Source organism: Hippocampus guttulatus, chromosome 1, assembly GCF_054856545.1.
Source record: "Hippocampus guttulatus isolate MCC_2025c chromosome 1, RoL_Hgut_1.0, whole genome shotgun sequence".
Lineage (NCBI taxonomy): Eukaryota > Metazoa > Chordata > Actinopteri > Syngnathiformes > Syngnathidae > Hippocampus > Hippocampus guttulatus.
In genome coordinates this window covers 10,625,986-10,882,662 of record NC_141261.1, presented here as the reverse complement: position 1 = coordinate 10,882,662, position 256,677 = coordinate 10,625,986, and the positions used below count along the sequence as shown (strand labels likewise).

The 256,677-nt window shown below is 43.1% G+C and overlaps 11 protein-coding genes and 1 long non-coding RNA gene across 38 annotated transcripts; 2 read left to right on the top strand and 10 right to left on the bottom strand.

The window, feature by feature from the left end:
* Positions 1 to 14,626: 14,626 nt before the first annotated feature.
* Positions 14,627 to 20,414, top strand: tardbpa (TAR DNA binding protein a). Of its 5 annotated transcripts, none has more exons than XR_015100712.1 (6): positions 14,627 to 15,349; positions 16,301 to 16,464; positions 17,745 to 17,887; positions 18,074 to 18,257; positions 18,347 to 19,423; positions 20,063 to 20,414. XR_015100712.1 is itself a non-coding variant. In XM_086109287.1 (6 exons), exons 2-6 carry the CDS (start codon positions 15,109 to 15,111, stop codon positions 18,830 to 18,832), a joined length of 1,218 nt encoding a protein of 405 aa, XP_085965413.1. In that variant the 5' UTR covers positions 14,628 to 14,777; positions 15,049 to 15,108; the 3' UTR covers positions 18,833 to 19,980. The 5 variants fall into 5 exon arrangements, 4 of the variants coding, with proteins under 4 accessions (XP_085965430.1, XP_085965422.1, XP_085965403.1 ...); XM_086109287.1 differs by lacking the exon at positions 20,063 to 20,414 and having other exon boundaries at positions 14,628 to 14,777; positions 15,049 to 15,349; positions 18,347 to 19,980; XM_086109304.1 differs by lacking the exon at positions 20,063 to 20,414 and having other exon boundaries at positions 17,745 to 17,885; positions 18,087 to 18,257; positions 18,347 to 19,980.
* Positions 20,415 to 23,695: 3,281 nt separating this feature from the next.
* LOC147210360 (uncharacterized) lies at positions 23,696 to 24,541 on the bottom strand. Its single transcript, XR_015102960.1, has 3 exons — positions 24,156 to 24,541; positions 23,973 to 24,086; positions 23,696 to 23,886 (listed from the first exon to the last, which is right to left on the bottom strand). It is a non-coding gene; the product is annotated as an uncharacterized LOC147210360 (long non-coding RNA).
* A 6,037-nt stretch (positions 24,542 to 30,578) lies between these two features.
* pgd (phosphogluconate dehydrogenase) lies at positions 30,579 to 39,265 on the bottom strand. The gene is made up of 13 exons (XM_086109265.1): positions 39,176 to 39,265; positions 38,744 to 38,819; positions 38,136 to 38,315; positions 37,992 to 38,057; positions 37,797 to 37,915; positions 37,597 to 37,666; positions 37,380 to 37,514; positions 37,110 to 37,299; positions 34,080 to 34,210; positions 32,684 to 32,817; positions 32,489 to 32,588; positions 31,301 to 31,423; positions 30,579 to 30,979 (listed from the first exon to the last, which is right to left on the bottom strand). The coding sequence occupies exons 1-13, from the start codon at positions 39,181 to 39,183 to the stop codon at positions 30,860 to 30,862; spliced, it is 1,452 nt and encodes a 483-aa protein (XP_085965391.1). The 5' UTR covers positions 39,184 to 39,265; the 3' UTR covers positions 30,579 to 30,859.
* Positions 39,266 to 40,771: 1,506 nt separating this feature from the next.
* Positions 40,772 to 99,423, bottom strand: kif1b (kinesin family member 1B). Of its 14 annotated transcripts, XM_086109141.1 has the most exons (54): positions 99,136 to 99,423; positions 97,480 to 97,636; positions 78,709 to 78,785; positions 78,416 to 78,595; positions 78,192 to 78,260; positions 76,668 to 76,846; positions 75,764 to 75,875; positions 75,024 to 75,101; positions 74,873 to 74,938; positions 74,741 to 74,758; positions 74,299 to 74,374; positions 73,834 to 73,912; positions 73,617 to 73,759; positions 73,033 to 73,074; positions 71,955 to 72,026; positions 70,084 to 70,217; positions 68,798 to 68,877; positions 68,423 to 68,498; positions 68,147 to 68,200; positions 67,266 to 67,328; positions 66,988 to 67,067; positions 66,467 to 66,573; positions 66,167 to 66,250; positions 65,907 to 66,087; positions 65,755 to 65,827; positions 59,495 to 59,600; positions 58,433 to 58,581; positions 57,592 to 57,770; positions 57,368 to 57,508; positions 56,004 to 56,255; positions 54,763 to 54,881; positions 54,551 to 54,636; positions 54,232 to 54,361; positions 53,812 to 53,965; positions 53,225 to 53,315; positions 53,008 to 53,126; positions 52,838 to 52,893; positions 52,486 to 52,686; positions 51,544 to 51,652; positions 51,136 to 51,202; positions 50,903 to 50,987; positions 50,579 to 50,684; positions 50,274 to 50,300; positions 48,589 to 48,703; positions 48,375 to 48,508; positions 47,511 to 47,572; positions 47,290 to 47,435; positions 46,931 to 47,191; positions 46,151 to 46,222; positions 45,954 to 46,075; positions 45,647 to 45,799; positions 45,332 to 45,524; positions 43,667 to 43,785; positions 40,772 to 43,561 (listed from the first exon to the last, which is right to left on the bottom strand). In XM_086109141.1, the coding sequence occupies exons 2-54, from the start codon at positions 97,583 to 97,585 to the stop codon at positions 43,519 to 43,521; spliced, it is 5,826 nt and encodes a 1,941-aa protein (XP_085965267.1). In that variant the 5' UTR covers positions 97,586 to 97,636; positions 99,136 to 99,423; the 3' UTR covers positions 40,772 to 43,518. The 14 variants fall into 14 exon arrangements, with proteins under 14 accessions (XP_085965267.1, XP_085965283.1, XP_085965327.1 ...); XM_086109157.1 differs by lacking the exon at positions 50,274 to 50,300; XM_086109201.1 differs by lacking the exon at positions 52,486 to 52,686.
* Positions 99,424 to 101,062: 1,639 nt separating this feature from the next.
* Positions 101,063 to 117,496, bottom strand: ube4b (ubiquitination factor E4B, UFD2 homolog (S. cerevisiae)). 3 transcript variants are annotated; one of them, XM_086109128.1, is made up of 29 exons: positions 117,177 to 117,496; positions 116,159 to 116,378; positions 115,877 to 116,012; positions 115,674 to 115,761; positions 114,865 to 115,009; positions 114,538 to 114,763; positions 113,913 to 114,362; positions 112,497 to 112,598; positions 111,450 to 111,591; positions 111,179 to 111,279; positions 110,671 to 110,785; positions 110,375 to 110,458; positions 110,050 to 110,106; positions 109,650 to 109,766; positions 109,363 to 109,461; positions 109,172 to 109,285; positions 108,619 to 108,817; positions 107,909 to 108,047; positions 107,720 to 107,819; positions 107,405 to 107,532; positions 107,202 to 107,300; positions 106,709 to 106,944; positions 106,427 to 106,553; positions 106,190 to 106,334; positions 105,483 to 105,617; positions 105,125 to 105,316; positions 104,179 to 104,353; positions 102,772 to 102,918; positions 101,063 to 102,087 (listed from the first exon to the last, which is right to left on the bottom strand). In XM_086109128.1, exons 1-29 carry the CDS (start codon positions 117,198 to 117,200, stop codon positions 102,023 to 102,025), a joined length of 4,107 nt encoding a protein of 1,368 aa, XP_085965254.1. In that variant the 5' UTR covers positions 117,201 to 117,496; the 3' UTR covers positions 101,063 to 102,022. The 3 variants fall into 3 exon arrangements, with proteins under 3 accessions (XP_085965254.1, XP_085965235.1, XP_085965244.1); XM_086109109.1 differs by lacking the exons at positions 112,497 to 112,598; positions 113,913 to 114,362; XM_086109118.1 differs by lacking the exons at positions 112,497 to 112,598; positions 113,913 to 114,362 and having other exon boundaries at positions 116,168 to 116,378.
* Positions 117,497 to 117,663: 167 nt separating this feature from the next.
* On the bottom strand, positions 117,664 to 121,299 carry rbp7a (retinol binding protein 7a, cellular). The gene is made up of 4 exons (XM_086109097.1): positions 121,176 to 121,299; positions 119,855 to 120,033; positions 119,676 to 119,777; positions 117,664 to 118,487 (listed from the first exon to the last, which is right to left on the bottom strand). Exons 1-4 carry the CDS (start codon positions 121,246 to 121,248, stop codon positions 118,431 to 118,433), a joined length of 411 nt encoding a protein of 136 aa, XP_085965223.1. The 5' UTR covers positions 121,249 to 121,299; the 3' UTR covers positions 117,664 to 118,430.
* nmnat1 (nicotinamide nucleotide adenylyltransferase 1) lies at positions 120,417 to 126,401 on the bottom strand. Of its 2 annotated transcripts, none has more exons than XM_086109065.1 (5): positions 126,332 to 126,401; positions 124,839 to 124,974; positions 124,570 to 124,753; positions 123,760 to 123,884; positions 120,417 to 122,800 (listed from the first exon to the last, which is right to left on the bottom strand). In XM_086109065.1, the coding sequence occupies exons 2-5, from the start codon at positions 124,951 to 124,953 to the stop codon at positions 122,400 to 122,402; spliced, it is 825 nt and encodes a 274-aa protein (XP_085965191.1). In that variant the 5' UTR covers positions 124,954 to 124,974; positions 126,332 to 126,401; the 3' UTR covers positions 120,417 to 122,399. The 2 variants fall into 2 exon arrangements, with proteins under 2 accessions (XP_085965191.1, XP_085965200.1); XM_086109074.1 differs by having other exon boundaries at positions 124,839 to 125,047; positions 126,332 to 126,379.
* A 41-nt stretch (positions 126,402 to 126,442) lies between these two features.
* On the top strand, positions 126,443 to 131,122 carry lzic (leucine zipper and CTNNBIP1 domain containing). Its single transcript, XM_086109083.1, has 7 exons — positions 126,443 to 126,528; positions 126,862 to 126,987; positions 127,342 to 127,477; positions 128,202 to 128,300; positions 128,402 to 128,497; positions 130,105 to 130,180; positions 130,260 to 131,122. Exons 2-7 carry the CDS (start codon positions 126,887 to 126,889, stop codon positions 130,313 to 130,315), a joined length of 564 nt encoding a protein of 187 aa, XP_085965209.1. The 5' UTR covers positions 126,443 to 126,528; positions 126,862 to 126,886; the 3' UTR covers positions 130,316 to 131,122.
* A 559-nt stretch (positions 131,123 to 131,681) lies between these two features.
* Positions 131,682 to 159,268, bottom strand: clstn1 (calsyntenin 1). 4 transcript variants are annotated; one of them, XM_086109030.1, is made up of 19 exons: positions 159,007 to 159,268; positions 148,924 to 149,046; positions 145,939 to 145,968; positions 144,389 to 144,584; positions 143,960 to 144,168; positions 143,376 to 143,525; positions 142,963 to 143,148; positions 142,625 to 142,873; positions 141,782 to 141,903; positions 141,523 to 141,685; positions 141,255 to 141,305; positions 140,052 to 140,209; positions 139,787 to 139,935; positions 138,844 to 139,088; positions 137,680 to 137,850; positions 137,466 to 137,611; positions 137,258 to 137,393; positions 136,347 to 136,531; positions 131,682 to 134,854 (listed from the first exon to the last, which is right to left on the bottom strand). In XM_086109030.1, exons 1-19 carry the CDS (start codon positions 159,086 to 159,088, stop codon positions 134,657 to 134,659), a joined length of 2,949 nt encoding a protein of 982 aa, XP_085965156.1. In that variant the 5' UTR covers positions 159,089 to 159,268; the 3' UTR covers positions 131,682 to 134,656. The 4 variants fall into 4 exon arrangements, with proteins under 4 accessions (XP_085965156.1, XP_085965172.1, XP_085965164.1 ...); XM_086109046.1 differs by lacking the exon at positions 141,255 to 141,305; XM_086109038.1 differs by lacking the exon at positions 145,939 to 145,968.
* A 12,525-nt stretch (positions 159,269 to 171,793) lies between these two features.
* ctnnbip1 (catenin, beta interacting protein 1) lies at positions 171,794 to 194,553 on the bottom strand. The gene is made up of 4 exons (XM_086109019.1): positions 194,504 to 194,553; positions 181,696 to 181,810; positions 181,456 to 181,546; positions 171,794 to 173,975 (listed from the first exon to the last, which is right to left on the bottom strand). The coding sequence occupies exons 2-4, from the start codon at positions 181,789 to 181,791 to the stop codon at positions 173,917 to 173,919; spliced, it is 246 nt and encodes an 81-aa protein (XP_085965145.1). The 5' UTR covers positions 181,792 to 181,810; positions 194,504 to 194,553; the 3' UTR covers positions 171,794 to 173,916.
* A 985-nt stretch (positions 194,554 to 195,538) lies between these two features.
* On the bottom strand, positions 195,539 to 216,807 carry pik3cd (phosphatidylinositol-4,5-bisphosphate 3-kinase, catalytic subunit delta). 2 transcript variants are annotated; one of them, XM_086109008.1, is made up of 24 exons: positions 216,617 to 216,807; positions 215,032 to 215,214; positions 212,999 to 213,227; positions 211,350 to 211,573; positions 210,987 to 211,163; positions 209,233 to 209,388; positions 207,642 to 207,731; positions 205,759 to 205,980; positions 203,778 to 203,874; positions 202,252 to 202,382; positions 202,124 to 202,174; positions 201,856 to 202,023; positions 201,407 to 201,528; positions 201,177 to 201,320; positions 201,004 to 201,103; positions 200,639 to 200,799; positions 199,267 to 199,376; positions 199,098 to 199,176; positions 198,844 to 199,011; positions 198,547 to 198,670; positions 197,423 to 197,568; positions 197,208 to 197,340; positions 196,939 to 197,124; positions 195,539 to 196,464 (listed from the first exon to the last, which is right to left on the bottom strand). In XM_086109008.1, the coding sequence occupies exons 2-23, from the start codon at positions 215,170 to 215,172 to the stop codon at positions 196,987 to 196,989; spliced, it is 3,111 nt and encodes a 1,036-aa protein (XP_085965134.1). In that variant the 5' UTR covers positions 215,173 to 215,214; positions 216,617 to 216,807; the 3' UTR covers positions 195,539 to 196,464; positions 196,939 to 196,986. The 2 variants fall into 2 exon arrangements, with proteins under 2 accessions (XP_085965134.1, XP_085965125.1); XM_086108999.1 differs by having other exon boundaries at positions 195,539 to 197,124.
* Positions 216,808 to 221,629: 4,822 nt separating this feature from the next.
* On the bottom strand, positions 221,630 to 234,014 carry slc41a3 (solute carrier family 41 member 3). Of its 3 annotated transcripts, none has more exons than XM_086108970.1 (11): positions 233,768 to 234,014; positions 232,511 to 232,853; positions 226,917 to 227,024; positions 226,590 to 226,661; positions 225,592 to 225,736; positions 225,174 to 225,320; positions 224,513 to 224,657; positions 224,262 to 224,341; positions 223,473 to 223,607; positions 223,189 to 223,337; positions 221,630 to 221,838 (listed from the first exon to the last, which is right to left on the bottom strand). In XM_086108970.1, the coding sequence occupies exons 2-11, from the start codon at positions 232,817 to 232,819 to the stop codon at positions 221,668 to 221,670; spliced, it is 1,461 nt and encodes a 486-aa protein (XP_085965096.1). In that variant the 5' UTR covers positions 232,820 to 232,853; positions 233,768 to 234,014; the 3' UTR covers positions 221,630 to 221,667. The 3 variants fall into 3 exon arrangements, with proteins under 3 accessions (XP_085965096.1, XP_085965106.1, XP_085965113.1); XM_086108980.1 differs by having other exon boundaries at positions 233,878 to 234,014; XM_086108987.1 differs by lacking the exons at positions 232,511 to 232,853; positions 233,768 to 234,014 and adding an exon at positions 229,063 to 229,781.
* Positions 234,015 to 256,677: the final 22,663 nt, after the last annotated feature.

Sequence of the window (256,677 nt, the reverse complement as noted above, 5' to 3'; positions counted from 1 at the left end):
GGGTAATAGTGTCCATCATTAGATTTGGGTTTATTAACACAGGGGCGCGTTTTTTTTAGGAGCTCCAGCCATCAATATTTTCTACTTATTCTCTTCAACTCTCTGACCTCCGACAGAAAAAAAAAATCGGACTGCACCGTGGAGCGTTTTCCAGCAACTTTCCGGAATAATCACAAGACTTGTTCCGATACATTTTAAGCACTTTCGCGAGTAGTTTTCGCTCCCAACGCACAGTCTCATAATGAGAAAACACAGTTCAACAGAGAAAAGACATCTCAAACAACATGTTTACCCTTCACACAACATGGTGGAATTAAAAATGGATGAGCACTCCATCCATTATTTCAACTTCCAAATGGCAAAATCCGTATAAACCTCTGAGTATCCGTCTGGGTGAGAATAAATAAATCACACGTGCACTTCAGCTTTTCCTGCTCTTTTTCTGCGCGGGATAGGGTGTCGTGTTTGTGGAAGGCGTCGGAGGCGTCCTGCTCTTGAAAAACACAAGCAGCTTCCTTAACATAGATAAATAAACCAAGAGTTTTCAATTAGCCTTGGTCGCCTTTACTGTCAATTCAAGTGATTTTTGTCACATTTGCAGGCCACCGCATATAATATTTAATCCACTTTCAGACATCCAAACGCAACAATTCCCGGCTGAATTCCGCCTATCTGAAGTATTGTAATTTGCGAACACGATGTCAGAAACGATTTTGCTGTAAACTCGCTAATTATATGCAATGTCAATGCGATGTGGAAAGGGGGGTGGCGGGGGGGACGTTAAAAATTTAGCATCGCAAGACAAATGGAAGAAATGCGTGCCGAAACAAGGAAAAGAAGCACTAACATTCGCGGCTTTTCCATGAATAAGGCATGAATTTCCCTCCTTGGCCAGGACGCTTTCAGACAGGCGCCGATGTCACTCGTGTTTTTATCCCAAATATGTGTTTATGACTTTTAACATGCAGCACTGCTGTTAGCATCCACTCATTAAAGGAACTGTTGACTGCAAAGGGCAATGTTCAATGAGCTGATTTCATTAGCGTTGTGCGTGTCGAGTGCTGCGAAAACAAGCGGAGGCACACAAAAGGTCATAATTGAGCAAGCGCATATTTTGTAAAATTACAAATTACATTTTTCCCTCCCTTTCCCCTCAATAATACAATAATTAAACCTCCTGCTACATTGTGGGTCAAATTGACCCATTTTTACGTTTTAAAATATACATTAAACTTCTGCCTGGCGTAGCATGTACTTTATAATCCATAATAAACAATTAATGTCACATCTTTTAAAGTTGGGTTTATACTAATATACAAACAAGGCTTATTATCATTATTATACATGACCTGGGTCAAATTGACCCAGGAACAGGAATATTGCTGCTCCCAAGAGACACGTGTTCCAAGAAAAGTGTGCATATTGTCCTTTTGGTTTATCATATTGCTTTTTTTTACTTCTACATTGGTGCTGCATGATTAATTTGTGCCACTATCACACTCATAACTCAAAACACTTGTATCTCAAATCATCTTTCCCCAGTGAAATGAATGTATAAAAAAAACTCCCATCAAAGCACTTTAAAAAAAGCACTCTATAAGGGTGTACTTTATCAAACGCGGCATAATAATATAACTTAATAGAATCGAAAGAATTATACAGTTAGCACTTCATGATTAATTCATTGCGGTTCCCTTTAGTGTGTGCAACTTGCCACCAGTGGGCAGTTTATGCAGACACAAATGAGCGTTTAACAACTGCAAGTGACTCAGTAGGCTACAGTAATATTAGTAGGTTTTTTTGAAAAGGACAAAAAAAATAAATGCATGTGACTATTGTAATATTGTTGGTCTATATGTGTAGCTGCACTGTTTGTGGTCAAATTCATTGTTAAAAACGTGATGCTATAAGACCATATATAAATATATAAATATATATATATCTATGTATATGTGTGTGTGTGTGTGTGTGTGTGTGTGTGTGTGTGTGTGTGTGTGTGTGTGTGTGTGTGTGTGTGTGTGTGTGTGTGTGTGTGTGTGTGTGTGTGTGTGTGTGTGTGCTGGCCTGAAGGACAGCACAGAGGCACTCATCCTGGCTGCTCAGGAGCAGGCCCTGAGCACCAGAGCCATTGAGGCCCAGATATACCACACCAGACAAGACCCAAGGTGTAGGTTGTGCAAAGAGGCACCTGAGACGATCCAACACATAACTGCAGGGTGTAAGATGCTGGCAGGGAAAGCCTACATGGAACGCCATAACCAGGTGGCTGGCATAGTCTACCGAAACATCTGTGCGGAGTATGGACTGGAAACCCCAAGGTCAAAATGGGAAACACCTCCGAAGGTGGCGGTGAATGACAGAGCGAAGATCCTGTGGGACTTCCAGATCCAGACTGACAAGATGGTAATGGCGAACCAACCAGATATCGTGATCATAGATAAAGGGCAAAGGAAAGCTGTTGTAGTGGATGTAGCGGTCCCAAGTGATGGAAACATCAGAAAGAAGGAACACGAGAAACTCGAGAAATACCAAGGGCTCAGAGAGGAGCTGGAGAGAGCCTGGAAGGTAAAGGTGACAGTCGTGCCTGTGGTGGTCGGAGCACTCGGGGCAGTGACCCCCAAACTAGATGAGTGGTTGCAACAGATCCCGGGAACAACATCGGACATCTCAGTCCAGAAATGTGCAGTGCTGGGAACAGCAAGGATACTGCGCAGAACCCTCAAGCTTCCTGGCCTCTGGTAGAGGACCCGAGCTGAATGAGGGACGGACACCACCCGAGGGGGGGGTGAGACGAGGAATTTTTAAATGCTTTGTTAGCCCGTCTATGGCGTTTCCCATTAAGCGTTAACATTCAGCTTGCACACTTGCAAGCGTAAGTCAAGTCAAAAATTTTCTTTGCATTAATATGCGCCCCCACTCTCGTCTAAACTTCGTATTATGGTTAATATTGTCTTTGTGGAACTATGATTGATTCATTAATAATTATGATATTTTATTAATGAATCAATCAATGAATCAATCATTCATTTTTTTCATCCAAAGCTTCTTTTTTTTTGTAATCTGTCACATGTTCTGGGTTTGGTCACATGAAATTGAGCTCATGGGCACTGTGATAGCAATTTCAGTCAACAGCAGGTGGCAGTAGAGGACAAAATGGCTGACCGCTGAGATGGATCAAAATGGTTGGATTCTTCTGTTTCTGATTTTTCTGCAACAAGCTGTCAAACCTCTGTTTCTTGTCAAGTGAGTTGAGTTCACTGCCCCTATATAGTATTAGTATACCTTTTTTTTTTAATCAAATCGATGCAAAAAAAATCTTGAAAAAATTGGAAATGTAGTCATTAAAATTTCAAGGCACCACTCCATTTACAAAAATCCATTTTTAGTTTGAATCAGGTCTTCCATTTGTTGATCTCCACCTCTGGATCCATTGCTTTTATTTTCCACGACTTCTTTTTAATTTATATTTTTACACAAGAGCTTGACAAATTACTGTATATCGTCGGAAAATAAAAGCATCCTGCTGCATCACATGCAAAGGAGCTTGATAAACTGTTGGTAGCATGAAGTTGACAGCCACTAACATGACCCGCCCTTCTTCACTCTAGTAACCAAGACTGACACACGCTGGGTCATCACTGCACCAACAAACACGTCTGCTTCCTTTCTGACCCATCCTTTATGGCTCCTTTTAAACCATAATTGTGTTCCTAATCATTAGGTGTCGTAAAGTCTATTGAACCCTGGTAAACCTACATTTACCAAGCTGGAACGGTTTATGAAATTGTATTTTAATTAGCTCTCCTCTTCGGGGTGACGCTGAAGCTGAAGAGGTCCCGGTTATGTTTTGGCTTTGTGGTTGACTGAAGGGTGCACATCCAGTGTCGTGTGGTAAAACTGAAATATCCTAATTAAGACAAGCTGTTGCAACCGGTTTTTATTGCCACCCAACCCACCCATGTCAGGAATGGTACTAGCAAAACAATGAAGTGCTTCAGTACAATAAATAGATAGATGGATAGCTAGCTTGCTAGATAGCTAGCTAGATAGATGTGTGTGTGTGTGTGTGTGTGTGTGTGTGTGTGTGTGTGTGTGTGTGTGTGTGTGTGAGTGTGTGTGTGTGTGTGTGTGTGTGTGTGTGTGTGTGTGTGTGTGTGTGTGTGTGTGTGTGTGTGTGTGTGTGTGTGTGTGTGTGCGCGCGCGGTCCTCTACCGTATAATGTAGTCTTTGGCGGGCCCTCTCTTTTTATTAGAAACATTAGTCCGGAAATGTGCACCAAGTTAAAAATGCTCATGTGAAAAAACACGGAATGTATTAAATTAATGGTCTCTTTTGCCTCGGGGCAGTAATGAAAAGGGACCCCCAATGAGTTCATTTTTCACGGCTTTGGTTATGCATTCAACACTCTAATTGAATTTCAGTGTAAGTTTTACAAAGTCTTTATTACCCTGACGCTTGATGTAAATTACATGTGATATATCGTGGGACTGTCAGCCATTAAGTAATTTAATTGTGACATGCACTTACCACACACCTTGTGCTTTTATGCAGATTCCTTGTCATCTAACGTGTCACTTTCTTCTCCGGGAAGGAACTGAGTTGCACTATGAGGACTGAGGACGGTCGAGAAGAGGAGCTCCTAAAAAGGAATAATAATTGCTCGAGGAGGTGGGGGAGGCAGGCGGTGTGGAAGGGTTGTTCTCCTACAGCGGAGACACAAGGATGTTTGCAAATGATAACACTGAGTATATATGGATTTAACAGATTAATCCTGTGAGGAAGCGACTCACATATCTTTCGGCAAATCAAATGTCAAAAGCAGGCCTTCGCGCAAATTACAGCGGGGAAAAACAAAAGGGGTGGTCTCGGTACAGTTTCATGCGGATCTTAAAACACCAAAACATTACTTCCCTTTTCCTTTAACATAAAGGCCACTTAAAAGTTATTTTTAAAAACATGCACACAGTAAAGACATAAATCTTCATTTCTGAATAATACAATAAGTGTGTATGGAAAGAAGCTGTTTGAATGCTGAGGCTGATTTGACCTGATCATTAGCGAAGGGAAGGAGGCTTGACCCGATATTTCCTCTGTTGTTTGCTCAGGAAAACAGGGCGTTATTGTAAAAGGGCTGTAAAGATAAATAAGCCCGCCGTTTCCATGGCAAAGACACCAACACTGGCCACTTAAGACAAAAGAGCTAAAGACAATAAATCCAACACTGTCACCTTTGTTTGGTTTTCTCATTTGTTTTTTAGGCAAATCGGCCCCCGCAAAACAAGAGCCCATTTTCTCCCCCCGCCCCCCTCGCCCCATTGAGAACGTGAAATGGGAGCTTTTTTGTCTTTCTGAACAGGACATGATACTTGTTATTTTCCAGTGCCTCGTGTGATAATAGGAATAAGTGACAACATATTTTTGACTTTGGGTCAGGAAACTCCCTGTACAGCTGTAGACGTGTTTTCACAGCCTCCCAAAGAAAGGCTATTGTCTTTAAATTCCAAAGAACGCTTTGTCCGGTCTTGAAATTTAAGTGAAAATCCATCCTTGTCGTTTGTTCTTCTTTTTTTTTTTCCAAGCCTGCACAATCGAAGCGAGCATGTACCTTTGCCTTATTCATGAGGTCACTAAAGGTTCAGCTCATTACGACAACTCTGGGTTCAAAATGTCATTAAGGTTTAATATCATACAAGTGTACATTAACATAAAACTGGAAGCCGTGATGAATTTAAAAAAAAAGAGCTTCAGGTTTTCATCAGTGTGAGAAACGTGTGCCTCCGACGCTGCTGCTGCTGCTGCACGTTCTCCTCATCAGGGGAGGTGAGGCCTCATCAGCGGCGGGGAAGAGCAGTGGCGCTATCGTCGGCGTACAAGAGCAAACACGGGAGTCATTACAGCTCCTCATGTCAGCCGCCCAGATTACCGGCCTTTAAGAAACCCGAAGACACCACCAATCCGAAGTAGCGCTTTCTCCTGACAGCTGGCACCACTTTGTTTGCTTTTGCCATGAAGCTCATAGATGGAAGAGCCGCGACAGAGAACCGGGTGTGATTACCATCCAAATGCTAACAATCACCTGGTCTTTACTTTGACATTTTTACGTCAGTCCGTGCGTGGTGCAGCGCGGAAGGAGACCTAAGGCGTCTCTTGGCCTCGAGGGTATTACCACTGAAGTACGAGTTAGCACAGAGCTCGTCGACATCATCGTCATCAACAACAACGACGACAACAACAACAACAAACAGGAATTGATGGCGAGGGTTTATTATGGAGTTTAATTGCTCCTCATCTAGAGTATCTGACAGTTGCGGTTAATGAGCGAGGGAAAGGAGGCACATGCTTTTGGCAGCCAGCTTCACAGCACAACAAAGAAGTGTGCGCGTGTGTGTGGATGAATGTGTGTTTGTTTCGCATTGTGTATGCCTTGTGTTGTGCACTATTCATTTGGTCCATTTGATCATGCCGATAGGTAGGATCGGCACATTTGATCTAAAGCATACCACATCATCTCTCTCTGTGCCTGCCTTTCTATGATAATCATCTTTGGGCTGATTCCTTCCCGAGTTCCTAAAATCTGTAACTAAGAGTTAACATGCACTCATCATATATCCAACCATCCATCCATTTTCTGATCCGTTTATCCTCGTAAGGGCATGCTGGAGCTTATCCCAGCTGTCTTCGGGCAGTATAGGCGGGGGACACCCCGAACCAGTTGCCAGCCAATCGCAGGGCACACATAGACGAACGACCATTCGCGCTCAGAATCTCACCTAGGGGACAATTTAGAGTGTTCCATTGGCCTGCCAGGCAACTTTTTGGAATGTGGGTGGAAACCAGAGTACCCAGAGAAAACCCACGCAGGCATGGGGAGAGCATGCAAACTCCACACAGGAAGGCCCAGAATCAAACCCTGCGCCTCTGCACTGTGAGGCCGACGCGCTAACCGGTCTACCACCGGGCCGCCCCCAAATAATCAAGATTGTCCTCCAGTTCAGAATCAGAATCAGAATCATCTTTATTGGCCAAGTATGTAGAACACACAAGGAATTTGTCTCCGGTATAACACGCTGCATTAGTATCATCGTAAACAACAAATCATTGAACCATTTTAGAGTAACCAGTAGCAGTATTTGTAGTACAAGAAGAGTGACTACGTCAGTGACTGTTTAAGGAGTTAATGGCTAGAGGGAAGAAGCTGTTTAAGTGTCTACTGGATTTGGTGCGCATGGATCTGTAGCGTCTGCCTGAGGGGAGTAGCTGGAAAAGGTGGTGGGCAGGGTGCGGGGGATCCAGGAGGATTTTCCGTGCCCTTGTCTTGATTCTTGCAGTGTGCAAGTCCTCAAGAGTGGGTAGGGCGGTGCCAACGATTTTTTCCGCCGTCCTAACTGTCCGTTGAAGTCGGATTTTGTCCTTTTTTGTGGCGGCCCCAAACCAAACCGTGATGGAAGAACACAGGATTGATTCGATGACTGCCGTGTAGAACTGTCGTAGCACCTCCTGTGGCAGGCCATGCTTCCTCAGCAGCCTCAGGAAGTACATCCTCTGCCGGGCCCTTTTCAGGATGGAGATGGTGTTGACTTCCCACTTCATGTCCTGGGAGACTGTGATTCCCAGGAACTTGAAGGTCTCGACGGTTGACACAGGGCAGTTGGATAGTGTGAGGGGCAACTGTGGAGAAGAATGTTTCCTGAAGTCCACGATCATCATCATCACGTCTTGAGCGTGTTCAGCCCGAGGTTGTGTCGGCTGCACCAGCTGCTCCACTTGTTGGCGGTACGCAGACTCGTCGCCGTCTTTGATGAGACCGATGACCGTGGTGTCGTCTGCGAACTTTATGAGTTTGACAGCTGGATCTGTTGAGGTGCAATCGTTTGTGTAGAGAGAGAAGAGCAGTGGAGAGAGGACACATCCCTGTGGGGCTCCAGTGCTGGTGGTGCGTATTGATGATGTTGTTGCTCCCAGTCTCACCTGTTGTGTCCGTCCCATCAGGAAGCTGAGGATCCACTGGCAGATCGTAGGGGACACACCGAGGTGGAGAAGTTTGGGGGTGAGGAGTTCCGGGATGATGGTGTTGAACGCAGAGCTGAAATCCACAAACAGAATCCTTGCGTTTCTGCCAAGCTTGCTGATGAGTTGATCATTGAGGACCAGAGTTGATATCAGGGCTGTATGCGGGATGTACAATAGAGTATCAAAAAAAAGTTATTCAACAAAACCTATTTGTCTTTTCCATACCTATACACAGACTTGCTACCTCATGACCAGCCGCACAACATGATCGTATTCATCAAGAGTACCTTACTAACCCTCGGTTTTAGTTCGAACGATGAGATAGGTGTCCATTTGACAAGAGGGTCACCATTGTGAATAGTGTTGCTTGGACCAAATTTGATCACTTAAACTGAAGTCAAACCAAACTTTCCTTACGATAAGGCAGTCGGGTGCACGGTCTGCATGATCGCGTTTCCACAAGCAACCACACATACATCCTCACTTCTGCCTTGGGCTGTGAAGCTGGCTGCCAAAGCACACAACATGTGACGCAGCTGTGGATGACCTGTGACTGGAGAACCTTGAAGTTAACTTCCCTGGGCTTGCAGCGTACTGTCTTGAGACCTGCTGACTGTTGCGTTGCAGTTCAGTTGTACACATGACAACCGGGTTAATAAACATATTATCATTCAAGGAAATACCTTTATACTTTAAAGGATTTTACACTGGCTGCCAGTCAGCTTTCAAATTGATTTTAAAATTCAGACACTGGTCTGGAAATCAACAAATGGTTTTGCTTCTCAATACATTTAAAGGAATGCTGATTGAATATAAACCCAGAAGAGCTCTGAGGCTTGTGGTTAGTTAGTGGAGCTCAAGTTTCAAAGTAAACATGGTGAAGCGGCATTTGACTGCTATGCTGCATGCAAGTGGAATAGAAGTGAAGTCAGCCCCAAGTGTAAATGCTTTTAAATCCAAGTTTAATCCAAGCTCTGCTTTTTTCCCCCCGTATCTTTGATAAAGGCCTTTGACACATTTAAAATCTATTTCACCATCAGTCAGAAAGCTTTCTTTACTTTGCTTTTGAATGCCTTTCAATTTTTTGTTTATGAATGTGTTTTATTGTTCTCAGCGTGTGTTCTTTTAATAATTCGTAGAAAGTTATTTTTTGTTGTTTTTGCTTTACCCTTGAAAGTCTTTAGCTGTTTGTCAATGTTTTTGGATTGCTTCTCTCCCTCCCAGTGTCAAAAAAAATCCTTTCTCAGGACATCATTTGGAGGTCCAGCTCCTGCCCAGGCACTCATTAAATTGTGTAGGTTGTTGTATGATGCACTGTATAAATATATGCAATTGCCAGAAAGTTATTCTTTGTGTCTTTAATCCTTGTTCAATAAAGTTGATTCTGATACTGATTGTTAATTGTCACAAAATTGGACATCTGCTTTCAACTTTTCACAGTAGCAGTAAGCAGGGAGTAGGACTGCTGCAGGGAATTGCCCCTTGTGCCCCACATGTGTGAGTGTGGTTTCACATGGAAGCACACAATGACAGGCCACGTACAGTCGTCCAAAGTCAAGCAAAGACAGGATATCTCTAAAATTGGACCTCTTCCTTATTTTTTTTTTTCATGTGGGCTGCAGCAGGCCTGGCTCAGATCCCAACAAAGACCTCCCTGTCATTGTCACGCACATACACTAAAGGTTTAGCAGAGGAACACTACGACCAGGATGGCTTTTGAGGCGATGCTTTGGAGAAACAGACAGCAGGGGGGAGAAAAAAAATCAAAAGTTGTTTATGACAACGTTATTTTTTCAATGATAGTCTTCGGGCACGGACTCGCACATAAATGTGCGTAGAAAGACACACCACCATAACCACCGTCAGGCGCTTGCTGTCCCATTCATAAATTTCACCAAGGGTCTTTCTGAAACGGAGGGCCCCCCCCCCCCCCTTACTACTCCGGCTGAGCGGGCCCATGTGGGAACAATTAGGCTTGTAGGCAAGTTTGGCAAAGGTCCGTAGCAACAGCTGCAGATGTTTTTATTTACCTTTTGCTCTGCTGCTGGATAATGTCACGAGCACATCTGCTACTGTGCAACGCAACTGCGGTTACATGCGTGGTTGACCCATAATTCTGTAATTACCCACCAAGCGAGATGAAGAGGCCCAGCAACCACTCAAAGCCACACGTAGCCTTCCTCCCCTTCTTCCTCGCTGTGGCCCTCCAGTGGCGTGAAGCGCTGTCTGCTGTGCCCAAAAGCCAAAAGTCTGCCACGGAGAGACAGACGCGAGCGAGAGAGCTGAGAAGACTACAGATGGCTACTCATTTGTCCTCAGCAGCAACTCACTGGATTTTGTTGTCATCATTAGTCAATAGGTGCTTAATTGCACATGCAATCAACTGCCTTTGATTTGGAATGAGCCGAGATAACAACGTGTCCGATTCTATTCAATGTTTGTAGTCGCAATGGGCCCCGTTGAATGGGCTGTCTGCGGGTTTGCAGGGACGTTTAAATTAGACGCTACAGTGTTTCACTCGACACGGTTTGGAGAGCAAAAACAACCGCGGCTGAAACAAAGTGCAAGATCGAATGTAAACAGGAGATAATAAAATAATAGATAAATAAAACAATAAATAAACAGTCAGTGGGCGGCCCGGTAGTCCAGTGGTTAGCATGTCGGCTTCACAGTGCAGAGGTACCGGGTTCGATTCCAGCTCCGGCCTCCCTGTGTGGAGTTTGCATGTTCTCCCCGGGCCTGCGTGGGTTTTCTCCGGGTGCTCCGGTTTCCTCCCACATTCCAAAACCATGCATGTCAGGCTGATTGGACGCTCTAAATTGTCCCTAGGTGTGAGTGTGGGCGTGGATGGTTGTTCGTCTCTGTGTGCCCTGCGATTGGCTGGCAACTGATTCAGGGTGTCCCCCGCCTACTGCCCGGAGATGGCTGGGATAGGCTCCAGCACCCCCCGCGACCCTAGTGAGGATCAAGCGGTTCGGAAAATGGATGGATGGATGGATAAACAGTCAGTGACATGCCAAGACGTTGCTTCGGTGCCTCCTCTGTGTGTCACAGTCCTTACATTGGCTGCCTGCTGTTCCACCAGCGGTCTGTTGGTGGTCTCAAAGTGGATGATGTCCCAGAAGAAGGACATCCATCAGTTTCAACACCTATTACCCTGAACAAGGTCGCGGGGGAGTTGCTGTCCCTACTCACTTCGAGCGGAAGGCAGACTCACCCTGAACTGGTCGCCAGTCACTCGCAGGGCACATGTCAAGACAAACGACCATTCACATCCACATCATCACTGAGTGGAACCGACCCGCGCTGCCCGCACACAAACTAGGCGAGTGTATCACTACACAATCAGCGACTTCGAAAATGGACAGAAGAGCCGAATGCTACCGTCACATACACAACATCCGAGTTATTCCTTCCCATAGCACATAGCTTTTTATGTGAACATGATATAAGTTTCACCGACCAGTATGGGAGTGCCAAGTTATAGAATGTCACATGAGAAAAGTTGGGTTTGAGTTATTCATTCATTTGGTTTTTACATTTGGAAAATCAATTATATGGTAACCTCAAAGCGATCAAATGAAAAAAGGAATTGTTCTTAATGATGAGTAATTATCAGCATTGACAATGAAGACCATATATACACAGAAGCAGTGTGCGTGCGCCAGCGTGTGCGCGTGTGTGCGTGTGCGCGTGTGTGTGTGTGTGTGCGCGCGTGTGTGTTTGGGGGAGGGGCACCACTCTTTGCGTCTCCCAGATGTGCAAACCATATGCTGTGACTGAAATTAAAACAAAATAAGGAACACTGGAACATGAAAGGGATTTTTAACTTTGTAAAGAAAGTTAAGAGTCTCTACAGATAGGGTGATGGCCGAGAAGACGCCACATGAAAGAGGCGAAGATGGTGCTGTGCTTTTAGAACCTCTTATTCCTATTTCCTGCTCATAAGTTCACCGAGCAGATGGGGACCAAATACACAAGGAAGTTTAGATTTTCTGCCCCACGGCCCATTTTATATGATGCATATAAGTGCGTAACATTGCAGTGTTATCATTTACAGATGCTTGAGTGCATAGCAGGAGGTCACAACAACAATGGGGGGTAGGGGGGGATGGGGCCTCACAAGGGCAGACCTTACACAGTTCGGGCATTAACTCCTGACATTTCGTGAATGATACCTTTATTTAAAAATATACAGTATATGTAGAAGACAATGCAAACCAACGTACTGAGTAATGATACTTGCAATAAAGAAACTATTCCTCTCAAGCGCATTTGTAATTTTCACAGTACGTGGGTAATCTAATCGCAGAATCTGAGTTCAGCAAAATTGAGCCAGGGTCGACTTTTAGGTGAAAACATGGGTATGAAAAAAAGGAAGCTTGTGCTTTGGACGAATCCGGGTTTTCCAAAACAAATACAATAGTGCCCTCTATTGTTGTTTTAGTATATTGCAAAAAGGACACGGTTCAGGGTGGCACTGAATAAGCGTATTCAAACTTCCATCCATCCATTTTCCGAACCGCTTGATCCTCACTAGGGTCGCGGGGGGTGCTGGAGCCTATCCCAGCCGTCTTCGGGCAGTAGGCGGGGGACACCCTGAATCAGTTGCCAGCCAATCGCAGGCGTATTCAAACTTAAATGGGACATTTTTGAGGTTTTTCCCCTTTTACTATTTTTTGGAAATACGTCAGAACTGGGAGGAAGTTTGTGAGAACACAGCAGTTCCAACTTCAAAGACGTTCTTTGGAACCTGTTACTTGCCAAGTTCACGAGACAGTACTCTGTATTCTTGATATTAAGAAATGGCTAATATCTGGCAACCAGAGAAGTTACGATGTAACTAGGCCCATTGTTTCGTAACCGTGGGGCAGAAGTTCAGAATGGTTCACTTACATGCAGACACATTTTCAGAAAAAAGTCAGAAAATAACATTTATTTGGTTGCTTTATTACACCCTTAATGGGTGGGCAGGCACTCCAGAGACACTAAAGGTCCCAGCTACTTAAACAAGTACTTCTCTTTTATTATTTATTTTGTAATTATTTCACACATTACAATACTATAGATCAGCGACCAAGAGCGCAGTGCCCACGGGCACCAAGGACCACATGAGTAGCCCGTTAGGCCTGTTCTAAAAATAACTCGCCAATGATCCATCCATCCATCCATTTTCCACCGCTTATTCGGGGTCGGGTCACGGGGGCAGCGGCTTTAGGAGGGAAGCTCAGACCTCCCTCTCCCCAGCCACTTCTTCGAGCTCTTCCTGGCGGATCCCGAGGCGTTCCCAGGCCAGCTGGGTGACATAGTCTCTCCAGCGTGTCCTGGGTCTTCCTCGGGGTCTCCTCCCGGTAGGACATGCCCGGAACACCTCACCAGGGAGGCGTCCAGGAGGCATCCGAATCAGATGCCCGAGCCACCTCATCTGGCTCCTCTCGATGTGGAGGAGAAACGGCTCGACTCTGAGCCCCTCCCGGATGACCGAGCTTCTCACCTTATTTCTAAGGGAGAGCCCGGACACCCTGTGGAGAAAACTCATTTCGGCCGCTTGTATCCGGGATCTCGTTCTTTCGGTCACGACCCATAGCTCGTGACCATAGATGAGGGTTGGGACGTAGATCGACCGGTAAATTGAGAGCTTTGCCCTTTCGCTCAGCTCCTTCTTTACCACGACAGACCGATACAACGTCTGCATCACAGCAGACGCTGCACCGATCCGGCTGTCGATCTCTCGCTCCCTCCTGCCCTCACTTGTGAACAAGACCCCAAGATACTTAGACTCCTCCACTTGCCAGTGATGTGATTGTGATTTCCTAGGAATGTTGCAGAGGTGATCATTTGAAAATGTAAACACCTGCAGAAATTTACTTAAATAGTATCGAAAAGTGTTGCATATTGACCTTCATCAGTTCATGACCTTGCTAAATTGTTGATAATTATTCATTTTTGTGAGAAATCATAAGTCTGTCTTCGCAGATGGATTTAACTCCGAAAACAGTAACTCAAATCAACAGTGGCTCTTTGCATTTTTGCACACTCCTGTGGAACAATAATACCGCAAGGATCATTGTCGCTCCACTGTGTACATACTTGAACAATTGTCATTGATCAATATTCCACAGCACCAGACACGTTAAAGCACTCAAGGACTTTCTGCACACTTGCAGTTGTATTACAATTATTGCTGCAGTTTAATCTGTGTGAAAATGTTTAGAAATTAACAAAGAATGAGAAAAATGTTTCTACATTGCTGTTCCTTAGTGTGTTATCTGAAGTTGACCTCGAATGAAAGGTTACTGTGACCGTGTGTGTGTGTGTGCGCGCCCGTGCGTGCACTGCTTGTTTACTAATATTACATTGATGGTTTTACATTATAAACAATCGTGGTTTGTAAACATTTGATTCAAAGTCCCAAGAAGATTTTATAAAAAGCTTACAATCGCACAGCGCCCAATCAATTCTTTGATCCCTTTTACGAGGAATCTTCTCGCTCGACCTAGCCACATCCAACATGGCGACAATGACGCCGCACAAATCTGTATTAACGCGGCATCTACGTTGGCTATATCCTTGTAAAATTCCACCACTCATTAGGATGACGTCAGCCCCAGCAGCCATTTTGTTAGCTAACTCCGGAGGTAGCCGGTGGCGCGTGTAGTTGCTAATTGCGTGCATTGTGCGTAGCAAAGGTTGAACTTCAGTTCCATCGCCGTTTTCCGAAATTTTATTTATACCCCAATCACATTGATTTGACCGCAAGACCGTAGGTAAGAAGACTGCGTTTGTATTTGTTGACTGCGATTCCACAGCAAGAGTGGACGCTCATTCATTTTTCAAGCCCTGTCGAGTTTGTTAGCTTCGGTAGCTACAAAGGAGATAAGTGACGCTTTTCGTGGCCCTCGCAGCTGAAGAAAATCAAACGTTCGAGCATTCACAGTTGTACGAGTGTCGTCGTTCGGCAGTTTTTTGCGTTTTAATTTGCTTCAGGGGGGAGCAAATTCGAAGAGTGATCTCAAGCGCATTCTTTTGCGTGTGTAGCTTCCTCGTAGCGAGGTAGCATCAAGAGGCTTCAAGCTGGCTACCGGCCTTTCAGAGAACATGTCCGAGTTGTACATTCGGGTGGCCGAGGATGAGAACGAGGAGCCGATGGAGATCCCGTCGGAAGACGACGGCACGGTTCTGCTGTCGTCGGTTGCGGCCCAGTTTCCAGGGGCGTGCGGGCTCCGCTACAGAAACCCCGAATCCCAATGCATGCGCGGAGTTCGGCTTGTGGAGGGCGTCCTGCATGCTCCGGAGAGTGACTGGGGAAACCTGGTCTACGTTGTCAACTACCCCAAAGGTAAGGGCGCGTACATAACAGTGCTGGATTTGCCCAATGCATCTTTATTTATATACCGCTAATGACGATAATTTTAAAAAGGGCTCATGTAGTAAATCAACGTTGGCTCCCAAAGAACTTGTCGAAATGGTAAGATGTTGTACTACACCTATTTACATTGTCTGTTTTTGATGTCAGACCAAAGCAATAATTGATGCAAAAGCATTTCTTTGACATCAAACAACTATGTCGGACTGAGGGGGAGGCGCTTCATTTAGTCAGGCGTAGCTTTGACTAATGGAAAAGGAGCTTTCCTGACATTGTGCAGTAATTGCAGGTAGTTGCAAATTTTTGGGGGTTGGTAGGTGTCAATTACACTCAGGTTTTATCTGTTCCTTATGTCCTATTCCTATAAAGATGTGTATGAAGGTAAAATGAATACAGTGGTTAATTTGGCCTTTTGTCATCTAGTGGAAGAGCGTTTGTTTCTGCCTGTCACTGTACCTAACTGGCTTGGACGAATCAAAGGGCATTGTTTCGCGAACAAACATATTTTTCAGATCAATGAAGTAAAATTAGGTCCTTTTTGGCAGCGGGTTGGGAATCGCAGGTCTGGATAAAGTCACAACATTAAGCACACTTGCTAATACAATAAACTTGTGTAGTAATACAGTTCACAACTGTTGTCATTTTAAAGCTGCCATTTTCCTTTTCTCACTAAATCACAGCCCGTTTTAATAAAAGACCAAAAAAAAGTTTTTTAATTGCCTTTAAAAACACATTTATATCATACATTTAATAATAACTACACATACACATAGGTGTTCAAAGTGCCCTTTGCTGACTGAGTGCTCTTGCTTGCGTCAAGGCAAAATTGCCGATGCACATCGTATGTATTGCAGGTGTGTACATTTGTCATTTATTGGTCCGCCGTGCTTGTTCATCCTCATAGCAACACGTCTTATTCTGCAGATAACAAAAGAAAGATGGAGGAAATAGATGCTGCCTCGGCCGTCAAAGTCAAAAGGGGTTATCAGAAGACATCAGATCTTATTGTTCTCGGCCTGCCGTGGAAAACCACCGAACAAGACCTGAAAGAATATTTCACCACATTTGGAGAGGTCATCATGGTACAGGTACTGCAGCCATCCAACTCAATGTAATATTTACAACGCTGTGCTCAAGTTTTAAGGTACAAAGTTGTCTTAATGGCCATTTTCACCACAGTTCGTCGGAGTTAAACTACAGTAGGACACATCCGCTCCGCAGAACTGCATAAACGACAAAACATTTCCAGGGAAGATCCCCTTTAAATTCCCGGATGGTGCCGACCGCGCCCCCCGCCGCCGTGCTCATGTACATGCCAGGCAGTCGAAATCAATCAAATAATGAGCTTATGTGGTGCTTGTTGACTTAATCCCCCCCCCCCCCCGATCAAAAAAGTTGAGGAGCTTCTGATTTGCTTTTCTTTCTTCGACACAAAGTCTTTTGCAACATGCCTCTCTTTTCTTCTGCGCCATACTGATAGACTTTTATAACAGATGACCCGCATGCAATGCAAGAGCCGCAGGGGTCCACTAATGCGAAATTTGCCGGAAATAGACGAACGGAAGTAAAACAATTATGGCGCAACTCAAGTGGATATGTCATCGATTTGCGTCATGATGTCCGCGCGTTGCCGTTTAAATCGGGTTATTCCAATACAGGAGTAACTATCCGCTCGCGCGTGTTATTCCGAATGTTGAAGAAATTGGAATTTCGATCTTATCCCGAATATTGCCGGAATGTAAAGTTATTGCCATGTAGTGACCCCACCCACAGCTCACTGTTGATGTCGAACCCTTTAATGGCACCTTTTATTCTGGTTGTCTTCATCCACCAACCAGGAACTTGCCAAACAGACAAACATGAATATGCCGTTGTCCAATTTTAATTTGACTTGGCAGTTTGGCTGAGTAACATTTTAACCATGTCGTGTTACTATACGCTTGTGGTTATTGCCAATCGTCCAGGCCGTTTCATTCTCAGGGCATTGAATTGATCGCAACTGGAATGCTCCATTTCTCGTCGATATTTCCCCTCTCACCTGAGTTGGCTTCACCAGTTAATGCATCAAGTCTCGATTTAGTTGGTTTTGTGCCCCAACATTTTGCGTTCCAAGTTGGAGGCATGCCCCACCACCACGAATCGTTTCATTCTTCACAAATACAAAATGACAGTTTGAGGCCTGTCGCTCAACAAGTCCTTGGGTGGAAACTCTATGAATATTCCATTCGTTTGGAAAATTGCAATTATTACAGCAGTTCTGAAATAACAAAGGAGTGCGCAGCCAAACACGTTTGCCCTGATTTGGAACTTTCACTTTGGCAGTCGGGAGAGTTCTGGTGACCAAGGAGCAACCTTTTGTCTGTTCCAGATCAAGAGGGATGCCAACACTGGCAACTCCAAAGGATTTGGCTTTGTGCGTTTCACTGAATATGAAACCCAGGTGAAAGTGATTTCTCAGAGACACATGATAGACGGACGATGGTGCGACTGCAAGCTCCCTAATTCAAAGGTATCAGTGAAACTTCAAAAAAAAAAAAAACACCCACCAAGTGGAATGTTTACGACTAATGTGTGGATGTCATGAATGCGCAGGCAGATGCTTACGCTGTAAGACTGAATAGATGGGCTGCCATGTTTACATTTTGTCCCGCGCGAATGGACGGACAGGTGTTTACTTTCACTGTTACCTATGCATGTGCTGGCCGGCCAGGCGTTCCCTGATGAACCCATGCGGAGTCGTAAAATCTTCGTGGGCCGCTGCACTGAGGACATGACCCCCGATGAGCTGCGGCAGTACTTCATGCAATACGGAGAAGTCACAGACGTCTTCATCCCCAAGCCGTTCCGGGCGTTCGCCTTTGTCACGTTCGCCGACGACCAGGTATGGCCGACCACCCGTCCATAGGGAGCGCGTGAGCTCCGCCCCCCCAAAAGGCCGGCGTGACGCCTGTGCCGGTTTTGCGTCCTCAGGTGGCCCAGGCCCTGTGCGGAGAAGACCTGATCATCAAGGGTGTCAGCGTGCACATCTCCAACGCCGAGCCCAAACACAACAATAGTAGGCAAATGATGGAGCGAGGGCGCTTTGGGGCTGGCGGCTTCAGTCAGGCGTACGGCGCGAGTCGCGGCGGGCTGGGCGCGGGCGGCGGGGGGAAGGGCGGGGTCAACTTCAGCGCCCTGGGCCTCAACCCAGCTATGGTGGCGGCCGCCCAGGCGGCGCTGCAGAGCAGCTGGGGCATGATGGGCATGCTGGCCAACCAGCAGGGCATGAGCACGGCGGCGGGGGGCGCGGCCGCCACCACCCGGGATCAGACGTACGGCTCCACCAGCACCAGTTACAGCAGCCCCTCCACAGCCAGCCTGGGCTGGCCCGCGGGCACTAACTCGGCCTCAGGCAGCGGCTTCAGCTCTGGCTTTGGCGCCTCCATGGAGACCAAGTCTTCCAACTGGGGCATGTAAATAAGTAGGCGGCGGTTGCGTTGTTGGCCTAGGCCAGGGCTCGGGTCGCGCCGTCAAAATTAGGAAAAGCGTTTAGTTGGAGGTTTTTGTCAGTTTAGCGTGGCCCTCGGAGACTGTACTGAAATTTCAAAGTTGCCCAGCCCTGGTCTAGGCTCATCTGGTAAGTACTCTTAAAAAAAAAAAAAAAAAAAAAAGCATTATAAGAAAAAAAATCTGCCTTTTTTTGTTAACCAGTCGAAATGTGTGTGACACTAGTCAGGAATGGTTTTAGTTAGCTACTTTTCCGAAAGTGACGTGCATGCACCGTTGTTTGTAAGCGTGCGCGAGTACCTCTCAAGTGGGCTTGATATCCTTGTCTCGTGTATGCATTGCATTTGTATTTCATTTCTTTTTGAAACATTTTTTCCCCTTCTGAACTGATCTGATGGAAACGCCTTGCCGACCGTCTCTCCTGCAGTTAACCAACTGTTTCGCACGCTCCCGGGAGGAAGCGCCTCACTGGCGGCAATGTTCTACAGATCTCAGTATCACGTGTAAACGCTTTGCCATCAACACCACACAAGCTTCACTCTGCATTTACTGTGCTCCACGGTGGGTGTCACCTTCTCATTTCCTCTCCCTTTGTCGTGGACTTCTTGTCTGAGATCGATGAGTGGAAATTGATGTGGAGCGAGCGAACGAACGAGTGCAACGTGAACGAAAGCACGAGTGAGCAGAGACTGCTTGGATTCTGGTTTTTTCTTCTTTTTTTTCCTTTTTGGAAGGCCTGCGAGAGTTGGACGAAGCAGTGGCTTTTGTACGAGTGTTGTGTGTCATCACAAGGACATCATTTGCAAGCCCAAGTAGTCATTTTAGAAGGCAGTTCCAAATGCTAAGACTTTGTATCCCTCTCAAGCTGTCCTCTCGATGTCCAGTTCAAACTGAATTGTGTGTCTGCCTGTGTGCTTTTTCTTTTCTGTGTTACCTAGGCAACCTCTGTGTGTGGACATTTGACTGCTGCTGTTTGAGCGTTTGAAAGTGTGCTGACGACATGACAAATGTTTGATATGCTCCTATTGAAAGTTTGAGTTTTGAATGAGGGTTTCCCCCCCACCCCCATCCCTATGTTTTGTGATTTGAATCTGAAATAAAAGGAGAATTTGACTAGGTATGATGCACTCTTCACAGTGACTTCTTTCCCCCCCCCCCGTCCATTAATCGAACTGCCAACGCTTTAATTCACATGTATAGGGGCCCTCGGACACGGAACATCGGAACCAGGAGTCACTCACGGGGGGGACTTGAAGACCGCGGAAGAACCCACAATGGAATTTCTACACGAATGCCTTAAATCCGGAGAAGGATCTTCATCTTCATCCCGCCCGCGAGGAACCTCGGACCATCTAATGTTTAGTTGGCCCCACGTCACACTGACATCTTCCAAAACCTGTCCCATTTATTCTAGCAACAGGAAGGTGTGTTTTTCTTTTTGTTTCATTGTACAGTCCAATTTGGTGCGCACAAATTGTGCGCGTGAAAAGAATCACATGGACAACGGACACCATCTAGTCTTGTGGCAAAATAAATGCTTTTGAGTTGTTCACCTGTCGTCTGTCATTGGAGATGAAAAGCAAATTTATTTTTACAACACTTTAAGCTCCCTTTATTCTGAGCCTGTTCTTTGTGTCCATTTCCATTGCGTCATTCTTTATTTTGATACCGTTGCTGGTGACTCGGGTGTCTTTAGTGACCATTTTGTGTGCTTGATGCTGGCTGCTTTTTAAACGTCCAGGTCAGTTTCCTTTGAAATCCTTTGATGTTTGTTTTGCGAAAACTAAAGTTTCAAGATGGAAATGTTTCCTTCCAGGAGATTAAATTTCAAACCTAATTATTGATTTATTTCATCATTTTCCCATCTTAACTGTAGTCCATCCTTTCGTGGATATGTGCATTGATGGTTGTTTAAACATAGGAATACTATTTCAGTAAATGTACCGTGACGTGTGTACTTTGGACGTCTTATTTTTGTCCCCCTCAAAAATTGCGGACAAAGGAAATGTGCATAGCCAAGGTTGGGGATGAAAAAGAAACGGTGGCGACACCTAGTGGAGAATTGAGACTTCATTTAAAAATGGTGGATAGTTATTTTATTGCGTGGGTATCCACCGCACCGAATACGTTTGAAAACGTTTTGGGGAAAACATGATCAATATGCGAGGATTCCCGCCCTCAGAGACCATTTTCTATTTCACGGAATTTACATCTAGACGTGTAAAAACAGCTTTGGCCTGCGCACCTTACATTTGAAGTCGCCGACTTTCTCAAGTGGGCAAAAGTATTGGAACACGACTGTTTCAGTTGCTCAGGTGTTGCCTCTTAGATTGATTGCTTTAAGCTTCGTGCTTGTGGGATTTGGGCGTCATCTGTGAAATTCGCATTTGCTGTTAAGCAAACACGAAGACCAGAGAGCTCTCTGTGGAAGACAAGCACACCATTTTGAAGCTGAGAGACGAGAAAATCAATGAAAGCGATTGCGCAAAGCACTGGGCATAGCCACTACAACAATTTGGGGTGTTCTGAAGAAAAACAAAATGACTGGTGTACTGAGCAAGCAACAGACATCGAACAGAAGGGTACCAACAGCAGGTGTTGAGAGTAACATTGTGAGAGTTGTGAAGAAACACCCAAAGCTACTCCGTGACATCGCTGATAACCTCAACCAAAGTGATGGAAAGGCCAATGAATAGAGAAAAGCGGATCCTCCTCTGATCCAAAACATACACGGCTTGTACATGTTTTGGAACGACCATGTAGAGTAAGGTGTTTTTAGCCGAAAAAAAATGACCATGAATAGTAAGGCATTTTTAGCCGAAAAAAACGACCATGTATAGTAAGGCGTTTTTAGACGAAAAAAACGACCATATATAGTAAAGCGTTTTAGCCCAAAAAAATGACCATGTATAGTAAGGCATTTTAACTCGAAAAAAACGACCATGTACAGTAAGGCGTTTTTAGACGAAAAAAACGACCAGGTATAGGAAGGCGTTTTAACCCGAAAAAAACGACCATGTTTAGTAAGGCGTTTTTAGCCGAAAAAAAAGACCATGGATAGTAAGGCGTTTTTAGCCGAAAAAAAACAACCATGGATAGTAAGGCGTTTTTAGTCGAAAAAAACAACCATGTGTCGTAAGGCGTTTTTAGCCGAAAAAAACAACAACCATGTATAGTAAGGCGTTTTTATCGGAAAAAAAGGACCATGTATAGTAAGGCGTTTTAACTCGGGGGGGGGGGGGGGGGAGACCATGTATAGGAAGGCGTTTTTCGCGGAAAAAAACGACCATGAATAGTAAGGCGTTTTTAGCCGAAAAAAAAGGACCATGTATAGTAAGGCGTTTTTAGAGGAAAAAAACGACCACGTATAGTCAGGCGTTTTTAGCCGAAAAAAATCGACCATGTATAGTAAGGCGTTTTTAGCCGAAAAAAAACCTACCATTTCGTCAGGCGTTTTTAGCCGAAAAAAACGACCATGTTTAGTAAGGCGTATTAACCCGAAAATAACGACCATGTATAGTAAGGCGTTTTTAGCCCAAAAAAATGACCATGTATAGTAAGGCGTTTAAACCCGAAAATAACAACCATGTATAGTAAGGCATTTTAACTCGAAAAAAACGACCATGTAGAGTAAGGCGTTTGTAGCCGAAAAAAATGACCAGGTATATGAAGGCGTTTTAACCCGAAAAAAACGACCATGTTTAGTAAGGCGTTTTTAGCCGGAAAAAAAAGACCATGGATAGTAAGGCGTTTTTAGCCGAACAAAAACGACCATGTTTAGTAAGGCGTTTTTAGCCGGAAAAAAAAGACCATGGATAGTAAGGCGTTTTAACCCAAAAAAACGACCATGTATAGTAAGGCGTTTTTAGCCGAAAAAACCGACCATGTATAGCAAGGCGTTTTCAGCCGAAAAAAACAACCATGTCTAGTTCGCCGTTTTTAGCCAAAAATCACGACCATGTGTCGTGAGGCGTTTTTAGCCGAAAAAAAACCAACCATGTATAGTAAGGCGTTTTTATCGGAAAAAAAGGACCATGTATAGTAAGGCGTTTTAACTCGGAAAAAAAAACGACCATGTATAGGAAGGCGTTTTTCGCGGAAAAAAACGACCATGAATAGTAAGGCGTTTTTAGCCGGAAAAAAAGGACCATGTATAGTAAGGCGTTTTAACCTGAAAATAACAACCATGTATAGTAAGGCATTTTAACTCGAAAAAAACGACTATGTATATATAGTAAGGCGTTTTTAGTCGAAAAAAACGACCATGTATAGTAAGGCGTTTTTCAACGAAAAAAAACAACCATGGATAGTAAGGCGTTTTTAGCTGAAAAAGATGACCATGTAAAGTATATAGTAAGGCGTTTTTAGTCGAAAAAAACGACCATGTTTAGTAAGGCGTTTTTAGTCGAAAAAAACGACTATGTATAGTAAGGCGTTTTTCAACGAAAAAAAACAACCATGTATAGTCGGGCGTTTTTTGCTGAAAAAGATGACCATGTAAAGTATATAGTAAGGCGTTTTTAGCCGAAAAAACGACGGTGTACAGTAAGGAGTTTTTAGCCGAAAAAAAAAACGACCATGTATAGCAAGGCGTTTTTAGCCGAAAAAAAACGACCATGTATAGTAAGGCGTTTTAACCCAAAAAACGAAAATGTCTAGTCCGCCGTTTTTAGCCAAAAATCACGACCATGTGTCGTAAGGCGTTTTTAGCCGAAAAAAAAACAACCATGTATAGTAAGGCGTTTTTATCCCAAAAAAAAAAGGACCATGTATCGTAAGGCGTTCTCAGCCGGGGGGGTTTTACGGCTAAAAACGCCAAAGTGCACATGGTCGTTTTTTTCGGCTAAAAACACCTTACGGTGTCTTGAAAGACGGAGGATACTCACCAGCGATGGAAGGAGCATTTCATGGAGCTCCTGAACCGTCCGACATGTGCAATAGACGGCTTCCTCGAGCCTGTCCCCCAGCTCCCCGTGCAACACTGGATGACGGAGCTGCCGACTCTCCGGGAGATCTCCGGAGCCCTGAGGAGGATGAAGAAGAACAAAGCTGCTGGAGTCGACGACATCCCCGTAGAACTTTTACAAGCTGGGGGTGCACATCTCCTCACCCGCCTCCACACCTTCATCCTTCAATGCTGGGTCGAGGAGACGGTGCCTGGGGAACTGAAGGACTCCGTCATCGTCACGATATTCAAGAAGGGCGACAAACTCGACTGTGGAAACTATCGTGGAATTTCCCTGCTGTCAACCGCTGGAAAACTCATTTGTCGTATACTGGCCGACCGACTCACCTGTCTCGCTGAGCGGGTTCTTCCGGAGTCCCAGGCGGGCTTCCGTCCAGGAAGGGGAACCGCGGACATGGTGTTCTGCGCCAGACAGCTCCTGGAGAAGTGCCGGGAGCAGCGTAGGGAGTTCCACGCCATCTTTTATGATCTGGCCAAAGCGTTTGATTCTGTGCCCCGAGCAGCACTCTGGAAAGTGCTGGAACGTCAAGGCTGCCCCCCCAAATTCATATCCCTCATCCGGATGTTTCACGACGGCATGAAGGGTTGCGTCCTGACTCAGGGCGAAATGACTCCCCCATTCCCGGTTCGGACCGGAGTCAAACAGGGCTGCACGGTGGCGCCGACGTTGTTCTGCCTTTACATCGCCGCGCTCATCCACCACGTCACCCCTGTCCAGGAGCACGGAATCACTCTACGCTACAAACTGAAGGGTCGCTCTTCAACCTCAGCCGTTTGAGGAGCAGGCGGGGGACCATGGTCATGACCGTCAGCGAACTCCTATACGCTGATGACAATGCTGCGGTCTCCAACTCCTCCGGGGGCCTCCAGCTCATCGCGGACGGCTTCGCCGCGGCGTACAGGACCTTTGGCCTCTCCGTCAACACCAAAAAGACAAAGACCCTCCACCTGAACCATCGTCCACCCCAAATCACCATAGACGACGAACCCATCGAGCAGGTCTCGGCGTTCCCTTACCTGGGCAGCATTATCCAGGAGGACGCCGGCCTCACGGAGGACCTCACTTACCGTATCCAGGCAGCCCACACAGCCTTTGGACGCCTCGGTCGTCGGGTCTTCAGGAATCACGCCATTTCCACCAACACGAAGATCGTGGTGTATAAGTCTGTCGTCCTCCCGACCCTTCTCTATGGCGCCGAATGTTGGACCCTCTATCGGAGCAGCATCAAGAGGCTCGAGAGGTTCCACCAAGGACGACTCCGATCTCTCCTCAACGTCTCCTGGGAGGACAGAGTGACTAATAATGAGATCCTCACCCGGGCTGGCCTCACGAGTATCGAGGCCATGATCACCCTGGCCCAACTGCGGTGGGCCGGCCACGTGCAGCGGATGAGCAACGACCGTCTCCCGAAGCAGCTCCTCTACGCGGAGTTGCTGGAGGGCACCCGTCCCCGCGGTGGCCCGAAAAGACGATTCAAAGACCAGCTAAAGGGTCATCTTCAGCGGTGCCGGATTCCCCCGGCACAGTGGGCTGACCTGGCCGCGGATCGGGCGGCCTGGCGTGGGGCTGTGCGGGGCGGGGTCCGGGTCCTCGAGACTCGACGCGTCGCTGCGGAGGAGGACCGGCGAGCGCGGAGGAAGGAGAGGGCCCGGCAACTGCCCGGCCCCCCAACCCACTTCTGTCAATCCTGCGGGCGGGGCTTTCGGGGAAGACTGGGCCTCCACAGTCATCGGAGACACAAGCACCAGGAGCCGTCGCCTTGTCCTGGGGGCCGCATTCCTCGATAACGAGGGCCTTCACCGACCGACCGACCGAAAGGCGCTTATAAATAAAATGTATTATTATTATATTATTATTACTATACATGGTCCTTTTTTTCATCTAAAAACGCCATACTATTCATGGTCATTTTTTTCCGGCTAAAAATGCCTTACTATATACAGTATATACAGTACATGGTCGTTTTTTTCGGCTAAAAACGCCTTACTATACATGGTAGTTTTTTTGGGTTAAAACACCTTACTATACATGGTCGTTATTTTCGGGTTAAAATGCCTTACTATACATGGTCATTTTTTTTGGGCTAAAAACGCCTTACTGCACACGGTTGTTTTTCTTCGGCTAAAAACGCCTTATTATACATGGTCGTTTTTTTCGGCTAAAAACGCCTTACTATATATATACATGGTCGTTATTTTCGTCGAAAAACGCCTTACTATACATGGTCGTTTTTTTGGGTTAAAACACCTTACTATACATGGTCGGTTTTTTTCGGCTAAAAACGCCTTACTCTACATGGTCGGTTTTTTTTGGGTTAAAAAGCCTTACTATACATGGTCGTTTTTTTCGGCTAAAAACGCCTTCCTATACATGGTGGGTTTTTTTCGGCTTAAAATGCCCTCCTATACATGGTCGTTTTTTTCGGGTTAAAACGCCTTACTACACATGGTCGTTTTTTTTCGAGTTAAAATGCCTTATTAAACATGGTCGTTTTTTTCGTCTAAAAACGCCTTACTCTACATGGTTGTTTTTTTCCGGCTAAAAACGCCTTACTATATACATGGTCGTTTTTTTCGGCTAAAAACGCCCTACTATACATGGACATTTTTTTCGGCTAAAAACGCCTTTCTATATGTGGTCATTTTTTTTCGGCTAAAAACACCTTACTATACGTGGTCGTTTTTTTTCGGCTAAAAACGCCTTACTATACATGGTCGGGGTTTTTTTCGGCTAAAAACGCCTTACTATTCATGGTCGTTTTTTTCGGCTAAAAACGCCTTACTATACATGGTTGTTTTTTTTCGGCTGAAAACGCCTTGCTATACATGGTCGTTTTTTTTTCGGCTAAAAATGCCTTATTATACATGGTCGTTGTTTTCGTCGAAAAACGCCTTACTATACATGGTCGTTTTTGGGGGTTAAAACACCTTACTATCCATGGTTGTTTTTTTTCGGCAAAAAACGCCTTACTCTACATGGTCGTTTTTTTTGGGGTTAAAAAGCCTTACTATACATGGTCGGTTTTTTTTTTCGGCTAAAAACGGCTTCCTATGCATGGTCGTTTTTTTTTCGGCTTAGAATGCCCTCCTATACATGGTCGTTTTTTTCGGCTAAAAACGCCTTACTCTACATGGTCGTTTTTTTCGGCTAAAAACGCCTTACTATATACATGGTCGTTTTTTTGGGCTAAAAACGCCTTACTATCCATGGTCGGGGTTTTTTTTTTTTTTTTTTTGTCTAAAAACGGATTACTAGACATGGTCATTTTTTTTCCGGCGAAAAACGCCTTACTATACATCAGGAGTCCCCAAACTTTTTCCTGTGAGGGCCACATAACTTTTCCCTTCTCTGGTGTCAGTTTGTAACAGAAAAAGTGTGACGATCGTAGGGGAGCTTAAAAAATGTATTGTTTTCCAGAAAGCCACACATAACCAAATAACCCTTTCCTGGTTCTTTACAGAAAAAAAGTCAGGAAACAAATAATAACACTATTAATGAAATAAATAATAACTAAATAACCCTCTCTGAGTTCTTCACAGTAAACTTTCCTCCAGTAAACTATTTCGGATAATACAAGACAAAAATATGAAAAATAAGATAACCGATTCAACTGATTAGCACATGTAGCGCAGTATGCAAGTGCACAGCCTTTGCAGATATATTTCTTTCACCTATAGCACACAGTATGTGTTTTACAGGCCTTCTTTTGAGGGCAGAACTGGCATTTCTTCTTCTTACTTGCCCTTGCTGGGGAAGTGGCTGTGGAAGGTGGATCATCAGGTTTCTCAGGAGCTCCTGTACATTTTGTTCTGCATGCCTGCCTTGTTGGTTGTATGCTGCTGAGGACCATGTTATTTTGCCATTTTTTGAAAGGAAAGTCTTTCAGCTTCAGGGATTTCTTCTTGTTCTGAAGATGATTCATCATATTCTGGGTTATATTCCTCCCCATCTTCTTCTGATACATCCTCTACTTCCTCTTATGAATCAGTTGTCTTGCAGGACAGCAGAAAAAATCAGCTCTAGAGCCTCTTCAATGTCATAATGCACACTCATGGCGTCAGCACAGAGAGAATTCGGAGTCCTGTCATCTGTAGCACCTTTATAGCCCCTTGAAATCCACAAAAAAAGAGTTCTGCCATCTACGAGAACGCCACCTATCTTGTCTTGTTTATGTCTGCTACTGTCTTGTTCACGTGTTCTACTAATTGATCTGAGACACAACTAAAACACTGAAACATCCTATGGTGTGTAAATAACTTTGTGACCTTGATTTCAACCCTATTTGCGTCATGGGTCATTTTGACCCGAAGACCACCTTTGTACTTTTTTTTTGTACAGCTTCCATGGAAATGTGAATAAAAACAACATTTCAATTTTTCTGCAGTTGGGGCCAATCTAGGAAAAGTCATAAAATTTCAAGTTAAAAAATTATCATTTAGGGCAGTGGTGTCAAACATACGGCCCGCGGGCCGGAACCGGCCCGCAAGGAGGTTTGATCAGGCCCGCAGGATCATTTAAAAGTGAAAAAATGCATAAAAGACACGGAATGAATATTTTTAATGATGTGCAATTCATGAAATATCCGCTAGGGGGACACACTGTTTTGATCAGAGAAAAAGACAACCTTGTTTTGATCAGAGAAGAAGACAATACCAGCCTCAGTCTGTCACTGAGACAGACCCAACACAGCAGACGCTATCAAGGATATGTGAATACTTTATTCTTTACACATATTATAGCACTCTCCTTAGTTTGTAAGGTGTAGGCAGGGATTACATTTAGAATTTATATGCTCGTGTAAATGGTTTTAAAAATTCCTTTCTTTATAAATCTTGTTTAATCTTAAAAGTGCATTACTATATTTTTCAATAGCAATTACTTGTTAAGGTTTGGTGCCTTTGTACATTCAATGGGATCAGCTGCAATGCATATATGTGAATGATAAAAGTAAATTGCATATTTGTCTAAGGAAATCTAAGGTCCTTCATGTAATGTTTTGTAAAAAATATATTAATTAAATTTCAACATTTTCCTAGTATTCTTGTGCTTCTTTAGACCAAAACAAAGGATATACATATTATTTTGGTTATTTACAGCAGAGTATGGTGTCATTTTTAATGGTCCGGCCCACTTGACATCTACCGAGGCTATATGCGGCCCACAATGTGAAATGAGTTTGACACCCCTGATTTAGGGGGTTTTTGGGGCGTTTTTAACACAGTGACTGGTCATTTTGACCCGAGGACAACAGGAGGGTTAGAGGGCCGGGCCAAATGTGCTGATGGGCCGTATCCGACCCGCGGGCCGTAGTTTGGGGACCCCTGCTATACATGGTCATTTTTTTTCGGCTAAAAACGCCTTTCTATACGTGGTAATTTTTTTTCGGCTAAAAACACCTTACTATACGTGGTGGGGTTTTTTTCATCTAAAAACGCCTTACTATACATGGTCGGTTTTTTTTCGGCTAAAAACACCTTACTCTTCATGGTCGTTTTTTTCGGCTCAAAACACCTTACTATACATGGTCGTTTTTTTCGTCTAAAAACGCCTTACTATACATGGTCGTTTTTTTTGGGCTAAAAACGTCTTACTTATACATGGTCGTTTTTTTCGTCTAAAAACGCCTTACTATATATACATGGTCGTTTTTTTTGGTCGAAAAACGCCTTACTATACATGGTTGTTTTTTTCGTCTAAAAACGCCTTACTATACATGGTTGTTTTTTTCGGCTAAAAACGCCTTACTTATACATGGTCTTTTTTGGTCGAAAAACGCCCTACTATACATGGTAGGTTTTTTTCGGCTAAAAACGCCTTATCATACATGGTCGTTTTTTTGTTTCGGCTAAAAACACCTTACTATACATGGTCGGGTTTTTTTCGACTAAAAACGCCTTACTATATATATATATGGTCGTTTTTTTTCGGCTAAAAACACCATACTACACATGGTCGTTTTTTTCGGCTAAAAACACCTTCCTATTCATGGTCATTTTTTTTCGGCTAAAAACGCATTAAGTATGTTCCAATACTTGGATGCTCTGTCCGGAATTGTTTAACACATCTCGCTGTAACAGCTGCACCTGTGAATGTTTTTCTCGAATTCATCTTTTGCTGAAAACTAAATTATTCGGTATACAACCAACACAAAGGAAATGACCTTGCCGTTCCAGTCATTTTGAAGGGGGCAGTACACGTTTGAAAAAAAATACAAAATTCATTATAAATGAGACAAACTACAATTCTCTTGTTTCAAACTGTATTGTTACACATATATTAACTTTGATTGATTTAGTTTTCAACCTCATCCAAATGACCTGGACCATCTTTCTGCCTTAAGAAACACATGGCCACTCAGAACAAAAATTTGCCAACTTGTGGTACAGCAGACTCAATCTCGCTTGGGCAGTCATGACAGTTGTGGAGGCCATTTCTTTGTCTCATGTTCAATCACTGCAGTCCGCTGACTGCCCTTTTCTCTTTACTGTCCTTCACACATGATTCAAGACTGAAGTGATAGTTTGTTGCGCCCAAAAAGTGGAATACACTAACAGTTGAACGAAGAGCAGTGAAAATATTTGTTTGGGCAGTGACCATTAGGAGACACACACACACACACATTTGTAAGAGAAAGTGCACCGTAGTGCAGCAGATCATTAGGAACCGAGGAGCCTTCTGTTAGTTGTCCCCTCATTTCGAACTACACATAAACACTTGTGAATCCTGTGAGTAAGGAGCATACAAGCTAATTATAAAGGGATTGAAATCTTTATTTAGCCTAGTACAGTTCAGTGCAACGTTTTAGCTTAAATCCAGTGTTAATACTGGCGGACCCCGGCCTAAGTCTGACAGTGTAGCGAAATGTATTATACAGTTGGAATAAGAAGTGTCACAAAACGTTGCTGATATGAGTTTATGAGTTAACATGATGTGGTATGGGTGTTCTACTGGTGGAATGTGTAACATATTTTCTTTTGCACTCTGCGTTTGCCACCGTTCTTGTTTGAAGTCTACGCCGCCGTTCTTCTCGCTACGCGTTGTAGGAGGAAGATGAGACGTTTCCACCGTGGCCCGTCCAGTTGGTGTGGATAAAGCGGCCCGGCTGGGACAGCAGCTCGTATGTGTGAGCTCCGAAGTAATCTCTCTGAGCCTGAATGACAACAACAAAACAGCACTGACACAGGGCGCAGACCTACGCCGCAGCTTTTCAACTCTAATGAACCCATCCATCGAGTTTCAATAGGGTCATGGCTGCGCTGAAGCGTAGCGAGAGGCAGGGTAAAAATCGGAGCTGGTTGCTACCCAATCGCATATGAACACATTCAAATCTATGAGCAATTTAGAGTCTTCAATGAACCCGGTGAGCGCGAGAGAAAATTATTGAATTGGACTTCATTGTATTTTTTTTTTTTTAACTTGCATTCAAACAACAAATTCAATGTAGTCTATTCCAGTAGAGTCGAGCTGTTACCTGGAGCAGGTTGGCAGGCAGCATCTCGTGCCTGTAGCCGTCGTAGAAGGACAGAGCGGTGGTGAAGCAAGGCATGGGGATGCCACGCTGGACGCCCGTGCTGACCGCTCGACGCCACGACTCCTAAAAATCAAATGCAAAATCGCACTGCGATAAGAGACTACGCCCAGAATTTTAAAAGCGGCGACCGCGTCTGCTTATCACCACGCGAAGAATATCCCTCCAGTCAAACCGACAGAAAAGCTGGTTCACACACTCGTTAGATTGGACGCGATTTTTAACGGCGACGAACCAGAATGCTGCCACTTCAGCTGTTACTGGGACCAGGAAACTTGACCACATCACAGTGCACCTAAAATCTCGACACTGTCTTCGGGAAAGGCAAAAAAATTGATTTGAAAGAAAAGAGTTGGTCTGGTGTCAAGTTAGGGTTCTCACCCCAAAAGAAGAGACGGTTTTTGTCATGAGAGAAGCTTGACATCTGAAAGAAAAGTCCTCATCCACTGTGAAGATTCTAGTTCATAGAAAAGAAGGTTCTAGTCCAAATAGATGATTCTAGTTGGGAGAGAAAGTTCTAGTCTTGAGACACGACTAGTCTCCAGAGAAGATTCTCATCGCAAAAGAGTATCCTAGTCCAGGGACCTGGTTTCGGTCTTGAAAGAAGGAACTAGTCTCGAATGAAGGTCAAGGGCTGAGAGGTTTTTCATCCCGAGGGAAGAGAGAAGGTTCAGGTCTCGAACCCGTGACGGGGAGAAAGTTAGAGAGTAACGAATGTCGTCTGGTATGTTGCTGTGAAGCTAAATAAATGGCAATGCTATGCTCCTACAGTACCAAATGCGGTCATACGGTCTTCTTATCTGTGGGGCGAGCCAACTTAATTAACCCATTAAGAATTCATGATATATTTCTGAATCATATTGCTATTTTTCACTTGATCACAAACTTGCAAGATTGTGTGCTCAAAGAGAAAACATGACTGAAATTTGGGTTGGGAGTAATCGGTGCATTTCGTTTTTGGAGAACTCTATCCGGGGATAAGCGAGTCATGAGTCCGGGCTCACGTTTTGATTTTGAAAGATTGCAACGGTCAATCAAGCCAGAATGTCACAAGTTGCTTCACTTCACGCAAAAGTGGAAATTGCTGTCGTGCCGAGCACGCCGCTCTTGCGTAATGGCGCTTCCTCATACCTGACACTGTAGCACAGCATCACTGAAGAAAGGGTCTAACAACAAGCTCTGCAGCTCGGCGTCCCTGTCGAACGCCTCCTTGATTTTGCCGAGGAACACGCTGAAGGGAAGGAAACGCACGACTTAAGAATGAGAAAGTCTGGCCAGGTTCCTCGTTAGCATTATTCACATCAGGTCCAGGAGGGCGTCGCTTACCTGCGGATGATGCAACCTCCTCTCCACATCAGAGCGATGGCGCCGTAGTTGAGGGACCAGTCGAATTCTTTGGCGGCCTGGCGAAGCAGCATGAAGCCCTGCGCGTAGGAGATGATCTTGGAGGCGTACAAGGCCTGCAAAGACACCGCTTGCTTCATCACACTGGTCAACAAATGTTGGCATTTTTTTCTTCTTCAAATCATTCAATTCAACATTTCTAGGTGTGGGTGTGTGTTGGGGGCGCGGGGCTTTTGCTGAAAGTTTTTGTGTGGTATCACTTATAGAAATTCTGGTCCATCTTCAAATTAGATTTAAACATGATTTCGTTATGTCTCGCTGATAGAGAAATCTATGAACAAAATTGTATCAATAAGTTTCGGTTACCGGTAATTTGGGCCTGTCTGGACAAGCTCAGCGCAGAGGTGTCGGCCGTTTGAGTAATCACGTCAAAGCAAGGGGGGGGGGGGGGGGGGGGGGGCGAACAGATGGAAGAAGGCTTGATTCAATCATGGAGTGGGAATAAACAAATTGGGAACAAAGAGTTGTTGAATACCAAAAGACAGTTTGGGAACAGCTGTCACGCCCAGGTGGACATTTGTCATCAGCAAAGTCTGTGACTTGTGTATTCAAGTAGATCAGATCACTACCGGGGACGCGGTATGCAAATCTCTGGGGCAGGTGTCTTTCTTGTATTTTGCAATAAAAGTTGGAACCGGCGGAGAGGGAGCCGAGTGCGTATCATCGGAGCAACTAAACCGTCGTTCGCTCTCAGAGATCCGCTCCCGCCGATATTGAAGACAATTTTCCCTGTGTGCCGAGTCATTTCTTCAACTTTCTGACACTCGCAGTCAGGGAAACTCCTCTTCCGATTGGATAAGCTCACACGGGAAATTGCCAGCTGTTTGCCCAAGCCGACGCGTCGCAACATCCTTGATGTTTTCAATTTGCCACGGAAAATGCGACCTATTAGCACAAATGCAACATCGTTCATAAGAAGTGCTGAGTAGGCTGAAGTATTGGTCATGTAATGTAGATGCCGATTGATTTCCCCCAAATATATATGAAGTACTACGAATTGAATATCACATCACATTTATTAAATGTTTTTATTGTGGTTGCAGTGTACTGCAAAATGAGTTCTGCTCTTCCTCATATTTTCGAGGTCACCCAAATACTTGCTACAACTCTTAAAAGTGAGAACTACAACCGCAATAGTAAAACTATTTACAAATACGAATTATGAATATGGTTGATGCATGCAATGATTTAAGAGCTCATGTGAAGCAATCCAGACAAAAAAAAAAAACAACAACCTGAATTAGCTTTGTAACTTTTGTTTTTGGTTTCTGTGTGGCGTGCTGACACAACAGCGTGCGTGCTATGCGCTTGGGTCTACCTTCCTGATGTCCTCCAAGAAGGCGGCCTTGTCACCACTGAACGCGACTCCAGCCGGGCCCGACAGGCTGCGGCTGGCCTCCACCCTCTCGTCTTTCAGGGAGGACAGACACCGGGCGAAGACGGCCTCTCCTGAGAAGACGAGAATGCAAGACGGTGTCGAGCGCGTGCACACAAGTTATGTCAACTTGCAAAACAGGCTATTGAGGAAGCAGGAGATGAAGGCGGAAAGCGTGCTGCAATTCCGTCGCTTACGTTAACGTCAAATCGCTTGTGTCCAACGGAAAGCGCTTGAAGTCGCTTCAAGGCTTCAACAAAACATCCCCCGTCTGATGCGTCAGACCCCCGTCTCAGATGTGGACAGAGACTGCAGCCACACAAAAGGCCCAAAACGATTCTTATCCTTGACAAAATTCTCCGTTTAAGTGCTTTTTTTTTTTTTTTTTTTTTTTTTATCTTTAGGCTGCAAATCACACGAACGGTGACTAAAGATTGCGTTCAATTAATATCATTGCTTTTGGTTGTTGTTTTACATTTTGAAAATGACTCATACAACTGAACTTATCTGTCAAGTCCAAATGAAATCCAATCTTTTCACCGTGTTAAAGGATCCTGGCGAGAGCAACGACTCTCAAATAGGGGAACGAGTACAAATTGTGATATGCAATAAATAAAGAAATAAAATACAAAATAAATAAATAAAAATCACTGAGTACACTTTTTTTGGTTGCCCGCCATATGTTAAAGCACAGCGCTACTGTTCAATTGGCACAATTTCAGTGGTCTAATAAATCTATCAAGTTTTTTGAGTGACACTTCTAGTGATATTCTAATGATGGACATGATGGCGCCACTTAAAAAATGAAGGTGGGTATGAATGTTCGGAACCACTGATCTAGAGAAAACAGTGAGTAGAGGAGTAATAACTGTGTTGAATGAAGATTGATTTCTTTCTTTTTACTTTTTTATCTACCTTATTTTCTGTCAAATTATTACTGTATATATGTTTTATGTTCAATAAACAAACAAACAAACAACAAACAAGACATCACAGTGTTAATATCCGACTACTGGATGAAAAATGTTACGGTGAATTTGAGTCAGCTAATTTTTTTTTTCCGACCTATGAGTTTTGGTCCTTCGTTCACACAAAAACTGCAATCATAACAAATAAGGGATTCTTCGGGGGGGTAACTCTGTTCAATAACCCGAATTCTGGGCCACTTTTGCTATATTTTATGTATGGGTTGATCAAACTGAGGGTGAGGTGCAAAACTTCTCATGGGCTCGATTTCACTTTGGATGATGAAACAGAAAGCCGCAGCAGCATATGGAAGTGAGGAATGTCGGCACTTGCGGCGGAAAAAAGCCAACCTTGCAAACTGCAGCCGCATGTTGACCAGCGAGCTCAGCTTTTCACACAATTGTACCGCCGCCGCTGCTGCTGCTGCTTATCTCTTTCACTAAATCACACACGGCCATGTACTGCCCAACGCCAAGCGACAGCGCTGTTTTGGTAGTACAGCACGCCAAACGGCTTCGGTATGGCTTGTGAAAGGAAACAAATCTGTTGGGGCGCACCCATTCCTAAATCGGATGTGAAACAACATAAATCAACAAGTGGGTGCTTAACAAATGAATCAATCCATTACTCATTTGGCTACGTCGATTCATTTCCAATTTTGAAAATCCTCGGAATTTCAGCCTCTCAGATAGTAAGTATTCTTCGATTTCTGTGGCCCTCCATGATAGCGAATGGATTATCTTTGTGTTTTGTCCAAAGAAAACATTTGCAAGCATCTGCTTTTACTTTGGAAAAACAATGGGCAGCGTTTTACTTTTTACTTTTGACAGACCGAATCATCGTTTGCACATTTTCCCGCACGATAAATTTGAAATGGTCTCCTGTTTTTTTGTTTTTTTAAATAAAGGGATAGAAATGATTATTTATTTATTTATTTATTTTAAAATAAGATTTAAAAAAAATCGTATTCATTGATGAATAAAAAAAATAAAAATAAAAAACCAGATGAATTGATGATTTAAAGTCTTGTTCATGGCAGTCTAAATGCAAATCCTCACAGCTCGTTCATTTTCCTTCCTGACCTTCAGGTGCCACAGGTTTATGAAACTCGCCATGATCAGACGGAAGGCTGCCAAATCCCCCTTCGGTCACGTGAGATGAGCAGACTGCTCGAAAAGCCTTCAATCTTCTTAAGGGCGGCCACAAATCAAGTGCGTTCTCTGGAAACGGTTCTCCAACCTCCTCTAAAGCCGCTCGCGCGGCGACCGAGCGCCATTGAACAATTCGGTCGTGTCGTGCGGTCTTGCAGCTCATTTTTCGCGGGTTCCTGACCACAATTTGCGATTCCAGTTGTCGACTCCCAAGTGAATGGTGACATCATTTCATGTTATCTTCCACTATCTGAATATACTGTGTGTATCTCCAGTGGGGGCTTTTTTTTATTTTAAATATTGTTTTCATAAACAAATTTCATAAAGCTTACAGAGGAGGGTCTTTCTCCTGCAGAAATGGAGGCACAAAGGCTGGTGTTCATGAGGTCAATGAATAAGACTACAATTATCCCTGAAAACAGCCTTTTCGATACGTCCTGGAAAAAGATGAAACTCATAAAAAAAAAAAAAAGTTAAATATTTCTTTCTCTTGAGCCTTTCGTCTCTTTGTATTCTCCAACAGAGCAACCGCAGCCAAGCAATCGGCTCTTTGACAACAGCGCTATATTGTTCGGGGTTCAAGAAAATAATGAAGGTGGCCGCATTAACCAGTTTTCACGAGTGGGTCAATTTCTTTCTTTTTTTTTTTTCTGTTGCAGAGTTGGTAGGGTGTGAGGGTGAGTATGTCATACGTTTATGATTGTCTCGTGCAGTTTCGTTTCGTCATTGTGCGTGCGGCTGGCTAAAACGTCTGACTTCCTAATTTTTTGAATTGCGCGTCGAAAGAGATGTGACAAGACGCATTAGGCAATGACTAAGCAGCTTAATGAAAAAAGGAAAGGAACTATTTCCTTACCGATCAAAGTCACGGGCGTGCCGTACTCCAGCGCTGAAATAGCAGTCCACTTCCCTGTGCCTTTCTGTCCCGCACTGTCGCGGATCTTGGGCAACAGGTGCGTCCCGTCGGCATCTCGATACTTGAGGATGTTGGCGGTGATCTCGATCAGAAACGAGTCCAACTCGGTCTTGTTCCACTCGTTAAAAGCCTGAGAGGTTGAAAAGACAACGGGCGGCTGCGGTCGACTGGTGGAGATCGCTAGCGTGGCGGTCACACGCGAAAGCTCACCTTGGCCATCTCGTCGTGATCCATCCCGAGCACATCCTTCATCAGGTGATAAGCCTCACAAATCAGCTGCATGTCGCCATACTCGATGCCATTGTGGACCATTTTGACAAAATGACCCGCGCCCTCGTCTCCCACCTGCGCGGGGCGAAAGAGTGTCGCATCACCACAAATTGCGGCCACGCACGCCGCATCCCAAAAGTCAAGACGAGAGACTCACCCAATCGCAGCACGGCTCTCCCGTTCCCACCTTGGCAGCGATGCTCTGGAAGATGTCTTTGATGTGAGGCCTTTGAAAAGGAAGAGTAACAAGCGAGGATGGAGCAAATGAGAATCATCACAAATTTGACCAACACTGCGTGTTTGCGAACGGTCAGCGTGAAACCCTGCACGCTCGGAAAATATTTCCAAACGTCTCACCAGGCGTCTGAATGTCCTCCGGGCATGAGTGAGGGTCCGTAGCGTGCCCCCTCCTCGCCACCGCTGACTCCGCTGCCCACAAACAGCAAGTTCTTCTCTTTCAAACTCTTACAGCGCCGCTATGTGACACGCAAGCGGAGAGGCGCTCAGAGAAAAGCCTCAGATGAACGTTCACCACAACGTCACGTTCCTTACCGTCGTGTCTGTGTATTCAGAGTTGCCACCGTCGATGATAATATCTCCAGCCTCAAGGAGGGGAACCTGACACGAGGACAAGAACAGAATGAACTGAGCAAAAAAGCAGGCTTCAGGGACTGTGAAACGAGGGCAGACACCAACCAGCTTGTCGATGAAGTCGTCCACCGCCTGTCCGGCCTTGACCAGCAAGATGATCCTCCTGGGCTTCTTCAGCTTGGACACCATGTCCTCGAGTGACTCGGCGCCAATCACCTTGGATCCCTTTGCCTCTTTCTGCAGGAAGTCATGCACCTTGGACACAGTGCGGTTGTAGGCACAAACCTATTCAACAGACATCAGAAGACATTTATTTCCAATGGTGGGAAGTATTTGTTAGTGTAGATTTTTCAGGTCTTTGTACTTTATTTATTTATTGATTTATTTTTCCAATGTTTTACATTTGTACACATGCACTTTCCACTTCTTGTTTGGTTAAAATGGGCATTTTAGTAAGTTTTTTTTCATTGTCCCGGGTTATCAAAACGCACGCCGAATTTATATTACTTACTACTTTTGCACTCAAGCATATTTCAGAGTCTGTACCCAGTTCTGACTTTTACTTTTATGGGAGATTTTTTTTTTTTTTTTTTAGTATCTGTGCTTCTATTAAATTGTTCAGAGTGAACATATTTGCTACCTTCGATAATTCAATTCATCCTTAGGTAGTAGGCATCTGCAGTAGGTGTCAGAAAGACTTGATAATAACTTACAACAAAACCATGGTCATTCATGTTCATGATGAGGTTCTGGCCCATGACAGCCAAACCAATGAGTGCGATGTCTGCTCTGTGAGAAGAAGAAACAAACATAAACAACATGGGCCTAAAGTACATTTCATTATGCATTAAAATGGAAAGAAAATCATTTATTGGCAGACTCACATATCAACAAAAAAAGGGAGAAAAAGAAAGCGTTCTCTAAAAAAATAGACATATGTGTCGTCTAAATGTATGACAAGGAAGTGGATTCCCTAAATCTCATCTCACATGTACTCCGACAATGACTAGCAAACAAGCTAAGCTTTAAATGCTCATTATTTAAAGTAACATGAAAAAGCCGAGAAAGTAGCGAAAAAATACATTTATATCTCTACAGCGCACTTGGCTTCCTCGTAAAAGATGGAAAGGGTGCAGATAACTTACTCAGGCATTGTGTTGAGTCTCGACGTTACCGTAAAATTTCCAAATGACAGACGCTCCTCTTCCTCGTTCTCCCCTCAGGTTCGTGGCTCCACCCCACCCAGACTATTAGCCAATCCAAGACCCTCACAACGCTGAATAGCTCGGCCACCACGAGAACTATGATTGGTCCAGAATGCTGAGGAGATATATTCAGTCCGTTATTGGTCAAATCTGCTGTCACTCATTTTACGTCACTCATTGCGTAAGCGAAGAGTTGAGAAATTGAAGCGAGTCTGATGATACAACTGTATTATTGTTTTTTTATTTCAAGCTAGTTTTCAAGTTTTTAAAAAAATATATACTATTGAGTGATGATTTACCACGTTCAGTTATTTTCAGCAGCAAACCGACGAATAAAAAACGTGATTATGCATCAACAACACAATAATAGTCTTTTTCGGTCAATATCCACAAATCTCTATCTTACCATTACAGGCGGCCTTTGTATTACTTATAACTCGAAGGAAAAGTCTGGAAAGATGCATCCCATGACTGTTAACAGTTTTAATTATGTCTGGAGGGATTATTACGGTATTTAAATCATTAAATCTCTTTTGTTTTTCCAGTTACATCTTGGTATTTGACAGTTTAACACATTTCTATTAGTTGCTCTGGAAAATGACTTGCACTAAAACAGCTGGGTGTCAATGTTGAACAGTCCTTAAATAGTGGGGCGCCACTCACATTTTCTTTCTTTTTGCCATTCAAGAATTAAGTGTAATTGCACATCCATTGGAGTAGGTGGCAGCGGTGTGCTCAAGTATTATTTTTTATTTCGGTGCGATGCAGAGGTGTGCTGATAACATTTTTATCGACAATTTATTGTCATGGTGGAGAGTTGGGAGAGTGCAAAGTTTTCTTTTTCCTAGTGGGGCGTTAACAGAAAATAATTGAGAAGCACAGAGTTAAAAGGACTTAAAGGTTGTGTTTTGCGCGTGAAAGGATATTTCAAGCTGGTCTGAGTCCAGCATTTTTCTTTTGTCATAAATTAAATGACAAGGTCACTGAGATGACACAGGGTGCAAATTTTCACATTTTAAGTCGCCACTGTTGGTGAATGTCGATTGAAGAGCATATTCTACTCAGAACAGGCAGAATACAATTATGGTTCTCAAAACCTTTGGCTCCAGGGACCCTTTACAGGGCAGAATATTTCCCATGGAACAATGAATTTGTATCTTTTTTTTTTAAAAACGTTTTGACCTAAATAGTCATGACCCGTTTATTATTCCAAAATTGCCAAAGAAATGGTGCCACTTGACTGTATGCATTGCGAAAGCAGTGACTCTTATTATGTCGCAAAATTTTCGACACGAGGTATGCGTTTCCAAGATATTTTATATCTTGCCTTACCGTACAGCTCTCCATGAGATGAGTGCATCGTTTTTTTTGTGATACATCACAATCATATCAGAGCTTTTCATTAAATTAAAGCTGATAAATGTGAGTAGCCCACATCTTGAGGTATGCATTTCTTAAAAAGGATGATGTCATCATTTATTACAAACCATCCTTGAGAAAACGGGCAGCACCCGGAACGAGACAAACAGGCCTCACTAGTTCTTGCCAGTTTGCACTTTTATTGTTTCCTCATTCACTAGACAGACCAATGGTGCAGGTTTACCATACACAGTGATTAGGATATCTGCATGACACATCTACGCTATACAGCGAATGGGTTATAATTATTACAAATACAGTAAACATATTTACACTTTTAATTCAAGCTCCGTACAACACAGATATTTACAAAATAAGCAATGGAAAATGAAAACGAGTCATGTACAATGTTAATGTTTGCCTTTTCAAGTTGAAACTTTTGGTGACTCCAAAGGGTTAACTGATCCTCATTGTTCTGTTTCGAAAGGCATCAACGGAAACGTGTCGAGGTGAAGAAAGAAGCACAAACAATAACGGATTAGTCATTTTAGACACCATGAGCTACTTCCTATTATAATCCCTGATATAAGGTAAAATAAAAACCGACTAGGGTTAGAATTTACATGGCTGGCTAGTATGAGTAGAGCGAGAATATGCTTGCACTCACAGGCAGACTTTCACTTGAATCCCTTTCTAAAGAAAGAAAAAAAAGGAGCACCAATTGCAACCAACTGTCCCCTACAAGGAACAACAAGCTTCATTTTGGTACTTTTTTTTTTAACCCCCATCACGAGTGAACTGGACATACACACATCTTCACGGAACATTCCATTCCCACGCCACTTCATTTGGTTCAAGAGCAACTAAACCGTGCAGATTTTGATCCGTTAGTTGAACTTTTTTTTTTCTTAATATGTGCAAAGAACTGCAAACTAATATGTACATTGCAAACCATAAATAGACACTCCAAAGTATGAGAAATCTGTAAATTAGACACACGGGTGGAAAATATCTGCTCTGGCAAAAAAATATATTTAAATAAGGAATGCAAAAATATCTCCCAAAGAAGTGAAAAAATACAAAAAAAACCCATCTCAAAAGTCATCAGACATAATTCGTTGACCAGCAGGTTGGCTGACCTGAGGGGAAAAAAAAACGTTGCTGATGACGTTTGAGATAGCGTCAAGTCGATTGGGAGCAAATAAAAGCAGTTTTGGTGCCTCTGTTCACCTTCATTCCATGTAAATGTTTTCATCTCGTACACAGGGGGAAAACCACTGGTTGGCTGGCCAGAGTTTTTAAAAAATTCACCCATCTGTACCAATCACATTACGGTCACACTTCACAATAGAGGCACTAAAATGAGTTGAGCGGGAGCTCCGTGGAGCCAATCATGCACAGAGCAAGTATTTTCCAAAAACAATAGCATAATTTAAAAGGATTTGTTTAGTTTCATCCCTTGAAAATATTTTCTTTCAAATAACCCTTTTGTGTAACAGCCATCCAGTGTAACCTTGATATGTGCATTTCGGCCCTTGTCTTGCTATAGTGTACACATGCAAAAAAAAAAATCAGGTTAAAACACCAATGAAGCTGACTCAAAAATAGTAACAAATGCCCTGCCACATTTCATATAAAACCTCCTTATTAAATTATTAAAAGTGTAGCACAAAACAGGTTAACAGCAACAAAAACGAGCAGACTGCGAAAGGGAAAAGGAAGAGAACACATGTCGCTGACGGTGTGACCTTGAGTGGATGTCGAATGCGAGCAGCTTCATCCGTTCAATGCTTGCTGCCCCTGCCTTCATTTTCACAACCATGAAAAGCATGCGCGGAGCCAAAAGGGCTCGAGTCGGTGTGGGTGCAACAGGAGTGGGGAACCTTTTTCCTATCAGGGGCCGTTTCGAGTAAAAACATTTCAACGTTTTTTACCATTGTATATTATTAGTAGTTGTGCGTGACATGATTTAGATATATATACTGCGGATCTGTCTCTACATATATTTTTATACAGTTTCTCTGAGGTTTTGCCTGCGTTTAGAATTACACAAGGGGGGGGAGGGATGCTCTCATGGGCCGTATTCGTCCCCACGCCTGGAGTAGACGTTAAAACATCCAAAGCTCATCTTCCTGTATGTCTCGCTCATGTGAGGAATCAATATGAACCCATTCACAGAGAGAATGCCCTACAGCGGCGTTATCGACATGGGGATCAGGCTACACAGCACGGCGTGGAGAAAGTCCATCGCTGTCGTCACTCAGATGAGAGCCTAAAGATGCAATTTGTTATATAGGGTTGTTTTCTAAAGGCCATTTGGGAGCGGGAAGGGCGCCTCGCATCTTACGTTTGGACGAGGCGGAAACCTGAAGCAACTCTACTCTACTCTAAGACTACGTTAGCAGCAAATGTTCTTCACCGCGTGTTGCTTTGCGTAAAGCAGACGCATCCCTTGGAGATGATACATTTTCCCCGGCACGATTTAATCCCATTATTTTTTTTGGTGCTTCAATAAGCAAAGTGGGTGTTCTCCTGAGGACTGCTGCGGTTAAGTACAGGAAAAAAAAAAACGGAATCAAAACCGGGTGACAATAACACCGGGAGACATTTGATGATTGGCAAACAGAAAATGAGTGGCTAGAGAAACGTTTTCAGCAGAAACGTGCACACGAGTGGACTATAACGACATGCTACTCGCTAGAGACGCGAATGACAGCGAAGCAAGGACAAAATTAGACCTTGTCGTGAATAAACCAAAACGCAAAAAGCTGAGGGGGAAGGGGGACAGAAATCGCAAGAGAGGAGACGTTAAGCCACAAGTCTACTTACAAGAGAAAACTGTCAAGAATCACAATCGATTAATAGGTATTAACACTCGGTATGTTCAAAGGCGTTTCGAAAGAATGGAGCTTGTGGTATCCACTTCAGTTCTTGATGTGGCCACTACGCCTTCTCGCCAGCTTGGACCTGTTGGGGGGAAACGCGGTGAACAAAGCAGATCTTTGAGCAACGGCGCTTTCATTTTAAAGTCAAGAGTGACAGAGAAAAAAAAAAGAAAGTGTTAAGTGTAACCTTATCGTTCCGGCGAGCAGAGGGTTGAAGGCGTATAGCCAGTCATTCATGTCTTTCTCATTGTTGGCCTGCAGGAGGATTCCTCGGTGCTTTGTGCACACAGCAAATGTGTTGGGTGTCTAACAAGAAAATAATATTCTTTTCAAAGGTTTTGTCTTGAAGTCGAGGGAAAAAAAAAACTTTTGTCATGCAAGGCTCAAAATAAGAGGTTTGGGATTCAAGTGTGCCAGGCAAAATTTGCATTTTGCACCTCAACAAAACTGAGTGAATAGCAAAATTGAGAATCAACTGCTGAGACGGGCACAAAAAGCTTCGCTGAGCTGAACGCAAACACATCACCCACCACGGGTAGCCGGAGCTCGAGGCAAGCTCGGTGCTTCTGATGCCGCAGCGGCTAGCTAGCAATGAGCTTCGAGTAACGACTAGTTCTTTGCAAGTCGATCCGAAGCCAGTAATCATGGACTCCGTGGTGATGAATAAACGTTTTTTGACAAGTATGGTTCTCACGCAGGGATGGACAAGAAAAGCCGGACAAGCCGTGCTAATTGCGAGGCTAAGCTAATATTGATATGTGATTGGGATACACTGGAATTAAGCGCTTGGGTGACCGAGTACACTTTTCACTGAAGTTTGACTGGAACCACCTTAAAGCGGCGTGTATCCAACTTTGAACAATAGAGGCAAAATTTGTGAGTGTCTGGACTCTGGAGAGAAAATTGACTAACCACACAATACTGGAAACTAGAAATGAATCATTTGGCATAAATCAGCCAGGAGGAGTGGTACATTACAGTATTGACATACCTGGAAACCTCCACAACTGAGCCCCACTAAGCCCCAGCTAGATAAATCGTTCTTTGCCGATGATCAAGAATATATGACCATATGTATAGTTGTATATTATCTGTGTTGCTATGTTTGTGGTCAAATATCTGGTGCTTAAAGGGTTATAAAACTGTGACACTCATCTATTTGTTAGCACGTGCATGGCATTTTACATTGTGTGTTAGCTTTAAGCTGAACTATGTAATTGTTTTAAATACCCAATGTTTAATTGTCATTGTTTTAATTCGTTTCAAAGTGACTTTCCACTGGGAGTGGCAATAAAGAGCTAGAATTTTCCTTTTTGAATTGTTCAGTGCCTTTTACAGGGCTCGTGTCAAAATTTTTTTTTTGCTCGAAAGTCAAATATGGCCAAATGACGGCTTGTGTCTCAAAAAACTACGATCACTAAGAGTGGGCAATAAATGCTAAATATCACATATCACAACGGATTTTTTTTTTTTTTTTGTGTGTGTGAGGCTCTGTTCATTGCAATCTTTCTAATTCTGAATGTAAAACATAAATTATAAATTTGTCAAATACAACTTCTAAACAAAATTCAGAAATGTTGTTTATTGTGTCCCCGGCCAATTTTGAGACATTTGAAAGACAGTTTTAACATTTGTAAGGATTGTTAACTTATATCTACTTGGGAATAAAATCTGTCTTGGTTTTTAGAATAAAATACAATACATCTTTATTGAAACACTTGGGCCTACAATGCAACTACATTTCAATATTTGTCATGATGGTGGTACACATGGAGCGCTATTTTTTTAGATGGCATTTGGTATTAAAATTTTTGAGAACCACCGCTCCAGTGCTTCCTCATGAATGGCATACCTTGAGCATGGCCTGCTGGTCTTCACTGTATTCCACTTGCGCTGTGGAAAGGTTAAGGACCCCCCGCTCCACCGGGTCCTTGTCGCTGTTGTAGATGAAGACGTAAGGCCGCCGCACGACCACAAAGTGCTTCACCCACGAGTTGGAGCGAGGCTCCATGAAGCTTAGGAAACCCTTCTTGGACACGACAGATCTAATTGGGAGGGAAAGTGCAAGTTGAAGTTGTCGGATTTGTCGCATGAGTGATTTGTGAAGCTGCGATGTATCACTTCACATAAATTTCATATTTAGTCAAGGGCACGCAGCAGCTCTCACCCTGGCCTCATTTCTTCGATATCAGGCACCAAGTTGAGGAATTCGTTCTTCCCCGCACGTGCCAGGTAGGAAGCCTCCAGGGTGGGAACCATGGGGAAGTTTTCATAGTCTGAGCAGGATGGGCTGGACGCACGGGAACAGTTCTCTGGAGTTCTTGGGGAGAAATACACAAGTTAAAAAAAAGGCTTGCAATGTAATTAGGAATGTAAGCATGACCCTGACTCTAATGGAGGTTATTCAAATGACCCCCCCAAAAAAAAAAGCACTGGCCAAGGTCAGCTAACTGAAGACTGAATGACGGATTTACTTCTGTTCTACAGAGCCACAGCGGGAGTCTGAGAGCGAGGGGCAGGTGGAGGAGGGCGTGAGTGTGGCGCTGCTGAAGCTGGTCACCGACAGGTCACGTCCCATGGGGGAGATGTCGGAGAGCTGACAGGAGAGATGGACATTGACGACGGCGTATACAGCGCGACATCGGTCTTGTGAGGCGAGAGTGGGCTCAACCTTGCAGTCGCTGATGCTGTTCACCAACTGGTTGTACTCGCTGTTGAATGTGTGAGTCAGGAGGCGGAGGCACTACAGCGGAACCAAAGTGACACAGCACATGAACAGAGGAACATCTGGTGAATGGCTTGGCAAACTTGAGTGAACCGTGATGAAAAAACAACAACAGTGGAGTGAGGGTCCTTGTGCTGGCAAACGTGGTCCTTGAATTCAGAACCTTGCTCATATTTCTTAAGTTTCATAAAGGTAGATTTACTTTCGATGATTTATAGCAGGGGTGTCAAACTCATTTATGTCAAGGGCCACATTATAGTTACCGTTTCCCTTGGAGGGCCATTATGACTGAAACTATATAAAGAAGTCAAGAATAACGTTTTTTTTTCCCTTCAATTATTGTTTAAGTAACTGTATTGAGGGGTTTGGTAGCAAGAAAATGCTTACAACAAGTCACTGATTTATGACAGCTGAAAATGTGAAATTTTGGTACAGATTTTAGCAAGCATCATGAACGTTGTCATGTTTGATTTGCTTGTGCGGGCCACTTAAAATTACGCGGTGGGCCACATCTGGCCCCCGGGCCTTCAGTTTGACACCATGATTTATCCTTTTGGGTAATTGTTAGAATCATCAGGAATCTAACATTCATTGGAATAATGACATTGTAGAAAATGAGAAGTATGGAAATACATTCTGCCGTCAAAAAATAATGCAAAAAAAAAAAAGTCAGCCTTCTCAGAGTACATATCCCATAATGTCTCCTATTTAGGAATTTTCTGTCACCTTCGTGGCCAGCTCCTTCTCGCGATCAACCAGGCTCTCAATGTCGGCGGAGTCGTAGCCGCTGCTCTCACTGGGCGTGATGGCGCTCTCAAAGGTGGTACTGGAGATTTGCGAGGAGATGGAAGTGGAGGTGGACAAGGTGCCCGAGCTCATGCTTGGAGACAACAACTCGCTGAGGGATTTGCTGGCTGGCGCCGATCCCACGGGAGCCGACTCTCCCAGTTTGTCCCTCAGCAGGAGGAGGTGGCGGGTCTTCTCCACCTGGACGAGTAGAAGAAGAAATGAGCGCGATTCAAAACCCCTCACGGCATACAGAATTTATTTCCTCAGCTCGCATGTGAATTTGATTTGTACAGTACCTCATGCAGCTGCTCCATTTTCTCCAGCTCCCATTGATGCTCCAGGATGAGACTGTCTCCTCTGGGCCTCCAACCTGCCAGGTTCTCCTCGCCACGCACGTAGGCCACTGATGTGTCCAAAACCTTCCGCCTTCGGCGCTGCATGCCTGCAAAGCGTGACCGCAACTCTCCCGTGAGACGATATACATTTTACTTCAACATCATGATGTCACAAAGCTCACCTGGACTTCCAGAATCGGACATCTTGCACAAACTCAACTCATAGATTCCGGTAACACGGTTGCTGTGAATAAAAAGAGCAGAGAATTCAAAAGACTGAATGCCGGGTAACCAAGTCGTTTTGGTGGTTCTCAAATGTCGAGGAGGAAATTTTTCAAGGACCCTGATTGCCCACAATACTTTTGGCACTTTACACAATGTTTGTTTTGAACAAGTCAAGCTAAATAGCTGCGACCTGTTTGACTGAATGCCAACCACCAATTCAATGTAATGAAATGTAATATTTGTCCATCGTTGTTAGCTGACTAGTTCTGCTTCCACTAACAACATGGATGCAAAGTGAGCAGCGGCAGTTTACAAAAGCTAAGGCCGTGTTGCCTAATTAGCGATTTGGTCACCATATTGTATTTATTTGACGATAGACAGCAAACACAGGAAAGAAACAGACAGCACGGGTGGAATCCATTTCACCTTGTATTCTGAACGATAAAAAGGGAGCCCGGTGGAAGGTAATCACAGAGTCAATCATGCTTAAACATTTCCAAAGACATGGTGTTATTTGTTGTAAAATTCCTTTTGTCAAATTCATCTTGTCTCACCTGTACAATTCCACATGAGAAAAGCACACAGAAGTGCTAGAGATGCTACTTGCATGCAGAGACGTCACATCTTTGTCATACTGTCCATCACAATCACATTAGTGCATTTAATTGGTCCAAAGCTAAGGTGAAAGGATTCATTGGTTTTGTATGCTTGATTTATTAGTGTACTAAATTCTATCCCGCTCCCTAAGTGATCCCTGGGGATCCCCGGATCCCAGTTCGAGAGCCACTCGATAGTCATAGTAAAGTGACCTGCAGCCTTACCAGTCTGGGGTTTTGGAATACCCACTCCCGAAAAGATTCCTGAGGGAACGGGGAGGTGAGATCTTTGCATCTCGAGAGTAAAAGACCATGCAGATGTCTTTGGTGATAATAGCGGGTTGGATGCAATGGTCAAGCTGCAAAGAGGACAGGCACGGCACATTAAAAAAAATAAAAATAATTGGTAAATATGCAGATGAGAGGAGCGGCAGCAGACCTCCAGATATGCCGAGAGAGTCATGTAGATCTTCTCTCCGTAAGGAGTAACTCGGTTTAACAGGAGGGAGTTGTGCAGGGAGCTGTCCCACACTGCCTCGAAGCGGTAGAAGGTCCTGCGGGAAACCAAAAACAATAAGCACAAATCGTGTGGACAACGGCCCTTCATTTAGTCAGTGCTTTGCAAAAAAAAAAAAAGTGACGGGGTAAGGTTGCGAACTCTCAAAAATCAAAGTCAAAGGGAGCTACTCAGGGGAGTGTCATATTGGGAGTTGTCACCTACAGAACTTGACATTGACACAGTGCAGTGAAGTGTAACTCACGCGTTTCTCAAGTCATAACATGATGTAGGAAACGCACTGAGCTGAAAGCTCGACTCCAGAACATGACAAAGCAATACAGTGCTACAAAGTGGAACAAGCTTTCCGGAGTGACTGATGGCACGAGACCTGGGCTGATTCCCCCTTTTTGACCTCAACCGTAGTTTTAAAAAGTCCACTAATGCTGGCTGTCAATTGGAATGAGCTCTTCTTGGAGGGGACAACATCTAAGCAGGGCACAATATGAGTGGCTTTTTTCTTTTTGAAGTTAATTGCCTCCCATTAACTGTTTTTTCCTCAATGTCAGCTAGCAGTTACGCACAGAGGAGGAGGGAGGGAGCAAGACCAGACACGGATACCTTGATGCTCCGATTATCGCATATTTCGCTTTGGAAAAAAAAAAGGTTCCAGCAGGTACATGTTAGCCCCACAGACAACATAAGTAGCCAGTGGGTCTGATAAACACAAATTTATGTATTTATTTATTTAAATTTAACATGGTAAACCTTTCTTCTGAAATAAAAGGGCGGCAAAGTTTCCCCTTTCGCGGTTTTTGCATTTCTCTTATGCAAGGCAATTTCAATTGGAAACACTCGTCTTCCAAGAAAACGTTTTTCTTTTGATTTATTTGTCTCGATTGGCAGAAGGGGGCGCTGTTGTGCACAGACAGAAATCATCTGACAGCAACTGGTGTCGTTTACTCGCCTTTGCTGAGAAGGCAAAGGCTGCAGATTGAAACCACGCGAAGGTTTTTATCCCCACAAAGATCCGCGAACAGGCAAGATTTCATAATGCGTCAGGACACGCGCATGCACAACTGCCTCACCAGTCTCAAATTAGAAGTGTAAATAATTTGCAATCTTGGTGCAAGTGTGCTTTGAAGTGAGAATGACAAAAAAATCAAATAAAATGAATACACAGAAGGTTTGAATTTGCACATGATCACCTATACTTGAGTATACCTTGCGTGGCCAAAAATAAGTCACCGCCAAGGCAAACAACATCAGTTTGCTGATGAGGCTAATGACAAAATTCTGTCATGTGGTTGGGAAAGTCCATATTCATCCTGATAGTAGATTTCGGACAGAAATGAGAGAAACTCTTTGTTGTGCAGGGAGTTTCCATGTGGAAAATAATATCACTAGGAATGTATGTGACTTATTATCAGAGTGCCTTATTTGAACTTTGGCCAGGCAGAGTATATTATAATAGTTTCCCTGTTCAGTGGACGATAATTACAAATAAAGGCAAGACACAATGAAGAACACAGACTATTTACGAACTGAATTTCTATCACTCTATTGGACTACAGAGAAGCATAAAGTTCTTCCGGAGAAGGAACCTTATGTTCTGCAGTCACTAGTACCTATCAATATCCTTATCAATAGACAGCCTGAGCACAATCAAGAGTCCAGCGGCAGCGGGAGGGACGAATGCACGGAAAGAAAAAAAAAAAAGAGAAGCAGAAAGAGTCAAGCAACAATGGAGCAAATTCAATGGCCATGCGGTGATTCTAAAACATACAGCCGGAGACAATGACAGTCATACTGTTTTTCAATATATTGTGAATACGGAATTACATCTCAGTATGAGATGAAAACATGATACAAGAGAACAACTTCTGAGTATTGTTTTTTTTTTTTTAATAAAAGCTTTCTGTATTGAATTTACCTGTTCGAGTTGTGGGAAGATTTGATGTTCTTGGCAGAGATGATGTTAAGGGACAAAACGGCATCAGCTGCGCCATCGTCCACTTCAGCCGTGTTCCGAATGCGACCTGGTGGGACACAGAATGATCCGGCGGATCAAATTCACCAGTCTCCCAAAATCGATGAGGGATTTTGTACAGGCAGGATGCTACGTTGTATCAAATTAGCAGTTTTTTTTTTAGCTTTAAAACACTGACAAGTAGAAACTGTGCATTGGTATTTTTTTGCTTTTGCATTTGCATTTTCCATTGAAGACCTGTCAATCTCTGACGCACTGCTCACTCACCAACAACCAACTCGCGAACATCTTTCCAGTGCAGCTCGCTACCCTTTTCGTGGATTAAAGTCACAGTGATCCGCCGCTGGATTCCCTACAGCGTAAACATGACAGCAGCTTAGGATCAGCAGCTATTATTGAAAACCTTAATGATTTTTATGACCATTTGAATTTGTGTCAGCTGAAACTGCGCCGTGAGACACCGTCGAGTTGAACGGAAATGAAGAAGGAAAACTTAGTACCTGGTGCAACAGGTACGTGCCGTGGCAAAGCAGTGCGCCACTGTGATCCACAATAGCTGGAATGTACCTGTGGAGGAACACATTGAGCTCAGATAATCAGATATTAAACATCAAAAAGGCAGGTAACAGCAAAACTAAAATTGTGAAGTCTGAATACAAATAAGATATTAATGGCAAGTATCAGTAAGATCGCATTGTCCCTAAAGAGGGCAAATCTGTGTCAGCGTCCACTGCACTGATGTCTTCGGTGCTCATCAACATCTACAGTAAGCTCAACAGTCACCTTTCAGAGGAAACTTTGATTCCCTCGAAATAAAAGGAGTCTCACAATGTATTTTTTTTAAGGCATGTCTAATTAACGGCATTAGTCTCTGTGTATAAATATAATTTGAACGTGCAGAAACTCACTCTCCTGTGGGCTCCAGCTCGCTGATCTCAAACCAGACGAGCAGGTCGTATTTGCTGACACACTGGCCCAGGTTGGACTTGGTGATTGTGTTCAACTTGGTGGCTGGGACTGATACATACACAAAATGAACATTAGGCCAATATAAAAAAAAAAGGGTAGAATGAAACTACAGTCGGCCCTAACAACCTTTTAGGATTGGGAATGATCGGCTAATGTAAATGTAAAATGCATGTGCTGTCAAAAGAGACACTGGGCCTTTATCTGTAAATCTGACTGTAAATTTCCCCATTGTGGGACAAATAAAGGATATCTTAATTAATCTTTGGGCCGTCGCACACTGCACGATGCTTACGGACACGACGACGTCCAGAACATGGCAAAAATATGACAAGTGATCACTCATGAAAGCTTGTGGCAGACCCTGCACACTGCGCTAGAGTTCAGCGGAGATACGCCGCATCGCTCGGTATGCTGAAGCAATAAAACTAACCAAATACAGTAGAACACATTTTCAACATCAAACCTCATCAGACTTGCTATGATGAGCTCAATGAAAGATTATTTCACTGTTGACAGGATCCGGATTAAAAACAAACCGCGAGCTACACAGTATGCGCTTCCTCGAATTCCAGCGTGGCGTTTCGTCCTATCGACAGCAGCTGCTCTGCACCGTATAAAGGCTTGCATTAATTAAGCTTCAGGATGCAGCAAATGCAACAGACTGGACTGCGGTTGGAACCTGGGGTCATTTGTAAACAACAGGAGTGAGGGAAGGGGGACTAAATGGACCTGCAGCAAGTTACATGACACATCACACCATTGTGCAGAGACTCATCATGCTGCGGTGACAATCGGAGAAAAGCACAGCGCTAGTCTAATCACCACATACAGACAAACCTAGTGCCTGCAAAGAAAGCTATTTCACTGCCCGCTGTACCAACCATGGTGCCTGGGCACAACAAACACGTGGTCGTCAAGCACCGAGAGGAAAGGGAAGTGCGACAGCCGGTCGGCTTCGTCCTCCAGGCTGGCCACAGCGGAGGAGGCCAAGGCATTGGCGTGCTCGGACAGAGTGTCCAGCACCTTGCCGTTCACATAGCCACTCATCAGGTAGCGCAGCAGCTCGATCTTACGAGTATGGTCTGGGGTCGCAATGTATCACGTGAAAAAAAATCCAATCGTAGCGAGAGATGAAAGACAATTGGAAGGAAACAAGAAGCATGCTGATAAGACGAACGAGAACAAACGTGAGAGGTTGCGATGCATGATGACAGGGGGAAGTAAAAGCCTTACCAGGTTTCGACAGTGGCATTGGAATAGGATAGTACTTCCTGGATGGTGTCGGAGGACTGTGGGAAGATACGGGAAGGATTTGACACCAATGCAAACACCCTCGAAAAGCACATTTTAGTTGAGTACAACCGATCCAAATCATGACTTCACATTACTTCCTTGTGACGCACCTGATGAGGTCCTGGCCGTGGAGATGCAGCGGGTGCTGCTGGTAGTGGCCAAACACTTCAAACACGATGGGCTTGGTCTTGATATACTCAATGAAGGACTCGGTCACCTCAACGGAAATCTGCTCAGGAAGAAAAGAGAGAGAGAGAGAGACGTAGTCGAAAATGGGTGGGGCGCTGACTGGTTCAAATGTATACATGAACGCAGTGATAGACCTACGTTTTGCACGTGATAAAAACCCAGAGGAGCGCCTTTGCCGGTGTTTTTCAAGGGCTCGGTGGAAAAGGCTTCATCGTGACGATGCAGGAAACTTTGGGGGGGAAAAAAAAAAGAAAAGATATGTCAGTGCGTCACTTGCAAAGGACTGCTGGACCTTTCCATCTTTTCATTTACAAACGAGACTTTGTCTTTCAAGACAAGTCAATGGTCCAGGGATAACAATTTGACACATCTGGCAAGTACACATTTAAAAGTTAAAACGGATCACCTATATGTTAGCATAATCTTATATTGCACATGTTAGATTGATGCTCTGTCTCTGCAGCTATGAGCATCTCCCAATGCAAACAGCCCCTCTACGAATGTGCTTCCTCACGCCAGCGCAACTAGAACTGCTTGCACACCTTAGACGAAGGGTGTGAGATAGCCAGTGGAGTTGCGGATAAAGACACTGCGGGCGAGTGGTCATGTTTATTTTATTTTAAAAGTGCTATATAAATAAAAGTCTTGATTGATTGTTGCACTAATATCTCAATGTGATCCTACCGTACGGGTAAACTTCATTCGTCATAAAATTGAGGACTCACTTGAACTGGCAGAAGATATCAGCGTATTCCGGTGGGACGCCGGTGGTCTGGAGCACGGTCACGCGGAAGGTGAAGGTGCTGCCTATCTCCAACTGGCCCGGTAGACTGTCACCACAAGGCAGTTTGGTTTCTGCGGTGTTTCCCAGCTTGAGGTCTGAAAGAGGAAGGCCATGGTTTGTGCAGGGGGGGGGGGGGGGGGGGTCCACTGGAAATGACCCGTCGGAACGGTGTCACCTTAAAGCAATAAAGTTTAGCCACTGAACAAAGCTCATGATTCGTAGCGCAGACGAGTACTCTTGGTTTATCAAAACCACTTTTGTACACATTCCCAGAATACGCAAGCCTCCTTTTTCCATAGGTCTTGTTTTGCATTCAACAGGACCATCTGTCATGGACTAAAGGCCTGGCAGCCATACATACCCATGTCGTTGATTCTGTTGAGCTCCTCTAAGGGGGTGATGACCTCTGAACTTTGACCCTGGCCCTCCACAATGCGAAGCTCTTCCAAGGACAAACCAGAGTGGGTCATACCAGTGGATGGGAAGTCATTCTGACGGAACGAAAAGAGAAGAGAGGTTTACGTTTAGCAGAAATCGCTATTTCTCCGACTACCATTTTAAGAATAGAAAGCCATTTCAAAACAGTCCAGGTGTTTACAAAGATATTATTTTGACGACATCTGTAGACTCTCACTCAGCAAAGATGTGTTTTCATCGTTTTCATCTGACGCCGGACTTACTTTTTTGAAGTAGTCATCATCAAAGGATATCTTGGCGGTTCCCGATTGCCTTACTCCAGACCCGTAGTCTGGGGCCTCCTCATCAGCTAGAGAGACGCATGATCCTCTGAGATATTTTTTTTGCACTTTGTCGACAAATACAAAATGTAATCGAGCGGAAAGCGGCACAAGTACACATGCAGGCTTTGTAGAGATTCTCCTTAATTACTCACCAGCTATGGCCTGAACCCCAACACGCAGAAAACCTCGCACGTCTCCTTTCTCTGTTACTATGGCAACACGGTGGACCAGTGGAACGGGGTACAGCAGGTTGCTCAGGTACACAAAAGCTCTACAAGTGGAAATGAAAGAATAAACGTTACGTCTTTCGCAGTGCTGCATGTTCAATGTATTTCATTTAACTAATTGTAATCTTAAGAATTCTTCATGATTACTGTAGCTAGACAGTGACATTTTACTCTACTTAGAATGAAAACTATGTTCAAAAAAAGACCCGGCAAAAAGCCTGAGCACCGTTTCACTACCCATTTATTATCACAATATGACAGAGGGGTGATATAACAGGGAAGTTTGCTAAAAAAGTGGTTTATTGTGCCATGTTCCTCTTGCACAGGCTGACATTTTGTTTCTGCGAACATTATTTGCTGTCCTGCTTCCCCCCGGTGGCCCACGCTATCTCCACCGCCTCCATTTCTCTCATCTTTCTCCGAGGAGGGACTCTAGAGACCAGTGGCAGAGGAGTGATATCAATCTGGAGTACCCCTGAAGTCACGGTGACACAGACTGTCCGCGGTGCTCTGAGATTGGCCTGTTGTGTCATTACACTGCGTCTGTTTTCCCAACTGTGCTACTGCGGTTAATGACGTTGCATCTAAAATGGCAAAAATTTTTTGAAATGACTGAAAATAAAACCATCGGTTAAGATCTACAACATGAACACAAACAATGTTAAAACAAACAATAAATAAAACATGAGAACCTTCGGTGAAATAGGATTAAGGAGATTAATCAAACAAAATGACAAACATCATTAACGGGTGGGAGTTAAGACATTAAGTCATTGTTACCCATGGTGACAAGGAATGACACATCACAGTGGGTGGGGGGGGGCTGGAGAGAGAAAAGGATGGGTGGCTTTTCACTTCCAATGAAAAGCAAGTCTTGCACAGCAGGCAGGAGCGGTGTGACTAATCACATTTCATTTCGACCACACAGATTCAAGTTGCGACGGATGGCATCTGAAACGATTTTGCGACAATTGGGTGGTGGGGGAGGCCTCAAGTATGATTCGTAACTTTTTAAAATGTTGGTCTGAAATGGCATACTTTCATTCTATGCCCCCCCCCCTCCCTTAAACACGAGCAATATACGACCGAACCAAAGGAGCAAGCTTCCTCGAGTACTGTTATGCCCACATGTGCGTTGTATGGGAAAGCCACCTCCAGTCACCAACCTTCCCACCAGGATGAACCAGGGGGAGCGGTCATAGAAGGGGTCCTGGCCATCGCTGAAGATATCCGAGCCCTCCTCCGTGCCGGCATCCGAGCTGGTGTCGTCGACAAACGCCTCGTCGTCCATCAAGTCAGACATCTCGCTCTGGCGCTCGTCCGCCAGCTCGGTGATTTCAGAGTCGGTGGTGGAGAAGGTGGGCGAGGGCGTGCGTTCGGTCAGATGCTCGTTTACGCAACCGTGGAAGATGGGGGAGCTGAGAGATGAGTTGTACGGGAACATTGGCACCAAGCAAAACCAAATCACAACGAAAGAAACAAATCGCTGATTCATGAAGGCCATGGACATTTTTAAAAGCAGAATGAAATTTGAATAAACAAATACCATCCACACAATGATTAGATTTGAATATTTGCTCCTCCCATCAATTTGAGAATTATTCCTGCACGCAGTGGCACAAATTGACCGCTTTAATTGAATGAAGCGATACTACAAGCGGAGACAGTACCACAAAAGAAATAATGATTTTTTTTTCTTTTCAAGGTGAGTAACCCTTATGTATGGTGTCTGAAAAAGGAGCAAATTGCTGGCATCAGGCCGAAGCCTTCTATGTCTCAATTTGGTCATTTTCATATTTTTTTCCACAAAGCTATACTTACTCCTGGTCAGACCACACATATGTTTTTTTTTATTTATTACAAATTATAGACCAAGTGTTGAAAATGGCTAACGGCTCTTTTTGACGATTAACTGTTCATGGCTGAACTAACATGCTGTTTTTGAGGTCTCCTGAAAAGTGATGATTTTGGAGGTAGGAGGATTATGCCCGATGCCAGCAAAATAGAAATTTGCGCACGGCGCTATAGTTTCAATTTTTTTGAACTTGAGGTAGCGATTACATCAACTTGACAAAGGAAAATAAAACAATAAATGGCGCAAAAGGAAAATACAATGACAACGTAAAAATAAAAATAAAAATAAAAATAAAGACATAGGTCAAATGAATAAACCATGAGTAATGACATGAAATACCAACAAAACAATGCCTCTTTGTGAAAAAAAAATAGATGATGAATTGAAAATTAATGCATACAGTGAGTTTCAGTAAGAATGACAATGGTGAAACAAGGATCTCACTACACGTTCAGGGAAACAAAAAAAGGTAGCCCTATCAAACAAATGAAAACTTTGATAAAGAAAATGATTGGGACACCTTTTAAGATAAAGGGATGCCAAAAGTCGACGGTAAAATAAATGGCCACAAACACAAAACTCATCTCTTCATTTGAAGTCAACATTTGGGACACAAAGCTAATGAGTGTTGAATATTTAAGGTATGCGGATGTATTTTCCTGCAATTTTACATACCTTCCCACGAGCTTAAACCAATGAAAGCGATCATAGAAGGGGTCATTTCCAGTCAGAGTGCCTTCCCCACAGTCTTCCTGGTGCGTGGAAGCCATTTCTCCGGCCCGGTCATACATCTCCCGCATCTGGTCCAGACGCTGCCTGTGTCATGATAAGAAGATAAAGAATCTATATTTCTGAGCAGAACTTACTGAAGCGAGTTCACGGTGTGTGACGGTCATTACTTGAGTTTCTCGAGGGACCAATAGTGTGTGGCTCCATTCTTCAGGTCTTGGACCTCAACGGTCACCACCGTGCGAGGGAAAGGCCTGGAGTCATGCTCTTTTTCAGGTTCGGGTGGTAAGAGCTCCGGGGGCAGGGGCGAGTACAGGGTGTCTGTCAGTAAAACGAACTGGAACTGGACCTGAAGGAAGAAAGATGGCAAACATAGATCTTCAACGCATGTTTTTTTTGTTTTTGTTTGGGGTTTTTTTGTTTCGCAAGAGTGCAATCAGCCACAGCAGCTATACCAGGAGAAGCATCCCGTATCGCGATTGAAAGTGATTGCCACTGTCACGCTGATATTGTCAGACATGTAATTATTTTGTGTATGTGAAACCGCTATTGGTGTGCAATCGCATACCTCCCACATGGCAATGGATCCATTTGGCAAGTTTTGTTTGAAATGGCCTCGTGAAAAATCCCAGCTATATAGTCATACCTCTGATTAGCCACTTTGTCATGAACAGAGAGCATTCCTCAAGGTCTCCAGGAAATACACTCATCCAATTAAAGTGGCTATGTCCGCCGTCAATCATATAGCCCCTTGAAAACGACGGGCATACCACTCGGACCAGCCTCCGAATGAGTAAGTCAAGCATTTGATTTGCGGCAAGTCAAATTTCTCAATCCCGGACGATATAAAACGACTGACTTGCAAGTTATAAATCTGATCTTAGTAGACTGCGTACACAGGGAACGATATATTGGAGGGCGGTTAGCTACTGTTTTACAGAGCGTATTATTTTAACTCTTTGAATCATTTTCCAAAAGGAGGGTAATGTGGCGTCAAGTCAGTTTCCTTACTTTTTTCTTGAGCTCCACGCTAATGGCATTGGCCTCCTTCAGGTAGACGGCATTCCCCCACAACTGGTCACGGAGCGATGTGAACTGGTGGAACCTCCACTTTCTGAAGGCCCATTGAGCCAGGTTGAACTCGTGCTGAGTCCACGGCACTGTGGGACGCCAGGAGATAATGCATTTCTTAACATGGGTGGGTCAGGAAGTCCCGAGAATACATCTGGTGGAACGTTTTTCTTCAATTGTCATGTCCCACGAGAATCAGTTGTGTCCAGAAAAAGATTCTTTGTGATGCAGTCGGGGATCAGTCTCCCCATCCATGCATCCGATTTGTAAATCGCTTGTCCTCAATAAGGTCTGGAGTGTGCTGGATCCCAGTGACATTTGGTTGAGAGGCGGGGTACCACCTGGACTGGTCTCGAGTCAAACTCAGGGTACATATACTTTTATAGACTTTTTCGTTTGAGGGCCACATTCATGAAAAATGGAGGGGCCCCTTTAAAAATTCCTTCAACTTGAATGTATTAAACACGCTAAAATCAGTGACGCAAGCAGTGAAAAATTGTTCAGTTATCATTTTGGAAAACCGTTACATAACAGCTTTCTGTGAAAGATGAAAAGGCAAATTGTTTTTTTTTAAATTTGCTATGGAGAATAGACAAACACAATGTTATCATGCTTGTTGTATGTTGTGAGGGAAGAAATTTCATCTGTGCTGTATACAGCACATTTGACATTAAAGTTGTAATTGATGTTTCAAAGTTTCATTTCGTTACATGCTTGATTGACCTCGAATGCGTGTGTTTATACAGCTGGTACACAATGGAGCAGAGAATCAGGGGTCAGTTTGAGGTGAATGGAGCCAAGGCGCTTGTTAACTGATAAGTTAGGAAGAAAGATTCAACTTCGGGTGGATGGGGAGGCCATTGTGGCACCTATTTTTTTCTTACTCTGGCCCACACCTAAACTTTTTGTTTATTCACTAGCCTTGTGGGCCATGTCAAATGTCATGTTTAGTATACGCCCCGAATTTGCCAGGGCTTAGGAATCAATGGTCCCAGTACAAACCTTCCTCTTCCTCCTCCTCCTCGAGGTCTTCCTCATCGGGTGTTTCAGCAACGAGAGAACGAGTCTCAACCTGTTTCTGTAGTTCCTGTAGTTTGCTCTCATATACCTGGACAGCCACAGTGAAGAGGGAAAAGCACATAGACAAATTTGGATAAGCTGCATAACCCAGTGGAGCGTATATAACAGTCGTAACTACAGCTAAATGGCATATTAGCGATTAAAACATTTTTTTTGTTGTATGCTTGGGGAACAATGTCTGGAGGAGGAGATGTGAGGTCTTGTAGAAGCACAGGTCTGCTGTAGTCCAATGAGGGGCGCCATCTTCATCATCGTCGTCATCATGAGAGCTACACTGCCTCCAGTCCCGGTGACCTCATCGTCTTTGTTCAGTGTCTTGAGGGAAGACAATGCAGCCTTTTCATTTGTATTTCACCTCCGCCCTGCTGACATCCTACCAACAAATCGCATATTCGAGCGTAGTCCAACATTCGCTAAACACCTTATTTGAAAAAGAGTCAGCCGGTGAAACACTGCCTTGAGAAATCAACGCAGTGGTGTATTTTTTTACATCTTCAATAATAATAATAGTCGAAATGATGATGATGTAACACTTGCTATAGAATGAGAAGTGACATAAATTAACTGTGATCTGACTGTGTCTTCTATCATGTTGCAACTAAATTGGGGGCATGCTTCGCAGTAGCTCTGATCTGACAGTTGAACGGGACAACCAAATACGGCAGCCTGTCATCAACGCCACTCGCCATTTCCTTCATGTGTTTTCCAAGAATTAAGACTTTTCTTTTCATTTTTGGCCTCCGTATAAAAGATTTTTCTCATGCTTAACATAGCGTACCGTATGTAGCCTGTGACGGCGAACCGACGTCATAAGTTGCAGAGGCCGGAAATCGATGCCTGCCTGTGACATCCACTCACGAGTGCGGTATTATCAAAGATTTGCAGCTGAGCTGCCATTTATCAGAAAAGCTCGTGCTGGGAGCGCATCAATTTATTACAGTCATAAACCTCCGACAACACAAGATGTCAATACAGTATATTCTTTTCAACCCTGTGAACAACATGGTTTCCAATAGGTACGGACATTGTCACAAATTACTTGAACACACGTTTGTGCACGATCACCACGAGGCACTTTGATTATGCAAATGCCAACAGCAGATTTACACTAGACGCTTTGAAATAACACTTAACACAAACATACATGGACAGTATATTTCAAAGGACAGTACGCTGAACAGTGGATTTAGGATACTGTACTTTCCAGCTTAACCTGGCTGCAATGTGCACCAATGCAAACATTAAATAAGCAATCTTTGACGACACATGTATGAGCGATTCAAGGTGTTGCATGTGAAAGATAGTCAACGCAGGTCAGGTTACATGTGTGGCATAAGCATTTGTTAGATCCTTCAGCTTTCTCATTACAGCGTAGGTAAGTAAAAACAAGAAAATGTAAAAACAGTATTAGTCAAAGTCTCCCATTATGCAGAGTGTGTCCGTTTTTTCCTGAAGGATATTAAGGCCATACAGTTATTAAAACTCATTCAGTACCAGCCAATTCTAGACCAAGTCTGAAAAGACGTTTAAAAACGTCTTTGGGAGTGAATGAGTTATAAGAAAATAACTAAAGGTTCGGGTTTAAGGCATAAATGCATTGAGAGGCAGACTCGCTGCTCATAAAAGAGGCACTCGTTAAAACAGCGGCGGATCCTTCAGAGAGAAACTGAAGGTTGGTTTATAGGCTGTGTCATCCGTTGACGCATGTTCAAGATTATCTTCCCTCCAACATCTTAAGGCAGGTCTTTGGGAACAACGACAGCATCCACCCAACAGAATATAAATCAAGCAGCATACTAAGGATATAGAAATATAGCTGTCGTATAACAGCTGTAAAAACATGATGACCGGAAATGAGAAATGAAAAGGCCAACATTTCTAAATTCTACTTTCATTGAACACTTTTCTGGGCACTGAAGAGTGCATTAAGCTATTCTATCGTCAATATTAAAACACAGAAAAAAAATGCACCACGTATTCAAACTGAGGTTCAAAGGTATTCACAACAGAGTCAAACGGTTGCGTCCAATCCTAATAGTCAGTAATATGGTTGACGGGAAGAAATGAATTTCTTTTCCAAAGTGTGTGCACGACAGCAACGCGTCTGTGTGTTCATACTGAGTGAAAAAAATGAATGAAATTAAATAAAAGCAACAAGTAAAAGGCAAATATGTAAACACTTGAAATCAACCAAGACACATTTGGCAAATAAAAAGGTGATTGAATTGTCACACCGGCTGAAAAAAAAAAATGAACAGTGAGCATGGCATGGGTATTGTGATTAAAACAGCATAATGCACCGTCATATGCCCAGGATACAATTTCATTTTTATAATACATACACTTTTGGATCAACCAACGACAGTCTTTTTATGCTCAGTTGTGATCTGTAATGTTTTTTGTTGTTGTTTTTTTTTTTGTCTGCTAAAAACATTTGGGTTCAATTTCTAAACCGCGGTCTCTCTGCTGGCTTTCAGATTGGGGGCAGACATTTGCCTGCGGATGCGGGGAGGTGCCTGAAAGTTGAGTGGCTGGTGAGCATGATCGGGCTGATGGTACTGCTGGTAGGTATGGAAGCCTGCATCCACATACATTGTGCTATTATAGTGGCACGGCTGTTGGAGGTGGGGCTGGCCGTACGAAGGCTGGTTCTGATAGTGGCGGGGCTGGTAGAAGGCCTGCGTGTGCCTCCGGTTGGCTTCGGGCTGCTGCAGGTGCTCCGTGGAACCCGAAGCCCGCTGGCGGAGGTTAAAAGAGTTGCTGCGGCCTCGGTCCAGGGGCTGTTGATGGTAGTTGTTCCTATAGTTGGGTCTCTGACCCTGGTTTATTCCCTGCTCAAAGTGTTTGTTTCGGCGCTGGACCGATGGACTCGGCAACGAGGGAGTGACTTCTACGACGGAAGCGGCTATCTTTTCCTGAGACTGTACGACGGCATCCTGGTTTTCAGCGTCCTCTTCCTCGACGGCTTCTTTTGGCACTTTTAGCTCAATCACCTTCTCGTCTGTGATAATGATATGGGTGCCGGGGCTCCAGGAGTTGCGGTGTTTAGGGTTACTTTTGAAGGGGAAACGTAATTTGCGATCTTCGGGGGGAATAAATCGGTGGGGTCCGGTGTGCCGGCGGAGCTGCTTGGAGATCTCTTGTTGTTGGAGGCTCTTAAGGCGGAGCTGCTCTTGACGTATCCAACGTGCGTGGCCTCGTTTTAAGCTTGAGTCATCTCCTGCGCTTAGGCCCGCTTGGGACTCGCCGTTCTCCGCGTCAGATGTTTCAGGCACAGGCGGGTGAGGGCTCGGGGTACTTGCTATGCTAGGAGGAGGGTCTGTATTGGGAGGTGTCTCCTGACCCTCGGGGGTGATGAGCGGAAGGACCTTTTCCATTTTCACCATCTTGTTTCTGAGAGCACGGATCTCCTCATCTTTCATGTTGTTCTGTTTCTTGACCTCCTGCAAGATGTCCTCCAGCTTATCAATGTGCACCTTTAGCTCATCCATAACAACGCCGCCGGCTCGAGGCCCGTTGGTGATGACATCCTCAATACGCTCATCGCCAACACCGACGGTGTCCCAAACATCCCGAGCCACCGCCCTCCACGAGTCCCGCTCATTGGGGTCCTTCTTGCTGTAGCTTGCGCAAAGCTCCTTCATCTTCACGATGGCCAGCGCTTCGATTTCCTGACGCGTGTGGCGGAAATCATTGAGTGCTACTTCGTAGCAGATTTCTTTGACCGCCTGGATCTTCAAGTCCGAGATGGTCACCCACTTGGAGTCCTTGGTGATGCGGCGCCGCTGAGGGATCTGGTACATTTTTACGGGCTCTCTTCTCTTACCGCTACTGGGTAATCCACACTTTTTCACTATGGTTTGTAGTTTGCTGGGGGGCAGCTTTTCCCTCAAGGAGGTGATCAGTCTCCAACTCTCCTCGCAAGACCTCTTATCTGAGTCATCCCCACTATCAGAGTCGCCATCCTTGAGAGAACAACACAGGAAACAAACCAAATGGTCCCCCACCCCCCAAAAAAAGGAGAAATTACAATGGGAAATCAAAGAAAGGATGAAGGATGCTTTTAAAATAAAGATGAATACAAATGTATGAATATGCAACATGGGAACCTCAATTGGCGGTATCTAAGGACATTTTCCATATCAGATTTTGGTGGGCAGATTAATGCAGCCACACAATGTTATCGAAATATTTTGCATACATCGTAACTTCAACAGATGTATGGCAACATGCACCAAATCATTCCCAGCGTACAATGAAATTATATTTAGAATAAAAACAAGTAAACTGTGGCTTCCATTGACTTTCTTGTGTTTTTAATGTCTTTTTTTTTTCAATCCTCTGGTGAAAAGATGGATAACTTGAAACAAAAAAAAAAAAACGTCCATGAATTGGAACATTCAATTGATGTGCTCTCGAGATTGATCAATATAGCTCCCAACGTTGCATATTGATATTAAAAGTAAAAATTGATTATGCTTGTCACGATAAGCAAAGAAATCTCAACAGCGGACAGAAGCTGACGACTGAAGCTGATCTGTAGCGTTTTGTCAAATTCCTCTTCAGGATTGAAGACGGGTCCCACACGAGTTACTTGTGGCAGGCATACATGCACGTTCTTGGATTTGGAAGCTCTCCCCGTTCAGCCCGTAGGGTTTGAATGTCTTAAGTATTAGCTGAGAGTTAGAGGAGTGCGTTCTTGCAGCTGATCAGAAAGCCAGAACAGAGAGAACAGGCTTGGTGAAGGTTAAGTGTTAATTCGCTATAAGAAAGGTTAGTTTGGAAAAGAAATGCAGTTTCTCATTTAGTTCGACAAAAAAACAAAAAAAAACATTACAGATCACAACCAGTAAGTGTAGTTTTGTGTAGTGTCTTTGTTCTTGCTGAACACAGAGTCTGTGAACAACTCAACTGCACTAAAAATGTTCTGTCGCTGGGAGTTTGGACCATAAAACCTGTTGCTCTGAGATAATGCTGTAGGTTTTATTCACTCGGAATTGATGATTTTAAGCAGTGATAACATGAGTGAGGTGGCCCCCCTCACTGAGCTAACGCCAGCGTCATACTCACAAGCACAGTTGGTCAAAGAAGTCAATGAGAAACCACATTGTCACTGCCAAAAACTACTCAGAGTTTTTGCTATCACAATGCAGTGTACATGTCAGCAACTGCATTGAGGAGATGAAAATTAAGAGCAAGAAATCTAGTCTAGCCAAAGCAAATTTACAGCCACCTAATAGTCAAATAGCCCAATAGTGAACCTCAACAACTGACTCCATAGGCAGCCATGAATGTGTTAAGAACACATGCACTTAACGTGAACCATGCAAAACCAGCCTCCATTTCTGACAATGTCCTTATTTTTTTTAATAATCAAAATTTGACACGCCAAAATTAGGGATGGCCATCATGATCATTTGATGAGCTGATTGTGAAAAATTTGGTGGACTCATTGGAGAGAATTGATTTCTTGGCACAACTGAGCGAAAATGGAGTCCACGCATTCGCTACAACCAGCAGAGGCGCTCGAACTCTGAACAGAGAACACGACATGAGCTATAGAAAGCAGAGCAAGATTCACGCAGACCTGCGCAATATCACTGCGCAATGAAACACTCACACAACATTCAAGATCCCACAAAAAATATAATAAAAAAAAAACCAAAACTTGGTTAACCCTCGATGATTACTTTCAGTCAACCAATGAAATTTGGTTAAAAATGCCCATCCCTACTTAGTGCCTGCTGTTTTGCAAGGTTCAAAGTAATTACAGAACATAGACGAGAAGTAACAAAGGGGTTTTGGAAATGGGAGAAAGCTTCGCAATCCAACTCAGTCCTTCAAATTGCTAGAGACCATCAGCTGAAAGCTCACCTGCTTCAAAACAAAACTTCCATGCAAGAAAAATAGACATGCACTGGTACACACGCACACACACACACACATAGCTCAGCATGAGAATTAGTAGTTGGCAATTGAAATGGGCCAAACAACTCCAAACTCTTGCATAAAAATGACAAGATTGCAGTATCACTCAGAAAACTGCGTTCAGCTACGACAGCCGGCACACAAAAAGCATCCTAGATATGGTTCAACCGATTCACCAATCACTTGCTGCAATTGTATACCAACAAGCATTGTATACAACAAGTTTGTAGGAACACCAACTGCTTTGAACTCACCAGTCTCTGCTGCTCAAGAAGTTGGTCAGCTTCTTCCTTCTCCTTTTTGTATAGGATTTCCATTTCGGTCAGCCTACCCAAAAAGAGCATCGGCTTTGAAAAATACAAGCTTTCATTACCGTTTGTGGTTTGAATTCAATTTAGAGCATCACCTTTTCTCCATCTCCTGCTTCATGTCAATACCCTGTTTCTCCAGAAGCTCTCTCTGAGCGAAGGTCCAGTCCACTGGCTCCACAGGGGTCTCGGCCGACGGCGTTTTCTCCCTTTCCGCCCTGGCTTGCTCGGGATGGTTGAAGCGGAACACGTGGTTCTTTCCCATAATGATACGGTTTCCTGAAAGAGAGCAGTGATTTAGTTCTTCCTCTTTTTTTTTTTTGTTTAAATTGCGACTGGTCTTTTTAAATGTATGTACCTGAACGCAGCTGGATGGAGTCCTCAACTCGCTTGCCATTGACGTATGTCTCTGATCCCTCACAGGGCACAAGCATGACGATAACTTCAGCAGAAACACACCAAGCAATTATTACAAACTCATTCTGTATTGTCTTTGTGCAAAGTTCATATATATGGGTCCATTCTATCCATAGTTAATAGTGTTGATTTTGCAGGTAATTGGCATCTGCTTTTAAATCTGACTATGAGATAGGAAGGGATTATCAGTGAGTAAAACATTATTCAACGGAACAAACTACACAAAAACATGGGGTTTTACCATCTCCATTGGCATTCCTCTCACTGCGGAAAATACAGTGCTCCTCCTTGATATGAGCACCACTCAAGACAATATCCTGCCTTCTTTCAGCGTCAGCCTGTCCCACCCTGAAACAATTACAGAGGCCAATTTTATTCTCTTGCATTGCAAAGATGGGCATTTCGGTTTAAATAGGACCTTCTGCCATCTGTTCATTAGGATTCCTACATTTGATTAATCTGCATGAATGTGTTTTTTTTTTTTTTTTAATTGGCAATTGCTAATTTCAAATTCACTTCACCAAAGTGCAGAAAGCCCCAAAGAATGGCAAATCTATTCATTGGCATTTGAGAGTGCGAGTAAGCCCTCTAACTTGGTGAATTAGAAAGAGGAAAGATGAAACGAGCAACGTGTTGCGCACCTTTCGTGGAGCACTGGCTAAAGTAGTCAACAGTATGCATGTATGATGGCTGCCCTTGATTTTAGATTTGGGAGTGAAGTTTTCGTCAGCATTTCAAATTCATGTATGCTGTTTATTTTACCTTGTAATTCCATCTTTGATATAGTAGAGTAGACACTCTGACATGAGGGGATCCTCGTTCAGGTTAACCAGGTGAGGAGTCTATTGCAGAAACATGACAAGGAGACAGTTAACTATGATGCAGTATTATTTATCCTCACTAAAATGTAAATCGGGCACATTAGGTGGGCACAGTTTTCTACCAGACATTGCTTATAAAAACGACTATTTCAATCGCATTTTCTGACTGTCTGATTAATCTGTGCGAAGCACAACACAGTCCTTTGTAAAACAACCAACCTTCTTTGGGGAGAAGACCCCATTAAAGTCTGTATAGAGATCACAAGGCTTCTCATTGAAATGCTAACCAATGGAGCAGCAGTGAATGAGAGAGACAGAGAGAAAAAAAAGAATGAAGACAAATGAATGTGAACAAAAATGGGAAAACAAAAAAATTCCAGTTAACTGCACAGGATGACTCTCTTAACTCTGACTTTTGTGCACAAGTAGCAAAATCAGGTCAGAGTTAAGTCAGTATGAGGGCTTTTCCACGACACAGTTCTGGTGAAACTCCGTTCTACTCGCCTCGAGTTGAGCTGGCCGGTTTTCCACTTCAAAATAGTTCTGCTTGGAAACTGGAAAAACCTGGCCACACTCACAACGTCAAGTACAAAGGAGTACAACCGTTCATAATGCGGCTACTGGCGTGAGGAGGGAGACAAATTTGATTTGAGGAAATACTTGGGGGAGAAAAAAAAACACACCACTGCAGAAAAGTGGAGACTGCAGTGAGGAGTGGAATATAATCTATATCTAGACCTAAGGCACAGTAGCAGGTTAAACTTTGGGTGTTTCATTTTATATTATTTTTATTGCTAGCCATGTATGATTAAATGTTACAAGTGGGCCAAATGACGAATGCTATCTACATGGCGAGCTTGTCAATGGAAAAGCCTTCATAGCTTGCTGAGCTTTGCGGAGCTGAGTAGGTACAACACGGTGGAAAAGGTGGATCAGCACACTTGTCTCTGTGAATTTTCATCTTCAAATTTAGCCTGATCAATTACAACATTTTTTTTGTTGTTGTTTTAATCTAATATCTACAAAAAACAAAGAAAGGGTATCTTCCTAAGGGAATGACTCGGGAATTTGACTTTTTCTGCCTACTTGAATGGACAAACCTTCTTGGTGGAAAAACAATCAACCTGTTCATCAAATGGATTTTCACGGCTGAGCTGTGTACACGAAGGAGGCAAATGAACACGCGTAAAGCCCAAAGACAAAACCATAAAAGATACGATTAAAAGATGGCGCATGGAGGGTTCTTGAAAAACACGGTAACATGTGAAACACAAAGAAGGAAGCCAAGGTGGAGAGGAGGTGAATCACAAAACTCCCCTTGAGAAACTCATTCCACAGTCAGTGTCTGCGCACGTGTGTGATGATGACTGGCCTACCTTTTTAGGAGAGAACACCCCCAAAGTGCCTCCATCTTCGCGGATTGCCACGCCCATTTCTGCAAGTAATGCCTCCCTGTAAAGAAGGCACAGCAGGTACTATAATCTTTGTGTCTTGCACTATGGCACACAGAATACACAATGTCATGATGATTAGCTTGCATCTATTAACTCATTCAGTACCAGCCAATTTTAGACCAAGTCTGAAAAGACGTTTAAAAACGTCTTTGGGAGTGAATGAGTTAAAAACAATGGATGAAAAGTCACCATGTGCAAGATACGTTGAATATACTGTAATGACACCAGAGGTTCAATAGAGCTTAGCGTGTTGTGGTTGGAGGACTGACTATGGATATGTGTCTATGTGATAGTGACCTCTCCATGCGGATGGCCTCGGTCTTTCGCAGCTTCTCTTCCCAGGTTTCATTGAGCTCTGCAATGATCTTTTCAGATTCCTAAAAACAAAAACAAAACAAAAAAAGTCAAATGTGAAAAGGTTTACATCCTTAAACGCTGATCCCAGTTCATCTTGTACTTCTATGTCTAATGTCATGTTTACATATGGATCACAAGGGGAAGCGGTGGGATCACAAACACTAAAATAGGCCAGTGTATGCCTCACTCCAGGAGATAAAATGGAATTACTCAGGAGCTATTTTTGTCCATCTTCCTCCATATCTGCGTACGGGCTTCATGTCATTTGATAACAGTCAGAGTGGGCACACTGTGGTTGTCATGGCAACTGCAGCCAGAACTATTTGGGTGATTGCGCTGCTCTATCAACAGTTATATGAGCGGTTTGGGATTGACGGGGGGAAATCACCGGTGCTTTGAAATGACATAACATGAAATGACATTTAATTTGAGGAAGTTGATTGTTTTGAGTGATCATACATTTGCAATTTATTAATGATGAATTGATTATGCTTGCAATGAAGAACGCTTATGCTTTTAATAAATTAATAATGATACTTTTAATCAAGATAAGCTCATATTTATAATAAAGAATGCTTAGTGCACTGTGTGACGGTTAGGAGACGCAACCACCTTTCCGTGAAAGCGGTTGGAAAGAGAGAAGTATTAAGACTAAACAAGAGCAAGGTCGGACGTGGATGGAGCTGTCAACACCAGCTGCAAGTTGGTGTTTTTGTAATGATTGCACACATGTATGTAATTTTCACTCACATACACACACATAGTCAAACAAGTTCAGTGTGTCTTCAACAGCCCTCACACCCTTTAGGTTGGACACACCCATGTATTAGATTCCCAATGAGAAATAAATGAGAGGGCGAGCGGGGAGGTCCTTGGGTGACGTGCAGTGGACTGAAGCCGAACGCTTCTCCTCGTTTCCCCCTCGAGTGAGTGATTGGTACCAGAATCCAGTGTGTCCTCTCCTCATTGGGTCTTTTTTATGAATGTCTAATTGATAACCCTGACAAAGATTCACCGTACATTGTGTAAATACGTATTGTTTTGGACAATATAAAGATTGTGTAGTTTAAAATTTTACGACTTTATTCAAAAAGGTCTACTAAACCTCATACAAGAAAAAAAATTATGTTTACTGTACGTTAAAAAAATACAAATAAAGTAAGAACCACTCCGTTCTGACTTGTAGACTTCAGTGGCATGATGTAGCCCCCAGAGGCATGCTTTACCTTGAGTCTTTCAATAGCTTCCTCTCCCCCAGGGGTGGACATGATCCGCTCCTGTATGCTGGTGACGGACTGCAGGGCCCCCTGGCTGCACAGTGAGCCAGAGGATGGAGAGGCTGTCAGGGAGCCAATAGGGGCTGTGGAGAAATGGCCAGGGCGTTGGTTCTCTGAGGCTATCAAGTATCTATTCTTATTGTTCTGAATGTCTTTGAGGTCTGAGCCGACAGCAAGAGGGAAAGAGAGGTGGGCCGGGATGGGGTGGGGGAGGGGGGTGTGATAAAACATGAAATGAAAGGAACAAAATAGAACGTCAGGAGAGAGGAAGAAACGGAGACAGGGAAAGTGTGGGGGGGGGGGGAGACAAAAGGAGGGAAGACCAATGTGAGACACACATTGTACCGGGTTAAGACAAAGGCACACCATAATAGCTACAGGAAAGCAGTTTTCACAGAAAATACCGTGGCTTCGTTCCTCCATCTGCTCTGACTTTGTAAAGTGAGTCAAAAACATCTGCATCTCCCTCTGTACAACTCCGGAAAATAACTGTTCCTTGTACGCATATTTATATATACAGTATATACGCAGGGCGGCCCGGTAGTCCAGCTCCGGCCTCCCTGTGTGGAGTTTGCATGTTCTCCCCGGGCCTGCGTGGGTTTTCTCCGGGTGCTCCGGTTTCCTCCCACATTCCAAAAACATGCATGTCAGGCTGATTGGACGCTCTAAATTGTCCCTAGGTGTGAGTGTGGGTGTGGATGGTTGTTCGTCTCTGTGTGCCCTGCGATTGGCTGGCAACTGATTCAGGGTGTCCCCCGCCTACTGCCCGGAGATGGCTGGGATAGGCTCCAGCACCCCCCGCGACCCTAGTGAGGATCAAGCGGTTCGGAAAATGGATGGACAGTATATACGCATATACAGTTGTGAGACCAGTCATGATGTACGGTCTAGAGACACTAGCAATTGGCAAAAGACAGGAGGCAGAGTTAGAGGTGGCTGACTTAAAGATGCTGAGATTCTCCTTAGGAGTGACTAGGATGGACAGGATCAGAAATGAGGTCATCAGAGAGACAACTCAGACAGGAACGTTTGGAGAAAAAGTTAGAGAGGCCAAACAGAGATGGTTTGGACATGTACAGAGGAGGGACAGTGGATACATTGGTAGGAGAATGTTAGAGATGGAGCTACCAGGTAGGAAAAAGAGAGGAAGACCAAAGAGGAGATTCATGGATGCCGTGAGGGAAGATATGCAGGTAGTTGGAGTCAGAGTAGAGGATGCAGAGAACAGGGAAAGATGGAAATTCATGACTCGCTGTGGCAACCCCCGAAAAGGGACAAGCCGAAAGGAGAAGAAGAAGAAGTACGCATATTTGTCTGTGCGAAAACTGCTATCCCTGTATCAATGTTAGCGTGGGCGCGAGATTGACACTGCAAGATGGTTCAGAAGGCAAATGACATTTGATGACATGCCGCCCATGTTCAGACTGCAGTTCATCATACACAGCCACACACACTCAAGCTATCACTTATCCCTAATCCACATCATGCCAGAAGCACATCAGTCCAAATGTCAATATAACCAAAGAGAAAACACATCACTTTCCTTTATTAAATTAAGGTGGATGACGTAAACACTTTTGCATCAAGGGCCACATATTCAACTACACAAGTTTTTTGGAGGACTTTGGCAGTCACACGAGCCGAATTAGATTTGTGATTTTATTCCTTTTTCGAACACATTAACATGGAATGTTAGTACAATGGAAAGGTTATAAGGGAAGGAGTGTTAGGAATACAGCATAACGCAAACAAACAAACCAACTACTCACTTTAGGTTAGTGGAATCTGATCAGGCTACACACAATTTCTATTTAATGCACCTTTTGGTCTGAAGCTCTGAACGTCAGCTTGACAACTGAGCAGTGGCATTCTAAAGCTTTGAGCAGTGTCACCTGCAGTGGACGATTAGTAAGAAAATAAATCAATACAAAGAAACACAACTATTCAAAAAAAGATGTGAGAATGCGAGTTACGGAATGACATGGATATGGGGGACTAGGCTGAAAAAAGGACACTCTTAATGGTCGTTTGGGACCCTGCAATTCGCCAATTTCACCGACACAAGCACAGGCTAAGCTAAAAGCATGCTAACCATGGCCAGACCAGCAGAGCGAGGGAAGCCTTGCATTTCTATTCACATTTAGCTTCCAAATTACCATGCAAAGCTGGTAGCAGTTTTAATTAAGGCTGGGCGATATGAAAATTAAGTCTTTCGGATCATCATACAAAAAACCCCCCAAAAATCTGTCGACATTAAGTCAAGAATTACCATGATGTTTATTTTTTGGGGGTAAAAAGATAAAAAGATATCAGCATGAAACTACTTCATCAGGAAGCGCGAGTTAGCGGTCTTGAGCAACCGTGTTGGAATTTGGATAGCAGCTAGCATTATAGTCTTAAAAGAAATGGGCACAATAATTAGGCGTTTAGTAATTTTGCATTCACAATTAGTGATCTTCAAGAATTCTATCAATTTTGTGGTTTAATTGTAGTAATTGAGGTCAAAAGCAGTACATGACTTGGTGCTGCTTGAAAAAATAACTGATAACGGCGTTGTTAATTCCACATAGTCCACTTTTGAAAAATTCCCATCCCAAATCAAAATCCGTAATTCAAAAAATTGGGGAGTAAAAAAAATCCTGTGGCTTGGTTTGAAATTATGGTGCTATACACATTTGAAATATACAGTGTTCATTAAAATTAATGGGGTTTTTTTTTGGGGGGGGGGGTTCTTTTTTATTTGGTTGCTATGACAACTTCAATGGCTGATAAATTGTTGTTAAAAAATACCCTACTAACTTCAATATATCGCCCAGCCCTAGGTCTTCAAGCAATGTTCTCGTAACTGCTAAAGAGCAAACAGCGAAAACAGTGCATGACAGCCAGACATATACAAACATTTGATTCCACTTCCTGGGCAATCATCCCCCAGAGGATCAACTGAGGGTAAGAAGGAAAAGATGAAAAGGGTCAGAGTTCAGAACAGGTAAATGGTAGGGAAGACGTTTTAGACATTATTGGCTGAGCAGAATGAGAATGGAAACGACGACGACAACAAATGGTGACACAGGTCTGGTTAAATGCAAAGTCAGAAATGAGGCAAGTTACTGTAGGCCCAGTTTGTACCTCTTCTGGAATCAAGAACCCAAGTGTAACTGTAGATTTCCATTGTTTGTCACACAGAAAGGAATGCAGCAGTATTTACAGTCATTTTTTTGTGGGCATACTTGCAGAATCTGCAGACTGGACTCAACAATATTGGAACTGGGCGCTATTTGAAGCAGAACTGGACACCAAAAATGCAATTGGGTTGAAAATCGTTTTTGGTTAGTGATCATAGTTTGCATTTGTAAGAGAGTTCAATCACTGCCTCGTGATGGCTATGCTATAGACAACTATGTGTCAGAAAAAAACAAACAAACAGAAATGAGATGATAAGAGAGGGAGGCCCATGCTGTGTGGAATGTTGACGTCACACTCACTGTCCAGGATGTCTCCCAGTCCTTGTGCACGCAGCAGCTCCTTCAGTCGGGCCACTTCATCCTTCAGGTCACGCACCAGCTTATTGTTGGGATCCTCATTGATGACAGCATTGCATTTGATATTCTTGGCTCGATCGGCGTAGCTATAAATCATTAAGAGCAAATTGGAATGATCCGGAATTATTTATAACAATGTCCAGCAGGACGAGAATCTTACCGCAGTGTGCTCAGAGTTTCATCATAATTGATATCAGCAGGACTGAGGGCAGCAACCATTGCAGTTCTGGAATTTCCGCCTATAAAAACAAAATATGCATAAACCCAAAGACTTTTTTGGAAGACAAAAATGAATAAATCTTTATTTTCATCGATTCCCAAAAAGAACTGCATTTCCACCCGACTTTGTCATTTGTGTGAGGAAAATGACATTAGCATGCTGGTGCATTGTTTTTGTTCCATATTCATAACTTGTTGATTATATGTACTTTATTTTATATATACCGCATAAACATGCCCAAATCATTAAGACACATTGTAGATTACTGTAATGCATATGAGGAACGTCATCCACAATCACTTCTGTATCACCGCGTACAAAATGTGTACATTGTTTTGTTCAAACAAATGTTATTCAATCATTTCACTGCCAAGTGATGTCAAACAAATTTGTTAATATTCATACCAAGGTTCTCCCTCAAGAGCCATGTCAAAACGGAGTCTCTGTATGGGATGAAGTCTGACTTCTTTTTCTTCTTGCTCTGAAATAAAAATGCAAGTAGCCTTTTCAGGTGCATGACAATTTTTAACAAGGGTGTGGGATGACAATAGTGATGGCAATGGATTGTAAAATATGATGCATGATGACAAAACATAAAGCCACTTGAAATCCTTTTTGCCAAACAGTTGAAGACCTCACAGCCCATGGAGACCGAATGCACAGAAATATATTACAGAAACCAAATAGGTCTGCAATGTTAAAAAAGAAAAAAAAAGTCATAGTAGTGTAGTAAAAAATATCTTAATGAAGAGCACACAGAATGTCAACACTACGTATTACAAAAGGCAGTCAAATCTGGACCATGGGATGAATCAGAGGTTAATGATTGAGCTGCCAAAGGGTTTACCTTGCTGGTACAGTTATCCTGTGTAAGCGGGAATTTACAAGGACGGGAGAAAAGACAAGGGCAGATATTACAGCGTGCCTGACAAAAACAAAGGGAAAAGAAGAGCAAAATTAAAACAGACAAGACACTCACCACTTCAGCCAGGGCAGAGATGACCTTTCCTAACGTGGTTAGGGACTTATTGATGTTTGCTCCCTCCTGCAACCAAATAAATATATTACGCATGTAGCAACAAGTGAAGCCATTTACACTCTTATTCTGTCACGCAGAAATCGAGTCTAACCTTCAGCCGGGTCCCTTTAGCTCCAGTGGAATCTGCTCTTTCACTTCCAGCCAAGTCCACAAGACTAATTTTACTGACCTGAAAGCGGAGCAGAAGCAAACAATGAAATGTATATACTGTTGGACATGACCATAACAAGTCAAGCTGCAGCTGGGGAGTATTGTGTTCATGCAAATTCCAATGTTCTTTGTGCCGGAGGAAATGATATCACAAAGCAATGTAAGACAAAATAAAATTAAGAAACACTCATAAAAAATAAATTAAAAAAATCACATTAGTTGTGCTCCGATAGATCAGCCATCCATTGTGATCGGCATATGCCTTTCATCGCCGATCACAAAAACTGATCACCAGCTGCTCGGACTTTGTAGCCTGCAGCCAACGAAAGACCATCAATCATAATACATGCTTCTGCATTTTCTGCACTGTCAATTTGAAATAATTTCCTATTTCTGTACAATAAAGGGATGGAAATTTCAATAGAATTATTTTTTTAATCCAAAATAATCATGAGTGAGCAGGTCTAATATTGAAAAATGGAAAGTTAATCCATGTGGTCGGAATCAGTATCAGTCGATCTCACTCAAGGATGATCCTCTCAAAATTGGCAGCATGAGTCTCTGATTGGACCCCCCCCCACCCCCCACCCCCAGTTTGTATGCACAAAAAGGGCGACACCGACATCCATTGACAACTGTAAGAATGGTGAGAAAGGCCCCAGAGTCTTGAGAGGTGCCTACTTTTTCAGTGGAAAGGTCTGTCTCACTGTCGTGTTTTCGCTGCGTGAAGACAATGGTGAAAACCGCATGGGACCTGCTGCTGGTCTCATTCATGTTGGTGGCCGCCACAGTTCTGTAAGCGAAGAGAAACAGTCGTAATTATGTTCCTCCAAATGCCATGAAGCTTTGTTTGAACATTCAAATGCAGCTTTGAAATTATTTTACACACAACAAAGAAATCATGGGGCTTTAGACCGACTTGAGTGACTGCAAAATTAGGGATTATTCTGCGTGGCAGAGGTGGATAATACCATGAAGACATAAGACACAAACATACATTGCACACTGGGAGGGCTTATTTTTAGTACATGGCGTGTAAAACCCATCTCTCCTCCTGTGACTGTCCCTATTGAGTCAGCAGCGTAGGAAGATTAAGGCAAGGTTCACTCCTCCCAGCAGGAAATCGCAGAGTGACACAAATACACGCCAACACGCGGACACGACCATATTTTCCGTGCTATAAAGCGCACCTAAAAGCATTCAATTTTCTCAAAAACTGACAGTGCGCCCTATAATCCAATGCGCCTAAAATAAAGAGACTGTAACACTTTTTAAAATAGGCCATATAATCCGAAGCACCTTACTGTGCAGAAAATACGGTAATTGACGACATGAGTCCGTGAATGAGATGCACTCAACAATTGAAACAGAGGTTATTTTTAGGAGACATGTCATTCTCATCACAAGCTTCAAACTTTGAAATTAGCAAGGAATTTGTGGTTTTGCTTGCAATTTGATGTTCTTTGAACAATACTAAATAATAATAAAAGAAAGTGAGATAAGAACGAACTTCCGCATTCCGTTTACTTCTGAGATATCTGGCAAATTTCCTCCAAAATATAATTCCACTGATCTGATTACACACCTGGCCTTATTGCCCGCATCCATGAGGTCAGCGATGTCTGTATAGGAAGTGACGGCAAGCTTGGAGAGGTCCTCTACGTAGGGGCCCAAAAGCGGATGCTCTCTCACTCGGAGATTCCCTTTGTTCTTGGGATTGAGCAAATCACGCACTCGCTCACAGTAGATCTCCATGTAACTGACCTGCAGACAAGGGCTTACAGTCAGTTCCTCACAAAACCTAAACGCGTTGATCATGTACGGTCAGGTCCATTAATATTCCGACACCATTGGACACCATTTTCAGCAATCTCTGTACAACACAACAATGGAGTTCAAATCAAACAATTAAGATGCGCTTTAACCCTTTCAGGGACAGCGTTTACTACAGAGGAACGCTTATCATGTTATCAGGTTTCAAAATGCATGAAAGGTTTAATTGCAGACTGAGCTTTAAATTGAGGGTTTTTACATCCAGATCAGGTGAACGGTGCAGGAATTGCAACACATTTCATATGTGCGTCATCTTTGTAAGGAACCGAAACAAGGCCTGGAGTTCATTTCAAGTATGATATATTTATTTGGAATTTGGTCATCTCTCAACATGAAGTCCAGCATAACTTTCACGTCATCAATCGTTAGACAATAACCTGAATGTTTTTAAACACGCCTCCCAGTGATAACAGTATTTATTTCAAATATAAAAATGTTGTTTTTGGTCAAATGCAAAGTTCCAGGTTATTCAGCACAGCAATGTTTCAAGACAGTTTATAGGTTGTAAAGAACTGACAATAGTCATTTGTTGAATTTGCAGCATTAGGAGGTTGCATTTGCTGAAAAGCATTTCAAGAGGTTCAAGTTACATTTCTACATGGGACCGCTTATTTGCCACTTTGCAAGTCTTGCGTTCATTTAACATGTGAGTTTTTTCAGATTGTCTTCTTGAATTCATTTGCAGAATATCAGAAGGACCCCCCAAAGCTCCCAAAGTTTGGATGTGAACTACCCCTCACCCTCATAGGACAAATGAGGGTTTTTCAACTCCAACATGTCTTGACTTCATTTCAGATTAGGCTGACATTAGTGCTCTTTCTCATTAAATTAAGGCGAAGAAAAAAACAACTAAAGACTGGGATGATATCAAGTGTCAATCATTGTATTTTGATGCTTTTTTTTTCATTGTACCTTTTATGGCTTTGCCGAAACCGGCCCACCGTTATTTTGTTGATGTGTTAATCTGTTATGAGCCCCAGCGTTTCGGGACATCCTCATGCATGATCTTTCTTCATAGTTACGACAAAGCTGAGTGTGCCTTTGAGGCAGTTTGACTCAGTTCTGGAAAATCCTACCACAATATCCCAGATCTGCCAACTCGACAGCATCCTTTTAATGTGAATCTACAATTATTTCCCAAGAGAAATGTTGTAGGGAAATAAAGATGCCATATTTTGACATTCATATTACAAGATAGTTTGAGGCTACTTACTGGTGGGAAAAGCCAATGTCAAAGTAATAAGATGACAGATGAGAAAATAGCCCTGAGATTTACCTCTACAGAATAGGAGAGCTCCTCTTTGTTGCTATCCTCGTTGATTTTCTCAAACAGATCCTCACAAAGCTGAAAGAGAGATCAACGCAGCATCTTGGTACTAATAGCCCATAGAAAAGTATTTGCGGAAAACAAAAATGTAAGCATTTGGCACATCAATCAACCCAATTAAAATAAATACATGGGTAACTCCACTGTCACTAAAGTAGCTCTGAGGGACAAACCATGGGAATGATTCCCTCCTGGCCTTCCTCCTGTTTGCCCATCATGGTGTAGGATTTGCCAGCTCCAGTCTGGCCATAAGCAAAAATGCACACGTTGTAGCCCTCGAAGGCGTGCTGCAGCATTTCCTTGCCAATGTCATTGTACACTTGGTTCTGCGCAGCAAAGCAGGGGTCTTCCGGCTGCAGTGGAACAAAGGACAGAATGCAGAATATGTTAAAGTCCCTATAAAACAAATCGCCATCATATTACAAAAGTAGGGGGAAAAAAAAGAAGAAAAAAAGGCTACACTCACCGTCGTGTGGGACCAGTAGGAATAATCAAAACTGAAGGTTTTTGCTGGTTCTTTTGGGGCTTTGGGGTTGAGGATAGCTGAGGATGAGGAACAAAGTTATGTGTTAAGGTGACTTTCATTGTTTTGCCGCTCAGAACACGTTATCGAAACATTTTGAAAAAAATCCAGTTAAAAAGAGAAGGCTTCTGTTGAATGGCCCCAAGTATAGCTTTCCTCTACTGGAGCATTGGAGGGAGGGTGGCTGAGGGGGTTTGGGGTGTCTACACCTGCTGTAGCTGCCATAGACCTGATGACACTTGACTTATGCACGACTGGAGTGTTTCCTATGGCCACACAGACATTTCCCATTGCACGAGAATCTGCAACTATGCGCGGCATTTCATCCCTCTCAACCATGCTTGCTGCGACGCGTGGGCACGCCATTAAAGCTTTCCACACACTGAATGCAAGACGAAAAGAAAAGAAAGCACGCCGTAACTGAGAATTTCCTGGAGGACATTTGCAGACATCGATATCTTGGCCGGCTCAATACTTTGCAATCCTCTTCTCCATTAAAGGGATATTTCTTGTGTGCCATCCGCTGGCAATGTAAACATGAAGGGGTGGTGGATGACATGCATGTGCAAAGAAATAAGGTTTGAAAGACTAAATGCACTGGGCCTAGCAACAATGCAAACAGCAACCATTGTGAGCTAAATAAACCTCCACATGGATGCTTACAGTCTGCTTCTTGTCATGTCTGTGAGCAACAACGTGAATGCAACTTCTGAGATTCGTTCAAGGGTAAATTAAATCCACAACTCGCACTTCGACTTTCGGACACTGTAGAGGCTTTCACACCAAGATATCCCCATCAGAGTACTCGGAGCATTCAGCACGCTTATCAATAATGCAGGAGACGTGGAGAGACGGGGGCTGGGTGTCACCTTCCATCGGTCACGTACCGACAGAAAAGCACAACATGTCCTCAGACACCAAAACACTGACAGCCTCATGCAAAATATGTGACAATTCAGCAGCACTCCCTAAATGAGGAGCCTAAACCCCAGTGCAGGTAGAAAAGCGATGCATTTTTGAGCGATGTCCATAAATTTATTGATTAGAATTGTGGATGAGGGCGTGCTCAACCAGCTGTCGAAAGAAAAACAACATGACAAGCTTTGTGATGTTTCGTTGCACCGATATACCTGTATGAACTCTGCTCGTGCTGTGGCATGTGGACACATAGATGTTTTTCATTTTTACATCCTGAGAAATAATAACTAAACAGATATTTAAAAAAAAAAATCCCCCTGTAAAATGACACAGAATTAATGGCAATGTTATCATGCTTAATGTAATGTATATTTATGTGATTTAACTTTCCTTGTAAGGGAAATTTAGTAATCTACCGACAGGTTAATGTACAACAGCAGGGTGGAAGCTTCCACATTGGTTCCTGAAAGAGGATACAGTGGGACAAGTGGCTAAATAAAGCTAAAAATTCACCTTTGACCTGCCTTCAAAGGGAAATTGGAGCCCGGGTATTTACAAACGCGAGGGTGTTTTGGTAACCAGTGCGCTTCCGTTCCCTTTTCCTGGAACAATTTACTCTGGCAAACAGGGGGCAGCTTAAGCGATGATTTGAACACCCATAAAACAGAAAGACGACGACAATAGCGTGGGATGGCGATGACAAGCCAACAAAATGAGGGGGCCATCCAGTTATTCTGATTATCACACATGACGTGAACCCTCTATTGTTGAGCAAAAACGATTTTTCTTCGTGTTTTATTGACGTAGAAGAAACTTTTCTCAGAAGCAGATCATAGCAGACTGCTCATCACCGGGAGATGAACCATCTTTGGAAAATTCCTTAAAGGCCATACTCCCCTGCACACAGAAATCTGTCTACACACACGGTCGGGCCGGTCTATCAGGAAAGCTCTCAAGTCGGGCTCCAACTAACGAATGTTAACACTCAATTTATTTGTCGATGATGTTGTCAAATAATTGATGAATATGATTTTAACAAAAGAGTTTTAATTTCCACCCCTTCTGCATGTTTTATTTTGATTCAACGCAAAAATAACGTTCGTGGCAGATTACAGGAATGCTGAGCATTGGGCGCTTTTTTGGGGGTAAAACAAGTATCCAAATGATTAATCGATGATCAAAAATAATTAGTGATTAATTAGATCATCTGTTAATTGTCGACTGATGGATTAATTGTTGCAGCTAAACTCTCAAATGAAGCTACTTAACAACCTCAAATGTAGCTGCGTAATAATACCGCGATTTGCTCCCAACAAAGAGAGCTCAAACGTGGCAATGGTCACGTGTATGAAGATTCCTTCCCTACTTCTAATTCAGGATTCCTTTTGTCGACCTGTTGAATTTTAGTGATGAAAAATAAACCAGAAGGTGATGAACTTTACCTCACTGTGTGAAATTGTGTCGCTGTGTGGTGAAAAAACAAAAACGGAAGCCTACACACGAACAGTAAGCCATGCAGCAGAATGAGAATGAAACGTTCCCTGTTTTCAATTTAGAATAAATATTCCCAGGAGAGAAAATCTTCCTGAACTTTAAATGGGAGACGAGTCTGCAGTGTAATCAACGCCGTCATCACACGTCTTTCTAAACCATGGCAACAGGTGCGGAAGCAGCTACTTGTTGCCATAACAACTTCCACTTGGCACAAAAAGGGAGGATGCAGCACGCTGTTCTCCGTATTCTGTTTCTTCAACTATTTCCCCACAGCTGTTTAGATGACAATGTACCGAAAACAAGATTAAGAATAATATTGTAGCAACTGCATGAGTGCAATTTCAGCAACGGAATACCCATCATGTGAGAGAGAGTGGAGATATTTTGCTTCAAAAGCCACTGAAAGTGTCAAATTATAATGATTCTTACAACTTTCAAAATGCACAAACCACACAATAGTATTATAACCGGTAAGTATCAAGTCTGCACACACACAAAAAAAACCCAAAACCAGCATAACTGGGTCAGCATCTGATTATCAAGAAAGACTTTACCCGCAAGACATAAAAGGATGGCAGGCAATGAACAATGAGACGAGTTATTGAGCAAAGAGGAATTCACAGCAGAGACACCATTACAGAGAAGGCCTAGTCAAATATTTATTTGCTCCTAAATGTCACTGATCCGGATTTTTGCTTCCTGATGAGCAGGATAAGACGGACAGGTTGTTATTGCTCCATGGGCGCTGACTATTTTATGATGAGGTGCATACCTGTGAACTATCCACATCCTGCTAGCTAGAGAAGACCACTCGTAACCAGCAGATATGTTGCACTACGGCATTCAACATGGGGCCAGTAATCCGGCCAAAGTGAAGCTGCCTGCAGTAATATGGTTGTTAGAGGGTCTCTGCACACCAGATGGGGACTAAAAGCTCGGGCCATTCACTTGAGATGAGAAGGGGAATTGTCCTGCCTCTACCACTTGGGAATCCAAACATCTGGAAAACGTAGATTGGCAGCAAATTATTACTATTTATGTATGTATGTATGTATGTATTTATTTATTTTTGCAATTACAGGCAGCAGGTGAATGCGTGTGTGCATGTGTATGTGTGTGTGCATGTGTGTGTGTGTTGGATTCAAATTAGCACGTTTGTCCTTCAGTCCCTGGAATGGTACTTAGCCTCCCTGCGGCCTGTGCAAATCTGAACTGCATGGTGATGTAATGGCTCACCTTGGAAGAACATCGATGCAGTTCTCATGCAGTCTTGCAGGGTGCCCTTTTGCCCAAAAAAAACAAAAAAAAAAACAAAACTGCATGCTCGTTCCACGAGCAGCCAAATAGCGTTGGATTATGAGCAATGCAAATGCTCACTTTGACGCAACTGTCCATCGTAACAAACAAAAAAAGTTGCTAACACTGTGGCGATCCTTGAAAAATCTTACTATAGTGTCACCGCCTAAAGAAAACCCATGTACAGTATCTCCACTTGATGATGATTTTGACTTTTTTTTAACATTAGTGAATTCTCTATTGTCTCTTGCATGTACTGATAACATTATGTAGCCTAAACAACCAATGAAAACAAGTTCATAATGGCGGGTTTGTAAAGTCTACTGTATCTATATTAGCTGTCAGGGCTTTCCAAAATCATACCGGAGCTTTAGGCCCCACCGCCTCCATTTACTTTGTAATAGAGCCGAGCGATGACAGACATCCTGTTGAAAAGCCAAACTGTCAGTTGTCTTAATCAACCAACTGGTCCCAGCCTTTAACAAGAATTTGAATGTTTTGAGCAGATGACTGACTCCACTACATAACAGTCAGTATCTTATAAATCCACTGAACTGATGTGTACATGTCAAAATATGGCGGCTAACATCCTTTTATTGATCCCATTAATTCATTGCATAGAGTTATAAAGTTCTTGATGAAAATGTGACATTGTACCTTGCTAATCATGACAAGCAGAGAGATCCAATTAAGTTACAAATATCGCTTTGTCGCAGAAAGCCGTAATTACATTGACAAGACTTCAAACTATGACAACGCACACACAAAACTTCGCAGTGACAGTTGTAGAAAAGATAAGGTATGATGATGGTGATAAACATGTCAAATAGAAAAAAGTCATTTGTGGTATCTGATGTGTTGCTCCTGAACAAAAACCAAAAAAATGTGGCATAAGTGGATGTCGTCAGACGGCCACAATATGTCTGTTCCTGGAGTGTTACTCGCCCTTCCCAATGGGATGAGTATGAGTGAGACTATAGAGAGAGCTACATCAGAAGAGTACAACATTTAGCCATTAAAAGGAGTGCAAAAGAACAGCCCCAACCGTACAGTATGTGAAAAAATGGCTTCTCTGTGTGATCAGGGATATTGACCTCCTGACCAACCCACATACCCCTACAAATTCACCTTGCATGTACTATCGGCCATCCACACATCACAGTTGTAATGCTACGCCTAAATAATATTGCCATTGTGTCTCAGACTTTACTCGTGCATTATGGGGGCGTAAAAAAAAAATTACGGTTGACATAAGCTGATGGTTTGAGCGGGGCTACAGGAAGCTAATGGTTGTTCGCTCTTCAATAGCATGAGCACGTTCCGCGTCGCCACAGAATACTTGCTGTCTGTCTGTATCGAGTGTCATCGAAAGAGTGTGTGGCAGTACGGATGACAGAGTCATCAAGGGATGCAACTCAAAGCTGTGAGCTATAAGTAGCGTCTAAGCACCGCTATTCAACATTTGACAAACAGCTGAGCTTGCTGCAGCCACAACACCGGACAGACAGCGTTTCCAAAACAACTTTGGTGACAGAACAAACTTTATGTCCCGCCAAGGACATGCAGTGCATCTTTTAATGACAAACACACAGCATTGGAAGATGTATCCGTTGAAACAATGTAGCTGTGAGAGAGCCCCCACGCCCTGCCCCCTAACCACCAATGAAAGGTGGATGGCGTCATTTTTGTCAACAGAGACTGCGAATGGGGGAGCACAGGAAGAGGGGAGAACAATACATTGAATCCAGGGGGCTGAAGTTGACTGCAAAACATGTGAGGTAATCTGTTGTGACAAGGCTTTATGTGCCCAGCTCACGCCATGACAATTTCGCTCTTTTCACATCGCTTGACTCGTCTCCCTTTTTTTTTTTTTAAAGAATCACTTACAGTCTCATGCAAAAGGTTTACAAGTTAACCTGGCATAGTTCGACCTTTTAGAGCAGCGGTCCCCAACCTTTTTTGCCCCACGGACCGGTTTAATGTCAGACAATATTTTTAGGGACTGGCCTTGAAGGTGTGACAGATAAATAAAACAAAATAATATAATATGACCTGCATGAAAACGATGGTATTTTCGAAACAATAATAAACATTAATCATGACAAAAGGAACGTCCCATCTGGCCGCAACACTCTCTGGTCGCGATGGGAACATTTAAACCTGCCTTCAAAATAAGATACAAACTGCATGAAAAATACGACTCACCATTGCCGCATATTATGCTGAGTGGGTTTGGTGCGTGGGAATCTCCCTTTGAGATAAATCCATATTTTAAGTAGGACTCCAGATAAATTAAATGTAGCCTTCTTTTTCTTGAAAGTTGTAGGCTCCTCTTCTGTCTCCTGGCTGGGCCTCTTCCCCTTCCCAAAGACGTTTGTTTTTTTACTCATTTTGCTAGCTCCCGGGTTTAATTTCAGCGGTAACCAAGAAGCCCGCCTTGACCTGCGTCAAGAGTGACATACTGTAGAAGGATGTAATGGAGGATCGGGTAAATTTTTGAAATAAAACATCTTTCAGATTCCGAAATGAATAAAACGGAAGTAATGTAAGTTATTTATTCTTTCTGTGCGGCCCGGTACCAAATGACCCACGGACCGGTACCGGTCCGCGGCCCGGGGTTGGGGACCCCTGTTTTGGAGTACTACGCTCGAGCATGGTCGCCATTACATTTGTTGTTTTATCAATGACAAGACAGACGGCCCCATGTATTATTTCTTCGCCTCGACTGGGTTTTTCCTGGCTCAAATCGAGGCAAAGGTGGCACCATCTCGACCATGTGCCATTACGTGCATGTATTCTGTAAATTCAAATGACTCGCATCCGTATTGAATGTAGCAAAGTGAAGCAAATTGCGCAACTGCCTCCTTCACTTGATATATCATCAAGCAAAAATGATTGCTTTTTATTTCATGATGTCACCTTCGGTCAATTTTATCATATTTGCAGAATTTATGGCTAATGTCAAAGCCCAATTCAATAAGGCGGGCGGGCTGAGTTATCCCTTCCACCTGGTTAGAATACAGAAATTGTCTGCTACAGAAATTACAAGAAAAAGGAAAAGAATGTGTCTTCATTTTAGACTTCCAAAGAGTTTGTGGCTTCCATCAACCTTGTGTTAAACGGTTCAAATGGCTTTTTAGATGCCGACACTAATGTAGTATGTCCCTCCTCACTTACCGTGCAGTGACGCACATTGCCGGTCTTGACCCGTACTGTAGAAATCTAAACATCACCTAATATGCAAAAACTGCAACCAAGCCACATACAAAGATGGTGAACATGCACGAGACATGCGGTGCGTTGTGATATTTCTCATTCGCTCGAGCGATGCCAATTGGTTTGGCTGGGGGCAGCCGTCCACACAACTTGAGTGCGGGAAAAACCCTGAAAATAACTGAAAAATCTGTAGTAGGGACAAGGATGACAACCGATTAGGTAGTCATTAAGAATTTGGTTGATTGTCGATGAAGTTTGCCTTCAAGAAATCAAGTCAAAAACTGAGTGGAACGAGGTGCAGTTGAGTCAGTCTTAATGATTTGTGGTCTAAAGACAGCGTTGCTTGCAACTATGGGAAGTTGGGCTCCACCGAAGTAGAACTCTGCGCCGATTTTTTTTTTTAAATCTATCATCTCCAGTTATCATTCATCAATTAACTCATTCACTCCCAAAGACGTTTTTAAACGTCTTTTCAGACTTGGTCTAGAATTGGCTGGTACTGAATGAGTTAATTGATTACTATTTACCAGTTGTAGATTTTAATACATGAATACAATGCTATCTGTAATATGGCTCGAATTCTTTTCATACACTGGAGCAATACAATGTGACCGTCCGTCTTTGATGTCAATATGATGTGAAACCGACAAAAGACCTTCAGACTTTTTGCCCAGTATTGAAGCAGACTGGCCACACCAATCCACCTGTTACAAAAAGCCCTGATGGTCAGTCAGCAAAAACATCTTTGGTTTGATCACAAATGCACGGAGAAACACGTGTGCGCAACGAACTCGGAGAAATGGAAAATTGGACATTCGATGAACATCTAAAGTTACTTGTGCGGTGGAAGAGTGTACCGTGCTGGCCTATGTGCCAGCTGTTCCAGATCTGACCATCGTCTATTTATACACGAGCAGATGGCAGCTAGCGCTTTGCATGCCGACAGACTGTCAGGGACGGGAAGGAATGGAAAGATTTCAGCTGCCAAAACCAAACCGCCGCAATCCCTGCCAAACCATACTGTACATTGCTCACACAGCCCACAGGCCTTTGCAAACTGCTGCATACTGTGACTGTCTTTTGATATTTATCAGCTCACGCACACCCACACACCGCCACAACAGACACGACAGGGGAGGCGGGGTTGTAGAAACCACCAGAGAGAGACGGAAAACATGCTAACCCAGCAGGACTCCATTCAGCGTTGAAACAACAAAAAAAAAAAGGAAAAAACAACAGAACTACAACAAAGCGATAAAGGAAGCCTCTCAGGCACCTGCGACTACGGATGTTCCCGTCAGGGTTTTAAATTGCCAATAGCGATCTTTCCCTGAGTGCGATCGGCCGATACAGATACCAGTCGTGTGGATTCGGTGCAAAATGTTCAATTTTAGATCTACAACTACCAATATTTCTTAAAAAGAGAAAACATGCTCAACCTATATTTAACTGAATACACTCCAAAGACAACATTCATGATCAAACTGATAAAGCTTGATTGTTTTTAGCAAATAATCATGAATGTCGAATTTTATGGCTGCAACACATTTTGTGATGTTTATCACTGTGCTGTTGTGACACATGCAGAATGTGGTTTGGCATTGTCTTGCTGAAATGAGCAAGGACGTAGATGATAAAAATGTTACTTGGATGGCTGCATGTACCTCAGCATTAATGGGAACTTCACAGATATGTACGTTTGACATACCATTGGCACTAATATAGTCCCATAGCATCACAAATGCTAGTTTTTGAGCTTCGCGTCCAAAACAGTCTGGATGATTTTTTTTTTCCTCTTTGGCCCAGAGGACACAACGTCCACCGTTTCTAAAAACAATTTGAAATGTGGACTCGTCAGGCCACAGAATATTTTTCCACTTTGCATCAGTCCATTTTAAATGAGCTCGGGCCAAGAGAGGCCAGCGGCGTTTCTAGATGTTGTTGATGAATGGCGTTTTTTCTTTGCATAGTACAGTTTGCACTTATGGAAGTAGCGCCGAGCTATATTTACTGAAATTGGTTTTCTGAAGGTGGCGGCCCGGTGGTCCAGTGGTAAGCGCGTTGACCTCACAGTGCAGACGTACCTGCACTGGACGTGCGTAGGTTTTCTCCAGGTTTTCTCCATACCTTTACGTAAGCACTGTGACTCCGGTTTCCTCCCACATTCCAAAAACATGCATGGCAGGCTGATTGAAAACTCAAAATTGTCCCTAGGTGTGAGTGTGAGCGAGGATGGTTGTTTGTCTCTATGTGCCCTGCGATTGGCTGACAACCGGTTCAGGGTCCCCCCGCCTACTGCCCGAAGACGGCTGGGATAGGCTCCAGCACCCCCCGCAGACCCTTGTGAGGATAAGCGGATCTGAAAATGGATGGATGGATGGATGGATGGTTTTCTGAAGTGCTCCTGAGCCCATGTAGTGATTTCCTTGACACAATGATCTGCGTTTTTAAAGTATATCAGTTTGAACATGAAATATCTTGTCTTCGTAATACATTCAATTACATATAGGTTAAACGTGATTTGCACATTATGGTATTCTGTTTTATTTCATGTTTAACACAACGTCCCAACTTCATTGGAATCGGGTCCAATCGCAATTCAAAGTCCAAACTCATCTTGCCACTTATCTGTGTGCCAGATTGAAGATCATCATATGATTCAAGTGAAGATTGGGCTATTCAGAGTTGACGTGGGGAAATAAACACAGAAACGCTCACATTCACTGCTAACAACAGCAGCCCGTTTTGAAAAGCAGTGACCTGGATTTTCTGAGCTTGCTGCAACTCAAGGACCCTGAGTATCGCTTTAAATGCTGTCAGGCTTTACGTAAGCACTGTGACATCATCATCAGGGGGGAAAAAAAACCCATTCTCAAGCTAACATCAGATGACGGGCATATTTTAGACATTTTCTGGATAGGTGGAAAGGAATGCGAGTGTCCCTTTTTATTTATCTGCTTTTTTCCTGCTATCCCACAGCGGCATTACAAAAGAATTATAAACGCTTAAAAAAAGGTTAAGGGTCAGTTCTGCAGTCTTATTCTTTGAGGTTTTCAAACATTCCACTCACCTCTGAAAATTTACTCACGAGTATTAAAGAATGAGCATCGTGCCCACCCAGCTCACCGTGCCTGGACTGTAAAATGGTGCAGTCGCCCTAAGAATTCAGTATTCAGACTGTGGGAGGAAGCTCGAACAAAACAGTCTGGAAAAAGAGCAGCGTCGGTTTGGGCACAAACACTACAAAAACACACTCACATTCTTGGGTGTGGGAAAATGCCCAACTACTTCACTCAAGCTCTGCAAAGAAACAAAGTGAAGGTAATGGAGGCGGGGTACAACGGACCATTAGCTGTCTTTGGCAAAGATTTGCCTTAGTAGAGCCATGTTCACTTCACTTTGCTTTGCCAAGGTAACGTCTGGAACAGTAAATAGTGTCTGCCATGTTTTCAATCACAAGGTATATGTGGTGCAGTATAACCCACCGGAATGGATCAACGGCACAAGAGGAATATGACACAGTCCAGTACTTCATGACGACATTGTGATATCGACAAGAATCATGAATGGCATGGTGTTTTTTTTCTGTTCTTCTTTTCTGCTCACCACTTGGTTATCTCGACCAATCTTGTGTTAATCTACATTGCTAGACAATAACACAACGGCACTGCTGATTTGGTTATTTTTCAGTTCTTTACAGCATTGTTTCACTTTGGAATGTTTCTTGTTCTGTAGGTTGCTGAAATTAATCTCAGAGCAAGGGCCTTTTGTCAGGACATTTTTTTCTACCGCAGATGTTAATGTTGGACACGTAACTCAATTGCACAAAGAGGTTATCACTCAGTAAAGTGGACGTTTGTTATTCTATGATGGAAAAAAATGTTAGTAGTGGCACTTTATCTGCACATTATTAAAGATAATAATGTGGCGATAAAGCTTCATGTTAACTTTTTGGGGTATGGTCAACTTCAGTGCTGCATTTGTTGTGCTGGTAATGTACCACTCGTTCCTGTGACTTTAATAGTGACAGTGAAACAGACAAATGATCGGAATGTCGTAATTCTGATTCAACTAGTGATTTATTCCATCCCACTTCAGCAGCAAACAATTTACTGTTATTCACTTATGTGAATAGCAGCGATCTGGGTTTGTTTTGCCTCCACGCGTTAGCTTTTGGCTAATTTTGGACTCGTCTGCTAGCTAGCTTGCTCATGAATGAGCTTGCAGTTTAGTATTATATAATATGGCTTTTTTTTATTGTTGTCTGTATAAAAGAAACTATTGCTGCGATTTCAAAAGTAAACAAACTCAGTGGACACATGAGCCCCAACTATGGATTGGCCAAGGAGGTCTGCACGGGCGATGTTATTCAGCGACTCGGCTTGCTGTGCTTTAGAGATTTCTTCTGTGTCTCGCGCCTGGTGCATAATTACCTTTGGAATCTGAAAGAAACATCGATCTTGCTTGCTCCTGGCGTAACACCCAATGACGCAGCAAGAGTGCACCATATTAAGGAGCAACCGAAAAGCATTGTTGTGCAATGAAACGCAAGCAGTCGAAATCTATCCACTCAAGATGGTGAGCGAAAAAAAAATCTAAAAGGAAAAATGACTTCACGTACAAGCCACCTATTCTGTTTTCAAAGTCAAATGGGTACTGCTTGGTCAAACAGGCCCCTCAGAGCATCTGATTAGAAATTAGTGAGTGCTGCTTTTGTGTAATGGCAGTTCACTCACAATACGAGCCCATGAATAAACAAGCCTTGTTCAGTCACCTACTTGCTCTCCTTTTGTATACCACTGTTAAGAATTTCCCCTAAAGAGGAAACCACAATATAACACAAGACTCTTTTGTCATACAGAGTAGACATTCTCGAACAACCATTGCACTGATTGAATGCGTTACAAGTCTATTTAAACAGACACATTTAGCATTCTGTTATTATTAGGTCCAATCTTTTTTCATTAAACTGCAGTGAGTTGAATAGAAAGTTGCCCAGGAAAAAAAAAAAGTGAATCTACAAAATATCTACCAGCCACAAAATGACAATTGCATGAGTGGAATTTATGAAATGTGGCACTAAGACTGACTTGTCTTAATCCTTTTGAACATTTAACATCCAGCTCCACAAAAACACCCTTCAATCAGCAATCTGATTGTCTGATTCAAAGTGACACAGCAGCATCAGTCCCTTCATCTTTTTTTTGTTCAAATGTACAAACAGAAGCTGCGAGACAGCTTGTGATGCTACGTCACGCTACCCTGCATGTGAAGAAAGCTTGCGCACGACTTTCACCGCCTCTGCTCATGTGGCTGCTTCCACAGCTTCCCCTCCCCCAACTCACAAGTCAGCTCCGACTCAGTATCCATTCAAGCGCCATCAAGGGCTCAAATGGACAGTGAGCACAACACCAATGAGGTGAGCAAAAATGTAGCGCGGCTCAAGTCTTGCCCAACACAAAGGAAGAACTACTTGGATGATGGAAATGAGACTGCTTATTACGTTCAATTTGGTTTGCTTTCCGTTTTTCAAGAGTCACTCAGTCTATTTTTGGTAGCATTTTAGTACAAAATCTCTACAGCTCAGTTTAATTAAAAAAATGTCATTTCAGATGCAGGTCTATTTATTGACAGGTCTATTTAGGTTCACAGATCATTGGACATTGGCAGATTCATTTTAGAGATGCACCGAAATATGGCCAGTAAAATTTTTGGGCCAAAATGGAAAATGTTTGGTTTCGGTCCAAAAGACTTTTGTCACTGAAACAACATGGCCGAAACAGGATATTGGGATTGCGCAAACATGCTTCGGGGGGCCCGGTGAACTGTCAAGGTGTTGCCATGACACGGGGAAATGAGCCCAGAGCCAAAAGTCCCCTGCAAAGAGCACCTGATTAAAAGCCAGTAGAGCGACATAAGAAAACCTTTATTAGTCTCGCAATGGAGAAATTCCCGATTCACAGCAGCAAAGTTATGAAAGGAAGAAGTAGAACAACAAAATATAGGAGCTGCTGGAAAGGCAGCCACTCACGCGGCGCAATTTTGAAGTCAAAATAACAAAAATAACACAACACAACACAGGACACAGACAGTCGTGCAATCTTCACCACTTTTCTGCATACACTTTGTTGTCTGAAGCAGTTATAGATGAAAGAGGAGAGGAACAAAGTGTCCTTTCACCAGTGGATCAGAGACGTCATGCTGAAAATGTGCACACGTCTGCTACAAGCTAAGTTTTGAAAGCAAACGCGAAGCTATAGCGTCCATTGACGAAAAAGAGATTGGCTCACATCTCCTGTTCCATGTAAATCCACTTCAATTCCAAGCCGCGACTCCCAGTTCCACATCCGCATCGGCGCTCCGCGCTAACGCTCCTTTCTTCTCATCGTCGGCTCCTCAAGCCTTACATCCATACAGCCGCAGACCGTTCAACAGCACCAATCTCTCCGCTGAACAAAGCGGGGCTGTGAAAAATGCTGCCCATTACAGGCGCAAGACACAAGCGCCCCGGGACTGTCCAGCAACGACAGTCAAATGGCGCCGACAGTGCTGGTATATCCATGCTGCCGAGAAGGCGCAACCACCAAGCACAGAGTTTCCCCCTTGATGAATGTGGTGGCCAAAAAATGCTGAAAAAAGTCCACATCAGGTCCACACGACGTAACAACAAACACAAAGTGACAAAACAAAACAAAAAACAACAAAAAAAGCAAGGCTCACAAGAGCACTTGCCGACGGCTGCCGACTCGGGCGCCATCTTGACTTCAAAGTTTAGTCATAAAAACAAATATGTATTGGCTGCTTTGCTTTATTAGCCACGGGTCTCCACGTTTGGGATCTTTGCAAAGAAATAGAGGTCACTCATGCTTTTTTTTTTTAACTTATTACCTTATACACCGATAAACCCCCCCCCAAACAATGCCGAGCACAGTTAATTACATTGTGACCTCCCATAAAAGTCATCTTCCGCCCTCTGTGCATTAAAACAGCAAACCACCCATCAGTGTCAAAAAGGAAAGCCCCTCTTTTGTTAGCACACTTTCTCAGCCTCCCTCGTTTTCACATGAGGCAAATTTGCAGACAAGCTTGTGCAGTCCTCTTCATCACGCAGCAGTGCTTGGTAAAAATAGATTTTTGTCAGGATCCACTGGCAAACTTCAGCAATAGTTGCTCTTGGAAAAATTCAAGTGAATGGTCACACATATAAATGCCGCGATGGAGTCGCGATGGGGGTTACGATGGAGTGTCGAGGTGCAGAAAATCATCATGATGGGATTTTATTTTTATTTTTTTGCGGCATTGGGTTCCTCATTTTTGGTTTTCAGTTTCGGCCACGAATTTTCATTTTGGTGCGCCTTTAATTTCGGTTTCTATTAAGCACAATGAAAACCATTCGTGTTAGTTCCAATCGAGACTTTACATTGTCCGTAGATATAAATTTGATTTCTTTTTCAACATGTACGCCCGCCTCCCGTCTAAAGTCAACTGCAGTGGCTCCAGCTCAACTGCGATTCTAAATAAGGACAAGTGGAATAGAAAATGAATGGATGGATGGTAGTGTTCAACTTCAACTTGGAGTGAAAAACATTCAGAATCAATCGATTTCTATCGAAGCTTAATCTACAGGTATTTTCCGTATCTAGCTCTTGAATTAAAATAAATGATTTCTTGAGAAGCAGTCAGCAGGACGCAATTATGCCAGTGCCTCGAGAGTCTTAGAACACACACAGCGTGCACTGATAACAGACACAGACATCTGCCAGCAGTGCCGCAACCCCCGCCCACCCCCTCATTAGGAGGTCAGTCTTAAATGTCAAGCCGCTCTCCGAGTGGCGCACGTGGGCACATGTGTGTTGGTCCAAGCCAATCCCAGCATGAGCCAATGAGGAATGTGACACCCCGGAGTGTCAGCATACACCGACAAGGGTCACGGGGATTACGGCGGTAGGGCGTGGCATTCCGAGGCAAGCCTGTGGATTTACTGCTTCTAATCGGGTCAATCGGGCCTGTCTGCGGAAGGTTCAGCAGATCCATGATATGCCATACTTGTACCGGCATCCAAAAGATGGGATCCTGACCGGGAAGTACCACATTCAGGTGAAATAAAAACAGCTTGATTTTATGTCAGCGCACGGCACTCATTGATGACCCTCATCGGAAATGTATCTGACAGGTGACATTTTAATCGTCGGTGACTTTCGCTTTGACAATTAGTTTCTGCTCATCTTGAGAGGTGGGGTCCCATTCCCTAACATGTACTTCAAAGACACAACATTGGGTGACACTGGTGTCTTTTCAAAAGCATTTGCAGTCCCATTCCAAACAAATCATGCGTGACGCCCCACCCCCAATACACACACGCACTCACGTATTTCACTACAATCAGCACTTCACTGATTGTATGATCTGTTGACCATTTTTGGTCATCCATAGATGCAAGGCAGCTCACCGGGAACATAACATGAGTTACGTAACAATCTAGAGGCCGACATGGAGAAAACATCAGACCCTTAACTCATTCACTCCCAAAGACGTTTTTAAACGTCTTTTCAGACTTGGTCTAGAATTGGCCGGTACTGAATGAGTTAATGAAGGCAGGCTCTGGATGCCATTTGAAACACGGGCAATATCAATAAGCGTATGGCATCATCCCTTTCTAATGATATTAGCCCTGCTTTGTAAGAGTATGTGTCTCCACTCAGAAGAGGCCTTCACTTGTTTGAAGCCTGCCTGCCTGCCGGCCTGCCTGCCTGCATGCAGAGGCCTTGGACACGTTCCCTGAACAGTGAATAATCAATTTGCTAGCACTCGATCCTTGACAACCCTGCATGCATGAAGAGCAGACAAGTGAGGCAGAGAGAGGGAGACGGCATATCCTGCCTTTGCCCCCGAGCTGTCTGTTTTTCAGTGTTCTTGACACAAACAGCCCCACAATACACTCTCGACACAGACAATGAGGGGAACGTCACAGTCTCGACGACACTAGGGCTGGGCAATATGGACAAAATGTCTAATCGCCATATTCTTATGATATCTCAATAACGATTTTATAACCATATTACGATGGGTTAACAGAAAACGAAAAAAAAATTTTTTAAGAAAACGCAAAATATCAATCCAAAAGAATGCGGAATGTGCCTTTTTTTTCAGTAGAAAAGCTGATAATCATCAACGTTAACAAAATCCGCAAAAGAAAAAAAATTATACATGTATTTAGCATTTCTACTTTGCTTCATTTTTTAACTTTTTCCTCTCTGGAATTGTTGGTTGTAAACGACATTAAGAGCCACCCATCCATCTTTTTTCTGTCCCACTTATCCTGTTTTTAGGGTCACAGGGAACTGAAGTCTCTCAAAGATGACTGCAGGTAGAAGTCGGAGGACACCCTGGACTGGTCGCCAGATATGTTGCAGAGTACATACGCAGTAGAAACAGACAAGCATTCCATGTCACATTCACAGCGTCACGGAGTGGGACGTGAGCCCACGCTGCCACAGGAGTCGGAATATTCACGGAGAGACTCTTTCATGCCATTAAAACCAATATTTCAAAAGTAACAATTGATTCATTGCTAATTTCCAGCAGGTCCATTGTGGAAATGCTGTCAAATGCACATCCACAGTTCCACTTAAGTTATGATGTCTCACTTACTGTATGGACGTGCTTGTTCACCGGCTGCCAAACCATTATTTGTCTTGTTGTTGACCATTAGCTCCAGTGACCTAAATTAATCATCTTGAAAAATGTGTGAACGTGTTAGTACCGTGTATACAGGCTTTGGACGAGATAATCCAAGTACATCAAATGTAATACGAATCTTGACAATATATATGAAAGTGTGTGTGTTAGTGTGTTTTACTAGGTAGGTTGAGCTTTTCAGCATTCTAATAAGATAGCATTCTTGGCATACCATCTGCAATGAGGCTCCAATGAAGTGAAAGCGTGGCTGCCTGCCAGCACCCCTTTTTACTGTGCAATCTGCCCGTGTGCAGGACGATAAAAAAAAAGGACGATGTAAAGGCTATCCAAGCCACCAAAACGCTACAAATTCCACTGCAGTTCTGCAATGGACCACACGCAAGCACCTCACTCAAAAAGGATATGGGCATGATTAAAAAAAAACAAAAAAAAACAAAGAACAAGGAGAACCGACACGCTGAATTTCACACAGAGCTTTCTTTGGCGGAGGGATAAAGCAAGTCAGCCATAACTGTTTTGAGAAACTGGCATAGATTTATGGAGGCTTAGTCTAATGAGTCTGATCTGACAGAGAACAAATTCACAGTTGGGAGAATAGTTTGGTGTTACCGGGTCAATGGATGTTCATGCGAAATAGACTTCAGATCATGTCTCAGATGGAAGAGGAAGTAGCACTGAAATGGAAGCTGGCGGCATCCAGCTCCTGATGACTCACAGTCACAAAAATCTACACACGTTCGATCACAAGACCATGAAAGACATTCTTGTCCATTTATCGTTGCCTGTGCTTTTATTTTAATTGCTTTGCCAAATCTTTCAAGTGATATATATATAGAGAGATATAAAGAATGCCCTTAACGTACTGCAACGTATATGTCAACTACATTTACCGTTCTTTTTAAAGAGGATGCCACATTCGCAAGATTAATCCTTCTCTTGCAGTAATTTCTCAAAGCATCAGAAACAATAACGTGCCCATAAACAGTGTTTTCATCTCATTTTTAACTCCTTTACAAATGATCAACAATATAGTTAGTGCTTACCTCGTTGATGTTACCTAAGTTACAATGTATTGTGCTTGTGTGACGGGTTAAAAAAAAAAAGGGGGACACGTGAGGCGCATCCGTGAGGCAACTTTGATGACAACCAAAATTTGCCTTTAGAGTTAGTGTTTTAATATCTTAATAATACTAGGAGGCAGTAAATCATGTTTACAACCTAAAACAAAAATATTTACAATGGTAGCAGTGTGTTTCTATTTTCATCAGTTAAAATAGGAACATGTGCTTTTTAAATGTAACACATCAGACCATACCCGAATAGATTATGCTCAACCTCATCGGTTTCATTGTATTGTGCGTGTTGAAAAAATATCCCCTTGAGTGGAACCCATTAACACTTGGCTTAACTTGAATTTGTTGTGAAATTTACAAGCGAATAAAAGTGTTCAGCTGGTAAACTTGTTAAGTCCTGGACATATGCACAGTGTTTAATCATTCAGCTCTACAACCCCTGTAAAAAGCGATATGATACAAGAAGCCACATCAAACCATAAAAAATATGCCACTCACATAGCCATTGAAAAAAAAAAACACCATAGAAAATGTAGGGAGGAAGCCTTGGTGAATCAAGGGGTACAGTCCGGCTGCGCTGCAGCTCCTGCCTGTCCTGCTACAAACCAACTCAGCATTTCCCACACAAAAACTCCTCAGGCATGCAGGCCCCTTTGGAGGCGGAGGAGGAATGTCACCCTCTGAGCCTTTTTATTTCTCTTCAGCCCTGTTTGTCCCCAACTGTTTTTATTCACTGATAAAAGGCCCAAATGATGGCAACATAGGAGTGTAAGGACTCAGAAAGTACAGCTGCTAGGTTATATGCAGCCGCCAAGGGCATTGGATCCGGCCCGCCGTGCCATTCTACCAACCAACAAATGCTCATAATATATCAAAATTAATGCTGTTGTATCATGTTTTTCGATGAAGGGAAATTTATAGTGTGAGTGCGCACCTCTGTTTGTGCGTGTGAGCCTGTGTAAAAGCTCACTGAGCATACATGAACATGGCCCAGGCGTGCATATGGTGGGAGACTTACTCGTAGTGTTGCCTTGCATTTGAATGATACATTTCGAATCCTTGCTCGTCTCCCTGGAGTTGAAGGGTCGAACTCGAACAGCGACTTTTACCGACGCCCCGGACATGTTGGCGGTGCGGGACAATCTCCAAGTAAAATGCGTTGTGTGGCCTCCCTCCTACAGGATGAAGAAAATGTTCTCGTTAAATACTGAATGCATGACAGGAGTACAACTGTTGACAAAAATGGCTCGGCACGTGTTTGCCCGTGTGTGCCTTGATGAAATCCACCAAAATCGCACTACACCACTTGTGTCACAACTTAGACCTGCTTTTAGCTGATCTAAATTATAGTCTACTATCAAAGTGCTCGGCGCGCCAGGTGCGTATAGTAAAAAATGCTGGAATATCCAGCGTGGCGCAAGGCTGTGTGCCAAATTCCCAAGCACGGTTAACTAGACTTGCCTCTGCACAAAAATAACAATGTGCCTGTCTACAAAAAGAGTCATTTGCAAGCATTCACTCATGTTTTTGTGCTTTTTCTAGAACACTTAGAGATGAGAGGAAATTAGAAATTGGTGACAAGGAATTAGCTTGAAGTCTCAACTGACCTGTGTTGTGAGAGGTAGTTAAAGAGAGACTTCAAGGTACATCCGGGGCATTTTTTTTCAAATAGTCTGTGAGCTGCAAGTATTTATTATGGGTAAGCTTGAGTTGATATTAAAGGGCTTGGGATCATAGGAGAGGGGGGCTATTTCGGATCAAACTATTAATATACATAATTGTAAACATTTTTGAAAGGTAAATTACTTGCAATTTTTTTGTTAACCCCAGCGAATGGCGGGGGGGGCTTCACAAGTGTTGCATGAGCTTCAACCAAAAGCCAATTACCAATACCAAGCATAAGCCATCAGAAGAAAACTTCGTAAAGGGACGGCGTTATGCATCCACTCGAAACAAATCTTTACTTTCCATAAGCTTGCAAGTCAGCCATACTTGTTAAAGCATACGCCCATGAAATTCTATCCAGCCCGTTGGCTTGGCGCTCCGGAAGGACGGTGGACCAGGCCTGCATCTCGAACCTTTTAGAACTGTCTGAGGGCAAAGTGTTTGTACCTTTTTTTCCATTAAAAAAAACGATGTGAGCACTGAGCGAAACCCCCCGCTGCTGTATGCTGTTGAATAGTGCGACAGGATGCAGCCGGGTGCTTTTTTTAGCAGCACAGCACGGACGCATTGTCCCCGATGAACCGTACGTGAGCGGCTAAAGTGAATGGCATTGAATGGAAATGACAGGACATCACTTATTTGTTATCGCATTCGTCTTTCTTTCTTGTCGGCACTATTAATCAGCGCATCGTTCACGTCTGTGGATTTAACATATGTGACACGACTCCAATCCGGCGTCGGAAATATTTAGAAAGTCAACGTATTTGTCAGCAAATAAAATACAAAGTAAAATATACAAGGCATTTAGGTTTTAATATTGAGGTTGGGAAAGGGACTGTGTAACGGTCCGGAGACACCACCACACACCCGCCCGTCTGGGACAAGCTATAGCTGGCTAATGCTCACTGGCCAAACCACGAACAAATGCCTGGTATTACTGAGTAATAACCACATCGTTTAGGGGTGACATTGGGGGATTTAAATTAGGAACTTGACTGTATTTACTCACCTTCGAAGACTGTCACTCCAGCAGCGCCGACAGCATAGGGCAGCGGCAAGTACTAACGATTAAGCTAGCGGACGTCAAACGTGTTGTTTTTCTATCAGAATGCGCAAGCGGGCAAACTGTCGTAAAGTCCACTCTGGCGAAAAAAGCCCATTCTAGTGGTGTCTTCCGCTGATTGGAGCTCGAATCGAGGCCAAGGACAACTTGTAGATCGTTTTTTCCCCCTTAAAGATGAAAAGACGGGCGTCAATCTGCAGCCAGGCGGAGAGAATTGATAAACTGTCTTGATTCACCGAGATTACGTCAACTCGCTCGCGAAGCGCGATGAGTGACAACCCGTTTGTCCAGTGAGGGAATAGATTCAGGTGACATATGACGAAATAAACCAATGGGCATCTTCGATCGCGGAAGGGGCGTGTGTGTGACGTTCCACTGCAGGATTTGTTGATACCACAGCTCCCCGCACGGCCGGCTTCGCGATACCCACAGCCACCGCAAAGATTTCCGTCGGCTGAGCAACATTTCGGTTTAAGTTTAACCATCCTTTTAGTTATTCAGATAATTGATGGATGGACGGAACACGTATTTGAGGCGATTTGACATAACACAAAAGAAAAAGACACAATCAACAAAGATACCAACGACGTGCTAAAGAACACAACACACCAGGGTAAGGGCCGGTGTCGGACGGTAAAAGTAATCCATTTTAAAATGAACAAATAAAAACGGAGTTAATATACAAATAAAAGGGGGAAGGAAAATAACATCAGACAATATACCTGCAAAACCTACTCTTCCTTGACGCCAGTGATGATGAATGCTGATATGCATGAATTCCTATCGTCACCCTTTTTTGTTTCGGCGCAGTAATGTTTCCAAATTTGAGTACAGTTGTGAGTTCATTCCACTCTCTCACTGGTTTGATTAAAAAGATGATTCTCTTGGTGTTGTCTCTCTTTTGGGTCCTTCACACTGCATTTTGGATGTTGACCTGGTTAATCCAATAAGATTTACTAATTTTGAAGATAGGATACGTTTATGTGGTGTATGGAGTATCAAAACTTTGGATTCTACTACAGCACAGGTGTCAAACACAAGGCCGGGGACCAGATCTGGCACGCCACATCATTTGATGTGGCCCATAAAAGCAAATCAAACATGTCAACTTCCATGACATGCTTGGTAAAAACTGGAACAAAATTTCATATGTAATAAATAATAGTATTGCAAACATTTTCTTGTTGAGTTTATGTCTTAATTATCAATTTGCACTTGCAATTCTGGTCAAAATTAAGTTGGTTTTATGAAAATGAACGTTTTGTCTTTATCCTATCATAAATCTTTATGGGTCAGTTTTTATTTATTGCACCACAGATGTCACAATTGTTTATCATTTTTAAATAAAATCATTTGTGGGGTCGGTATACTCTAATATTAGTTGAGATGACATGGATAATTACTCATTTTATCTCTGTAGCAAATTTAATTTGTGAATTTAACCAGTTTTTGTAGCCGAAAACAAGTGGTATGTTGTAAAAGGTCTATAGAGCACAAAATAAAATAAAATGAATGAAAATGAAAACGTATATACTAAGTTAGCCATGACATGAAAAACAGTATTGGATTATAACGAGTGGTTTGAAGTATTTTCAGGCTGAATTAAATCACGGGTCAAATTTGACCCACAAGCACTAAAGATGTGGGCAGCTTTCTAACATATAAGGTTCAACAATAGTTGGATCCACCATTATTCTCGACTTTATACCGTAGTTTCACAGTCATAACGGCCCTCCAAGGGAAACGGTAACAATGATGTGGGCCGTGACAAAAAATGAGTTTGACACCCCTAGTACTACAGTAAATCATATTATCACATTTGGTTTTTGCCACAGTCATGGATGAGGGCGTAAAGCAATCACACAGTTTGAAATGATGTGCATTTTCATTTATTTTCAGTTCAAAATCCTAGCTTCCAAAACAGTTGTGTGTAGTTAAGAGATCAGTTGCTGTACAGTTAAGGTCAGCAAGGTCACGTTAGGTACAGCGCGAGAAGGACTATCTCTACACGTGATGTCAAGGTATCCCGATGTTGCTGGAGCTCATGCTACATTCCGTCATGTATAGAGCAAATTGCCGGTTTTTGAGTTTGTTTGTTTGTTTTCTGTAAGGGTTTATGGGTTCTAGAATAGCAGCCATGCGCCCAAAAAAAGCCAATTCAGTCTTTCAAAGTCAGCAGGGGAAATGTGACTGAGGGTGGGGCCGGGGGGAGAGAGAGAAAAAAATTACATATAGTTTGATGGTACATCAATGCTTATAACATCTGACTGCACTAAAAAGGAAACAAACATTTTTAGATTGTTTAAGCTACATCCTTAATTCTGCCTAATACAAGCACAGGTGGTGCATCTGATCAGCTCTGGGACTCCAGCACGTTAGACCAATTCAAGTTAGTCATTCCCTCCCTTCTTCCAAAAATGCTGCACAGCCCGTCACCCTAAAAGCATCACAAGTCTTTAATAACGCCCACATATACATTGTTACAAAACACACAAGGACCATAAAGGAAATATTCAATGAAGTCACTGTATGCAGCTTTCTGGGAAACCTATGTGTGATGAAGACTGTTTTGTGCAGCCTTAGAAACAATATGTATATATCTGGATATACATATACAGTATACACAATTTTCAACGCCAAAAAAAAAGTACTTTTTAACTTTATTTTGACGTGTTTTAAGAATCATTCTAATGTCCTGGGTAGGGCAAAGAGAGCACAAATAAAATCATAATGTTGGTTATTGTTGGTATGAGTGTCACTGAATTCAGGTGATTTGGGCCAGATGCCTTCGTTATGGAGAGCCGGCGGGCAAGGCATTGTTGACATCAAGTCTTTAGACAGGTCGTCCTCCCTGTTTCTCTCTCATCCAGGTGTGGATCTTCTCCTTCAGTTCAGGAACTGTGAAATCAAACACATCATGTTCCGATCCGACTTCTCAATCTACAGTTTTCTCAATCACAGTATTAAGTACTGTGATTTACGTGCTTAATCCGTTCTGAGAACAAGCTCGCAACTATTTACAGAGGTCTTCACTGAATATCAAATCAAATTTCCCCATCGAAATCAAATGAAAATGCTATTAATCTGTTCCAGCCCCCCCCCCCCAAAAAAAGACCAGCACTTTTTAATGTTTTTTATAAAGAAAAGCTAGCACTATTTTTTTAACAATAAAAGGGAATGTAAAGAAAGAAATTGGTTTTATAAAGGATAATCGTCGTACATTAGGACAAGCTGAAAGTCAAATCAATGAGAATATGATTATATGTGTGTGCTTTCAAGGGCCGCGGTTGAATGAGCACTGTCAGGAAATCTGCCAGTTAATTTGCATGTGAGTGTCTGGGTATGACTTTTGGCCTACTGTAACTCCTTGCAATTGTTTTCATTTTGTATTTGTGTGTTTGACTGTTTGGTGCAGTCATTAAACAGCTCAAACTGCATCAGCAAATGTAGCTCTTTTTTGGCATTTAAGTGAATAAAAAGGAGAAAAAAACCCCCTCAAAAGTAAGAGCATCAGTAAGTCAAAATAACTCCGTCTCATCAAAGTCTTCCAGCTTTAAGTGTAATGAAAAGAAACTTAGTTACTTGACTCCAGCATGCTCTCTGTAAGAGGCTGCCTGTTGAATGGATCAGTGGGCGAGTTGAGCAAGTGGCGAAGGATGATGGATCGGTCCATGATGTTCCCCGAGGGCAGCATCACAGGGTCTGTCATCAGCGTGTCCATCAAAGGATCTGCCAAAACAGGAGCAAGAAAACGTTAATAGTGACTAAAATGAGGGATAAGGGGGGGGGGGGGGGGCGCTTTGCACCCATCAAATACCAGCAAATAATAGATTGAACAAATAATCCTTAACAGCAACTAACCTATTGCCTCACACTTGGTATGTCAAAAGTGGGACTTCAGTTTCTGTTTAAAAAAAAAAAAACTGTGTGGGAGATTTTAGCTGCACGGAAACCCGAGCAGACTGTGCTTCGTGTGACACGGTCCCGTTGACCAAGGCAGTCTTATTGGGAAATCAAAGCAGGTATGCAGGCCACGTTCTTATTCTAGATTATAATAAGTCGGTGGTAATAGGATAGCCTTCGTCCAAATGGTCTATATGACTTTTATGGGGTGGCAAATCCCCTGCTATTCAACAGTTACGGTCAAGTACAGTCAAGGCTTTTAGTTGATTACGAGGCCCTGGTATATCTTATCATGTAGGAACAGCACCTATACTTAGAAAACATTTCACACTAGCTAGAAATGGTTTCGAATGCCAGTTGTTATTTAGGAGGCAACAAGAATTTCATATTTATGACACAATTGCAAAGCAAACGGTCCAACGTGGATTGCAGTTGATATTTTTGGGGCTAATAGATGTATACTACGATCACTGCGGTAACCGTCTTTGCATATGAATTCACCCTTTTAAAAATTACCCTTGAATTTGAATCAGGCGGCACAGCAGAATATCGTATTGGTTTTGTCTGTGTACACCGGCTTCCTTCATCACACCAAAGTCCAAGTTTAAGACTTTAACTGGTCCCATAGGTGTGAATCTGAATGTAAATGTTGGGTGTCTATATTTGCCCTGCATCCAGGCCAAAATCAGCTGGTCTCCAACTCCCCTTGTCCCCTATTGAGAACAAGTGCTACAGAAAATGAATGGATAAATAGATTTGAACATGCAGTCTGGTTTTTTTTTTTATGACAATAGTACTTTTTATTTTAAACAGCCCATTAATCAGACTTCAACTTTAGTTTGACAGCTGTTCTAGTTAAAGATCGGTGAATGAGGTCATTTAGTCAGAGCAGTGTTTTGATCCTGCGAGTGAGGATTTGACCTTTGAACACAAAAGTCATGGTATACAACATAAGAAATAAGATTTAAATAAGTACAGAGGTTGTAATAACATTTAATCGTGTTGCATGGGGTGGGGGTGGGGGATGTGAAACCAAAACCGACAGACTCAGATTCAAAAGCACGTGTGAGCAGCTCACACACAGACCTTTGAACTCATCAGGTGCGTCACTGTAGTCCATTTCCGACTGGGAGTTCTTGGCCACTATTTCCTCCACCTTCTCAGATAGCAGCTTGAATTTTTCAATGGCGATTGAAGACTTGATACCAGCCTTCCTCATTTTTGAGATGACTTCCTCGAAGAGCTCTCGGCTGTATGACCGCTACGCACACGCGCAAACACACACACACACGGGAGCAAAACAACAGAATGTTATATGAAGCGTGTCGTTGGGAGAATGTATTGTACACAATACTGTAACTCTCAAAATTTTCTTCCCTAGTCTGTCATTCTCATTATATTATTCCCACAAAGTGAACGGAAATCAAAATTAAAAACAAGGGCTTGGTGTTAAATGGTGTACCGGACATTACAGTCCAAATTAAAAATAAATTTCCAGCTTCCTGTAATTCAGGCTTCATGATTCAGCAGTAGTGATGTGGCCTCCTTTCAAGGAAGGAATTATATTTACGATGCAGTACAAGTCTCAAACTCAACTCCTGCAGGTCAAATCAAACCCAGGACATGATTTTGTGCACCAAAAACGGTTTCTGTTCGTTTTGTATCTAAAATATGAGTTTGTTTTGCATTTCATTACCTAAACCATTTTGAACCGAACCTTAAAACCAAGGTACACACTGAAACGTGATTTATTTCATCCTGTTACGCCCCTATCCATTGTACATTCTTTACCATTATATCTGGCTCTGAGGGCAACCATAAGCATGATGCGCCCGGTGGTGGAAAAAAGTTTGATATCCCCGCTATATCGGAACAGAAATATATTCTCTCGTCTTACAGACATAACGGAACATGATTTTCTACAATCACTGGCAGCCTGACTACCATGACTGCAATTCATCATATGTTCCCCCTTTGCATTTTATCATTCAACCATTCAAGATTTAACTGAAAGCACTTAAGTGTCTCCAACCTGGTCATCTGCTATTGCCTTAGCAAAGCGAGCACAGTCTAGCTGCAGGTAGATGTCAGTCAGCTGGTCTAAGAGCTTCTTGGGTTCAAAGCCATACTTCTCAGGATTCTCCACCTTCAGGTCACGACATTTGGGCCCACAGAGCTGCTGCAGGTTAAAGTTCAGCATGGCAGCTAAACGGGGGCCAAGTTCCTGCAAGAAGATAACGCCCCTGTCAGGAATAGCTTGTCCGATTCTGTGCATGTGTCCATTTTCGGCAGATTGGGGTGCCTTTGTATGAAGTGAAAAATGGACGACATTGTTTCCCTTCCGGCAAAGTAGAATAATAAAAATATATTGTGGCGTGGGAGATACTCACAGGCCTGAGGAAAGGTTTCTGGACCTGCTTGGTGAGGATGTGAAACATGTCCACAGTCTCTGTGGCCAAGGCCAGATAAGAGCGAGACACTCGTTCATCCTGAGTCAGCTGGGACTGGCGGCTCTGCTGCTGGTCCTGAATAAGACCGAGTACATACATACACGCACGCACAATGAAGTTAAAGTGGTAATCAGGCTTGCTTCATTTATGGTTTAGATTTTCGAACTACTTAAAGAAATGAACGGTATTCACAATGCAATGGATGATATATTTAAATGTGAAATATATTTAAAGAGCAAGTCCTGTTGTTTGGATTTTATATTCAGGTTTGATTAAAAAAATAAAAATAAAAGACAAACAATTGATCAGCATTTTGATGATGGCAAGTTAAAGGGCCCTCGATAGAAAATGGTTAATAGAAGAAAGCTCAACACTAAAAGGGTCGATGGGCATGAATAAAACGGAGACAATAATGGTGTGTGTGTGTGTACATATATATATATATATATATATATATATATATTGAAAGGAAAAAAATGAAATCGCATATATTTTCAATGTTTGAATTCAATATGAACAGCCTGGGAAAAAAAATCATCATACAAAACAGGCAAACTGTCTTGGAAAATCTGTCATCAGAAAGTTCAAAATATGTTGGTGAAACCCTAACCTCCTTGGCTAAAATAAATATGAAGCCAAGTACAAACCCGGGGCAGCTGATCCCACTGATCCTTATTCTTCATCTCCTCTTGAATCTCATGAATACGCTTCAGCGACTCAAGGCTCTCATCTAACAGGAAGGTGGTGTCATTGATCAACATGTTGATGTAGCGGACAAACTGTTTGCCGCAGCTAAAAGAAGAGGAGCATGACAACATGCAAATTGGGTTAATATGCGTCACTCTATTACAAAATCACAAATTGTGTCTTCCAATCAATCTCACTTGAACTCCTCAATGAATGTGCCGTGGTGGGCGATGTTTTGCCACAGACTCTTAAAGATGGTGCTGATGTGGTACCTTATGGTGAACTTGTCATAGAATTCACTGGTGGCGCCAGTACGCTCAACATCTAACCACATTAAGACAATGAAAGAGGAGTCAGCGGCTACTGTATACAAACTACACCCACACAAATACTGACATAGGGAGATTGAAACCCAAAGTGTCGTTTAAAAATAGCCCAAATTTCACTGTTAAGGCATCTTAGCAACCAGGGGCACTCACCAGTGTAGAACTTCATAAGAGCGGGCACCAGCTGGTTAATGGACAACGGGTGGTTCTCCATCATTTCGGAAAAGCGCTGAGTGCGAGGCTGCACGGCAGGGTTGGTGACAAACAGAACTTCCACCAACTTAGCAATTAGGTATGGATTCCTGATGTAGTTCTGACTGCAGATGAACACCACCAAAAAGGTAACTATGTCTTGAACACAAGGCTCATATAAAACTTGGGGCGAATATCTGCAAGAAAGGCAAGAAGAGGAAAATGAGTCTTGTGTGCAAAAGCGCGCCACTGTATTTAATTGTTAGTACAGTGCCACATCTATCTAGATTATAGGATGATATTTCCAAACAAACAAAGTTCAATGGGTATCTCCAAAGGAGCATTAAGTTGAGTTTGTGTCAAAATTGACGAATAAAATTGCAAAAACATGGTTATGGATGTACCTGTAGTTACGTAACAGATTTATTGATAAAGGACTGAACTGTGAACTTACTGCACAACAAAAAGCAAAAATTCGGCGACATCTTCAATGTAGAACTCCGGGAGCGCAGCAAAGGTTTTGGGAATCTCAGGATTCAACGGCAAGGTGACGCTGTGAGGAAAGGACAGAAATGAACTCGTGCCGTCAACTGAATCACTTCAATTTCAGCTTGAGTGAGAGCGTGACGCCGCATCAATTCCAGCCGTGTGACTCACTTTGGGTAAGCGGGGTCCACCATACGGAGCAGGAGCTGAATGACTGTGCTGTAGAACTGCAGACATCTGCGCAGCAAGTTCTCATCCAGAAGACCCACGTCAGCGCAAGCTTTGGCTCGAACCAGTTTCTGGGAGGGCACAAGTGAAATGCTAAAAAGATTCATTTTGGACTAAATGTACAAGATAATGTCGTGTTTCAGCATTTGAGGAGTGAGAGGAATTCTTCGCTATTCAGGTACGAAGCACTGTGCTGCCAAGTGCGGACATAATACTGTCAAAGAATACAGGAGAGACTGTGCATGTAAAAATAGAAACCTTGAGTTGGGTTTTGCAGCGCTTGAGCATTTCTCTGTGGCGACTGGCCAGAGGAGAGTCCTTCCATTGGGCTTCACTATTTTTCAGCTCTTCGACTGTCCTAATAAGGTAGAACAAATAAAAATAGCGTGAAAAGAACAGAACACCGACACGATTATAGTTACACGGCATGCATTCGCATTTGTTTACCTGTTGAGTTCACGAATTGCCCGCAACCTGCGGATGTAGCGCCTGCAGCCAGGCAGGATTGACAAATGGTGGGTATGTAGGGTCAAGAAGAAGCACTCTGTGGGGAACTTTGGCTCGGAGAATTTGGTGGTATCTTCATCTGGATATATAGATAGCAAACGCCCATACACAGATGCTTAAATTAATCTCACAGTGGGGATTTACTGTAAAATAGTCTGGGCGACATGCAACAAAGAATGGAAAAATCCCAATGCAACAAATGCAGTTAATGGATCATTTCCTGTACGTATATTAATTCATTCATTTTCCGATCCGCTTTCTCCTCACAAGCCCATCCCAGCTGACTTCGGGAAGTAGGCGGGGTTCACCCTGAACTATTTGCCAGCCAATCGCAGGGCACACAGAGACAAACAACCATACACGCTCACACTCACACCTAGGGACAATTTAGAGTGTTCAATCAGCCTGCCGTGCATGTTTTTGGAATGTGGGAGGAAACCGGAGTACCCGGAGAAAATCCACGCAGGCCCGGGGAGAACATGCAAACTCCACACAGGAAGGCTGGAGCTGGAATCGAACCCGGTACCTCTGCACTGTGAGGTCGACGCACTAACCACTGGGTCACCGGGCCGCCCCATACGTATACAGTATTTATTTGATTTTATTTGACATTATTTTCGTCTAATCCTACCAAGCAAAGGACAACTCACGTAGCTCAGACAGCCAGCTCTTGAGCTCCTCCATCGTGGCCTTCAGGCGTGTCTCCTCCGGGCTGACGACAAGGCGACAACGGGGGTGGAAAATGTAGAAAGGATCCACCGTCTCCAACTTGATTTTCATGCTGAGTTGCTGCAGCACTGACAGGAAGTTGAGCATGAAACCGTCTGTCGACACCAGCTTGTCATCGGTCTGAGAGGGAGGAGGACAAACAAATTCCTATTAAATTCCCAATCTGTCTGAGGTCTTCTTTTAACATTGTTTCTAGGACTGCGGTTGTAGTTTGCAGCGGGTAACCTAAATATACAAGACATCAGAGTGAGGTGTTTTTTTTTTTACGCTACACACATTTATGACCACAATACGAACATATTGAAATAACTTACTGTTTCAAATCAATCAATCGATCATGAATTATTATCTTTAAAAAAGCCTGAAAACGTGACACAAACTTAATATTGGATGTCATAGATTGTGCAAGTGTACATAACGAGGTGAGTGCAATATCAAATGGTAAAAATGTGGAGGAGTACCAATAACTCCTACCTGCATCTGAGATTTCTTCACATTGTAGTTGACCAAAGCTGCCATGTAATTGAGGGCTAAATCTCGCGTCTCTCCATTTAGTAGGATGTTGTGAAGAACTTTAAACAGGTCACCCTGAAAATAATTTATTCATAACAGGGACATTCAACACGTCATCTGGGGGATGACAGCAATTTGAGGCAGAAGCTCACCCTTGCCGACTCCAGATAGTGCTGCAGGGATTGGCTGACAACTCTCGTGTTCTCCATGGTGATAGCTGGGCCAGAGAAATACTTGTCTCCTACTTTGATCTGAAGGAAATGGAAAGCATCAAGACGTTAGATAGCTGTAAACATGCATGTTGTTCTGGTTTTCATTGTTGTGTGGTTTTAGTCATTTGTGTGAATGTGTCGCGGGCACTCGTATACGATTTGCATTGCTGTAGCGCAATAAGAGTTGGAAATGACAACGGATATAAATGGATGAGCAGAGTACTTACGTCATCCTCAGAAAACACAGAGAGGCTGAAGAAAGCGCCAAGGTAGGACAGCCGCTGAATCTCTCTGCCACATCCTTGGCTCAAAGGTTTGGGACACCACAGAGGAAGTGACGTTACCTGTGGAAAGAATTCATTTTTGGGGCATATTTTTTGAAGGATTATAAAGACAAAATAAGAAGTGTGAAAAGAAGACTCCATTGAAGGATGATGTTGTTTGAAGGACTGATTTGGAGAACAAGTAGGAACAGGAGGGAAGGGGGCCAGAAGACATTAAGAGCCTGATCCTTCCGCTCGTGTCTCAAGGAAATATTTGAGGGGAACCCAGTGACCTTACAAATACATGAATAGAATGGTGTGAGCAACAAGGACATAACGCTCGCCGACTGAGCTGAGCACTCACCAAACTGCACACAGGGTGAGTCTTTCCAAACTTGATTTCACAAAGCTCAGCTAAAGCCTGCAAAAACAGGAGAAACATAATGGAAACAAACACACGTATGACTTACGGTAACTTGACTTGTTTCCATGACTACAAGGTTCAAAACAATGATTTTCCATGCAACAGTAACATGAATTTCAGGTCAAATAAAGAAAAAGCAGCCAAGGGGATCTTTTTTTTTGTCAAGCTGCCAGTGCCACATTGCCCTCCATCTCAGTTGCTTGGATGTGGTCATCATGCTAATTTGGACCTTTAGCCAGACTATAGTAAGACACCAACTACGTACCATAAGGGGGAATTTAAAGTTGTCGCTGTCAAAGGAGCATTCTTTCACCGCGAGACCCAGCCCATGGAGGATGGGAATGAAGATCTGAGAAAGATGGGAGTAAACCTGTCATGACTGTTAACTTCCACAATTTAACTCGTGGACAGCGGCGGATCTGATAATCATGTCAACATTTCACTGAAATATAAGCCAAAGAGAACATGGTCATCATGTAATGAGCTATCTGAATTTGTGCGTTCCCGCTACATACTGGAAAATAGAGTTATGGAGTGCGAACTGGCAAATGTGTGTCCCACCTGTCTGAATACTTCTTCTTCCTGGTGGGTAATGCGCACCAATTCCTGGATGAAGCCAAACGGGAGGTTCCGGCACAGCATATAAGGTACCAGTAGAGAATGCTGGAGAGGGCTCCTGCATGTACCAACCACATAGACAAACCAAGCATTGTTGTACAAATACTGGAGTCATGTATCTGAGAGAAGGGGGAAGAGGAGTCACGATGGAGACAGCGGAAGAGCAGCGGGGGACAAATTGGCCCTTCATTTTCAGAGATATGTTGAAGAACATTACAATTTTGCGGTATGATGTGTATGTATCCCCATGCTAAGGGTTCTAAATCAAGGCAATGAATTAAGGAATGATTGAGTTTCGCTAGTTCAACACATCCTTAAATTTGACAAATGGGCCAAATTCAAAAGACCGACCCTGAAGGAACTGTTGGTACTAAACAGGAATAGGGCAGTATTAGTTGATGAAACTAAAATACTGTGGCACAAAGACATAAAACGGTAAGGAAAAATTTACCTGGGCTGGGTCAGACAGCCTTGCAGGACCAGGGCAATGTGAGAGATACACTGAGAGCGAATGTTGCTAAGAAGCTGGCTGACATTTGGTTGGCTACACATCTGAGGGAAAGTAAAGAGAGAAGAGGTAAAATCGTAAGTGTCAAAATGAATGCCTTCAGATTTACATAAACTGACTGGCTTTCTTGAATATTGAAAGGAAAGGGGAAAAAAAAAAAGAACCCAGCACAGGTTTTAAAAGGCCGTACTTGTAATTTGTCTTCTCTAAATACCTTGGGAGCCTTTCTCTCCTCCATGCCAACACTGTCAAAGCGTTCAATGAGGTAGTTCAGCATCTCGGTCTCCTTGCATGCTTCAATGGTGAAGCGGTCGCCGGCCAAATCACAAGACACTGACCCTCCACATGCACCGCGACTAAACAAACACAAACAGAAGGAATGAAGCACGCAACAATGACATGAAGGATAACCAGACTGCTCGACATGTGCAGTTAGCTTCCAACAAGCGTCAGCTCTCAATCACAGCTCCTGAAAGAAACACACTTGAGGCTTTAGTGACTGCACCACAGCATGTGGCTCATGTAAAGGAAACACCATTGCAGACAAAACAGCTGTTATTATTCAGTTGGTGGGAGGATTGTCATTGCTAATGCATAGGCCATTAGTGGTCAGCTGCAACAGCACAACCGGTGTACGTGAGTGTCTTCAAAGCACAGAAGAGACCCTCAGAAAGTAGAAACGCTAGCTTTAAATATTTAAGGAACGCAGGCGCAGCGATACATCCGATTAAAACATGGCACAAGATGTTAAATCATGTTTGGCTCGGTTGTCCTGAATAATGACTTCCTGATTTGCCCTCATAGCAGCACCAGCCAAATGTTCAGGATCACTTTGCATCATCAACCAGAGTCGTCAACACCTTTGACATGCATACACATGAGGAGACATTTTGTGACAATAGCTGCTTGCATTAAGATGAAAATCTAAAACAACAGACGGGAACTGTGGGGCAAACGTGCTAAGCGCTTTTCCCACCATACTACATCGGGAGAATTCATCCGTGAAAGTGTAAAAACTTATCAGAAACAAGATTTTACTTAAAAAATATATATAGATCATACAACCAACCTCAAAAGGTAAAACCGTGTATAAACACATAAAGCACTCTGAAAGAGATCCGAGCCTGCCTTTGTTAATTTCTCACCACTCCGCCACAGTGTATTTGTGCTCTGTTAGTGGCAAGGCCCGCCGGTGCATGCAGCACGCCTCTGCTGAGCAAGCAGGCACACGCAAACACACGCACACCGTGCAGCGATGTACCTGGACCCAAACTGAACCCGCGCAAAATCCTCCTCCTCCTCAGACTCTTCATCGCTGCTGTCCTGAGACATGTCAGAGAGGGCAAACAGGAGGGACAAGGGACTAACATGACACAAGACAAGGACAGGAGTGAGGTCAAGGTTGGAAGAGAAAGGCGATCGAAGAGCAAGTGAGGGGAAGGAGATGATGAAAACTGAAGACTACATTTGGAAGGGTAGAACATAAGATGGGGTGGGGGGGCACTACTGCAGCAAAGTACGCAGTTGGTTGCATGTCTGCTTGAGGGCTAATTGTTTTTAATGAATGCACATTTGGTTGTAGTGTTGATGCATTGCTGGAACATTCATTCCTCATACAGCAATGGTAGTTCAGAGCTGCAAGGAAGGAGATTTTTTTTTTTTGGGCATGCTTGAGAAATCGACATCATTGTTGACTATATTAAGCACGTCTGGCAAATCTCAAGAGTTATTTGCAAAGCAATTAGTTTCTTTTTTTTTTTTGGTCACCAATACTGTAGACAAGCAACGGATGTTTAAAAGCAGCATTTGTTGTCAAAACCATAATACTTTCAATATAAAAAGTTACCAATATAAAGTAGGGATGGATGTACAACCTAGATTCCCTTCACCGGCTATTTTATTGTTTTATTTTAAATAACACAAATCCAAACAATCTCTCCCTCTGAATGTTTTACACTTTAAGCAGCAAAATGTATGCTTTACCAGAGTTCTGCGTGGATGCAGACCTTCGCTATAATGACGTGATATCATGTTATCCTTCTTGAGACGCCAAACTTTTGCAAAGGCTTGCCTGACTTTCTTCAAGGCACGATAAGTAACAAGTAATTCCATCACAACAAACGTGTAAACCAATTGACGACAATGCCCATCCATTCTTTGGGTATCCTATCTTGACTTGGCTCGGGGTTCAACTCCAATGTGAAGTAACGATCAAATTCAATCTGTTAAAACAGGGGTGTCAAACTAATTTTTGTCGCGGGCCAGGTTTTAGTTAGAGTTTCCCTTGGAGGGCCGTAATGACTGAAACCATATGAAGAAGTCAACAATAACGGTTTGTTCACCTATTGTTTAAGTTATTGTAATGAGGGGTTTGGAAACAAGAAAATGCTTACAGTACCACTCGTATTTCTTACAAATGAGAATTTGAGATTTTGGTTGCGATTTTAGCAAGCATCATGAAAGTTGACATCGTTGATTTGCTTTCGCGGGCCACATAAAATGATGTGGCGGGCCAGATCTGGCCCCCGGGCCTTGAGTTTGATACCTGTGTTAAAAGTTCATCTGTGTTTGGGTCCATTTCCAGCTAAAAATTTGGTGAGTCAGAGAGGATTAATATTTTAGTTGGCTGGCGTGCGTGTGCAACACACACAGACATGCAAATGGAATGGTAAGATACCTAGAAGGTGGGATCCGTGATGCAAAGGCGGCCTGTCGGGCATTTGTTCTGGGAGATGGCGTAACCATAGGGGGCGAACTTAAAGAAAGGGACGAGGTGGTAGATGTTGGCAGGGGAACTGGTGTATTGGGGGGCACAGTGGGGCCCGTTGGGCTAGGAGAAGGTGCAAAAAAGCTAAAAGCTCTTTGTCCTGGGCTAGATGAGGACAGGGCTCCCCAGGGAGATGAGACGGAGTAGGGCCGGTAACGCTGGGAGATGGGCATGGGGGCAGATGGAGGGTTGACGGACTGTCTGAGGGGAGCAGCGGGGGTAGGTGGGCTGGGTGGAACAACAAACTGTGGCGTAGATGGTGTAGAAGGTACAGAGGGAGTGGCGGGGGTGGGGACATTTGGTGAGGTCCTCTTGGCTGCATCCACACTCATTGGGTAAGGGCTACCACACCCATATAGGCTGTGGACAATATTGATCACATGATGATTGCCATGACAATGTCGAAAAATAATCACAATAGACCTGGAACATTTGAGCAATTCCAAGTCCTTCACAAACATTTGGGGAAAAGAACAGCTGTGATGTGATTAAGGGTTTTGAACAGTGCAAGAAAAAAATCTGCGTCATCACTTGCCTTGAAAGAGAGCTGGCTCCAAAGGATCCTCCACTGGGGCCCATGGGGCTACCATCTTGGCTGGAGGGTTGTACCAATGTCAGGTGGCGGTCCGGAGATTTGGCTGCTGCAATGGGCTGCGAGGTGGCGGTCAAGCTGGCGAAGGGGTTGTGGACAGGCGACTGCGTTGAGATCATGAGGACTTCCATTAGGATCTGGCCAATCAGGTCTTTGAAATCAGAGTACACTGCAGGAGACAGAATGAGAAAATAAGCTTTTCAGAGGTCCAATCTGAGCAGCTTTTTTTTTCTTTTTTTTTTTAGATAAACACAGCATGACTTGACATACCATCTCTTGGGTTACGCTGGAATTCAGCGGCCAGTGAAGGGAGGAAGATGACATCTCGATGCTGCTCTGTCCATGAAACGCGCAGGATCTTACAAACGAGCTGCAGAGCCTGGTCTTCTGTGACATCGGAGTTTGCAGATGTTTCCTATAGGTGCCCGGGTTCAATCAGACAGAAATGTCAAGATCTGACAGTGGACATTTTAAGCTCTTGCAGGGGCCAAGGTTGAGGAACGGATGTTATGGACAGGGCTTACCATTAGCACACTCCCAACAGATTTATTAGAAAACCTTACTTTCAAGATCTATATTTTCCACGGCTCAGGATGCGCGAGAGGCAGGGAACACCCTGGTCTGGTCGCCAGCCAATCACAGCGCTGATATAGACGACTAACCATTAAAAGTCACATTCAGACTGCCAGACAATTTTCAGTTTTCACTTAACCTAAGAAACATGTTTTTGGAATGTGGGAAGGAGCCAGAGCACCCACAGAAAATCCAAGCAAAGTACAGGGTGAACAAAGTTGCAAAATCCACACAGGTAAGTCTCAATCTCAGTACTGTTAGTGCAGATGTGCTAAAACCAAATTAATTTATTGTTTCAAAAAGGTGTACGCACCCGAGATTAAAATATGTATTAAAAACTTCACACATTCACAAGGGCCCTGCCACAATTGAGTGCGAGTCTGAAAATTGTTCTTATGTTTACCAAGAAAAGCTCACGTTTCAGTTATGTTAAGCACAGAATGTTCCTGCGCTTATAAGCGAGCACTGATGTAAAGTCAAATCCCTTGTAAGAAAAAGTTAATTACTTTTTCTGTCAAGTTCCTCTTCTCCCTGCGGTCGCCATCTTCCACCTCCATGTTCTCTATCCCAGAGTCGACATCCACTTGGGACATGCTAGAACCAAACACAGGCACAGCTTCATTGAGTCTTTTGTAATATGTAAATATCTTAAGCTAGCTTGTCCATTGACAGCCATCTTTCAGTGCAAACATCTGTGAAATATGATTACCTCTTTTCACAAGATGCGGTGTCAATGTCCATGCTCTGTGAACGGGACAAACTCTGGGACTGAGTCTCAAGGCTGTTGCAGGGGGAGCTGGAAAGGGAGCTCACACCTTCACTACTTTGACTGCCATAAGCCACACCTTGCAAAAAGCAAAACACGCGTGAGCACACTGAAGGCACAAGGAGGAAATATTTCAGACAAGATACGACAAACCGTTAAAATCCAGACGTCCTATACATGAGAGGAGACAAAAACTCAAGTATTCTCAGTCAAGTTTTTCCTTACCAGTCGTACCAATGGGGGATGTGGCGGGGGTACCGCTGTGCGCATTGAGCCCTAATGATTGTGAGGCAGCTGGTGGCAGGGGCTGAGATGTTACACCTGAGGGTCCAGGGAGGGGTCCCGGTGGAGTTTCTCTCTGTGGGGATGTCAACGGGGTGCTGAGAGGGGTGTTAGGCTGTGACGTTTGTCCCCCTGCCAGCCGTGCCAATCTCCTTCGCCGAATCTTGCATGAAAAGTTAAAAAACACAAAACAGATCAACACAAATACACTCATTGATATTAGCGCTGTTCGCAGTTGATGCCCATTTAAAATCATGCTTGAATAGGTTACAGTATTGTTGAAATACATTATTACACCACCATGACAATAGTGCATATATTTATTATTAGTCTCCCAACAGTAAATAGCTCGGGTATGCCACTGTGAACGATCTGTGAACGATCGCTTTTTTTGGGGGGGTAATAGCACTCTGGAATTGATTTGATATCAAAATTGAGTCGCATTGCAATGAACATGATACTGTATACTGTGTGTTCATCTCAAAGAAAAAGTCACTGACTCGGATGGTTATTCGGTTAGCAAAACAAAGCTAGCAATTTCAGCAATTCTAAAATCAGGCGCGAGAACAAAAACAAATACAAAATATGATTTGCATGGCAAACATGAGGCAATCGCCACTTATCAAAACTATTATGTTCATTTTTATTGAAATCCTCTTAATCGAGGACTTGGTTTTGTATGATCTCAGCATTGGGTTAGCTGCTTCATTTCCGACCATATCGTGCTCAAGTAAGCAACTGTAACACACACCAATGACAGACGCTGATTTTCCACGTCTCGTGTGGTATTGCCAAGCTGTGGTTTTGTGGCCGGTGTTTTTCTCCTAGGTAGAGTGGCACGAAGCTAGCCGCTAACCCTATTCGAGGAAACTGAGTCATGTGTAAATCTATTATCTGGAAACGATAGAGTGATGCAAGATAAGCCATACAAGAGCTCGTGTCGTTGATGCGTTTTACTTACCTCATCTGCGCTCAATTCCTCCATCGCAGCTAAAAGTTTAACCAGCTATCTCAATTTCAACTATTGCACTATGTGCCAGCCAGAACCTGCTAGCTAGCTTCAATCTGAACTAGATATGCATAGTCTAACTCGTTCAACTAATGTGTGTCAGTCTTGATTGTCTCGAAGATAAAAACGATGACACTACTGCGCGAGAACTGGCGGCATAGAATGAACCCAAAAGGTCCCTCGTTGGCTAGGCTTTTCTTTCAAGTCAATAGGGAAACAAAAAGAAAAGTAGCTAGCTATTACACGTCAAAAGACAACAGCGGCCATTTTGGTTCTACTTGCTGTCACGTGACTCTCACATCACAGTGGGCGGAGCAACATACGAAGCGTTGGCACGCTCGGTTTACAGATATAAAATGGCACAGGTGAGTCATTTGGAGATGAGGTAACAAAAATTACAATAGTCAAATACTACGCTTTAAAAATAATATAATTAATGTTCATATTTTGATTGTATTATTTATTTGTATAACAATACATTTCTTGCAGAAATACCAACATTGCAAATGGTCTTCATTTTTAAAAACGTTGAGATATTGCAAGCATTTTTGGAATCAGTTCTGATCATAAAATAAATATAATAATCGTTGAACAAACAGATTTTACTGGCCTCTGATTTCAAAACTAGTTATTCATCAATTTGATGAACAGGATAAGTGGGGTTGAAAATGGATGAATATGTAATGAGGCTCGGTCACAGTCATAACGGCCCTTTGAAGGAAACCAGAACTGTGGTGTAGCCTGCAAAAATAAAACAAAAAAACAGTTTGACACCCCTATTTTCATTGTCCCAGATTAACACATTGAGACAGTTATGGCCCGTGGGCCATACTTGGTCCAATCTTTGGTTTGAGAGTAAATGAAGTTTTCCAACAGAGATCAATAAAGTTGGTTTGTTTTTTTACATCGATCTCCTTAATTTCAGGTGACACGAATGCCCACGTGTAATATATCTAAAAGGCTAACCACAGTTATACAATCAAACGGAGAAATGTATAAATAAATATAAAATGCTCTTCTTTTGGTCCCTGATGAGCTGAACACACTTGATGCAGTGGTAAACAACAGTCATGCACCGTAACTACCATACGTACATTTGTTATGTTGCTGTACTGCTCTCTAGTGGCGTAGTTTATGCCCATACAGCTCACACAGGAGAGATGATTTCTTTCTTGTAATGTCCATTTTTTACAATTGTCGTCCTCTTCAGTCATTGACCTTCTTGAACACCTGCTTGCAGATTTCCCCTTCACAATAAAGCTCCTGAATATATGAAAAGAAGATGACATTACATTTCGTAATACAGTGGTACCTCTGCTGACGAAATTTATTGGTTCTGGAAGAAATTTCTTAACTCGAACATTTTGTAAGTAGAGACGCGTTTTCCATGTAAATGCCCTAATTCGTTCCAAGCCACCCCCCCCCCCCCCCCAAAAAAGAAATTCAGACAAAAATGTTTCCTTCAGCATAGAAATGGATCAAAATATGTAAGAAATACAGGTTACAATTAGATTATTGCGCAAGACATGGGAGTTGTGCATAATGTAAAAAACTAAGAATAGAGTAAATAATAAAAATGATGGTCATTTAACTGACCTGGGTCCTCATCGGGTTTTTTTGCCCTCTTTAGTTCATGCTCTCTCTCAGAAGTGTTTTTTGCCTGGCGTTTTTAAAGAACCGATCCAAGGACGTTTGCTTTTTTTCGTCTTTTAACAAATAATGAGTGGGAGTGGGGGGATGGGCTAGAACTACAGAAGGAGAACCAATTAATTTAAGATAAGATAAGATATCCTTTATTTGTCTTATCTTAAATTAATTGGTTTAAGGTGGCAGAATCGATCTATGTCACTTCATACATTGCTTCTCCTCATTCGGGACGTGGTTGCACTGGAGTCTACCCCGGCTGACAATGGTTGAGAAACAGGGTGTAAATAAATACCAAAACAACCATTCATCCCAATGAGCAAACCACAGTCTTTAAATGAGCCTAACATGCATGGTTTTGGAATGGAAGCCGGAATATGCCATGGAGGAAGACCCAGGATGAGATTTGGGCCTTGAACCTCAGAAATGTGAGGCAGATGTGTTCCGCCCTGCTGGCCCATAAATGACATCATGCAACCTTTTATTCATAAAAGCCGGTATTGTTGCTTTGGGTCATAGTTGGTGAACTATTATATACAGTACAGTACAAGTATCTACAGAAAGAGATTGCGTAAATGTGTGGGGCTCGGCGCGATGAAGAAACCATTATACTTGGTCAAGTTCCAAGTAAGGGTGTTGAAGTCACTTTTCAATGTTGTTGACACGACAAGATTCCTTACAATTCTTCTCAGTAAATAATGTACACATTTCTAAACATGATCACTGTCTACTGTAGATGAAGCAAAACGATATACTGTAGTACAACATGAATTGTAACAGTTGCTTTGTGTGACGCCAAAGTCATACCAAGTGAAGCTTGTCCTTTTCAATCCAATGACACCACCCCCGGCTCTTCTTCTCACCTTTCTGTTCGCACACCAGCTTGTTCCCCTCCCACCTCACCACAGACTGCGCGGCGCAAGAGATAAATGAGACAGCTCACCAAAATGCATGGCAAAATCGTTCATTCGACCACTCGTATTCACCTTCATGTGCCTGTTGTCTAAGCCCTCCGAGAACTCCTCAAATTCCTGACCCACTCGGAAAGGCACGGTGTAGTTCCTGAAGATGCTGCATGTTTTGATGACATACTGGTCGCCCTGCTGTTCTATCAACTTTCTTATCTTCAGCTTCAGAGCGATCTTTCGAATGCAAGGGCTGATATCTGGGGAAAGTGGACATGTGTTAATAGATGCGGTGGACTAACATACTGGGATACACTTTTTAGGCCTTACTAAAACTAGGCCATTGTGTCTGTGTCATTATTTCATGATATGCGGCCTCGTTTATTTCTATTATCCAAAGGGCGTTTATCAAGAATAGCTTATTACAGTGGAAATAAAGTCTTTACACCAATGTTTAAATGCCATTTTTGTGTGATAGACTATGAGACCAAGACGAAGCATTTAAAAACCTTTTCCACCACAAATGTGGCATTTAACCTGTCCAACTCAATTGGGAAAAAAACAAAAAAATTCAAGAGGCGGAATAAAAATAACTGAGATAACCGCTTCGAAGTCGGATGTGGCTGTGTTCGGAAATAACCAGTCAGGTTGAAACTCGTATTTAATTAATCAGCACACACATGCCACCATATAAAGTGCCTCTAATGAACCCTGAATACGTTCCAGGATTTTAAGTACTGTACTATTTCTGTCGAGCAGAAGGCTGTACGTTTTTGTGCACTGGCTTGTATTTGAAAGTGTTCATAAATAATTCCCTCCAATCAACAATCAATTTGGTGTCAGTGGTCATTTGACATTCAATTTGGGTTTTTTCACAGGTCAATAAAATAATGTACGGAGCTTGACAGTGAAATTTGGCTCGTGTTTGGCTTGACACTGTACCAGCAGAAATGCAATAATGAGATACCTTTGTCACTGACACTCTGAGTTCCCACAAACTCATACGAGGTTGCATGGAGATACATTCCCCGCCCAAATTGTTTCAGTTCCCCTTCAGTTAAAAAATAATTTTGGTGGTTGGGAAGGGTCCCCCCCCCCACCCCCAGGCATGACCCAATTAGTGTCCACAAAGGCATACTTGGATGAGTTTGTGTGGAGGAACTCCATTAAACACCTTTGGAAAGCACTTGAAAATAGACACACGCAAAAACTTTGCAAAGTACATAGATTCCCTTTCTGCATGTGGGTTGGCCGGGTGTCCCAGTACATTTACCCATATACTGTACAAATATTGTACAGGCTAAACAATCAAATTTCAAAAGGCTCAGGCAACAAACATCAGTGCCAGACAAGAAAAACTCAGTAGTCAATCACAAGAAGATATTTGAGCCAGATATCTTACCTAATGCAATCATGTAGCCTTCAAAGTTGTCATTGCTAAGCATGTCCCAAGTGCCACAGAAACTTGCAGGCATTCTTGGTGAGCCTTTTAATGCAGTCGAAAAAAAATACAGGAGCAGGTTTGAAGCTACTTATTCAAAGACTTCTCCCAAAAGACAAAGAATTTAGTTGGGTAACTGGCGGAATTAGAGTGGGTGTGTCCTTACGGCAGCTCAGTGAAAAAGGGAGACGCTCATGGGAGGCAAGTTCAACTGGTCCAATTACGTAGGTCAATTAGCCATCAATGGTTTTGTGGCAAAATTTTGCAGGCACTCACGGACATGTAGATTATACGCCACATATTTTGATAATATATGCTGAGGGGGAAAAATGGCTGTAACTACAACTAGATATAAGCACTCGTTACTTGTTATCAGCAGAAGATAAATGTTTTCGCTGGCTGAAGGCCCAAAATGTACGGAATGCACTTGTTTTCTTGTCCATGACACAGGTGGAAGAGACACACCCACCTTTAAAGGCCCCCCCCCCAAAAGAAATAAATATTGCCTGCCACCGACATGATCTGAAGCATGCAGATTTGAAAAACAAACACCCTCATGTTTTTTTTCCCTCCTCTCTCCAGCAGTTTAGAGCCTTCAATGACCTCAACACGCACATATTTGGAAAGAAGCTTAAGCACCTGAAAACAAAAAAAAAAAACCCACAAAGCACGGGGAGAACATGCGAGCACCACACTGGCCGGGGTAGAGATTCAAACCCTGAACCTCAGGACTGTCGGGCAGAGGAGCTAATGACAACATGAACAAGTTGCCCCCCAGCCAAACAACGTTCAATCGAATTTAAGAAAAGGCTGAAATGAGTCGTTTTGATGTGTTGCAATAACATAAAACACTTTTTCCAAGTTGAAAAAAATAGGTGGCTGTTTTATTCCATTTCGACTGAAAATAAGTGCCAGGCCAATCCATCAAAATAATGCGTGAGGTCCATCAGGGATGTAATGACCAGTCATTTCCGTTACCTTTTGTTCATGAACAATTCATTATTGCCTGGACAATGATTTAAGGTAAAATGAGGATGAAAGTTTGAACTTTGGTCTGAATCATATCCCAAATAAAATTGATCTCAATGGGAAATTTAATTTTGAAAGATGCCCAAATCAAAAGATGTTATGGAATAGGCACTCGTCAAAGCTGCAATAAATAGTGTCCGTTCACTGCAAAGGTTTTTAACCAGAGGGGTCACCTGCATGTTTTTGCAGGGGTGCAAGAACCACACCAGCGTTGCTCTGCTCGCTCTCGGCACTATAGAGATGGTTGGCGTGTATGTATCGAAGCACGTCGTCCGGCAGCAGGTACCTAACACTTTGACCGCGGCGCAGAGCTCGGCGCACATGCGTGGCAGAGATGTCGTTGGCCACCCACTCGGGCACCACGTGGATGTTCTTGCGATACTTCCACAGCGTGTCCGACCGGTTGATGAACTTATGGGGGTCGGCGCCAACACGCGTGATGCACACTAGGCCGAAGCGGCCCACGATCTCGGCAATGTCCTCCTCCTTCCACAAGTTGGGGACCCCGAAGGACTCGAGGACATCAGCACCGCAAAGCAGCATCAGGTGAGTTGCTTCTGCAATTTGAGTGGATGGTTTGATTATGTTGAATGTTTTTTTTTTTGTATTGTTTTTTTTGCTTTGGTATTAAAAATAAATGTTACACACAGGCACGCGCACACACACAGTCACTGCGCACCCCTCTCTCTCTCTCTATGTGTGTGTGTGTGTGTGTGTGTGTGTGTGTGTGTGTGTGTGTGTGTGTGTATAAGAAAATGGAGAAAGTGAAGTGTTGGGAAGACACTGGAAGGGACACTGAAGGGTCAATTAGCGGTTCAGGCTTTTGTGGCAATTTAGGGCAGGCGCTCGCAAGCATGTGATGTTGTCACACATCACCTCGAAAATTAAAAGAAACACCTCATCTAAAAATACAGCGAAACGTGAGCACCCATTGCTTACCATCAGTCACAAGGTAGAAAATGGATGTTTGTTTGTTTTTTTTGGCAAATATTAAATACTGCAGCTTTGCTTTTGAAGGTGGAAGAGTGTGCACTACAATTTGACTGATGTGTATTAATGATAAGGAGGGCTCGAATAAAATCAATAAATTGCTTTGTACTTTCCATTTTTATGATGATGAACTTACGTCCAAATGATGTAGTGTTTTATTATATTACTTTGTCTTTGATTGAAAAAAAATATAGATGTCACCAACAGTGTACCTAACGCGAGTCTCCTGCCTGACTTCCATGCAGACAGCATTCAATTCCAAGTGAGCGATGCTGTCAATGTGAGCGTGTCACCTGCGATTGATTGGCGGCCAGCCTAAGGCTAAGTCCACCTTCCACCTGAGGTTAGGTGGGATAAGGAGCCTTTCACACTGCACTTGTTTTGTGTGGTGACCGCCGCTCAAGTTTGCCATATCGATCACTGGTTGCACACATATTTGGCCACGCACTTCAGCATTCTTTGTTGATTTGGCATCAAATAGGCCCAATAACACGAGCACAATCGAATAGTCTGTATAATAACCTACCTCTTTTGTTGTGATATGATGCACTCTCAACATGATTCTCCTCAATGCGTCTCTTTTTCGCATACTTGACAGTGTCCACATCATCAGCATCTTGCTTGGCTGCTGTTAGTTCTGAGTAGTGATGCCTGAGGAGATACAGAACATAAATGATGAAAGTTGTTAAAGGTATTAAGACTTTGCAAAACTGACTTATGAATGAGTTGCGCTACCCTCCGTCATCATGATGCCGTCCGTACTCAGCATTGACGTATCACCGTACATTTTTTAGGTCAATTTAAGATTCCTCTAGTCGTCTTTAACCCTTTCATGCACCCTGTAACCTGATAACTTGATAAGCTGTCCACTGTAGTAACCGCTGTCCCTGAAAGGGTTAGTCTCGCCCGGCTTTATCTCTCCGAGCTCTTCCACCCCTATGTACCTGCCCAGTGCCTCAGGTCAGCAGACCAGATGCTACTGGAGGTGCCCAGGACGAAGCAAAGGCTCTGAGGAGATTGAGCTTTATCCGTTGCCGGTCCCGCTCTTTGGAATGCCTCATGCTAAACGTGAGTCAAACCCCCTGTCTGTCCATCGTTAAAACTCATCTTAAAACATGTTTTTATTCTTTCGCTTTCAACTCAGGATGACACTTGGCCTTGTTTTAACATTTATTGTGTTTACTCTTTTGATGTTAGTAATTATTGTTTTTCAATGATTGATTGTTGTATCCATTCGAAATCCTGGTAACAGGATCTATCATGTAAAGCAAACTTTAGAGCAGTGAGGGTTGTCTTCGAGCCAACACAGTTGAAGGAAAGTTGTTAAACCACTAACCGAATCACTTTGGCTGTCTCCACCCACTCAGGCTGCGAGCTCTCCCACGCATCCGCCGTGATCCACTCGGAATTCTCTGTTGCCAGTCGGGCCATTTTCACACGATGGAAAGCCTCAATCAGACCCTTCTTCTTGTAGCCATCCCCGACCGCAGACACGATGCCTTTCACCACCTTGTATTGACCTGACTCAAATGGAATTTGAGTACATTGTGTCAGAATCACATGGTGCACACCCACCCACCCCCAACAGACCAGATGTTACTCAACCTGTGTCCTCCAAATAGTCCCGCGCCAGTTCAAACATCCTCAGGTGCATGTTGGTGATTGGGTTAAAAGACCCACATGCCAGAAGGACCACTCTTGTTCTCCTCTCGTCCTCCATGCCTCATTCTGAGGGGTTAGCCTTTAAGAGGCAGAGGTGTTTGTGAGGGTAGTTAGCACTAATGACTCACAGCACAAGGTTATGGGTTTGAATCCTGAACAGAAAATTCAAGCAGAAATGTCTAAATGAATGACTTTTTGGGAGGTCTGGAATAACAGACACGTCTCATACCTCTGAGAGGTTATACAGTAGCAGTCAAAAGTTTGGAAACGTTTTTTTATTATTTAAAAATGTCCTGAATTGTAAATTAATACTTAAGTCAGTGACATAATAAATAAGTATTAATGGAATTGTTGAACAAAAATGTTAGTCAAAACAGAATGATGTTTAAATTTACATTATTACATTCTGTAAATTTGAAAATGCATGCATGAGATGGATCCTGTCAAAATATTTTTTAAAATCTTGTAATATCATAACTTCTTAATAGCCAAACATTATGATTTTTTATCTAGTGCCAAAAACATTTTCAGTCAAAAAGGGAAACTACGAATTCTCACAATATCCCCTTTTCACAATATCCCCTTTGCTCGAAAAACCAGATGAGCCTCATTACATTAACCCTTAAAAAACACGTTTTTAAAAGTGTAAAGGACCAAGTTAAACACACACAAATACAACTTCAGTGGTGTGGCATTATAAGATAAGATAAGATAACCTTTCTTTGTCCCGCAATGGGGAAATTACAATCAGAATTCAGAAAGGAAAAAACGCTGGGTAGGGAGAGGGAAAAAAATATGCCTTTAAAAACATTATTTACAAAAGCTTTGATTTTTTTTAACTTAATAGAACGACTGTTTTTTTTTTCAATCTCATACTACAATAATCAGAAGTGTGTTATGCTGAAATTAACAAAACTTGAAATGAGTTTTTTTTATTGGTTTTATTTTTAGAATATCATAAAATTGTAACTGGCAATGCGGTGCCAAGTTTGTCCGTCTGCTTTACAGTTTTGAGCTTTGAATGTTTTTCGAGTCTTGCTTTCGGGTTCCTGTGTTGGGTTTGCATGTTCTCTCACCAGGTTTGCCTTCCTTTCGTATTCCAAAGAAATGCTTTTAGGTTAATTCGAGACTCGAAATTGTTGATAGGTGTGAACGTGTGTATGAAAAGTTGTTCGTAAACACCCCCAGTTATGAGCGTATCCCACGTCTCGCCGAGTCAGTTGTGGTATGCTCGGTTAGCCATGCTAGCAATGATGGGAAACACCGCCAACGTTAGCATGTTAGCTTAATTCCTACCCTAACCAAGAACGACTATCCCTCTGTATCTCACGGTAGAGGCAAATTAAAAAATACACCGAGAGCAAATACGGAGAAAGTGTAAATATTACTTGAATAAGAAGAATGTTGAATAAAATAGTTATAAGTACTGTTTTTACCAGTCAACGTTATTGAAGCCAGGCGCACGTCCGGTGTAAACAATGTCTATGGATGACGTAACGCAGAGGCCTTCCTTTCTGAAAGCTGATTGGCTCAGTCGACGAGGAAGAAGTCGCGAAAACCGCACCCACGTTTTTGAGCCGCGTTCACGATCACAAACAAACACCGACGAAACGCACAAGAACAAACACTTCGGGTAATAGTTTGGACCGCGTCGAGAAGTAGAAATCGGGTTTCAGTTGCCACGTTAAAGAAGTAGATATGAATAATTTTATACGTTAATCGCGCTACGGATCCAACGTGTTTACGAACTGGTCCCTCCACCTGTGAGCCGTTGTCCCATTTTTAGCATGCTATCAGTTTGTTCAGCTAACACACAACAGAGACACACTGGTTAAATCCCTGCGTTTGATTTGTCGAAACAGTGTGTCGCGCTCTATAATGCGTACTTCATCCAAACTACAGTATAGTCCCTGTTGCAGGTTCACTTGGCATGTAATAAACACATCCCTACCCTGTGTTACAACAGATTCGGGGTCTGGAAAGCGTTGAGAATGGCTTCTCGTGGCAAGTCAGAAACAAGCAAACTGAGACAGAATATGGAGGAGCAACTTGACAGACTGATGCAGCAGCTGCAGGATCTAGAGGAATGCAGGTGCTGAACGGAGATAAGAGTACAACACGAAACCTTTGATTTTCTGCGTCGGTACTGAAGCAGCTGCACAGTAGCACGTCCGTCTCATACTTGTGAGGTTTGGTGTTCGCAATCTGTTCTGGCCTTCCTGTATGGAGTTTGCTTGTACTCCAGCTTCCTTCCACATCCCCAAGACATGCACGATAGGTTCATTGAAAACTGTTGTGGGTACGAATGGTGACTTGCCTGCGACCATTCCAGGGTGTACCTGGCTTATCATCTAGAACCCCAATCAATACATGCCCTATAGACCATAGAAAATGGATGGATGCTAGAAGATAAAACAGTCCTGCTTTCTCAATGTATTTATTCCAGGGAAGAGCTTGACGAAGAAGAATACGAGGAGACAAAGAAGGAGACTTTGGAGCAGCTCAGTGAATTCAATGACTCCTTGAAGAAGATCATGACAGGAGACATGACTCTTGTGGATGAACTCAGCGGCATGCAGCTGGTATGCGCAGCGGACACACTCAGAAACTTGTGTCTTGTGACTTCAACGAGGCGAACCACTAATCGAGCAAAATGGCCCTCACTAAAGCGGCGTACATGCATCACAGTTCTCACCAAAACTGATCCATGAGAGGCAACATGGTGCCACCGGGCATCCAGACTACTGGAAAATAAAAACATTAAAATAAATAAAAAGACATTTTTGTGCTCAGCCCAAAGGGGAAAAAAGTATTACCGGTACTTTGGCAGCAACTGGTGGAATCTTGGTGTTTGTTTTAATGTATAGCATTTTATTCATCTGCGTTTTTGAGATATGTTTTGTTGGTGGTCCTTGTATTCACCTCAAGCACTGTCAAAATCGAAAACCAAAAGTGTGTTTTTGCTCATCTCCCAAAGAAATGTGTAATAGCCCATGTAGTCTGCTCTGTGCGGTGTATGCACATTCTGGTTGCAAAAAAAAAACAAACCCGTGCCTTCTTGTGATCAATGGCTCATTATGATCAACTGGAGTGGTACGACCGCACAACAGTACGCTTACATTATGGAGTGCCTTTCCATACTTATTTGTCATGTCCTTTTGTTTATCACAGTTACTTGTTATTGATGATACTAGGGTAGCCTGTACTACCAGAGACAAATTCCTTGTGCGTTCTACGTACTTGGCCAATAAAGGTGATTCTGATTCTGGAGTATTGATCCGTCCGTTACCTGTGTGTTTTGTTCAGGCCATCCAAGCTGCCATCAGTCAAGCATTCAAAACTCCGGAGGTGATCCGACTTTTCGCTAAGAAGCAGCCGGGACAGCTCAGAACCAGATTGGGAGAGGTCGGAACTGTATTTTTTATTTTATGTTTGTTTTGTTTTGTTTTTTTGCTGTTGCCTTGCGCGTTTTCCCCTCTGAGGTCCTGTGACATTATTGTGCACAGATGGACCGTGACATCATGGTGGGGAAGCTGTCTCGGGATGAGTACACGCAGCAGAAGATGGAGGTGCTCACAGCACTAAGGAAGCTAGGAGAGAAGGTGAATAAAATGAGCAGTGGTGGTGCCCCGGAAAGAAAAATACCCTGCTAGAATCCGGCCGTATTAAAAAAATAAATTAAAAAAAAGATTAAAAACAAAAAAAGATCTGAACATGTTATTCATGCATGGCTCGCTGATTGAACACTCCAGATTGTCCCTAGGTGTGAGTGTGAGCGTGAAAGTTTGTTCGTCACTGTGTGCCCTGCGATTGGCTAGCAACCGGTTCAGGGTGTCCCCCGCCTCCTGCCCGAAGACAGCTGGGATAGGCTCCAGCACCCCCCGCGACCCTTGTGAGGATAAAGCGGTTTGGAAAATGGATGGATGGAAAAGTAACTTTCAGAGATGAAAGTGTTTTGTTTTTTCCAAAAAATGTGAATTTTGAAAAAATGCATATTAAGAGAAAAAGAGTCGTTTTTGAATAAAGTATTTGTTTGGCATACCAATGAAGGAGGTATTTAAAAGTTATATTACAGGATTAAAAAAGTAATAGAATAATATTAATTCATTCATCTCGCGCCACCTACCTCTCTGAGCTCATCCGCCCCTACACACCTGCCCGGCGCCTCATGTCTGCGGACCAGACATTATTAGAAGTACCAAGAACTAAACTGAGGCTCAGAGGGGATCGAGCCTTTTCTGTTGCTGGTCCCTCTCTTTCTTACCGATTTGTTTTACTGTTTATTGTATATGTTAAATTGCTCCATGTACAGCACTTTGTATGCAGCGATGGCTGTTTAAGATAAGATATCCTTTATTTGTCCCACACTGGGGAAATTTACAGCCTCCAGCAGCAAGAATGTAGGCAGAAAGAAGTAAGAAGAAAAAACAAACACACCGTTCAATTAAGTGCAATATAAATACAAAATGGATAAATCGCAGTGCTATTTACAGTTGTTTTCCACATCATTTAATTATTATTAATATTATTGTTGCTATTTTTATTCAGCAGCCTGACAGCAGTTGGAACGAGCGTCGGTATCTCTCCTTGCAGCGCGGGTGTAACAGTCTCTGGCTGGTTTGAAAGTCCTCTATAAATACAGTTGAGTTGAGTTGAGATTCATTTTCCAAACCGCTTTATCCTCACAAGGGTCTCGGGGGGTGCCGGAGCTTATGCCAGCTGTCTTCAGGCAGTGGGGGGGACACTCTGAACCGGTTGCCAGCCAATTGCAGGGCACACAGAAACGAACAACCATTCGTGCTCACACCCACATCTGGGGACAATTTGGAGTGTTCAATCAGCCTGCCATGCATGTATTTGGAATGTGGGAGGAAACCGGAGGACCCGGAGAAAACCCACGCAAGCACGGGGAGAACATGCAAACTCCACACAGGAATGCTAGAGCTGGAATTGAACCTCTGCACTGTGAAGTCAACGTGCTAACCACTCGACTACTGGGCCGCCCTAGAATAATAATATCAGGTTAAATATATATATATAGATACATATTTTACAAAGTAATCCTAAATTGATTTTTATTTTTTTACAAATGGACAAAATACAAAAATAAAATGTTGTTCATCTTTGCGAGAATCACATTCAATGCGTCGTACCTAGTAACAGAGTCAACCTGGCCTCATCATTGTAACTATTCTTCATTTGTTGACAGCTCACAATAGAGGACGAAACTTTCCTGGCAGAAAATGCCACAGCTACTTTGAGCCAGTTTGAAAAAGTGGCAACAGGTAAGTAAACGAACACTGATAATGCTTCTAAATGAAATGCAGTTGCACTTGCTGATTTTTTCCATCCTTCTTTTTCCAGGTTCTGAAGATAAAATATTGGCTTTGGCGAGTACCGGTGTGAAAACCAAAGCGTAGCCTCCATCATTTTAAAACATATATTTTAAGAAGTTTTTCAAGGAGGAAAAAAAAATGACGGTTGCGTTTAAAATTACAAATGCACTTTGGTTGTCGCTATATGCTTTTTTAACAGTATTCCTTTATACGCCTTTGTGTATTTAATGTGTATGCTCTCTTAGGTACTAGAATAAGAATATGAGTTGTTTTAATGTGTGGGGAAAACAAAGTTCCATTAGAAGTGTGCTATTGTTTGTTTGTGCCGCATTTTTCACGGTTTATATATCTGTCTATATACATGCACGTGTGTGTGTGTGTGTGTGTGTGTGTGTGTGTGTGTGTGTGTGTGTTAGACAAAAGCATGAATGTTCAAGATGTGCATTGTCATTGTGTGTGATGAGTATCGAGTGGCCATGTCAGGTAGTATTAGGACCCCGAAAAGAGCATTTAAAAAAAAAACCCATCCTAAATCAATGGCTTTTTTACATATCTGATTCTTCTCATATTTCGACTTCATACTTTAACTTATACACTCGTTCTTGTAAAAATTATGATGTTCATATTACAAATTTGAGCTCATAATATCACTCTAGTAAGACTATTATGACTGTTGCTGTGTACAATCATGACTATTGTAGTTGTATAACTTTATTTGAAAAATATTTTTAGGGTATCGTACAAGACTTTTAAAGTGTTGTTTGCATTCAGTATGAAGAACGTTTGGACATAAATGATTGTGGAGCTGCATGTGAGCCTCAACTACTCGGATTCTTATCAAGGCGTATTTCTCAGTTTTATCCATCATCATTAAATCTCAGCATTTTGTAATTTTTTTGTGCCTTCATTTTTTGCCGCCCTTGATTGCAACATCAACTAAACAGTACTTTGAAAAGCATTGTTTTTGTCTCCATCAATATGACACACAAAGGTCGTATGCCAGAGATGGGCATCAGAAATACAGGGGGAGTGGGTGGAGCGACAATTTTTCATCAGTGGTACTCGAGGGGCCACAAAGACAATGCACTTCTTAAGCAGATGTATGACAAAAATGTCATTTTAAGTATGGACCAAATGTGTGATTTTAAAAATCTGGCGGTCGTCGGGCCTGGCTGTGGGTTGGCGAAGTCGAACTCGGCTTTCCAAATGCAAGCAAATCAGTTAACTTATGATTTCATAGGCTGGAGGGGCCTTGCTTTTTTACAGTGAGCCCACTGATTTACATTTGTTATTTCCAAAATCAACATTTAGGAACTGCATTTTGGATTTACTTGGGTTGTCTTTATTAGTTACGGACATTTTCTTGATGGTCTGAAACATTTAAGATGAAATTTGTGTGTGTTGGGAGTGGGGGTAGGAGGGGGGCGGAATCATAAAATTGACAGCAAAATTCCATCTCATTCTCCTTTATTTTGTTCACGAGCAAGCATCAACTTGACTACACTTTTGCCTGTCTATGGGCAGTAGAAAAGTGACAGCACCCCCGACAAGCACAAAGGAACCTTCCACCACCAACTCGCAATTCAAACTCCACATTTTGGGCAAATGTCAAAGAAAATAAACCGAAAGAAAAGGCTGGGGTATCGGAATTGTGGATGTGTTGAAAGAGCAAAATTTGGTTGACGTCTCCGCACTCCAGTCCCACACAAATATGAAATGTTCACCAACTCGTGGTTCATGCGACGTTATTATTGTTTCCTTTTCATTGGATGGCTGAGACATTCAATCGGGGGAAAGTGATGTGTAGCTCAGTGTGGCTAATCACAAATCTGGTTTGTTTGTGTGCGCGCGCACACACACGCGGGTACACACACTGACAATTCAGATATATGATTTTTCCCCCCGTCCCCAACCTTAAGAGTCACAATACCCGTACACGCGCGCGCGCACACACACGGGTTACTAACGTATGCTGCCAAAGCTTTGTCATTACGTACTGTACATCTGGTTAAAAGTGGATTTAGTACAATATCTATCGAAGAAACACAATGGCTCTACGTCAGCTACACATCATGGACACATTAACAGTGTGTAAAATCAAAACTAGCCACGCCCTGACTTTTTTTTTTAGACAGTCTCATTTAGTTCAGTAAGAAACCTAGCAGTTTGCAGTTACAAATGAACAACAACTTAAAACGGCAATATCATAAGCAGGGCTAAATTGTTACATCTGCTCCTTACACTGTGACCAGCAAAAGGCACTCCCATAATCCGGCCTGCAGGGGGCGCCACGGAGACTGCACAAAAACAATTCAAAGCGTATTTGCATGCAAAATGACATTCTTCTCTTCAGGCTCTTTCACTCAAAAGATCTCGCTCCAGAGCCGTAATAGACGACCCCAAATTTACCCCGCTGTGGCTTTCACACAGAATCCAGACAAGCAGTATATTGCCGCAAAGGTGAGATTCAGCAATCGGTCATTCGACAGAAACTATACTTTCAACACAACTCTAAAGGCAGACAATCACACCCCCCTGAACTACCAACCCTCCCGATTTCCCAAAAGCGAAAATCAGCACAACTGATGATTAATTTTTCTATCTTTTAAAAAAAAATATGAACAACTTTTTATTCCTTATTGCTTTGTCGTAATTTTCTCATATTCTGACTTTGTGAATTAAAAAGCACACTCGCAGTGAGCCAAATGAGAATGAGAAAGAAAACATGGTGATGACCTTTACTGAACTGTTCTAAAAATATATAATATATATATATGTATTGACTGCAAATACATAGTGTATTTTAGCTCCGCTGTCTAATGACAGGCAGAACAATTAAATGCTCTTCCACTAGATCAGGGATGGACAACTGGGGGTCTACAGGCTTCACACAATCTGTATGGCCCCTTGATTAATTAAAAAAAAAACTGGGATCTTTTTTAAACACCCCCTTCCCCAAATATCTTCAAAAAGAGCTGATAAAAAAATCCAATACAGTATACTAGAATAGCTTTGTGTTCAGCAAAACAGGAACAGATTTTCCCACTGAGTCAGTCATCATTATTTCCCAAAACACTGCATACGCTTTTGGTGATATTTTGGTTGATGGTGATTTTTCTCAAGTAAAATTGTCTCCATAAAGATTGCAAAAGACAGGATTATAACGGCCGCAATGTCCTGGACCTTCCGGGAAATGGGGAGGGTTGGCATCAGTCATCTGTCTCCCAGTGCTCTTTATACACAAGTAAATGGCAGCTTGAACAAGCAGTGTACAGTAAAAGGGGCCCAAATCTGCTCTTCGTTCATGTGAGATTTATATTTGAGGAACAATATATACAACGTTGTCTGGGAGGAGAATGAAAATGGAGTCACTCATTTACAATAAGGACATTGCGTTAAGCGACTGTAAACAAAGCTATAGTGTGAAGTCAAGTTGCCCAATATTCAGTCCAACACCCAATTGTTACTATTTGGAGATAAATGCTTGAATATTAGCTCACATTAAAACAGCTGCTCCGCGGACAATTTGCCGTACAAGTGACAAGAAGCTTTACCTGGAGCCGGTTTTCTCCTTTGGGAATTACACTGAGGATGGTTGTCTTCAGAGCTGTTGCCGGCCCACTTTAGCAACTGTCGTCCATCTGCACCCTGTAGATCCCATCAGGCGGGAATAAAAGGGACGCGTGTTCAAGCAAAAAGAAGCGCGTGTCCTCTATGCCCAGAGGACAGCGCAAAGGGGGTGAAAAGAAGAAAAAAAATCCAATACAACGTTGGTCATGAAAACCGACACTTTTGTACACATTTTCAGCGACATGCTATACAACCTGCGTGACACAAATAGTAAGCATCTGTAGATATTGGACCCTGTGGCTTAGGCCTTCACAAGCACGTTGACTAATTACATGGTTTCTTAATATTTACAAACATCTTTAAAAAGCAGTGGATCTCTCTACACATAAGACTTCTTCATGCACTAAAAAGGTTAAAAAGCAAAGCAAAGAAAAACAAGCAAACGGTCCTGAAAAGCGTTAATTCAAGTCACTGCTCTACCAGCGGGGATTTTCAGCAGCAGAAACAAATCGAGAAATGATTCCGAAGCCTTGTGTGGGAGAGAAAACTAAAAAGTGCACGGTTGGCTTCCTCACACACCGGAAAATAAATTTTGGCCAAGATTTCCTGTGAATGCAAAGAGAATAAATTATGTAAAACAAGCCGCTGATGACGACACAACACCGAGTACGGCCACTAAGATGACAAGAGGGAAACCTTGACCAGGATCAATTTTTTTTTTGTAACTTTGCGGCTCTTTGTCTTCCTGTGGTGAGGATGAACATCTGAGTGAGTGAGTGCAAATTAGTGATGTGTGAGTGTGTGTATGCGTGAGTGTGTGTATATGAGTGAGTGTGTGTGTGTGAATGTGTCGTTCTAGTAAGTGAGGGTGGAGTCGTCCCATTCCAGCTGCTGCTGTCTGCTGGCCCCCTGCTGGTCCTCCTGTTCGCCGCCCTCGTCATCCTCACTGCTCTCCGACTCGGCGCTAGTGATGTCATCTTCCTCCTCGCCGTCCTCGCTCTCCTCTTCCTCTTCCTCCTCCTCCTCCTCACTGCTGTGCTGGTCTTCGTACGTCTGCGTACATGAACAGGCGTCGGTAAAAAACACGCGAGCCTGTGCTCGTGCTGACATCCAAGCCATTTTAAGGCGCTTTGCCGTGTAGTCGGCGGCGTGATGAAAAGGCCATTTGCCGGCATACAAAAATCTAACTACAACCAGACTATCTTCGCCCCTTCCTGACTCCAATCTCAGTTTTTTCGAGGGTGATGGCAAAATAAAATATGACAGACTCAGAAAAATGTCCCTTACAAAACGACGTGCCGTTTCTCATGGGCAGGCCTCCAGCGAATCCAAAAACCTTCTCGTTTGGGTGAGCACCAAATTGTAGATACAGTATTCAACTCTTTCTGAAACGCCTTAAAACACCACAAGATGGCACAGACATCTGTCTAATACAAAAGCAGAGCTTTGGTAACGTCCTGCGCTATTTGCGTGCAAAGGAGCTATGTTGAAATGACGGGAGGAGTGTTAGCAAGTCAAGCCAAAACCCTGTCTAATCCACAAGTAGTCAATGGTTGAGCAGATGCATTATTGCCGTGTCATTTTTACATTTGAGGACAATGCGCAGAATAAATACATGCGGTTGTTAGCTAACCCTGCTCCATCGTGTCCACTTTTACTGCAATGGTCAGCTTTAATGTTGCGCTCAACCCTCTCCAAAAAAAAAGAAAAAAGTGTATCTCCATCTAGGTTTCAACATCCACGTGCCAAGAACTGCTGCAATTACAGGAGACTTCATTGGTGCTGTAAATTGTGTTCAATGTGATTTGGTTTTCACAGTCCGCCTCTACTCCTTGTACCACTTTGTAGCTAAATATGCACACCTGAAAACCAAGGCAAGTGTGCAGTGTAAAAGTGCTAAATGATCCCATTTTGACAGAACAAATCCTTAAGATTGCATAACTGAGACAATTCTGTTAGGGATAAACCGATTATCGTCTAGGCTGATTATTGGCACCGATATTTGACATATTGGCTCCAAATGTCGGTTAAGCCTCTATTCCGTTTTCGAAAGGTAGCGAATGTTGAGTTCTCGTCAGGTTTTGTCCAAGGCAACAAATGACCGCGAGACATTCGCCTGTACTTTTCTTGAATTTTGAACATGTTCAAAATTCCGTCGTGACAAGAAAGGAAAAAAAAACACACAAAAACTCTTGATGAATGACTGACAAGCACTTGATGAGCATTTGCGACCTTGAACGAACCCCGACGAACCATGAGGTGAATGCGCATTTTATTCATTGCGACTAATAATTCCAATTGGTGTCAGAGCTGAAAAAAAATCTACAAATATGTATGTCATGAAAGTATGTAGCTTCTCTATGACTGACTGTGTCTTTTATGCAAATGATCAAGATATCATCCCATAAATAAGCCCCCTCCCCATCCCCAGCAGCCTGTCAATCATGACAGCTCAGTGGAAAAAGTAGGGCGCTGACAACACGATCATGCAGTCGCAGGAAGACAGCTGCCTTCCTACCAACCACCCCACATTTTTGTCATTTACCTCCATGGGGTTGACGGTGATAGTGAGGGCCGAGTCGTCCCAGTCCATTTCGTTCTCCTTGCCGTTTTCCTGGTCCCTCATGGTGCGCTGGTGTGCGGCCCGGATCCGGAACACGCCCAGGATGATCATGAACACCAGGAAACTGACGCAGACGACAATGACGATGGTGGCTGCGCTGGGAACCACTGCAAAAACACACACACACACACACACACACACACACACACACACACACACACACACACACACACACACACACACACACACACACACACACACACACACACACACACACACACACACACACACACACACACACACACACACACACACACACACACACACACACACACACACACAATGAGACCCGTCAGATTTTTTTATTATTTTTTTGAAAGCCCGCTCCTGTTAAGAAGCGGCCCTGCTTAGCGTTTATTAACGTTGTGGAGGCCCTCTCGTGCATTGGCAGGCTTAGCGAGCCTGACAGCCTGCAAGATTATTGGAACCTGGAAATAAAAGGCGGTGCACAGATGTCACAGGCTGCACTGAAGTGTAATCCCTAAGCGTATGTCATTAAAAATAAAAATAAAAAAGGAGGGTGTGGGGGTGCGGAGGGGGTTGAAATGAACATTGACTCATATATGTCCTACTTGCAGCATCAGGAGCCATGTGCTTCTCAATAAACTTAATATAAAATCAAATGATAAAACATTGGGGAGACTTTTTTGATATGGCATGGATTTCCAGACGGGTCGTCCACTTAAATAAAATGGACGCTTTGTTTTTTTCCTCCGAGGAAGGTGCCACTGGGTGTCAGTGAATAGCTTTGCGAGCATGCGGTACGAAGATTGGATTGCCATGTGGTGGTTAGGTGAGGGTTGCACAAACAAGGCCGGCCCATGCCGCAGTACCTGACGACTGGTGAGCGTTGACAAGGTTGTGGCCAGACAGGTCCACGGACGCCTGATGCACGGGGCTGATGAAGTTGGGCTGCACCATGGCACTGTGGAAAGGTTCCATGGCGCTGGCTGTGTGAATGACGTTCACCTGGAGAGCAGACACACAAACGACACGCGTCACATCACAGTCACGAGACGAAACTAACCAGTTCAGTCCTACCTCGACCTTGAAGTCGTTGCTGATGTAGCGCCCGTTCAGCTCAGAGCACACCAGTTTGAATTTCCTATCGAAGAGCGCCTCCGTGTGCCAGTTCTTATAACGGATGAGATGCAGGACTTGCTCGTAGTTGGCCATGGTGTTCACGCCTGGAGCACGAGAAGGCATGGAGAATGAAGACGTTCAAAAGGCCCAACACGAGCGCTACTGTCCATACCGGTGATAATGAGGCCAAAGTGGGAGGAGCTCGTCTGAAGGCCACGTTGCTGCAGCTGCTCAGTGTCTACTTCCAGGCCTTCGTGCTCTGCATCCAGTTCATCTCCTACCACGGTCATTTCGCAAGTGTCCAGGTTGTGCATGATCTCCTCAGAGACCACCGTCTCTTGGACTGAAAGAACAGTCACGACGATTTTTTTTAGTTGTGTTGAAAGACACCGAAACACAAGAAGAATCATGTCGATGCAGTGTCAAAATAAAAAACTTCAAAAAGTCAAATCAAAATTATTTTACCACGCGGATTGCTAGAAACGCTTCGAGAACTATCGATCCCTCCATCCATTTTCAAATCGCTTATCCTCACGAGGGTCACGGGGCATGCTGGAGCCTATCCCAGCTGTCTTTGGGCAGTAGGCAGGGGGGATACCCTGAACCGGTCGCCGGCCAATCGCAGGGTAAGTCAGCGGTCATTCAAACAGAGAAACATCAACTCGTGTTTTGCGGCTCATATATTTTCTTTTTTTTTTTCCAGTGTGCAGCCTCAGTGTTGTCATGCCTTTAATTCATTTTGAAAACTGCCAATATCTGTGTCACACATCAATTTGCTGAGTACGACTGTAGAAGGGTGTCATTTTCCAATCTAAAAAATATGTACCAATATCCATTAAACCCCACATAATTGCACTCCTCAACTGTTATTTTCTGTGTCGAATTTGTTTGGACGTTAGAATGAAATGAAGTCTTGGAGGCTTGTTTGTTGCTTGGCCGATGCTTAATCAATTGTCCTCATCACTCCGGTTTCAGTTTCAACCGCTGTGCAAATGTATTGTCTCCCGATCTCAGATCGCGTACAGGACAAAGCTAACAGATGGCGAGCTTCCAATGGCCCCTCCCCATAATGGAGTAAACAACCTATCTGTCGCTCACTCTGTCCAATCCCTTCGGCTGCATGGCATAATCCTCCCGCCACGCTGTGATTGGACTCGTCTATTAGCAGCGGCGTTGCTCGTGCTCACTGTTTTGTACCGCCTCAGCTATCAAATGACTTTTAGGCTGCTTAATGGGTGTGATGCATCTTGCGCAAGAACACTAAAGCGGGAGGAGGAGGGTGGGGGGGGGTTGTGAGAAAACGCTCATGTTAAATTCCAGCGCGCATTTCACCCACCCGTGGGGTCATCGTCCGCTCCCTCGGTGGCTTCGGACTCCGCGTCAGCCTCCACCTCGCGGGTGATGGTACTAACAATGCGCAGCTCGGGGAACAGCGTCACGCCCTCTTGGCTCTCAAATTCGGCAGCACTGCGGGCAAAGTGGTCAATGCCGCTCAGGCTGATCTTGGGCTCCTCGGGCTGCAGCACCATCACGTAACCTTCAGCGTCCGGCATGGTCACGCAGGAATCCTCGTTAAAGCACCTAGAGAGATCGGTGCATTTTATTCTCCCTGCGAGGGAATTTCGGTTACGGGCGAGACAAATTCATAAATACCTGCAATCTCTTGACAACAACAAGGGAACATATTGATCTTTAGGTTTGTACATTTCTATAGTGCGGACAACTTAATTTTAATCCCCCCCCGACCTCATAAAATAATTAGGGAGTAAATAACAAATGACGTCATTTAGAATGATGGTAAATTACCATATTGGCCCGAATATAAGACGGCCCCCGATTATAAGACGACCCCCTCTTTTTCAAGACTCAAGTTTGAGAAATGACTTTTTGAACACCAAATTAATTTTTATACAGAAAACAATTACAGTACATCTGAACAAATGATTATAACAATATATTTGAGAGAAAAAGCATGTTATTTTGCCTCATTCAAATCTTAACATCTGAACATTTAAATATGTAAACTAAAGCGCAATCACATTGGTTAATGAATGGTTTCTGTTTTTTGAAATGTAAATTACGGTACATCATAACTTCTCCTCAGCTGCCGGTTAACCTGGCCGATCTTTGACCCACTTTTCTCCAGATTGTCGCTACGCTTCTCCATTTTCTGTTATCTCTTGTATTATTTTCTTCCCTTTTCTTTCTTACCGCTATTTTTAATTTTTCTTCTTCGTGCTACCGCTATTTTTATTTTTATTCTTCGTGACAGGGCTTACTTGACGGCGGTGGAGATGCGAAGGTGTCTGATGCCGGGCGTCGGGAACTGGCGGGAGTTCAAGTAAGAGATGTGCTGCATGACCTTGTCAAAAGCGTCAATGTCGTCCCCCTCGACAGTCAGGGAGGACTGGTTGGGGTTAAACTCCACCTGGAAGAGACGTGAACAAAATCGCATTTGAGCTACGCCAGACATGACCGGACAAAGGCACAAGGGCTCGATAAGATTAGCCAATTGGATTGCGCTGTTTGCTTTGCCCTCCTCACCTTAACCGTGGAAGCCACCTCCTCGGGCAGCTGTACATCCAGGCCCTCCTTGCAGGTGTACAAACAGTCAATAACCTTCTTGTTCTCCAACTTGCCTGAGCGAATCATCAGCCCCGCAAGGTTTCCGTGAAAAAACTGGGCCATGCGTGCGTTTCCGCCTGTGCACGCCGTGAGAGAGTTGACGAGGATGAAACAAAGAGACAAGGACAGCGAAGAGTTAGGCGTCACGTTTCACCTTTTCGGTCCAGAACATGTGGTGCATGCAGGCTCAAGGTACAAAGGCAGTCTCAAGCTCATGCAAGTTAGTGTACGTGCCCAAATGAGGCTGGTTCCGACAACAAAATCATGGGCGATCGAATACATATACACATGCAATACCCGGCGAACGGTACTGCTGGTTTACCGTGGAACAGAACAAACCAACTTAAAGATGATGTTGTCAAAACATTAAACCAGGGGTGTCAAACTCATTTTTGTCGCGGGCCACATTGTAGTTATGGTTTCCCTTGGATGGCCGTTATGAATTTTGGAAAACCATATAAATGTTTAATCACCTCCACATACTACATGCACAGCGCAGCATAATTGGATAAGTAGTTTTAAAATTAGACGTCAAGAATAACGACTGTTATTGTGGATTACATATGACGATTTGAAATTTTGGTTAAGATTTTAGCAAGCATCATGAAAACTTGACGTGCTTTTTTTTGGTTTTGCGGGCCACATAAAATTATGTGGCGGGCCAGATCTGGCCCCCGGGCCTTGACTTTGACACCTGTGCATGAAACGATGCATCCTGAGGGACTGGGATATTCCAGACGGACATATCCATTACTGATGAGGTGACGTAGTCCAGAGTGTCTAACTACTGTCTCTGTGTCTGAATGTTTCGCTGTCATCTGACCTGGATTAACATCCATTTGCGCTGTCAGGATCACGCGATGAAAGAGGAGGCCGCACTCAGCAGTGCGTTTTGTGCTTATCGTGTGTCTCGTACAGTTGATCTGGTCGGATGATGATGTAAAAAAAATGATACTTAAACGGGAGTGAATCATGGCAACATGCTTGAAAACAAAAACGTGTCTGCAACGAGAATGTGCTGGGATAATTCTAGTCGAAGTGGCATGAGGATGCAGTTAGCGCGGTGGGACATGGCAGACACACGGAAGTATTGTATCTGAGAAGGGAAAGATTTGGGGCAACCTGAGGAAGACTCAGAGAGTGTCTCAGTGTCATTGTCATGTCCCGAGTGTTCTGCAGAAGACAGGAAAAAAGAAATTCGGGAGAGACAGGGAGGAAGGTTGAGGATCTTCTAGTGGGATCGAGTCCACATTGGAGGTTACGCTGCAAGGTTACTTTGCAAACATTATATGAGAAAATAGGAACAGATGCTTTCCGCAGAGTCATCTCAATATTTGCATTGCTAAAATTCCAACGTTCATGTTGTGCGACAGAGTTTTACACGTCCTACCTTGCCAGCAAGCACCAACGGTGAGCTGAGTCTCAATCCTGGAAGCATGCAGTGGGTAGTCCTCCGTGACCAGGAAGGGTTCAAAGGTTGTCCCGTCCACAAAGAGCGTCACCGTGGGGAACTCCACGTTCAGCACATAGTGATGCCACTCTTTGTCACACACCTGCAGAGAACACGGAGCGTATGAAACCATTGATACCATTTTGAAAGTGAAATAAAAATAGAAGCAGCTTGAGTTAATGTGGCCATAGGAGCCCACCTGGTCGAGTTTCCAGTGGAACTCGGCTGGTTTGTAGTTCTCCGCCTCCGAGGGATCTTGACGGAGGAGAAGGATCAGCCTGCAGTTGTGCACGTAGAGGGAATAGTGGTGCCTGTTCAAGTCTGCAGGGTGGATATGACCGGACACGATCATATGAATTTGGAACATTTATTATTATACACATTATTCAAAAACTTTTGACAGAAACTGATATATACAACAACCAAGCTGTGTTCATTCAAAGGCAACAACGGTCTTGAATAAACTGCACGTTCACATCGGCAAATAATCAGTTGAACATAAAATGACCTTGTCTGCCGTGACAGTTCATTCAATTTATGACCCCATATGCTGTACCGAATGGTGGTGGCGGGGCAATAATGGCGGCATGATCACAGGCAGGACAGATGCGCGACCGCACGGATGTAATCCTTCTTATATAAGATGGGGGGGATGGAAGTTGATGAGCCATCAACACATTTCTCTGAGACTTTCTAGTCAATAAGATCCGGTCGGTTTGAGCTTCAAATAAACAACCAGAGACAATAAAGGAGAGGTGAGCAAGAACTTGGCAGGGGTCAGAAGGAAAAGATACGAGCCAGCCCGCTGAGTGCAGGAACGTGGATGAGAGGACAAGAAAGGCTACAATTTTCTGAGATCGAAATGGAAGAAATTGTGAGAACAGATATTGCCTCTCATGTGGCCTTGAGGCTATTTTCATTGAATCAACTGGAAAGAGGACCGGGCGCCTATTAGGGATGAGGTTTGATTTTCGCAAATCATTTACATTTAGAATATGAAGCTGTTTCCAAAGTGCAATCAAACCTTCACATACGCAGTTACCTGTCTTGTCAGAATTGCAGAGGATGGTCTCCTTCTCGTGGGCCCCGGGGCCATGTCTCATCCACACCGATATGGTGAAGGGCTCCTTCAGGCTGGTGCTCACCAAGCCGTCCGGAACCTTGATGGCCTGGGTGCCGTTGAACTCAAACACCTGGTCGCTGTCGTGCCCATTATCGGTGGGTAGTCCTATCGTCCAGTTGGTGGAGCTGCCGGGTGCAGGCAGCAGCTCAACTGCACCGGAGCTGGCTCCTAAATGTTTTGGGGGGGGGGGGGGGGTTCCAATTAGTCAGAGAATCATTTACAGTGGACTCCCGCTACTCCGAAAATAAGCTCCTTACCGCACAACTTGTGCAGAGACTTCTCAGAGTAGGTGTCGCGGTCACATCCCTTTCCAATATGGTTGGTTTCGAGTTCAATTGTGGCTCTGATGGACGTAATTGGCTCGTCACAGGTCTCCAGGTGCATGCTGGGGAAAAGAGCCAGGCTGCCCGTGCCGGGCTCATATTCAATCCTCTTATTGAAGCCTGAGGGCAAGAAATCGAGGGAGTGTGACAAAGGTGTCCTTCAACGCAGCGATGATAAGGCGCGGCAGTCGATGCTGGACTTGTCCGCACAAGTTAGGCTAAAAGAAGCACTTCCTGTCCAGGCCAATACAGACTGAGCCTTCTGACAAAACAGCGGTTGACGTGAAACTCTTTCTTTACGCACATATACAGTGTGATGGTTAGCAAGTCGGGGAGCATGTTGATACCTTGCCAGCTGGGTTTGCAAGTTGGCTTGACGCCGATCTTGACCAGGACGTCCTCCGAGGCGCGGTTCTTTCCGCAGTCGTAAGCGGTCACAGTCAGCTTATACATGTGCTCTCGGTCATAGTTGAGTTTCTCTGTGTTCTTGATGAGACCTGATGGAAACAAGAAACATCGCCTGGCGTTCGAGTTGCTGTTTGTTGAATGTCAAAGCTGGGGTGAGATAACGTGACTCAAACTAGTCATTCCTGAAACTTGGATGCTGATAAGCAGTAGTGACAGTATCATATAAAGATTGAAAATAAAATAGCACGGGATAATGTTTTAACATTCCGCTTTATCTGTGAGTGCAACAGCTAAAATTCGAAATGAAAAATAAATACTGACTGATATTACAAAAATGGTGGTATAGACTGAATAGCAGACCAGCTTGGATGACATTTCCTTGCCTTTGTCTTAGTTGGGGGTGCATTCGAAACGACACGGCCAGCGGGCCCGATTGATTGCGAAAATCAATGTGCCGAGTATGATGCAAATTATGGCTCCGATCCCGGCAGGGACCGTCAGGTTCATTGGCGGGAGTCCTTACCCTCTTTGTCAATGGTGAAGGGCACATCTGGCGTGACAATTTCATAGTTGCAAATTTGACTGAACTGGAAAGAACAGTCCGCATCCACCGCCTCCACTTTCAAGATGCTGTCGTATTTCTTTCCCTCAATGACGGTGGCTTTGTAGGACTTCTCTTTGAAGACCGGCGAGTACTCGTTGAGGTCGTTCACCTGGATGTGGACGGTGGCCCTGACAAAGACAAACTCTACTTAACTCATTCACTCCCAAAGACGTTTTTAAACGTCTTTTCAGACTTGGTCTAGAATTGGCTGGTACTGAATGAGTTAATAAGCTTCGGTTGCAAAACTAGTGTCATCATTGGCCGAGGGCTTTCACGATCCAGATGACTCGGCAGAAGATGAAGCAAATAAGCAAAAGAAAGGACTAGATGGAAACTACTCAAACTGACTTGTGTGATTTCTTCATATTGGCACCGTCAGGTCCCTCTCCGCAGTCGTACGCTTGGATGGTGAAGGTGTGTTCCTTCTGCAGTTCGCAGTCTAACTTGTCCTTTGCCCGGATGACCCCCTCGCCACTGGACTTATCCAGGACCACGGCTTCGAAGGGGATATTCTGCCCGTGGATCCTGAAGCCGCAAATCTCACCTGAACAAAATTTTTAAAAAGAGTTTGCGTTAAAAAACGGCGTGAAACGCATGTTGTTTCTTATCTTGTATGAATTAAGGCAAAGAAAAAAAAATTATAAAAAGATCAGCCACAGGTTTTTAGGAGCCAAGGAGTTGACGTTTGAGGGGTGGGCGGTGTCTGTGGAGGAAGCCCAAAAGCACTTTCATAGTTGGGTGAGCATTTTGAGGGGGAGTTGGGAAGGGGGGTGGGACATTCAATAATATACAGAAGACGGTGTGTTTTTCTTTCCAAGCCATTTTAAATAATGGTCAGCATTCAGTCATGCAGGCAGAAACCAAAAAGATGTGCTCAGGCATTTCACAAAAGTATGCTCGTCGTCTAAGAGAAACCCAAACCTCCAAAATAAGAACATCACAGAGCCCTATCAGTGGTGACCTAATTCTTTTTGTGATGAATAAAGCTTACGGGCTATTCATTAGGAAAATGTGCAGAACATAAGGCAAAGAAAAAGAAAAGAGGATGGGGCGATGGGGGCCTTCAATGTATTGAAATTCAAAGATAGCGTAAATTCAGTCGTAATTCCATGAAGGAATGTCACCACACTGCTCTGTGCATTTCCTACATTCAACCACAGTTTTCTTTGCAAAACTGTTGCGTAATTAATTCCCAACCAATTAAGGGGACTAAATCTGCATATTTAAATAAAAAGTACTGGATGAGAACTGGGGTTAGAAATATCAACTTGCTTGCATCCGTATCAAATGACAACTGCAGCCATGCTAATGGGATATATTAGTGGTGGAGATTAAAAAAATAAAAAATAAAAATCCACTCGGGCAAAGATGCAAAAATAGCAGAGAGTTTGCATTGGTTAACAATCTCAGCAGCTTTCATTTGAAGAGTTTACAATTAGAAAAAAAAAACATCAGGCACAACAAAAACACAACAAACAAAAAATATTGTTCAGAATTTTTGATTAAAATTCTTTTTTGATTAAAAAAAAAATATATATACTCTATATATCCAATCTGGTGAAGAGCCGCTGTTTTTGAAGCAGCCTTCTGTTTTCCTGGTGACAGCTGAAAAAACTGTTAGGGTCTGCAAACTGCGAGGGATGCCTCATGCACAGATATTTCTAATTTAGTAAGCCCCACAGCATACTCTTCATCCAGCTATCAAAACTCCGAACTATTCTTTGGTCAAGGGGAGCAGAAAAAAAAGAAAAAAACAACATAAAAGTCGAGAAAACCAAATGGGTCAATTACAGAGCAAGGCGGGCGTGGCATTTCTGTGTGAATGTGCAGATGCCATTTTGTGTTAGTGGGTTAATAGTAACAATAAGCACAAAGCAGAAGAAAGAGCCCAAGATCACCTTCTTCAGTGAGGGTCACCTCAAAACTCTCTACAGGGAGGGGAGAGAAGATAAACCGAGGTCAGTTAAAGAAGCGTTAGAAGCTCAGAAGACAACAGAAGACAGGAGTCAACTTACTGCGTGGCGGTTTTTGTGTTTGAAAGCTCACTTTTAGCTCGGTAAGGAAACAAAAAAAGCCTTACAAATGGTCGGGTGACAGAGTGACAGAACATATTGACAGCTGGTATTTCATCAGATAATAAGGCGGCGCATTGGCAGTAATGAACATCGCTATGACATCTGCCCGCGCGATGTGTAAACATCTTTAGCACAGCACACACCGTCTGGCATCTGTAAAGCTGAAGTTGATGGTGAGACTGGATGCAGCATTCGAGAATTTAGGACGAAAAGCATGTAAACATTTTGGCATTGACCCAAAGAGAAAAGTCCGAGAGGAGTTGGACAGAAAGCGTTTCATGTGGATTATTTATTCATTTTTAAGTCCATCCATCCATTTTTTGAACCGCTTTCTCCTCACAAGGGTCGCGGGGGGTGCTGGAGCCTATCCCAGCCGTCTTTGGGCAGTCGGCGGGAGACACCCTGAACCGGTTGCCAGCCAATCGCAGGGCACACAGAGACGAACAATTATCCACGCTCACAATCACACCTCGGGACAATTTTTAGAGTGTTCAATCAGCCTGCCGTGCATGTTTTTGGAATGTGGGAGGAAACCGGAGTACCCAGAGAAAACCCACGCAGGCCCTGGGAGAACATGCAAACTCCACACAGGGAGGCCAGAGCGGGGATTGAACCCGGTACCTCTGCACTGTGCACTGTCGACGCGCTAACCGCTGGATCATCGGGCTGCCTCATTTATTCGTACAGAGGCTTAATGAATGAATGGATCTCATCGTACAAAACTGCAAAAAAAAGAAAAAAATTGAGTTTCAAGACCCGAGTGTCAACCTCGACAGTAAAAACGCTAAAAAGGATAATAATGGTTTTATGCTGTATACCTCTGCTGGCCTTTACATTGTCGTTTTGCTTGACTAAAAGAATCCCAAGTTTGCGTTATTTTTTGGAGCTGACCAGGAGCAGTCATGCAGTTCCAATTGTGGGCCTCAGTGTTCACCACAGCCCTAATGACCAGCACACAAAGACTTCATGAATTCCTCAGCAGCACAGCCTAGATCGGCTGTCACAAAAGACCGCTAACGCTCCGCAATGCAAAAATGTACAGTATATTCACCTGCTAAATGTGTTGCAGGAACAGTTTTTCAAACCGGGCCCAACAAAAGAAAAGAAAAAAAAAAAAACAGTCCTCTTGCTGTTGTAAAATATTCACTCTTGAATAAATACCTAGTTTTTCCGGCTGCACAAATGCCTGGGTGTAAACAATTCAAGCTCCATTAGCCTCAATTCAAGTCTTCATGCAGATATGGAAAGACGCCCTGAACGCCAGACTCGTTTGAGGGCTCGCGCTTAGTGAGATGAGCTCTCCGATGGGATTTTCTCTTATCTTCCTGATTTGAGAGCGAGTGATTGGGCTTCAACGGCCTTGACAGCGAACTGTACTTTTTGGGCACAGATGGACTGACTAGAAGGCGGCTGGCACGACACCGCCAGTCACCCCTGCTGCCACGTGAAGCCAGGCTGCCAGCTTTTGTCCACGGGGAGATACTTCACATGGACGTGCCGACTATTCACGTCAGATAGGGAGGCAGGAGTGCAGGCCTCAAATTCGATTCGGTTTACCAATGTGAACGATTGATACAGTCAGTCAACACACAAATGTTTTGGAGAGGCAAACCCCGGCTTCCAAGTATAACAAATAGTTGAGATCTTTCCCATGTGTTCTACAATTTATTTATTTGGTTATTTATTACATTGGGACAGTGCACATTAATCAACTCAATAATAAACAGTGTAAATGCGTCGGACTTAGCATAAATGCTAGTTTGGAGCCCGTAGTCCCAAGCAAGGCAGTTTTCTAAAATAATAACAACAGTTCAAATTCATTGAAGATCAAACTCTCACATCTGATATTTTTGATTATGGAAAGACAAAGAAAGAAAATAAAACGGGTTGAGATGTACCAATTTGTGACTTTGTGGCTCTGTTTTTGGGTGGCATTTGGTCCCGCTTGTAATTTTGTTGAAGGGACACGTTTCAACAGACGACAGACACAAAGCATGATGCTGCCGCTCACATATGAGGTGAGTCCGAAAAGGTTCATCGACTGTTGTCACAAGAGATACATTTCAAACCCAAAAGTATAAACTATGAACTCGACATCTAGAAAGAGGAGGCGAGAGTTGCGGCAGGACCGCTGCTTCACCCTGAATTTTTTTCCGAGAGTTTTACCATGACCTGGTATTGTAACTAGGATCTTTAGACATCACATTCATTGTAACTGTAAGGCGGGTGCAAAACTGTTTGCCGATTCGCTGCTGGAAAGATCCGCACTTGAGAACATGGCAATGCAACTGACTTGGGTAAGAAGTCACATTGGGAAGCTCCCGACAGGCACGTGGATGGAAGTAGCTGGCTCGCTAAATCACACGAGGTAATCTGAGATTAAAAATGGGTCGGCTCAAGCGGTGCGGGAGCACTGAGCGGGAAGCGAGTAGCAGACAAAAGATCTCAACAATCTCATGTGAAACGGTGGGAAATCATTTCCGGGGGGGGGGGGGGGGGGGGGCTGTGTTGCTTTGAACCCACGGACAGAGTCAATCCCAATGTGATTGAAAAAAATTATTCATACGAAAAAAACCAAAACCCTTTTCATTAAACATGAAAGGGTGTTTTCATCTGAATATCAAACAGGTCTGGATAGGAAGATACAGTCGCCGGCCATCTCACCGTCACAGGGATCACACATTTTCAAACCAGATGGAAAGACCGCGGCGTTTTAAAATTAAATTGGAGTTTCATTCAAAATAAACCGTGCTTTAAAAACAAATTGTACATCCAAAAGAGAATCTGCATTTAGCCCCGCCTCCTCACCTGCGTAGCGTAGCGGCGCATCCTTGTCCAGTGCGATTAAAGGGGGGTCCAGCAGCACTTTGTCATCGTTCTCTGTCACAATGCCGTGGTAAGTGGTCTCGATCCACGGCTTGTGCTTATTGACTGGGAAAGAAAAAGCACAGCGTTCAGGTCTATTAAAACATCAGCGGTGAAAACCTCTTTTCACAATTAACCCTTTGAGGTACAGCGGTTACTCCCGTGGACATCTTATCATGTTAGCAGGTTACAGGGTGCATGAAAGGGTTAATGTGCATAGTTTGGGTTTTCTTTAAAACAGCGAGCCTCCCCCCTCCCCCACAGAGTCCTTTTTATGATGTCATGGATTTTGTCCTCATTCATTTCAGAACCCCTAACATGAAATGTAAAACCAATTGTAGATTTCCGCCCATCACATTCCACTTTTGTTAGGAATGATAGCTGTTCGGTGCGAGGAACAGTGGTTGGACCATCTTATAGCGAGCGCGGCGCGTGCAAGGCGGCTGCGGAAAGAAAAAAAAAGCTGCAGTGAGTGGCACATTTGGGTCGGTTAAAAGAACATTGGCGGGGGGCAGCTCTATCGCATCCAATGTGGAGCGACGCGAGATGATTCCGCCACTATGCCGCTAATCTAGCAATACGATGCTAACCTAGTCTGCCGGCAAGGGCAGATTCTCTGACCGAGGGGGACATTTTTTTTTTTTTTTTGTACCACAAAGATGTATTATTATTTATTAGTCTTCTACGGTTGAGGTATTATGCTCTTTTGGTGATAAAAAGACTGCAAGCATTACATAATCTCTTTGTGCATGCAAGGCCTATTTATAAACCATCTTTACAGACTCTCATCTTGCATAAAATGACTGTCCATTTATTTGGCTGGTTTATGAGGTTTGATTAATACTGCAGGGTCACCGTCAATATATTGCAAGGCGCCCGATTTAAAAAGGGGCGACTCCTACGACGACAAGTAATGGCCGCATAATAGGCAAGTGGCCCTCATGTATTGCGGAAAACTTTTTGTTCGCTAATAACTCATCTGGTTAAATGTTGATCAATATTCATGAGATAAAATAAATAATCTGCAATATTAACATTTTAGCTGTGTGGTTGACATCAGGAAAAGGTAGACTTCAAAATGATACGCGTTAAAATCCAAACGTGACTTCCAGAAAATCGTAATTGGTTGCACGCACACCGTTACAGTGTGTGTTACTGCATACGTCCTGGTCATATCCCAAATCATTGAAAACTAATCGAGTGCTACTCGCACAGGGCTGGAATGATGCAAGCACCTCTACTAATGGGAATCGCCCACCGATGATGGCAAGGCAATATTATAAAGTGCGAACTAAAATGAAGCCAATGTGACTCGAAAGGAAGTGGATGTCTTTAGACAGATTGTGGGGCCAGACGACAACATTAATCTGCTTTAGCCTCTTTGGAGTCCCACTTACAATTAGCTAGGTCACATTTGGGCCTCGTGTTGCCCGTTGATTTTCAATCGTGTTGAGAGTTTCACTCAATCCAGCACTGAATTGTACATGACACATTCCTCATGCAAAAATCTTAACCAGTTTATGATGATGGTTTGCTTGTTTTGTGTTGAATTTAAGAAATGTCACTTCAGTCCACAAGACATCCTTAAATTTGTTTTTAAAAATATATAATAATATAATAAACAAAAATATAACAACATTTTTTACTGGACCTGCAGAGCCACCTGAAGAGCTGCCACTGCAGTACTCAGCAGAACAGTACTTAAAGAGGTCAAATAACAGTCAATCAAACATGTGCTCTGTAGTCGAGACAAGCCTTTTTCCAGATTACGTTAATTCCGTACAAGGACAAGATTGAGATGAAGCACAACTCAAGACGATATAACAAAAGTAAAGATGGAACAAAACACGTAAACACAGGACAGAACGAGAAATACACAAGACACCATCTTGCAGGTTCTTATTAATGTGCTTTCAGGTATCAATTTCCAGCATTGCATTCAGTGCGTCAGTTTATGCATTCTGCCATGGAGACCATGCGCCTCTACACATTTAAAACGTATGAGAGGAGCCGCTTCCATTAACCGGAAATCAAGTCCGCTGTGTTCACTCCCACAATGGCGCAGGCGCCCATGTCCAACTGCGCATGTTTACAAAAATACCAACAGAAAGAAAACCCCACCCACGCGCACAGTTAGACCATGCATTATGCTTCCGGTGGGCATGAAAATAGAGCAACAATGAGGGGATTGGTCCAAATAAAGACTTCATTCAAAGAAAGATTTATTCTGGCTGTCTATTATCATGAGCAAATTGTAAATGGGGTTGGAGTTTTTGAGGGGAGGCTTTAGGAATTAGGATGAATGAGACTTACATAGGGCCTTTGAGATGTACAGAATCCTCCATGTGAGGAGTTGTTAATCTGAGACAGCATGGATTTTCCCTCAATTAACTTAATTCGGAAACCAATTCATCTACGCCTGCAATGTACTTCTATTAAAGGAGCTCCAGATGAGATCCTTTGTACAGTCGTATCCACCGTGTAGGTGTTCATGATTTCATGTTTTCATGATCATGAAGGCTCATGTGTATTTGTAGCCTACTTAGTCATTTTGATAGTAGGCTAATATAGCTAATATAGATACATACAGCATGTGTTGCCTTCATTGTAAGGCTAATATAAGGCTTTTAATTTTTTGCGGCTCCAGACAACAAAAGGTGAGGAGATCGTGATGCAGAGCTGGTATGACACTGAAAACATTTACGAGCCATCACACATAAGTAGCTATGCAATCCAGTTACATAGCAAATAAACTGAAAGGCATTTTAATCCGATAACGAGATGTGTCCATTTATTTACTGACAAGGTCAATCAATCAAAGCAATGCAGGCGGCCACTGTCACAGTTTACCAAAACAACAAATACCAGCGACTGCACACGCCCTGCCTGGTGGTTGAATCGAGGATTTTGGAGAAGGCACACATCGGCTGGAACATGTGAGCTCAAGTTGTTTCTGTGGAAGGGCGGACACAATGACCGTGCACACTTTGCCGTGCCACTGCAGCGCTGCTGTCCTCCACACGCTCAAGTGTGGAGGACAACCTGAAATACTGACGGCAGCTCACGAGTGGCGATACCCACCTCTGATGTTTACATTGCCTGCAGTCAGTTTCGGGTTTTATCATAGCAACCGTTGGACACAAAAACTGCATGATTTTTATTCCATTAAAAACATAAATAAATAAGAAGACGGAGGGGGAAGGCCTCAAAAGGATGTTCCACGTAAGGTTCCACTGTATTTCCCACAGAGCTATTTTTCACTCCAACATCTGTACTGATCAACCCCCAGGCAATTTGGGTGACAGTTTGTCTAATATTAAAAGGCTTTGTGAGCACGACAAAATATTACCCAAAAGAAAGAAAAAAAACCCCGCCAATCTTGAACAACAAATTGTTGGTGACTACACATCATCACAAAGTGTCTTTGATGGCACTCCACGACACACAACGGGGAAGCATACAAGGACAATTACAATGTCCCTTTATGGTTGCTGGGCTCCAACTGACAAGATTTTAAGCCAATAACTATGATCAAATACTTCCCGAAAGAGCATTAAAGCCACAACTGGTTGTGGTAAGCCTGAGACTCAAAAGGATACATGTCCAACAGTCGCTTTGAAACACCCAAAGAGCACCCAAAGTCCTGCTCCTGTATCACACTCACTCATGCCACAGACCAAACCAAAAATACAACTGCCACACGGTTGTCATGCTAGCCCAGGGGTCGCCGGAGAAATACTCGAACAGCTGTTGGCATTGCAGCATCATGACTGCAGCAGATGATCAGGCAGTTATTATCAGATAATGATTGGCATCCACTGAGAAGATGTTGTGTAATGATGGCGGAGGAAAAATGCCATGTCTGTGTCACCATGGCAGTAAAATGTTAGCCACCTCTGCCACTGCTGTGCAATGCTTCAAACAGGAAGTCAACTCCGAAATGGTCTTTACAGTAATATGTTATATGCGCCTCCACTAGTCTAAACACGACATTATGATGAATGGTGCCTTTTCTGGAATGTGAGTTGAGTCGTAAAATCTACCGGGTTTGAGCTATCTCAGGCGGCGGCCATTTTGCCCCTCTCGACTGAAAATGACATCACAGTGGCTCACTGTTGTCCTCCATGATAGCAGCCAATCTTTTTGTTGAATCAAACTAAAGCATTTAGTTTTACTTTGGAAAACAATAATGAAAATGTTTTTCCTATTTTCCAACAAGTTACAGATTACCAGTAAATGAGTAACTTAGTCACAAATTACTTTACTTTTTCTGTATAAAGGGACGGAAGTTACTTTTTTAAAATTATCTGACTCATCGATTAATTGACAAAATAATCACCAATGAACGACTTAGAAATGCATTTAAAATGGCAATGCAAATATATAACTGAAAACTGACACCAATAGCGAAACTGATCATTTGCACTCACAGAAACATTCATAGATTTTAGAGTTGCCATTTGAAATGTTCCTTTACCAGTGTGTTTTTCATTTTAAGTCCTGCAGTAAATAAAGAAATGGGAGACTCAATCAGTCAGACCTTGATGTTACCAGGGCAACAGACAAAATATTACTTTCCCATTCAAAAACTGAAAAACTTCTTTTAAATGTAGTCTCGAGTATGGAAGCAGTGGACATAGTTCACAAGGTTGACAACCACCGGTGGGCCTCCTTTCTGCTGCAGGTAATACAAATGAACAAAAACTGCTGCCAAATCAGCAAAAATGTCGTGCAAATCCAATTTTGCATTCATAAATGGCTTCAACTTGCGCTCAAGTGGCTCTTTCAAATCTACAGCGTCGGCAAAATGAAGGAACAATTTGCTCCCGGTCTGAAACAGTGCACACACGTCTGTATTTGTCCATCTCGCCTTACAGCCTCCTGGGCTTGTTGATGTGAGCCGCCTCCAAAACAGAGCGGCGAGTGTTCAAGGTGGATTTAAACAGGCTGGAACCTCAAGACCTCTGGGACCTCCGATCGCTACATAGGGGCGCCTCTCAGTTCCCCTGCCAGGCATCGGCGTTTGTTTGTCCACCATGCAATTACAAGCTCCCGACAGACGGTGCACCCGCTGCGGCCGCGGAGCTCCTCTAAGGAGGGGCGGGGAAGGCTTGGTGGGGCTCTGGGAGATGCAGAGCCTTGAATGCAACTCAATCGCGTCTCTGTGCAAAACGGCACAAAAGGGCCACTGAGAGTGAAGGAGTGAGATGTCTCGAGCGGCCGGCTGTAATCGAGCTAGCCGAGCAGGTTACATGTTCTCTTGCCTGTTTCCACATAATAGCTCAATTTGGATATGGCATCATATGAAAGCAATTTTTCCCCATTAACTCATTCAGTACCAGCCAATTCTAGACCAAGTCTGAAAAGACGTTTAAAAACGTCTTTGGGAGTGAATGAGTTAATATCATTAAGTCGATCATACGTACATCTAACTTCTGTCAGAGTTGAGATATTCCAAGTCAATACTGATTGGCATCGTGAACATTTTTGTAATACATTCACAAAGTATTCGCCTGAACTGCATTTTAACTTCAATATGACCGCGTTTAACTCAACGAAAGACCTCATCAGCGCAAATTCTGACTTGTGACTCCTGTGTCCACCTAAACTTAAATATTCGCAACTCAGCGAGCCATTCTTAACAGTTTACAGACTCCATTCAGCAAAAAGCACCAATGGGTGCAAAGTCATCACTCGTCTTATGATCGAGGAACTCTGGGTCAATTTACCAAACACGAAGGCTTTCAAAAGTATGGCACTGGGGGATTATCATACGTACGCATTCCTGAAGAATTTGAGTCGTAGTCCTATGAACAGAGGGGACATTGTAATATGCTATAGGGAAAACCAGACCCACAAAAAAAGGTCTTTGTTCCATGAGAAATCCTGAAAAAAAAAACAGTCATCTTGTAAAAACAGAGCTCTCTTGGGAGGCCAAGTCAAGTTAATCAGGGCAAAGCAGGCACAAGACATGTGATAATGGTTACCATCTGTTCTGAAATCACTCTTTTGATGGCATTTTATTGAATTAGCGAAATAATATATCCTCAAACAACCTGCTGATGCTTTTATTTTTACCCAGAAGTGCTTCCAGATAATATGCAGTCATATCTCAGCCTTTGTGACCTAAGCTTTCTCAGGAGTGGCAAAAACAATGTCGCGTTCATATCTCTGTTACCTGACTGACAATGTGTTAATGTGGAAGAAACCACTGACACTTAAAGTGGATCTTGTTAATCAAAAGGTGATATGTTCATAAAGACTGACATTTTTACTTGCTGCCATCTCACGTTCCTCCAACATCAAAGGTGAGAATCTACGGCCACAGCCTTTCATAATATGAAAAAATAACACGTGTGTGAATTTTTTTGTAAAAAAACTTGTGCACAAAACACATGAACGCAATGACAAGTCATTCTTGAGCACAAGGAGATTTATGATCGCGTTTTTGAATAAATAAGGGTGGGGATTAATTTCAATGTGCTAAAATGCTTTGAGGGCGACACACTGCGCGATTGGTTAGCATGTCCGCCTCACAGTGCGGAGTCATGGGTTCAAATCCGGGCTCCGGCCTGATATGCATTGTAGGTTGATTGAACGCTCTCGTCTAAATTGTTCCTCGGTGTGATTTTGAGCACGAATGGTCGTTCGTCTCTGTGTGCCCTGCGATTGGCTGGCAACCAGTTTATGGTGTTGCCAAAAGACAAATGGGATAGGCTCCGTCACGCCATTGACCCTCATAAGGATAAATGGTTCAGATAAGAATGGATGAAATTGCTTTGAGTGAGGAGAAACCAGCCAGGTGACCATCCATTTAATTTAGTGATCTTGCACAATGCTGTTCAAGTGACCGATGGACAATCTTCAATGGATCAATGTAAGCACTTTTCCAGTTAAAGTGGCCAGGGAGAATGCTTGGCGTGCTGTGTGTCACAGCTCCTTCGAGTCGACCATGGGAGGAATAGTGAAGGGTGGAATCTTTTCCACACAGCAGTACTTGGAACACACAGATGAGATCTCGTCACCACGGTAGGTAAACTCTGAATGTATTATCCATCCATCCATCATCTGAACTAATTTATCCTCACGAGGGTGTGCTGAAGCCTATCCCAGCTGAAACCTGAACTGGTTGTGAGCCAATCGCAAGGCACACGTAGACAATTTGGAGTGTTCAGTTTCCCTCACGTACATGTTTTTGGCATGAGGGAGGAAACCAGAGTACCCGTAGAAAACCCACGCAGGCACAGGGACAATATGCAAACTCCACACAGGAAAGTCCAGAATCTGACCCACGACCTCTGCATTGTGAGGCGGACATCCTAACCAGTCATCCACAGTGTTGCTTCAAACATTTCAACAATCAATTAAATATCGTAATGGTGGCGCAATGACAAAAGAGGAAGTGGCGGGCAGAAAAAAGAGAAGAATGCTGTAGTGCGAGCAGGTTATGTGAAATGTGGTGAATTTCTCTGATGTGGAATCATCCTTCCTGAAATGTGGTGAATTTCTCTGATGTGGAATCATCCTTCCTGATGACCTCAATGTCTTTCATACACTACATAAAAAAGGATAATATTTTGAAGAGATGAGATACGTGAGGAATCACATTGCGACACATTGAAATAAATTGTAGCCCACTCAATCATAACTGATTTGAGTCATGAGGTGGTGAGAGATTCCTTTTGCAACTGTTGATGAAATGTGCCGATTCCAAGAGCATGCGGGGGAAAAAATGCTTGTTGCAATCTCAAGACAAAAAATTTCAGGCGGTAAAAGAAGTACTGCACCATTATCCTCCGAGACTTGAACGTCACAGAGGTCAACCCGAGTGTTACTTCTGCAGCAAGAGATTCGCTGGAGCAACTGATTCAGGAGCAACAACATGCTGATTGAACACCAAGCTGGGCTGATACAACATAAGCCTTCACCCAGATGGTGATTTCACATTTCACTTTGGCTGATAAGTTCTGAGAAGCCAGCAGATGCAAAAAAAAAAAAAAAAACCCAAAAAAAGTAAACAGTAACATGGAGGTAAACAGTCATGAAAACGTTTTATAATGAAAACCGACAATGGATCGTTCTGGTGGATGTTTGACTTGTTTACATGACTGTGTTGTTTTAGACCCTGCAAGAATATTGTGAACGGTTTTTGTTCAATGGAAGAGTTGTGGGGATAACCAATTCTAAAAGGATTCGACAGACAGCCCGAATATGTATTTACCAGGCAAGTGGAATAAGATGATTTAGTGTACAGAACACATCTCAGCTCAACTACATTTTATTCATAGAGCACTTGTTTTTAAAAAATAAATAAATAAATAAATAAACTGTATCTGCCCCACATAAAAATGGACATAAGACAGAGTAAATAAGTAAATAATACATTAGATGTCTATTTGAGAATTTTTTTCCATGTTCAATAAACAAATTGTGTTTTTGAACAATCTCTGATAAACACAAAACAGATTTCCATCAAAATTGCAAGACTTAGTAGCATGATCAAGTATCGGTCCTCGATATCAACGAGTACACAAATGTAAGTAGAGTACTTGTAATCGGACAACGTCTGAAAACAGTGGTGTTGCTGCATCCCTAATCGCTTTGTGTTTGAATGGTGATCATTTTAAAGACGGCGTCTCTACCTACAACTTTACAAAATGCAAAGAAAAATGATGGGGTTTTTTTACAAGATAAAGGTGCCCAGATACGAACTTTGGTTAACGTTTCATTAGTGGCTTTCAGATTTTTTTAATGCACGAGAAGAGTGTGTGTATATGCTATTGAGGTGAAGACTCTGTAACTTCCACTAACAACACAGACTAAACTTACAGTATCTCCTCCACAACATACAAAGCTCGTCTTTCAGTCAAGATATCACTTCAACCTACTTCCTTGACACATACTACTTTCCTACATAAACATGGGTTTGGCGGCATCTTGTGGACTTCTAAGGCGTTTCAGAAAGCGCATAAATACAGTGAATAGGCGAGGGGGTTTAGAGTCGTTCCAAAAAAAAGGGGGGTGGGCGAATAAAGCCCAACATTAACAGGCAGTGTAAAAGTGTTCAGGACAGATTTAAATGACACTCCAAAACCAACACAGCACTGATCATTTGCTGTTTGACGTTATCGATTTTCCTTTTCTTCACCTCAAGAAGATCCCAAGCTTTAACCTCCGTAACACGCTGATGTGCAGTCAATTCACTCGCTGGGTGGGTTGACTTCCACGGTTTCACACAAACAGGGTGATCGTGTCTGAGCCGTGGGACAGCGGGAGCGAGGTGCACCGCCTGCAGCAAATACATGCAGCCCTGCAAGCCCCCTCCACCCTGAATGACGCTCAGTCTTGATTAGGGAATTCTCACGCCACTACGACCGGAACCAATTGTTTTTGTCCTCAATGATCCCACTCGTGTTCACAATCCACATGGATCTGCAATGCGTAGCCAACACGAGGCCTGCTAATCATAACAATAAAAATATGAACGTTTTTGTTCAGTTTGAACAGCAAAATAACAAACTACAATTAAAGCGCAATAGTGGGATTTGTGCAAATGCACTAACGTCGGTAAACAAAAATTTTTTTTTGGGGGGTTTTGTTTTAAGCGATCTCATTATTTATTTAAAGCGGCTAAAAGGCGACGCGATGCAGTCAAAGGCTAAAAATAGACGAACAACAGAACACAGAAAAAGGGTCGTTCCGTTGTCTTGATAAATATGAAAAATTTAAATAAAATAAAATCAGCCCAGATGTTTGAAAGCGCAACACGGGACAGAAGCGGTGTTTTAGTGTGGAAGAAAGGCCGTGCCGGAGTGCTTTAGATCCAGCATCGCTGTTTGCACTTGCTGCGACTCGATCGGGCAGCTGAGCAGCCCAGAACAGGTTCCTCCTCCGCATGCATCCCTCCTTGCTGTAACCTTCGCCGGCTAAGAAACCAGCCTGGTGGGTCTCACCACTGTCATAAAGCCCCATCCGACATGTCCACACAGAGCAAACATTGCGCCATATAAATCCCAGCTTAGTTACCTTTAGCCGCATCCAGCGCGCACACCAGCACCAGGACCAGTAGGACGACGGATGCCAAGAGTTTATTCCTTCGGAAGCGCATCCCGATTTCGAGTTCAGCCGCGAAAAAAATTGAACACACACGCCCTTCTTCTTCTGTTTCTCGTTGTACTTTTCTTGTCAGTCGGGCGGAGGGCTTAGTTTACAGGAAAAAAAGAAAAAACGAGCAATGGATGAAAACGCGGTGTTGACGGTAGCTCTAAAATGGCCGTCTGCAATCCCTTCAATCGCCGCTTCTCTCGCAGGTTTGCATTTTGTTGCGTTCAATGACGATTGCAATCTGTGGGACTTTAGCCTTTGTGCTATTTTGGCAGGTGAAAAATAAATTCCCCTCGTTATGTATACAGTCATTACGTACTTGTGAATACATATCACATTTTCTTTCTTTCTTTCTTTGGATATCCGTACCTTTTTGTTTGTACTCAATACTGAATGAAATCAGGAGAAGTAATAAGAGGCAGCAAAAGTATTAAAGTAGAAAATACTACAGATACTTATTCCCTTCTCCCAAATCCCATTACAGCGATTTTTATACAGTGCAGTAGTCAAATTCAGTTTTTAAACACAATTCATGCCTCAACGTATGAGAGTAAAGTCAAATGGTGCACATTCATTAATAAATGTAGAAAAAAAACGAAATAAATTATAGTACTGTATATTGTTTTAAAATGAGTGTAGTTTACAAAATTGTACAAACAAAGTACTGCATGTCGATCTAGGTTGCTGTGTGTTTCAAATCTTAAACTATGTTAAAGATACTTTTGCACCACAACTCACAAATTGGTGGAGTGCACGCAGCCCTTTGGGGTGGTCTTTCGGAGGTAACACGGAGTGCATGAAGGCAACACGAGTCCGTGGATGTATCGTGACGTCACAATTGATTGTGGGAGCGCATGCGGCTGGTTTGGTTGAGACGCTAATCTGAGACCAACTAGGGCGGAGGAGACCAATAAATGTCATATGATGTCACTCGGGGGCCGGGAGGCCAAATAGATACTTTCACGGTGATCAAGTTAATGTGAAGAGCGAGACCGCTTTGAATGCAGCACACGGGAAAATAACAAGGGCATGCACAAAATGGTGTGACATCTTGATGTACTGTATAACAGAGGATATTTTGTGGAAACTGAAAGATTCAAGTCGTATTTTTTAATCTGAACAGTATCCTGAAACATCCGTCACCCTGTCTTGGAAAATCTTTTGAAATATACAGTACATTCCTCAATTTTCAATACTGTTTATCCTGAACAGGGTCGCGGGAGAGTGATGGAGCCGATCCCACCTGACTGCAGACGAAAGGGAGACGATACCCTGAACTGGTCGCCACCCGGTCGCAGTGCACATATAGAGACAAACAACCATTCACACCCACATATACACCGTCAATGAGTGGGAACCGATCCCACGCTGTCCGCATACAAACCAAGCGAGTGTACCACTATAACATCAGCGGCACTGATGTTATATTGATACACTCGCTGAATATGTAATTCCTTTTTGGATTGAACCATTTCGGCATATGACCCCTATGTGACTTCTATTGAAAGGTTGCATCCTTTACATACCAAAGATGCTCTCAATAAAAGTATAGCTCCTCAATGTGTACATAAAGATACACTGCAGAAATAAAATTGATCCATAAAGGTCAGTCGTTAGACCTCAGCTTGAATGACTGCAATCACAGAGAAATAATCAAGAATGGACGCATTTTGTGTTGCCACAATTGAGTGAGGAGTGCATAGCAACAGACTGTGGCCATCAGGGTAGAGCCGAGAAGACAATTGTGTGTTTGTTTCCACTTTGGCAAGACATGAAGTGTCTGGGACAAAGTGAAAGCAACCCCCCACCCCTCACCCCATCCTCACAGATGCAGAGGAGGGGAGGGAATGGACAGAGTGGCCATTATCATTCCTGTGAGGATACAAAGGGCTCTGGCAACAGGAGGGCTTGAGGCATAGGTGTGAGTCATCAGAGAAGGATCAGAAAGGTGCGACTTCCTTCAAGATACCTCACACCTACTGTGAGGGTTTAGGAGTTTTTTCATGTCTCTTGTTTCCATTGTCTTGAATTTGTTGTCAGTCGCTGTCCCATCCTGCCATGCAAACCTAAAATCAAATAAAACCTCAGAGGAATTATTATGAAAAGACCCACAAATGCTCCTTACTTAAAGAGTAATAATAAAAATGTCCCATTTTTTCATGAATTTTATATGGTTCTCAGAAAATATAAAAGTGTCAATGGCCCTTGATTGGAAATTTGGTGTTAATTACGTCCCTCTAAATGTACTGGAACAGTGAGGAAAATATTATATTTCTACCATGTGCAACCAGAGTGAAAACGAGAGAGCTGTTCCTTGTTACAGGGACTGAACCGGCAGAATCAGGAAAATATCAGCAACTGACGACAGGAATATTGTGACTGTTGTTAATAAAAAACCTAGAACCACCATTAGTGACATCAGCAACGACCTCCACAGGGCATGAGTGAAGCTATCACAAGCTGCTGTTTGCAGAAACCCTCAAACTTTACATTTAATCGACATTTATTACAAAAGCTAATTTTTTTTTTCATTGTAAAGTGACTTTATTGACTCCCTTTGCTGGGGCTGTCCCAGCTGTCTTCAGGCAGAAGGCGGGGTACACCCTGAACTGGTTGCCAGCCAATCACAGGGCACACTTAGACCATTCGCTCTCAGTCACACCTAGGAACAATTTAGAGGGTTCAATTAACCTGCTTTGCATGTTTTTGGAATGCGGGAGGAAACCGGAGTACCCGGAGAAAACCCACACAGGCACGGGGAGAACATGCAAACTCGACACAGGAAGGCCGGAGCCGGAATCGAATCCTGCACCTCTGCACTGTGAGGCCGACGTGCTACCCATTCGCCTACCGTGGAATTTTTTAAAAACTGAAAAATAAAACAATTATCATCAAATTATTTAGTCTGTGCTTGCCCATCCAAAACCGCATGAGAAATGACAGTTAGTCCACTGATAGAAACGGAACCAGTCGAACAAATAATTAAATGCCAATTTCCTGCGACGGCCGGTTGTTTATGGCACGTGCAGTCTGCAGTCTAGACATTAAACAGGAAACAGAATGCACAAAGAAGTGCGGTTTCACGGTCACAGGCAGATTGATTTGCATGATTGCAAGGTCATTTGGACACTCTGTCTGCTGCCAGATAGGCAGCGCAATGCTGATATCAGCTCCTGAAGAGTTTAGCTCAAGATGCGTTATTTCCATCCTGTTTGTACTCCAGGTACCAACTTCAACATCCAGACTGAGATGGCCGCACATACTCGAAAATAAGGTACAACATGCAGCATCATGTTTTATCTAAAAAAAAAAAGGTACTGCCAGTATTCATATTTTTTCTTTCTTTTTTTGAAACATTTATTTTTAGTTTCACATTACATTTGACACAGGAAATGTTCATATTTGTATGGTAAGTCATGCTCACAAATGAATTTTCAAGTAAAACGGCCCTTAAGAGCGAGCAGACATTTATGTGAAGTTCTTTCAGAGAAAACCTAAAGGCCAGTGCGTCTGGCTGTCTGTGCCCGTGGCAACAAATCACACAGCGAGTGGAAAGTCCCTCACCTTTGAGCTGCTTTTGCCGTCTAAATCAAACAGCATCTCCACCTGGGAGAACTTTTAAACTTATCCTCTGTGATTGATTTGCCTCCGCTTGATCTATCGCACATCCTTGGCTTTGCTGCTGGTCATGTATTAACCTCCAGGCGCCATCATTGCCCTTTAAGTTTTCTTTTTCTTTGACTAAACTTGCCTGTATTTCTGTCTTTTTTTCTTTTTTTTTCCAGATTGCTGACACTGATAAAATACCCACACTCAGTAGCCAGAACATTATGTACCGTCGCACAATCTGATGGTGATTTCAATACAAGAGCTGCAGCTCCCACCCCTGAAAAAAAAAAATAATAATAATAATCTGTTCTTGTACAGATAGTGTTACTCAGTTTTTAATAACATTAGATGGTTAGGGTTTTGTGCTACCAGCTAAAAACAAATGTAATAAAACACTTCAAATATCCCAAACCACAATAAAGACAAAGTGTATGACATGGAACTTAAATGTTCTTGAAAAAAAAAAAGGGTAAAAACAAAACAAATTAATATATAAATCCATTTAAGTGGAATTTCTCTCCTGCTCTGAACATTCCTTTTTGTCATTCATGTTTCCTGTTATCAACTAAAAAAATACTGTTCATATGGAACAATATTACTGTATATAGTATGGTATCAGATTATATGAGCAGCAGCAACACTGTTCCAGTTAGGGAGACCTGCTCTCTATTTATGTTTACAATCACTCAAAAGTAAAAAAAAATAGGAGTAGCCCTTTACAGACACTACTACCAAGAGAGCGTAGCTAGCTCTTTAGCTTAGCTGACGAAGCTAGCTAATCATTTTGGTTAACATGCTAACAACAGAATTAAACGCCATCGTTTTAGGTGCATTGCTAAAAAGTGGTCCTGTTGATATTTGAATGATTCAACTAACTCATTGACCATGATTTCATTTTAAAGAACCGTTTTTTTTAAGAAAAAAAAAGTATTCAGCACCGCACTTGCACACTGAGCAAAAGATAGCAAAATGCCCCACCGAAAATGATTTTTGCTTCTTAATGTTCCCAAGCTTTCGCCTAAATTAGTGCGAGCAGTCAACCGTGTCAGCTGTCTCTCAGGCCCTATTGTTAGTGACAAAAGACCAAGCTATGAGTGGGAGAATCTAACAGATGGGGGTTTCATCAGCTCACAAAGTTGGGCCCTCCACATTGTTCAAGGAGTCTTCACTCAGCGCCGAGGCTGCACCTTTAAGCACAAACGCATCCATATTCATGATACAGGAGCTTAATCGCCAGCTGTTTGCATCCATCGCCAAGAGTCAACCGTCTGAGGTAAATGTCACAATTTGCCAGCTGTGTGTGGCACATTCCCCCAGATGGGCATCAAGTTGCTTTGAGTAATGCAGGTGCCGTGAATAAAACCTGACCTCTTCTCTGACATGCCACAACGAGGGTTCACTGAGAGGGTCAAGCCGGTGTCAAATTCTCACCTCTTTGGCTTTATTGCCTCAAAGGCCTTAAAGGAGGGGGGGGGGGGGGGCACTGTGATGCGGCTGTCACAGCGAAGGCAATAATTCATTTTGTGACAGGCATCGGCCTTTTTGGCTGCCTGGAGACTCTTTTTTTTTTTTCAAAAGTTAAATTTAATGATGAATATAAAACATGATAGACATTTGCTACTTGGTCAACAACTGGAAATTCTTTACCCTGTATTTTCTGTCAATAAGCCTTCATTCCAGCACAAACACACACATACATACATATATACAGTACATACATACATACCAGTGGCGGATGCTTGTCTGGCAAGGAGGGGAAGCTCAATTTCGGTCTACATCATAAAATGTGTCCGTTTATTTATACGTGAATTTTACTCTCCGTTCCTTTTCAAAAAAAAAAATGAAAAGGATGCATTCACCATACGATCGGTGATTGGCTCATTTCTCTGTCAATCAAAAAGAGATTCAGCCTCAGACAGATTATCCAATCATCATGCAGAAAAGATGAGCTTCCTGGCCAGCCTATACCGCCCACTGTCCATAGACTCCCAGAGACGCTGAGCGTCCGGTGGGCGGGACAAAACCAGCATTTATCCAATGGCTCGTCTCGTTTCAATGCATTGGGACAATCTACACTGAACTCTCTTGACGCCCAGCGTCTGCGTTGTAAACGCTCAGCGTCCACACATTTTAAAGCACAGTGAAGCTGCGGGAATGAATGAGAAGAGAGTCGCGTCGTAACCAGTAATAAGAAGCTGATTCGGAACAAAAGTTGAGCGCTTTGTAGCGCATATTTAGTCAATGACATGTCCACACAATTGTACGTACACACATATATTTGATCACTTACATTTTGACATTTTAGGGGAAGCAGAGCTTCCCTTGCAGTCTTAGAGCAATCATACATACAGTAGACCTAAAGCTCATTGGAGTCTCTATGTTGAGCCATGTCTGTGATTAAGATCTGCATCTCTGTGTTTGTGTGTGTAGGAAAATCTGCTTTCCAGACAGAGGAAGTGAGCAATCTGACCCCCCTCACCCCCCTTTTTTACTCTTAAAGAAGGCTCATATGGTGAGTGGGTGATTTCAGAGTGTAGGAGGTTAAAAGTAGCAATATCCACGTGTCCCCCTGAGAAATGTGCTCAGTTGCAGCAATGTGAAGCACAACCAATGAAATTCATTCGGAAATTTAAACACCAGGGTTTGAAGCAGGGTTGAACCACTTGGGTCACGAGTTGACATTACAACTGGGCCTCACCGTTTAACGCCTGTCGTCGACTAATCGCTCATCACACGTTTTTGGCGTCTTGCCTTCCTAGCCCAAACAGACTAGCCTGTCTGCTCCCGTCTGCCTTCTGGCCATCATTCAGCTGGGATAGGCTCCAGCACCCCCCGCGACCCTGTTCAGGATAAGCGGTGCTGAAAATGGATGGATGGATGAATATTACCATTGACCAATACCTGTCAGACATGGCTTTGTTGCACTTACACTATTTCTTAAACTGCCTGTATCCTATGTGAGTAGGGCTAATAATTTTGCAGGTATGGAATGATATGCAGGATAAACCTCATACCCCAATAAAGTCTTTGTGAGGAAAAATTCACGTTTTTTTTTTTTGTTCAGTTTTGTGCCTTCCTTGAATTTTTTGTATGTAAGAGAGTCCTTTACACTGGCTTAAAAAAAATCACAGTTTCTGGTTATTTTATTGTTCGCCTCAATCCCTTTGCTGTTGTGTTTGAATCGTATATACATGGATTAAGAACTGTACTTTGTATTCTCAAAATAAAGTATATTAAAAATCTATCAAAATTGCACATTTTGTCCATATTTAAAATGGCATTCCGGTCATTCCATTTCGCCTTTCAGCCTTTAAGTTACCCATCCCGGAAATAGATAGACAGACAGACTGACAATCAAAGAGACACATACACGACTGTAAGGACCCCCCTCGGAGTGTTCATGATGTTGCTGGGCATGTGAAGGCCATACACACAGTCATCGTCATTTATTGCTTGCCACAAGCCTGCTGTGCGGTACACAGTTCAGTGATGTTGATAATAACACAAGGAAAGAGGGAGGGTGCGAGGTGAGGTCTTGGTTAAATTGAGGCTGAGGGACTATTACGAGCGGTGCTGTTTTGCACTGCGGCAGGAAATAACTATGTTTTCGTCCTGCTATTAACAGGTGGAGGCCAGATCATTACCATCGAGAAAGACCACTTGAACACTCACTTCTCAATCGCCCTGCTGACAATCGTGGAATGGCTTGGATATTACTATTAAAAAAACAAACAAACAAACAAGCATTTTCTTAGTCACAGTCTGTCTTGGCATGTGACTGTCACAGTCGAAGCAGTTATGGCTCAAAAACATACCACATAAGAAGCACAGGATGGGTTTGTTCACATTCTAAGTAGAGATGGGAATCTCATGGCAAGAGATTCCGTACCTATTAGATACAAAAGTTGTGTTTTGATTTGATTTTAAATACCATCTCTTGAAAAGGTGGAGCAGTTTGGTACGATAACAGTTACGTTTGGGAGCGATGCGACACAGCATTTGGTCACCCTCCTAAAATGATGGTCCACGTCACTTTTTTCAGAAAATATGAAAAACTGAACCTAATCGTAAATAATTACATTATATGAATTCATCATTTCATTTCAGGGGGAGAAGTGATTGATCTGTTTTAATTCAGGATGTAGACTATTTTAGCAGAGGTGCCCAGCATCATGAGGAGATGTTGAAAGCAAAATAAATAAAAATCGGCCAGCGTTTCAACATGGCTGCCCATTGAGTGGCTTTGGGGGGGACAGTTAAATGTACATTGTTGAACAAGCAGTCTGCTTATATTGTAGCAGAGTATCAAGTCTTCAGTTCTGTCCACTTTAAAAATGTGAAGAGTCTAAAATATTGACAAAAATATGAAGTGTATACTGTCTTCGGGCAGTAGGTGGGGGACACCCTGAACCGGTTGCCAGCCAACCGCAGGGCACACGCAGAGACCAACAACCATCCGCACTTACACGCAAACCTAGGGACAATTTGGGGTGTTCAATCAGCCTGCCATGCATGTTTTTGGAATGTAGGAGGCAACTGGAGCACCCAGAGAAAACCCATGCAGGCCCGGGAAGAACATGCAAACTCCACACAGGGAGGCCAGAGCTGAAATTGAACCCGGTACCTCTGCACTGTGAGGTCAACACGCTAACCACTGGACCACTGGGCTGCCCGAAGTGGATGCAGTTTAATATAATTATGCAACAAAACCATCCAAACATTCTCAAAGCACCAAATGCGACACTGCCGCGTGAAAAAGCAGGTGGCCAGGAGACGCAAGTTAATAAAGGATAATAAAACATTATTAGGGGACTCCTCCTTCCTCTCAGGGCACTCCTCTTTCCTCTCTGTTGCTCCATGACCTTTGAATTATTGATTTTGCAGCTCTGTCGGCTTCTTTTTTCTACTCATCCTTCCTTTTCCTCCTTTCACAGACAACCGCAGATTTTTTTTTCCAGTTCATCTGCTCATCTCCTTATTTTCTTCCAATTCAATTCCCAGCATGCACTGCACACATGCACTGCTGGTTTCCACATAAAGATTGTTGCGGTGTCAGTGGGGTGATTGATACAGAGGTAGTTGCTAGCGCACCTCTTCCCCTGAGGAGACACAGAAACTAGGCTTGGATAAACCTCCTTTCATCCTGTTGGCTAACACAATATTTCCTGAAAAACAGCATCCTTTGCACAGTTGGACGATGGCCGGAAGGAGTCTTGTTGATGTGAATGAAAAATAGCAACATTTTTGTTTCACTCAGGTGTACTTTTGGATTCACTTTCCATAGGGCAGCCGCCTTAGCCTGTGGGACACGACTGTAAATAGTTCCCAACAGCTCGCAAGGCGCCCTGGGAACACACGCACACACAAAAACACGCACACTATCCAAGTGACACAGGCATGCAGCCAAACAAAAATAAACCTGAATCCACATGATTGTGCATATTGTAAATTTAGTTCAGGCCAAAAAAAACCATTCATATAAATTTGGAGTCAAAGTGTTCGGGTCCAGCAGTGTTGAGAACCAGTTTTTTTGGGAAGCAAGGCAGGAATGCTCTCAAAAAGCATTTCATTTGAGGAAAGAAAAAAAAGAGGCACTCTGGAACCATAAAAAAGTCAGAATAAATAAAGTCCAAAACACATACAAAAAAGTAACAAACAAACAATTACACCAAAATCACCAGCACACAGGGATGTGTTCAGTGACAGCGACTACAAATAAAAGCAAAGACCCAACAATGGCAGGGAACTAAATACTTTTTTTTTTTCGGAAGGGGTCAAACTGAAAGCATGTGCTAATACAGTCGTACACAAAATTTGAAAATAGAGCCCCAACCCCCCCCCCCCCCCCCCCCATACATTGAACCTTGCGGCTTTTAGTCTGACGTGATTGTGAATTATTCATGAGTTTTTACAGACGAGCTTCAAGCCGCTAATAGATTTAACCATGATCTCGCTACGTCTGACCAATGAAATCACCAAACATGCCAATAAAACTGTCCGAGTTTGCCCCCATACTGAATATTCATCAGCTATTTGCGTTTGGAGTGCACATGTGTGAGGGCAGGGCGGGGCAGCCTGCGTCAGGAACAATTGAGATTGAAAAGAAGAATCTTGAGTGAAGGTTAATGAGCTTAGGGAACGAGTGCCATAAATACAGCCATCGCCGAAGTCTGATGACTGTCTCTCTCTGTTGTTTGTTTGGATCCCGACGCCCACCATTGCTGGCCAAGAACAACAGGCGCGATGCTATCCCCCGGGGGAAGGCAACTTTGGCTCTCTGCGACTTCCAAAGGCTGCACTGCTGCATGTTGAAGAAGACTGTAAAAACTTGCTGGTGAATTTGACTCGGGTGAAAAGAGAGACGGAGATAGCTCTGGCATGCTACTAGCTGTGTTCGGCATTGTTTGGAGAAAAAAAAGTGTCTACTGCTGTTCAAGCACTTAAAAAAATATATATATATGAAAACTGTTTTAAAATAGGCCGTTCATTGAAGCTCCGCCTTATACTGGGAAGCGCCTTATAGTGCAGAAAATATGGTATATTTAAAAAGAAACATTTTCCTAACCCCCTAGTGCGATATTTGTTTTCGATTCATGACAGGGGTCATGTTTTATCTTATTCAGTAATTTGTTGAAATGAATGTAAAAATTGACATTTTATTTTAGTTCATATTTTTGTTGTTGTTATTTTGAATGACAAAGACATTTTGTTTTGAATATTACAGCATTATTGCATGTGGCTTGACCGACCTCCAGAAGTGGATCTTTGACTCATAAAAAATATCGGCGGGCCTGCACGACACCATCAGAGGCTGAACCGTTTTTTTCATTTACACAAACCGATCTAACCAATCCATGTTCAATATGCCCGCATAATGGCAGACGATGGTTCGCTACTTTTTCACAAAATTAATCTACGGTCAATTTCACACAATTAAGGAAAAGGACAGTGGCCAATTTTGAGTGTTCAATGAACCGAACGTGTTACGCAGAGAAAACTCACGCAAGCATGGGATGGAAACATAATATTTATATACCGTAATGTATACAACGTGTAAACACAGTAAAATTAAGCACTGAAGCCCACCACAGGACCACTGCCGGGAAAATGTCACAGTTCAAAATAAGAATTGATGTCCAGCCACCCCCAAAATTGTCTCGCTGGCCGTATGTCACCCTTTGGATAATTCTGTCGCAGGTATTCTAAGAATCTGCCTCAGGAAAAGATTATCCAGGGACAGCTGCACCCTCTCTAATTTTAAGCGGAGGCCCGAAGGATACGGGGCTTCGCGTTGCGTTGCGTTGAGCTGAGAGACGCCAACAAAATCAAATCAAATTCAATGCGATGCTCTGTTCTCGAGGGCCGTGAGAAGTTCAGGGTCTGCTCTTACGGCACAGACTCAACCTGGTGACGCCTCACGGTTCACTTGGCTATTTTATCCCCCCCCCCCACCACCCCGTTGCTATGGCAACTAAACCTACAGGCACATGAAAGCCCACAAAGAGGTGAGAATAAGGTCCCGGTACCAAAGCAGCATGTGTGAAGCACTAAATGAGAATTTCTGAGTTATTTATTTATTTATTTTTCATTTTAGACATTAATACGGTGACATTTTGAGTGTTTGTTGTTGTAGACGAGAGTGCATTCAGTGGCGTTATTATTGAGCATCCACATTGACATGCCTAAATGCCCTCCAACACCAATTAACCGTGCATTGTGATTCGCATCTGAAAATGTTTCAGTCATAGCTTGAAGCAAGGCCATTGTCACCTCAGACCTCTCTTCAAATCCTCAATGACCAAACAGAGTTGGGGGAAGGACACAAAGAGAAAAATCAGGGTTTGGACAGCGCATTAGAGACAATTATGTAAGTGAATGAAAAGTCAATGCAACTTGCTGACCTTCCTGAGAGTACTGGTGATTGCATAATTTGCCTTTGGCAACCTGGAAATTCTATTTCATCATGCAAGCTTTATATTCACTGTTCATTTTTTAAATATTGAGTTTTGACTTGTCATGTTCAATTGAAATATTTTTAATTATTCATGATTATGCACTTGTGCATCTGCACATTAGGTGAATACTGTATATATATATATATATATATATATATACACACACACACATGTGTGTCTGGGTGTTATATTGGGGTTAAAAAAAAAGGACGTGAGACAAATGAATTTGAAAATGAGGGGATATTGAGAGCATATACTGGATGGTACACATCTTCTATGTTATTTTTACATTTTTGAAATATTACTAGTGGGCGTATTTGTTATTTTTGAACATTTTTGGGGAAAAAATCATTCACGAAACGATTCAGCGTTTGCAAAAAAAAAAGACATGCATATTTTGATTGATATTGTGACAGTCAGTTGCAACAACTTGGTCTCAGGCATATGATATGCTTTCTGGACCCGAGAGGCTGTTTGAACGCATTTTTCACGAGCTGAACTTAACGGTCTTTTTCTATGAACACAAGAGGCCTATTTCTTTCAAATACTCACAAATCTGTAGTACTGAGCACTTCTCCTTTGCCAAGAAAGTCCATCCACGCCACGCGCGTGTGGAAGATAAGCAGAGGCGCAGGTGTGTCACGGACTGCCCACTGATAGTGATACCGTACAGATAGTGACTGGTTTTCCTGAACAAACGCTATTTCGTAAAACATTTTTATAGAGTAGCCATTTATTGTCGGCAGCCTAGGACACACCTGAGCAAGACTCGGCAACACCTTTTCCAACATGCAGTCCGACGACGCTAAAATCAGCCGCAGCCTGGCCACACGTTGCATTCAAGTAAATTGGAATTTCCTAAATGGTTGGTGTTTAACGAGCTCATGAAAACAGATTCCTCTTGGTTTTGCCTCACTCAGTGGGAGATACGTACACACGTACAAACACACTCAAGAGCAGCACACACCCGGGTTTTGTGATGAAAAAAGAAAATGAGCCCCCTTAAATATTTTGAGTACTGTAATAATAATAACAATAATAAATCCATCTCAATCAAGGCCTTCATTTTGAAAAGATCGAATATTCAGACGTATTGTCAGGTTATGAGGTTAGGGATTGGTAATGACATGAATAAAAGAGAGCAGTCACCGTTTCAAATGCCTTTAATGGTTCAGTTGGTATAGGTTTGGAAGCTTTCAGTCAAGACATTGTCAGCAGCCAAAACAAAAAACAACGAATCGATGTTGACTGAGATTAAAATAATATACAAAGTCTCCTCTTCTAAAAATCAAAATCACAGTAAAAATCCAACAGCAGCGTGCTCTCTCTCTCTCACACACACACGCGCACGCACACACGCGCGCGCACAGTAACAAAGGTTGCAGAACAACCCTGATAAGCAAAATGTACAGTAAGACGGCTTCAGAAGAGGAAAACAAGTATGCATAGACAAAAACGAACAAACAAAAAAAAGTAAGCAAAGATGTTTCTTTGCTGTTTACAATGATTGCTAAGGACATTTGGGGGGGGGGGGGGGATAAAAAGCGCACAACGGTCAAGGTGAGACGAGGCGAAGCTCCTCGGCAGACGTGCGAGACGTTCAAACATTACAATGACATCATTAAATTATACCAAGTGTAGTCAAAACATATTAAATACTGAGCGCAACTAGAAAAGCACCCTGATTAGTTAAGATCAATATGCCGAGTCGAGTAAAAGACTTTTTTTTCCAGTCTGAACAGAATCTGTCTGTTAATTTATTTATATTTTTTGCCAATCTCCCATTTGATAGTAGTGCAATAGAGACAATACAAACAAAAATAGTACACACACAGTTCTGCCGTTTTGGTTGCTTGTAGTTAAAAGTGAACAAATACTTTTGATCACTGCAACGATAGGTTTGAGGAACAGGAATCGGTTCAGTAAACAATAAATTACATGCCTTTTTTTTTTTTTTTTTAAACAAATGTCTCGATGTGCTAAAAAAAAAAAAAGCACACAATCACTTTTCCCAAGTAACTGTACAACAAAGCCCCCCCACCCCTGTCACAATAACCCAAAACCAACAACTGCCATGCTTTAGGCAGAATGTGCACCTGTGTCTTCTCATGTAATTTTTTTTTTTTTTGTTCACACTTGTTCAAAAATAAAGCAGCACAAGCGCAAAGTGGGGCTTCAGTTCAAATGTGGGGAAGGGGGAGGGAGGGGGTTTAAAAAAGAAAATCCCCTTCCATGCAATGTTTTACACATAAATCACACTGATCCTGTCACCGGCTATAATCGGCCACCGGTGATGAATGGCGGGTCTGCTGTGAACGTGAACACCTGCGCGCACATCAGCGAGCTGCTCGCTTTGGCATGCGTGCATTCAACCAAAAAAGAAGAACGGGTCATGTGTACGCTGCTATTTAAAAAATTTTTTTTTTCTTTTGTTCTTCAATGCTGAGCTTTCCCAAAAGTGTTAGTTTGTAAGCCTTTAGACGTGTGCTCTTTGAAATGTGTGTGATGACCATGTTATTTCTTTCTAAGTCTATTTCGGAAGAGAATACATCTAATGCCGGCTTCATATTAAAACGCATGGCCGAGCATTGACAAATGTGTTAACGTAGAGGGAATTTTGTTTTTTTTTTTCTTCAAAACTCCCCATAATGTGCAGGCATAGATCTTTTTGACCTCGGAGGTAGGAATTAACATGGCCTTGGACAAAACCTTACTCACTGCCGTAATGTTGACGGGCTCGGCGGTAAAACTGTGATGGTCAACAAGACAAATCAATACCTGGTTGGAGGGGGGGAGGCGGGGGGGGGGGGGGCACACCAAAGGAATGGTCCGTGTTTGCCGCTGAGTGACAAGACGATCGGTAGAACGCTGCCGAGACTTTGTCGCGACTTTCTGAAAGGAGCAGCGGGTGTTTATAAGAAGAGGCCCCACAGATCAATCATGACACAGTCACTTCACATCGCTGCTTCTCACTTGATTCAACATGTGACCGACAAAATAAACAAACAAACAAACAAACCAAAAAAAGAAACTACATTTGATGTTCATCCACACAATTTGAGCATTACCACAGTCATCCGCTTTGACGGATGAGCAAGGAGTTGACCCGCGGCGATCCGCTTTCAGTGTGTCTCCTCCAAATTGGAAGGCAGACAGACAGAACAGGTCTGTCCATCCCTTCTAGGTCGATCCTTCACACTTGAGCTCATCTGTGTTGCATACATATCCGGGGATGGGTGGGGCGGGATTGGGGTGGGGGGCTTCGTGGTCACTGTCGTCGATCCTCCGTCTCTGACCTCGAGAACGCCATCACTACGTCCTCTGCGCCTGTCAGACAAAGAGTCAGACAGGACATGTTTCTGGAAGATGGTTTTGGAAGTTCAATCCGTCAGCATATCCCGCCAGACGTCAGTTGACCTTCAGCCTGAATCGGGCTGTCTGCTGTATTGCTGCTCATCAAAGACTGTATCGTTTATTATTGAAGGTTTGACATGATTGGTTTTGGACCACATTGGGACAAATTCACTCTTGACTCATTTCATACGAAAGGATAATCTTACAAGGCAATCTTATAAAACACATGTATCAAAATAAAGGCCCGTGGGCCAGCTCTGGCTCGCCATATCATTTTGTGTGGCCCACGAGAGCAAACCAAGCCTGTCAACTTTTCCATGATGCTTGCTAAAGTCTGACCCATCCATCCATTTTCCGATCCGCTTTATCCTCACAAGGGTCGCGAGGGGTGCTGGAGCCTACCCCAGCCGTTTCCGGGCAGTAGGCGGGGGACACCCTGAACCGGTTGCCAGCCAATCGCAGGGCACACAGAGACGAACAAACATCCACGCTCACACTCACACCTAGGGACAATTTTGAGCGTTCCATCAGCCTGCCATGCATGTCTTTGGAATGTGGGAGGAAACTGGAGTACCCAGAGAAAACCCACGCAGGCCCGGGAGAACACACAAACTCCACACAGGGAGGTCGGACCTGGAATTGACCTCTGCACCGTGAAGTCGACGCGCTAACCAGTGGACCACCGGGCCGCCTAAAGTCTGAACCAAAATTTAAAACTTTCAAATGTAATCCATCATTGCACAGAGATATTGCAAGCAGTATGTCATTCCGTACTCATTACATTAACGAACCATTATACTTGACTTCTGATTTCAAAACGAGTTATCCACCTATTTGTGTTGCACTGTATATGTAATATGCGGAGGTGATCAAACATTTATACGGTTTCACAAAATTCACAGTCATAATGGCCCGCCATTTACCAATTTACCTAATTTACCGGTCGATCTACATCCCAACCCTCATCTATGGTCACGAGCTATGGGTCGTGACCGAAAGAACGAGATCCTGGATACAAGCGGCCGAAATGAGTTTTCTCCGCAGGGTGTCCGGGCTCTCCCTTAGAGATAAGGTGAGAAGCTCGGTCATCCAGGAGGGGCTCAGAGTAGAGCCGCTTCTCCTCCACATTGAGAGGAGCCAGATGAGGTGGCTCGGGCATCTAATTAGGATGCCTCCTGTATGCCTCCCTGGTGAGGTGTTCCGGGCATGTCCCACTGGCAGGAGACCCCGGGGACGACCCAGGACACGCTGGAGAGACTATGTCACCCAGGCCTGGGAACGCCTCTGGATCCGCCAAGAAGAGCTCGAAGAAGTGGCTGGGGAGAGGGAAGTCTGGGCTTCCCTCCTAAAGCTGCTCCCCCCGCGACCCGACCCCGGATAAGCGGTGGAAAATGGATGGATGGATGGATAATGGCCCTCTCAGGGAAACAGTCACTACAATGTGGCCCACGACAAAAATGAGTTTGACACCCAAGTTAGAAGACATAAGATTGTCGGGCATTTGGCCTCATCGGCCAGGAAGAGGCAAAAAACCCCGACAGAAATCGGCTGATTTGTCGTTGCGTACCTGGCCGAAAGCAGTGTTAGAATTGGGGGCTACCATTTTATCTGCACCATTCATTAAAAATCTACAAATAACCTAACAGCGCTGAATTTAATTACAGTTTATGTGGAAAATTCTCCATGCGATCAAATCTGTTGAATCATCATTTGAGCTTCACCTCACAAACTGTCCATCAAAACTGGACACGAATGAAAAATAATCGAAAGGAAATCAATTAACATCCAACAACATCCAGCCATGTGCACATCTATTCAGGTTCCAATTGAAAAACGCATTTCTTGTTCAACTCGTGATCTGGTGCATGTGTCAATAAGCTGAATGTTGACATTGACGCCGCTGACACCTTTTCAGTCACGAAGAAAGCAGCAGCTCGTGATAGAAAAAGAAAAAAGCTGTTATCTCTACAGCCCTCAAGTGCCTGTTGGACTTAATTACTGTGCAGATATTGAAGTAGGCCAGAAACCTTGAGCTTTCTCCTTTATTTGGCACAAACATCAGACACTCCTCAACAGACTGAGACAATTATGTTTCTGTATGGCATTCAGGTCGAGCTTGGCAAGGTGTTTTTTCCCCCCTCTCTCTGTGCTTTTAATGTGAACTTTTAAGCTTCATGTCTCGTGGGAGCACACTGGCCGACTAAATGAGGTTATGGTAATGAAGCCGGCCAACAAGCGAAAGCAAACAGGAGACGGTGTCTTGATATTTGCTGTTAAGAAAGGCAGGTGCGCGTCGGGAGAATGAACAATTACGCGACACCTCGCGTTCGGCCGAAACCCCCCCAAAACAAAACGTTTAAAATCACTTAGCTTGAGCAGAAATACGAAAAGGGACAACGGGAACTTCGAGGAGGGCCGGCAAAGTGACTCTGTTTCACTTTATGAGTCATGTTCGGACCTCGCTCGGCCACAAACAAACATGCACACCCTTCGATACACAATGAAAGGCGACACAAAGAAGCTGCGGCTGACGCACTGGAAAGGCCGGGCCTCTGAAAGCCGTTGCCAGGCGACAGATAATGGCCAGAATGCTGCAGGCAAAGTGCTTTTAGCTCGTTTCAACACAGCTCAGTTGTCTGGCAATAGTTGGGAGATGTCCCCTTCTGGGTCAGGGATTACAGCAACAGCGGCGGCAGAAACAGCTTCCAAAAACAGGCATGTGATCCCATTTGCACAACGTAAACACTGTGAGGGGAACAATAGCTGCGGTTGCTAACGTCCTCAGAAAGACACTTTGGTGAGTTGTTTTTCAAAACACACAAATGAAGATGGATCACCGCTAAAAATCACTACGTGTAAGATTTTAGAGAGTGTGTGCGACTCGCAAACATCAACTGGGTTCAAGTGAGAGAGATGGAGTCTTTTTTGATGAGGAGGCATTAGAAAGTTGAGAAGTTTCATCCTCTGAAAAAGCTGCCCAACTAAATGTGAAAATGAGGAAGGTGCAGAATGTTTCCGTCGTGGGCCAAGTATTATTCTCGCTTCTGGGTCACAATCTGCGACTTCCCAAGCCGCTGTATGAGCGGTCAAGCTTAACACGCTGACAACAACAAGCAGGTAGGGTATTTTCACGACCATAAGACATACATAAAAGGCTTAAATTTTCTCCAAAATGGACGGGGGGGTGCCTAATAAAGCGGGTCATTTTATATATGTGATAGAGAAATCTATGAACAAAATTGTATTTTCGGTTAATTTGGGCATGTCTGGACATACTCAGCGCAGAGGCGTCGGCCGTTTGGGCGGAGGGCCTTTTCTTGAGTAATCACGGGTGGCGAACAGATGGAAGAAGACTAGATTCAATCACAGAGTGGGAATGAACAAATTGGGAACAAAAAGTTGTTGAATACCAATAGACAGTTTGGGAACAGCTGTCACGCCCAGGTGATCATTTGTCATCAGCAAAGACTGTGACTTGTGTATTCAGGTAGATCAGATCATTACCGAGAGGCCGGGCCGGGGGGCGCGGTATGCAAATCTCGGGGGCAGTGTTTTTCTTGTATTTTGCAATAAAAGTTCGAACCGGCGGAGAGGGAGCCGAGTGTGTATCATCGGAGCAACTACCGTCGTTCGCTTTCAGAGATCCGCTCCCGCCGATATTGAAGACAATTTTCCTGTGTGCCGAGTCATTTCTTTAACTTTGTCCGAGAAAATCTCTGACAATATGCATCGAGATCCATAATCTGTGAATGCTGTTGTGCGACTTCAATGGGGGGTCCGCTTGATTGACTGCGACGACACTGTGCTTATTTTGAGGGAAGGCGGATGTAACTGAGGACGGCATGTGGACATTCAAGTGGGAAGGGTGGGCATGAAAGAGGACGCTAAAAGCACGCCCCCCCCCCCACCCCCCTTAAGGTGCCGGGACATGCAGTGTGCAAAACATCATCCGGGAAAAAAATGGCACCTACAAACGGACACGCTTACGAGGCACAGCCGGCCAACTTCCGCTGCGACTGCAGTAAAAAGTGTAATGTTCTGCGTTAAATTAAATATAGACGCTTACTTGGAGATTTGAATTCTATATTCTGCCGCTCTGCCAGCCTCACTTGGCTTCCAATACCGACTGTTCTCTCAACCAATCACCACATTCTTAGTTCACTCGCTTGGACTACGGCAAGAGAAACGGGACATGCATACTTTGCCTTTTGAAATGCAACAAAAAGATTGCCGACAAACACATGCAGCCTAACCACACCACCAACATGAACGAGGCGCCGCTCACTTTTGACATCCCGGAGAAACACATTGTAGAGAAGAAGTGCACCAGCATGGGTGAGATACGCACTGTATTTTTTAAGGTAGCATACATTTCACTATGCCAGCGTCCAATACGACAATACGCCTTGTGTCTGCATCAAATACAGACATTGCACCCGTAGCTGACATTGTGCCTGAGTTTCGCCTGAAAGCTGAAAGGAAGAAACATGAAATGAGTATTTAAGTTTTTTCCCGCCCTACAAATTGAATTTGGATGGCTTCTCTGATGCAAACAGAAGATTGATTGAGGGAGCTTGAGACAGAGGCGGCACGTATGCACGGAAACATTTTTGACATAAAGATAAAAGCACACTGAAGGCTAAAATGAATATATTTGAAATATTTGCGCTGGATCACTTTTCATTGGAAACCCAGCCTTACACGACACGTCTGCCTTATTGAAAATTGTTCATCAAAAACAGGACATTCCTCTAACTTCAAGGTCATCAAGTGAAACAAGAGCCCAAACAGTATTTGTGCGTGAGCAGATGCGACTGACAAACGAGAATTAAAATATCACACTCTGGCTGTGTAATTAACGCTCCAGCTAGCTTCTTATTCCAATCTACCGCTGCAATGTGTCGCGACAACACCGAAAGCCCACAGGGGAGCTTAAGATTTTTTTGCTGGGACAAGGGATGTTGCTATGGCAACTCTTCTACGTATCTCTGCGCCTTTGCTGAGGAGTCCTCCTGTTTCTGGGGCAGAAGAACTTTACTTTGTTAAATAAGGATAAGGAGGACCAGTGGTCTGACTTACTGTTTAATTAATTATTATCATCATTTAACCAATGCTGTATTTGAATTAAAACAATGAAGGAGTACAATCTCTAAGTTACCCTCATTTTTATTTCGATAATATTACCACAGGATATTATATTGCAGAAATAGTTTTTCCTAATTTTTAACTCATTCACTCCCAAAGACGTTTTTAAACATCTTTTCAGACTTGGTCCAGAATTGGCTGGTACTGAATGAGTTAATTGGGATCTGGCAGGAATCTAGTCAAATACAAACCGCAACAAACCGTAGGGCATCAACAGCAGATAAAAATAGATAAATAATCAAAGAACACATTTTCAAAACCATGACAGAAAAGCTGCCCCCCCCCCCCCTCGGCCTGATTAAAATTGCTAAATATTTCGTCTTTGCATCTATGGTAATGAGCCAATTAAAAATAGGTCCAATGCAAATCTCTACGAACAACGCCCGTATTGATGTTTCAAGTTTCTGCGCAAAGAAGAAACCGCAGCTTGTGTTAGAGCAGCGGGGCACTTCTGGCCAGATTACATTGAAACACCCCCCCTCCCCATTCAAAATGAGAAATTGCTTGTCCAACTCAAACTGTACTGAGTGCAGCACGACTCATCATGATTGTTGTGGCCCTGGCGCCTAATCGATGAGGCTGTGGTCTGACACATGCCACTGTTGCATCACGATGAGACCCCCCCCCCCGCCCCCGGGGACACTGCTTTACAAAAGGAGCCACGTGACCATTGTGGGGGGTTTTTTTTGGATGGCTTTCCAAATTATCAGCATATTGCTGTGTCATGTCAAAGGCATGACATCTTGCTGAAGAGGAAGCCAATAACGGACACTTGACATGCTGAGACGGGGAGTCATCATCCACCCGAGAGTCTTTCAAAATGCCAACCGCTGAAGCAAATATAGACGCGTTACCTTTTGATCACAGTTTTCATACCAACCTGACATGGATGGCACGTGCTATGTCATGCGACAACAAAACAACACGTGGGTCCATTAAAGATAATCACACCAGCACAAGGAAGGAGGAAGCGGTAAAAAAGGGTGCTATCATGCTATTAACGCATTTCTGCTGCAGCTGTTGTGAGGTTGAGAAAATGTCAATTTTTTCATTTTGAAGATCACACCACGAAAAAGGTGTGTACAGCTTGATCCCTTTCAGTACTCCAGCTCACTTGGAAAAAAAAACAACAACCTTACAATTGCAAAGAAACTTTCATTTCCTTTCATTACCCCGCAAAAGTATATTATGCAGTTATTGCTCATTATATTAAATTGCCTTAAATTTATACATAACAATAGCAATAACAATTACAGAGGAGTCATTTCCGGATTCAAGTAGCTGTCTGATTAAAAACAATCACATATAGCGACGCGCGATTGCTACATGTAAATAAGATCAGATTGTGGAATTCATATCCAATGCGTCTCTTTCAAATCACCTCGATGGTTCTAACGAATGTCCTTGAGAACATTTCCAAGTGATTAACGGCACTACAGTGAGCTCCACCAGGCCTAATTACTGCACTTTGGATAAGATGAACACCACTAATTATTTATTAGCACACAGTGGGAGGGGGGCCGGCAGTCTGCCAACAGACACTGAACTGTCTCTTTCTGTGATTTATAATGGATACTCAGCACACCTTTTTGCCAGATGTGTTTGTTCATAAGTAGTGAGGGTCTCCCTACTTGCACAGATATATCGCCAGTATCCTAAAAAAAGGGGGGGGGGCAGAGCAAGGACGTGCAGTACAAACTGATGTGAAATAAAAACTGACTTCCATTTGGTAAGGGCCAAAATTGATATATATATATATTTTTTGGTATGTGTAACAATTGTTATATGATACAGAACAGCATTAAATACTGCAGGCAATGGCAGGTCGGTGCATTGTTTTTATGTAGCGCCATGAGAGTGCCATCTAATGGCAGTCTCGCGAGGAAGGCGGGGTTGGAGTAAAATGTGGTCAAAGGCGCCCTCTGGTGGCAAAATCCATCACAGCAACCGTCTCTCACTAAATCACATCTCTGAACGCTTGATCACGCTGACAGAGGTCAGACTAGTGCCGTTCAGAGCTCTGCCCGGGACATGTGTGGAAAGAGGCTGTTAAAAAAATGCACACGCAGCACACAGGATGATTCATTCTCTTGCAGTCAGTTTTGTTTGCTTGTGTGAGTCATCCCAGAGTGCTGTGGGCCACTCAGAGGGCTTGAGTCAGGGAATCTGTGAGGTCTTGCTGGGGCGCACACGCCAGAAAAAAAATGTGTGCAGGGATTACTTCCAGTTGTGTGGCTGTCACAAAAGTGCCTCTGTGACGTGTGAATACATTAAACCGGATGCTCTGCTGCGTGTGAGTCAGCCTTACCCTGATCGATGCTGTGCTGTGGCAGCTGGCTCATCTGACTGTGGACCACACCTGCATAACTCCGGAGAAAAGCCTCTTCACTTGGCGTAAGCTGAAAATTGTGTTCACAATATATCAGAAATAAATCATCAATCTTCTTTCAGCAGTGCACAGTGTGATTATTATCGCAGTTAGACGATGTGTTGCACATTTTTCCACACCATGTAAATGAATAGGGTAACCAGAATGTGTTGCACGTACATTTGATCCCATTTTTTTGAGCATTAGCAGGACCCGCACTTTCTGCTGGATGTACATGTCTTCAGGAGACTTTCCCGGGGCCTCCTCGCGGTTCATCCCCCCTGCTCCTGTGGCTCTGCGCGCGCACACACACACACACACACACACACACACACACACACACACACACACACACACACACACACACACACACACACACACACACACACACACACACACACACACACACACACACACACACACACATAATGAAACAGCCACTCACAGGGCCAAGCTTCCACCTTTTCAGGCCACATGCAGTGCAAGTCACAGATATTAGTGTGGAACGTGAGGACAAGTGGACAACAATAATACCTATACCTCAACATGCACATGATGTTGTTTAATGCCGCCTGACCTGATTACTCCGATCAATAAAAAAAAAAAAAATTCTAAAAACATTTGATAGCTGCAGTCCCAACTGGTGTCGCTGTGACTTTTTCTGTGGACAACAATCCACATTTATTTTGGTGCTTTTGGCAAAGGGCACTTGAAATTGCGATATAGATTAAAAAAATGTTTTTTTTCCATTCAACGTTGGTATCATCTGCAATTCACAGATGGCAAAGAACGGGAATCAGGATCACTAGGAGAAGCATTTTGAAAAAGTAAACGTCAGCTACGGTAGTAATGTTTATGTGTTTCACACACTGCAAAAGTGTGTACCACGCCCCCGCGTCAAATAATGTAAGCACTGATTTCCTTTTCATAAACTTTAATTTTCAGTTACATTCATGTTAGGGGCCGTTATGGCTGTTGCTCATCATGACATGCGTGCGTGCATATGCGCACAGGTGCGCGTGCGTGTGTGTATGCGTACACGTGCGGTAATGGTCGATCGCGGGAGGTTGGATGGCTTGAAAAGTAGATCTTCGGTCATAAAAAGTTGGGCACCCCTGATTTATAGACTAGCCATGGAAGACCTTGGGCTACTTTAGCAACAGCTCTGAGTAGAGCTGCATTGAAAAAAAAAACACATGTGCTATGGGTGTTGAATATTGCAATATAGATGTTATTATGATATTGAACATGAAACTAAAGAAACGGCAAATAAAGGCATACACTTCCATATGAAACTTAATGCACCTCTTTGTGCTACGCATATTGCACGGGGTATTTTTTTTCTCTCGATATATTGTGCAGATCTATGACTGAATATAAACTTTCATTATCCAGAAAGGCAAAAGGAGAGGGCAAGAAAAAAAAATGCAGGTCCAATGTTGTACAGTCTGGTAAAATGACGATCTCACACCAGAACCCCGTGCACCCTTCCCCCTCCTGAGACAGGAATAAATCGTTAGAAGCTCGTCAGTCGTCCTGGCTACACAGTTGTCAAGGACTCATTAATATTTAATGTAAGGTTTTTTTTTCTTCCCCTCTACAGATCTCATCCCTGCCTGCTCCTTCCATCTCTTCTTGTCAGTCTAACTAATGACCTATTTTCACTGCCATTCTGTCTGCAGAGATGTAAAATACAGGCAAAGGGGGAGGAAGTGGGGAAGGTGATAAAAAAATCGCTGGCAAAGCGCACACACACGCATCAAGGTCAGCTGCTGTTGCATTAGATCCCGCCTATCATATGCGCCAAGCATGCGGTGCAGCTTCATATCCAACCGGTGTAATGGGAATTTGACATCTAACAGTGCTAAAATGCACGCCGGCTTTTGCTAATTGAGTAAGCGCAAGCTCGGCTTTACACAAAAGAGTCATGAATCTAAATGAAACTAAATATAAACCGCGGCAAGGAGAATATCAGTATGCAAGAAAGGATGCGGTCCTTCCTGAAGAATTTTGTCATCAAGAGTCACAGTGACTCCGACGGTTCTGGCAATTTAATTGGGCCTCTTATCGATATAAAAGGGCCACTAATCAATGTTGACAGCTCTTTGATGAAGAGCGATAGTTAATTCAAGAGCTGGCTCAAATGCAAATGCGGGTACATGGATAGAGTTGCTGTTTTGGGTGTCAGTGGGAGCATGTGAATTGACTCTGATCTGATCCCGTGCTCCTTTTCCAAGGTCTGTTCTCAGTCGACTGTTGGCTTTCAGCATTATCTTCCGACATGTTAAGCAGAGTACCTGAGTTTTCAGGGCTTCGAAAATATGTACTTCAGTACAAAATGAAACTAAATATGTGAGGGAATTCATACCCGATACGAATACAGGGAACCCCCACTTATTCAAGGTTGCCTCTTGAAGAATTCACCCGTTCACATTATTTTTGGGTGGAACCTATTTTCACTTTTCGAGGTGGCTTCCTGATATTTGTCAGAATAAAATATCAGATTAATCACTGACAGTATTTTAAATAAATACGAATTCAAATTTAACACTTACAATAGAGAACATTTGACATTTCACACAAAGGAGTAAATAGGCCTTTGTTATGTTAACGTGCAAAATCACTGCACAAAATTGGCAGATTTTTGAAAATGGCTATTTAATGAATTCATTTGTCAGGGCCGAATAGAGATGTGAAAGATTTAATGTTGGTTTATTACGATGAAAACAATTGGGGGAATTATAATTAATATACCAATACAAATGAAAAAAAGGAACCGTTCCTTTCTTGAAACACAGAAACCGTTCAAATGTAACCCCAAAATTTGTTACTTCTGACCCTAGTGTTTTTAGAGTGTGAAATATAGACTTATCTTCTAACTTGGCTTCCTATTTTTATGTCTCACGTCACTGGCCAAAGCATACCGCATCATGAGTCAAACCTGGAGGCAGACGCAGACACACATTTGATCTGCTTTCTGCACACTCCATAGACAACAAATAAATAAAAATATATTAACTCATTCAGTACCAGCTAATTCTGGACCAAGTCTGAAAAGACGTTTAAAAACGTCTTTGGGAGTGCATGAGTTAAATTACAATGTTGCCTTGGATCTAGTGGATGATCAATGAGTAATCGCCTAACGGTGCTTGAAAACCCCCGCCCCTCCCAAGAATGGAACGATAATACAACAAAGGATCATTAATATTCATAGCTATTTTGAGACTTGATAACATTTGTACATCTGCTTCTGCCGGGGGGTGGGGGGAAGCTTTAATGTTCCAGATTCATTTTCTGTATGAAATAGGATGACTGCTTGTATGAAAGGGACGTTTGGATTCGCTTGTTGTCGGTGCTCTGTGATTTGAAAATGTGGACGTGTCTTCATGGCACCTAGGCAGCACACTGTCTCGAAGGTTGTAATTTGTATTCTAACCAAGCGATTAAAAAAAGAAAATAAAAATATCATGCTTATTTTCTCACTGTCAATCTTAACTATGCAATTAGAGGAACAAATTAACTCACAAATCAATCCTCTCAGAAAGTCTCTGGATATTCAATTATTCGTTTTGTTTATGCCTTGGGCACAGAAATGTGCTTAGCAAATGCATTCGGCCACCCAGCACGAAAAGTGATGAGACCATCCACCATCAGTATTTTAATGGCATTTTGAACAGGCAGGACATTCATCCTTTGATCCGAACACTTCAGCCTCGCTCACTGGGGCTTTTCCAAGAAGTCAGAAAAGGGGCCTCAAATTCAACCATTCAAGCTATTTTTCAAGTCAAGAAGTAAAAATATTTTGGGAACAACCTATGCTGTTACTAAAGGGCAGCAATTGCATAAACCTTAAACTGACTGCATTGTTTAACACCGAGGGCTGAATTCACGAAAGGATTGCGTGGCTTTTGCGCGGCGCCAACCGATAAAAATGGAGCAAACAGCTCGTGACTAATCCATAAAGCACGCGCAGATGATGAATGGAAGGCGTCACTAACTGAGATACCAAGCGGAATGCGTCTCGGTGCGCCGGTGGTATTTGTACGTATAATTAAATGAGGTAATATGCATATATTTGGCGGAGATATTGCCCACCTCTATACAAAGGAGCCTCATTGATCAACGTAGAATTCACCAACGCCGGCGCTAAAAGCCCCACACAGTTTGAGTGACGCAAATAACGCCTTTAAACAGCTGGTGGATACTTGGCGCTTCTCTGTGGACAACATTTAAATTGAGACACATTTTACAAATGGATGTCAAGAGAACTCACGTCTCAAGAAAACTAGAAAATCAAGGAGTTAGGGCAGGGGTCGGCAACCCAAAATGTTGAAAGAGACAGATAGGACCAAAAAAAAAACCCAAAAAATAAATATGTCTGCAGCCGCAAAAAAAATAAAAGCCTTCTATAAAACTTACAATGAAGGTTGTATGTATGTTGGAGACTGGACTGTCTCAGAATTGTTGATGTTATTCATTCCTTTCTTGTGTGTTCACAAACGCCCCCAAAGAATTTATTTTGTAATTTTCTCACTTGATTTTTTTTGTTTTGTTGCATTATTTTCGCTTTTCTGAGTGTCAGTGAAGTGATCATTAATTTCCGTTTTTCTGAGGCTGTCTTTGAACGCCTCTTGAGTTGAACGAGAAGAGAGAAGGCACGGAGTTAGACGCAGACGTGTCTGTGTTTGTCGAGACTGTTAAAAGCATAAATAAAGTGTACGTTTTAAAAAACCAACACCACAGCTCTCCTTTTTCGGAGATGCAAAATGTATCTATATCTATTTGAGCTATATAAGCCTAATATCAAAATCTTTTTCCATTTTCAAAATGTTTTTATAAAGCTCCAGGGAGCCACTAGATGTCGCTAAAGAGCCGCATGCGGCTCTGGAGCCGCGTGTTGCCGACCCCCGAGTTAGAGACACCATCTGAATTCAATGAGTGATGCCTATTTGGTTGTTGTGCACAAATTCCCAGGTTTCGCATGGCGGGTATGTCGGTAATCTGGATGGGGGAGGGTGGATCGTCATACTGTACCATGAAAGTAACGTATTTTCCACATTATAAAGTACTTCGGAGTATCAGGCGAGGCGCACTTTTAATTCCTATTTTAAAACTGTTTTCATATATAGGGCGCACCGCATTATAAGGTGCATAGAAGCTAAAACAGTGGCTGTGCTTGCATTATGCATTAACTAGATCACAGGTGTCAAAGTCAAGGACCGGGTGCCAGATCTGGCCTGTCGCATCATTTTATGTGGCCCGCGAGAGCAAATCATGTGTGTCAACTTCCATGAGCCTTGCTGAAATCTGGACCGAAACGTCAAATTGTCATGGGAAATAAATAACGTTGACATTTTGCATCGCCCCTCCGAGGGCAGCTGTAACTCCGAAGTGGCCCGCACAAAAATTCTTTTGACACCCCTGCACTAGATGGAGCTACGCTAAAGGGAATACAAAACAATACAGTTTTTTTTTTATCTAGAGCTTTCACAACCACTGCAGACGTAAAGCACTTTACAGAACAAATACTATGTCCAAGAAATCAGAATATTGATCCATATAAAAGGGGCATCAGATTATAAGGTTTCGGATTTTTGTCTTTTGAAAAAAATTGAATGCTCTAGGTGCACCTTATAGTGCAGAAAATACGGTACACAAGCCAGGTGCAGCAAGAAAACTTATTGTTAAAATACCTATCCCTCGTCACGGATTTATTTCTTCGATGATACATCTGTAATTTATGAATGCCTGCGGGTGTTAAATGCAATAATTTGTGTAGTTACTACTTCTAAGTCCCACTTGCCTGCTTGCACCAAGACAGCAAAAATCTTTGGCATCCAGTCCGCTGGAGGCGTGAGGACAATTGCAGCATTCGTGGGGAGTTCCTGAATCCTGTAGCACTGGTTCATAGTATCATGATTTGTTTTGACATTTATCCTGACAAAGTCTTTTAATAGAGCACAAAGTTGCCATCGGTACACGTGCGCATTGAAGGCCGTGATTTCCTTTTAACGGATGACTGTCCCATTCACAACAATATGAACGGCATTGCTGTGTTGTTGATTACAGGCTAGCGTGGTAATTATTTTGTTTTTCCAAACACCTCTTTGTGGGGAATCTCGAATCTATCAATGCGCGCGTGGAAAATAAATTTTGGATTTGGAACAAGATAAGCAGCTGGTGCAAATAAGATGGGCCTCTTTTCAGTCTTTATTTGCCGAATGTCACAGACGTCAACGCAGTCGTGCAACATTTCGAATAGACATCACAGAGTGAAATGACTGAAGTTTTAAATAACACAGTGGTGACATAACATTTCCTATCTGAGAGAGAAGATGAGAAACTCATAAAAAGATATTATTAACAATTAACACCGACTGAGCTGAGTCCGCTTTCGGGGATTACATGCAATGTGATAGGTCCTCATATTTGCAGAGGGTCACCAAGGGCAGGGAGTGTTGGGCATGGCCCTGTCCACTTGTGCCGCTTGCGACTTGGCTGAATCCGCAGCTCACATGATACACGAGCACAAACTGGACTGTTTTCACAAAACAAACTCCTCCAGGAAGCAGATGAAGAGGATATGAGGCAAAAGATGAGTCTCCTCCCAAAACGTTCAGTCACACTAAGTGGAGCCGAGACATATTATGACAGTAGATGTCTACGCCGAATTGTGGCTGATCTGGAGAAAACCACAGCGTGACAAATAACTTGGATTCACAAGCGAGGCGCACGAGTAACCTCAGCCAATGTGTGGGGAAACCTAAGTAGGCTGCAGGCATGGTGCAATGGGTGCCAACTGAACTGCCAACAACCTGGCCCGGTCCCGGAGAGCAGCTATGTGACCACAGACTGGAATATCCAAGTCAATCCGGACAGTTATTCCGTTGAGCTGGTTTGCTGCCAACCAGCTGCACTGCACAATAATACGGCTCGGTAATGAAAACAGTGACTGAACTAGCGCGGCACAAGGCACTCGGTATTCTCCAATTAGTTAGCCTAATAGCATAACTGCCTCAGTCATTTTAACCCTTTCATGCACACTGTAACCTGATAACATACGATGTCCACTGTCATAATCGCTGTCCCTGAAAGGGTTAAACTTTTACAGTCTCAATAAAATAAAATACAAATTGCATGCGAAAAAATTTTTTTTTGTCGGGTCAATAAAGTGAACTCGTTTGCAGAGTGGCACAAGAACACAGTGTCACGCGTAGGGCTTGGTCACGATTCAGATTTCAAAATCGATTCGATTCAATTCGCAAGGGGACGATTTGGTTCGAGAGTCACCATTCATTTTGAATGACTTTCGATTCACTGAAGGATTTCACGCAGTATCAACTTTACTTTGGAATACATTGTCCGAAGAAGCAATGCTGCAAATAGTAGAAACGTCTTGCTCTAACTTGGTGTATTCATAAAAAATACGACTATTGACATTAAGAATTTAACCCAATGCAGTTACATTCATCATTTATGTTTCATTGAACATGACCCAATAAAAAAACTAATAATTAAACCAATTCCAACCACAGGGCAGGCTGTGGAAAAAAAAAGTTCCAAAAAGACTAACTCTTGACATTCAAATTCCTGACTGTCTCACAAAGTTTCAGTTCATCAAATAACTGGTAATTATATATATATATATATATATATATATATATGAAAAATAAATAACGGATTTTTCCACACAAACTACAGTGACATGCAAAACTGTGTAAAAAGAAATCGGTGTGATGTTGTGAGCCAGCAGGAAAGTGTCCCGAAAAGACAGAGAATGACCACAGTTCTGAATCGTTTCACTTTGAACAAAGTTCAGCCGGTACCACAACGGTACGTACACAACACAAAGTAACAAATTGTGGTTGATAGGGCCGCTGTCACTCGTGAATATTTTTAGAAGTGATTTTTCTATCAATGAATGGAATAATCTGATCAAATATTATACTGTGTTAAAGTGTATTCAAGAACTCAACGGTCCCTGCATCCATTTTGTGCTCCGCTCCACCAAGATATAATGGTGTTTACTAAACTCATTCACACAGTTTTTTTGTCCTGCCCAGCGGAGGTAATAACTGCGAACGGACACAATTGGCAGTCGGCGGTGAGAAACAGATGCCAAAACCCCAGAGGCCGGAGGAAAACGCTTGCTCCGACTCACTGAATGTGGACGATCTGCCCTTGTTTGAAGCCACCTCCGCACATGGACCGTGCCGACAACAATGGCTACAGTCTTGGCAAACAATGGCGATGAACTGGATTGTGCAAACGTGATTGATAAGTGGGTCATGTCTTGTTGTCACCACTTGAGGCATAAACTCCCAACAATCCAGCTCAACTGAACAGATCTGCTTCAACTAAAAAGTGATTATCGTAATACCAAAATAATAAGCTCCACCTTGAGGTGAAATGTAACATTATGGGCGGAGGCGCCCGTCGGAGTGGGAGCCGTTTATTTGGACGGATTCCTGCTGTATTGCGATCAACAACATCTTGTGACACTGTAGTTTAAAAACGATATCCAAGGGTCTATCAAGATGAGAAACCGTAAGAACAGAGGCCGATTGAGTGGACGCACACAACATCGCGGAGCTCTCACACCAGAACCCTGTGCACCCTTCCCCCTTCTGGTGTGAGATCTCGATCTGACGGGACGCACGTCGCTGAAAAAGACGGCGTCTTCACATGAAGTTCTGCGCCTGGGAAATTGTTGACGACACGTGTGGTACTGGTTTGGGGTTTGTTGTTGACGTTTTGGTTCGCAACACAGTTCAAGAGGACTCTGCAGTCAACTCATGTTGATAATTGCAGGTGGCGGCTTTACTAGCACGCAGTGACGAGTTGGAGCAAAAGCCATTTGTGAGAGTAGGGAATGATTCCGGATTAAAAACCTGTATCCCTAGCACCGTTTTACAAAGGAATCCGATGCGTTTTATCTCATTGAGCTCATGGTTGAGGATATGGTGCCACATAGCATCAGTCATAAATGAGGCTCTGCCCAAAGTCTGAGGAAAGCTCAAAGGAAATGCAACAGAAGCTGCGCCCTTTGAGTTCCTCCTTGGGGGTTCGGGCCGCAAGATTTCAAACGTGTGCACGTCAAGGCGCGGCATCTAATTCTGATTTGAGAATCATTCTCTGATGTCCGTACGAGGGGAATATAGTTTCGATGTGTAGAACGCCATGAGCTATGTGCAAAGATATCTCAGTCGGACAAAGGAAGCTCTGCTGCTGAAAGTGATCCGCAGTTAGGGAACGCTGACCGACCACACAATTGCTCAGTTTTGGAAAAAAGGAATGCTACATTCGGGGTCAGACTGCCCTCATCAGGAAAACTCTATTAAGTGTACAGTTATTATTAATTTTACAAACATTAATATTTTTTTCATTAACACTTAAACTATGTTAAATTACTTATGTGTGAATATGACCTAAACACCATGAATATTAAAATGAAAAAACAATAAACCAAGTCATATTTCATGGCAAATGATGGCATAGCACTATGGTGATTTGCGTAACAGTTTATCAATTCAGTTGTACTTTTTATATTAAATTCAGTGGGATGGAAGAATCGCTCTGAACGTTCTGATCATCATGCTTTGGTCATAACTGAAATCAAGAAATCAAAACCTGGATGGCACAAAATTTCTTGAAATTCAATGAAAAGATGACAGAGGTGATATTGTTTGGTCCCAGTGGCCCTTGTACATTCCATCTTGTAGACTTGGGCCCCCTGTCTCCTTATCTTAAGTCAACAGTCTCAAACTTGGGCCTTAAACTGGACAGTGAATTCAAACTCGATCGGCAAATTAGTGCCGTTGTTAAATCCAGCTTCTTTCACCTTAGACAGCTGGCCAAAATAAAACCTCTCCTCTCACATGAACACTTTGAGACAGTAATTCATGCCTTTGTCACATCCCGGCTCGATTACTGCAATGCCCTTTACTTTGGAGTCAGCTAGTCCTCCATTAAGTGCCTTCAGATGGTCCAGAATGGCGCTGCTCGCCTCTTGACTGGTACTCGTAAGAGGGATCACATAACTCCTACTCTGGCGTCCCTTCACTGGCTCCCCATTCATTTTAGGGTTATTTTCAAGATCCTCTTATTTGTTTTCAAATCTCTGAATAATCTCGCGCCACCTTACCTCTCTGAGCTCATCTGCCCCTACGCACCTGCCCGGCGCCTCAGGTCTGTGGACCAGACATTATTAGAAGTACCAAGAACTAAACTGAGGCTCAGAGTGGATCGAGCCTTTTCTGTTGCTGGTCCCTCTCTCTGGAATGACCTCCCACTGAACATTCGGCAAGCCTCCTCGCTGCCCATCTTCAGAACCCTCCTCAAAACTCACTTGTATTCTTTGGCATTCGACTCAGCATGACTAAATTTGTTCTTGGTTTTACTGTTTGGTGCTTTCTACCGCCTTTATTACCGATTTGTCTTACTGTTTATTGTGCATGTTAAATTGCTCCATGTACAGCACTTTGTATGCAGCGATGGCTGTTTGAAAGTGCTCTATAAATACTGTTGACTTGACTTGACTTGATAACTGTGCAAGACTGATTGTTGATCAATTGTGTCTTGAAACAAGAGACGTCAAACAGAGAAACCTCCTTGGCTGCAACCCGCAAAGACACTGCTTACTCGTTCTCAACTTCCGTATTTTCCGGATTATGTAACTGTAACTCCGGAATAGAAATCGCATTTTTGGTGAAAATGTATTTGATAAAATTCAACACCAAGAATAGATGTCATTTTGAAAGGCAATTTAAAATAAAAATAGAGAACAACAGGCTGAAAAAGTGCACGATATGCTAACGTTACATAACGCATAACCAACAAACTGAGAATATGCCCGGTATGTTCACATAATATATTAAGAGTTATTCAGATAACTATAGCAGAAAGAACATGTTAACTAGTTTACCAAACCATCAGTGTCACTCCAAATCAGAAAATCCAATAAAATCTTCATCCTCTGCGTCACTTTTAAACAACTTCGCCAAATCCTCAGGTAGAAGATGTGGCGCTTCCTCTTCTACGTCGCCTACGTCAAACGCATTGTCGACTTATCAAAACAGACACAGAGCGCCCTCTTGCGGTTTAATGTGGAAATAACATGTGAAGTGATATAATAACGTGTTAATAATTTCACACATACGACGTTTCAGAGTATAAGTCGCACCCCCGGTCAAACAATGAAAAAAAAAACAGCGCCTTATAATGCGGAAAATACGGTAGTTTGCGCAATGGCACAACTCCTTATGCATCTATTCACTTTTTTTTTTTTTGCGCATTACCATGACAGTGCCGACTTGGCAGCAATCTCATGGAAATGGGAGTCCAGAACATTCAGAGGACTCTCAAAATAAGATTTCTCTCATTATTATTCTGTTGATTTTTACCAAAGTCGATTAAGGGAAATTATCTAGCTGTTCAGTGGACCATGTGGTCTTCTGGAGCCATCTGTCAGTTTGGACAAGTGGCGTTGAGCGACAAAAGGGCAGATGCACATTTCGAGTCAATCACACAGACCACAGGAGGCTATTATATGGCCCCGGTTATGCTGAGAAAGTGCCAAAAGCCTGCGCCAAGCCAAGCAGGCGGGGAGGGGAGGAGTTTATCCGCAGCTCACAGGCAACTGTTGAGCAACTTTGCCAAAATAACAGAATCCAGCCTCCGCAAGACATTCACTTAAGGTGATGCGCAAACCAGGGCAAGGTTGACATATTGCGGCACATGAGAAAAGCTGCTCGCTGCCAGGAGGGGGTTGCAGCACTTGACCCCAATCAGGCCGGCTCTCTCCCCAATACTCCTGAAAGGGTGCCAGCTACAATACATAAATGGCCGTCAGCAACCTCACATGCAGAAAGCGAACACTGTGAGGCAGGGTGGCACAATGCATCCATGATCCAAAAATAGAAAAGCTGAGGAGGAGTTGAGCCATTAGCGGATTCAGACAGGAAAACCAATTGAGAGACATTCATGGTTGGGAAAACATGAACATAGAAGCGCACTCTTTACAGGTTTTATATTTACATGCATAATTTGATAACTGAAATAGGGCCAACGAATCACAGCCACTGTGGGGCAGTACATTCATGTGTTGGGAAAAATCCTACAGTGTGTCACCGGAAACTATGCAATTTCACTTCATTCGTCAAAAGATCAAATTAAGAACAACACATCATTTTTATCTATCTACCCATGCCAGCTCCGTATAGTGACAGGCAGAAAATGCTCTGCAGGTACAATTAACCTCTACTGTAGGTATGCATGTATGCATACTGTACCATACAGTATGCATTATACCCGATACCTTTTCTGATGTTGATTTTCAATGCTGGTGAGCTAGTTTTCCCATATAAAATGTGCGCCTTAGTCCAGTAAAGGCTGGGAAACACTGTTATATCGTGATGCAGACGAATGAGTGAATCTAATTGTTGATGTTATTTATGTTATTTTAGGCTGACAGCTACTCTGACGTTGTCACTCGATTCCCTCGTACATCTAAATGAAATACAAATCAAACTCACGAAACGGATCTGTAAAATGTGCTTTTCTTTAAAAGAGAAAGCCATAATTGCAGTGATGGGTTCAAGTTGCGTTGCGGGACGTTCAAACTGAAGCAGCGCTGCCGCCTAGCAAGCAAGCGAACATTTTGGTCACGATTTTTCAACGTTTTTTCCCCCCACCGTGGAACACAGCACGGGCAAAGTGCAGAATAACCGACTCGCGTTTATGTACGACTTAACGTCTTTTCATTTATGTATTGAGTCGCCGATTACCGCTGAGTAAAGTAGCCGATGCTAACCAGCCAAGCTAACTGGCTAGCATGCCCGAGACAAAAGCCTGGAATGAACAAGTTCCTTTTGGGTGCGAACGCCAACCAGGTGCCGCTACTCTGCTAGAGAGCTGAGAAGCCAGCGTTCTTGAAAATAGCCCGAAGCCGACCACTGTCATTTCAAGGAATGAACAAAGGTGATCTTACCCCTCCTGGTCCAGCTTTTCTTTCTTGTGCGCTATGTTTGAATGGAGCGTGTGGCGTCCTGTTCCGGGGTCACATCCCTCCTGTCGGCGCACAGCGGCGAAAACGCAGCGGTCCTGCTGCTTTGGGTAATGCCGCGGTTAGCCACACGGGGCGCTGTGCAGCGATAGCCCGCCCCCAGGCGAGGTCCGATGCTCAACTATAAATATCCCATGAACACACAGCCCAAAATACATAAATGACTCACTGACATGCGGCAGATTTTCCCAAGAGGAAGTGAATTATGATTATTTAACGTCAAGAGGCATGAAAACCTTTGTTACTTTATCATTATTATTTTTTTCTCAAAAATCTCCACATATTTCGAGGATATTTCGGCTGCAGGGCGCACCCAAGGACCACATTGTTGTGATTGTTAATAGTACATGAAGGTAATTGAAGTACATTTGCTTTGACCAGACCGTCATACTTATCAGTACTCAAGAAAAAGCTCGCAATTAAAAAAAAAAAAAGTTTGGTGCCCCTTGGCAGAGGCAACAGCTCATTGACACGCAACAATATGTATCGATATTTTTCCTTTTTTTAAACCCGCAGACAGCACAGTGTTAAAAGTGCGCATGTTCTTCCAGTGCTTGTCTGACTTTCTTTAGGGCTTCCTTCCAAATTCCAAAACATCATCCTTTGATCAATTAAAGCTGCTAGATTGTCCATACGTGTGGATTTGTGTGTGAATGCTTGTTTGTCTGTATGTGCCCTGTCACTGACCAATGACTAGTCCTGCCTTTTACCCATAGCCATCTTAGGATAGGCCACCCCAATTATAATAAGGATAAGCACGACAGCAATAAAACCACAATTAGCCTCCTTCACGACTGTTTGGGTTTACAGTGTTGAATGGTTGGCACTCAATCACATGACACATTGAAACAGCAACTCAAGATTACATTCACACCATCACTGAGTGGGGATTGAACCCATGCTGCCTGCGCTGAAGTCAGGCCAGTGTACCACGACGCCATCAGTGACTACAGGAGTATGTTCATCAGAATAATCTAATCATCTTTATTGGATAAGTATGTAAAACAGGAAATTTGTCTCCAGTAGTATGAGCTTCGCTAGTATTGCAGTAACAAGCAACAATGACAAACAAAGACATGGCACATGAGTAAATGTAGTATATCAGTAATTAGGCTGAAATATATCGTATAGTAAATATATAGTATAAAATTGGTGTGTGCTGCAAATTACAATATAATATACATGTAATAGAAATTGCCTACGTGTTTAAACTACAGATTCAAATACAAAATATACATTTTCATACAACATCCCCAAAATAAAGTCATCCATTTTCTATAGTTCTTATCCTCATTAGGGTTGGAGGTGTGCGAGCGCCTAACTGAGTTTGAGAGGCGCGGTGCACCTTGCACTGAGCGCCACTCAATCGCAGCGGACACCTAAACAAACAATCATTTACAATCACACCAGTCAACAATTTAGAGTCTTCAATTAACCAAAGTGGAATGTCAAGGGAAGTCGAAATAGCTGGGGAGAAAAAAAAACCATGCAAGCACCTGCAAATAGGAGGGCCTGGGCTGAAACTGGGTACAGAGCACATAAAGTAAGATAGAAATACAATCAAATGGAACAATGAAGTGAAAAAAACCCAAAACAAAAAAAAAGGGAAATTGTGCAGAGGGTCACATACAGTAGTCAAATAGTAAAATGTTTGACAGCACGGACACGATCTCTGGGATGTCATCTGACACGTCTGTCATAAAAGTAGTCAAAATGATACTTCATTATTGGAAAACAAGAAATGAAATCAGGCACCGAATACTGCATCCCATTAAAAATCAAAGCTTTCATCCTTCCCTATTTGATGAAGTGACATGTGAAAGTATGTTGGTTTGCTGTCATGTCTCATCAGTCACAACCAACAATCTAATCCCTGTCTTTAGCACCTAAGAATAAAAAAAACAAACATTCAGTAATTATATTAATGAACTTTTTTTCAAATGAAACTGCAACACAATCGGATTCACAGAAACTAAAAGACGTCAGTGTCGGACGAATCAATTACACCGTTAACAAATCTTCCCAGCTGGCACTGCAAAGGCAACATACTGCATAGGAACTTCTATCCTGTAGCTGTAAAACACCTTGAAAAATATGTTTGTACAGGTGTTCAACATGACACAAAATAAAAATACATCAAATCTGATCACATCATTACTGTCTGTCGTCCCAAACAGACGGTGTACATTATATAGTGCAACGTTGTGGTTAACTTATATTTCAGACGACCACTCATCTATGGCTCCACCATCATTCCATTGTCTTCGGTTGCCATAATTGCTTTTTACGAATGGGGCTCCACTTGTAAACAGTCATCGAATGCCATTTGTAAAATGATACGTCCAATTGTGTTCTCTTGCCTTTTTCGGTCCGCGACGTTGTCATTTTAGTTCTGCTCGGTATCTCCTTTATGGTCTGTTATCTTTGGCCAGAGAGTGCATCATCCAGTTGACCTTGGTCTTCCAGCTTTCTCGCAGAGCCTCATTGAACTTCACTTTGAAACTCTTCAGTGCCTCTTCCTCTGTTTTGCCCAAAGCTAAAGAGTCCTGTTGGGGAAAACAACAAAACATGTCATCATTATAAGATTCCCTTCCACCCACTCGCTGTGATTGGTATTATTTATGCATACCTTTAGGTACTGAATATCCTTGAAGGAAGAGAGTTCGCGCAGTCCGGCTGCCTTCATCATCGCAAACAGGTTGACAAACAGCGTCCCGTTGCGACACAGGATCTTATAAGCCCGCTCGCAGTATTCCCTGAACCTGAAAACAGGGGTGCAATCTTCTGTCACAAAACACAAGAAATCCATGTGAATATACAGACTTCCTAAAAAAAATGGTGTACCTCTCAAACTTCTCACTGTTGTTTGTCCGTCCTTGTTGGATCACATGGACAAAGTCGTATGTCAAAATAAAAGGCACACGTTCCCTGTTGATGCCCAGTTTGCGCTTGAAGTTGCCCAGGAAATGTCCAAAGTCGATGTGAAATAGCTAAAAAAACAGCAGAGCAGTCACAAGCTGTGGTGACATTCGAGAGTTGAAACAATCACATTCTATTGACTAATCTGAGAGGAATCAATGCAACCCAAGTTTTCTGTGAGAAGGATTCCACAAAATCGAATAAAAGATTCAATAATGCGCATTCAATCATATAATATCCAGTAAATTGCGGAACTGTCGTGGTGCCCACGGCTACAAGTTAACCCCCAGCAACTAGCCTACGGGTCTGTTCTAAAATAGCACGTCAGTGATGGGACATTGTGATTTTCTAGGAATGCTCTAGAACAGTGGTTCTTCACCTTGTTAGACGCATCGAACCCAACCAGTTCATATGCACATTGACCGAACCCTTCATTAGTGAAAAATAAAAATACTTTTTATTTTATTTTTACAAATTCAAGACATTAAAAAACACATTTATTAAAAACGGGAAAAAAAAGAAACAAAATTTCCAGACATAAGTATCGGTATATGTTCTTTTAATTGTGCAAAAAATGAACCAGCCAGTGATGGCCAAGCAGGCATGTCACAACGAACTGACATGTTGAGTCGGGTGTGCCTTAACCTCAATGGCAGAGGGTCCGTCGAACCCCTGAGACCGATTCACTGAACCCAGGTTAAGAACGACTGTTCCAGAAGTCATCATTTCAAAATGTAAACACAGGTAAAGATGCATAGAAATTGTGTTTTATTTACAGTGAGAATTCATTAAAATTGTTCTAACGTGAACAATACAATTATTAGTGATATCCATCCATCTATCATCCATCCATCAGAAAAATATCCATCCACCCATTATATAAAATAACGCAGTAACTAAGAATGAGCTTTCAGTTTCCAAAAGGTTGGTGAGCCCTGTTCTCGTGCATCCTCCTCTAGTTCAAGATTAGAAATGACGCCCTCGCCCTCTTGTGGCAGATGTCATGCACTGCATTTGTCGAGATGGAAAATGCAAGATGTACATCTCACCTGTCCATTTTCCCGGATCATAATATTATCATTGTGACGGTCTCCAATGCCCAAGATGTACGTAGCGACACATGAGCCAGCACAAGACAGCGTAAACTCCTCGATTGCTTGTTCCAGTTTGTCTCTGATGAAGAAAAGCAGGAAAAACGAGTCGGTTCCTATCCTGACACAAGTGCTTCTTCGACATGTTGTGGTTCGTTCCTCAAGATAGCTTTTTGAACAGACAAGGTCTTGATTTTTTTGTTGTTGTTGTTTGAGACTCAGGTGGAGCTATGATATCATTTTCCGCATACTCACTCTGGATTCTTGGATTTGAGCCAGTTGAGCAGGGCATCTTTGTTAAAGGCAGCAGTTGCCGCACTGTTGCTGTTGTTTCGTTGAATATTGGCGATGGTGTCTGAGTTCTTCACCACCTCAATAAAGCCCATCTTGTTCCCAGTGGATAAGCAGCCATATGGGATCATCCTGTTCTCAAAGGACAAGATCAGCTAAGTCCAGTGTTTCCCAGGGGATGCTGTGCAGGACTATAAATAATACCTCTTGGTCCCTACCTGAGATCCAGTCCTTCTTTCTTCCACAAGTTCTCCATGAGCTGGATCATTTGCAGGGTCAACATGTCTTGCCGAAGATCTACACAATGAAGGAGTGGCGTCATTTTATGGGTCGTTCTTCTCATTTATCATATAATCCATTATGTGTGCGTGTGTGTGCGTAACCTACCGTCACCATTCTTGAAGATGATGCCCATCATGTCCCCTTGAGTCCAGGGATTCTTGTACATCAACCAGAGTGGTTTCATCTTAGAGTCCATAAATCTGCACTTGTCAACACTACAACAGAAAACACTTACGATGAGGACAAAACTTTTGAAATCCTGGGGCAGAGATCAAATCGTTCAAGTATACAGTGAATGGTGGAGGCGTCCATAACAAAGCGGAATCGACTCTATAAGTAACAATTTCGGTTGATGCTGGGCGAAAGGCAGGCTGCCCCCTCGATTGGTTGCCTGTCAATCACTTGGCTTCAGCCACGTGGCATCATTTATTGCATTTGTGTTCTGACGATTGACTCCTCCAAGATACGTATGATATTTTTAGTTTCATTCCGTTCATTCCGTTTCATGGGATAATTATATTTATTAGTCAACACGGCCTGTGAGGTTTGTGCATGCTGTTTTTTTTTTTTTTTTGGTCTGTAGGCTTGTTGCACCCACCGGATACAACAGGAGGTGCACCCCCAGAGTGTCAAAGCTGAATCACATATTCCGCCTTTACACAGATGGTAAGGCTCTGTTGTGTACCTATCATTAAGAAGGAGTACTGCAACCTACAACAACATGAACTCAAACATTATTAGATGACCGTATTTTCCGCACTATAAGGCGCACTTACGAGCATTCAATTTTCCCACAAGCCGACGGTGCGCCCTATGATCCGATGCACCTTATATACGGTGTTAACAGTCTCTTTATATTCCTGATTGAGTTGTTTCCCTGTTCGTGTTCCTGTTCCATCTAGTGGTGATTATTATCAGGAACCAATTGTAACCTAAAAGGATTCTGCCCGAAACTAATTGACATGTGCATTCGCCAACACACACTCAAACAGACAACTACTTTGTGAGCTCTGCGCAGCCATAATAAACATGAATACCAAAAGCATAGTGAACTACTGACTAAATGAAGGAAGAAGGAGACAAGCAAGACTTCTTAGTAAATTTAGCCCCTTATGGATGTGAGCCCACAAGGTTTGTGTGCCTTTTTTTAAAAATCAATTGTCTTCATAACTTTTGTCTTTCATTTATTGTTTTGTAATGCCATTTGTATTTATATGTCCGTGTTTGTGACCAGTTCTCATGGGTTTGTTACAGCTGCAGCGATTGTGAGGGCTCTATATAAATAAAGCTGTATTGTATTGTATTCCCTTTAGCGTAGCTCCATCTAGTGGATGCATAGCGTAACCGCAGCCTTATAATGCGGTGCACCCTATATAAGAAAACTGCTTTAAAATAGGCCATTCAGTGAAGGTGAGGTTTTTAATCCGAAGCAATTTATAGTGCAGAAAATACAGTATACTGTGTGTGTGACTCTAACCAGATTTCAGCGAGGATGACGCTGGGGTTGAGTGGTGACAGCAGGTTGGACAAAGCCTCCGATTCCTGTCTGATAAACAGCTTCAGGTCCTCAGCATTCACCTTCTGGGAACCCGATTTGATGAAGTCACTCAGGAGCTTCATTTTGCCTTGAGCCTCGTTCTGTACATGGGAGAGGGGCAAAATACGGATATCTGAACCTTTACCCGGTGGGTTATCTGTTTCTTTCTGCATCTTTTCAAGGTGTGTATGGTAGCACCAGTGTTGGGTTTCTTCTTAAATGGAATGCGTTACCTAAAACTAGTTACTGTTTTAAACTGTATAAAGGCCATGAGTAATATTAAGTATTAAATATAAGCGGAGTACCTGTTTGGTTAAGAGTTTGATGTGCTGAATGTTACCCCTGCAATAGGCCTCAAGAATCAGGCCAAACCTTAAACTGACAGATGGCACGTGGATCTCTGACCTGAATTCAAGACACAATGTTCAGTTATCAAGACCAAACGCACGTTTCCGTTTGCTGCTGGGCTGCGCCTCACCGGAGGTGCCAAAAGAGAAAGTGTCCTATCCTCCTGTTGAATAAAGCCCTCTCCAGCAGGAACGTCGTGAGGTCACAGTCGAGGTAGGACTCGTACTTCAGGACCTGGACCAGCTGGATTAAATACTGCAGTAGCTCATCATCGCTGCGGGCAGAGAATGTGTGTGTCGCAAACGACTGCGTTCTTCATACATGAAAGATGAGTAATAATATGAACACAAATTTGACTACCTGAGCTTCCTTAGGCATCTGATGGTGAAAGAACGGACCGCGGGGTCTGGAAAACTGTAATCTAAGAGCTCCAAGGCGGGGATGGCAGGAAGCTCTGGCCAGTTTCTCAGAAGACTCACCATCTAAATAAAAAAAGACGAACTGATATGTATCTCCGTTTATTTTCGATTCAAATCGGGGGGGGGGGGGGTTGCCACACAAGTGGAATGCAGTGAAATATGAACGTTTTTTTTTTTGTCACACAAGTGGAACGCAGTGAAATATGATCAAAATTCTAAACATGTTGGTAAATTTAATCTCATTCAAAAAATGAGTTTGAACTTCAAAACATTGAAACTAGATGCAATGCGCTTCACATTAACACAATGTCAAATCTCATCCGATCTGCTTGTAGTTTATTGTGCTACTTTATTGACAAAATGAAGTGATCCCAAACCAATCCCTGTTACCTGGATGACATCCTCTCTCTTATTCCACTTGGTGATGAGAAGCAGCTTGGAAAGATTTTCAGGATAATGATCTCGGACTTCCGTGCGGAGCTTCCACAACAGCTCCTTCTCGTCCTCGAAGCATTCGGTGTAGTTTTTGTTGTCCATGATTTCTTTCAGCTTCATGTTCTGCAGAGATGCGATGGAGCGGAAAAAATAAATGAGAAGCGAAATTATTTTCACGTCTCGCAGATGTGAGCTGTAAAACGTGAAATATGGTAACATTAACCTCTTCTTTTGTTGCGACAGCTGTATCCCCATTTGTCTCCATGGCACTTATCTGGAAGGAGAATCAGTTAAATTGACCGGATGCAAAACATTTGAAGTGGAATGCCCAGCGCTTTTGATCGTGCGCACCTTGTCTAGCGGAGGATAGTAAAGAGGATATGGCCTGATGTTCGGGAAGCGGATGAGGAGCCCAGCTGCACTGTCGACATTGGGATTCTTCTCAACTGTTCCCATCGGGTTCAACAAGTCACTTTTGTCATCTGTGAGAAAAATGTCACGTGGGATGTCTTTGATTGCTTTTTGAATGATCGCATTTTCTTGCTACTGCAATGGACAGCGCGTTATTTGACGCATACGCCAAGAAGAAGTCGTAAAAAAAATTTACATTTACAATTAACAGAGTTCCTTAGTGGCTAGCCTGCTTCAAGATTCTGGGTTGAATTTCAGTTTTGGCAATTCCTTGTGCAATTTGCATGTTTTCACCATGCTTGCTTGAGCTTTACCACAGCATTCTGCCAAATTCTCAAAACATGCATGTTAGGTTCATTGAAGACTAAATCGACCGCGGGAGGTTTTCGACTTGGAAAAGTTGATCTTGACTTAAAAAAGGTTGGGCACCCCTGCTCTAAATTGTCCATAGATGTGAGTGTGAAAAGTATTTGTCTGTCTGTGTCGCCAAGTAGTTACTAACAGATAGATGTTGACATCCACTGGATGTCATCCGGTTACTGAAACTTTACGTACCATACTGCTCATACGTTGCCTGTAGACACATAAAACACACGCTAATCCAGGCAATATCACAACCTATAAAATACCACCAGGTGCCAGTCTTGCTTTGTAAACAAGTTTCTGTCCTGCCAAATGTTTTCAGGCATCTTGCAAGTATTTTACTTCATGCTAGTTTTATGTAAATGGTTACCTTCTCTGTCTCGCTTTCACTTGTTTGACAGTTATAATATTACTTAATCAAAGTGTCAAACCCAAGGCCCGGGGGCCAGATCTGGCCCGCCACATCATTTTATGTGGTCCGCGAAAGCAAATCAACAATGTCAACTTTCATGATGCTTGCTAAAATCTCAAATTCTCATTTGTAATGAATGCGAGTGATACTGTAAGCATTTTCTTGCTACCAAACCTCTTATTACAATAACTTAAACAATAGGTGAATAAACCGTTATTGTTGACTTCTTCACATGGTTTCAGATATTACGGCCCTCCAAGGGAAACTCTAACTAAAATCTGGCCCGCGACAAAAATTTGTTTGACACCCCTGACTTAGATCATTGGCTGTTCAGTTACACACAACTTTCTGGGAGCAGACTATGCATGAAGATAAAAATATCTCCCTTATTTCTATCCATCCATCATCCATCCTATTAACTTAGTGCTTGTCCTCATTCATTTTGTGGGAAGGTGAAGCCTATCACAGCTGACTGACAGACGAAAGGCGGTGTACGCCCTGGACTAGTTGGCAGCTCATCGTAGGGCACGTAGATATAAACAACCTTTCACACTCACATTCACACATACGGACAATTCAAGAGTCCTCGTTGAACCTAATGCATGCATGTTTTTGTAATGCCGGATGAGTACCTGCAGAAAACTATTTGTAACTTGGTTGTCATAAGAGTGTACTACATTGCTCAAAGTACCAGGAACTGATGGCCACGTGGACAAAAGAACCTCGTCAGTCTTCAGCTGGTCCTTATAGTCAAACACCATGGTGTTCCCCCAGGCTATTGGACAATCCTAGAAAAACACATATAACACGATTTATACTGTATTTCATCTAAAAGTCACTGTTGTGCAGTCTACGCCATGTCCGAAATTAGCTTTACTTCCGTTGGTCTTTCTGGCACACGTCTGTGGGACTTCTCTTCCAAGCAACAGAAGAGAGAAGTGTCGCGAAAAGCAGAAGTGAGGCTACCTGAGTCCAATACTGTACCATGTTTGTGCGGCCCACACTCAACGCGGCGATCACAATTGCTGCTGTGAGAAATTGTCGTACTGTACTGAGCATGTGGCGGTCTTACGCTGTCAATGAAGACGGAAGTCTCATTGTACTGTATAATTCTGAGACTGACGTGAAAAGGCATACGTTGATCGTCAATTATAGTTCCAGAATTGTGAAGTAGAAATAAGTTGTGTTCCAGACGCATGTGCAAATTTTCAAGTGATGATAAATCGAATGCGTTACTTTCCAAGACCTTCGTAAAATCCATCCATCCATCCATCCATCCATCATCTACCGCTTATCCGGGTTATCCGCTTATCCTAGGATCATTGGGACACACAAACCCCTCCACCACGGTAAGGTGACGACTCACGGAGGGGTCGTAAAATCCAGAAATCGTTTTAATTTTTTTATTTTTTAAATAAAAATAATTACCGGGTACTGTAAGTTAGAAGGGGCGGTCTTTATTTATTTTAAAAAAAACAAACAAACTTTATTCTTGAACATCATCCTTAAAAATTGAGCTCCGGCCTCCCTGTGTGGAGTTTGCATGTTCTCCCCGGGCCTGCGTGGGTTTTCTCCGGGTGCTCCGGTTTCCTCCCACATTCCAAAAACATGCATGTCAGGCTGATTGGACGCTCTAAATTGTCCCTAGGTGTGAGTGTGGGCGTGGATGGTTGTTCGTCTCTGTGTGCCCTGCGATTGGCTGGCAACTGATTCAGGGTGTCCCCCGCCTACTGCCCGGAGATGGCTGGGATAGGCTCCAGCACCCCCCGCGACCCTAGTGAGGATCAAGCGGTTCGGAAAATGGAAATGGATCGTCTGTATCTGCTGAATGTAATTATTAAAGTAATTTGGAATCTAACTTTATTATGCTTAACCCTTTCAGGGACAGCGGTTACTGCAGTGGACAGCTTATCAGGTTATCACTACTTGTGCATGAAAGGGTTAAAAGCAAGTCATCAGTAAAGTAACCAACTTACTTTTTCACGGTAACTGGCAACTCTGGGAACAGATATGACTGATACACGTTTGCCATTTGCCATCTGTTGAATACGTGTACAAAATGATTCATATCGCTGACATTTTTGAGAAACACCTTGTTTCACACTTAACTTTTATGACTGCGTGACTCAGGTCCATAAAGCAACAGCCTAAAACACCTCACAACGATAGGAAGCAATTATATTGACTGAACAGTTCGGCTGGACGATGGGTGTCTCGGTTTGACGACTCTTTACAGACGATTTACCAGAAATGGGAGGTCAATTCAATTGTAAAGAGTACAGTGGGCGGGGGTAAAACTAAAGAGTGTGAAGATGAGTTGAGTATTCCTTGAAAACATTTGCCAACTTCCTTAGAATGCTGCACAGATAAAACAACTGAAGCGGATGGAGTGTGAACCACAGCCTGACCACTGAACACACTTGCAAAACTTGACACATACTGTACACGCGCGCGCGCACACACACACACACACACACACACACACACACACACACACACACACACACACACACACAGACACACACACACACACGCACGCACGCACGCACGCACGCACACACACACACACACACACACACACACACACACACACACAGGATAAACACCGACTATGCACTTTACACGCGCTCATCTTGACACCCAAATGCACTCTCACTCTCATCACAACTCACCACTTTCTTATTCTTCTTTTTGGTGCCTCTGGGCTTTTTGGCCTTGTCGAAGACGGCGTAGAGGGCGAAGCACAGGCGGCTCATGCGAGGCAGGTCCGCCACGTTGATTTCAAACTCCATCTTCTGGTCCCAGAGCGGCTCAGAGCATACGGCCACCTCGGAGCTTGTCACCACTTTACAGAGTAGCTCGCTGCCATGGAAGAGGCCAGCCTGCACCACGAGCTGGTGGGGGCATAGAGTGGGGGACAGACACAAGTAATGCAAAAATAACACGTGACTGACAAACCATTACTAAGATGTTGGTCATATTAAACCTGTTCCATTCTTTCGTGAAATGACCAGACATTGTCTCATATCCCCAGTCAAGTCCACTTATTGGACAGATTAAAAAACAAAACAAAACATTAGCACTGCTATATAGTGTGTGTGTGTGTGTGTGTGTGTATAATTTATTTATATAATATAGTACCTGATTTTTAATCTGTGCTGATACAAAAACTAATAGGTAGTAGGTGTTTGATTTTGTTAAAAAAAAAAAAAGAAATATAGTGATCCCTCGCTATTTCGCGGTTCGTTTATTGCGGCTTCAGTGCATCGCGGATTCTTTCAAACATATAAAAAAAATTTTGGGGGGGGAATTTTAATTTTTTTAAATATACATGGATTACAGTACTGTATATGTTGCTCTATGTGACTCGCTGTTGTTTTGCAGCTTCTCGCGGACCGTTTGTGGACTTAAAAAAAAAAAAATACATTTAACCTGTATATGTTAATTGGTCGCTACTTCGCGGATTTTCGTTTATCGCGGGTGGTTTTGGTCCTCATTAACTGCGATAAACGAGGGATTACTGTATAATGATAGTCCATTTATGCATTTTTAATAATTGTTATCTTGTTACAGCTCATCAAAGTTACTACACTAGAATTCCACAAATGTTTTTTGTGAAATAAAAGCACTGTAACACGTTACATTTCAGAGTCTGTAGTATTGTAATACTGTAAAGTACATGGAAATACAGATAACATTTGGAAGCAACTTGTCCACAAAGGTCAAGGGACGAGGGCACGACATGCAGTGTGGAGGCAAGCTATTGTGACAGCGGAAGATTTACAAGCTCGACGAGATGATTAAGCGTTTCCTGTGTCACTCAGGCTATGAGTCAAAGGGTGTGCACTTTGCATTTCCCCTCAATACACGGCCACCGGAGCCAAAATGTAATATTGTGCGACCATTCATGTCCTGCCCTTTGCTAAATCAAGATAGCCCATGTGTGTATTGACTAAACGTATGAGCGTCTTTTCTCCCCCAGGGGCGTGTTTTCAAGCATCTGCCCTGCCAACAATTGACATGACTGATGATGATGCGACGGGGCACATTTACCGTGAGTCATAAGGCAGCAGCTGGAAGTGCACTTACACAAGGCAAAGTAGCCTAAACGGTAACAGAGTTAGTGTACAATATGATGACACACAGTCACCCATTAACAGGATTCCCTTGTGCATATTGTGGCTGGAAATACGAAAAAGTAGTTCCGCAGTATTGGCGAATGAGGAAAGGTGCCCTTTTTCTTCAAACAAGACGCTCTCCCTAAATGTGTCAACAATAGAAATGAAAGGGAGGGAGGGTTTTTCTCAGAATCTGCAACCCAGAATGAGGCATCTACAAAAACAGATATAGGCCCTCCCCACTTCCTGTTTTGAAACTTTAACCAACCGCTACGATGAATTATGGGAAGCGTGCGGTCTGAACCAATCTACCCCGCCTGCCCCCTGCAGCCCCCACTCATGTCATTGAGATGACAAACTGTTATTTAGTACAAGCGAAATGGAGATATTGAGAGGACAGCGTGGTAGAAAAAAAACCTACTTGGACGCACGCCTACCTTCATTCCTTCATCCGCATTGACTCGGCTGCCTTGCACAAGGTGGATGTAGAAAGTTTCATGGATCGACCACAAAGTGGATGTATTCTGCTGCGGGAGCGAGTCAGAGGAGAAAGGACATTTATTCCCTCTCACGTCTCCATTGTGTACAATTATATTGCTTAGAAAGCATGCATGCCATGTTGCCACATTTCCCTATTGAGCAGTATTTCAAAAGATGGAAGCAACTAAAACGTATGTTGAGTCGAAACTAGAAGCAACAGCAGAACTCCATATTGCACTTTCGTTTGACTTTGCAGTGCATCTTTTTGGTGTCTTTGCATTTGTGAGTCAACGGAGGTGAAATTAATTTGATGGAATGAGCTGCATATCAGGATTCTTGGGAATTGGTGCTTGAGTCATTTCCTCCCTGCGTCTTTCTAGCTTGTTGTACACGCCAGCCATGTTTGCCGTTCCAAAAGCCAAATGGGTGTGACTGGCAGATACAAATCTATTTCACTGGCTGATGAGGCAGTAATGATTGAGGCCGATGAATTAGCTGCGCTCACATTTTAGAATGTACACTTTGATAATCAAACGCAAACGTGTGATTTTTATTTAGTTTTTTTTTTGTCATATAAAGACACGTCTTTCACATCATACGTTACAGCAGGGGCGGCAAGACTGTTGTGCTTAAGGCGAACATTTCATTTTTAAAGCAGATGAGCCATTTGTAGATAAGGCAAAAATGTTTATTTTAACAATAAAAGAAGAATTAATCGTAATGTTTTGAATCATAACCAATTGTGGTTGACTGTTTAGCACGTTCGCCTCACAGTGCAGAGGTGCAGGGTTCGATTCCGGCTCCGGCCTTCCTGTGTGGAGTTTGTTATTCACCCCGTGCTTGTGTGGGTTTTTTCCGGGTAATCTGGTTTCCTCCCACATTCCAAAAACATGCGTGGTAGGTCAATGGAGTACTCAAAATTGTCCCTAGGTGTGAGTGTGAGCGCGGATGTTTGTTCGTCTCTGTGTGCCCTGCGATTAGCTGGCAACCGGTTCAGGGTGTACCCCGCCTACTGCCTGAAGACAGTTGGGATAGGCTCCAGTACGCCCCGCGACCCTCGTGAGGGTCTGTATATGTAAAATACCATATTTTGATCACACTTTATTTAAAATATACCAATGAACCAAATGGAAATTTTAATATTTTCAAAGAACAATAATTATTTATCTTCATTATTAAAATTATTTATAATTAATCAACCAACTGTTCAATCACATTTATAAATGTTAAATTCACTCTCTATGTAATGTTTGACTTTGCAACAAATCAATTGACCAGTTACTAAATGAGATAAAGTGAAATGAATGCAACAAAATACGACAAGGCTCTTGCTACTGTAAATGCAAGGACAGTTTGTCCACTCCCTGCTTTCCGGTGTCTGCATCTCATTTCAAAGCAAGACATCAAATGTCAATCATTGACATTGTGACGCTCAGCACGTTTCAAGTGTGCCAAAGTCCGCGATGTCCCGGTGGAACAACTGTGACGACGACCGGAAGAGTTCGAGAAGTGTTTGTGAAAGACACCAAATGCCCGCTGACCTCTTACCTTCTTGACAGGCAGAGGCGGAGGTCTGGACAAGGAGCGACTCTTGCACACCTGACTACACATCCGCCCGTGCTCCTCTTGATACTTGCTGATGGTGGAGTGGTGCACCATGGTGAGATGAGGATTTTGGCCAGTTCTCAGACAAGAGAAAATGTACTGGGAGAAAAGAAAAGACATGAACCACAGTGACTTTGCATTTGTATTTCTTGTGGAGACACACATATTTTTTTTTCTTTGAAAAAAGAAGTTCTCTTCCCCTGCCAACCGGTTCGGCTGTTACAACCTAAGATTCCCCCCCACAAAAAAATCCCTTTTGAATTGCGTGCCATAGGCGAGGCAAATCTAGGAGGGTCAAAGTCATCAGCACGTTTCATGCGTGTGGATGGCAAGAAAACCACATAAAAAAAAAAATGTGGCACTGTATTTTATAGTGTACGTTGATGCTTGACGTTGACAAAAAAAGCAAACCTCATGAAATATTATACTGTCTGTCTTGTATAATGTTACATGACCAGTAACATTGGACAAGACAGACAGCAGACAGACGAAGACATTTTTTATTTTCAAAGTTCACCCTCCGTGCTCCGTGGAGCGCAGGTTAACTGCTTGGGAGGCTGTTTGTTTGCCGTCTCGGTTAATGCAGTCCAAATCTTATTAGGGCTTGAATGGATGCAGTTGCTTCCTGCAGTGCTGCTCGCTGGACTGATATGCGTTAGGCCTGCAGGTAGCATCAATGGACTGTGTTGCCAACAAAACCATGAATGGTTCAACAATATTTAACAGTTTGACATTAATATTTAACATCAGTGGAAGAAGATGGGTTGAAATTAGGTTTTGGTTTCATTTGTGTCAATAGAAATCTTACTTCACAGTTTAGCTCGAGGCATATTCAAATTAGCTTTATGCTACATTAGTTCACGCTGACAACTTGCCAAATATTATCTACTATATTATTTTGTGTCATTTATTAAATTACCCAATTGGCCCAATTAATTAAGCAAACGGTGTCTGAGTATTAACAATACCGATTAAAAGCTTCTTTGCTACTGTTAGTGTCAGGCCCACCATGAGTATTGGGATAACATGAACATGACAAAAGACCACAGAACACAATAATTCAAGTAATCAAAACAAACTCCAAACACAGTTGCTTCAATTTCATAACAAACGTTCTTCAAATATTGTGATATCATATTGATATTAGCACAGGTCTCTAAAGTGAGAGGTTGAAACCAGACTTGCTAGGCTCAGTACAAGCCAGACTGCCATCTATACATTACAAAATGTATTTTAAGGCCCGTTTATTACATCAGGGTGTCATATATTTGCATGCGAATCTCTTGAAAGACATGAATGATGATCCATCCATCCATTTCCTGATCCGCTTATCCTCACAAGGGTCGCGGGGCATGCTGGAGTCTATCCCAGCTGTCTTTGGGCAGGAGGCCGGGGACACCCTGAACCGGTTGCCAGCCAATCGCACGGCACACAAAGACAAACAACCATCAGCGCTCACACTCACACCTCGGGACAATTTAGAGAGTGTCCCATTAACCTGCCATGCATGTTTTTGGAACGTGGGAGTAAACCAGAATACCCGGAGAAAACCCACACAGGCACAGGGAGAACATGCAAACTCCACACAGGAAGGCCGCAGCCGGAATCGAACCCTGCACCTTTGCACCGTGAGGCAGACGAGCTAACCAGTCGACCACCGAGGCGCCCCGTGCATGAATAAATGATGACTAACTTACTTTAAACTGGCACAAAGGGTGTCTCCCATAGATGAACTCCCACCGGCCGTTGACCTGTAAGGTGTAATCCTCGGGCTCTTGTCGCAGCGAGCGGAAGACCGTGGCTTTCTTCTTCAGGGCGCTCCTCATCAGAGCCAGGGGCAGGTCCTGTGGCTCCTGCTGCACCATGAAGCTTTCCTAGCACAAATTCACATTGATGTCTTATTCCTCATTGCGATTTTGAAGACTTGCAAAGTGGAGTTTGCGGTGTGGGAGGGGGATTGCATAGATGCTCACAGTTACTCAGAAGCTTACTTTCCTTGTAAATGCTCTCATCTGCAGCTTCTGTCTTCACTATACAAACTACATTCAATGTGAACTCACATCAGAAGCCTCAAACTGGATATTGATGAAGATCTTGGTGTTTTGTGACTTGCCGCACATCGGCAAAGAGCAGCATGGCTCCAGGTCACACGGAAACATGTACGCCATCCACCGTTGCCATGGGGAGGCCTGCCTCAGTTGAGCCTTCTCCTCGCAGAACGCTCGTATCTTCGTCCGAAACTCACTCACCTCATGGTTTTTCTGGGCATCAAACTCATGCAGACCTGAAAATAACAAACGTAAAACATTGGGTCAAATCGCTTTGTCTGACTTTCAAGACAAGTCAAGAAACATCCCAGTCACCCCTGTATTTTCTTATTATTTATTTAATTTGCTGTAGTTCTACAAATAAAAAGGCAAATATAAGCCCACAATTATACTTAAACAATCCGCATTAAACAGCGTCCCCCCCCCCCCCCCCTATTTTTCAGGGAGTGGTCTGCTGGCGCAGCAGCATCTCAGCTGCTGACAGGGACAAACTGGACAGCCTGATAAGGACGGCCAGCTCTGTGACTCCCACCCAATGTGGGACACCATCAAAGCAAAGAGCTCCGTTATCGCCTTCCTTGACAGAGTCCTCAACCCCAATGCACAGCATATACGGAGTATTTATTGATACACATATTTTGCTACATAGTTCTGGTTGCTGTTGCTGCTGTTCACATGAACATCCATATATTGTTTACACAGTGAATAGTATTTATTGTTCATGTACTGCTGTCACATATGTGGCTGCTTTTCACTTGCATCTTGGATGATGTTGTAAATATGGACATAGACAGATGGGGAGTTTGGGAGGTTGAAGATGATTTTTCTAGTGTGCCACGACTGTTATCGTCTTGCAATGCTTCAGGCCGTTCTTGGTCAACACTACCGACTACACTAAATGCTCCTGGTGGAAGCATCACATAGATGGTAGACCTTACAAAGGCTTACACTATGTATTTTTCTGCACTATAAACCATACCTAAAAACATTCCATTTTTCTCATAAAAATTGTGCGCCTTATAAAATTGAAGCGCCTTAGATATGGATCAATATTCAGATTTTTTTGGACGTCGTATTTTAAATGTTTGGCGAAGCGCTTTGTTACAGCTGCGGCGGTTGTGAAAGCTCTATATAAATAAAGCTGCATTGTATTGTATTCCCTCTAGCGTAGCTCCATCTGATGGATGCACAACGCAACTGCAGCCGTTATTATAGCTTCTATCCTATGTGCCTTATAATGCGGTGCGCCCTATACGTGAAAAGAGTTTTAAAATAGGCCATTCATTGAAAATGCGCCTTATACTCTGAAGCGCCTTACAGTGCGGAAAATACGGTATACTTTATTCTAGGTTTGGACAAGGTACGATCGACGCAACTACAACTGTCAGGTTTGGAATTCCACTCAAGCATCCGAAATGTGCATTTTATCGGCCTGGTAGGGTGGCTGGTGACGTCGGCAAGTAAGTCTACGTGTGAGTGTCTGTGTGTAAGCTGCGGCCGACAGCAGCTCCTGCGTGAGTGTTCTCCTTGTGCTGAAGTGTTTTACTGTTCTCCCAAGACAAACAAAATATTCCAGATGCAGTAGATGCTTTGAATTGGCCACAAAAACAACTATCAATCACCAGGTAGTTAGATGGGCCTCAAAAGTGACTTTTGCTGACCTTTGCCAATCAAAAAGCTGATTTGGCTGTTGTTGAGTTTCTCAACGCGGTTGCCCTCCCTGGCCACCAGCCTTAAAACACCCATGAAGGGCTGTACGTCACTTATGCGCCTCGACTCCTCCTCCAGCTCCTCCCTCTCGCCCGTCTGCTTGATGCAAGTGAAAACGTATGCGTCTGGATGACCCAGCGCCATGAACAACGCCTCCTCTCTGGCATTTTCCCAAACCATCTGGGGGAAAAAAAAAAACAATTAAAAGAATAAAACAAATCTCTCATTAAGTCAGATACAAATTGGAATATGGCGATAAATATCATTTCTCCAGAGTATTTGTCTTCATTGAGATCACAGGTGAGCTGACTTTGGGTTACAGAAATGAATTCATAATTTGCTAGATTCTATTCATTACAATACGGTACATCTTTTATATAATAACTGAATCTCATCTTCGGCCCTGTTTCCTGGATTTTGCATGTTCTACTTGTGCTTGCATGGGTTTTTTTTCCAGGGATGTCGGCTTCCTCGCACAAATTCTAAATTTAAGTTTGCCCCGTAATTGGCTATGTACCAATCCAGACTGTACCACCGCTCACCCAAAAATCAACTGGGATTGCCTCCAATGTAACGTTATACAGTGGGTATAAAAAGTTTATGCAGACTAAAAAAAAAGACACCAAGTTAAGAAATTTCAAACCTTTTTCCACTATTAATGTGATTTATATATAACCTGGACAATTCAATTGTATTTTTTGTTTTCATCTTTTCCAACTTTCGGTTTGGGGGATTTTGTTTGGTCCAGTGAAACCAAGGTTGCAGTTTTTTGTCGAGATTACCAAAACTCAACCCTGCTCATCACCAAAAGTTAACATTATATACCGACAGCAAAGCACGATGGTGGCAGCATCATGCTTTGAGACTGCCCCCCTCCCCCCCCTAGATGAACTGTGGCATTGTATCGGGGCAAGGAATTATGAACTGTTCAAATTAGCAGTCAGTGTTCGTACAAAATTTTCATGGTTCTGCATGAAAGCAAAAATATCGGTGGAGAAGCCAAGAACATAAATGTAGAACGGTTGAAATGTATTTGGCATCAACCTGAAGTCCTCCTTTATGTAGTGGCTTGTATGTGCTGACTCTCATTTCACATGAGTTTGAATGTGATTGGCTCATTCTGAACACAGCCACATTCCCATTTACAAGGATGTGTGCACACTTGTGCAACACAGAATTTCAGTTGTTTATTTTGACTTCCCTTCTCAAAAAACTAACAAAAAAACATTTGAATAGGGGTGTCTCGACTGTATTTGTACAAATAAAGACCTTCCTTTTGATAAACTCCTTACCCCACGTCTAGGACTCCATGCAACAAATAAAGTGGCACATTTTATTTTAACTGAATTCATATAACATTGTCAGTATTTTAATTTCTCAATGAGAAATTCATTTTAAACTCTCCTGAATATTTTTTATAAAAAACAACAACAATTAAGCGGTGGCATCTTCTGGCAACAACTGCTCTTCTGTCCTGAAATTCATCCAAAATGTTATAACCAATCTTTTATTTAGTTTTTTTTTTGGACCGAGAACTTAAAATAGTAAATAAAATGCGATTAAAACATGCAGAAGAAAATACGGAGGAAATATATTTATTCTAGAGATGACAAATTCTTACTCAAACACTGAAACCGAAACTGGATCAACAACTTTTCAACCCGGAAACTTCTGGAGTACTTTTTATAGGTGGAAAAAAAAAAAAAAACATCGAGTCATTTCTTAATTATCTTAAAAGCTTCCAAGAGTATCATTACAAAAACAAAGCTAAATCAAATTGTCTCTGAGGTGGCAGAGCGGTTGGCATGGAAACAGCACATTCACATTCATAAGGAGATCGGCAGCGAAGCAGCCGAGGCGAAATGTGGCTTCTATAATATCCAAAATTAACGTTGACACTGGAGATGATTCAGCGAGTTCGATTTTTTCCTAGACATCTTGGACCGAAATCTTGCATATACTGGACTGTTTTTGGCGCTCATACCGTCTTGATGCTCTTGATGGTGTCCTTGTGTGACACTGGGAATGTGAGGTAGATGCCAGTGGGCAACAGGAAGTCCATCTTGATGCCTCGCTCGCCCTCCCGTTCCCACTCCTCCTGCATCCCATACTTCCCCGGGGGCATGTTGTTGACGACGGCCTCTCATTTACGGCCAGCTCCTCCGCCCTGGTCACCACCACACAAAATACAAATGCTTAAAAAAAAAAAGTATGACCACGACTGGCGCGTGCGTGTGCGGTTTCAATGTCATAACATGCAGCTTTTTCTAATATCGTGTGGCTTAGGATCATGAACAAAAAAAAAAGGGAATACCAATGCAGTTGTACATTGCAACCACATTACTAATTCCTCAGGATTACCATATTATCTTTTGTAGTATTCTTGTTTGCAAAGGTGTACCTAATGAATTGCCCTTCATGTGTCGACTGCACCAAAAAATTTTTGAGGAGGGAATATGGCACAGTAACTCATGATACAATACTATCGCAAAATTTTTCCAAAAATACTGGTCGCATCACAACAACTGGTATATCTGGTTGATGGTGTAAAACAAATGGAATTAGGAGCTATTCAAAAAATAATTACCATACATTTTTCCATTTTGTACAGCTCAAATTCTCAGGGTCACAGCATGCTGGAGCCTATCCCGGCTGTTAATGGGCGAGAGGTGATGCACACCCTTAAGTGGTCGCCAACGCATTGCAGGGAAGGTACATATACAGTTGACCCCCCCCCCCCCCCACCAAAAAAAAAATCACATTCACATCCAAGGTCAACCTAGTTCTAAATTAATATAAGAAGCATGTTTTCAGAAGGAGGAAATATTTTGCAAGCATGGGGAGAGCATGCCAACTCCAAACATAAAGGCGCGAACTAAAATTGAAACCCCGAGCCTCAGTGCGGTCAGAAGACGTGCTGACCACTCCAGTCGAGGCTTATGGTGACACTTATTCAAAGTAGTTGCATGTCATGAAAGAGATATTTTTCCATCAATCTGACATAGCGCTATAGTCATCGACTATGATATGATTATTAAGATACTTTCCCGATGGGACTGACAATATGATGACACAGTAACTGAGCGATGTGATCAATGATGAAATGAAAACTAAAAACTTAAAGAAATGAAATTATTGCTCCATTAACATAAAAATAAAAGCAGATGAGTCAGATGAAACGCTGGTCTCATATTTTTAGCCTTTTTGAATTTGAATCAGTTTCAGTGTCAATAACACACGATAATCAAGCTTCTGAGAAAACCGTGCTATTGCAACATTCATCAGAAATAAAAGTGTTTTTGGAAACGCGATAGTGCGCTTCCAACGGATCAATTACGACGTCAGGATAAGGATAAAGTAATTGTACACTATTGATTTTGATAAGGGGACACTTGTAATGTGTGAGCCATATAAAGCAACACGAATGACACTGTACTGTAGTGTTAAAACAGCAAATGAGAAGAAAGTAAGTCTTTCGGGAGGGAAACATCTGAAATTGTAGATTGAGTCTGGTATTAATCATGACGACAGTCTGCGGAGATGAGTGTGAACGAGTGGAAAACACTTGCCTGAGAGCCTTACACGCCGCTCGTCGACCCGTTCAAGGGATTGCCACGGAGAAGATGGAGGCTGCTATGCCGCCATCTAGGACACGAATCGCGCACCGGGAAGCGTTGCGGCCATTGCGTGAGGTTCACGCCAAGAGGACGAGAGTCAGTCGGCGCCCGCGTGGAACGCGTCCACGCTGGGATGTGGCAAGCGCGCGGACTGAGGATCTGCGCTTTGCCGCGAAGGTGCCCGCGGTTAAGGGACCGTCTGACAAAAACTGTCCTCCGCGTAAAAAACAAACGTAAAACGCAAAAACTAGCCGAGCTAACGTAAAATCTTCAGAACGATGGTGTGTATCAAGCCAATAAATAAATAACAATTTTAAAAAAAGATTATATAATTTATCTGAATCACATACAGTATTTCCCCATTCTGATGAAATTTTATCTAGTTTCCAAGACCACTATACCGCACAAAAAAACTTTAAATATTATTATTATTATGATTAGCGGGCGGCCCGGTAGGCCAGTGGTTAGCACGTCGGCTTCACAGTGCAGAGGTACCGGGTTCGATTCCAGCTCCGGCCTCCCTGTGTGGAGTTTGCATGTTCTCCCCGTGCCTGCGTGGGTTTCCTCCCACATTCCAAAAACATGCATGGCAGGCTGATTGGACGCTCTAAATCAGAGGTGTCAAACATACGGCCCGCGGGCCGGATCCGGCCCGCAAGGAGGTTTGATCAGGCCCGCAGGATCATTTTAAAGTGAAAAAATGCATAAAAGACACGGAATGAATATTTTTAATGAGGTGCAATTCATCAAATATCCGCTAGGGGGACACACTGTTTTGATCAGAGAAAAAGACAACCTTGTTTTGATCAGAGAAGAAGACAATACCAGCCTCAGTCTGTCACTGAGACAGACCCAACACAGCAGACGCTATCAAGGATATGTGAATACTTTATTCTTTACACATATTATAGCACTCTCCTTAGTTTGTAAGGTGTAGGCAGGGATTACATTTAGAATTTATATGCTCGTGTAAAATTCCTTTCTTTATAAATCTCGTTTAATCTTAAAAGTGCATTACTATATTTTTCAATACCAATTACTTGTTAAGGTTTGGTGCCTTTGTACAGTCAATTGGATCAGCTGCAATGCATATATGTGAATGATAAAAGTAAATTGCATATTTGTCTAAGGAAATCTAAGGTCCTTCATGTAATGTTTTGTAAAAAATATATTCATTAAATTTCAACAATTTCCTAGTATTCTTGTGCTTCTTTAGACCAAAACAAAGGATATACATATTATTTTGGTTATTTACAGCAGAGTATGGTGTCATTTTTAATGGTCCGGCCCACTTGACATCTACCGAGGCTATATGCGGCCCACAATGTGAAATGAGTTTGACACCCCTGCTCTAAATTGTCCCTAGGTGTGAGTGTGAGTGTGGATGGTTGTTCGTCTCTGTGTGCCCTGCAATTGGCTGGCAACTGATTCAGGGTGTCCCCCGCCTACTGCCTGGAGACGGCTGGGATAGGCTCCGGCACCCCCCCGTGACCCTAGTGAGGATGAAGCGATGGATGGATTATGATTAGCTATTATTTTTTTTTGGGGGGGGGGGGGTTGTTGCTATTCAGGCAGATGTTTGAAGCATGTTTCCTCATGCAAGTGCCACTGAACAAAGTCCACCTGCCTGTCAGGATGAATGTCAAGTGCATCCAAACCTGAGGTTCAAATTCACACACACTGTACATAGACCTACATTGAGCACAAACAGTATTAGTCCAAGTGAATTTTTTATGCTTCTACTTGATGTGCTCCTTATTTGGTAAACTGTTTTCCCAATTTCAATTTTATAATTACAATCTCCCTCCCTAAAATCTGTCACAAACATTCAAAAAAAATTTTATATTAGTGTAAGAGTAGCAGTACCCCATAAGGGCAATTGTGTTAATGTGTACTCATCTTGAAAAACCAATTTCTTCTAGCACCTTCATTTGAATGCAATGTGAACGACACAAGTGTTTGTGAGGACACTCTCGAATAGCTGGCAAAAACAAAACAGGAAATGATGGTGCAGAAGAGAAACTTTTAGTCAGGGCTTCAGTAAAAGCATGAACCATGTTTCCCACCCTGTAAACTGAGCAAAACAGAGGGTGAGAGAGCAACAACATCAAATAGCATAACCAAAAATGACCCAACAGTATAACGTGGTAACCCCAGACCAACTGGATCGTTCACGAGATAACTCTCATAGTGTAACCATGTCTCATGTGTGACCCTGGATGCTAATAATACATCTAAATAGAAATGACAAAGGTATAGGATTATATATGATTTAGTAAAAACTATAAGCTTTTGCAAAAGAGGTCCTTGCTGATCATTATACCGTCAGTGAATCTAAAATTGCCAGTGCACACCCGCGACCTTCATGGGGTTGAGCAGTAGACTGTTTTTATTGATGAGCCAGTGCCAGGAAGCCAAGCCATTATACCGCCTATAACACAAAACACCCCACCTCCAGCCTTTTGTCCTTGAAGTTTTGAGGATTGTCTCTGTAGTTTTGGGAAAATTATCAACTTTGTTTCTCTGCATTGAGTTACATAACAAACCAATTCTAACAATATTGCATCTGTGTTTACATGGGGTAGAAGGGGGAAAAAGGGTGAAATCCAAGTTTTTCACGAGACCCTGCTCCAAAATGATTTTTCCATTAAACAGTAAACAGTTTGTTTTTATTCAAATATAAAGACAAGAGCCCACAAGTAGAAACTTGCCAAACAAATCACGTTTTGATGACAGACTTTTTTTTAAAGCACACAAGACAGATGAGGTGACAACGATCCAGACCTTAATTCCATACATATATAATAGATGTGGGCGTGTCCATGCAGTCACAGTCATGGTAACAGAAGTGCAACATTAAAACACTGCCAAAGAACAAATAAAAGAATGAGAGTATTTTCTCAATGATTGGCAAGTAGTGTTGATACTGCAGAGGAGCAGATGTTTATTAGAGGTAACACAACACAACAGCGTGGCTTCGTAGTCAAAGACTACAGGTGCTAGACTGGCCTGCCTGCAGTCCAGACCTGTCTCCCATTGAAAATGTGTGCTGCATTACAAAGTGGAAAACAACAACGGACTGTTGAACAGTAGAAGCTGTACATCAAGCAAGAATGGGAAAGATTTATACCTCCAAAGTTTCAACAATGAGTGACTTCAGTTCCCAAAAGTTTATTGAATGTTGTGAAAAGGTGAAGTAACATAGTGGTAATCATGACCCTGTACTATGTCGGGGCCATAAAATTCAAAGTTAATGATCATTTGGTCAAAAGAGTTTTTGTCTTTGTAGTGTATTCAACTAAATATAAATTGAACATGATTTGCGAATCATTGTATTCTGTTTTTATTTATATTTAACACAACGTCCCAACTTTATTGGAAGTTGGTTTGTAGATGAGATGATGGTATCCAAGTATTGGGTGTTGATTCGTTAAGGTGGAGGACAAAACACAGCAGTTGAATGAGGCAAGTTGTCTCCCTTGAGCAGAGGTCACTATTTGAGGAAATACGGCATTTGAGGCTCACGATGTACACCGTGGATAACATTCAAAAGTGCAAGTACAGTATGCAATCAGTTGTTTTTGGGTTTTTTTTTTACACCGGCTGTATTTCTTGGCGTCTTGTCGTAACAGCATGACGTCATTACTTGACAGCAGACGGATACTCAGAGTCCCATCCATGATTATAAACATTCATTTTTTTTCATCGTTTCAATTTCGTTTGTTCGTTTTCTAGTCACGGTCCTTTTCTGATCCAACAAGGAGGAGTTATGATAAGAATAAAAGTGCAGTTGTTTTTGGAAAGTGGCTGGCTGCATTATTTGTTCAATGTAGGTCAAAATCATGTTGTGATATTCGGTAGAAGCTGAGCCACCGGGGTGAAGAACGAGCCGTGTGGACATTTTTGTGATGTGTGTGTTTTACGCTTGTAAAATACATATCTTGGCGGTTCATTAGAACCAAAGTCAAACTACTTTTCTATCTAGAAAGACAACACGGCTATGCAACACTGACTAATGTGAGAATGTCTGTGTCGAATACTACCTGAATATTAAAACAACGAAGATGAATTTCTAATATCAACCCTGAGGAAAATAAGACTTTTTATTTCTTTTTTTAAAAAGAGTCGGAATATGTACAATCTAGAGACTTGTGAGTGAGCTGCGTATATCTATCTTCAAAACTTTTTTTTTCAGAGATTTTAGCATTACATGAACGGGTCGGGTTCTTACTTGCTGGATTTGATCTTGCTGCATGACAAAATGAATGCAAATTCAAATGTGCTGTTGAGCATACGGGAGATGAGAATTTTAGAATTTAAAGGAGGCTAACAACTTGCTGAAGTTTGGTTTATGATTGTCTCAACTGCGACGATCAACGCGTTGCCAAGAAAGGAGTCACAGTGCTCTCTAGTGAACACGCCATGCAACAAACATTAAAAACAGACCCAACAATAAAACATCCCAAAATCCTTTCTTATCAAATATTTTCAAACATAAATAACATGAGAAAAGGATTTGAGTCGTCGACATGGTCTGACCTTGAGCAATTATGAGGTGAGGAGTGAGTTCCCAACAAATGTTCAAATGTCCTACGTTGATGGAGCCATACTCACGATTCATGTGGTGTCATGTGGTCACACGGGTGGAATTCAGCAGAAGTGTTAAGCCCCCCCACCCCGTGTCGCCTCCAAACCATATCTTGTCAAAGCAAGGACAGAGTGGAGGAAGAGAGAATGCAAAAGAAACCACACCACTCTTGGAAATACAGAGAAGCCCCCCATTTCTGTGATTAATCGATGTGCTGTAAATAAATATTATTTACAGAACACACAAACACAGACGGAAACATTACACAGATTATTTATGGTCTATGTAGCATTTCCGAGTGTGTTTGGGTCAGAGAAATCTTCCTTCCTGTATTGTCCTGATATGTGTCTGAAAAGTAACAGTGGGGGGGGGGGGGGGGGGGGGGGCTCAGCGAAGCGGAGTCAGCGAAGCTGAGTCACAGCGGCTGACTGTGAACCGATGACAGATGGTAGCACAGGGCCAGAAAGCCGGTGCCCAGCAGGTCTCCCAGGGCTGTCAGGTACGGGATGGAGAAGTTGTCGGGGTCCAGCGAACGTCGCCACATCGTGCGAACAATCAGGTCAGCCGCATAAAGTAAGATGGCCACCTGGAGCAAGGAGAACACTGAGCTAAGCAAGCAATAAACCATCGAAATATGGATTAAAATAAAACAGAAACAGGACACCGATAAAGAACGGGAGTGAATTCGACCCTGCAACTATCAAGCATGGGTGGTTGTATCAAAGCTGTAACACAGAGGCAGGATGGTGATCGTGTCGGGTATTATGCAATAACGGGGAGATGACTCCCATTGATGGCTGCGCAGACACCCGCAGCGGCTCCTCTTGTTTTGTGTTGAGAGGGAAGAAATTTCATCTGTGCTGTACGTTACACATACAGTACATTTGACAATAAAGTTTAATCCAATCCAATCCAATGACACTCCCGCCATGTCGAGTCAAGTGGCACAGGCCAACAAGAATTGCATTCAATATGAACCCTTTCAGGGACAGCGGTTACTACAGTGGACATCTTACCATGTTATCAGGTTACAGGGTGCATGAAAGGGTTATAATTTGAATCTGAAATGACATACCCTTTTTTTTTTTAGATAAAGAAACAAAATAACAAAAATAATCAGTCCGTTTTTGATTTAGGATTGCCAATAAAAAATTGACAGAGACACGCCACGCATTGGCGTACTTAGTGTGATCTCTGTTGAAAAACAAAAAAAACTAAAAATAATAATGAGACTGCTAACGAGTTTGCCAAGTCTACATGCAATGGAGTAATAAATGGTTTCAGTACTCTGAATCAACCAGAAGAGGGTGATGATAGATGGATAGATCTATCCATCTATTTTCTGAGCAGCTTTGGGTCTCGGGGGGCACACACATCGACAAACAATCATTCACACTCATAATCACATCTAGGGACAATTTAGAGTATTCAATTAATCTTCTGCGCTTTTGGAATGTGGGAGGAAACCGGAGTACGCGGAGAAAACCAACACAGGCACAGGGAGAACATGCAAAATCCACACAGGAAGACAGCAGCCCGGAATCGAACGCCGAACATGCGAACCACTCGACCACCGTGCCGCAAGTGCAACTATTAAAGTCCAAACTTTTGTTTTGTTTGCTGACTGAAGACCATAAGACTCATTATGAATTTAAAAAATAAAGTATTTTGTAATCTTTGCACTCGATCAACAGAACTGCAAAAGAATTAACAAACAGTTACAAACAATCCTTCACGCCAACGGGCAGTTAGAGTCTTTCATGAATCTAAACATGCATGGCATGACCACATGAAAACACCACCCACAAAGTCCGAGCTGAGATTCAGACCCAGATGCCAAGACGAAGAAACCCACATGCCATCGCGCCTCTCTTGTTATCGAGCTACAGGTTACTTACGCGGTGTCTGCTGTGAATACGATGCCGTGTGAACGTACCTGCAGCAGAGCAGCGCACAGGTAGCAAGCAGCAAAGGCGAACGTGATTGCCACCTCGTCTCCCTGCAACAAAGAGATGGCGTAGAGGAAGACCAGGTGACCGGGCATGACCAGCATCAGCAGCACGCGTGCCGACTTGGAGTTCAAACCTGTGGGATTTGAAAGACACAATCCACTGTAGTCAACATTGACCGCTTCTGTTCCATAATCAGTTGTTGCTTGCTCAGACCACCCTAATAAAGGCTCTTTTTCTTGACAGCTGGTGGTGTCAAGGGATTGCTTACCTGAGGAAAAGAAAGTCATGTAGGGATTGGGCCAATGCTGCCTCATCTTGTATGGCAACACTCCTGGGATGCTCCAGAGATGGAGGTAGGTCGACAGTCTGCTGGCCTGGATGGCTACTAAATTGCCAGCAACACCTAAGATTGACAGACAATAAACACAGTTGACCCGAATATACGTACTCTTGTACATCACTAAAAAAAACAAACGGAAGTTGAAGCTTTTGCCAAACCTGAATGTATCTTTATCAGAAACTCAGAGAATATGATTTTTTTTTTGAGTATATGATCATATGTATTTTTTTGTCTTATTTTTTTCCGTTAACTTACCGTATTTTCCGCACTATAAGACACTTTGGAGTATACGGCGCACTTTCAATGAATGGCCTATTTTAAAATTGTGTGCATGTATAAGGCGCACCGCATTATAAGGCTCATAGAATAGAAGCTACAATAATAACTGAGGTTGTGTTCTGCAGCCACTAGATGGAGCTACGCTAAAGGGAATACAATACAATTCAATACAGCTTTATTTACTGTATATAGAGCCTTAAAAAACGCTGCAGATTTAATAAAATGCTTTACAGAACATTTAAAATATTACGTCCAAGAAATCTGAATATTTATCCACACATAAGGCACATTGGATTATAAGGCGCACTGTAATCTTTTGAGAAAACCGAAGCCTTTAGGTGCGCCTTATCGTGCGGAAAATACGGTAATGGTAATGGTTTACACATTTGATGAAATCCTCAGACAACCTTAGTCAGTTAGTCGTTTCATTCATCTTACCGTTGATAACTGGTGTAAAAACAGCCATCCCCTCAAAACTAGGATTACTGACCGTCTTGTCCAGTATCACACCTCCAAGGCTGGAAATACACATAATGTTGGGAAATTAAAAAAAATAAAATAAAAAACCATCAGAAATCTATTTTCAGAAGAAAGACGTGGAAAACATTTTTCCCCTCGTCTATGGTAACAACTCAGATGTTAAAAAGTGTATGAAATGAACATTGACTGTGGTGTTTCGATACTCGTACCTGCTGATACACATGGCTATGAGAACAGGTTGCCACCCTGAACAGAGAACTTCTCGACTCTGAGGGTTCTGCCGGGCCACCACAACCCAAAGTGGAATAAGAGCCAAGAAGATCAGACACACCAGGGGGGAGAGGTACCATGTCTCTGTGGACCACAGACAACTGGTAAATAAATACTCGACCTGAAATATAATAATGCAATAGACAAAACTGACATCCAATAAGAAACACAGTGCTGATAGTGATCATACAAATGCCAAAACCTTTCATGATGGTCAGCCTATTCTCACTTTACTTCTTACTGTCAGTTAAATCATTTTATAATCTTTCTGCAAGTATTATTACTTTTTTTTTTTTTTTTAAGCTATTCACCCATTTCAACACCCGGACAGGTTGGGCGCACCTTCCAAAAAGCCAGCAAAGGCATCAAATTTAATCACGCACGATAAATATATCATTAATCTTTAAAAAAAAACTGACAAGGGGGTTTAAAGATATACATTTTCACAATTTTCTGTTTTTGAGTTGAAGTTACTTTTATCAAGGAAAGGTCCAATGCACTTATAATAACATTGTAAATGTGTGCAGCTTTCCACTGAGCGTGCATCACAACCTCCCCAGCTCAGAGCTGGCCTGCTGTATGCCAACTGCATTTCCTCACCTATGTGTTCGTAAAGGGTGCTGCTGACGCCAGCCAGCAGGGAGAGGGTGATCAAATCACCCAAACTGGCAGCAATTGGTGTGGCCACATTATCCGGGTTGATTCCTACCTTCCTGGACCCTATGATCACTCCAATCATCAACAAGCCTGCGAGGGAGAAGAAGTTAGAGTGCAGTTAAGGATAAATGGAAACGAATTTTAAGTGTACAATTATTTTGTTCATGATATCAATCAAATAACTTGTAGAATTGATGTTGGTATTAATCTCGAGGAAAATCCTGTCATGTTGCATGTTTGACGACACGACTTGGCCAAAACAAATGAAAACAATTACAGGTAATGAACTTATCCTGGTATCCTGGAATATGTATGGTTAAAATATGATGCGGGACAAAGCAGCAAGTCTTGGGTCACTGACCTAAAGAGAGAGCTGCCACAAATGCGGTGATAATGCTACTAGCGCACAGAACAGCTGCTTGGTTAAATTCAACCCCCCCTCTGGAAATTGCTCCTAAACACACAGCCGCAACAGCCGCAAGGAAGCCCACGACAGTCGCTTGGACCTGTGGAGAGTGCACAGTGACACAAACATTACTAAAGACATTTATGGTTTCAATTTGGGTGAGTACCAATAGATATCGATATCGGGCCAGTACCAGCCTTTTTTTTCAAGGTACAGTATCCTCTTTTGGCCATTTTACTATCAGGAACTAAATGGCATGCATGGCGGTCAGAATGTCCATCCTCTCATATACCCATTGAGATGCAATTTCTGCAAGCAGGTGTCTATTTATAAGGTTCACATTAATGCTTAAGGTGCATTAATAATGTGTTGCTACCAAAATGTGTTCATTTGCGAAATGAATTTCTGACAGACAGTTTGACACACTTATTCGAAATAGGTAAAAAAAAAATTTTTCCTCAATATCAGTTGATATGAAATACTTGTGATAAAGTTTTAGGCCCCATCAGAGTTAGTAGTTTGTGTTTAATTTTGGACTTAAATTCTCAAATGGGGAGTGACCGTTCTACTTTTTGTCAAAAACAAACAGGTCTTTCTATTACGTGACCTGTCAGTGGTTTAATAGAAATTGGTATCAGTGGTATCGGTTACTCGGTATCGGTGAGGGGGTCAAGTTTGTACTGGTGAAAATAAAAGTGCTATCAAACTTCCCAAGTTGAAATACTAGCAATTTAGTAGTTAGACATTTTGGCCAATAGTCCCTAAACACTACAGATATAGGGAATTGATCAAAACCAAACTAGAAAATATTAATGGGTGTAAATATTATATGTGTAAAAATATGTTATATTGTATTTTCTACAAGTGTTTAAAAAAAAACCCAAAAAAACCCCTATGGTTATCTTTTTCCTTAACATTGCTCACAAACCCAAACCAATCACGGCATAGCTCACCTGTATTAGTGCAAGATTGCAGCACACCATGTTCCATTGCTTATTCGGGTCGTCCATTTGTCCTGTGTTGGCCTAAAGAAAAGGCCACACAACAAAATGACAGTCATCCATCCATCCATTGCATTGAATGAGCTGCAGAAATGGATGGACGGAAATTCAAACATTTTACGGGTAAATGCAGTCAAAAAGGCTGTTTCCATTTATTGATTGGCTACAAATCTCTTCATTTCTAAATTGCTCTGTGGAACAAAAAACAATTGAGTTTCTTAGGGAGGCAGTCAGATTAGGAAAAATATCTTACGCGCAACTATTCTCATTATATCTCACCGCAGTGGAGAGGCGAGCAGCGAGGGTCATCTCCAGGTTTCCCTTGAGTCCGACGAGCGCAGGGACGAGAATAAACACCTCTGTGATGACCTTGAACACATCCCAGTGCTGAAAGACACACGTGAAAATGAACATGGTTAAGCTCAGTACAGGGGATTGAACAACAATGGAGGACTCCTCATTTCAAAAATAGAAGTTTTGGATTTATTAAAGAGAATATGCTTATGTCTACAGATGTACCCGATGAGCCTCCTGACCAGCTGATGTCATGACCAGCTACTAGCCTATTTCCCCTTGATTGCACGTCCTTGGTCATCGTGCGACAGCACAGGTTCGCCGGGGGCACAGGATGCACAGTTTGGAGCTCGCCTCTTTTTTTTCCCCTGACTAAAAGTCTACTTGGCAGGTTCATTGGGTTTAGATCTTTAAATAGATGCATCGAAGGCAACGGCACAGCTGCCAAGGGAGAAGTGATACAGAGAAAAGGCAGGGCGGGAAGAAAATGTGCAGTTCAATGCAAAAGTAAACGTTCGTACATGATCGAATCAAAAAAAGTGCAGCTATTTTCATGGAAGCGGATTCAAATGCCAAAACAAATGCAAGCACACTTGGTAGTTTTGGTAGGAACATTCTTTAGCTCCAATGATGCAAGATGGGGGTCCTCTGCTTCCATTACCGTAATTCTTCAACTTACATCCAAAAGCAAAAATTCACACTGTACAGTCGAAAGGGGTACATGAAGATATTTTTAGACACAACTCAGAGACCTGTTCTCAGTGAGCCCAATTATCGAAATGAAATGCCCCCCCCCACCCCACGTTGTCTTTTTGTTTGTTTCATTCAAGACCGCTACTTCTCACACGTTATCGTCATAGTGGGGCGAAGGCTGCAACATACACTTCACACAATGGATGCGGACGGGCGGATTCAGGCGACCGCTGTCACGCTGTGAGGTTATATCGGCAGACAGCCTGTTTCAGCAGCAATACGTCTCCTGCTGATGGTAGTGTGTCGGGCAGGGATCCAACGGTTAAACTAAGCGTTGCTTGGGGGATCTAGCAGAAAAACTAAAAGATGTCTGGCACATCTTGGCAGACCATGCCTGTATCATTACAACATTTTCAGCACAGACACATTGCTCATGGATGGATGGATGTCTAAGGACAAAGTGATGAATACTTCAACAGCTTCTAAAACTAGTTATTGTATTTATTTATTTTGGGGGGTTGGCGAATCTTTCTCTAAAACTCTGAACACTTATGACACTTAAAAACAGTGTCATAAGAAACAGAATACTGCTGCCCTGAGTCGTTAGGCCAAAAGCAGAAATCTGCACGGGTGGATTTTCTTTTCCCACTGAGCACATCATTCCTTTCTTGTATTTCTTTAGATTGCAAACTATCACTCATGAACTTCAATGCAACTGTTTTTAACTTGAGGCCGTTTTATTTTACGCCTGTATAGCATCTACCGGGCGGCCCGGGGGTCGAATGGTTAACGCGTCGGCCTCACAGTGCAGAGGTGCAGGATTCGATTCCGGCTCCGGCCTTCCTGTGTGGAGTTTGCATGTTCTCCCCATGCCTTTGTGGGTTTTCTCTGGGTATTCCAGTTTCCTCCTACATTCTAAAAACATGCATGGCAGATTCATGGAACACTCTAAATTGTCCCTAGGTGTGAGTGTGAGCGCGGATGGTTGTTCGTCTCTGTGTGCCCTGCAATTGGCTGGCGACCAGTTCAAGGTGTATCCCGCCCCCTGCGATAAACTCCAGCATGCCCCGCGCCCCTTGTGAGGACCCCTGCCGTCTTCCATACGCCAACAAGAGTGTTGTTAAATGTTACATTATCCAGTCTTATATTTCATGAGTCACTTATGCAGTATTGACATCACATTGTTTTAAATTGTCGTTATGCTTTGTAAAATATATTTTTGGTAATATTTTTAGCATTTGGATTAGTTTTTTGGGCTTTACATTTTCAATGGGAAATTCTGTTTTTCTTCGGTTTTTGTTCGATTCGATTTTACAACAGATTAATCTGGAAAATAGAGTGAACTGTATATATACAGTATATATATATTTTTTTAAAGACAGATTTTGGTTCGTGAGAACTCAATATAACGTGTCCTTCATCGGACAGATTTTCATACTTGTATCAGGTCCATGACGACACCAGCGAAGACCAACCCGAGTCCTGAGACCAGGAATGGCACCAAGACCTGCAGCGCAATGAGCCAAGCGCGCTCAGGTAGAAAACCGTGTTCCGAGTGCGTCAGCTTCCATGTCACACTACGTAACTTATTCCCGTGGTAGCGCAGCTCCAGCTTGAGATGAGTCACAGCCATGTCGTGTGAAGGGGTTATCACAGGTTAATGTCGTCGTGCCACCCCAGGAAATGTGAAAGTTGGGAGTTGAGGCAGTGGAGGCAAGAAAGAAATTTGAGAAAAAGGATCGATGTCTTCAGCTCCAACGTGAGAACTGATCAGATCTTGCGGTCTGTCCATAAATAAAGTACGACGTTATGAAAAGTCCAAAAATAGCAACAGCTTTTTCCTTGAGAAGCTTACACGAAATGAAGCAACAATAAATGCAAAATCAAACAAACAAACAAACAAAAAAGTCAATTCAATGTCTCCTAATCTGTCTGGGCATTTGATTGACGAGTGAAAGCAACAACATTAACCTCCAGGTCTCACTTAAAAGCATGAAATACATTTAATCCATCATGCTAAATTTAAATTTGAGGTAGATTTAATTTACAATGACTGTGTCCCTCCCCCCCACCATTCCGTTTAAGTGGAGTTTGAGGTTTCATTCAAGGAATAAACCAAAGATGTGTGTCAGTTAAATTATCTAACTTTCAGCATGATATTTAAATTTAAGATAAAACACAACACGACACACAATTACAGGGATCGTTTACAACTTGTGATGTTAGCAAAATGGATCCAGTGAAACCTGATAGCTAAGAAGCTTCATTCAAAAGTGACGAAAAAGTGATTAAAAGGATAATTTGCAGTATTTAAAAAAACAACAACAACATAATCCACAGTCACATCCAAGTGACACGTTAGGGTTTACATTCTGTCATATACACATTTAAAGTTACTAAGACAGTTTTAGGGTGGTTTTTTTTTTAGAACTTTGACCACTAGATTTCGGTAACGAGTAAAATATTGTAAATCTGTGCTTTCGTTACATTTTTAAGGAGACCGAGTTCAAGGTTACTTTTCAACCTGCCATAAAATGATGCGCGGCATCTGTGACCCAGTGATGAGTCAGCAGTGACGATCCATTTAGCAGCACCACTTGGTTTAACACTATTCCCCTGCCATTGCTCAAAAACTCACAATTCTTGCCCGATATGTACAATCCAACTCTTGCCTAAGATGTTCGAAATGGTTTTTAACTGACCAGGCTTTCAGGAAAAAAATAAAAAGTTGTTCAAATGAAAATAGAGGTTGAAATGACAAAAGTACAGATTTCCGCGCAGTCCTCATTGCATTTAGTCCTCATTTTGATCTCCTGAGCGGAACCACAGCCACATCACTCACAAAAATGATATAGTTGACAGTTTAATGAAGGACTGAATCCAATCTGTCTGGAGCGAGCAGTGTTTCGACTACTGTCCATCTGGTCTCTCTCTCTTTCTCAGTGAGGGGGCGGGGGGGGGGGAAGAAAACAAAACAGGTCCGTGCTGTCAATAAGTAATCCAAAAGACCCTGTCACAAGATGCGGCAGCTGCTATCTGAGTGGCTCCAGTGTTCCTCCTCTGCTGGACAGCATCAGGGTGGTGGTGTTGCTCTCTCTCCTCCGCTCCACTCTGCTGTGACGTAGCACACGAAAAGGCGGGGCCGTATCTCCCTGCAACGTCATTCCCATCCAGGAAGGCATTGACAAGCTTACCGGCACGCACTAAGAGTCTTGCTTTTTCTCGACACTTGTCTCCCCCACAACCTGGCTGCTTCTGACCATCTGGATGTAATGTTCTACTGAACGCTATCCCTACTTGTTCTTTTTTTTTGGTCAACCTTCCGTATATCGTGCCCACCCTTGCCTTCATCCATTGCCTTTAAAAATAAAAATAAAAATCCATTTGTAGTACAGACTTTTTTTTACGGTATATGGCTTAGTATACACAGTAGCCAATACCAAGATAAACGATGGCCTACCTATGACAAAAAATTCTTTGAGTCTGTTCGCCTGAACAAAAATCTTCTCTTTTACCTTCCTCCAAAAGCAATTGCCAAATATGCCCTGGCTGTAAATTGCATGATATGTATGGATCGGTTTATGATGCCAGATTACTTCTGAGCGCCAACTCCCCGATTACCCTTGCTTGGGACTAGAAAACCTCAGAGGTTGGTTGTTGAGTTATAGATAACTGTGGCAGAAACACCTATGGGGTCCAATACACTTCCAATCCTCCTTTGCCAAAACCCCCCCGCCCCCAAACAAAACTGTTACTTGGGTCCTTTTCTGTAAATTCACATATTCATGTTACCCGCAAGCACATCAACGCAATCTAGTTTCAATTTAATAAGTTGCACGTGTATCTTATATGCTGCAATTTTAGACTGAGATCGGTTTGAGCTAAGGGGCCAACAGAGAGCATACTCTTTAATACAGAATAAAAAGTGGTCAAGGTGTCAATCACGATGGTATTTCTCAATGGGAAAATGATGTCAAGTGTGTGTCAAGATGACGACCTAAAAGCAGAATTCTTCTTCTTCTTCTTCTTAGTAGTAATAGTAGTATTTTTGGTCCTGCATTCAACAAGCGTCTTGATGGCGTCTTTGCTCCGCTCCCCTTTTTAGAGTGTGCATCCATTTCTCAGACACAATGGACTTTTTTTCCCCCCTCCTGAGACTTAAATTGAGCTAAAGGTCATCTTGTTAGATAAGATTGAAATGATTTCCCCAGGTAGGAATAGACAGTACTTTTTCTCATAATTTCAAAGCATCTGTACAGAAAGTAATATGATCAGCTTTGGGGTGAAACAAAACCAAACAAACTTAAAGAAATAGGATTTAGGAAAACAGTTACACCGCAGCTACAGCCAGAATATTTTTGTCTTCGTGTCCTTTCCATTCAGACACCGTGTGTCCTTTTAAATCCACCCGAGGACATATTCAGGCAAACCCATTATCAGTCACAGACTGCGAGCAATTGATGGTGCTCAGGGTGTGATTAAATGTGTTCATCAGTGAAGAGGAAAGAGGAATGAGATATCTACCAGCTCATCACACAATATCCAGCAACAGGTCTGATAGTTGGTGGTAAACAGAACCCCCGGGGGGTGATGAAGGACAAATTGGACCACACACACACATTTAACGGTACAGAAAAATAACCTTTTCAGATGAATTAAAACTAAGGAGGCTGCTGAAAAGACAAAAACAGCAAATTGTACATTACATGGACCAAACACCGAAACAGCACAAACCTATGCTAAGAAATGTTTTTCTGCTTTCAAAAATATATATTTCGCATTTTCGGGGTTCAGGTTGGTCAAAAAAGGACAGAACCTGCTGATCTGAGGTCACAACCTTATGACGGATGAGGTCATCCGGTATGGAGAGTTTTGAATGAACTTACCTGTACATGATCCAGCACCATCCCTGCCATCACCATTCCCATCCCAGCCAGCAGGTATGGAAAAAGAACTTGCAGACATATCGCTCGTGATGACTCCTCTTCATGTTTGGCTACAGCTACTTTGAGCTTGGCTTCTGATGGCTTTTTAGGAAGCGGCTGAAGTTTAGCGGGTAAGGTGAGCTGTTGTCCATCCAAGGCACCGGCCAGACCTGCATTGGGACCTACACTCGGGCTCTTCCCTTTGGAGCGGGGCTTTTTGTTCTTTTTCCTCTGGCGACTTTGTTGTGAGGTCTTGTCTTCGCCAGGCATGATGTCTGTACTGGTAGTACTGGCGCTGGTTTAACTAGGAACATACAAATGATATGATTCAGGATGATAGAAGACGTGTGCTGTATAGCTCATCCTCAAAAATGACATCTCTTGTTTACACTATGTGGAGGAAGTGAATAACAATGTATTGACGGAAATAGTCACTCTTTTGACATTGCATCCACTCAGCAATCTGCACTGAAAAATGATGGAGTTAGCATTCCTTTTGATTGTTTGCTTGGTAGTTGGCAGGACTGTGCACAATTAATTACGTAATCGATTTTCGAGGAAATTATTTCAACGTGGACAGAACTGTGCTAGTGTTTAGCACATCTTCCTCCTGTGTAGCATGTTCTCCTCATACTTGCATTAGGTTACTCCCGGTCCTCTGGCTTCTTCCCATATTTTAAAAACATGCAGGTTAGGTTAATTAAAGACTCTTAATTGCCCACATTGTAGTTGTCGATATGAGCGTGAATTGTCTTTCTATATATTCCCAGTGATTGGCTGGCAACCGATCACTCTCTCGGCCTCTGGGCCAAAAGTTTGTCGGGACCCTAAGGACAAACAACAACAAAAAAATTCAGTTGCAAAACTGGAACAGATGCACTTTTTATTGGTTAGATTTCAGAAATGTCTCCAGTTTACTTAGAGAGTGCCTGAATAGTAATGATTTAACTCAGGCTTTTGCAGTGGTTTCATTTGTTAATAAATAATTGTACTTGGTGGAAGTTTTTGCTGTAGTGTACAGAATTGTAGTCATTATATTATAGTGCATCTATCCACTTTCTATAATACCGCTCTAATGTCGCGACTGTGCTGGACCCAGCTGACTTTGAGCGAGAGGTGGACTGAAGTCAGCTGGAGTGGCACCAGTGTGTCAATCGTAGGCCACATAGAGACACTTGTTCACACACATAAACAGACCAATTTAGAATCTGCATTTACCGAAGAAATGTTTGGTGAAGCTGGAGTACGGGGAGATCATGCAAACCCCACCGACCAACCATCCATTATTTCGCCGCTGTTACTGAAATGTAACAAATATGAATACACACATTAAACGGCCAAGGCGTTCCGAAAATCTGGGAGAAAGCACTCATTTATCGATGTCCATTTCATTGGAAATTAAAATAAGAAAAACAGCGGATGAGTTTGGAGAAAGAGACTGAACGTCTGTACACCGGAAATGGCCATGCCCACAGCCCATAATATCGCTTCTATGGAAACCGCTGCCAAACTAGGCGCTCTCTGATTGGCTGAGAGAAAGAGTAAAAGTGTTATGAACTCTGAGGCTGCCCCCATGTGGATAACGGGGGTAACTGTTCTCCCTCATCTGTACCGTACGTTTAACATTACATACTCACACACACGTTTATCAAACTCAAATGTGCAAGTGGATGAATCAGTATTAAAAAGAACAATTAAATAAAAGGAACAATATTACATTGGCAGTAATGTTTTTAAATTTATGAAAAGACAACATACTGGCTGGATGTGTTACTGTATTTTGCACTGGACAGTAAAATGAAGTGTTAAAAACATGCATGCCACTCTTTAACAAAGACTATGGTCTTCATGCTGAGTGAACATACTCATCAAGTTATTGTGCCTGGAAAAAGAACCTCTTCTGCTCTCCTCCCAGAATGCAACATACATATGGCTACAATACAAAGAGGGAATAACAATTTAAAGTGAGGTTGAGATTTAATTTATAGTCCTTACCTTTGTCTTCACAGTTTGAGGGGGTGTGTTCATGTAGCCGTGCTAGCCACAAACTTCCAAGAATACCTACACATTGCTCAGAGAGAGAGAGAGCGAGAGAGAGAGAGAGAGAGAGAGAGAGAGAGAGAGAGAGAGAGAGAGAGAGAGTGTGTGTTTGTGTGTGTGTGTGTGTGTGTGTGTGTGTGCGTGCGTGTGTGTGTGTGTGTGTGTGTGTGTGTATAACCATTTTTAGCATACTGTAAATGTCTGTCTATATTGAGGCTGAGCGCATATTTCTTCTTGATCTTAAACTGTGTCTTAAGTACTACACGCAATATATGAAGTATAGTGCGCATGCATCATGGGGCACCGTCTTGAATTTCATGGCATTAGCAGATCAGACCACCCCCTCCCTCTTCCTCCTGTCCTATTCCATCTCGCTCGGGTTGATGACAGTAGCCAACATAACTTGCACTTTGTCGGCCATGGAACAAATTTACTTGACATTGGAAATACAGTTTCTAATCAAGTTGAAGTTCAAGTATCATGTTGCAAATCAGGTCACTATGACAACTGTACTATATTGATTCTTGACTACCAGCATTCTTTCTTTAAGGCTCAGATTTACCGATTAAATTAAAAACATGGAATGTAAACTTCTGCCTGTCTTGACATTGTGGCTTTCTGTGACATCTATAATATGCTACAGTACATCCATTCATTCTGCAGTCATAGGAATTCCATCTCTTTAAAAGAAGCGACTCTTGGCTTGTCAAGAAGAGCTTTTACAGCTCCCAAACGGCTTTTAGATTTTATTTGTTGGTTTAATTAGTATAAGGTAAAAAAAAATAAAAGTAATAAAAAAATAAATACTAATGTAATGCATTATGTTAAAAATGTTTTTTTTTATTATTAAAATATGGCTTTATTTACCTATTTTCGGTTCACTGGTTTGATTAACCATAAAGTATGACTTGTTTGCAGTTGCCAAAAATATCAATTGTAGTGCCGGGCAACAATTATATATCAATACATATTGAAATTGTGTTTCATTTAATTTTTATCTTTCATCAATGTAATTGTTTTTCTAATTTCAAATAGGTAAAAAAAATCAATAATTATCAATAGACTGATATGAAATACATATATTGTGATACACCCAGCCCTACTGAACTCATTATGTTTAAAAAGAGGTTTATTTAATCTCGAAATCAACTAGTTAATTAGACTTGTATTTAATAGTTGTGTGAACTACTTAGTTCAGGTTAAATATTATATTTTAAAATAAAGTTACCAAAATTCGACTTCTACTCCTTCGTCCAAAGAGTAAAAAAAGAAACAATTTATTTGCCCTATTTTGGAGAAGATTCCCAAGAGATTACTACTGTTGCTCTAATGCACAGTCTCCAACATCAACCGGACCTGTTGCATGTGACAAACTGGCAGAAAAATTATTAATTCTATTAATATTATAACATGTAGTGTGTGGTTAAGGATGACACCGTTGCTCATGCTTTTCACATTCCTTTATGCCCACAAGTGCTCACAGAAACCACATTCATTGAAGAGCTGCGATGGGCCACAACTCACACCCAGTCACTCCACACACTGACCCCCTCACTTGAGCCAAAGTTCAAGCTTAAAGGCCCTTTCACACTGCACTTAGCGGCATGCCTTTGACAAACCCATTCTTTGTGTACATGGTGAAGGGGGCACTGCGGAATGCAGCGTTGATGGGCAGCTTGGCGTGGCAGGAGCGTGTTTGAGGTACCTCGAAGTAAAAACTATTCTATATTAAATTCTGTTTGAGATGTGATGTCAGAAAGTGCCTCATAGGAAAGCGTTGTGGGGAGCGATTTTAGCGATTTAGCGCTATTTTGGTTTCAATGAATATGGTGTCTCAAGCTTTAGGACACGAGCGAGATGACTGATATACTGTGTCATGTTTAAGAAGACACTGCTGCCTGCTCAGCCTGAAATACAACTCAAAGTAGTCTTGGAACAGTATCTTACAAAATACTCTAAATTCTCCACGTTTTCACCAATGCATTAGAAAAGAATGCACCCATTCCCCTTCTTCTTCTGCTGCTAATCTTCTCCTTCTCCTCCCTTTTCTAGTTCTCTTTCTCTAGCAACAATGAAAAACAAATCTTGTTGAGGTGCGGTCTACTTTTCTCCAAAACCAGTGGGGAAAATCTTCCTGTTTACTTCCCGGTGAGCAATTGTGACATCACACTTGCAAATACGGGCACGATGGCACCGGGGCATCGTCATTCTTTTGTGCCGCGGAGTGGAACTTTCACACAAGCAAATGCACTGCGAAATGGCTTTGAATGTTTCTTTCCTCCATTGCGCTTTCATCTTTGAAGATATTATATCCACGCTCCAAATAAGAAAGAGCAACGTAGATCTTAGTTCACTTCCGCTATTTATAAAGCGCGCTGTAAAGCCTGCTGGCTTCTACGGAGCCACTCAGGTGACACGAGAGAGGAAAAATAAACATTGGGGTTCTCTTGTAAAGATTTGCGTTGCCTCGCAAACATTGCGAGAGAATGTTCTTCCTAAGACCTCCCTTCTTCTGTTGGAACAAACAGCAAAACCAAAATACATACTGTACATTTAAAATGATCCCTGAAAGCTCAGCAGTGGCGTTCCGTCAGGGCCAGCAAGGCCTTCTCTGCTGGCCTAAACATTCTCAGAAAAGTAAATTTAATAAATTTACTTTTCTGAGAATAACATAAATTTAATTTATTTTATTTTCATAAATATTTATATTTCATAAATACTGTATGTCAACAAAATTATTCTCTGTATTCTTTACGTCATATTATTTCCACTTAGTCGAGTGGCTTTCAATGTTATTAAAAATAACATAACTTATTTATTACGGTAGAGTTTTTAACCAATCATATTTCAGATAGCTTATGTTGCCAGGTAAACTAAATTAGCTCGGGGCCTTCAGATTAAACAGAGCAGGCCCCTGTGCGCTGTCAATGAACGGGTACAGTCAGCTTGCAATAGCCAATCAGATCACGAGTCTGCGTTCCAGGGCCAGCTGGAAGGGTTTACGTCGACACTGGACGTGTGCGTTCGGTAATTGGATTAGCACCTGCTAGAGGGAGCTGTTTCTGCATTTTGACCCAAAATGGCCGAAGGAGAAGACGTTGATCTGGTTGCAGGACTACTTTCCACACAATTTTCAAGACGGACCTTCCACTGGATTTACCAATTTAAGTTGTTTTACCAAGGCAGCAAGGAAACATCAGAGCACGGCTGGGTACTTACAAGCTACGGTGCGTTTAAAAACGTTTGGGGACACTCGCGTAGATCTGCAGCTCAGTGAACAGGCACTACATTTGATGAGTAAATGAATTTTATTTTACCTTACTTCTTGTTATTTTATTTCGTTAGTATTAATGGTCACGAAATTAAATGACAAAGATACAAAAATGTATCAAATAAATCGCCTCACCTGCAATTTATAATGGCACATTGTAGTCAGCTTCGTGCACTAAAATTCGTTCAATCTCAGCTGCTCAACATTTTCAGTTATTTGCTATTGCATAGCCTATTCTCAAAATGCAAATGATATGTTAATTTTATTTTCAAAGAATAGTTTGTTTTGTTATTGTGTGGTTGGTGTCTCATATGAAACTGCGACATTGCGCAATTTATTGGACAGACTTGTTTATGATCACACAGCGTAATTTGGGTGGCATTTTATTTAGTATTTTTTAAATCTTATTATTTTTGACAATATCTGTAAATTTAGTTTCCTGCTCTTAATTGTGAATGCATACTTGATGGGTTTAAATGCTCCTGAAATTAAGTGCTACCTGACGAGCCTATATTGTGTTAATGTACCTGTATGTGACGTCACTGAAGGCCTAAGGTTGAAATGCACGGCCCGCCACTGAAGCTCAGGTATCATATTAATGAGCAAAGATGAAAACAGAGGACGTTTGTGCAATTATTACAGTTAGTTTTTCTTACTTTTATAAACTTAGGTTGTAGTTTCAATTAGTTTTCTTATTTTGTAACTTTTTGGTTAACTATGATAACCTTGCAACCGACACATGGCTACGACGCGAGAAAACTGTTGCTTGTAATTCGAGTCGCATTCGTGTGCAAGCAAGCTAAATTTCGCATTACTGAATTGCAGTGCATAATTCAAAGATCCTGTTAACCTAAGGATACATATGAATCTGTTTGCGTTTATACAAAGGATAATTTGATATTAAAAAAAAATAAATCCTGAAGCTAAATCAACTTCTGGTACATGAAAGGGATTTGTGGGAAATCCATATGGTAAACACATGTAGTGTGGAAGTTCAGTTAGAAGAACAAGACGTGTCGCCTGATCCTTTGATCTTCTTCCAGTTGCCCACATCATTAGGAACAGTGGTATTGAGTATGATAGGCCAGGGTGGATACTTTACATGGAATTGCTCTCTCTCTCTCTCTCTCTCTCTCTCTCTCTCTCTCTCTCTCTCTCTCACTCTCACTCTCACTCCCACACTCACAAAAATGTATTCAGAGAGATTTCATTGTGTTTCGTGGTTTGCCATAGTGGGTAGACTTGCTATGCTGGTGTCTATATTTTATGCCTGGAGGCGGTGCTAAGAGTTATGTGACCTCGTGTTTGTTACAAACGTAGTCAGTGCTCAACTGTAGATATTAAGTTGGACTGAGTAGTAGTTCTTAATTTCACCGCTAGGTGGTAGCATGGATTAATGAAACGTGTTCTTTACAAGTCGATTCTAAGCATCATCTCTGCGGTTCATACTACTGTATATGGACAAAAAGTATTAGGACCACAGGCGCATCTATATATTACTTTTGTTTTGATATTTTCTTTTTCATCATTAAAGCTTCTCCCAGCTGACGTGGGGCATAATGCGGGGGACACCCTGGATTGTCTCCAGTCAATCACAAAACACATGTAGACAAACAATTTATGGATAAATAGAGACCTGTTATTGTTGCGTTCATATCGCGGCGTAATTCAGAGTCCTCAATTAATATAACTTGCATGATTTGGAATGGAGAACATGCATGACCTCTTGAATTTGAAGCAGACATGCTTTCAAAATTGTGCTGCTGTAAATTGCGAATTTCATCATTGTGAGACAAATAAAGGTTCTCTTATCGATATTTTAACCATGAACCAACTTTGTTTTCTTCTTGAGTGTTCCCAGCATTTTTCCATTGGGTGCAATACTCATCGCCATTTTTTTTTAAATTTTTGGGTCATTGCCAGGCTCATCACACACTCTAATGTTCACGTTTGCCTTGCCTTCGCCCTCGACGCTACAATATTATACCCTTCAGTCTCCACTTTGCCACCGAGGCCCGATTTTGTTGCTGGCCTTATTTCGGAATAAGAACATCAGAACATCTTAATTGGCCAAGTATGTGTGAAAAGACACAAATAAATTGTCCCTGGTAGATGAATGCTTGCGTTCCTTACCCTGGTCAACACATCCTGAGTTGAACCACGTTTTGACTTGGTGTTTGTTTGACTTACTCCGACCGATGCATTTACTATTAATGTGGTCTTCTCGGTTTCCCGCACTACTACCGTATTTTGAAATGGAAACACCGCAAGGCCTGGTTGTACAGTGGAAAAGTGGCAAGGGGTTTCGCCTAACACCAGTGATTCATTCATACTGTTTATTAAATTACTGGCTACACTGAAATATTCGTTCCGAGCTACTGTTGTGTCCCAAGGCTTTGATCTCATGGGAGAACGCTACTGTGATTGCGACCATAGCTTAAGGTCTTCATGCCAATAGGCCTCAGCGTAATCAGTTAATGTAAATCATTTTATACTTCCAATGAGGGTTGGAAAGTCATGGAAATGTAGTTTTTTTTTAAAATTATCAACAGATGTATACAAAATAAAGTAATGGGCTTTGAGTTGTCGGTCAGTGATGCAATGAGTGTGATGCAGTATCACACTGGCTGAATGAGTCCTTTTTCAGGACCCGATTAACAACTATAATGGATATTAGTTAAAAATACCATCACATAGTGTATATTCACGCTCATCCGTCCATACCTATGACATATTACAATTATTTTGGGTGGGACAGTATCTGTCTCTCCATTTTACAGGCTACCATAGATGTGTGTGTGTGTGTTGTCATTTGTGTTGATAAGCACAACATTTGACACTTTAGTGGTCATGTGTTTCCAGAGTCTTTGGCAAGCATGGTGGAAACTAACATGGAAATTTGTAATGTAGCTATAAATAAATCTTTCAGTTTCGTGTTGCCAGCCACGCTATCAGGGTGACTATTTGGACAGTCAGTCCGTGGTCAGCGCATTTGCAGCTTTCTGGTACTTTATGCACTAAGTTTGTTATAGATGACATATGTGAATGTTTGAATAAGTATGACGATTTTGAATGAAATATGATCTCCTTATCTCCTTTTAGGTAGTAGGCTACTTGCTTACTGACTTCATATGACAAAGCAAATCTGCACTCTAGTTTTATGATGATGATGATCATGCTGATTATTGTTTTGAATTTTTTTCAGTTTTTCAGGTTGTATAGTTAAACGTCAGGCTATTTTCAATTCACTAGTTTGATGAACCAATATGAATTATTTGCAACAGCAAATATGTGCAGTACAATGGCAGACTGCAACTTTTTATTTATTTATTTACTTTTTTAATAAAAAGAAAAATAAAGGAACTCTTATTTATCTTCGGGCACCTGTTGCTGATCACACCAGCTGTCTTGTTATACTTCTACTTCCCTCACTTTATCACCTTCTCTACACACACACACACACACACACACACACACACACACACACACACACACACACACACACACACACATTGAAACACACGCACACACACAAACTCACAGACTGTAACAAAAAAAACCCCTCTTGATTTTATGCAAACTTTGCAGCAGATGTGGTTGCCAGAAAAAATCGGTAAAAAGACGCTTGACCAATCATTTCCGGAAAAAAATGCATAAATGAATTTCCACTTCAGTACAGTATTTGAAATCACAACTGAATCACCATCCATCCATCCATTTTAAACACGATCTTTTCCCGAAGAGGGTCGCTGTCACGTTCCGTATTTGACAGCAGGGGGCAGGCGTTCTTGCTTGCCGCCTGCACACCTGCCACCCATTAGTTGACGATTGCACCTGCTATATCTAGGCACTCCGACAGTCAACTCACTGCCGGAGTATTCCACGCCGTGCCATTTGCTATCGTCTATTCCTTCTCGCTTAAAACTCTGACTTACATGACTATATTGCGTGCCTTGATGTTTCTCTCGTGATTGATTAATATTTTACTTAAGAACTTTCTCCTTGCCGTTTTTGTTTCGCAAGCGTTTTCTGTTATTTTCCTGGTCCTCTTTTTTACCAGCGTTTTCTGTTGCTTCGTTATTATTTCCTGGTCCTCTTTTGACCAGCGTTTTCTGTTGTCCGTTTAGACGGGGATTTTGTGTTATAATAAATTTCATTTTTTATGACAAAATTCTTTTTCTGTGTCTGCTATTTCGGGGATCCACTTACCTAGTAGTTGTGCACGAAGCGATTATTCTGTCGCTTCGGGCTCAACGTGACAGAATACTCCGGCCACCATGGATCCCGCAGACATAGAAAAGATTTTGTCCGCTCTGTCCCGTCAAGGGCAACAGACGAGTCAGCAGGGCCAAGCCATTAAGGAACTCCGCGGCGCGGTTTCCATGCTGGCTCATCGGATCGATGATTACGAACCCCGTATCGTACGATTGGAGGAACGGAGAGCACCTCCCCCGGTGGTTCGTCATACCACCACTGAGGCACCCGTCTCCTTCTCCACAATGAGTAGGGAACCGTCGCTTCCACACCCCCCACGTTACGGGGGTGAGCACGGTCAGTGTGGGTACTTTCTCCACCAGTGCTCACTCGTCTTCGACCAGCAACCTTCCGTCTATACTACTGATGACGCGAAGGTTGCTTATGTAATGAGCTTATTGACAGGTCAGGCGGCGTCATGGGCTATCGCGATGAGCGACGCAAAGCCGAACCTCCGGTCTTCTTTCCCCGGCTTCGTAGCAGCGCTTCGCCGGGTGTTCCACCATCCCGTCCGGGGCAGAGAGGCTGAGGGCCGGCTACTCGAACTCCACCAGGGGAGGCGATCCGTAGCGGACTACTCGATTGAGTTCCGGATTTTGGCCGCCCAGAGTGGCTACGACGACAGGGCGCTTTGTGGACTGTTTCGTCGCGGATTGAACACCCAGCTCAAGGACGAACTAGCGACCCGCGACAACAGTTCCGACCTGGAGGAGTTGATCGATCTCTCCCTACTGTTGGACAACCGCATGAGAGAGAGAAGCCGGGAGCGTGGAGGTGGTTGGATCCCGTTCCGGCATGCAACGCACCGTGGGGAATCCCGCGAGACGCTTCGGGCAGCTGGGTCCGGCTGGGACCACCCCCGATCTCGGAATGCTGTCACCGGGGAGGAACCGATGCAGCTGGGTGGTGGAAGTTCCGGATCGGAGGAGAGACGGCGCCGGTTCAACGATCGGACCGGGTCTGACAGCGGTCTACAAGGACCTCACGTCGCTCCCGGCCCTCCGGAGCCTCAGCCGTCTACATTCACCGAGTACTGTGAGTCACGTCCCCGCGCAGAACCTCCCGAGCCTCGGCGAGCCGATTCCCGGCCGGGGCACCCCAAGAGACTGGAACTCGAAGGGGAGATCTATGGGGGGTCCCGGGTGCGGCGGATTAGTGCACTGATAGACTCGGGGGCTGATGATTGTTTTATCGACACCGACCTTGCCTCAGAGTTGGGCTGTTTTATCGAGGAGTTGGCCGTGAAGAAGCGCGTTCATGATCTCGATGGGCGCCTCCTGGCGGTTGTAACACAAAGAACAGAACCACTAAAGCTCAAATTATCCGGGAACCATGTCGAACGCAGACGGTTTTATTTAATGCGGTCTCGAGCCGTTCCGGTTATTCTCGGCGTGCCCTGGCTCAAGACTCACAACCCCGTTATCTCCTGGGAGCGCCCGACAATAGAGACTTGGAGCCAGTATTGTTATGAGCGCTGTTTACAATCAGCCGTAGGGGGACGCGAACGTGCCGGTGACAACTCCCCTGAAACCATCTGCCTTGACGGAGTGCCAAATTGCTATTATGACTTACGACAGGTATTCAGTAAGGATCGCGCTCGCTCTTTGCCCCCGCACCGTCCATACGACTGCGCCATAGACCTGCAAGTGGGCGCTCCGCTGCCGAGTTCACGGCTTTATCAGGTGTCTCAACCGGAACAAGAGGTGTTAACTGAGTATATAAACAGCTCGCTCACTGCAGGTCTAATCAGACCATCGCGATCACCATTAGGTGCGGGATTCTTCTTTGTAGAGAAGAAGGACAAGTCGTTACGACCGTGTGTAGACTATCGTGGGCTAAATGACATCACCATCAAAAATAAGTATCCGCTGCCTTTGTTAGACTCCGCCTTCGCTCCTTTGCAATCGGCCACCATTTTTACGAAATTAGATTTACGTAGTGCTTACCATTTGGTCCGCATCCGGGAAGGAGATGAGTGGAAGACAGCTTTTAAGACCCCACTGGGTCATTTCGAATATTTAGTCATGCCTTTCGGGCTGACTAATGCTCCCGCGGTTTTCCAAAGCCTGATCAACGACGTGTTAAGGGACGTGCTGAATATTTTCTGTTTCGTCTATCTTGATGATATCTTAATTTTCTCCCGGTCGTTGCAGGAGCATAAACAACACGTCAGACTTGTTCTACAACGGTTATTGGAAAATAGGCTCTTTGTCAAAGCAGAGAAATGTGAGTTTCATGTACCAGCCATCTCTTTTCTGGGGTTTATTATTGAGCGGGGCAAGCTGAGAGCCGACCCCATCAAAACGAAGGCGGTGGTGGACTGGCCGACACCGGCTAGCCGCAAGGAGCTACAGCGTTTTTTGGGGTTTGCTAATTTTTATCGACGGTTTATTCGCAATTACAGCCAAAAGGCACTCCCGTTGACCCGACTAACGTCCATTAAAGTCCCGTTCCAATGGGACTCGGATGCGGACTCGGCTTTCGCAAATTTGAAAACAGCATTCACTAATCCCCCCGTGCTGCAACATCCTAACCCTGACCACCCTTTCGTCGTAGAAGTGGACGCATCGGATTCGGGAGTGGGGGCGGTCTTGTCCCAGCGTTCCCCGGTCGACCAGAAGTTGCACCCCTGCGCCTTTTTCTCTCGTCGTCTCAGTGTCGCCGAGTCAAACTACGACGTGGGCAATCGAGAACTGCTGGCTGTGGTTGCAGCCTTACAAGAATGGCGACACTGGCTCGAGGGGGCTAAGGAGCCATTCACGGTATACACGGACCACAAGAACTTGGAATATATACGCTCCGCCAAGAGACTGAACTCCCGTCAGGCCCGATGGGCCCTACTATTAACCCGGTTTAATTTCACCCTCACATACTGTCCGGGATCTAAGAACACCAAACCTGACGCCCTCTCCCGTCTCCACGACCCCGCGGAAAGGGACCGAACGCCGGAGGCCATTCTCCCGGCTCATTGCATCCTGGGGGCGTTGAGGTGGGAGATTGAGCGCAAGATACAGGAAGCTCAAGATGGGGTCCAGGTCCCGGCTGACTGTCCCGCGGGGAAGCTGTTTGTGCCCCCACCGCTGCGTTCGGAGGTATTGCAGTGGGGGCACAGGTCCAAGGTGGCTTGCCATCCTGGGGTGAACCGGACTGTGCATCTCATCGCCCAGCGGTTCTGGTGGCCGGAGCTTCGGAAGGATGTGGTGGAATACATCAATGCCTGCTCCTCCTGCGCCTGCGGCAAGGCCTCGCATCGGCCTCCGGCGGGGTTGCTCCAGCCATTACCTATTCCTCCTCGACCTTGGTCCCACATCGCCCTGGACTTTGTCACGGGCCTTCCGCCATCCCGTGGGCGTTCCGTCGTTCTCACTATCGTGGACCGATTCTCAAAGGCTGCCCACTTTATTCCCCTGTCCAAGTTGCCGTCGGCGTTGGAGACCGCCGACCTCCTCATTAAGCACGTTTTCCGTCTCCATGGCATCCCTTTGGACATAGTGTCGGACCGGGGGCCCCAGTTCGTGTCCCGAGTGTGGAAGCGGTTCTGCCGGTCCCTCGGGGCCACGGCCAGTCTGACCTCGGGGTATCACCCACAGTCCAATGGACAAGCGGAGCGCGCCAACCAGGATCTGGGGGCAGCCCTCCGCTGTGTGTGTCTCCACCGTCCCTCTTCCTGGGCCGACCACTTACCTTGGGTGGAGTATGCGCACAACACCCTCGTCTCTTCTGCCACTGGAAGGTCCCCCTTCATGACGGCCTACGGGTATCAACCACCGCTGTTCCCGTCCCAGGAGGGACAAATAGAGGTCCCTTCTGTGCAGTGCCACCTCAAGCGGGCCCATCACGTGTGGAGGGAGGCCAGAGCCGCACTGTCCCGCACGGCGACCCGGAACCGGCAGATCGCGGACCGTCGTCGGCGCCCGGCGCCAACCTACGATGTGGGGCAGGAGGTGTGGCTGGCGACGAGGGACCTGCGCCTGGCCGGCACGTCCGCGAAATTAGGGCCCCGATTCACCGGGCCGTTCGTGGTGGAGTCCGTCATCAGCCCCGTCGCGGTCAAGCTCCGGCTGCCGGCCACCATGAAGGTTCACCCCGTGTTCCACGTCTCCCTGCTCAAACCGGTGGCGACCAGTCCCTTGGCTCCTTCTCCCACTCCGCCCCCTCCTCCGCGGGTCGTCGATGGTGACCCGGTGTACACGGTACGGGCCATCCTGGACTCTCGGCGCAGGGGAAAAGGTTTCCAGTATCTGGTCGACTGGGAGGGCTACGGGCCGGAGGATCGGCAATGGGTCCCCCGCTCCTGGATCCTTGATCCGTCCCTTCTTCGTGACTTCCACGCATCTCACCCATCCAAGCCGGGTGGGCCGCCGGGAGGCGTCCGTTGAGGGGGGGGTACTGTCACGTTCCGTATTTGACAGCAGGGGGCAGGCATTCTTGCTTGCCGCCTGCACACCTGCCACCCATTAGTTGACGATTGCACCTGCTATATCTAGGCACTCCGACAGTCAACTCACTGCCGGAGTATTCCACGCCGTGCCATTTGCTATCGTCTATTCCTTCTCGCTTAAAACTCTGACTTACATGACTATATTGCGTGCCTTGATGTTTCTCTCGTGATTGATTAATATTTTACTTAAGAACTTTCTCCTTGCCGTTTTTGTTTCGCAAGCGTTTTCTGTTATTTTCCTGGTCCTCTTTTTTACCAGAGTTTTCTGTTGCTTCGTTATTATTTCCTGGTCCTCTTTTGACCAGCGTTTTCTGTTGTCCGTTTAGACGGGGATTTTGTGTTATAATAAATTTCATTTTTTATGACAAAATTCTTTTTCTGTGTCTGCTATTTCGGGGATCCACTTACCTAGTAGTTGTGCACGAAGCGATTATTCTGTCGCTTCGGGCTCAACGTGACAGTCGCGGGAATTGCTGGAGCTTATTGCAGCTGACTTTGGGCGAACGGCGAGATAACCCCTAAACTGTCAGTCACAGGGCACATATAGAGACAAACGACCAGACAGAGCCACATTCACACTGTCACTGAGTGGGAACCGATCCCACGCTGGAACGAGGAACACTTTGGAAACAGCAATTCCAGATATATTTGATATGAGAAAAATCACAATCGACCTGTCCTTGCTGGGTGTCCCCCAGTCCTTCTCAGCAAAGAAAATCTCCAAAACCCAGTGGGAGGAATGGCAAACCTCAAGGAGAACCACTATGAATGAGATCTATTTTCACACTGGTGGTTAAACAAGAAGTTTCATTATGTAAGAAAAAAAGGCATATTTACAGAGACAAAGTGAGCAGTCGGCAAACTAAGAGCTATATTTTTCTATATCAGATCAAGTCTACAATTAGAATTAAGTCTGAAGCTAGAGCTTAATCCTACCTATAAATAGCATTGGAAATTTTGCTTTGATACCCAAAATAAGATTAATTAATTCATTCATTCATTCATTTTCCGATCCGCTTTATCCTCACAAGGGTCGCGGGGGGTGCTGGAGCCCATCCCAGCCATCCTCGGGCAGTCGGCGAGGGACACCCTGAACCGGTTGGCAGCCAATCGCAGGGCACACACAGACGAACAACCATTCGCGCTCACACTCACTCTCACTGTTCAATTAGCCTGCCATACATGTTTTTGGAATGTGGGAGGAAGAATACCCAGAGAAAACCCACGCAGTCACGGGGAGAACATGCAAACTCCACACAGGAAGGCTGAAGCCCGGAATCCAACCCACGAGGTCGACGCGCTAACCACCCGATCACCGCGCCACCAGTAATAAGATTAATCAATACAATTGAATCATAATGACTTTTTTTTTTTAAAACTCCTTCAGTACCAGCCAATTCTGGACCAAGTCTGAAAAGACGTTTAAAAACGTCTTTGGGAGTGAATGAGTTAAGGAGCTATCGTAATACATATCAGAAAAACACAGGAATTTTTTTTTTCATGCTTGCAATATTTTTCTGTTGCGATTGTACAAACATTCTACAGTCATTTTTTACAGTGATGCACACACACACACACATACAGGGTTTCACCTACTTTTGCAACAATTATTTCCATGAAAACTGTCTTCCGTCACCATCTTGACTGGGTAAAAGTTGAAGGTGTTTCTTCACTTGGCTGATGACTTAACCAGCTGTTTGATCTGACACTTTCAAACAATTCTGACTCCCATTCCACTTCGGGTCACTCAAATGTGTACCATGTGCATCGTACTTGAAACGTCTCGCGTGTGACTGGACACAATGGTCACATTTATGTTTGACTTTTCCACCACCACATGCGTTTTGGAAATACAGCATTTGCAGCTTCATGGCCGACAGGCTACACCACAATCGCTTATGGTATGTTGTTCTTTATACACCTACTGTACACTGTAGGCCACAATCAAAAACTAATGGAAGCCAGTTATTGCTTGCAGACTGAGCCACTCCTGCAATACGTCAGCATCATCGTTCCGTAACTCTTATGTCTGCATTACATGAGATGAATGAGCTATCATGTGTGGCTTCTTTCTACGGTTCAATTTATGTGCAGGGGTTTGAAGACGTAATCTTCACGCGAAAGACCAGAGAGCATCCGAGAGTGTGATTCATTCGGCATGACGCTGGCCGGCTCGACTGTGCAGAGCAGCTGCACGCATGCCTTTAGAGTTGTGTTTGAGATGGATACTTTGAAATTGTAAGAAGCGTGCATGTACAGTATATTATGACTCATTACCCATCGTCTGAGCCAGCGAACTGTCAATGCACAGAGTGCCTTATAATTATCCCAAACCTATGGGTTCTTTTTCCTGAGTCCAAGTCCACACATGAAACCTCCAACCAGTGAAAACTTTCAAGCGTTGGGTATTTGCATGATGATGAAAATGCTTTAATTGTTCATTTATGACTCGTCTCATTTTATGATCGTATCTTTTTATTGTGTTTATTTTATACTTAGCTTCACCTGTCTTGCCTACCTTGATTGTGCCTTTTCCAATGCAGACTTTCTTCAAGATTGTCATTGGGTAGAATGGCTTCTACGGAAGTTGGATACGCTCGCAATATTGAATGTCTTGGGCGTGCAATTGAGACATGCCAACTCATTTTATTGTGGAAAGAATTTTTTTTTTTAAGGATTCAAATGAAAAGGGAGGGAGAAAATAAACAACACTGTCAAAAACTAATTGTACAAGCTTATTCAAATGATGCTTGTGGAAGTTGTGGTGCATGCATTTTTATTTTTTTTAATATGGCCTGCATTTTACTGTCTTGTTAATCTTGTTTATTGATATACTGTATCCCAATAGTGAACACGGGAAGCAAGACTTCTATGCAGTCTGGCCATATGTTAATACTTCAACAAAGAAGACAACAGTGTCATTGTCGAGTTGGCGCTTACAACGCTTCTCCAGAGTTACTGTACTGCAATTGCATCCAGTGGAGTCACCCGTCTCAAATTCAGAAAAGCAAAGCTGTTGCTACACATGTCTGTACTTAGTGTTTCTTGACAGAGTGACATTGCCAACATTTGGCCCGCCATGTGTATTATACCGTCGGTTCCCGGGATCCAGTTCCGATTAGGTCATCGTCATTGTCTCGGGTTAGTGCAGGATATTGACTTTTAAAAAGTTGGCGGGTACAGCAAACATGCGTTCATCTTTACTTATCTCATAACTTGATCAGCATGTACTGTATGTGCATGTGCGCTGAGTGTCTATGTGTGTCATCTGACACGACGAGCCAATAGGAGCATGTGTTGATGTGCTGGAGTGTGCGCACGCTGTCTCCGCTGGGACAGTTGCGTAATAATGATTGAAGCTTCTTAGTTGTACATACCAACGCCTTGACTCAAGGATATTGTGCCATTACGCACATAGGTGCTTGTGCGCGCACACGCACACATGCAAACATTAGTATATGGCTACATGTAAATTTTGGGGATGTTCAACTTTCATGAATTTTAATCCTGAAAGTCAGATTTATTATAAATTAATTTAAAAAAAAACAAGATACGTCTTTCGTTTTAAATACAATGCCATTTTCCTTTCAATCCAACGAAATGAATCAGTTCGCACAATCTGAATCACAAGAAATAAATCTTTTATAACGTTGAACAATTAAAAAAAAGATGAACATAGTACCTCGGGTGATGTCACGCAGATGGGATTGGAACACTCTTAACATAAAATTTGAATCTGAAGAGACTTGAAGATTATTTTTTGAGGTGCGCCGTGCTGTGGCATTCGAGGACAGGCGTAACTTGTCGGGGTTATCCAGGTGGTGTGGAACGAGTCACCTGTTCTGTCTTGCATGCATCCAGGAAAGCAGCCAATTGCAGGTTAGTTTATCAGGGTCACTGTGCAGAAGCAAACATACTGTACTGTGTGTACACACACACACACACACACACACACACTTCACGCACGCACGCACACGCACACACACACGTATGTATTCATTGTATCCTTTTTGACACCTCAGTCAACTATAAAAAAAAAAAAAAGCTGAAAAAAGTTAAAAAAAAAAATTTTTTTTACCATGGTACTCAGGAAGGAGTTAGGGGATTGGGGCAACTTGTTCTCAAGTGGCCAAAATTCTGAAGAGACAGGCAAGCAGGAAACGAACAATGAGAGCCAGAAATTTCCAATCCTGGAGGCGGATGCACTGAATTCTGGCTTGAAAATGACAGCTTACCCAGCCCATGTGCCAAGTCATGTTGGGAAAACTCAGTGTTGGGGTAGTATTACGCAACTTGGCCAACTTGTGACACATTTTCAAAACAAGGACGACTTCTCACTTGGTTGGGTGTCGTAAGTTAGGCAGTGAAATGAGGATAAGATTGTGGCATGTTATTGTTGTCTGGCATGGTAATGGTTGTCTATCTCTCTGTGAGATACCGGCTAGGTTTAGTCTGCCTTTTTGACCAAAGTTAGCTGGGATAGGTTGTAGCTCCCCGCATCCTGAACAGGATAAGCGGTACAGAAAATGGATGGCTGGATGGATGGTTTAATTGTGTGTTACTGACTGTGGTTTGTGTGTGTTTCAGCAATTGTGCACTATAAATCACATTTGCTGGAACAGTTGTTGAATTTGCCAGAGGTGCGACGATGCAAGCTCATGCTGTTCACATAAAAAAAAACAAAAAAACAGATTGCCCAGCAATATTATTACGAAAAAAATGAATTTTTTCTTACAAAGTTCTATGCATGAAAATATTGGGGATTGGGGGGAGGGCAAGCTTCGAATGGTCCATTCTCACTGGGGAAATATCTTTGTGTTGGTTGTTTTATTTCTTTGTCCAAAAAAGAAGACATTACTCTCCTTCCTCAAGACAGATGGCCCTTCAAATCGATCGTCGACAGGGTGCAGTCAGGAGATTTAACTGGTTGTTTTTTTCATCTACAAGGATGAGGGATGGAGAGTGTGGGGGAGGATGTGTCCTCTCAGGTTGATGTCTGGGGCCAGAATACTCCCCCATGCACATGCATACAGGCATGCTTCTGCGCAAATAAAGTACAGTGGACCTTTGGAACTCAAACACTGTATGGTCAAAAAACTCAGAATCTTTGGCTTTTGGTTTGTGTACCCATCCAGAATTGTATAAGTTATGATATGAGGGAAAGGGTTATGAAAATGACAACTAACTACTTATTATGACTTCAGTTAAGATAAGCAACAAGTGTACTGACTAACTTATTTTGATTTAAGTTATGATAATCAACTAAGTAGGGGCGGCCCGGTGGTCCAGTAGTTGGCGTGTCGACCTCACAGTGCAGAGGTCATAGATTCGATTACGGCTCTGGCCTTCCTGTGTGGAGTTTGCATGTTCTGCCCGTGCCTGCGTGGGTTTTCTCCGGGTACTACGATTGCCTCCCACATTCCAAAAAACATGAATGGCAGGCTGATTGAACACTCTAAATTGTCCCTCAGCGTGAGCGTGGATGGTTGTTCGTCTCTGTGTGCGCTGCGATTGGCTGGCAACCGGTTCAGGTTGTCCCCTTCCTACTGCCCAAAGCCGGCTGGGGTGGGCTCCAGCACGCCCCGCGACCCTTGTGAGGATAAAGGGGATCAGAAAACGGATGGATGCATGGATGGAATGAAGTAACTAACCAACTAACTACCTTACTTTGACTTTAGTTAAGATAATGAACCAACTAACTCATTTTGACATTTGTTACAAGTTTACTCACTGATGTAACTAACTAACTCACCATCACTGATCACAGTAATTAACTGACAGACTTCAGAAACTAGTGCAGTCAGGTAGAGCACAAACGTTCACTGTCTATACTCTACTCGTATGCTGCCTGTCCCATAGGTGGCAGCCTCTCGGTTGAAAATAAAAAGAAAATATTGGTCTGTGGTGGTGCGGTTATATAATGAAGTGTGCAAGAGTCTTTGATTCCCCTCACAGGGCCAGTGGCCTGCTGTGAGAAAAAGGAAGCAGCCAGAATGCAGCAAGCTTGTAAAACACAGCAGACAGGCAGAAGTCAAAAGACAAACGCTGCAGCAAGTCTCTGCTGTCACTTAAGAGTGGCAAACCAGCTCTCAAAGTCAATGTGTTTTTATCTCGTTGAAATGTCACGTCGACAAACCTTTGGCGAAAATGTGTTTGTCAGCCGAAAACACTCATCCGTAGCCGTTTCAACTGTTTCCAACAGTCTGGTGTACAAGCCTTAAAACGTCGATAAAAAGCCGTTTCCTCATATTCGATGTACAATACAGATAAGCAAATATCCATCCCTAAAATGTGTACTTGGACATTCCGGGATCGAAAAGTAAAAGATCATCTAATGTTTGAAGAGATCTCTCAAAATGTGGTGGGAATTAATATGCCCTTTTTGCCTTGCCTAACTCGAAGCAGATTTCAAATACAAATTCCCCCACCGATTCGTCAGTCTAATGCGACATGTCCATTATGACGCTCTCCCTGTTAGGGTTCAGCGACTATTTACACAGCGTATGAAGGTACTTTGTGAAGCGAATGTCAGTTTGTGCGCAACCTTGAATCAGATTTGTGAGAATGGTACAAAACAGCTTTTGTTATTACTTTCTGCCAGCAGTCTCACACGCTGGAGAGCCATCAAAGGGAATGTGTGATAAGATGAACGAGAGAAGACACACACAAGGTTTTTATTGTTCGCATGACTAAAATCGCATTTCTGCTTCAGTGCAAGAAGCATCAACAACCGCCGCAGAACCCTTGGCGTGGAACGACCTTGCCGAGATAAAATGCATTCGCTGATATTCAAATCAAATACTGTCGAGAATATTGGAAATACAGATCACACAAGCTTTTTTTTTTTCTTCAAATATCTTATGCTTGTGTTATTGTTCAAATTTAGAATACACTGACTATGATACGGCTCCGGATCTTCAATAAAAGTAAAGCATTGATGGATGGATGGATGGGTGAACTCGAAAAAAAAATCACTAAACCCAGCTTGCAAATAATTTATGTGACTACTGCAGACTTATTTCACTTTGATTGTGACCCTACTGAAGACAAGCCGTTCGGAAAATGGATGCATGGATTTATGTTAGGCAGCCCGGTGTTCAAGTGGTTAGCGCGTCCACCTCACAATGCAGAGGTGCAGGGTTTGATTCCAGCAAACTCCACACAGCTCCCTGTGTGGAGTTTGCACGTTCTCCCCGGGACTGCGTGGGTTTTCTCCGGGTACTCCGGTTTCCTCCTACATTCCAAACACATGCACGGAAAATCCTCCTGGATCCCCCGCACCCTGCCCACCACCTTTTCCAGCTACTCCCCTCAGGCAGACGCTACAGATCCATGCGCACCAAATCCAGTAGACACTTAAACAGCTTCTTCCCTCTAGCCATTAACTCCTTAAACAGTCACTGACGTAGTCACTCTTCTTGTACTACAAATACTGCTACTGGTTACTCTAAAATGGTTCAATGATTTGTTGTTTACGATGATACTAATGCAGCGTGTTATACCGGAGACAAATTCCTTGTGTGTTCTACATACTTGGCCAATAAAGATGATTCTGATTCTGAGATGATTCTGATTCTGATCTGATTCTGATGACAGGCTGATTGATCACTCTAAATTGTCCCTATGTGTGAGTGTGACTGGTTGTTCGTCTCTGTGCACCCTGCAATTGGCTGGCAACCAGTTCAGGGTGTCCCCCCACCTACTTCCTGAAGACAGCTGGGATAGGTTCCAGCACGACCCTTGTGAGGATACAACGGTTTAGAAAATGGATGAATGGATTTATGCTAGGCCACCAACCAGAATATTGTTGTATATGGCAGATTGAGAGAGAGAGAGAGAAACAGTGTATGCAATTTCTTTTGGAATGTCAACATTCAGCTGTTAATATTACGGCTCTTTTCTTCTTACCGATCCAAAATTGACAATTTTACCCTCATCATTTGACTGGACTGCAGTGATCTAGATTTTTACCATGACCATCAGTGCACAATTTGGATGGTTTCCTTTTTTTTTTTTTTTCTTTTCTAAAGCCTTGGGCCACATTGGACCACCAGTGAATAATCTCCAGTATTTTTTTCCCCACACTCTTCATTTTCATTTCACCACATTGATTTATGCACTTTCAAGGAGCTCATAAATCATATCACCCCACTTTTAGAAAGAATACATTGAAATGTATATCCCAGTAGTGCAAGATGCCCTCAACAAAACCACATTTGTTCTTTTTCATACCATCTCTATGAAAATGGACTCGGATGGCACAAAAGAAGTCTTCCAAATATGCTGCTTGTGATTTTCTCTGTGCTTCTGACGGGTGGTATTGGTTGCATCACTTTACGAGATGAATGTTTCTTTTGGAAATGTCAGGAGCTGCTTCCACATTCATACAAATGTGTGTGAAACTGCACACTTGCAAATAAACATGCACAGGCCTGTACACAAGTGCAGAAAATAGTGTGACCACTGAGGAAAACTGAAATCAACAGATAGTTTTGAACCGCGATGGTTAGTTTCTGGAAAACACATTGTCGGAGTGGCCATAAATCCTCTTACATAATCGTTGTGCGCATTCTAATAATGTCTTTGTAACCTCATGGTGAAGGTGTGTGCGCTTTGCATTCGTTTGAAAGAGGATTTGTTTTTGTTTTTTCCGTTTTCTGCCAAGTAATCAGTCTTACGATAGGTCTTAGCTGTCAGCGGTGGATAGTAAAACTTCAGGCCGCTGTCTCTTGCTTTCCATACACATCAGCACGCAGATGAAAACAGGCAAACATATTGTATATTCTGCCATGCATAAACACAACCACGTGAGAATGACTGGAAAAGCGCGCGCTTGCGCACAGACACACACACGTGCGCACACACGTGCGCGCACACACACACACACACACGAACACAAATACAGTGTGTCTTTCATTCACTGCTGGATTTGGAGCATGTGGTAACGTTTAAAGTCTTGTCTTCAAAACAAAGCTCAGGCTCAATGTGTGTGTGTGTGTGTGTGTGTGTGTGTGTGTGTGTGTGTGTGTGTGTGTGTGTGTGTGTGTCTGTGTGTGTGTGTGTCTGTGTGTGAACGAGAGAGAGAGAGAGAGATTTCGTACCTCTCCTCTCTTGGAAGTCCCCCCCTGCGTCTCCATGGATGTCAGTGCATTCCTGTGTGACAGAGAAAATCATCCCAAAAGAAGTTCTGTTTTATAACACATAAAACTCCCACTCAGTGTCGCAACATTTAAACACTTCTCTAACATCACAAATTACTCCTTGGGTTGCATTCGATCAAGGGTGTCAAACTCATTTCTGTTGCGGGCCTGATTTTAGTTACCGGTTCTCTTTGTTATGACTGAAGCCATACAAAGAAGTCAAAAATAACAGTTTATTCACCTATTGTTTAAGTGACTAATGAGGGGTTTGGTAACAAGAAAATGGTTATAGTATCACTCTTATTTGTTACAAATGAGAATTTGATTTGCTTTCACGGGCCACATAAAATGATGTGGTGGGCCAGATCTGGCCCCCGGGCTTTGAGTTTGACACCATGCATTAGATGATTGTCCTGAAACATTGCTCTTTTAGCTCATATTGCGGCACTGTTCGGCGTTCTACAAAAAAAAAAAAAATTGGCATATTTGAGCTGACTGGAAAGGCAGTCGAGTCCACCTCGGACTTTACCAGATTACTCCTCAAAACAGTATACTCAACTGAAAAAAAAACAGCTTTGGCTTTGATTGTGGGGGAAAAAAACTGTTCGAAATCCTGCCAACAAACCAAAATTTTTCTGGTGAATGTACTGTATGGATTAAAAAAATATATATTAAAAAATACTTAACATGGGAACAGGATATGATAACATTTCTACACATCAATTTTGACGCAAAACATTAGGAATGATAATAACAAGTAGCCACAGATAAACACACTTTATATATACAATAGTTGAATATGATATCCGTCTGTGATGTCGGATTTATGTGTTGCGGTACACTGATTTTCTCCAAGTAGGAATTACAACTTTGAGCAACGCAGCGGTGTCTTTTCCTGAGTTGGAAATTCAATTTGTCTTACTTCTGGAGTGCAGGAAGAAATGATGAAACCCAGCCAAACTCTTTGAATGTTTCGCATGTT

Bases quoted from the DNA above. Each gene is read 5' to 3' on its own strand.
- lzic (XM_086109083.1), top strand. From the start codon at position 126,887: ATGGCTTCTCGTGGCAAGTCAGAAACAAGCAAACTGAGACAGAATATG. The intron at 128,301-128,401 runs GTCGGAACTGTA...TATTGTGCACAG, and splicing joins TCAGAACCAGATTGGGAGAG to ATGGACCGTGACATCATGGT. The intron at 130,181-130,259 runs GTAAGTAAACGA...TTCTTTTTCCAG, and splicing joins GTTTGAAAAAGTGGCAACAG to GTTCTGAAGATAAAATATTG.
- tardbpa (XM_086109277.1), top strand. From the start codon at position 15,109: ATGTCCGAGTTGTACATTCGGGTGGCCGAGGATGAGAACGAGGAGCCG. The intron at 15,350-16,300 runs GTAAGGGCGCGT...CTTATTCTGCAG, and splicing joins CGTTGTCAACTACCCCAAAG to ATAACAAAAGAAAGATGGAG. The intron at 17,888-18,073 runs ATCAGTGAAACT...ACCTATGCATGT, and splicing joins AAGCTCCCTAATTCAAAGGT to GCTGGCCGGCCAGGCGTTCC.
- ctnnbip1 (XM_086109019.1), bottom strand. From the start codon at position 181,791: ATGAACCGCGAGGAGGCCCCGGGAAAGTCTCCTGAAGACATGTACATC. The intron at 181,547-181,695 runs GTACGTGCAACA...CACAATTTTCAG, and splicing joins TCAAAAAAATGGGATCAAAT to CTTACGCCAAGTGAAGAGGC. The intron at 173,976-181,455 runs GTAAGGCTGACT...TTTGTCTGACAG, and splicing joins ACAGCACAGCATCGATCAGG to GCGCAGAGGACGTAGTGATG.
- pik3cd (XM_086108999.1), bottom strand. From the start codon at position 215,172: ATGCCCCCGGGGAAGTATGGGATGCAGGAGGAGTGGGAACGGGAGGGC. The intron at 205,981-207,641 runs GTAGGCGTGCGT...TGCCCCCACCAG, and splicing joins ATGCGGATGAAGGAATGAAG to CTCGTGGTGCAGGCTGGCCT. The intron at 198,671-198,843 runs GTGAGTATGCGG...TTTCTTCATCAG, and splicing joins CTCAAATCCAAGAATCCAGA to AGACAAACTGGAACAAGCAA.
- rbp7a (XM_086109097.1), bottom strand. From the start codon at position 121,248: ATGCCTGCAAGTTTCTGTGGCACTTGGGACATGCTTAGCAATGACAAC. The intron at 119,778-119,854 runs GTGAATACGAGT...TGCGCCGCGCAG, and splicing joins TAGACAACAGGCACATGAAG to TCTGTGGTGAGGTGGGAGGG. The intron at 118,488-119,675 runs GTATGACTTTGG...TCATATATTCAG, and splicing joins AAAAGGACAAGCTTCACTTG to GAGCTTTATTGTGAAGGGGA.
- ube4b (XM_086109128.1), bottom strand. From the start codon at position 117,200: ATGGAGGAATTGAGCGCAGATGAG. The intron at 109,462-109,649 runs GTAAGTACTCTG...CATTTCCTTCAG, and splicing joins CTGTGTTTTCTGAGGATGAC to ATCAAAGTAGGAGACAAGTA. The intron at 106,335-106,426 runs GTGAGATTGATT...CTCTTCTTTTAG, and splicing joins ACATTCATTGAGGAGTTCAA to CTGCGGCAAACAGTTTGTCC.
- clstn1 (XM_086109030.1), bottom strand. From the start codon at position 159,088: ATGCGCTTCCGAAGGAATAAACTCTTGGCATCCGTCGTCCTACTGGTC. The intron at 143,149-143,375 runs GTATCAACATGC...TCTTGCCCTCAG, and splicing joins TTGCAAACCCAGCTGGCAAG to GCTTCAATAAGAGGATTGAA. The intron at 139,089-139,786 runs GTAAGCCCTGTC...CGATCTCTCTAG, and splicing joins CGCATCTCCACCGCCGTCAA to GTGCTTTAACGAGGATTCCT.
- pgd (XM_086109265.1), bottom strand. The intron at 32,818-34,079 runs GTAGACCCAAGC...GTGTCTTTGCAG, and splicing joins TCTTGGAGGACATCAGGAAG to GCCTTGTACGCCTCCAAGAT. The intron at 31,424-32,488 runs GTATGAGGAAGC...TTTGATTTTTAG, and splicing joins ATGCTGTGCTACAGTGTCAG to GAGTCGTGGCGTCGAGCGGT.
- nmnat1 (XM_086109065.1), bottom strand. From the start codon at position 124,953: ATGGAGGACGAGAGGAGAACAAGAGTGGTCCTTCTGGCATGTGGGTCT. The intron at 124,754-124,838 runs GTTGAGTAACAT...CATTTGAGTCAG, and splicing joins GGACTATTTGGAGGACACAG to GTCAATACAAGGTGGTGAAA. The intron at 123,885-124,569 runs GTTAGTGGTTTA...GTATCTCCTCAG, and splicing joins GAGACAGCCAAAGTGATTCG to GCATCACTACTCAGAACTAA.
- slc41a3 (XM_086108970.1), bottom strand. From the start codon at position 232,819: ATGCCTGGCGAAGACAAGACCTCACAACAAAGTCGCCAGAGGAAAAAG. The intron at 225,737-226,589 runs GTGAGCTATGCC...CACTCTCCACAG, and splicing joins GCAATCTTGCACTAATACAG to GTCCAAGCGACTGTCGTGGG. The intron at 223,608-224,261 runs GTAAGATGAATG...TGTCAATCTTAG, and splicing joins TTTTACACCAGTTATCAACG to GTGTTGCTGGCAATTTAGTA.
- kif1b (XM_086109141.1), bottom strand. From the start codon at position 97,585: ATGTCCGGGGCGTCGGTAAAAGTCGCTGTTCGAGTTCGACCCTTCAAC. The intron at 73,913-74,298 runs GTATGAATATTA...TTGTTTTTATAG, and splicing joins GCTCTTGAGGGAGAACCTTG to GCGGAAATTCCAGAACTGCA. The intron at 58,582-59,494 runs GTTTGTACTGGG...GGCGTCCCACAG, and splicing joins GGAGGAGGAGGAAGAGGAAG to TGCCGTGGACTCAGCACGAG.